Raw genomic sequence first — 258,703 nt, 5'->3', positions numbered from 1 at the left:
TTTCAGGTTCTCCCATTGCTGGTCTAATCACGCTTCTGAAGAGCCAGTGTACAATCCTCGGATTCAGGCCCCATTTCGAGCCTATGAACCGTCTACATAATGCCCTATATCTGTGAGCCTACTTGGTACGCTCCTAAATGTGACAATTCCAATTAAGTTTCCTATCCAAGATCACTCATAAGTATTTGAGCTTGTTCGATATCGAAATCGTTTATTGAGGAAACGTAGTACGTCAAATTGGCCCACATCCGTCTTCCTCGTGAACAGGCATATTTCAGTCTTCTCTGGGTTAACATTGAGACCCCTGGGTCTAGCCCAGTCAAATGCTATATGCAAGACCCTTTCGGCCCTTCTGCATAGTTGGTTCGGATCCTTGTCCCTAAGAAGTATTATAACATCCGTAATAGGTCATTTATGGTGATTACCCAAAGGAGTGGCGATAAAATGCCCCCCTGTGGCTTGCCCTGTGACACTTTCTCCCGCATATTTATGCTATGGGACCCGCAATTTATCTACCTGTTCCTTAGCATATGGTTTAACCAGTCCCTAAAGACCTGGTCCACCCGATACTGGTCTAAGGATTGTATCAATATGTCGGTCCGAACGTTATTAAGCGCCCCCTCGATATCAATGCAATCCGCAAATGTGTACATCTTGACATCGAAGGATTCTGCTATTTTATGCACGACTTAGTGCAGGGCAGTTCGACAGACCGTTCCTTGACATAGGCATGCTGTTTGTGTTTAAGCAGTTCGCTGGATGTCCTACTCTTTGTCGTGATATTCACAATGCGTTCCATGGTTTTGCTTATAAGTGTGTAAACCTTTGGTGTAGCATAACTTGCCTTGATGGGCTTGGGTATTAACACCACCCTTGCCTCCTGCCAGGCTTTCGGAGTATATGCAAGTCATAGGCACGCTGTGAAAATAGTGGCCAGACGAGGCGCCAGATAGTCAGCCTCCTTTTGTAGTAACTCCGAAAATATTCCATCAGGTCCGCGTGACTTATTTAAATGGTTTCCTATGATGGTTGTATGATTTTAAAATTTTAATTTTTTCAAAGTGGTTGGTGCGTGACCTTTTTTATACCCACCACCATAGGATGGGGGTATACTTATCTGGTCATTCCGTTTGTTACACCTCAAAATATTGATCTAGGACCCCATTAAATATATATATTATTGATCGTCTCGACATTCTGAGTCGAACTAGCCATGTCCGTCCGTCCGTTTGTCGAAATCACGATAGCGTCCGAACGCGTAGAGCTAGCCGCTTGAAATTTTGCACACATACTTTATATTGTTTTAAGTCATTGGGGATTGGAAATGAGCCCCTGAAAGCCGCTATTTTTGGCCGATGTGGCTGAAATTTTACATGTGGTGTTCTGTTATGACTCCTGACAACTGTGCCAAGTACGGCCTATAACCTGATATAACTCCCATATAATCCGAACTGCCAATTTGACTTTTCGGAAGCCGCATTTTTTATCCTATTTGGCTGAAGTTTTGCATGCGGTATTCTGTTATGATCTCCAACAACTGTGCTAAGAACGGTTTAAATCGGTCTGTAACCTGATATAGCTCCCATATAAACCGATCTCCCGAATTGACTTCTTGAGCTCCTGGAAGCGCAAATTTTCATCCGATTTGGCTGAAGTTTTCCATGCGGTATTCTGTTATGATCTCCAACAACTGTGCTAAGAACGGTTTAAATCGGTCTATAACCTGATATAGCTCCCATATAAACCGATCTTCCGATTTGACTTCTTGAGCACCAGGAAGCCGCAATTTTTGTGCGATTTAGCTGAAATTTTTCACAGTGTTCTGTTATGATTCTCAACAACTGTGCCAAGTATGGTCGAAATAGGTTTATAACCAGATATAGCTTAAATATTTAAGCAGAATCCATCCATCCTAAGATTCGGCCCGGCCGAACTAAGAACGATTTTACTTGTTTGTAACTCCTCGAAATTTTCCTCTTAGACTCCATAAAGTATATATATTCTTGATTATCATGACATTTTAAGTCGATCTAGCCATGTCCATCCGTCTGCCCATCCGTCCGTCTGTCTATCGAAAGCAGGCTAACTTTCAAAGGAGTTAAGCTTCTTCTTATTATTAGTGTAGGTCCGTTGGGATTGTAAATGGGCCATATCGGTCCATGTTTTGATATAGCTGCCATATAAACCGATCTTGACTTCTTGAGCCACTATAGGGCGCAATTCTTATCCAATATGGCATAACGTGTTTGTTATGACTTCCAATAACTGTAACAAAAATGTTTCAAATTGGTCCATAATCTGATATAGCTGTCATAGAAACCGATCTGGGAGTTATTATCCGATTTGGATGAAATTTTGTACAACGGTTCCCCCATGCCCTTCAATATACGTGACAAATATTGTCCGAATCGGTCTATGGTCTGAAACTGCACACCTATAAACGGATCTCCCTATTTTGCTACTTGAGCACCTAAAGGGCGCAATTCTTATATGAATTGGCTTAAATTTTACACAATGACTATGATCTCCAACATTCAATTCAATTATTGTTCGAATTGGACCATAACTTGATATAGCTCCAACAGCATAGCAATTCTTTTCTTTTATCCTTTGTTTGCCTAAAAAGAGATACCGGGAAAACAATTTGACAAATGCGATCCATGGTGGAGGGTATATAAGATTCGACCCGGCCGAACTTAGCACGCTATTACTTGTTTTAAAATATTCTTAATTCTCTACTCTCATTCAGTACATCCCCACTGGGTTGCCCCATCTATACCACCAATACATTGACTTGCCCCTATTTCGAAAAAACATGACATGTAATATGGCGGGGGTTGATTATTACCATGAATTGCGTTACCGTTGGATTATTCAAAGGTGGGACTTTCCATGATTACCAACCACTACCACCAGTTACTCTACAGCCATATGGACTAACAGTCACTGCACATATTCTCCACTCGTGAGAGTGTCAACCTGTGCCTGGGTTATTATTTATTATGACCATTAAAGCATTAGGAAAACTTTATCGTTTTTATAAAATCACTGTGTGGTGTTGTAAACCATTATATCCACAAGGTTTGGGGGTAGCAAGTGGTTGGGTTGGGTGGTGTAGGCACAGATTGTTCAACCAACCATAATCGCTGGAAATTCATGTAACCATTGGAGTAACAGCCAATCAGAATTTAGTAGAGCAAAATGTGATATAAGCCACAAAGGAAATTACCACTTGGGTGTATGGTTGTGAAGAAAAACTTGGGGAAGCAGCAGTATCGTACCTAAAAGTCCTCGGAAACATTAAGTCATGAAAATGAATGATTTTTAAAAAAGTTCAATCATTAGATGATATGTGGAAAAAAATTCGCATGTTGAAAATGTAAAACTGAAATGGCTCTATTCTTTTATGAATGATTACAATTCATGTCCTTATCAATTGCAAATCAAATTTCCTTTAAGGGAATAAGCATAAATACATATTGGAATGTATAAAAGGGTCTTTCAACAGCTGCGTTTCCCAACTTTTTTCTACTTATAATTGGAATATATATATTCTTCTTCCGAAATGTCAAGTTGAGGAATCTAAGACTTGTGCTTAAGAATTTGGAAAATAAAACAACTTGGTCGAAGCACTAGGTAATAAAGTTAAACATTAAATTTTACTGATAAAATTTTAATTAACTGAAACGGAATTATTATAATCCAATAAAAATTCAAAAATTCATATCTAAATAACAAAGTATTAGAAAATTTCAATTGAGATAAAAGGCTTTAGTAAAATCTCTTTCTTAGTATTGATGTATTATTGTTATGGTTAACGAGCATAGGGCCCAAGCTTTCGATGCCTATTTTTTAAGAAATTTTACATAATTGCAAGTGAATCCAACATAAATAATTATGTTAAAATTGTTTGTGTTTTTTTAAGCTCCTTTAATTACAAATTAGCTCGCCAAAACTTTGTAAACCGAAAAATTATGATGGTTTTGTCACAATGACTTTCATTACCTTATCATATGTGAAAGCAAATGACCCCAGGTATGATATCGATAAATTTCAAACATTTAAATGATTGCAAAAAATAACAGAGTACAAAATGTCAGCTTTTTAATCGCTAAATGAGAAATGACAAATTATACATTTTATTATCTCTAGAGTAAACAAAAGCCTATGACATTATAGTTGTCGTAATCGATCATTGCACGATTATAGATATCTATTTAAATGCCACTTAAATTGCTTATCGCAAACATATGAGAACATTTGGTTAAAGCTCGATGTTATAGTAAACATAAGCACGCGCCGCACCATGGGTTGTTTTCAGCTATTAACTGCTCATATCCAATGTAGATGATGTTGGATAGCATGTAGCGGTTCTGAGTGGCTTGGCAAAGTTCAAACCAATCTTGGTCTTTACTTCATCGTAATCGTGGACATTGACTAACCCGAGGTTATACCTGGGGTAGGCGACGGGCAGTAAAAAAAACCTTGTAGGAGAAAATAAAATTCTCTGAAAAAAAATTATGTTGGATAGCATGTAGCGGCTCTGAGTGGCTTGGCAAAGTTCAAACCAACCTTGGTCTTTACTTCATCGTAATCGTGGACATTGACTTACCCGTGGTTACACCTGGGGTAAGCGATGGGCAATAAACTAACCCTGTAAAAGAGATTAAAATTCTCTGAAAAATTCGAGAAAGAGAAAATTGTACTTTAAAATATTAACGATCCCCGGAAATGATTAAATGACAATGAATTTAGAATCTGTACCTGCAATGTTCGAACTTTATACGCACTTGTGTGTGTACTAGAAAAGTACAAGTTAGATATTACTGCCCAACTGGAAGTGCGATGAATTAGGAAAGGCATCACAAAATCATCGAAAAGTGATGTGATTACTGAAAAATAAAAAAAAATCTAGTTTAGATTTACTTTGATGGATTGTGGCTAGCCTAAAATTTGCATAAAAGACAAAACTCATTTACATCATTTCTATCATTTATTGTAACAAATTGTCACACGAAAATGTTCATGAGTTAGTTCGATTTTATACTCTCCACCATAGGATGGGGGTATACTAATTTCGTCATTCTGTTTGTAATTCCTCGAAATATTCGACTCAGACCCCATAAAGTATTCTTGATCGTCATGACATTTTATGTCGATCTAGCTATGTCCGTCCGTCTGTCTGTCGAAAGCACGCTAACTTTCGAAGGAGTAGCCGCTTGAAATTTTGCACCAATATTTCTTATAGGTGTAGGTCGGTTGGGATTGTAAATCGACCATATCGGTCCATGTTTTGATATAGCTGCCATATAAACCGATCTTGGATCTTGACTTCTTGAGCCACTACAGGGTGCAATTTTAACCGATTTGGCTGAAATTTTGTATGAGGTGTTTTGTTATGATTTTCAACAACTGTGCTAAGTATGGTTGAAATCGGTCCATAACCTGATATAGCTGCCTTATAAATCGGTCTTGGGTCTTAACTTCTTGAGCCTCTAGAGGGCGCAATTCTTATCCGATTTCAATGAAATTTTGCATGACGTATTTTATTATGACTTTCAACAACTGTGCCAAATAAGATTCAAGTCGTGTTTATTATGGTCTAAATCGGTCTGTAGCCTCATACAGCTCCCATATATATCGATCTCTCTTTTGTATTTCTAAAGCGCCCAAAGGGCGCAATTATTATTCGAATTGGCCGACATTTTACACAGGTCTCTCACATATCATTTAATTGTGGTCCGAACAGGACCATATCTTGATATCGCTCTAATAGCAGAGCAAATCTTTTATTTTATCCTTTTCTTGCTTAAGAAGAGATGCCGGGAAAAGAAAACGACATATGCGATCCATGGTGGAGGGTATGTAAGATTCAGCCCGGCCAAACTTAGCACGCTTTTACTTGTTTTATTTAGTGGGTGGGCCGGTCCCAGACTATATCCCAAATATGTTTACCATATTCGTAATCAACTCCCAAAGACATTTCAATTGATATTCATTTTATGACATTGGACATTTATGCCCGATTAAGGGGCTATTGGGGTTGGGGAGGGCCCGTAGACCACTTTTTCACCAAATTCACATGGAAGATGAGTACTCAACTTCCAAACACCTTTCATTTGTTATCCATACTGTCCCAATTGGTAAATAAGCCCTGCTGGGGGGTTGGGGGGGCGATTCAGATACCAACGAATAAATTTATACATCGGATTCCTAATTAACTTTAAAATACCTTTCATTTGATACCCTCGAACATTTTGGGCGAAATTTGTATGCCAAGTTCGTACTCTTCTCTTATATACCTTTCGTTTAATACCCATATTCTACTAATCGGTAAAGATGTCTATGCGGGGGTGATAAGGTCCCTCAGACATCAAGGAATACATTTGTATGTCAGATATGTACTCTTCTTTTAAATACCTTTCATTTGATACCCATATTGCCCAAAAGCGGTGAAAAAGTTCTGTTGGGGGGTTTTTGAGGGATGGAGGACGCCCCCGAGCACTTTGGGCGACATTTGTATTCCAAATTTGTACTCTACTCATGAATACCTTTCATTTGATAACCATGTTGTCCCAATCGCTAAGCATGACCGTCCGGGTGGGTTGTGGGATGGTGCGTTATTGGACCCCCTGGTTATTTGACCCCAAAATTTTATACCAATTTCGTGTTTTTGGGGTACCATAAGGTAGCATACAAAATTTCGCTTAAATCTGTGCGTTGAAAATTGGGTTATGGGGGAGGGTCCGAAAAAATTGTTTATTAAATTCGTTTTTAAATCTCAAATACCTTTAATTTGAGCCACATATTACCATGGTCGGTAAATTTTTACTATTTGGAGGGTGTTTTGGTGGAGGGCGGTGCCCCAAATACATGGTCCCGCTTTTGGATATCAGATTCGTATTATACTCCCAAATACCTTTATTTGAGCCCCATTTTGCGTCGGTCAGTAAATAATTGCAGTTTGTAAGTTGTTTTGGGTAAAGGAAAATTGGTTCCGAAAGTGGGTATCTATTTCGTGCTCTAATCCCCAATACCTTTCATTTGAACTCCACATTGACATGGTCGGTAAATATGTCCGATTTAGGGGTTTAAGTTGTTGCACAAACACATAGCCCTGTAAATACATCGGCATCTTGCTTTACTCTCAAATATAATTTATTTGAAGCCCATATTGCCACTTACCTCAAAATTGGATATTAAATACGTTTGCTAATCTCATATACCTTTCATTTAAACCCCTTATTGCAAAAGTCAGCAAATATGTCCGGTTTGGTGTATGGGCCCTAAAAACTATCAATATTGAGCTCCACTCTTTTTAAGACCCGAATTGTCATGGTGAGCAAATACGTCCTATTTGCGGGTAGGACGTCGGTTAGACAGCTGGTCGCGAATGTTAATATCACATTCGTAGTCTATTCCCAATTACCTTTCATTTGACAAACATGACCGTTTTGGGGGCTGTTTTGAGGGATGGAGCGGCCACATTGGCCCTGAAAATATATATATCAGATTCTTGTTCTACTCTAAAATACCTCTTATTTGAGCCCCATATTTTGGGTGGTTTTATGGGGTTGGGGTTGCCCATAAACACTTTTGCCCGAATATTGATATCAGATTAGTGCTTTACTCCCAAAGACTTTTCATTTGAGCCCCATATTGCTATGGTCGTAAATTTGTCCCCTTTGGGGGAGGGGTGGGCCCCCAGAAACTTGATCCTACATTTGGATATCAAATTCGTAATCCACTCGCAAATATTATTCATTTGAGTCCTATATTGCCATTGTCGGCAAATATGTCCGACAATTGGATATCGGATACGTTTTCTATTCTTAAATACCTTTCATTTAAGTCCCATAGGGTCGTGATTGGAATATATACATATTTGGTAGGTTAGGTACCCCATCCGAAATTTGGATACCAAATTTTTGTTTGTAGGTTACTATAAGAGAGCACACAACGTTTCGCTTAAATCGCACCACCTATCTCCGAGATCTGGCGTTTCGGAAAATTAGGGTAAGGGGAGGGTCCGACCCTATTTGTAAAAAAAACTTTGCTTTATAGCTTGGGATAATAAATAAAAAAAAATAAATAAATTGAATAAGAAAAGTTTGTTAAAGTCAGACATTGATAATATGTTCTCATATCTTATGGGAACGAACACCCACAATGTACATAAATTCATATGTACATATGTATGTTTTGCATGTTAAAAACTTTTTCCTCACATTTAACCCTTTCGACTTCATTAACCGCTTAGAATGACAAAGAAGAACAGTTTTTTCACAATCACTCATACCACATTTGAATTGTCTTTCTATGTTGCCATATAAAATAATAAATTTACGCATTCATTATGAAATTTTGGTATATGACAAATTATAACTTGCCATAGTTTAACATGTGAAGGGGTTAGGGTTATATGGTATCGTTTCACGTTCATATTGATGTACGTACAAAAATACTAATGCCACTTAAACTTGAACGAAAGGATTCACCATTTCCGGTTTGTTGTTATTGGTTTGTAACCTTACGAATAACTTCTCCTTATATTGGTAACAAACTGCAATTATGTTGACAATAGTTGTTGTTTCAGCCGTTTATCCTTTACGAGCAGGTGCTGGATTCTCATATTATTGATAAATGGTTGTTTTATGTATCAGCTATTTTGTAAAATATGTGTTTCCGAAGAGAAACTCTTAAAGAAGGTCCTTTATCACTGAGCTAAAACTTTAATTGGACTGCCTTGTTTCTCCTTGAACGCCTGGGTTCGAATCCTGGCGAGAACATCATAAAACAAATTTTTAGCGGTGGCTATCCCTTCCAAATGCTGGCGACATTTGTGAGGTTCTATGCTATGTAACAACTTCTCCTCAAAGAGGTGTCGGACTGCTGCACGCCGTTCGGACTCTTTGGGCTATAAAAAGAAGGCCCTTATCATTGAGCTTAAACTTGAAACGGACAGCATTGATTGATATGTGAGAAGTTTGCCCCTGTTCCTTAATGGAATGTTCACGGCAAATTTGCCACCGTATGTAAACAGTGCGTGCAAAACTTCAGGCGAATCAGATAATAATTGCGCTCTCCAGGACTTAAGAAGTCAGATCGGTTGATGGGTTTTTATGGGACCTATATCATATTATTAACCAACTCAGGCCATAATTGATACGCTAGTTAGAAGTTATAATTGAAGTCATTATGCAAATTTCGATTTTTATCAAAAAAAAAAAGTATTTGTGTACTAATGGTTGGTACCCTGGCGCAGAGGTCAACATATCTGTTTATGAAGCTGTACGCCTGGTTACGAATCCTGGTGAGAAAATCTAAAAAAAAAGTATCCTGCTAAAGTTGGCGACATTTGTGAGGTATTGTACCATTTGAAAAAATGGAATAGCAGCCTTGTAAAAACTTCTTCCCAAAAAGGTGTCGCACAGCGGCACATCATTCGTAATCGGCTATAAAAGGGAGCGCCACTGTTATAGAGTTTAGAACTTAAAACTCAACATAAGAACTAAGGCTGGTCATATCGAGAAGGTTATCGGACCGTTGTAGCGTGTATCAAGCGAAGATCCTTGCAATTAAAGAAACATGTTTTTGAATTCAATAACCGTCCTCGATTGTTGCAGATCTTTAAACGAGATGATGACTGAACAGTTCAAATTTCGCCTGTTCTGGGTGTCAAACGACAAAGATATCCCAGGGTATTGTAAAGCATACGAGCTTTCGAGACCCACACAGTTAGGACTCGCCTAAAAAAAGAAGGTCCCTTGTCATTGACTTCAGAACATAAAATAGACAGCACTCATTGATAAGTGAAAAGTTTGACCCCCGTTCCTTAATGAAATTATGGTGGGAAAATTTTGCTTTTTATAACCTATACCACTACTGTGGTACAGGGTTTTATATTTTAGAGCAAAGTGTAACACCCAGAAGGAAGAGAAATAGACTCATTGATAAGTATACGGATCCACTTTGAATCACTTTCTGATTTGATTTAGTTATGTCCTTCTGTCTGTCTATGTTGATTTATTTTCAAAGCATAGGTAGCAAATTTTATCCGATCGTCTTTAAATTTAGCACAGGAAGATGAAGATGATGCAGGATATACAAGTAAACCACAGTGAGAGTTTTCCATTTGCTGAAAGCGCAAAATATGTGAGTACTTTGCTTGCCACTTCAAATCTAAAATTTTGGTTGCCCTAACCAACTTTTGCCCTATGCACCTGCAAGACATTCATTGGCACCTGGCACGGGATAGTTGCAAACACCACACAGGCTGGAACATTAAGATCCTATATGTTTGGTGTTCATTGCTGCCACGAGAAGCTTAGTTGTGAGCTACCGGGCGCATCCACGGGTTGCGGATAGTGCAATGCTCCATACGGAGTAGCTGTAACTGCAGTCGCGAACAATCAGCGTTAGCGAGTGGAGAGTCTTAGTGAGAGGTCGGGTGGCACTGGCTCTTGCACAACTACTGAGTGCCAATGGTGCTCGACATAACAAGCCGAGTTATTGGCGCCTTTAAATAACCAATGGCCACCATGTTCCCGCGGCGATCGGTCCTTTAGACCGGAACTAGCTTACTCACCTACAAGAGCTTGACGAGGATCGCCACGTCCACATAAACAGGTGGTTGCAACAACAACAGCAGCAATCCATTGGCAAAAGTTGGGGGCGTAAACCGCGCGTCATGCAATGGTTTACGAGGATCGCCACCTCCACATGAAAATGTGGTTACAACAACAACAACAACAACCCATTGTAAAAAGTTGGGGGGCGTAAACCGCGTGTTATGCAATGAGTATAAACTGCAGTTGTCAGACCTATAATGCTATATGGTGTTGCGGTCTGGTGGACGGCACTTCAAAAGCCCACCTACTGTTTAATTCTCAACCGGATACAAAAGATGGCTGGTTTGTGCGTTACAGCTGCAGCTGAGGACAACACCAACTGATGCACTGAATTTAAAGCTACATCTAATGCCTCTGGACATTGTGACTAGACAAATTGCTGCGACCACTGCCGTGAGGCTAAGGGAGCTTGCTCTTTACTCATGCGGCGGCTACGGACAGTGTGCTAAGCTTGATACAATGCCCGATATTTCATCCAGTGTGGATTACACATTGCCTGAGCCGCGGTACCTCTATCCCTGACAGAACTGATTGAAACTCAATATTCTCGGTAATAGAAGTTGCATGAGCGGATGGCGGCAAACTAGACAGGCAGGTTAAGTTCGAAGATGGGCTAAATCGGACCATATTTTAATATAGCCATATAGACAGATCTGCCGATTTAAGGTCTTAGGCCCATAAAAGCTATATTTATTTTCTGATTTCGCCGCAATATGGCACAGTGAGTTGTGTTAGGCCATTCGACATTTTTCTTCAATTTGGTCCGATCTCTCGAATTAAGGTCCTGGGCGCATAAAAGGCGCATTTATTGTCTGATTTTGCCGAAATTTGGGACAGTGAGTTGTGTTAGGCCTTTCGACATCTTTATTCTACTTAGCCTAGATCGGTCCAGATTTGGATATAGCAGATATATAGACCGATCAGCATACAGACCGATCTCTCGATTTAAGGTCTTGTGTATTGACCGATTTTGCCGAAATTTGGGACAGTGAGTTATGTTAGGTCTCTCGACATCTCTTTTCAATTTCGTTCAGATCGGTCCAGATTTGAATAAGGCTGCAATATATACCGATCTGCCGATTTGAGTTCTTGATCTCATAAATGGCGCATTTATGTTCCAATTTCTCTGAATCCTGTTTTAATTTGGCCTAGATCGGTCTAGATTTGAATATAGCTGCCATATAGACCGATCTCTCAATTTGAGGTCTTGGTCCCATAAAAGGCCTTTTTACTTCTAAGTTTTAGAATTTTTATCGATGTATTTTTCAAGAGATTTTCTCAACATTTTACTGCAATATTTTGGTTATTTATTAATCGCTCCACACAAAATTTGGCATAACTATGACTCTTGAGATCACTGGTGAATTTTATAAAAACTGGTGTAGATTTAGAAAAAGCCTCCATATATAGGGCCTTTGCAAGCGCTTTTATTATCAGATATTCTCAAAATGTTGCACATCTATGACTATCGAGATATGTACGGACTTTCATCGGAATCGGTTCAGATTTCGATGTAGCTCCCACATATATGTCCGTCCGATTTTCACTAATACTGCAATCATTTCGTGATTTGTTAACCGATTCTCACGAAATTTGGCACAAAGGTTTTTTCCTTTCAACTCAGTAGTCAGTTCCATAGAAGTCGGTATAGATTTAGATATACCTTCCATATGTACGTATCTCTCAATTTTCACTTTTAGGCCCTTTGCAAGCTCTTTAATTCGATCATCTCAAAATTGCACTGTGTTATCTATGACTCCCACAACAGGTATGCATTTTGTTCAAAATTCTTCATTTAAAATATAAGCAAATTTGAATTTCGACGAGTTAGACTATATAAGCAATGTGATGAAGGGTATCAAGTGGTCGGCTTTGCCCAACTATAGCCTGTCCTTACTGGTTTTGGTAATGGTAATGTAAAGTAATGGTAAACAATTTAGATCTTTGGTCTGGGGAGACTCTTTGACTAGTCACAAAGTAGAAAATAGAAACAATAGATAATAGTTGTTATTTCTTTTCTCCTAAAATAAATACCATGCTGTACTTGTTGTTATTTACAATTAATTTCATATAATTAAAGGTGCCATTAACAACTTGTACTTGTTTCTATTGCACCCACCACAACATCTCACATTGCTATAAAGAAAACGCCTACTCTTATTTGGACTTTCTTCCAAAATTGGTAATACTTTCCGCAATTGTGGTGGTATTTTTTATTGTTCGAATAACAATTACAAGGCTTACAATGGACATTATCCTTAAAATTAGATCTCATCCCTCAATATTCTTATGTGGACATATACGAAGGCAATATAAATATGTAGTATGAAATGTGTAAGTATTTATTTGTCCTTTGTCCACAAACAAAGCCTACCACCCAGGGAATTATAATATAAACAATTCTACTAATATGAGGTATCGATAATACGATATACATCAAATATTTTGAATGTAACCTTTGATATTAGCATTGTGCTTTTGAAAATTGACATCTTTATTTTCATATGGAGTTTACACAACAATTTGTTAAGGTTATAATTGTGGCTAACTGGTGTGATAAGTTTATACCATTGCATTGAACAAACAAAGAAATTTTGTCAGCAATCCACAACAATTGTATATATTGTGTATCCGCCTGGCCATTTGTCCATTTCGTATGAAAATTGCTAATGGTATCTAGACCATCCAACGTCTGCGACCCCATAAATTATATATATTCTTGATCGTCTTGACATTCTGAATCGATCTAGCCGTGAACGTCTATTCGTATGTCGAAATCAAGATAGCGGTCGAACGAATAAAGCTATCCGCTTGAAATCTTGCACAGATACTTCCTATTGATGTTAGGTTAGGTTGGGTTAAAGTGACAGTCTGTCATCAGACTCACTTAGACATTTATGTCCATTGTGAACAGGAGAAGGAAGATACCTTCCACAGGAACAGGAGAAGGAAGATACCTTCCACAGGAACAGGAGAAGGAAGATATCTTCTAGTTCCTACCGTTTAACCATTTAGATCGCTTTAAAAAGGCAAACAACTTGCGAATGTTCACATCCTCTAAATCAGACAGTTTTTTAAAGAAATGAGAATCTAAAGTGGAACTCCTTCTGATTGCCAGTGCGGGACACACACACACAGAAGATGTTCTATTGTCAATTCTTCCTTGACGTTCTTCCAGCTTCTGCAGAAGTCGTAACTTTAACCTTTAGTATGAAAGCATTTTTTTTGTTCAGACAGTGACCTGTCATGACGGCTAGCGGCAGCAAAGCGTTGGACCTCTCCAAGTCTAGATTGGGCACATGTCGCTAAAAGCATACCAGTTTTCCCTGGAATGTGTAAGCTCGCAAGCTCGTCTGCTCTACAATTCCCTGAGATATCCCTGTCGACTGGCACCCAAAACAGGTGAACTTTGCACTTCGACAGTCCAGGGTGGTTCTTGAATTCAGAAATACGTTCCCCAGGGATTTAATGGCCACCTGTCTGTCTGAGAAGATATTTATGCCAGTTGTCGTTATGACATTATATCTTAGCCTTTCCTCCACCACTTTTTAATTGCAAGGATCTCTGCTTAATACACACTACTTAATTGCAAGGATCTCTGCTTAATACACACTACAGTGGGTGGGCAGGTAATCAATATGACCAGTCCTAGTTCGCCAGAGTAAATCCCATAGCCCACCTGGTCGTCTAGTTTGCAACCATTCTCATAAAAGTATAAACAACTTCTATTACCGAGGATATTGTAGTTCCAATCGGTTCTATCAGGAATAGAGGTGAATTATATCAGACAATGTGTAATCCACACAAAATGAAATATAGGGCATTGTATCAAGGATAACACAATGTCCGTAGCGCCGCATGACCAAAGAGAAAGCTCCCTTAACCTCACGACAGTGGTCGCAGCAATTTGTCTAGCCACAATGTCTAAAGGCATATGACATATCAATAAGTGCTGTCCGATTTAATTTTAAGCTCAATGATTAGGTGCCTCCTTTTGATAGCCGAGTACGCACGGCGTGCCGCAGTGCGACACCTCTTCGGGGAGAGGTTTTTACATGGCAAAGTACCTCACAAATGTAGCCAGCATTAGTAAGGGGATAACCATCGCTGAAAATTTTTCCTGATGTTCACGCCGGGGTTTGAGCCTTCAGCGTCATATGCGGACATGCTATCCTCTGCGGTATGGTGGCTTACAGTGGACTTGCCCTTACTATAAGCATAATGTTGCCGAGACAGACGATATCCAGGGATCTTTGCACTAAGATATGTTTATATCAACCTCTCAAGAGTCTTCAACATGAAGAACGACAGACTAGTTGGGTGAAAATCTGTCGCTTTCGTATTATATGGTTTTGTTGCTTTTGGAATAAAAATGACCTTTGTGTCCCTCCATCCCTGAGCCAAGGAACCAGTCTGTCGGCCACAGCTTGTAACTCAACCGGTGATACATCATCAGGGCCTGGCGACTTAAAGGAATCGAAACTTTTATCGACCAAAGGATTTTCGGCTCAGACACAAAGTCCCCAATAACCTCCGGCGAATGCATACCTCCTCTGGCGCCACTTTGTTCGCTGGAGAATTTCCCGGGAAATGTGTGTCAACGAATAGTTCCAGTGTTTCCTCATTAGACATTGTCCATGCTTTCTTTGACGTCCGAATATACCCCACCTCAATAGGTCTCGAGGATAGGATCTTCCTTATCCTAGAGGCCTCAGATGCATCCTCCACGGAGTTGCAGAATTCTACCCAGGATTGAGCCTTTCTCAGCTCGCCCTTGTATTTCCTTAGCTTAGCCTAGTAGACGTCACAATCTTGTGTTGCTCTTGTAGCTTTCACTCTGTTGAAGAGTTGTCTACAGTCCTTCGTTAGACCAGCCAGGTCTGGGGTCCACCATGGCGGTCGCTGTTTGTCCCTTGGCTTGGCACTAGAACTTGATGACACAAGCGAGTCATTCAGGGCCTTCGTGATCCGCTTGATCATTTTGTCTATATCCACCGCAGTTTCCACTTCCTTTTCTGGTCTAAAAGGGAAAGTTGTGCAGAATGTGTGCCGAAATCTATATCAATCCGCATTTATTCTGTTTACCCGAGGGACTACTTTTGCTGCATTTTCCCCAAAGCCTGAAACTAATAACCGATCATCAGAGAAGCTGTGGTCATCCAACACTTGCCGGTCGCATACCCTTCCGCTTAGATTCTCCGATACAAAGCTAACATCTAGTACCTTCTGCCTGTTCCTGGTAATAAAGGTTTTATTGATATAGGTCATTGGGGCTTGGAAATGGGTCAGATCGGTTCAGATTTGTATATAGGTCCCATATAAAATGTACCTTCGATTTGACTTCTTGAGCCGCATTTGCTATCCGATTTGACCAAATTTGCATGTAGTGTTTTTCATGACTTACAACAATTGTGATAAGTATGATCGCAATGGGTGTATATATATGGATATAGCTCCCATACAGGGATGCCAATTTCGAGCTTTTAGCACTAGATTTGGTGCTTTTGATTTCGAAATCGAACACTTGTAGTCGATTGTCGCCACGTGATGACTTGTACTAGTCAAATTTTTTTTGGATAAATTTTCCCACTAATATTTCATTAAGAAACAGAAGATACTATTGTTAATTTATAAACATTTGTGGTTGATCAGATAACACCTGTGTGTTGATTCACTTTTATGAACCAATGTGGTCAATTTGTCATCGTTGTGCTTGTTTTTTTCTATGGGTGCAGTTTCTTCAAATCTCACAAAGTGATTTAGCCAACATAATCGCTGCGAATTATCATCCATATCATCAGTGTTCTTATATTGCAACAGGCCTCGCCAATACAGAATTTTGCTCACGAACGCTCCAACTATTAACCTGCATTTTTTTCCTTGGGGCACAGGGACGCACGCCAATAAGGATCATCTATCACTTCAGACGCATCATTTTTGACAACGTAACTAGTCATAGTGCGACAGCGTCAGCGAGATTACCACAGATAGACCGACACACAAGAAAATAACAAAAATTCTTATTAATATAAATTACAGTGATAATTTATATTAATAAAATGTAATTCATTTTAATAAAATTCATTTTGTTTTTAATACTTCTTATTTACTCGGCTTACAAATTGCCTCAAACTTCTTCTATAAGAGTCTTTACATTTTCCCACATTCGATTTTCCATACAAAACATTTGTCATCGTTAATGAAAACTATCGCTAGCATCCGATATTCACCTTTTGGTATTGGAACCATTTGTATAAATTTATTTCGAATAGTTCCGTTTCTTATAATAATAGCTTGGGCCTGAAAACAAAAAACAACTCAATTCCATTACTAGAAGAAAATAAATAAAACTCTTACTCACATCGTAGGGACAAGTATGATTTACATTGGAGAATTTCTGGAACAGTGGATAAAATGTACCCCAGAATACATAGCGATTTTGTCCAATGCCTTTCAGAAATTCACAGACATCAATTACATCGTCGTAAAGAAATGATTGAAATTGGTTTTTGATTTTTCGAAATAGTTTAAAACGAGCCTTAAACGGTAGATGTAACTCAAACTTAAATTCAGCATTTCTTCTTTTAAGTTCTAAATCGTTAATTCACCTTAATTGTTTGAGCTGTTTTGCGTAGATGAAAAACTGTGCTTAAAAGGTTAGCGGCATTTTGACGTTTGATCACTTGACTGTTACCACACTTAACGAATTCTTTGTCATAATCAAGGCACTCCCATTTGTTGATATCAAAATTTAATTTATCTGCCCTTATATAGGAGAATATGCAAAAAAGTTGTAGAGCAAAACTACAAAAAAATAACCACTCAAATTTATACATCTCTCAAAAATTGTAACTTGTTTAGAAATGAAAGAATATTCCATGGGAATTTCATACTAAAGGTTATTATGCCAATAATTGGTCTAATTTTTTGCCTGAATTATTGAATATTTTTTTCAGTATAATTGGAGAACAAAAATAGTTAATAATTATTTTTAAAAAAAAAAAAAAATAATAATAATAAACAATATTATTTTAATCTGGACTTTTTTTATTTGACTAATTACAATCAACCAAATTGATTTTAATCTTGAAAAATATACAATTAAGGAACAGCGGTGAGACATCTCGTGCATATGAATTAGTGTTGTAGATAGAAGAACCTTTTCCATTTTTTCACAATAAGATATCATAGAAAATGTTGTGGGACCCAAAGAAAGTAAACCCAACATTTTGGATATTTTTGCTGGTCCAACACAAATGGAGGAAAAACAAGTGAGAGCGTGCTAAGTTCGGCCGGGCTGAATCTTATATACCCTCCACCATGGATCGCATTTGTCGAGTTCTATACGCGGTATCTCTTTTTAGGCAACAAAGAATGTTGAATAAGAAATGTTATGCTATTGGAGCTATATCAAATTATAGTCCGATTCGGACCATAAATGAATGTTGAATATTGTAGAAGACATTGTGAAATATTTCAGTTCATTCGGATAAGAATAGCAACTTGTAGGGGCTCAAGAATCAAAATCGGGAGATAGGTTTATATGGGAGCTGTATCAAGCTGTAGATCGATTCAGACCATATTCATGAGAGAAGCCGTTGTACAAAATTCTTGCCAAATTGGATGAGAATTGCGCCCTCTAGAGGCTCAAGAAGGCAAGACCCCAGATCGGTTTAAATGACAGCTATATCAGGTTAAGGACCGATTTAAACTATTCTTAGCACAGTTGTTGAAAGTCATAACAAAACACCTCATGCAAAATTTCAGTCAAATCGGATAAAAATTGCGTCCACTAGTGGCTCAAGAAGTCAAGACCCCAGATCGGTTTATATGGCAGCTATATCAGGTTATTCACCGATTTGAACCAGCACAGTTATTGGAAGTCATAATAAAACACCTCATGCAAAATTTCAGCCAAATCGGATAAGAATTGCGTCCTCTAGCGGCTCAAGAAGTCAAGATCCCAGATCGGTTTATATGGCAGCTATATCAAAACGTGGACCGATATAGCCCATATACAATCCCAACCGACCTACACTAATAACAAGTATTTGTCAAAAATTTCAAGCGGCTAGCTTTACTCCTTCGAAAGTTAGCGTGCTTTCGACAGACAGACGGACGGACGGAGTCGGACAGACAAACGGACGGGCGGACATGTCTAGTTCCACTTAAAATGTCATGACGATCAAGAATATACAGCGGTCAAAAAAAGTATTCATCATTAGCAAAATTGATAATAAATTCACTTATTTTGGGTAATTGAAGAAAATTTAAAGTAAACAAATAATGCAGTTTTATGCAATAGTTTATTTTTCGTAATATGTTTTAAAATAAATTCAAAAAATAAATTTAATTAGCGCAAAAAATGCAATTTTATATAATAACACCAAAAACAGAACAAAAAAAGTATTCATCATTGATGTGCTATCATCAAAGTCAAATTCAAATATTATTTGGGAATCCCCCTTTTCTGTTTTATTTAGTAAAGGAGGCTTTGCCCTTGACAGCAAATATTTAATTTCATTGAAAATATAGTTTTTGTCAAAATGGGTCGTAAGCAAAACGAGGTTTCTGATGAGGTAAAAGTTTTGATAATAAAACACCACAGGAATGGTTTAACTCAAAAAACTATCAGTGAAATATTAAATAGACCACGATCTACTATACAATCCATCATCAGAAAGTGGACAGAAACGAAAACTGTTGACAATACCCCAAGATCTGGTCGACCAAAAGCACTTTCAATTGGAGATGTGCGTTGGCTAGTGCGGCAAGTTCAGAAAACTCCGAAGACAAATGCGACCATTCTTCGTAAAAACACTATGGAATATTTAGGGAAGGAAGTTACTACACAAACAATTCGAAATACACTCAAAAGGCATAGTTACAGAGGAAGAACTGCACGTAAGAAGCCCTTTATAAATAAAATAAACCGAGTGAAAAGGCTAAACTTCGCAAAAATGTATGTAAAACAGCCCGAATCATTTTGGAAAACAGTCATTTTTGCAGACGAGAGCAAGTTTAATCTTTTTGGGTGCGATGGAAAGGTCATAATGTACAGAAAACCAAATACAGAGCTTGAAGAACGAAACACAGTTGCTACTGTAAAACATGGTGGAGGTGGTTTAATGGTTTGGGGGTGTATGGCGGCTTCAGGAGCGGGAAATCTTGAAATTATTAATGGAGTAATGGATCATAAGTATTACATTGACATTTTAAAGAGGAATTTAAAAGATAGTGCTGTAAAACTTGGGCTTGGTAATAACTTTCAATATTATCAAGATAATGACCCCAAACATTCTGCTTTAAATACCAAGATGTGGATGCTGTATAACTGCCCCAAAGTCATTAAAACTCCTCCTCAAAGTCCCGACTTGAACCCAATTGAACATCTTTGGGAACATCTCGAACGCAAATTGAGAACGCGCAATTTTTCGAGCAAGAGTCAAATGCAACAGGTGATAATGGAGGAATGGACTAATATAGACCAAAATATAACCGCTAAATTAGTCCAATCGATGTCAAACCGTTTAAAAGAAGTTATAAGACGCGGTGGTCGAATAACAAAGTATTAATTTTTTTAAATTATGTTATTTATTTTTTTGTTTTTTTGCAATGATGAATACTTTTTTTGTTTAATTTTTTGTGTTCAGCTGTAAAATGGCCCTTTTTGTTCCAATAAATACTATTTTTTTCTTTAAAAACAATGAAATTGTGTACATATATATCACACAAGCACTACTGCATCATTAGTTTACTATGTTTTTATTCCAATTGTCTTTTGTAGACTTATTAAAAAAAAAACATTGAATGATGAATACTTTTTTTGACCGCTGTATATACTTTGTGGATTTTTAGACGAATATTTCGAGGAGTTACAAACAGCTGCAATCAGAGAACAAGTTCTGATCAGCTCGTCTGTCGCTTCGTTCCCCACCACACCTTAATGGACTGGGACCCAACAAAGCCTGATAACCTTTCCCATGGTTCGAAGAAGCACCGCGTGAGGTCGAAACTGGTTAGAAGATTAACTAGTTTCGACCTCACGCGGCCCGACGCCAGAGCCTTTAGCGTCGTCCTGTTCCAGTTCTTTTTCCTAATTGGACCCATCTGTGTATACGGAGGATTTTGGGAAGGACGGGATGCACCAAAGCCAGGGATCCCTTGTCGGGAAAACGACTTCCAGGCCACCAAGAAGGAAAAACTGCCCTGATATATAATCAGTGGCGCCGCATAAAGCATGGCGCCGCACGGCAACGCAATCCCCGCGTAGAACAGAAGAATGGCGTAAATCAGAGAAGAGCCATGTACCTGACTCCCTCATTCTTATGGCGATCTTTGTTACCACACACCCAACATACAGGTGCAAAAGCATAATACCGAGAAATGCATTCAGCGCCTGTCTCTGGGTACTTCGCCTTGCGTCAGAGATTAACACTGCCGTTCTCGATGCTAAGGGCACACTTTTTCAGAACTTTGTGCCACACCAAAAAACCATGAGTGAGAATTGGCCACACCCGTAAATATTTAGTGCACCATCTCCATCCACAGGCCGCAACTCCTTCCTATAGAGTTGCGACAGGGGAAGAGCGAGTTTAGTCTCCTTTAAACCTTTTCCCCAACTTAGTTTCTAGTCAAGAATCACGCCCAAGTGCTTGGCCTCCGAAGGGAGCGGTAGCTCCATCCCATCTAGGACAGGTCCCTTAAAAACAATCACCTTCTTCCTACTGGTGAAAAAAACCAGTTCAGTCTTTCTGGGATTTATGCCAAGCCCGTTGGCCCTCGACCATCCAGACAGCTAGCTCAAAGCTTCCTGAACGAGGTCCGTAATAGAAGAGAAGAAGCCACCATCTACCATGATGACGACGTCGTGCGCGTAGAAATAGGTGTATAACCTGATATTACTTTACTTTTTATCCAAAATCTTGCATGTTGTGTTCTGTTACGACTTTCAACATTCAGCGAAATTTGAGGTCAATGGTAATATCCGTTTATATTTAAGGTTAGGTTAAGTTGAAACCGTGCTACTTAGGTCAGGTTAGGTTAGGTTTAGTTGGTAGTCTACTATCAGATACACTTATACGTTTTCGTACATTGTGATACCACCGGAACGGAAGGAGGAAGATGCCTTCTAGTTCCTACAGTTGAATCATCCAGATCGCTTTAAAAAGCCCAATGACTTGCAAATGTTCACATCCGCTAAATCAGACATGTTCTCAAAGAGATAAGAACTTAAAGTGGAACTCCTTCCGACTGCCAGTGCGAGACAAACACACAGAAGGTGTTCTATAGTCACTTCTTTTTCGATGTCCTCACAGCTTCTGTATAAGTCGTTGCTGGCAACTTTCAGTCTGTCAGCATGTTTACCGATTGGACAGTGACCTGTCATGACGAACACAACGACTGAGACGTCTATTCTAGCCAGTGACAGCAAAGCGGTATACCTAGATCAAGTTTGATTAGGCCACAAAATTTTGGAATGCTCACAGCCCCCTCTTTGTGACCATCTATCATTCGTTTTCCTTCGGGCCTGGTCCTGAAAACTTAGCTTACATTTCTCTAGAAGCATACCCACAGATTCCAGTTTTCCTGGAATGTGTAAGGCAGATCCTAAGAAGAATTTCGATTCAGTCAAGGTCACGCACCATCGACTCGACTCGACAACTCACATGAACACTTCTACTTATCATACCGATTGAATCTTGCTTTTGGTGGGCGCCCACCAACCACTGCTGATGGCTAGAAAGACTTGCCCAGGTGGATCATAAATACTCTGGTCCAACTGAGATCCGGATGGTGAGTGAGCTCGTACTGTTCAAGGTTAGACGATACTAGTACAAATGTCTGCTCTGAGTGCGGCACTACACCCCATGACACCAATCATCTATTAAGATGGCCGGCGAAACCAACAAATCTGACTGCAGAGGCTCTATAGACCGATCCATTTGAAGAAGACATATTTTTAGAGCTGAATCTAGGAACCATTGCCGGATCAAGATGATCTCAGAGAGAGAAATCTTTAACAATAACTTTCCACCAAGAAAGAAATCCTCAAGTTTTAAGATTTTTTTTGGGTGTGAAGGTACATTTATACCCTAAAAAGGTATTACAACAACCCAGCCTTTGAAAAAATTATAAATTCAAAAAGAAAATCTCTTTCAAATATTAAATAAATAAAGGAAAAAACCCGAGCGTACATACACTTTTACATTTTCTTAATTTTTTCAAAATTCCCTCATTCATTGAATACAATGCGCAATATTCGCGATATAGAACCCTCGACTTGCGGGCTTAGACAAAACGTTTATCACTTACATTTGCCTTTGTTTGTTTTGGATGCCATACGACTTTTTCAAGATCATCCACAATATGTAAGGGGTCTAAAGGAAGCTGATATTGTCAACATGTTGAAAAAGGAGTAAGTGTGGCATCTTCAAAAATGTCCCAAAGTCTCTTCAAACTTATTCGCTTGTATTTGTTTTTAAGATCCTTTGCTTGTGGTGACATTGCGGCACAAGTAAAAAATGTTCTCAAAGAACTTACCACCGCTGGTTTTGTACGCTATAATTCCCAGGGTTATCGCACATTGGGACCCTTTGCAAAACTTGGCCAGGCTCGCACGCAACGTCAATTCAATATGGCATGGGAACATTTAAAGGATTTGCAATCAATCAGTTGTACCAGCCTATATGCCTCTTCAAGTAGCCACAGCAATACATGTGGCTAAAAACGATTAGTGGTGAACAAAACATAATTTAAATAAAAAAAAAAAACATATATTTTCTAACAAGCTTTCTAAACGAATTCAAATAAAGGTTATGAACCTAACCACCTCAGAATAATTGAGTTGTTGGCTGAAAGAAATCAAGCATTAAAGGTCAACACATACTCAACAATGTGGTTGTGGTCAATGTTGGTTTATGTGAAAATAGGGAAATTTGTGGTTTACTGGGTAATGGTCTAGAATTTTGTATGATAAAATTTTATACCCTCCACCGTAGGAGGTCATTCCGTTTGCAACACATCGAAATATTCATTTACGACCCTATAAAGTATATATATTCTTGATCACCGTAAAGACGTTCTAGCCTTGTCCGTCCGTCTGTCTTTTGAAATCACGCTACAGTCTTAAAAAATAGAGATATTGAGCTCAAACTTTGCACAGATTCTTTTTTTTGTCCCTAGACAGGTAAAGTTCGAAGATGGGTTATATCGGACTATATCTTAATATCGCCCCCATATAGACCGATCCACCGATTTAAGGTCTTGGGCCCAAAAAAGGCGCATTTATTGCCCGATGTCGCCGAAATTTGGGACAGTAAGTTGTGTAAGGGCCTTCAACATCCTTCTTCAATTAAGCTCAGATCGGTCCAGATTTGGATATAGCTGCCATATAGACCGATCCCTCGCCTTAAAGTCTTGGCCCCATAAAAGGCGCATTTGTAATCCAATTTCGTTGAAATTTGGGACTGCGAGTTGTGTTAGGACCCTCGATATCTTAAATTTGGCCGAGATCGGTCCGAGCAGCCATGTAGACCGATCTCTCGATTTAAGGTCTTGGGCCCATAAAAGACGCATTTATTGTCCGATGTCGCCGAAATTTGGTACAGTGAGTCGTGTTAGGCCCCTCTATATCCTTCTTCAATTTGGCCCAGATCGTTCCAGATTTAAATATAGCTGCCATGTAGACCGATCGCTCTATTTAAATGTCGAGAAATGCCGATGTCGCCGAAATTTGGGACTGTGAGTTGTGTTAGGACCCTCGACATCCTTTTTCAATTTGGCCCAGATCGGCCCAGAATTGGATATAGCTTCCATGTAGACCGATCTTTCGATTTAAGGTCTTGAGCCCATAAAAGACGCATTTATTGTCCGATGTCGCCCAAATTTGGGACAGTGAGTTATGTTAGGCCTCTTTCTGCAATTTGGCTCAGATCGGTCCAGATTTGGTTATAGCTGCCATATAGACCGATCTCTCGATTTAAGGTCTTGGGCCCATAAAAGTCGCATTCATTTTCCGATGTCGCCGAAATTTGGGACAGTGAGTTATGTTAGGACCCTCGACATCTTTCTGCAATTTGGCTCAGATCGGTCCAGATTTGGTTATAGCTGCCATATAGACCGATCTCTCGATTTATGCTCTTAGGCCCATAAAAGTCGCATTTATTTTCCGTAGTCGCCGAAATTTGGGACAGTGAGTTATGTTAGGCCCCTCGACATCTTTTTGCATTGTGTTCAGATCGGTCCAGATTTGGATATAGCTGCCATATAGACCGATCTCTCGATTTAAGGTCTTGGGCCTATAAAAGTCGCATTTATTTTCCGATGTCGCCAAAATTTGGGTCAGTAAGTTGTGTTAGGCTCCTCGACATCTTTCTGCAATTTGGCTCAGATCGGTTTAGATTTGGATACAGCTGCTATATAGACCGATCGGTCGATCTAAGATCTTGGGTCCATAAAAGGCGCATTTATTGTCCGATGTCGTCGAAATTTGGGACAGTGAGTTATGTTAGGCCCCTCGACACCTTTTTGCAATTGGTTCAGATTGGTCCAGGTTTGGATATAGCTGCCATATAGACCGATCTCTCGATTTTAGGTCTTAGGGCCATAACAGGCGCATTTATGATGTCGTCGAAATTTGGGACATTGAGTTATGTTAGGTCCTTCGACACCTTTTTGCAATTGGTCCAGGTTTGGATATAGCTGCCATATAGACCGAACTCTCGATTTTAGGTCTTGGGCTCATAACAGACACATTTATTGTCCGATTTCGCCAAAATATGGGACATTAAGTTGTGTTAAGCTCCTTGATATCATTCTGCAAATTGGCTTAGATCGGTTCAGATTTGAATATAGCCGCCATGCTCCATAAAAGGCGCATTTATAATCCGATTTTGCTGAAATTTGACACAGGCTTTTCGCCATCCGCGTCGTATATGGTTCAGATCGTTCAATATTTGGATACAGCCACAAAAAAGTCCAATATTTTATTCTATTGGGTTGCCTAAAAAGTAATTGCGGATTTTTTAAAAAAAAGTAAATGCATTTTTAATAAAACTTAGAATGAACTTTAATCAAATATATAATTGCCATTTTGTTCGATAACCTTTTGCCATCTTCCTAGCAAATTTAGTATTCCACGCTCATAGAACTTCTGGCCTTTATCTGCAAAAAACTGAACCAAGAGCGATTTTATAGCCTCATCATTGCCGAAAGTTTTACCATTTAAGGAGTTCTGCAAAGATCGAAATAAATGGTAGTCTGATGGTGCAAGGTCAGGGCTATATGGTGGATGCATCAAAATTTCCCAGCCAAGCTCACTCAGTTTTTGGCGAGTGACCAAAGATGTGTGAGGTCTAGCGTTGTCCTGGTGGAATATGACACCTTTACGATTGACCAATTCTGGTCGCTTCTCCTTGATGGCTGTATTCAATTTGTCCAATTGTTGACAGTAAAGATCCGAATTAATCGTTTGGTTCCTTGGAAGCAGCTCAAAATATACCAGACCGTTCCAATCCCACCAAACAGACAGCATAACCTTCTTTTGGTGGATATCAGCCTTTGAAGTGGTTTGAGCTGGTTCACCATGCTTGGACCACGATCGTTTTCGACTAACGTTGTTGTAAACAATCCATTTTTCATCTCCAGATATGATTCGTTTTAAAAAATTTCGCGCACTTTTTTTCTAAAGCAAGCTAAAAGTAACAGCTGATAACTGACAGAAGAAAGAATGCAATTACAGAGTCACAAGCCGTTGAAAAAATTTGTCAACGCCGTCTATATTACTACTATATTACCGACAATTACTTTTTGGGCAACCCAATACAAAATTGAACAATGACTTGTACTTATTAGACCAGACAGAAGTAGTTCTCTTCAGCAGGAGATACAACATGTCTGCAGTGGAACCTGTCTCCTTGGGAGGAGAGAAAGTTCCATTTTCAGAAAGCGCAAAATACCTAGGTGTTTTGCTGGACAGGAAATTGAACTTCAAATCCAACATTTTGGAAAAGTCAAGAAAGGCAACTCTTGCCCTATACGCCTGCAAGAGAGCCATTGGCAAAAGTGGGGGGACGGCGCTTCAAAAATCCACCTACTGCTCAATACTCAAGCGGATCCAAAGGATGGCATGTTTGTGTATCACAGCCGCACTGAGGACGACACCATCTGATGCACCGGATTTAATGCTATATCTCATGCATCTGGACAAGGTGGCTAGACAAATTGCAGAGACCACTGCCGTGAAGTTAAGGGAGCTTTCTCATTGGTCATGTGGCGGCTTCAGACACTGTGGTATCCTCGATACAATATCCGATGTTCCAGGCAGTGTAGATTACAATCTACCTGAGCCGCTTTTTGATAAAAAGTACTGTACCACTATTCCTGATAGAACCGATTGGAACTGTGATATCCCTGGTAACGGAAGTTACATAGACTTCTATACGAATGGTTCCAAACTAGACGACCAGGTGGGCTTTGGGGTTTACTCTAAAGATCTAGAGCTGGTCATATCGAAAAGGTTACCCGACCACTGCAATGTGTATCAAGCGGAGATCTTTGCAATTAAGAAAATGGTGGAATGGCTAAGATATAATGTCATTACGACTCTTGGCATAAATATCTTCTCAGACAGCCACTTAGCCATTAAATCCCTGGAGTACGCATTTCTGAACACAAAAACCACCCTCGACTGTGGCGGATCTTTCAACTAGATGGCTGAACAGTTCAAAATTCACCTGTTCTGGATGCCGGGCCACAGAGATATCCCAGGGAATGATAAAGCGGACGAGCTTGCGAGACTAGGAACTTCCCTACACATTCCAGGGATACTGGAATCTGTGGGTAAGCTTCTAGCGACATGTAAACTAAGTTTTCAGGACCAGGCCCGAAGGATAATGAATGAACTAGAAGACATTTTTCTTCTTTTATTCCTGTGGTATCACAATGGACAAAAACGTCGAAGTGAGTCTGTAACAGACTGCCACATAAACTTATCCTACCATATTAGACCACTCAATGTCCGTGCCGAATTTAGTCCAAATCGGACCATATTTCGATATAGCTGCTATGGGGACATAAATTACGCATTCTTCACCGGATTATGGCGAAAGGTGGTATATATATCCGAGGTGGGGGGTATCCAAAGTTCGGCCCGGCCAAACTTAACGCCCATTTAATTGTTTAAGTTAGTTTGTTCAATTCTAGGCAATGGTTGCAGGGAGTGAATGACAAAATTATATAGTATGATATGTATAAAAGATAATGCTTTTGGTTAGGTCATAAGATCCTTTCCATTCAAATTTCGCTAGCTGACTGAGTCAAATGTTATTTCACAAGAGACTAAAGACTGACTAAAAACATATGGATTTGTCTTTTTAATTTTCCTTATTTATTTATTAATTTCAATATCAAATTTAAAAGCAATCATCAATGCTGGGCAATGTACCGTCACAGTATTTCCAGGTGGACCAGGCAGTCCATCCTTGTTGTTTCAATACCAATTGGGCGCACTTGACGGCGGGTTCAATGCTGTCAACCAAGAAATCGTCACACTTGATCTTGCACTCGTTGTAGGAGAAGGCACCAGAGGGAGGAGAGCACCAGTAGTAGTTGTTGATTTGGAAGATGCCATAGTCACGGGAGCCATTGGAGTTCAAGGAGCCAACAGCCTTGGTATTGTAGGAGGACTCATGTTGGGCAATGCAAGTCCAGCGAGCCAATTGATTCTTGGGCACACCCAATTTGTACATCTCCTTGGCCAAGGAACAACGAGTGTAAACCTCAGCGAAGGCAGGAGCGACCAAGAGGACGGCGGCCAAAACAGCGAAAGTAAGCTTGAACATTTTGCTTCAATTGTAGTCAAAGAAAACTATGCCTTTCTCCAGCAAAGCAAGCAATTTTATAGCAAAACTCAAGAGACTAAAACAAAACAAAAATTTTCCGTAAGTATATCAAAGATAATGTGTGATTGATGATCATTTTAAACAAAATACTTTTATTCTATATTTCAAATTACATTTCAAAGTAGGATCACATGCTGATAAGGCAAACATTATTATGGGTTTTTTAAAATATAAATTAACTTAACACTGTTTTCACTTATATGGATCATGATAAACAGTTTTTGGCATTAGTTAGATACCGGTCATTGTATAGCTCCCACAATAGTGGTGCAGTTTGCAGTTCCTGTTGTGCCATAAAATACATATGAATGTGTACTTTGTTTACGAATTTCATTCTGGGAGCTAAAACTCTCAATTGGATCCCTTACAAAGTACAACATCCAATACGAGTTATAATGAACCGATTGCTAAATATCTCGTATTTTCTCATTAGGATCAAACGGAAAAAATTGGAGGGAATGCGTTTCAAAAAACTAACCTTTGTTTTTTTTCCATCACTATATCCTCTGATATTGATCCTTGGTGCGTCTCTGGGTTCGGAGTGCGGAAAGCACTTCACTCGCCCATTTCGTAATCCATCGAGCCGCAGTTTGTCTATTAATCCGCCCATCTGTTTCACACTCCATACGGCCGTCCTTACATTCCTCAGTCTATTAATTCGCCTTGTGTTCGATACTTCGTTCGTTTTCGTTCCGCACTTCACTACTTTCTCTCTGCACTTCTTGCCGTCGTCTCTCCGGCAGTCAGTGCCCTTCTTCGTGGACCTTTACCGACTTTGATATGTCCGTCAATCAGTCAGCATTCTGTCCTGTATGTCTTTCAATTTGTTCGGAATTTTTCCTATTCCTATTCTGTTGCGGCTCCCATTATCTACTGCGTACTTTATCTTGGCAGTCATGTATAAACCTCAGTTCGTAGAAAAGGTCTTCGGTTTCATTGGCTTTTCGCCGAGTCTGCGATTAATTTGTCTGTGCCATTATTCGTCATTTACTCAAACCATCATCGTTCATCTTTTTCCCCTTTCTTTTGGCCTCAATCTATCCAATTCTTAGACTTTCTATTCGACACTCAGTTCTTCTTACCACACTCAGTTCATCACTCTGAACTTGCACTTCGTACGTCCATTTCTCAGCTATCCATCCTTAGTCAGTCTGTGCGTTTTCATTCGTTCTTCAATAAGTCAGTATTTGTTCCAATTCTTTTTCAGCCCACCACTCAGTCCCAATTCTTTTCTGCAATTTCTCCATATGCTCCGCACTTTGTCTGGCTGTCTCTTAGTTCTTTGATTCCACAATGCAATCTTCGTTCTAAGTGTGGGAAGAATTTATTTATTCGTCCGCTCGTCATCCGTCAGTCTGGAACTTGTTTCTTCTGTCTAACCTTAGGTTGGGTTAAATGCCACATGACTAGTAATCACACGTCCACCTTAGATCAATTTGGTTCGACCTAAAATAAGTTAGAAGAGAAAAAGTGAGAGTATGGTCTAGGCAGCCAAACCAAGCCTCTGCAGAAGTCAAGAATGACAAGAAGTCTGTGCCTGGAGGAAATCTTGGCACGGATAAAGTTATCACACTCAATATCTTGTGTCTTCTCCTCGCAACAAAAAAGTTGCTCGACCATCTACACTCCTTCTCGTCATCACTCCCTGCAGAAGTTTCTCTCTCTCCCTCTGTATTCAGCACGCCGTCAAAGACTGAAGTTGCAATTACCAGACAGGAAAGCAATCCGATATAATGCTTCCTCAGCCATAGGATATGCGAAGTCCTGTTCTTGGAACCCGCAGAACCAGCCCACGCCTCATTTGCTCGATCATCGTAGAAACCATCCACCTGACCAAAAGTTGCACAGGAGAGGGCTCACTGATTCCTCACTAGCTTGCCGGCTGCTTCATTCCCCGCCACCCTTTGATGATCTGAGACCCAGCAGAGAGTGATATCTTTCTCTATGGGTCGAAAGAGCTATTGTTTAATCTTCTATCCAGTCTCGACCATATATGGCGGGACCAGTGTCTTCAGGACAGCATAGACCTACACCTGAAAGATACTACACCCGTCCAGAAGCCTATATGACTCCCTGATTGCAAGAAACATCCTTTATCAGACTGTTTAGACATGCATCTGTTTCGCTCTTCATTCGTCCGGCCTTCAAATTTTGTGTCTGTACGTTTTGCCGGAGAACTGCAGTGGGCCTACTTGTGGTGCCCATCCTTAAATATGCTTTGTGGCAGGATTATTAGTGCAAACCAGGAAGATAGTGTGGTCAGAGGGCGGCTGACAGAAATGGGTTGAAAACCAATTCACTCGCAAATTCAAGATAACGGAGCTCAGATTCCCGTCCTTGGACGGGTTCACCCTGTAGCTTTCGAAGGAAGCGAAGTTTCTTGGCATAGTCCTCTATTCGAAGCTGAATACGAGAGGAATCGGAGGAAAGGCTCTGTGCGCTTTTTACTCTTGCAGCAGGATTTTCGCAAGGAAGGTGGGGGTACCCCCAAGATGGTTCATTAGATGCACACGTCCATTGAGAGACCAGTGCTGACCTATGTGGCACTGTTATGGTGGAGGACCTTGGATAAGAGGACTCGTACGAGGTAGTTCGGGAGGGTCCGGAGACTTGCCTGCGTCGGAGTCACAGGGACACTAAGATAAGTACAGCTGGCAGGTCTGGAAGCGATGCTGAATATGCGAAGCTTGATACACATTTAGGAGGACAGTTACGGCCATAGCTCAATTCCGGATACTATTGATACGGAAGGTAGACTGAGGAGAGACCTATCTGGAACTGGCACTGATTGGAACTAGGACATTCAGGGATAAATGGATATAATAAACCCTGATATAAATTCCCGGACATGATGGGATTCGAGGGAATGATGGGGCGGATGGATGCACCAGGAGGGGTGCGCCTGTGCCAGGCGAACCAGTAACCAGTCTTGCCGACGTTCCATTTCTCGAGCTACTGAACATAGTAGAAGAGTTGGCCAGAGCGGGATCGGTGGCGAGATGGGACTCAGCGGGGTGGTTGCCGGACCGCTTAGGCGCTCTTACCCGACAGAGGACCAAGGTCGGGAAGAGAACAATAAGAGGTCGCTGGGCTCATTGATAAGCGCATGGGAATCCTGGACAATGACTTTTGCAGGAGTTGTCTTAATTGAGCACTTGCCCGGTTCATTTCGGGGTCTGCAGGGATGCGAGCTCTCCTCTCTGGGGAGGCGGTTCTTCGGCGATCTGTGTGATCTTGCGAACGTACCTCCGTTAGGTCTCCTGAGCTTTGTTAACGCGACGGGAGGTTTACGAGGTTGCGATAAGATCGGGCGAAGGCACATACATGCTTGCGTGAGAGATAGGCGTGGTTCTCCATTACTCCTGTTTATTTGATTCGTGTATAACCTCTTGACATGGTTCGGAGCCTTACATCTTCTTGCTCTTCTCATTCTTTCTAGTGTATTACAATGGGCCCAACTTGCCTCCGAGTTATGTCACCTATGGTGGAAACCCGTTCAAATTAACTTAACCTTGTCCTTGACCGTATATAGTTCTGCACTTTATCCGTTTATTCCTTACTCTGTCCGATTATATCTCAGTTTGTCCTACCCTGTACCTGTCTTCTCTTTTCTACATCTGTTCATGCACATCGCCCTCTATCGCTCTGTCTCGTAGTTCGGTGGTATGATATAAGGCCACAATGCAAAAAAGCCCCAAACCGAAAACGTAAATAAAGACTTAAAAAATTTGCCTTCATTTGACAATGAAATAAAACCTCAATATTAAAAATGAAATAAGGCCTCAACGAAATGAGAAAACACCCCAAACTTAAATAAAATAGCGCCCCCAAATGAGATCCCCCTAAATGGTAGTAGTAAGTTTATTGTTTGCTCCCTGTATGACTCCTCAATCTAAGCAAAACGAAATAAAGCCCCAAAAATTAGGTTTAAGACTTTGTCTCATTTCCAATGCTGGGGTCTTATTTCATATGAAACGAAGCCATAATTTTTAAAATTAAATAAAGCCGCAAAAAATTTAATTAAGCCCCAAATATCGTTGTTTTTGTTTCATGTATAAAAGTTTGAGGACTCATTTCATTTTCCGTTTGGGGCTTTTTTTGCATTGGGGCCTTATTTCATACCGCCCGTAGTTCAACCATAATTTACTTTCATATCTCTTTTTTTCCATCCCAAGTCCATTCTTTTCTAAATTTTCCCTTCTTTTGCTTACTTGACGCTTAATTAAAGAATTGATCTACCGATAACCCATCATCTTAGATACCCTGCAGTCATGGTTGTCGCCCCGTATCTTCTTCCGCCTTTAGTCAATCCGTTCCCAAACAGTATGATTGTGCCACACCTACTTCGTTTCTTTCGCACTTCATTTGGCCTTGCCTAAATCCCTCTTTCATCCATTCCGTCTGTCTATTAACCATATTTTTCTCAGTTTTCAATTTGGCGTTGTTCTTATCGTCAGTAAGTTCGTCTGTCCTTGCAGATTATCTCTTCTTTCCAGCTATTTCCATTAACAACCCACACGTGGAGTTCGTGGACAAATTTATGACGATCTATCGATGGTCTCTAAGTTCATCGTTCATTTGACCTTGTCTGGCAAGCCATCCTAACTTCCATTTATCAGTTCACCGTTCCACCGTTCATTACTTGTGAGAAATTGCTACTAGTTTTGATTGACCAGAATACTTTAATCTGGAATCCCTTGAGTTTTGATCTCCATCAGAGCCAACCCAAAATGTTATAGGCGGTGGTTGTGTTTAAATCTAAAGTAGAGGGGAGTGCAATCACTATGGGAATGTTGCAGAAGTTTTATAAGATTGTTCACATCCCTTGGTAGGATTGGAGCCTTACCAAGGGATGTGAAGAACTCCAAATAATCCGTACATTATAGCTTATGTTTCAAAGCGGAGGTTTAAGTCCAGTATTGTTAGTATATTATGGTAGACTCCTTCAATAAACACATCTAGGACTTTCCGTTCCTCCTATTATCCTTTTTATTTTCTGAAAGTTTGGTCAAATTTAGAATTGAGTCAATTTGTTTTAGGTTTTTAAGCTGCCATGTATATTTTCGGTTTACAATTTTTGCACAATCCTTTTAGTTGACTTCTTGAGAACCTAAAAGGCATCGATTTAACGATATGATATGCCCCACATTCTCCCATATAAACGAAGGTTTCTAAAAGATTTTATATACCTTGGTTTATGTTAAATCTCAACTTTTTAAAAACGTAATTCAATCATAATAAAAATAAACCAAATATTAACAGGTGTTTTGTCACAGGCGATGTTATCGAAGTTTTCTTGTGTAAACCTTTGCTGAAAGGCTAATTTTAATGTCACCCCTTCAGCAGGATAACATAAAAGAAAAAGCAACGCACTCTCATATGTAGTTCATCAAGTATGAGGCATGGGTTCAAATGGTGGCGCATGTTGGCGTTTAACCCCTAATTATGGTCACATGCTCAGGTGTCGACCCATAGGGTTAAGTGTTAAAAAGGATGTTGGCCACATGGAATGTGTGAGTGTGTGTTGTATTTGTGCAAGTGACATCCTTTTAAGCCATAAAGTTCATTGGCAACATATGTTTTGTTTCCAAAAACAATTTGGCAATTTCCTTACCAAAGGACATCAAACAAAATGAATGGCTCATTTAACAGACCAGCGGGCTACATGGATGGATATCATCCCTCCTTTACAGTTTCGAGTTTGTGTGCTCATCATTATTAGCGATACATAATTCATGGCCTCATAATAAAAGACAACAGAAGACACATAATAATTATGTCCCAACTATCATTCAAGTATTATCGGTAATTATTCCCAAAAACAAAATAAGTCCACCAAAAATATTATCAAAGTACTAAATTTGTGTATGTAGGCTTTTATTCCGCTTTGAATTTTGATTTAGCCCTTTTTAAGTGTTGGGGTTGTCATTGCAAGGATATGCGTGCCTGCAGAGGGCTGTTATTTATCTTAATGGTTTTCTTTTTATTCCGCTTAGAGCTCATATATCATTTTCTGTACAAAGTAAACATTGAGGGTATGCACTGTCCACCTCTCTACTTTTATGATGTATGTGTTAATGTGTGGTAATTGGTAGTATTTGTTTTCTTTTTGGGATTTTGGTTTTAAGCCATTGTTTGATTATTACTAATATTTATAGAACTAATGATATGGGTAGCATTCAGTTTCATATTCCCTAAGATTGGTTCACGTTATTTAGATTCATGTAAGACAGTCTTCAGTTATTAAATACTGGTTTTATTATGAAGGATATTTTAAATCAAGTACTTACCAAGGATGTTGAAAATAACCACAAATTACTATGAGCAAAATATCAGCCAATTGGCAGTTATATCAGGTTATACACGGATTTGGACCATACTAAACGTGATTGTTGAAAGTCGCACCGGAACACTACGTGCAAAATTTCAGCCAAATCGGATAACAATTGCGGCGTCCAGGGGCTCAGGAAGTTAAATAGGAATATGGGTTTATATGGGAGCTATATCAGGTTATAAACCGATTCGGACCGTACATGGTATTATTGCTGCATGTTGTAACAGAACACTACAGAACAGTCAAATCGGATAACAATTGCGTCTTCCAGGGGTTCAAGAAGTCAAGTCGAAAGACCACTTTCTATGAGAGCTTTATTCAAATCTGAACCGATAGGCCCATTTGCATTTGATTAACTCCTTCTTACACTCCGAGACTCTTCGTGACCTTAATGCTGTGATTGGTATATGCCCGATGTCCAGTTTACTGTCCGTAAAGACGTTAACACTCGACGTGCTCGAGTTAATAGCATATCAACTCACGTATACGATACCAACCTATGAATACCAACTCACGCATATCAACTCAGACATACCAACTCACGCATATCATTTCACACATTCCGTGATCGCCCGGATCTTCGACTGCAGGGCCGTATTATGACCATGCCATCCGACAACAGATCTTCATTAGACTTCTTGAGCCTTAGAAGCCTCAATTCTCATTTGATTTGTCTGAAATTTGGTCAGTGCCAAGATTTATCCGAAACGGTCAATATGGTGATATAGACCCCCTTAGTACCGATATCCCGATATGACTTCTGGTGAATAAAATAATTGAAATACAAACTCAGTTAATTAGGTTAAGTTTTTAGCGGAATCCATGGTGGTGGCCGGACTTACTACGCTTTCACTTGTTTTAGCCATACATTGTCCGGTCATTCTGCATGAGTGTTTGTGGGATATTTTAAGGATATTTGAAGGACCTCAGACACTTGGTACCCTTCATTTAAGCCCCATATCCCGTTCGACCCACATGCCTACATTCTAAATCGGGCAGCTACCCAGACATTTGGTGTCCAAAATTAATATCATCTGCATTCTCCACTTCCAAAGACTTTTGTTTGAGCTACATATTGTCTCGAACGGCCCATATGTTTTTTGAAATACCTTTCAATTGAGACCCATATTGTCCCAATCGATTTACATATCCGTTTGGGTGGGTGGGTTTTTGGATCCCGACGCCCCCCCTGAGACTTTACACCATATTTTGATATATGTTTCGTATTATATTCCTAAATACCCTCGATTGAGTAACATATTGCCCCCATCGGTCCACTTTTAATTTCGGGTGCCTATTACTCCTTCCAGACCAACCTTCACAATTTTTAAAAATTTCAAGAAAATCGGTAAACCAATTGACTTTATGGGGGATCTCACGATCTGGATCCCCCCATAGGATTTTCGACATCCTACCGACCGTATTGCTGCTCCACAGTGTTGCATGCGCATTCGTCGTCCACGCCCTTAACTCGGACTGCGTCGACCCGAAAGGCTTCGGTTTAACCAAGTTTATTGACGGCAGTCCTCTGCCTTCTCCGCCAAATCATCTGTCCCTTCATTCCCCCTTACTCCGGCCCCTGGCCCGGCACCCAAACGATGCGGATTTTGCCATCCTCAGAGAAGGCGTTAATATACTTTATACACTGCTGCAGACTGTTCGTAACCTTATCGTCCTGGTTGTTATTGCCCTTATGGCGATTTTACTGTCCGCAAAGATGTTCACACTCGATGTCCTCGCATTAGCACCACACCACTTCATGCATTCCGTGATCGCCCGAATCTCCGCCTGCAGGACCGTTTTATGGTCAGGCAGTCTAAAACAGATCTCAGTCCCTGGGTTCTCAATGTAGACTCCCAGGCCCACTCTGTACTCTAGCGTTGATCTATCCGTGTAACATGATCTTCCAGATGGCAATACTAGGGTTCTGTCAATCCAAGACTGCGCCGCTGGCAGCAGTGCCTTGCACTCGTCCTCAAGGTTCATCTCAGTTATCCGATCGGATAACTCTGCCCTTCCTTCCAGGTTTCCTATCGTCGCTTCGATTATACGGCGATGGTATGAGCTGCTACCATCCTCATGCATCGAATTAAATCTCATGGCCGTCAATGGTTCGGATATCTGGAATAGTCTCCAGTGCCCTAGTGGGCGTGGTCCTCATCGCTCCGCATATGCCAAGACCACATTTTCTCTGAACCTGTTGTATGGTGCTTATGTTGAACTTTTTCTCCATAGCAGTCCACCAAACTACAGAGGCGTAAGTAAGAATTGGTCTAATCAGGCTCCTGTAGAGCCAGTGGACTATCCTCGGATTCAGGCCCCATTTCGAGCCTACGGCCCTTCTACATAGTGCCCAACATCTGTGAGCCTTCTCAGTACGCTCCAGAATGTGACACTTCCAATACAGTTTCCTGTCCAAGATCATACCTAAGTGTTTTACCTTGTCAGTTTAACCTTCAGCCAAATCGGAGAAAAAATACGGCTTCCAGGGGCTCAATAATTCTAATCGGGAGAACGGTTTACATGGGAGCTATATCCAAATTTGAACCCATATGGCCCATTTGCAATCCCCAACGACCTACATCAATATTAAGTATCTGTACAAAATTTCAAGCGGCTAGCTTTACGCGTTCGACAGTTATTGTGATTTAGACAAACGGACCTATGGACGGATATGGCTAGATCGAATTAGGATGTCGAGACGATCAAGAATATATATACTTTATGGGGTCAATATTTCGAGGTGTTACAAACGGAATGACTATATAAGTATACCCCCACTCTATGGTGGGTATAAGAATATGGACGCTAATGAAAAATATTGAAGAGAAGAGTGTGAATCTGAAATCTAAATATAGACAATGCATCTGGGGGCCGAAAATGTTGGGCGATAGAGACTATATGGAACTTAAATGAAAGGTTTTTGGGGGTAAGTTACGAATCTAAAAACCATAACCATAACCAACTGTCCGGGAGCCGCCCACCCTATTTAACCCCACCAAAAAATTTTCATAAAATTGGAAGCACTAACAATTCCGTGTGCATACTGCCTTGAGGTGCACTGGTTTTTTTGCGCTGATTTCAGCAGTACTTTTACTAACTATGTAAGGGAAGAATATAATAATTCGACCGCGATGCAAGAAATTGTAGTACTGAGACTAGCGCATTTTTGGTGCTTTACCGTAGGTGGGTGCTTCCTAATCCGCATATATAGTTGCACTTCTGTACGGAAGCATTGTTATTGTGTTTTGGCACGATCATCTAACGAATGCCAGGACATGTAACGTTTTTAAATGAACATTGAAGTGGTAAAGATCTTCATTTTGTGCTTCCACATGCCCTGAATTGCATATATAGTGGAAGCGCATTCAAGTAGCACATTGACTTATAATTCCAGCAGTGAATTTTAGTGCACCAGCAGCACTGTATGACTTTAACATTCCTTACAGAGCTGCTGTAAATTCAGCAAGTTTTTAGTTGGGACCCCAAACCTAGGACTTGTAGACCGATCAGGACACTTTGGGTGTCAAGTGAAAAGTACTTAAGAGCCAAGTTTTTTTTTTGCCAAAATCATTCCTGTATTTTACCACTTAAATCAAATACAATTTAGAAACAATCATCAATGCTGGGCAAGGTACCGTCGCAGTACTTCCAGGTGGACCAGGCAGTCCAGCCTTGTTGTTTCAAAACCAGTTGGGCGCACTTGACGGCGGGTTCAATGCTGTCAACCAAGAAATCGTCACACTTGATCTTGCATTCGTTGTAAGAGAAGGCACCAGAGGGAGGAGAGCACCAGTAGTAGTTGTTGATTTGGAAGATGCCATAGTCGCGGGAGCCATTAGAGTTCAGAGAGCCAACAGCCTTGGTGTTGTAGGAGGATTCATGTTGGGCAATGCAAGTCCAGCGAGCCAATTGATTCTTGGGCACACCCAATTTGTACATTTCCTTGGCCAAGGAGCAACGAGTGTAGACCTCAGCGAAGGCGGGTGCCACCAAAAGGACGGCTGCCAAAACAGCGAAAGTGAGCTTGAACATATTGCTTCTGTTGTATTCCAAAAACAAACTATAACAGTAAGCATCTTTTGAAACCCTTTTATAGCAAAAAACTTATTGTGTGTTAAGGGAAAAATTATCTACTGTAACTTATGATCAAAAAATGCTTTCATTTGATCCGTACAAGGTAAGACAATGCCAAATAAATTCATATCAGTAATGAAGAATTATATCTATGACCATTTTATTTTTTTTGGTTTGCCTTATCGCTATAAGTTTGATACGTATATATTTACATATGTAGAACAAATATTACGTTTAAAATGTTCATCAATCACACATTATCTCTCTTATGCTTAGGCAAAGCTTATGCCTTATTTTTTTTTTTATTTTTCTTGTGCCTTATTTTGCTATAAAAAGGCTTGTCCACCAAGGGAAGAGCATAGTTTTTCTTTAACTACAATTAAAGCAAAATGTTCAAGCTCACTTTCGCTGTTTTGGCTGCTGTCCTTTTGGTCGCACCCGCCTTTGCTGAGGTCTACACTCGTTGCTCCTTGGCCAAGGAAATGTACAAATTGGGTGTTCCCAAGAATCAATTGGCTCGCTGGACTTGCATTGCCCAACATGAATCCTCTTTTAACACCAAAGCTGTGGGCTCCCTGAACTCCAATGGCTCCCGCGACTATGGTATCTTCCAAATTAACAACTATTACTGGTGTTCTCCTCCCTCTGGTGCCTTCTCTTACAACGAATGCAAGATCAAGTGCGACGATTTCTTGGTTGACAGCATTGAACCCGCCGTCAAGTGCGCCCAATTGGTATTGAAACAACAAGGCTGGACTGCCTGGTCCACCTGGAAGTACTGCGACGGTACCTTGCCCAGCATCGATGACTGCTTCTAAATTGAGTTTGAGTTTAATGAAATAAAAGAAAATTAAGTAAAAGAATTTTTGTTGTAGTTTATTATCTGATGTTGATTTTTGATCAGCAATTTTAGGTATTTCATCATAACTTAATGGCTGTTTACCTTGTCGGATTTGTATAACAACCTGTTACTTTTGATGGGAATGGTTGTCAAAATTGCATTTCAATAAAAATTTGTTTTCATTTTTTTATTTGTACCGGAAATATTGTCAAAAATTTATTCGTAAAAAAAATTTGCCGGTTATTAATTCTTTAAGCTACCACAGCCACAAGGCTTGGGGGTTTTTTCAATTTGTCATTCCGTTTGCAACTCATAGAAATATCCGTTTCCGACCCTATAATGTGTATATATTCCAGGTCGCCGTAAGCCAATCTTTTCGTTTTTTATAAACTGGTTAGTTCGAAGAAGAACTATATCGGACTATATCTTAATATATATAGCCGATCAGCCCATTTAAGGTCTCAGGCCCATTTAAGCCACAGTTGTTATCCGATTTTGCTGACATATGCGGCAGTGAATTATGTAATCGACATTAGTGTTTAATATGGCCCAGATCGGTCTACACTTGGATATAGCTGCCATACATACTGATCACCAGGTTTAAGTTTTTGGGTCCATAAAAGGTGCATTTAATAACCCATTTCGGTGAAATTTGGCATATTGAGCTGTTTAAAGCTCTTTGGCATCCGTGTTCAATATCGGACTTGGTTTAATGAGGTTAATATATACTATTGGGTTGCCCAAAAAGTAATTGCGAATTTTTCATATAGTCGGCGTTGACAAATTTTTTCACAGCTTGTGACTCTGTAATTGCATTCTTTCTTCTGTCAGTTATCAGCTGTTACTTTTAGCTTGCTTTAGAAAAAAAGTGTAAAAAAGTATATTTGATTAAAGTTCATTCTAAGTTTTATTAAAAATGCATTTACTTTCTTTTAAAAAATCCGCAATTACTTTTTGGGCAACCCATTAATATCCGAGGTGGTGGATATCTAAAGTTCGATCCAGCCGAATTAAATGCTATTTCATTTTTTTATAGGAAATTTTCGTCCAGAAGAAAGAAGATGCTTCTAGTTTCTACCGTTGAATTATCCAGATTTCTTTTAAAAAGCCCAATAACTTGCGAATGTTCACAACCGCTAAATAAGACAGGTTCTCAAAGAAATGAGAACATAAAGTCGAACTCCTTCTGACTGCCATTGCGGGACACACACACAGAAGGTGTTCTATAGTCTTTTCCTCTTCGATGTCCTCACAGCTTCTGCAAACGTCGTTACTGGCAACCTTTCGTCTGTCAGCATGTTTTCCGATTAGATAGTGACCTGTCATGACGGACACAATGACTGAGACGTCTGTTCTAGCCAATGATAGCAAAGCGGCAGACCTCTTCAAGTCTAGATAAAGCCAGTGCGGTTGTCATGCATAAACAAGCCATCCTCTGGATCCGGTTTACAATTGATCAGTAGGTGGAGTTTTGATGCGTCGTCCACCAGACCACAAAACCATATAGCATTATAGGTCTGACAACTGCAGTATATTCCCAGTGCATGATGCGCGGTATAATCTCCCAACTTCTGCTAATGGCTCTCTCTCTCATAGTGCTACTAGGACTTAAATTCACTGGTGAAATTGTAAAGCAATGTCCTACTTGAATGCTCTTCCACTATGTATGCAATTCAGCGCATGTAGAAGCACGAAATGGAGAATAAGTAAGAAGGCCTGATATAGCTCCTATAAAAATCGATATCCCGATTTTACTTCTTGAGCCCCTAAGGGCGCAATTCTTATCCGATTTGGCTTAAATTGTTTGTCTATAAAGAACTTGCCGGTTAAAAAACTTGACAAATGCTTTCCATGTTGGAGGGTATATTAGATTCAGTCTGGCCCGCTCCACTGCGCTTTCATTTACACCATGTGAAAATCATGTTTTTTACTTTACTGTATCTCCCCAATACAATTGGTTTATCTACCTCCAAATACACTTTATTTGTACCCAATGTAGCCACGATTGGCAAATATTCAAATTTGGGGAGGGCTTTTGGAGGGTGGGGCGGCTCCCTATCACTTGGACCTCAGTCTCAGTTTTAATGCCATATTCGTAATCTACTCCCGAATACCTTTCATTTGAGCCCTGTATTGTCATGATCGACCAAATTGACCATTTAAGGGTGTTTTGGGGTAAGGGCGGCCGCCAAGTATTTGCCCCCAGTTTTGTACTTTACTCTCGAATACCTTTCTTTTGAGTCCTATTATGTTCCGATCAGGCCATTCTTAGTTTTGAGTGGTGCTTTTGGAGTAAGGGGCAGGGTCCCCCGTACCCCCTCCCGATATCATAAAATTATATAGCGTATTAGTATTTGTAATACCTTTCATACTCCCGAATAACTTTCATTTAAGTCCCATATTTTCGTGATCGGTCAATATACCTATTTTAGGGGTTTTGGGGTGGGAGCGGACCCCTAGGTACCTGGAAGAATATTTCTAATACCAGATTCGTACTCTAGCCCGAATACCTTTCATTTTTGTCCCATATTGTCCCAATCGGTCGACTTTAATTTTTGGGCAGTGCTTTGTGTAGTGGGTCGAGTCCGCCCACCTTTCGATATCAACAAATTATATAGCCTATTGCTCTTTCCAAACCGAAGTCTACGGAATCTGCTATCGAATACCTTTCATTTGAGTCCCATAATGACATGATCGCCCAAAATACTTTTTTGAGGGGGCTTTGGCGTAAGGGCGGCCCCTAGGTACTTGGACCCAATTTTTTACTCTACTCTTGAGTCCCATAATGTTCCGTTAGGTCCATTTTTATTTTTGAGTGGTAAGGGGCAGAGTCCCTTCCACTCCATCCGCCCCGTCCCACCTCTTCCGATATCAAAAAATTATGTAGCCTTTTGCTCCTCCCATACTATATTCGTAATTAACTCCCGAAAACCTTTAATTTGTATATCAATATGCCTTTTTGAGAGGGTTTTGGGGTCGGAGCGGACCCCTAGGGTTCTGGAACTAATTTTTAATACCAAATTCCTACTGTAATCCCGAATACCTTTCATTTGAGTCTCATATTGTCCCAATCGGTCGACTTTAAATTTTGGGTGGTGCTTTTGTGGTAGAGGGGAGGGTCCGTCTACCTTCAGATATCCCCAAATTATATAGCCTACGGCTCCTTCCAGACCGGAATCTACTCCCGGATACTTTTATTTGAGTCCCAAGAATCCATATTTGAGTCCCATGTCTGTTTCGGGGTTGGAGCGGCTCCCTGGGCACTTAGACTCTATTTTAGGTAACATATTTTTATTCTACTCTCCAATACCCTTTATTTGATACCCACATTGTCCACATTGTCGATCAACTTTTAATTTTGGATGGTGTTTTAGGGTAAGGGGGAGTTTCAACTACTTTTCGATATCAAGAAACTGTATAGCCTATTATTCCTTCCAGATCAACTTACACAATTTGTGAACATTTCAAGAATATCGTTCAGCCGTTTTGAAGTCTTACGGAACAAACCAATTTACAAACAAACAAACATATTGCTAGCTGGTCCCTTGTGCTTTGCTACACCCTTAAGTGTTTGCCCCCTTTTGACATGGTCCAAATTTTAAAATAATTTTATTCGTATTTAACTTTCAAATAACTTTCATTATAGTCCATTCCATATTGTCCCGTTTGGTAAACATATCAATTTGGGACATTCAAGATGGGTCGACCTCCCGGGAATTGACCCAAATTTTTTTTATAAATTTCATATTCTTCTTTCAATTATCTTTCGTTTGAGTCTCATACTGTCCCGTTCGGGGTGCATGCTAATTTGGGGCATAATTTTGGTGTGGCGACCCGCCTGGAAATAGACCCCATATTTTTTGAGAGTGGGGCGGTCCCCGGTGTTAAATTTTTATAACAAGTTTATTCTCTACTCTTAAATACAAAATCTATTATTTAAAAAAGAAATCGGCGAAAAATATCGTAAAAAGCGAATGTATTATTAGCCTTAATAGATGGATTTCCATCCTATTCGTTTGAATTTTACAACAGTAGTATTAGACTTGGTCACATCCATGTTGAATGTGGTTTTAGCCGAACCATATTCGGAAATTAAGTGCCTAAGACACGAACAATTTAATCCTTCATTGAGCCGCATTGGACAGAGAGTTTAACAAACTTAACAGAATTTCAATTTCACACTCATCTATATGCGAGTAAGTATATGAATTTTATATGCGTACACTTAAACAATCCATCGTAACCCTTCCTTATGTGATACTATCGTACGTCCTGCAGCACCTTACTACTATACTCCATTCAAAGGAAATGGTCCCATCACTTTGAACACACGCATGAGACTTCGAACAGGTGGTATTTATGGCTCTTGGTTTTTTGTTGGTTGTTCTAACTAATCATTGCAGAATAATCTATTACCGGTTATTTCCGCGACAAATTTCATGAACAGGATGCACCAAAATAGAGAAGCCTTATAAATATTGAATAAAAAAATAAATGCAATAATAAGGAGCATGGAAAAAGGGCACAATTTCCCCTTCCCCGCCGTCTGTCACTAGGAATTGCCTCATGTGCAGTTGTTTAGTGCGAATTTTCAACCTAAGTTTGGCTATGTAGGCCACCAAAACTCAAAAGTCAGTTCTTGTGAAATTCTTTCCCTTGGTCAAATCAGCTCGACTCTTTATCCCTTTGGGAAAAAATAATAACGTAAACAAGTAAAAAACGTGCTAAGTTCGGCCCGGCCGAATCCTATATACCTTCCACCATGGACCGCATTTGTAAAGTTATTTGGACGGATTTTCTTCATAGGCAGAAAATAAAAAAGGATAATGGGAGGTCATAACAAGAAATCCCCATTGGTTTTTTATATGCTAGAATAAGAATCGCGTCCTCTTGAGCCTCAAGAAGTATATTCGGGAGATCGGCTTATATGGAAGCTATATCAGGTTAAGGACCGATTGGAACCAAATTTGGTACAGCTGTTGGATGTCATAGGATGTCATAAAAGTCAACATGCAAAATTTCAGCCAAATTGGATAAGATTTGCGGCTTAAGAAGTATATTCGGAAGATCGGTTTATATGGGAGCTATATCAGGTTAAGGATCGCTTGGAGCCAAACTGGGTATATCTGTTGGATGTCATAGGAAAAGTCAACGTGCAAAATGTCAGCCAACTCGGATAAGAGTTGCGGTGTCTTGCGGCTTAGGAAGTATATTCAAGAGATCGGTTTATATGGGAGCTATATTAGGTTTTGGACCGACTGGAAGAAGAACATGTTGCATCAGTTGGAAGTCATAGGAAACATTATCTATAGAGCTATATCTAAACATGGACCGATTTGACCCATTTACAATCCCAACCGTCCTACATAAATAAGAATTAATTAAGCAAAAGCACTTCGACAGGAACAGTACTTCGACAGCAGTAGCTAGTGATGCATCTAAGGAAGAATCATCCACACAGCAAGTGTCCAGTGTTCTTAGAAAGAGTGGTTCCACAGCTTTCTCACCTGCCCCTGGATGCGTACTGAAGCTCATCATGACAAGTTCTAACGAATCTTGTGAGGATCTTGTAACACAACAGTGGTGGAAGTTCTGAATCCTGACTATGGTCCGATTTATACAGATAAATCTCCACCATTGTAAGGCCGCTTCGGCGGCACTAAAGGACCTCCTTAAGGTAGGGAAATTTGACGTGGTTCTTATCCATGAACCATGGGTGTGTGGAGGAATGGTTCGTGGATTAAGAATTCAGGGATTTAAACTACTCAAGGATACGGGGAATGAGAAACGCAGATCCTGTATTCTTGCAAAGAGTAGTCTAAATGTTTTTCTTCTTCCGTCGCTAAGCACTGAGGATTTAGTAGCAGCCAGCCTTGAAATAAACAAGTCTCATTACAGGCTGGTTTCCCTATATATGGCACACGATTCAGAGATGCCGCCTTCAAACCTTAAGTCGCTGGTTGAAGCCGTTACTGTAGGGAAGAAGAGACTCCATATGAAGCAAATGCACACCACCAGATATGGGGAAGTTCGGATGTCAACGAAAGGGGTGAGCTGCTTATCGAATATATTATAAGTTGCAATCAGGGGGTAAACCTACCTTTATTATCAGGAACAGGCAGGGGGTACTAGATATTACCTTTGTATCGAAAGATATAAGTGGAAGAATATGCGACTGGGAAGTGTTGTACAATATGATCACAACTTCTCTGATCATCGTTATATTAGTTTCAGTCTTGGAGAAAAATTGGAGGCCACCGTAGCGCAGAGGTTCGCATGTCTGCCTATGACGCTGAACGCCTGGGTTCGAATCCTGGCAAGAACATCAGAAAAAAAATTTCTGCTTGCAAAATTTTTGAAGTACTATGCCATGTAAAACTTCTTTCCAAAGAGGTGTCGCACTGCGGCACGCCATTCGGACTCGACTATAAAAAGGAGGCCCCTTATCATTGAGCTTAAACTTGAATCGGACTGCACTCATTGATTGAGAAGTTTGTCGACTATTTCTTAATGGAATGTTCGAGGGCAAATTTGCACTTTGCACTAGTCTATTTGACGCTGTTCCCTGCGGTAGTAGCCAATGTCAGCATTCCAAGAACCACAATAAGCCCTGGCTACTTAAACCCAAAAAGTCTCTTATTCTTTATTTCAATAGAAATTTGAATAACTCAACCCATCTGAAACTTATGAGCTTCTCTTCCAGTCTATTTTAAGTCTACTGTTAGTTTATTGGCAGAGTCTAGCAGTAAATTCACTTAAGGTTCACCCTGTTCTCTGGCATAGCAGCCAATTGTCAACAACCCAACAACTACGACACAAACATTCGATTACGTTGGAAAATGACAACAAGGACTAAGTTCATGACAGAAGACATACAGACAAAAAACCTCTGCCTTCTTGCTAATGAATTATAAGCTTTGTAAAACATTAGTGGCATAATTTTATATTTCATATCATTTTTATTGTTTTTAGTTTTTTTCTTGCCGTCAATTAATTTTTATTGCTTTAGTTGTTGAACATTTATTGGTGTTTGTCGTGTTGTGAGAAATTTTTGCCAAATTGAATTCTAGGATTTTGAAGGAGATTTACCATACCTTATCATAGGTTGCATTTAATGTTGTCAAATAAAAAAGAAATTGGCAACACCCTAATTAAATAATTAGGGTAAAAGTTGTTGGGTTTTTTATTTTTTAACTTCACTGCTGGCACCCAGTAGGTAAATCAAAGCTGAAAGTTTTAATGGTCCTTAAATAGTCTTAAATGAAAATCGAGGTTTCGCACCAATGGAAGAAATAAAAGAAATGATTTGGAGGGGTTCCAAACTAAAGAAACTCTGCATACGGCATTTTCTAAGAAGTTAGAGAAAAGAGTAAGACATTCCTATACACGAAAAAAAGTAATTCGTTCCACATAAAAGAAATTTTCGCCAACTAAACTTCTGTTCTGAAAAATGTGGATTTTGTTTACGATAAAAGTACGTGTCTTTTTGCGACAAATTAAAGAATTTATGGCAATCGTTGTTATGACATTGTATCTTAGCCATTCCACCACTTCCTTAATTGCAAGGATCTATACCCTTGATACACCCAGTAGTGGTTGGGTAACCTTTTCGATATGACCAGTTCTAGATCTTTAGATTACATCCCAAAACCCACCTGACAACCAGGTGGCGACCAGTTTAGAAACGTCCGTATGGAAGTCTATGTAACTTCTGTTACCTGGGATATCGTAGTTCCAATCGGTTCTATCAGAAATAGTGGTGCAGTAATTTTTATCAAAAAGCGGCTCAGGTAGGGTGTAATCCACACTGCCTGGAACATCGGACATTGTATCAGGGATATCACAGTCTCCGTAGCCACCGCAAGACCAAAGAGAAATCTCCCTTAGCCTCACGTGGTCGCAGCAATGTCTCGTCACAATCAGTTGGTATCATCCTCAGTGTGGCTGTGATGCACAAACAAGCAATCCTTCGGATACGGTTAAGTATTGAGCAGCAGGTGGATTTTTGAAGGACCGTCCACCAGATCACAACACCATATAGCATTATAGGTATGACAACTGCAGTATATACCCAATACATGACGCGCGGTCTTAACCCCCAACTTTTGCCAATGGCTCTCTTGCAGGTTTATAGGGAAAAAGTTGATTTTCTTGCCATTTCCAAAATGTTGGATTTGAAGTTCAGTTTCATTTCCAGCAAAACACCCAGGTATTTTGCGTTGTCAGTAAATGGAACATTCTCGCCGCCCAAGGAGACAGGTGCCACTGTAGGCATCTTGTATCTCCTGATTAAAAGGACTACTTCTGTCTTGCACGGATTTATACCTAGACCACTTTCGGTAGCCCACTTTGCTGTTGCACATAGAGCTTCCTGAAGTACATCTCTTCGAGTGCTGGTAAACTTTCCCCTAACCGCAATTGCCACGTCATCAGCATACGCGACCACTTTTACATCCTTTTTCTTCCAGAGACAGTAAGCTACATAATTTTTTGATGTCGGAGACGGGGCGAACTCTCCCCATTAGCCGAACAACACCGCCAAAAATCAAAAGTTGACCTATCGGGACAATATGGGACTTAAATGAAAAGTATTTGGGAGTAGAGTACTAATATGTTAATAAAAACTGGGTCAAAGTACCTATGGGCCTTCCCAATTCGCGCCCTTAAACTAGAGGACCGTGCCTTTAGGACCGCCCAAAATGAAAAGTTGACCGATCTGGGCAATATGGGACTCACAAGAAAGGTATTCGGGAGTAGAGTACGAATGCAATGATTAAAATTGGGTTCAAGTACCTAGTTGGCCGCCCCAAGCCCGAAGCCGCCCCAAAAATACCGCCAAAAATCAATAGTCGAGCGATCGAGACTATATGGGACTCAAATAAAAGGTATTCGGTAGTGTAGTATGAATATGGTATTAAAAATTGGGTTTAATTTCTTAGAGTGCCGTTCCAAACTTAAAGCCACCCCAAATAGGCATATTGAATGATGCCAATATGGGACTCAAATGAAAAGTATTCGGGAATAGATTACGAATATGACATACAAAATGAGCTCCACGTAATGGTTATAAAAAGTATTTGTGCAAAATTTCAAGGGGCTAGCTTTAATTCTTCGAAAGTTAGCGTGATTTTGACAGACAGACGGACAAACAGTCACACGGACGGACGGAGATGGCTAGAACGAATATTTCGAGGAGTTACAAACAGAATGACGAAATAAGTACCGGTATTCATGAAATTTTCACAGATGGTAGAGTTTAGCCTTGATCTTCGCGGTGTGGGCGGACCCTCTTCCTAAACACAATTTTCAAAAATGCCAGATCTTGAGAATAAGTGCATCGATTTAAGCGAAATTTTCTACGTAAACCAAAAACTTAAAATTGGTATAAAATTTTGGGATCAAATAACCTGGGGGGACGCCCCATCTAGAAACCCTTCCAAATGGTAATATTTATTGATTGGAACAATATAAGTATCAAATGAAAGGCATTCTATAGTAGAGTACAAACTTGATTAACACATTCGACATCAAGACTCAAGGGCCCGCTGCATCCACAAAAATACCGCTTAAAATTTACGAATCTGATATACAATTTTAGCCACAGGTGTCTAAGGGTGGCACATCAAGCGGGTGTAGACAACATTCATGCAGGCAGGCAGGCCTCCTCCAGCAAACCAGAGTAGTTCTGGCTCAATTACGTTACGAAAGATGCAGCCGGTTCAACACCTACAGAGCTAGAATTGATGCCAACATGCAGGATGTGTGTCCCGATTGTGAACTGGGACCACACGTCACCTGTTTAACTGCCCAGCCATACCTACTTAACTCAGACCCAGCTCCCTCTGGATACACCCCATAGTAATGATAAATCTTACAAAGCCCCAAGATTATAAATGAAAATATTTTAATACGTATATTTAAAAATCCATCCATTATTAAAAATAGAGAGATAACATCATTATCAATGTTTGCCCAGCTCTTGCTACTTCCATATAAAAGCCCTCACACTTTTGTTTTAGAGTTTATATTGGTCTTCGTTGAATTTGGTGCCGCGCAAAATGTCCAAACTGTATTTTGTTTTATCGGCTGCCTTACTTTTGTCCATATTAACTATTGTCATTTTGGCTTCGATCTCCCCGTTTAAGGAAGGTTCCGCAACTATTGCTGCTTGGCCAAGAAAATGTACAGATTGGGCATTTGGAGAAAATAAAAGATTTCAGCCTGGAATTGCTCTGCTCAATATAAGTCTTCATTCAGCAGCTAATATACCGGTTCCTTGAATGTAGGATGTATCAGGACTTGGAAAGTTTTTGTACTTGGAGCAGAACTGAAATTGGAGTTTGTAGTTTTACAGAACTAATCAAAGTGTGTGAGAGAGAGCCAAGATATATTCATTCATTGAATTGGGCCGGTATCTTTGAAGTTTTGCTTAAGAGCCCTACACAGAAGTTAAAAATGATTTGTAGTTAAAAGCTTTAATAAATAAAATTTTTGGGTAGAGTTGTAATGAAGGAAAAAAATTCACTGCTTATGAAGGAGGAGGTAAAAAATTTAAGGGGGAAAATTTTGGGACGTGGCAAATAATTTGGAAATAATATAAAATTAACTGAAAATAAGTTAAAAAGTTTTGGCAGGGTCGAACTTTGGATATCGACCACCAAGTATGTATTGCAAATGCAAATTTGCATATGAACATTCCATAAGGAACAGGGGCAAACTTCACACACATCAATGAGTGCAAAATTTCAGCCAAATCAGACAAAAATTGAGGCTTGTAAGTCTCAAGAAGTCACATCGGGAGATCGGTTTATATGGGAACTATATCAGGTTATAGACCGATTTAGATCGTACTTGTTACAGTTGTTGAAAGCCATAACAGAACACTACGTGCAAAATTTCAGCCAAGTCGGACAAAAGTTGCGACTTGTGAGGGCTCAAGAACTCAAATCGGGAGATCGGTTTATATGAGAGCTATATCCAAATCTGAACCGATTTGGCCCATTGACCAAAACGACCTACATCAATACTAAGTATCTATGCAAAATTTCAAGCGGCTAGCTTTACGCGTTCGACCGCTATCGTGATTTTGACAGGAGGACGGACGGACATGGCTAGATCGAATCAGAATGTGGAGACGATTAAGAATATATGTACTTTGTGGTGTCTTAGACCAATATTTCGAGCTGTTACAAACGGAATGACTAGATTAGTATACCCTCGTCCTATGATGGTGAGTATAAAAATACGTTTGTGGTGCTCAAAATATAAGCCCGAAACAAAACAACAGTCGACTATGTGAGTCTTTGGAGACGAGCCAAATCAACGAAAGTTGTTCGTGAAAGAATTACTTTGATGCAAATGGTCGCCTGTTTCTTTTCAAAAGGCGACTGTGCCGCTTAAGCAACATAGAAGGTCAATTCTGAGTGGTGTATCACTATTTGATTATCTGAAGTCTTGGGTGAAATTCGAAGTACGAACAAGAGAAAACGAAACATTGTTCACACTATATCTTGATATAGCCCCCATATAGACCTATCCGCCGATTTAGGGTCTTAGGCCCATAAAAGCCACATTTTGCTTAAATTTGGGACGGTAAGTTGTGTTCGGCCCTTCGACATTCTTCGTCAATTTGGCCCAGATCGGTCCATATTTGGATATAGCTGCCATATAGACCGATCCTCCGATTTAGTGTCTTAGGCCCATAAAAGCCACATTTATTATCCGATTTTGCTGAAATTTGAGACAGTGAGATGTGTTATACCCTTTGACATCCTTTGTCAATTTGGCCCAGATCGGTCCAGATTTGGACATAGCTGCCATATAGACCGATCCTCCGATTTAGGGTCATAGGCCCATAAAAGCCACATTTATTATTCGATTTTGCTGAAATTTGGGACAGTGAGTTGTGTTCGGCCCTTCGACATTCATCGTCAATTTGGCCCAGATCGGTCCAGATTTGGATATAGCTGCCATATAGACCGATCCTCCGATTTAGTGTCTTAGGCCCATAAAAGCCACATTTATTATCCGATTTTGCTGAAATTTGGGACAGTGAGATGTGTTAGACCCTTTGACATCCTTTGTCAATTTGGCCCAGATCGGTCCAGATTTGGACATAGCTGCCATATAGACCGATCCTCCGATTTAGGGTCATAGGCCCATAAAAGCCACATTTATTATTCGATTTTGCTGAAATTTGGGACAGTGAGTTGTGTTAGGCCCTTCGATATCCTTCGTCAATTTGGCTCAGATCGGTCTAGATTTGGATATAGCTGCCATATAGACCGATCCTCCGATTTAGGGTCTTAGGCCCAAAAAAGCCACATTTAGTATCCGATTTTGATGAAATTTGGGACAGTTAGATGTGTTAGACCCTTCGACATCCTTCGTCAATTTGGCCCAGATCGGTCCAGATTTGGACATAGCTGCCATATAGACCGATACTCCGATTTAGGGTCATAGGCCCATAAAAGCCACATTTAGTATTCGATTTTGCTGAAATTTGGGACAGTGAGTTGTGTTAGGCCCTTCGATATCCTTCGTCAATTTGGCTCAGATCGGTCTAGATTTGAATATAGCTGCCATATAGACCGATCCTCCGATTTAGGGTCTTAGGCCCAAAAAAGCCACATTTAGTATCCGATTTTGATGAAATTTGGGAAAGTGAGTTGTGTGAAGCCCTTCGACTTCCTTCGTAAATTTGGTCCAGATCGGTCGAGATTCGGAATGAAAGGTGGTTTACATATATACCCGAGGTGGTGGGTATCCAAAGTTCGGCCCGGCCAAACTTAACACCTTTTTACTTGTTTTTATTTCCGCACATAGAGAAAACTAGTAAAAACGTGCTAAGTTCTGAATCCTGGAAACCCACAACCATGGATTTTGCAAAAAAAATTACGAAAAATGAATTTACTTGAAGGACATAATTTTAGTCTACGTACCAAATTTCCGACTTACTTTACTTTAATTGGCTATGGCAGAACATTTGTTCCACTAATTGAACGTAGAATACGTTCCAAGCGCCTCGATCTTCTGCGCTCCTTCTAAAATCTCTGACACCAAATTTCAAACTGTCTCCCACCACTTGATCTTTCCACTGGTCTGTTGGCCGCCCCAGTTTGCGTGTATCACCTTGTTTGCCATCAAAAGACATCTTTGCTGGAGCTTCTTCATCCATTCTGACAACATTACCTAGCCAACGCATCCGCTGTATTTTGATGCGTCTAACTATGCTATCGTCGTCATACAGCTCGTGGTTTACACGATGCCTATATTCTCCATTAACGCAACCTAGACCATATATTTTACGAAGGATTATTCTCTCAAACACTCCAAGTACTTTCTTATCTACCTTCGCAAATATCCATGCTTCAGAGCCATACATCAGCAGGGGTAGTATCAGTGTCTTGTGTAGTGTAATTTTCGTCTCTCCAGAGGTGCCTTTGCTCCTTAGCTGCTAGCTCAATCCAAAGTAGCCTCTGTTAGTCAATATTATCTTTCGTTTTATTTCAAAACTGGTGTCATTTGTTTCGGTTACGGCGGTGCCGAGGTAGATAAAGTTGCGGTTCTCAACTTTATTCATTTTCTTTATCTGATCGGTTGTGCATGTCGTTTTGGGAGTTGAAACCATCCATTTCATCTTATCTCCATTTACTGCTAGACCCATTTTTACTGACTCTCTTTCGATTCTTTCAAAAGCTACAGTTATTACTTCTGGTGACCGACCTATGATGTCAATATCGTCAGCATAGGCGAGTAGCATATGTTTTTATGTGATTAGTATGCCATATCTATTCATATCTGCATCTCGTACAATCTTCTCCAGCAGAATATTGAAGAGATCACACGATAAGCTGTCTCCTTTTAATCTTTCACACAGTACTACTCGACTTATTCATCTTTAGTTGGCACATACCGTCTTGTCTCCTTTCATGTGTACGGGACACAGTATGCTGATGTTCCAATCATCGGGTATGCGTTCTTCTACCCAGATTGCGCAGACAAGCTGATGCATACGCCCTATCAACCTGTCGCCTTGGGTCTTAAATAGTTCATCGGGTAACCTTTCGGCTTCTGCTGCCTTGTTGTTCTTCAGTCGTGTCACTGCTTAGACCTCATTCTGACTAGGAGGTAAACATTCTATACCATCATCAGGGATTGGTTCAGTGGTATCCTCTTCGCAGCCAATGTCGGACACTAGCAGTTGGGTAAAATGTTATTTCCATATCCTCAGCACGCTATCTGTGTCAGTTACCAGATTTCCTTCTTTGTCTCTGCAGGAGGATGTGCCTGTGCTATAGGTTTGATCTTTAATTCTTTGGCAGAATTTCCAGACTTCATTCTGACTACTGTACATCTCAATTCGCTCACACTCACGTCTTTCCAATTCCTTTGTCTTTCTGTGGAACAGACAATTTTCCTTTTCTGCCCATCCTTCATCTGGGGCGTTGCTACTGATTGCACGGTTGCTCTGTATGCCGCATTCTTGGATTCATCTCGACACTCTTGGTCGTACCATGGGGTTCTTGGTGACAGGTTCAATGCTGTCAACCAAGAAATCTTCACACTTAATCTTGCATTCGTCAGAGAAGATGGCACCAGTGGAAGGAGAGCTCCAGTAGTAGTTGTTAATTTGTAAAATGCCATAGTCACGGGAACCATTGGAGTTCTAAGTTGGGTGTGGCAAAATGATAAATAAATGTTAGAATTCAAATGTGGTTTTTGGTTTAAATGGGGTTTGCAACAGGTCAGCTTGGAAGACTTATGTTCTCTGTAAGCGTCAAGCTCCAAGTTACTGATTTTTGATGTAAAAACACTGTGCGCCACAGCACATAAAACACACCAAACTGTCGTTTTTCGGGATGCATCGATGACTCTTCTACCGCATGTTGTTGTTGTAGCAGTGTGTTGTTCACTGAGGCGGTTGACTTTGCCGATGAAGGACTCCATCGGGTCAATCCGGTACGCACAACCGGCTGCCATGAGATTGTATTCATTTAAGGCGAAGCAAGCCTCATCGCATAGCACTAATTTTGAAAATTACTTTCAACGATTCAACGCAAAGGAGGGCACCGTGGCGCAGAGGTAAGCATGTCTGCCAAAGACGCCGAACGCATGGGTTCAAATCCCTGCGTGAACATCGGAAAAATTTTCATAGGTGGTTATCCCCGTACTAATTCTGGATACATTTGTGAGGTATGCTGGCATGTTAAAAATTCTCCACCAAGTGGTGTCGCCACGCGGCACCCCGTTCCATCTTGGTATTAAAAAGAAGGTCTCTGGTCATTGAGCTTGAAATGATAGTCTGACTGAACTTATTGATATAGGAGAAGTATACCCTGTTTCTTAATGGAATGTTCATGGGAAATTTAGTAATTTCAACGATTTGCAGTAACTGCTCGGTTGTGAGTTTCTACATGGTGAAATGGCAGAATATACTGAAAACTTTTCACTTCCACAGATGACGTTTGTACACAATTTAACCAGTGCCCGTCACCCCTACAAACTTCAATCACAAAAAATCATCTTCTATTGTATAAAAACTAAGACAAATGTTTTGCATTTTTTAATATTTTATTCACAAATCATTCAAAACCAATTTAGAAACAGCTATCAATGCTGGGCAAGGTACCATCACAATACTTCCAGGTGGACCAGGCAGTCCAACCTTGTTGTTTCAATACCAATTGGGCGCACTTGACGGCGGGTTCAATGCTGTCAACCAAGAAATCTTCGCACTTGATCTTGCATTCGTTGTAGGAGAAGGCGCCAGAGGGAGGAGAACACCAGTAGTAGTTGTTGATCTGGAAAATACCATAGTCGCGGGAGCCATTAGAGTTCAAGGAGCCAACAGCCTTGGTGTTGTACGAGGATTCGTGTTCAGCAATGCAAGTCCAACGAGCCAATTGATCCTTGGGAACACCCAAGCTGTACATGGCCTTGGCCAAGGAGCAACGGGTGTAAACCTCACCAAAAGCAGGTGCCACCAAGAGGATAGCAGCCAAAATAGCAAAAGTGATTTTGAACATTTTGTTGGGATACGACGAAAATCGTTTCTATGAAAATGTCGCCATAGCTCTGGGTTTTTATAGTAAATCATGTTGATGATAAGGCAGACAGGTTGTTTAGATAAGCGGTTTGTGTATGGGAAAAATGATAATATTATTGGTATTATCTTTAAAGCTTATATAATAATTAATTAGGAATTACTAAAAAAATCAGGGAATAGGCATATTATTTTTTTTATCAAAATGATATCTTAAAATGCTACCAAAAATTTATAAGCAAAACACAATTAATTGATATTTAGTGAACTTTGACTATTTAAACCCAATTTTATTATACAGTACAAACAAATGTGTTAATAACTCACACCACTATTGTGGTCTAGAGTACAATATATTGGTGAATTTCTTTTTGAAATCCAAAAGGAATAGATATGGAACCAACCTGCATGCATACCGATCGACACAAAATCCCTTCCTGATTCGATTTAGCTATGACCCGATGTGCTTCGCTACATATTAAAACGCTTTAAATGACTTTCATTCTAATCCCGTTGTTCCGTTTGGTATTCATGTCCATTTGGCATATAATTTTAGGGTAGGGCGACCCCCGGGAATTGACCTTAATTTTTATATAATTTTCGTGTTCTACTCTCAAACGCCTTTCGTTTGAGTCCCATCTTGTCCCTTTCAATGAACATGTCCATTTGGTGCATAATTTTTGGGTGGGGGACCCACCGGGAAATAGATCCCAAACTGTCCCGATCAGCATATATGTTCGTTTGGGGGAGATTTTTGGGGTGAGGTGGCACCTTTGTGACCAGACCCCAAATTTTTATAATTCGAATTCAACTTCCAATTACCTTTCATTTGATACCCATATTGCCCCAATCGGTAAAATTTAATTTTTGGACCGGTTTTTGCGGTGGGGCTCACCGGAATAGGGCGTCCCTACGGTTTCATTTGATACCCATATTGCCCCAATCGGTAAATTTTAATTTTTTGGGCCGGTTTTTGCGGTAGGGCTCATTGGAATAGGGCGTTCCCACGGTTACTTGACCCAAAAGTTTAATACGTATTTTGTGTTTTTGAGTGACCGTATGGTGGCATAGAAAATTTAACACAAATCCATGCACCCATCTCCGAGATCTGGCGTTTTTGAAAATTGTGTTTAGGAGGAAGGTCCGCCCCCTCACGTATACCACAAAATGAAGTACCCTATTTACACCGGGGGCTAAACTCTACCATTTGTAAAAATTTCATGAGAACCGGTTGAGCCATTTTTAGTCTATTCGGAATAAACAAACAAAGCGCAATACTTTAATATTTAAATAATAGAAGCTGAATCCCTCCCGCTCTGCTGCGCCTACATTATCACCACGCAAAAACATAAGTTTCTTAATTACTACTATATGTATCTCCCCAGTACAATTTGTTTAACTGCTACCAAAGACCTTTTATTGAACCCCATATAGCCACGATTGTCAAATATTCACATTTTGGGAGGTATTTTGAGGGGTAGGCAACCTCCTATCACTTTAACATCATTTTTGATGCCATATTCTTAACATACTCGCTTTATATATATATATTATCATGATTGCCTAATATGCCCACTTGGGACGGTTTAGGTTTGGTGCCAGCCCCTTGGTAACCGCACCCATTTTTTGATATTCGATAATCATAATCGAATACCTTTCATTGGAGTCCCATATTGTCCCGATCCGTCCAATTTTTAGTTTGAGCGGTACCTTTGGTGCCGTTATGGGCTTAGGCGACGCCCTAGGTATGTGAATCCAACTACTACTCCTACTCCTTTTTAGTTGAGTCCCATATTGTCGCGATCGGTCAACTTTTGATTGCTGGCGGTACTTTTGGCGCAGTTTTAGGCTTGGGACGGCTCCCTAGGTTTTTGTACCCTATTTTAAAAATCATATTCATACTCTACTCCCAAATTTTATTCACTTGAGTCCCATATTGTCCCGATCGGTCCACTTTTGATATTGGGCGGTCTTGGTTTTGTGCCCGCCTAGGTACTTGGACCTAATTTTTGATACCATATTCGTATTTAACTCTCAAATGCCTTCCATTTGAGTCCCATATTGTCCCAATCGGTAAATATGTCCTGCTGAGGGGTTTTGGGGACAGGGGAGGCCCATCATACCACAAGGAATAAATGTTAATGTCAAATTTGTACTCTGCTTTTAAATATCTTTCATTTGATACTCATATTGCTCAAAGCGATAAAAGTGTCCTGTTGAATGGTGTTTTTGGGGGTGGGGAACCCCCCGACACTTAGGTTGACATTTTTATGCCATGTTCGTACTCTACTCTTAAATATTTATCATTTGATACACATTTTGTCCCAATCGGTAAACGTGTCCCTTTGGTTGGGTTTTGGGATGGGGCGTCCCCCCAGGTTAGGTTAGGTTTAAGTGGCAGTCTGCCATCAAATTCATTTAAATGTTTTCGTCCATTGTAATACCACAGGAACAGAAGAAGGAAGTTGCCTTCTTTTTAAAAAGCCCAATAACTTGCGAACGCTCTCCAAAAAATGAGAACCTTAAGTGGAACTCCTTCTGACTACTAGTGCGGGACACACACACACACACAAGGTGTTCTATAGTCTCTTCTTCTTCGATGTCCTCACAGCTTCTGCAAAAGTCGTTGCTGACCACCTTCAGTCTGTCAGCATGTTTTTCGATAAGACAGTCACCTGTCATGACGGATACAATGACTAAGATGTCTGTTCTATCCAATTACAGCAAAGTGGTAGACCTCTTCAAGTCTTGATTAGATCACATAGTTTTGGAATGCTAACAGCCCCCTCTTTGTGACCATCTATTATTCGTTGTCCTTCGGGCTTGGTCCTGAAAACCTAGCTTACATGTCGCTAGAGGCATACCCACAGATTCTAGTATCCCTGAAATGTGTAGGGTAGTTCCTAGTCTTGCAAGTTCGTTCGCTTTACAATTCAATAGGATATCTCTGTGGCCCGGCACCTGTTCCTACCGTTGAGCCATCCAGATCGCTTCAAGGTTAGGTTTGGTTAAAGCGGCAGTCTGCCGTCAGACTCACTTAGATGTTTTCATCCATTGTGATACCACTGGAACAGATGAAGGAAGATGCCTTCTAGTTCCTACCGTTGAACCATCCAGATCGCTTTAAAAGCCCAATAGCTAGCGTATGTTCGCATCCGCTAAATTAGACAGGTTCTCAAAGAAATGAGAACTTAAAGTGGAACTCCTTCTGACTGCAAGTGCAGGACACACACACAGAAGGTGTTCTATAATCTGTTCTTCTTCGATGTCCTCACAGCTTCTGCAAAAGTCGTTGCTGACAATCTTCAGTCCGTGAGGTAAATTTTGAACTATTCAGCCATCTCGTTGAGAGATCAGTGACAGTCGAGGGCTGTTTTTGTGTTCAGAAATACATTCTCCAGGGATTTAATGGCTGCCTGGCTGTCTGAGAAGATATTAATACAATCATTGTTATGACATTACATCTAAGCTATTCCACCTTTTCCTTAATTGCAAGGATCTCCGATTGATACACCCTACAGTGGTTGGGTAACCTTTTCGATCTGACCAGTTCCAGACCTATAGAATACATCCAAAAGCCCACCTGTTGGTTTAGTTTGGAACCATCCGTGTAGAAGTCAATGTAACTTCTATTATCAGAGATATCGTAGTTCCAATAGGTTCTATCAGTTCGTCCACTTTATAATTCCCTGGGATATCAGTGTGGCCCGACACCTAGAACAGGTTAATTTTAAACCATCCAAATCGCTTTAAGGTAAGGTTAGGTTAAAGTGGCACTCTGCCGTCAGACTCACTTAGATGTTTTCGCCCATTGTGATACCACAGGAACAGATGAAGGAAGATGCCTTCTAGTTCCTACCGTTGAACCATCCAGATCGCTTTAAAAGCCCAATAACTAGCGTATGTTCGCATCCACTAAATCAGACAGGGTTTCAAAGAAATGAGAACCTAAAGTGGAACTCCTTCTGACTCCAAGTGCAGGACACACACACAGAAGGTGTTCTATAATCTGTTCTTTTTCGATGTCCTCACAGCTTCTGCAAAAGTCGTTGCTGACAATCTTCAATCTGTTCAGCCATCTCGTTAAGAGATCAGCGACAGTCGAGGGCTGTTTTTGTGTTCAGAAATACATTCTCCAGGGATTTAATGGCTTCCTGGCTGTCTGAGAAGATATTAATGCAATTATCGTTATGATATTACATTTAGACCATTCCACCACCTTAATTGCAAGGATCTCCGATTGATACACCCTACAGTGGTTGGGTAACCTTTTCGATTTGACCAGTTCCAGACCTTTAGAATACATCCGAAAGCCCACCTGGTTTAGTTTGGAACCATCCGGGTAGAAGTCTATGTAACTTCTATTACCAGAGAGGTTCTATTAGAAATAGTAGTACAGAACTCTTTACCAAATAGGCAGGTTGGTTACAATATTAACTTTTTTCCTTGCTGCTCTTTCGCTTTGTGGTAAACCGTTCGTACTCGACAATAAATATGGAGATCCCTTTGACGTAATCATGAATCGGACAGCACCTATTGATGTGAGAGAGGTATTCCTTCCAAATTTGCATTTGATTGGCGCCATAGGTGGATGTACAGAGCTCTTCACCACGGTTTCCTCCTTAGACATAACTTCCAGCATATCTAAATAAGAGAATGTTCAGTTGACATTCAAGTCTAATAAGTGTAACGACGAATGCATGTATATTTGTTGGAAATCTATTATCTAAGGTGCTTCCAAAGTCTCTTTACATTTTAACAAATTTACTTTATCATATTTAAAGTATTTTTAAGGATTAAAAACCTATTTGTTTTCAATGTATTAGAAATTGTGTGATAAATAGTGTTATTGCTTTCATTTAATATGCCAAATAACAATCCATAAGAGTTTTCAACTTGTTTGTTTAAAAATGGAGTTTAAAATACGATTTATTTAAAACTAAAAAACATGCTTATTCTTGCAATATTAATCTCTAATTAATTAATGCATATAAACTTAGAAATGTCCATTTTTATGCCTTATCATTAGCATTGATTTGCTATAAAAACCAAAAGCAGTGGCAAAATTTTCATAGAAACGTTTTTCTTCGTATCTTAACAAAATGTTCAAAATCACTTTTGCTATTTTGGCTGCTGTCCTCTTGGTGGCACCTGCTTTCGGTGAGGTTTACACCCGTTGCTCCTTGGCCAAGGCCATGTACAATTTGGGTGTTCCTAAGGATCAATTGGCTCGTTGGACTTGCATTGCTGAACATGAATCCTCGTACAACACCAAGGCTGTTGGCTCCTTGAACTCTAATGGCTCCCGCGACTATGGTATCTTCCAAATCAACAACTACTACTGGTGTTCTCCTCCCTCTGGTGCCTTCTCTTACGATGAGTGCAAGATAAAGTGCGAAGATTTCTTGGTTGACAGCATTGAACCCGCCGTCAAGTGCGCCCAATTGGTATTGAAACAACAAGGCTGGACTGCCTGGTCCACCTGGAAGTATTGCGATGGTACCTTGCCCAGCATTGATAGCTGCTTTTAAATTGGTTTCAAATGATTTTGGAATAAAAAATATTGTCCAATCTGTTTAAATTTTGTCTTCATCTTAACATAATTTCTTTGTTGGGAATCTAAATTTTAACGAAATTGTTTGAAAATGGACGGAGGTTAAGGAGGGTCAAGGCTTTAAATCAGAGAATAGGTATTGTGACAGATATATCAGAATATGGTTCGATCTGTGGCTTTTTTATGTATCATTTTATCAAACGCACCTGCTTTCTATAAACATAGACTTCTCCCCCTCTAAATAAATACTGGCCAAACACACACCAATAAGTTCTCTTCCAAGAATAAGTTCTTTGATCATTCAAGGTGCAAGTTAATATCATACCACCCAACCAATATCATTGCTCCCACCATATCTGGTCTGCACATCCTCTGAAATTCAAAGCATAAGATCAGTGCCTATATAGCCCATCTTCGAACTTAACTTGCCTATGGAGAAATGAAAAATCTTTGCAAGGTTTCGGTTCAATATCTCTATTTTTAAAGACTATAGCCTGATTTCAACTGAGGAGGCCACCGTAGCGCAGACGTAAGCATGTCCGCCTATGACGCTGAACGCCTGGGTTCGAATCCTGGCGAGACCATCAGAAAAAATTTTCGGCGGTGGTTTTCCCCTCCCAATGCTGGCAACATTTGTGAGGTACTATGCCATGTAAAACTTCTCTCCAAAGAGGTGTCGCACTGCGGCACGCCGTTCGGACTCGGCTACAAAGAGGAGACCCCTTGAGTTTAAACTTGAATCGGACTGCACTCATTAATTTGTGAAAAGTTCGCCCCTGTTTCTTAGTGGAATGTTCAAAATTTGCAGAAATTTGCATTTACAAATGGAATGACAAAATGAATATACCACCATTCGTCCGTGGTGGATACAAAAAATGCAAAATTTAGTTTTTTTCGGAAATTTTAGCACATAAAGCGGATAATATTGGTAATTTTTTTTAAGTACTCGTAGTACTCGAATTATGCAACCTTTCCAACTTGCAATTCGTTCATAAATAGTCCCACAATTTCAATATGACCGACGATACATTGACTAAAATTTGTAGCAGCTCTATCGAAATATAGTACGAACTGAAAAAAACTCGCCACAATTCACCGTTCAAAATGTCAGCAAAATCTGGTAATAAAAAAGTCTTTTATGGGTTGAAGACCGTGAATCGGGAGATCGTTATATATAGCAGCTATATCCAAATAAGATCCAACTCAATCCCATGGCAGCCGGTTGTGCCCACCAGATTGACCCGATAGAGTTCTTCATCGCCAAGGGCTGCCGCCTCAGTGTATAACACACTGCTACAACAACAACGTGATCCGATCTGAATCATATTCGGGAGTTTAACATAGCTCACTATACTTAATTTCAGCATAATGAGGGAATAAATTTATGGGTTAAAGACCTTCAATCAGGGGATCGGTGTATGTGGGGGCAATACCCATAAATGATTCGAACTAAACCATACTCGGCATGGACGTTGAAGGTACCCGAACACACCTCACTGTGTTAAATTTCAGCGAAATCCGCCTATAAATACAGCTTTTATGAGCCTAAGAGCCTATCTTGGAGATCGTTCTATATGGGGGCTATATATAAAAACATCATTGATAAGCTTAAGACCCTTAAATGGAAGATCGGTCTGTAAGGGGACTATATTGAGATACAGACCCATCTAAACCATATTCGGCATAGATTTTAAGCATCTTAGTTCAAATTATTGTTGCAAATTTCAATCAAATCGGATAATAAATACAGCTTTTATGAGCCTTAGACTGTAAATCGAGAGATCTGTCTAAATGGGGGCTATATCAAGATATAGTCCGATATAGCCTTTCTTGGAACTTAACCGGCTTATGGACAAAAAAAGTATCTGAGCAAAATTACAGCTCCATATCTTCGTTTTTAACAACAGTAACGTGATTTCAACAGACAGACGGACGGACGGACACAGCTAGATTTTTCTAAAAACCCCTCAACATTGACTGTGTTAATTTTCCGTTCAAAAGTTCTAGAACTATCACAAAGATTTTTTGAATTTGCAACACTATTCAATGGCAGCGGAAAACCCAACCTTAAGACCACTAATGAACACAGATTGAATGAGAATTATCGTCATTATTGGTAAAGAATGCAAGGAATAAAATAAACTGCAATGTTGAACTAACTTTTAGTGGTGTGCACATTAATTGATCCACCATGCAAACATTTTCGATCGCCAAAAAATCTTCTGTGAATCTTCTACATGAAGGTTATGTTCGCCGACGAACTCGTCTAAGAGTCGTTGATGATTCCCCCGTTGTGAGGATTTATATCCTCAAGACGAATCTTCTGGAAAGTGTTTCGTGAATCTTCTATACAAGTTAAAGAGTAACTCAGAGAAGTCTTCAAAGATTTATAATCACGCAAGAAACGTGTGGACGAGTAAAAATTGAGTGTTTTCGAAAGATTTATAAAATACTCTTCTTTAAGAGTTACGTATTACTCGCCTGGACGAATAACAAATAAATGTTTTGTAATATTTATAAACAAGTATTCTTTAAGAGTTGCACGTTATTCATTTAGATGGTATTAAATGCATAAAAATTTTAGATTGTTCACCAAAAACGTAATAACTACGAAAAACTTTAAAATATTTTCGTATTACTCATTATATTCAAAATATTAAGTAACTATCGTCATATAAACCAAGTAAGAATGGATTGCCCAATGATATCATAGAAGAGTGTTTCGCGACTCATACGGAAGAACAATTGCATAAAAATCTTCCGGAAGATTGTTTTATTTAACGCGGGGACGAACGCTCTTCCAAAATAATGAAAAATGTGTGTGGGGAAGTGAGAATTCTATTTGGTGTTGTAAAAGTAGCCCACTTATAACAAAACATCGAATAATTTAATTCATTAAAAGTGCTGCACGCGCCAGTTTTTAAAATAACAGCAATTGCGAAAAGTTAACTCAGGCGATTGATAAACAAATCTTCTGGATGCAGCTCATGACATTATAAATGCAATGAGTTGCTTAATAATCATCGCGAAGAGTTGCTAAATCTTCCGCAGACGCTATGGATTGTCTTATGATATCCTTGAAGAGTGTTTCTGGACTCATACGGACGATTATAACGCAATGAGTTGGCTAATAAATGTAACGAAGAGTTGCTACAACTTCCGCATACGCAATGGATATACTAGAAGAGTTGCGTAAAAATCATAGTAAATAGTTTCTACAACTTTCGCATACGCAATGAATTGTCCAATGATGTTCTAAAAGTGTGTTTTGCGACGTTTACGGAAGAAAAATTGCGCAACGAATGCAGGGCGAGGACGAGCGCTCTTTCAAACTTATGAAAAATTGTTGGAGGGAAAGAACTTGTTCGAGGAGTTGTTATGGGTATACTACTAAAGACGCGGCGCATGTGTGTTTTCGGAGTAGGGGAGTAGCCTTGAGTATATTCAAGGCAAATTCGTTCCATAGAGTGACATTTAAAAAAGTTACAGATTTATATTCTCACAAAAAATGCGTTTTTAAGATAAAGTCAAAATTTAAACAAAAGTAGACATTTTTTTGCATTTTCATTATTTTATTCCAAAATCCTTCAAAACCAAATTTAGAAACAGCTATCAATGCTGGGCAAGGTACCATCACAATACTTCCAGGTGGACCATGCAGTCCAGCCTTGTTGTTTCAATACCAATTGGGCGCACTTGACGGCGGGTTCAATGCTGTCAACCAAGAAATCTTCGCACTTGATCTTGCACTCATCGTAAGAGAAGGCACCAGAGGGAGGAGAACACCAGTAGTAGTTGTTGATTTGGAAGATACCATAGTCGCGGGAGCCATTAGAGTTCAAGGAGCCAACAGCCTTGGTGTTGTACGAGGATTCATGTTCAGCAATGCAAGTCCAACGAGCCAATTGATCCTTAGGGACACCCAAGCTGTACATGGCCTTGGCCAAGGAGCAACGGGTGTAGACCTCACCGAAAGCAGGGGCCACCAAGAGGACAGCAGCCAAAATAGCAAAAGTGATTTTGAACATTTTGTTGTGATACGAAGAAAAACGTTTCTATGAAAATTTTGCCATAGCTCTGGGTTTTTATAGTAAATTATGTTGATGATAAGGCATACAGGTTGTTTCGATAAACGTTTTTTTGTGTGGGAAAAATGATAACACTTTTTTTGTAATACCTTTAAAGCTTATACGAGTGTGTTAGTTAATTAGGAATAACTATCAAAAAAATCAGGCAATAGACATATTATTTATTTATTCTTATAAAAATGATGATATAAAAATCAATTTGTGTTTGTTTGTGAGTTCCTTATAGACTCAAAAACAGTTGAACAGATTTTCTTGAAATTTTCACAGATGGTGCATAAGACCCCGTGGTGAAAATAGGATACTACATTTTTTGATATCTGAAGGGGGCGAACCCTCCCCTTTACCCTAATTTTCAGAAACGCTATATCTCGGAGATGGTTGGTGCGATTTAAGCGAAATTTTGTATGCTCTCTCTTTAAACAAAAATTTTCTTCCAAATTTCGGGTGGGATACCTAGGGGAGCCGTCCCACCCCAAAACTTACCAAATTTATATATAGACCAATCACAACAATATGGGACTTAAATGAAAGGTATTTAGAGTAGAAAACGAATCTGATATCCAATTGTCGGGCCAAGTGTTTGGGGGACCACCCCAACCGCCAAATCTCCCCTAAATCGGACATATTTACTGACCATGGCAATATGGGTCTCAAATGCAAGCTATATGCAAGTAGAATATGAATTTGAAATCCAAATGTGGGTCCAAGTGTTTGGAGGGGCCACCTCTCCTCGAATAGAACAAATTTATAACCACAGAAATATGGGGCGCAAATGAAGAGTCTTTGGGAGTAAAGCACGAATCTGATATCAATTTTCGGGAAAAGTGTCTATGGAGCCACCCCCATAAAACCACCCAAATATAACGTATTTGCTGACCGTTGCAATATGAGGCTCAAATAAGAGGTATTTTAGAGTAGAACACAAATCTGGTATATATTTTCAGGGCCGCTCAGTGATTTGGCCCTGATAATATATACCAGATTCGTCCTATTTCTGAAAATAAGGATAAAGGGGAGGGTCCGCCCCACTTCAGATATCAAAAAATTTAGTATCCTATTTTCACCACGGTATCTTATTCACAATCTGTAAAAATGTCAAGAAAATTGGCTCAGCCGTTTGAACACACAAACAAACAAATAAACAAACAAATGATTAAACAATAAACACAAATTGATTTTTATATCATGATTTTTATAAAAATAAATAAATAATATGTCTATTGTCTAATTTTTTTGATAGTTATTCCTAATTAACAAACACACTCACATAAGCTTTAAAGGTATTACAAAAAAAGTGCTATCACAAAAAAACGTTTATCTAAACAACCTATATGCCTTATCATCAACATAATTTACTATAAAAACCCAGAGCTATGGCAAAATTTTCATAGAAACGTTTTTCTTCGTATCCCAACAAAATGTTCAAAATCACTTTTGCTATTTTGGCTGCTGTCCTCTTGGTGACCCCTGCTTTCGGTGAGGTCTACACCCGTTGCTCCTTGGCCAAGGCCATGTACAGTTTGGGTGTCCCTAAGGATCAATTGGCTCGTTGGACTTGCATTGCTGAACACGAATCCTCCTACAACACCAAGGCTGTTGGCTCCTTGAACTCTAATGGCTCCCGAGACTATGGTATCTTCCAAATCAACAACTACTACTGGTGCTCTCCTCCCTCTGGTGCTTTCTCTTATGATGAGTGCAAGATCAAGTGCGAAGATTTCTTGGTTGACAGTATTGAACCCGCCGTCAAGTGCGCCCAATTGGTATTGAAACAACAAGGCTGGACTGCCTGGTCCACCTGGAAGTATTGTGATGGTACCTTGCCCAGCATTGATAGCTGTTTCTAAATATGGTTTTGAATGATTTTGGAGTAAAATAAAAAAAAATGCAAAAAATTTCTAAACTGTTTAAATTTTGATTTTATCTTAAAAACGTAATTTTGTTCCGTAAATTTCAACAAAATTGTTTAAAACACTTGCGGGTTTCAGAAGGGTCAAGACCTTAAATCCTAAGATAGGGCTTTAAACACTTGCGGGTTTCAGAAGGGTCAAGACCTTAAATCCTAAGATAGGGCTTATGGCAATTATATCTAAATATGGTCCAATCTGTGTCTTTTGTAAGTATCATTTTATCGAACGAACTTACCTCGAACATACTCATGATCACTCTCCCTTTAACCACTAAAGGGACACACACACATGTCTTGTCTTAACTAATAGATCCATAGCTACTACACGAATAAGTTTTTTCCATGCAAACATTTTTAATTGCCAAACAATCTTCCGCGAATCTTCTAGAAGAAGGTTACAATCGCGGACGAGCTCGTCTAAGAGTCTTAGCAGATTTCCCTGTCGTGAGGAGTTAAGTCCTCAAGAGTGGAAGAGTGTTCCGCGAATCTTTCATATGAGATGCTAAAGAGTAACTCAGAAGAGTCTTGGAAGATCTAAGAATCGTGCAAAAATCGTGTGGGCGAGTAACAAATGAGTATTTTGAAAGATTAATAAAATACTCTTTCAGAAGAGTTGCGCATTATATTTCTGGACGAATAACAAATGAGTGTTTTAGAATATTTATTAAATATTGTTCTAAAAGAGTTGCGCGATATTCGCTTAGAAGATCTTAAAATATTCATCAGGATTAGTTGTTCATCAAAAATATAACAACTACGAAAAAACTTTAAAAAATTTTTTATTACTCGTCATATTAGTGCCAATCGTTATATAAGCCAAGTGAGAAATCTGTTTTCTGTTGTGTTGTGTTAATAAACAAATCTTCTGGACGATTATAATGCAATGGGTTGCGTAATAATCGTTGCGATACGCACCCCTATAACAACTACCAAATAGGTCGTATTTGCTCATCATGACAATTTGGGTCTTAAAGAGAGTGGAGCGCGATATTAATAGTTTTTAGGGTCCATACCCCAAACCGGACATATTTGCTGACTTTTGCAATAAGGGGTATAAATGAAAGGTATTTGAGATTAGCAAACGTATTTGATATCCAATTTGAGGCCAATGGCAATATGGGGTTTAAATAAATGATATTTGAGAGTAGTGAGAGTAGATGCTGAAATATTTTAAAAGCTAAGTGTTTGGGGGACCACCCCAACCCCCAAAACAGCACTAAATCGAACATATTTACCGACCATTTCAATGTGGGGCTCAAATGAAAGCTATTGGGGAGTAGAGCACGAAATTGATACCCACTTTCGGGACAAAATTTTCTGGGTGTCTACCCCTTCCCCCAAACACTTCACAAACAGCAATAATTTACTGACTATCGCAATATGGGGCTCAAATAAAGGTATTTGGGAGTATAATACGAATCTGATATCCAAATGTGGGACCATATATTTGAAGCACCACCCCGTCTTCAAAACACCAATTTTCTCGGTGTCTACCCCTTCCCAAAAACATTCCACAAACAGCAATTATTTATTGACCATAGCAATATATAAAGGTGTTTGGGAGTATAATATGAATCTGATATCCAAATGGGGGACCATGTATTTGAGGCACCGCCCCTTCCCCAAGAAACCCCCCAAATAGTACAAATTTACCGACCATGGCAATATGTGCCTCAAATGAAAGGTATTTGAGATTAGAAAATTAATTTGACAACCAATTTTTGGGCCAAGTGTTTGGACCAATTACAATATGGGGTCTTAAAGAGTAAAAGCGTGCTAATTTCGGCTGGGCCGAAACTTTGGAACCCTCCATGGTGGTGTGTTCCAAAAATTCGGCTAAACATTTATACAAACCAAAATTAGTTGAAGGGAATAATTTTATTCTACATACCAAACTTCTGTCAAACCAGCAAAAATTAAAGCTTCTAGGAACCGAACTAGGATAATCGAGAGACCGGCTTAGCTATATCTGGTTATACACCGATTTGGACCGTACTTGGCACAGTTGTAGGAAGTCATAACAGAACACTCATGCAAAACTGTAGCTAAATTGAACAAAAATTGCGGGTTGTAAGGGCTCAAGAAGTCAAATCGGAAGATCGGATAATATGGGAGCTATATCAGGTTATAGACCGATTTGGACCGTACTACAGTTGTTGGAAGTTATAACAAAACACTATGTACAGCTAAATTGGACAAAAATTGCGGCTTCCAGGGGCTCAGGAAGTAAAATCGTGAGATCGGTTTACATGGGAGCAATATTAAGTTCCTGACCGATTTGGATCGTACTTAGAATAGTTATTGAATGTCATAACAGAACACTATGTACAAAATTTCAGCCAAATCGGACAAAAAGTGCTGCTTCGAGGGGCTTTAGAAGTCAGATCGAGAGATGGGTTTATATATGAGCTGTATCCAAATCCGAACCAATGACCCACATCAATATAAAGTATCTGTGCAAAATTTCAAGCGGCTACCTTTAAGCGTTCGAAAGCTATCGTGATTTCGATAGACGGACGATCGAATTAGAATGTCGAAATGATCCAGAATATATATTCTTTATGGGATCGCAGATCATTATTACAATTTTAAATGTTCAGTTTTAAAAGTTTAAAGTTTTAATTTTTTAAGTTTTAATTGCTAATGCTTACCCAAATTTCAGGACGTTTCACGCTGTATGTTTGGCCTATTCGATACGGAGGTGATTGGAACTAATTTCTGTATACCACTGCAGCATATTAAATTTCTTCCTGTAATTATATTCTGAGACAAGAATGGAAAACAACAGAAGGAAGAGATGGATATCTGGACTCATCAAATTTACCTTGGTAATTTTATTTCATATTCTTGCATTTTTTTCTTGCTCCCGTCCACGAACTTTTTTGTATTTTCCGTGCATCACACTGAGCGTTTGTGCGTCATGGGAACTTGTGTATCGCTGACGCCTTTTTTTCGGCGGCACATGCGCGCCACGAGAATGGTTTGCATGGTTTTTACCTGTGTGTGTGTGTTGCTGACGCCTTTTTATCAACGGCACATGCGAAAGATGCTTAATTGCACAGCCCAGGTTAATAGAGGAAAATGTGAAAGGCGGATTTTCCTTTTTAAATAAGAATTTGTGTCAGTAGTAAACCTGTAAAGGTTTTTAAGGGCATATTTTAAAGGGTGATTTTTTTGAGGTTAGGATTTTCATGCATTAGTATTTGACAGATCACGTGGGATTTCAGACATGGTGTAAAAAAAGAGAAAGATGCTCAGTATGCTTTGACATTTCATCATGAATAGACTTACTAACGAGCAACGCTTGCAAATCATTGAATTTTATTACCAAAATCAGTGTTCGGTTCGAAATGTGTTCAAATTTTGACAAATTTTGTTCAGCGATGAGGCTCATTTCTGGTTGAATGGCTACGTAAATAAGCAAAATTGCCGCATTTGGAGTGAAGAGCAACCAGAAGCCATTCAAGAACTGCCCATGCATCCCGAAAAATGCACTGTTTGGTGTGGTTTGTACGCTGGTGGAATCATTGGACCGTATTTTTTCAAAGATGCTGTTGGACGCAACGTTACGGTGAATGAACACATTTCGAACCGAACACTGATTTTGGTAATAAAATTCAATGATTTGCAAGCGTTGCTCGTTAGTAAGTCTATTCATGATGAAATGTCAAAGCATACTGAGCATCTTTCTCTTTGACACCATGTCTGAAATCCCACGTGATCTGTCAAATACTAATGCATGAAAATCCTAACCTCAAAAAAATCACCCTTTATTTAGAGTTTCTAACATGGATCTATTTATCCTATACAAAGTGGAGTCACAAATCAAACGTTCTTGTATTATGACTGACAAACAACGTGTTATAAAAGGATCTTTATAATTGCACTCAATCTATGTTTGGTATTGCTGAGAAGAATGGATTTATTCTTCTCTGTTACAAAACCTCCCAACCTTAGTTTATTTTAAACAAAATTTTAAGTTAAAACTTGTAATTGAATTAAATTTTTTCAATTATATTCAAATTTGAGAAATTCCTAAACTAATTTGAACGAATATTTATTAATTTGAGGAATATAGGTTTCTAGGAAGCGTTGAACTCAACATAATAGCATGTTTATATTGGATAAATAACGTTGTTTGCTATAGGCTTATTTAACTTGTTGAGAAGAAACTTGGTTAAGTAAAATGACTTCCCAAACGCAAGTTAATGAACTATTTGCCACTAATTACAGATGAGTAAAACTTACTCAAAATTTGCATTTTTTCCAAATTTAACCAAATTAGATTAAAATTTGCAAACTTATTTGGAATAAGTGTTTTACTTTATTTTATGCGCACCATTTTTCTGAGTGTACCTAATATGGTCAAGATAGAAAAATATTTGGATATTTGGCTGTTATACATACCGATGCCCCTATAAAAATTGTGGGACTCATAAAAGGCGCATTTATTGCTCGATTTTTCTGTAATTTGGTACAGTGAGTTGTGTTAGAATTCTCTTTATGCGTGTCGAATATGGTTCAGATCACTCTACATGTAGCTGTCATATAGGCCGATCTAACGGTTCAAGGTCTTGAATCCATAACTTTTACTTTAATTGGCTATGACAGAATATTTGTTCTACTAGCCGAACGTAGAATAGCGCTCCAAGCGCCTCGATCTTCTGCGCTCATTCAAAAATCTCTAACACCAAGTTTCGAGGTGTCTCCCACCACTTGATCTTTCCATCGGGCTTTTGGTCTTCTCGGTTTGCGTGTACCACCGTATTTGCCTTCAAAAGACTTGTTTGTTGGAGCTTCTTCATCCATTCTGACAATATGACCTAGTCAACGCAGCCTTTGTATTTTGATGCGTGTAACTATGCTATCGTCATCATACAGCTTGTGGTTCATATATTCTCCATCAACGCAAACTGGTCCATATATTTTACGAAGAATCTTTCTCTCAAATACTCCAAACACTGCCTCATCTGCTTTCACAAGACCCTAGCTTCAGAACCATATAACAGCACGGGTATCAGTGTCTTGTATAGTGTAGTCTTCGTCTGTCGAGAGGTGGCCTTGTTTCTAAACTGCTTACTTAGTCCAAAGTAGCATCTTTTTGCCAGTATTATTCTTCGCTTAATCTCAAAACTGGTGTCATTCGTTTCGGTTACGTCGGTGCCGAGGTAGATAAAGTTACTGACTGTCTCAAAGTTGTGGTTCCCACCTTTCTCCATTTTCTTTATCTGCTCGGTTACGCAAGGCTTTTTGGAAGTTGAAACCATCCATTTCGTCTTATCTCCATTTACTTTCAGACCCATTTTCACTGAGTCTCTTTCGATTATGAAAAATTGTTGGAGGGAAAGAACTTGTTCGAGGAGTTGTTATGGGTATACTACTAAAGACGCGGCGCATGTGTGTGTCCGGAGTAGGGGAGTAGCCTTGAGTATATTCAAGGCAAATTCGTTCCATAGAGTGACACTTAAAAAAGTTACAGATTTATATTCTCACAAAAAAATGTGTTTTTAATATAAAGTCAAAATTTAAACAAAACTATATTTTTTTGGCATTTTCATTATTTTATTCCAAAATCCTTCAAAACCAAATTTAGAAACAGCTATCAATGCTGGGCAAGGTACCATCACAGTACTTCCAGGTGGACCAGGCAGTCCAGCCTTGTTGTTTCAATACCAATTGGGCGCACTTGACGGCGGGTTCAATGCTGTCAACCAAGAAATCTTCGCACTTGATTTTGCACTCATCGTAAGAGAAGGCACCAGAGGGAGGAGAACACCAGTAGTAGTTGTTGATTTGGAAGATACCATAGTCGCGGGAGCCATTAGAGTTCAAGGAGCCAACAGCCTTAGTGTTGTACGAGGATTCGTGTTCAGCAATGCAAGTCCAACGAGCCAATTGATCCTTAGGGACACCCAAGCTGTACATGGCCTTGGCCAAGGAGCAACGGGTGTAGACCTCACCGAAAGCAGGGGCCACCAAAAGGACAGCAGCCAAAATAGCAAAAGTGATCTTGAACATTTTGTTGTGATACGAAGAAAAACGTTTCTGTGAAAATTTTGCCATAGCTCTGGGTTTTTATAGTAAATTATGTTGATGATAAGGCATACGGTTTGTTTCGATAAACGTTTTTTTGTGTGGGAAAAATGATAACACTTTTTTGTAATACCTTTAAAGCTTATACGAGTGTGTTAGTTAATTAGGAATTACTATAAACAAATCAGGGAATAGACATATTATTTATTTATTCTTATAAAAATGATGATATAAAAATCAATTTGTGTTTGTTTGTTTGTAAGTTCCTTATAGACTCAAAAACGGTTGAACAGATTTTCTTGAAATTTTCACAGATGGTGCATAAGATCCCGTGGTGAAAATAGGATACTATATTTTTTGATATCTGAAGGGGGGCGGACCCTCCCCTTTACCCTAATTTTCAGAAAAAGGACGAATCTGATCTATATTTTCAGGGCCAAGTCACTGAGTGTCCCTGAAAATATATATCAGATTCGTGTTCTACTCTAAAATACCTCTTATTTGAGCCTCATATTGTAACGGTCAGCAAATACGTCATATTTGGGTGGTTTTATGGGAGTGGGGTGGCCCCATAGACACTTTTCCAGAATATTGATATCAGATTCATGCTTTACTCCCAAAGACTTTTTCATTTGAGCCCCATATTTCTTTGGTCATAAATTTGTCCTCTTTGGGGAGTGTTTTTGGAGAGAGAGATATAAGATTCGTATTCTACACTAAAATACCTTTTATTTGAGCCCCATCTTGCCATGATCACTAAATAAGTCCTGTGTTCCCAGAATCTTGGTCCCACATTCGGATATCAAATCCGTATTCTACTTGCAAATACCCTGCATTTGAGCGGCATATTGCCATGGTCGGTAAATATGTCCGATTAAGGGGAGATTTGGCGGTTAGAGTGCTCCCCCAAACACTTGGCCCTACAATTGGATATCAGATACGTTTTCTACTCTAAATACCTTTCATTTGAGTCCCATATTGTCGTGATTGGTCTATATATAAATTTGGTAGGTTTGGGGAGGTGTGGCTCCCCTCGGTACCCAACCCTAAATTTGAAAAGCAAAGTTTTGTTTTAAAGGAGAGCACACAAAATTTCGCTTAAATCGCACCATCCATCTCCGAGATCTAGCATTTCTGAAAATTACGGTAAGGGGAGGGTCCGCCTCCCTTCAGATATCAAAAAATGTAGTATCCTATTTTCACCACGGGATCTTATGCACCATCTGTGAAAATTTCAAGAAAATCTGTTCAACCGTTTTTGAGTCTATAAGGAACAAACAAACAAACAAATAAACAAACAAACAAATAAACAAACAAACACAAATCGATTTTTATATCATCATTTTTATAAGAATAAATAAATAATATGTCTATTGCCTGATTTTTTTTGATAGTTATTCCTAATTAACTAACACACTCGTATTAGCTTTAAAGGTATTGCAAAAAAAGTGTTATCATTTTTCCCACACAAAAAAACGTTTATCTAAACAACCTGTATGCCTTATCTTCAACATAATTTGCTATAAAAGCCCAGAGCTATGGCAAAATTTTCATAGAAACGTTTTTCTTCGTATCACAACAAAATGTTCAAAATCACTTTTGCTATTTTGGCTGCTGTCCTCTTGGTGGCACCTGCTTTTGGTGAGGTCTACACCCGTTGCTCCTTGGCTAAGGCCATGTATAGTTTGGGTGTCCCTAAGGATCAATTGGCTCGTTGGACTTGCATTGCTGAACACGAATCCTCCTACAACACCAAGGCTGTTGGCTCCTTGAACTCCAATGGCTCTCGCGACTATGGTATCTTCCAAATTAACAACTACTACTGGTGTTCTCCTCCCTCTGGTGCCTTCTCTTACGATGAGTGCAAGATCAAGTGCGAAGATTTCTTGGTTGACAGCATTGAACCCGCCGTCAAGTGCGCCCAATTGGTATTGAAACAACAAGGCTGGACTGCCTGGTCCACCTGGAAGTATTGTGATGGTACCTTGCCCAGCATTGATAGCTGTTTCTAAATATGGTTTTGAATGATTTTGGAGTAAAATAAAAAAAAATGCAAAAAATTTCTAAACTGTTTAAATTTTGATTTTATCTTAAAAACGTAATTTTGTTCCGTAAATTTCAACAAAATTGTTTAAAATACTTTTTGCTTAAAATAGACACGGGTTTCTGAAGGGTCGAGACCTTAAATCGTAAGATAGGGCTTATGGCAATTACATCTAAATATGGTCCAATCTATGTCTTTTGAAAGTGTCATTTTATCGAACGAACTTACCTAGAATATACTCAAGATCACTCTCCCTCTGTCCTCTAAATGGACACACACACTCCCGTCTTGTCTTAACTTATAGATCCATAGCAACTTCACGAATAAGCTTTTTCCCTGCAAATATTTTTAATCGCCAAAATATCTTCCGCAAATCTTCTGGAATAAGGTTACGATCGCGGACGAGCTCGTTTAGGAGTCGTAGCCGCTTTCGCCGTCTGGAGGAGTTAAGTCGTCAAGAGTGGAAGAGTGTTACTCGAATCTTCCATATGAGTTGCTAAAGAGTAACTCAGAAGAGTCTTGGAAGATCTAAGAATCGTGCAAAAATCGTGTGGACGAGTAACAAATGAGTATTTTGAAAGATTAATAAAATGCTCTTTCGGAAGAGTTGCGCCTTACATTCCTGAACGAATAACAAATGAGTCTTTTGGAATATTTATTAAATAAATACCCAAATGGAACGTATTTGCTAACCGTAAGGGGTATAAATGAAAGGTATTTGAGATTGGCAAACGTATTTGATATCCAATTTGAGGCCAATGGCAATATGGGGTTCAAATAAATGATATTTGAGAGTAGAGCTGGATGCTGATATATTTTCAGGGCTTAGTGTTTAGCCGATTACCCCACTCCCCAAAACATCCCTATTTGACATATTTACCGACCATGTCAATGAGGGGCTCAAATTAAAGCCCACTTTAGGTACTAATTTTCTGGGTGACTACCCCTTCCCCAAAATACTTCACAAACAGCAATAATCTACTGACCATCGCAATATGGGGCTCAAATAAAGGTATTTGGGAGTATAATACGAATCCGATATCCAAATGTAGGACCATGTATTTGGGACAACTTTCCCAAAACACCCCCCAAAGAGTCAAAATTTACCGACTATGCAATATGCGGCTCAAATGAAGGGTATTGGAGATTATAAAACGAATTTGATAACCAATTTTGGGGCCAAGTGTTTGGGGACGCCTCATCCCAATATGGGGCTTAAAAAAATTTTATTTGAGAGCAGAGCATGATGCTGATATTTTTTCAGGACTAAGTGTCTGAGGGACCACCTCACACCTCAGAATGTACCCCTAAATTGGAAATACATATTTACTGATCATGGCAAAATGGGGCTTAAATGAAATGTATTTGGAAGTAGTACACGAAATTCATACCCACTTTCGGACCACGTTTCTTGGGCTCCAAACCATCCCCTTTACCCAAAAATATATATTCAAAGGATAATTTTGTTCCATATAAAGTAAAAAAGGCGCAGCCAAGCGGTCCCGGTTCAGCTTTTTTGCTATTAAAAAAATACTTTCTACATCCAAGACTGCCCTATAGTTGAAATCACGCTACAGTTTTTAAAAACAGTCGAACAGAATAATTATTGTTTTTTTAATTGCTAATGCTTACCCAAATTTCAGGACCTTTAACGCTGTATGTTCGGCTTATTCAATTCGGAAGCAATTGGAACCAATTTCTGTATACCACTGCAGCATATTAAATTTCTTTATGTAATAATATTCTGAGACAAGAATGGAAAACAACAGAAGGAAGAGATGGATATCTGGACTCATCAAATTTACTTTGGTAATTTTATTTCATATTCTTGCATTTTTTTCTTTCTCCCGTCCACGAACTTTTTGCGTCATGGGAACTTGTGTATCGCCGACGCCTTTTTGTCGGCGGCACATGCGCGTCACGGGAATGGTTCGCATGGTTTTTAGCTGTTACCTGTGTGTGTTGCTGACGCCTTTTTGGTCGGCGGCACATGCGCAAGATGCTGAATTGCACAGCCCAATTTAATAGAGGAAAATGTAAAAGGCGGATTTTCCTTTTTAAATAAGAATTTGTGTCAGTAATAAACCTTTAAAGGTTTCTAAGGACATTTTATTAAGAGTTTCTAACATGGATCTATTTATCCTATACAAAGTGAAGTCACAAATCAAACGTTCTTGTATTATGACTGACAAACAACGTGTTATAAAAGGATTTTTATAATTGCACTCAATTTATATTTGGTATTGCTTAGAAGAATGGATTTATTTTTCTCTGTTACAAAATCTCCCAACCTTAGTTTATTTTAAACAAAATTTTAAGTTAAAACTTGTAATTGAATTAAATTTATGCAATTATTCTCAAATTTGAGAAATTCCTAAACTAATTTGAACGAATATTTATTCAAATTGAGGAATATAGGTTTCTAGGAAGCGTTGAACTCAACATAATAGCATGTTTATATTGGATAAACAAAAACGTTGTTTGCTATAGGGTTATTTAACTTGTTGAGAAGAAACTTGGTTAAGTAAAATGACTTCCCAAACCCAAGTTAATGAACTATTTGCCACTAATTACAGATGAGTAAAACTTACTTAAAATTTGCTTTTTTTTCTAATTTAACCAAATTAGATTAAAATTTGCTAACTTATTTGGAATTAGTGTTTTACTTTATTTTATGCGCACCATTTTTCTGAGTGTACCTAATATGGTCAAGATAGAAAAATATTTGGATTTAGCTGTTATACATACCGATGCCCCGATTTAAGTTGTTGGGCTCATAAAAGCCGCATTTATATTCTCCTTGTCTGAAACCTCGTTTGGTATTAAATGGTTCGGAGAGATTCTTTCCTATTCTTACTGAGGAACGCGTACCAGCAAGTGTCATGCTGCAGAGACTTATTAATTTTGCAGGGATACCAAACTCAGACATGGCTTGAAATACCTTTGAACATAAAGGAGTATCGAAGGCGGCTTTGTAGTCCACAAAGAGATGGTAGGTGTTGATTTTTCTTTCTCGGGTCTTTTCCAAGATTTGGCTCAGTGTGAATATCTGGTCCAGGGTAGATTTACCAGGTCTAAAGCCGCATTGATAGGGCCCAATTACCTCAATGACTTCAGGTTTTAATCTTTCATACAGTACGCTCCTGAGTATCTTGTATGCGATGGGGAGGAGACTTATTCCTCTGTAGTTGGCACATTCCGTCTTGTCTGCTTTCTTGTGTACGGGACATAGTATGCTGAGGTTCTAATCATCGGGTATGCGTTCTTCTAGCCCGATTGCGCAGATAAGCTGATGCATACGCCTTATCAGCGTGTCGCCTCCGGTCTTAAATAGTTCAGCGGGTAATCTGTCAACTCCTGCTGCCTTGTTGTTCTTTAGCCTGGTCACTGCTACTTGGACCTCATTCTTCTGACTAGGAGGTAAACATTGTATACCATCATCAGGGATTGGTTCTGCGGTATCCCCTTCCTCAGCATGTTGTCTGTGTCAGTTACCAGATTACCTTCTTTGTCTCTGCAGGGGTATGGGCCTGCACCAAAGCCATCAGTTTGATCTTCTTCTTTGGTAGAGTTTCCGGACTTCATTCTGTCTCCTGTACATCTCAATTCGCTCACATTCACATCTTTCCATTTCGTTTTTCTTTCTGCGGAATAGACGTTTCTTCTCTCTCCTTTTCTCCCGATACCTCTCCTTCATCTGGCGCGTTGCTACTGATTGCATGGTTGCTTTATATGCCGCATTCTGGGCTTCAGTAGCATCTCGACACTCTTGGTCATACCATGGGTTTCTTGGTGGGGGCTTCCGGTACCCAAGTATGGATTTCGCGGCATTTTCCATGGATTGGGCAATAGTTTGCCACTGCGCCATTATATCATCGCAACAAGGAGTGCTTTCATCAAGCGGTTGGGTCAGTCGAGTGGAGTATGCCGCTGCCATTTGTTGTGTTTGCAACTTTTCAATGTCCAACTTTCGTGCAGTGTCAGGTCGTACTTTCCTCGCCATGTTCAAACGGGTGCGAACCTTTGCTGCTACAAAGTAATGATCCGAATCTATATTCGCTCCACGGATCGATCGTACATCTAAAACAGCTGGATGAATGCCTTCCATCTATCACAACGTGATCAATTTGGTTTCTCGTGTTTTGATCGGGTGACAGCCATGTGGCTTTGTGAATATTTTTATGTTGAAATCTGGTGCTACCATGGTTTTTGCCGCGGCGAAATCTATCACCCTCAACCCATTACTGGACGTCATCTCGTGGAGGCAAAACTTTCCGACTGTTGGACCAAAAATGTCTTCCTTCCCTATCTTCGCATTAAAAACTCCCAGAACGATTTTAATAACCATGGGCGGGGCAGCGGTCATATTGTCTCTCTATGCGCTCGTAGAAAATATCCTTGGTCTGCTCGTCTTTGTTTTCCGTCGGGGCTTGGGCACAAATAAGGCTGATGTTGAAGAATTTGGCTTTTATGCGGATTGTGGCTAGCCTCTCATCCACCGGAGTTAAGCTGAAGACAAGGTGTTTCAGTCTCTGACTAACCACAAATCCACAGCCAAATTCATGCCTCGTGTTATGGCAGCTATAGTATAGTTCGTCACCGTTTGGTGTTGTAGTGTCGCCATTTTCAGTCCATTGCACTTCCTGTAAGGCGGTAATATCTGTCTTGTACTTCTCTAATACATCCGCCAGCGCGTATACTACACCTTCTGCGGACATTCCAGGTACAGATCCCCAAATCATGGTCCTTTTTTCGCCATTGGTTATTTGAAGGCCCCAATAGCTCGCCTTGTCAACTCGAGTATCATTGGCTCTCAGTATTTAATTAAGAGCCAAAATCACTGAGACTCTCCCCTCGAAAATCTTAAATCCATAAAAGGCCTATTAATTTCCCGATTCGGTAAAAATTGTAACAGCGCGTGTGTTAGACCCCTGGACCTCCGTGCGGAGTTTGGTCCAGTTCGGACTATATATCCATAATGCTGTCATGGATTCATAAATAATGTATTTTTCATCAGATTTTGGTGTTATATGGTTAATATGTGTATGTATATACAATCAAGGGGTGGGTAAAAATTTTTGTCCATGAACATTCCGCTAAGGAACAGAGGCAAACTTCTCACACATCAGTGAGTGAAGTCCGATTCAAGTTTAAGCTCAATGATAAGGGGCCTCCTGTTAATAGACGAGTCCGAACGGCATGCCGCAGTGCGACACCTCTTTGGAGAGAAGTTTTACATGGCTTATACCTCACAAATGTTGCCAGCATTTGGAGGGGAAACCTCTCCGCCTGCAAATGTGGTGGGTAATGCCTTTTTTACAGGTTTTCTCATGATTGCACCGGGATTTGTACCGAGGTATCGGCTTAGGGGGACATGTTAAACTCTGCGCCACGGTGGCCTTCTTAGATATAACTTCCTGTATATCTTAATAAGATTTGGTGCAGTTGTTATTCAAGCCTTCTAGCATTCAATAGCAACCCCATATCTGTATTCAAATTATTATCTGAGAAGATGCCTTCAAGGCCTTTCTAAATGTTTGCAAATTTACTTTATCATATTTAAAGTATTTGTAAGGATTAAAAACATATTTGTTTGCACGGCATTATAAATTGTACTTAAAATAGTCTTATGGGTTTACTTTTTAAAACCTAGTAATAATTAATTTAAAAAAGATTTTTGATAATAAGTTTCAAAAAACAGTTTAAGATACTATTTTCATTTAAAATAAAGTAATATGTTTATAATTAATTAATGTACAGTTTTCAACAAAAGTTTATGTTTTTCCAAACAAAAATTGTTTATCTAAACCACCAGTATGCCTTATCATTAGCATTGATTTGCTATAAAAACCAAGAGCTTTGGCAAAATTTTCATAGAAACGTTTTTGGTCTTATCACAACAAAATGTTCAAAATCACTTTTGCTATTTTGGCTGCTGTCCTTTTGGTGGCCCCTGCTTTGGGCGAGGTTTATACTCGCTGTTCCTTGGCCAAGGCCATGTACAGCTTGGGTGTTCCTAAGGATCAATTGGCTCGCTGGACTTGTATTGCTGAACATGAATCCTCGTACAACACCAAGGCTGTTGGCTCCTTGAACTCTAATGGCTCTCGCGACTATGGTATCTTCCAGATCAACAACTACTACTGGTGCTCTCCTCCCTCTGGTGCTTTCTCCTACAATGAGTGCAAGATCAAGTGCGAAGATTTCTTGGTTGACAGCATTGAACCTGCAGTCAAGTGCGCCCAATTGGTATTGAAACAACAAGGCTGGACTGCCTGGTCCACCTGGAAGTACTGTGATGGTACTTTGCCCAGCATTGATAGCTGCTTCTAAGTGGTTTTTGATAGATTTTGAATAAACATTTACAGTGCATGATTATTTGTTGATGGGCTTTGCAATATTAAGAGGAGGTGCAAGGGAAAATGAGGATTTCTAAAAAGAAGAAATATATCATTATGGTTTTTCGCATATGTTCATAAAAATTACGTTTTTTATTGTGCCTGTTGCGATGTTTAGTCCTTCTTCGGTTTTTTGGGTATTCATTCACCATCAAATTCCTCAAATTTCAAAAAAATACACTTTATTTTGATGTATCTTGAACATTTTTATTTTATTTAAAAGTATAATAGTAACAATATTTTTACAAGTTAAAGTTTATTAAAACAGTACGAATTTAGGGTTTTAATGTGAATATCAAAGATTCTTGAAATATGTTGGGTTGATTTGAAAGGTAATAGTCGTAGGTTTTGTTCATACTTGCTGGAACATCCCTGCATGCCGTTGCAAAGAGAAATGAAAACTTATCCAATACAAGAGATTATACAGTGTTCGGTACCTACGTCGGATGCGAGTTGCTATTACAATTGCATAGCATGCATAGAATGGTTTAAGCCTTGCGCAGGACACACAATGCCTTGAATTCTTTTGAGATTTTTACGGGAATCTCATTCTAAACCCCGTTTACACTACTCATTAAATCCCAATTTAAGGCTCTCGTCATCTGATTTTAAGGGAAGGGAAGGGAAAACAGATGATCGAGCCATTAAATTCGGATTTAAAGAGCAGTTTAAACGGGGTTCTATTCTATTTTGAAAAGTCACCAAAGGTAATCATACAATGTTAGAGGATATTTTTGTTCCAAAGAGAGAAAATATGAATAGTTAGAGATTAAAACACCATACTCAAAAATCCTGAACTTTAGTTAATCCCAAAAACTTAAGACCTCAGAGTAATACCTAATTCTAGATAAGTGTTGTCAGGCCAATATAATCGTGAATTGCGTCACTATTTAGGCTGGCATTATCGCTTGAGAACAAATATTTTTTTGAAATTTCGAATGGATGGAGACGAGGTGTAAACCAGTTGATTTGTGTTATGATGATGATGTCAAATTGTTATTTCGTCTTTACGAAATTTTGTGGTACGATTTTCAAACTGTTTTATGGCTATAAAACTCATACAATACAAATTTATATTGGGTTGCCCAAAAAGTAATTGCGGATTTTTTAAAAGAAAGTAAATGCATTTTTAATAAAACTTAGAATGAACTTTAATCAAATATACTTTTTTTACACTTTTTTTCTAAAGCAAGCTAAAAGTAACAGCTGATAACTGACAGAATGAAGAATGCAATTACAGAGTCACAAGCTGTGAAAAAATTTGTCAACGCCGACTATATGAAAAATCCGCAATTACCTTTTGGGCAACCCAATAGTTTCGGGATATATGCATTGACATAGTTTGCCTTTACATCCATCCCAGAATTCATTTCTCTCAGCAGGATATAGGAAACCTGGAAAATGTTTCATTAAAAGGTGATAGGAAAGTTTTTCAAAAAATACACACAAAATTCAGAAAAATACATGAAATCGTTCCATATAATTTAATGTTTGAAGATTATTTCATTAAAATGTTGATATCGACACCGTCTCAAAAGGCCCATCCGCTTAGTCCAATTTTGGCAAACTCTTTCCTACATTTCGGCCAGTATCTCACTAGTTAATGTTTCAATGTTGTCTTCCAATGCGTCAATTGAAGTAGGCTTGTCTGTATAGACATAAGCTTTAACAAAGCCCCACAAAAAATAGTCTAAAGGCTGTAAATCGCACGATCTAGGCGGTTCCGATCGTAAAATAAAATGTTCACCGAACTCGCCTCTCAATAAGTCCATTGCTACGCGTGCTGTGTGGCATGTGGCACCGTTTTGTTGAAACCACAGGTCATGCAAGTCAAGCTCATGCATTTTGGGCAAAAAAAAAGTTGGATATCATCTCGCGATAGTGATCACATCATCTTTGAAGAAGTTCGGTCCAATGATGCCATCAGCCCATAAACTGCACCAAACTGTGATTTTTTCTGGATGCATTGGTAGCTCTTGCAATGCTTCTGGCTGATCTTCATCATCGCTGATTCGCATCATCTTTGAAGAAGTACGGTCCAATGTTGCCATCAGCCCATAAACCCCACCAAACTGTGACTTTTTCTGGACGCATTGGTAGCTTTCGCAATGTTTCTGGCTAACCTTCATCATCGCTGATTTGTATCATCTTTTTGAAGAAGTACGGTCCAATGATGCCATCAGCCCATAAACCGCACCAAACTGTGACTTTTTCTGGATGCATTGGTAGCTTTTGCAATGTTTCTGGCTGACCTTTATCATCGCTGATGCCCATCATCTTTGAAGAAGTACGGTCCAATCTTGCCACCAGCCCATAAACCGCACCAAACTGGGACTTTTTCTGGATGCATTGGTAGCTTTCGCAATGTTTCTGGCTGGCCTTCATCATCGCTGATTCGCATCATCTTTGAAGAAGTACGGTCCAATGTTGCCATCGGCCCATAAACCCCACCAAACTGCGACTTTTTCTGGATGCATTGGTAGCTCTTGCAATGCTTCTGGTTGATCTTCACTCCAGCATCGACAATTCATATTTACGTACCCATTAAGCCAAAAATAAACTTCGTCGCAGACCACAATTTTTCGTTAAAAATAGATCTTCAACCTACTTTCCAAACGCCCATTCAACAAAAACTCGGCGTTGCTATAGGTCGTTCGACTTCAATTCTTGCACCAGCTGTATTTTGTAAGGCTTCATACCTAAATCCTTCCGCAAAATCTTCCACGTTGTTGAGTAACAGAGATCCAATGGCTGCGAACGGTGACGAATCGGTAATTGATGGTCATCATTAACACTGGTCGATTCCGCTGCAATATTTTCTTTAGTTCGCACTCTAATTAAGGGTGTTAATAGTCAAATAACCTCCGAAAATTACATGGCGGATAGAGACAACAGAGTGTCCAAATAACAGGTCAATGGAAGTGGTGTACGAATTTGATATAAGTCTTAGATATTAATTGTAAGAGGAGCAGCCCGACTCAATAGAAAGCCCCTAAAACAGACATGTATGTACTGACATAAAGTACCAATATTAGAGACCAAATGTCTCTATTCGGGTTTAAAGTAAAAATTCAGCTCCAAATTCGGAATAGTTTGGGGGCTGATCTTGCTGATCTAAGGGTATCTGCCAAAAGGCATCTTTCAGATCTAAGGCTGTTATGAACTCGGCCCTTGGCAACCTATATAACATACCTTCAATGTGGAGCAAAGGGTAGGCATCACCAACGGTGACAGAATTTAGTTTCCGACTATCAAGGCACAGTCTATTATTACCTGGCTTTCTTTGGAGCACCGCTACAGAGCAACGATCGTTATCAACGTGCAGGATGTATGTTCCGACGACTCGACACACTTCACCTGATTAAATGCCCAGTCAGACCCACTCGACTCAGACTCAGTTCCACCGTAGTCGCATAGTTTCTGGATCTGAATATTCAACAGAACCAAACAAAAGAAATATAGAAATTTTGGACAACAAGTTTCTGGGAAGCCACCCGACTTTGAAAAAAGAACCCCCAAAACTGACATGTAGGCCAACCGGGACGATATGGGTCTTAAATAAAAGGCCGTTGAAAGTAGAGTGCGAATATAAGGGACCAAGAGTTTGGAGTCCTCGAAGTATCACTTAAACGCTTATGCAGAGTGACCGGGACAACGAAGAACTTAAATGAAAGGACTTTGGGATTAATGTACGAATCTGATAGCCGAATTTGGGGACAAGTATCTGTGACCCGTCATAAAAATCGTTACAATATAGGACTCAAATTAGTGGTATTTGATATGAATCATGCATTAAAATTTGGAATAAAGTTGATTCAGGAAGGACCTGAGGGTTATGGTATGTATTTGAACAAAAGGTACGATAAACAAATAATGTGATGTAGATTTGTCTCCAAAAGATTTAATAAAACAAAAATGCAAATTAGGCCATGAACATTGCATTGAGGCACCATTCCTAGTTCTGGCAACATTTGTGAGGTACTATGCCATGTAAAAATGTCTTCCCATAGAGGTGTCGCACTGCGGCATGCCGTTCGGACTCAGCTACAAAAAGCAAGCCCCTTATCATTGAGCTAAAAGTTGAATCGAACAGCACTCATTGATATGTGAGAAGTTTGCCGCTGTTCCTTAATGGAATGTTCATGGGCAAATTTGCATTTGCATTGCCCAAAAATTTTTAAGTTCTTAGCAACATGCATGTGCTGCGTGATTCGATTAGGGAATTTCTCCATTTCGTATGATAAAGGGATGTTGACATGTTTCCGGGTTTTCTGGCTTAGAAACCAGTTAAGAAGAAATGTTTACTATTCCTAACCATACAACTCTAAATAACTCTCTATTTCTTCAACACATAAACCTCGACTTTGGAATCAACTTTCAAAACCATTAAATTCATTTCATTTTGATTGGATTTGCCACAACCAATATCCAGAACTTTACCAACATCGCTCTCTTCGATATCTTCGCCATTTTGTATTTCCTGATCCAAATAAAAATCGTAAACCCTTATGCGACCATTGCTAACAGCGAAAAGTCTCCAACCATCTGAGGACAATTCCAAAGATTGGATTAAATTTTTCCTTAGAACCGAACCCGATAAAATCACCTGCTGATCGTAGACTCTCAACTCAAAAGGTTTGCGATTGGTATCAATCAAGGCCACAAAAGCTGCTGTATTTGGCCGCATATCCATATCATGGGTGGAGGCACTGAAATCCATGCTATCATAGGACTTTTGCGAATTCAAAACGATATTTTGTATGGCACAAGATTTGCCTGTTATGGAATCAATATCTGCTGGTACCGCATCATTGTTATTGTGCCCGGGATGAGGAGTACCAGGTCCTGGGCATTTCTCCGATGACGATTGTGGACGTTTGAGTTGTTTATTTAGGGCACAATTTATAATCATCACGGCTCCATTTGATAAGCCTACAGCTAAAAAGTTTTCATTGCTTAAAACTTTCAATGCAGTGGGGAACAGCAAACGACTTTCATTCAAGACAATGCGTCTAAATCTCTCAGCCTTCAGAGTTTTCGAGCACATGAGTATGAAGTTGCGATTGGTGCAAATGTAAATTTTCTCGGAGCCACATTCAATGCTGGTGAATCGCAGACCCTGCTGTCCAAAATCTCCATTGTTCTCATGCAATTCCTTTAAAGCCTCATCACTGTAGATATTCTTTTGGAATAGAGCCTTGGTCTTATCGAAACGTGAGAGGGATTGCAGAGTTTTCGTTTCCAAAAAGTCTCTGAGATAAACAATCGAACTTTGTATGAGTTTGACACGAGCCCAAGGAGAGCTGTAGCCGAATTTCTGTGATAATTTATTGGATTTTTTGGATTTGTCCGTTTTGTGGCTGGGTAGTGGATTAAATGAGGCCTCTGTGGTTTCCACCAAAGTCCAAACGGTTAACACACCGGAATCATGCAAAGAGACAAACTAGGGAAGAGACGAAATAATTGGTTATTAGAAATGTAGTTCTAAGGTAAAAAACACTGAAGAAACTAAGAAAATAAGCAGGTCATATAAGGGCTATATCTAGGTATAATCCCATAAAGGCCATTTAAGAACTAAATCTACCTGCGATAAAAAACTTTCTGTGTAAAGTTTCAGCTGAATATCTTAGTTTGGAAAGACTGTAGCGTAGATCATCTTAGAATTTTAACACGATCAATAATAAATGTAAATGGATCTTATGCACTCCATGTCGCTCAACTAGTAAGTCCACACTGGCTCTGAAAATTTAACCACTTATGGGCTAATATTCTTATAGGTAACCAAAAAGGTCTTTTTGTCAGCAATCCCGATTCTGCTGGTAAGAGACTTGAGAATCTTGTTGCTTATTCTGACTTTGTCACGAATTGTCCCTGACCGAAGGCCGTGTTTGGCGAGACCCACTAAAAGGTTGGCATTTCCCTTTAGCAGATTGATTTTACTCACCTGAGACTTGCCATAGCTTCCAGCTGAATTCGTTACACCCCAACTATTGGAGGGAGTTCGAAAACTTTTTATATCCAAGCAGGAACCCAAATCCATTAGAATTTCCTGTTTTTCTCGCAAACCAACACAAGAGGGCACAATGGATTGGGTGGCAGCAAAATGCGTCAAATAGCCATCCAGTTTAGAACAAAACGAATAGGTTTCCCTCAAGTCCCATAAGGCCACTGAACCATCACGTAGGGCAGCCACCACAATATCTGAAGAATCGTGGGAAATCTCCACTCTCGAAACATAACTCCAGGTGGTAAGAAGTCGCGTCGGCTTGTCACTCACACTTATGCACCAAACCATGAGTAGCTGAGAAAAGTCCATCTGATAAACATTCGTTTCCGGTAGAGATTCGTGTACTGTTATAACAAGATTGTGTTTGGGATTTGAAAAGATTTTCACCACTTTGAGGGTATTCAGGAATGAGGTCTGTAATTCATAGCCGAATTCTGTTATGCGTTCTAAACTACCAAGTTCCGATGGATTGACTGAAGATTGAGCCTTATTCTCAGATGCACCCAGTAGTTGATCAATAACCATTGATGACTTTAGTAAAAACGTATTGAGACGTTCATAGTTAATGGGCTTTCTGTGGATTCGTACATGGTTTTGTAGATTTCTAGACGAGCGTTGACTTCCAAGGTCCTTTAAAGTCTGCAGACTAAGTTCTAAACTGCATTCGGGTGGTGAGTTTTTCATATCACCACTCTCCTCGAATTCACCACAACAGTTTTGCATTAAAGCACCTCTGCCATAGTTGCCAGCTTGTTTATTAAGCATCTGCACCATATTCCAATCATATTGGGCTGGGTGCTGGGTCCACATGGAGCGAGTCTCCCACATATCTGTTTGTTGTTCCACATGCATGAGATTATCCTGGGTCTGGGTGGAACATTGTGTGGTGTTGAGCTTGCCATAGGTTTGCATGAACACATCATAGGATATGGGCTTCATATCGAACAGGGTAAAGGCCAGAGTATCCAATTGGATTTTTGCCATTAGATCTTTGCCACGCTTGTTGATTATGGGTTTGGCCACAAAATCACGATAGCCAAAATAGTAAACCTGAAAATTTCCTTTATTACTTGAGTTATTCAGATTCAGAGTCGAAGGTCCATAGGCAGAAATTCCTGAATCTAGCTGATCGGAAGCATTAAGACTGAAGGTCTCAAAACTGTCCACTAAATGCTGGGTAGATTGGGCAGATGTTTCACCCAATTTGGGATTTTTGCGAGAGTTCATATCATAGTGGCCGGAATCTAATTTACGTTCCTTGTCTCTGTGCAAAACGGTAATGGGATCTTGAGTTATCTCCGATTCATCATCGGTGTCATCTAGATGTTTGCTTTGCTGGCTATGCTCAGAGTCTTCGGCAGGATCACTGGATGTATCATTGCCGCTTTCCTCTTCATCCTCTGAACTCTCCTCCTCTTCCTCGTTGGTTTGTTGGGATCTCTCCTCACTTTCGTCACTGCTGCCCTCGGTATGTTGTGAGGACTTTTGTGAAGAACTGGCCTCAAAATCCGATTCATAGGAATCAAAATCATCCGAATAATTGGTTTCGTCTTCGTTATTGGTTTCCTTTTCTGTTCTAACTCTAGACCTTGAGCGTTCTCGAATTTCACTTGAACCCTGCTTTGAAGGAGGTTTCAATCTTTCGTTGTCTGGCTTTGGTGGATTGTCGAATGTAACCTCAAAGGCCACCGGATCTTTAAAGGGAACTGCTGCTGCCAATGCAGGTTCATCTTCCGTTTGTCTTTCACTCTCTCTGCGAATTTGTTCTTCACTTCTCCTCTTGGCTGATTCTCTTTTGAGAACCACAATTTCCTCGGGTGCTAACACACGACTACCTTTTCTAGTTAATTTAGGGTCTGCTTTCTGCCTTGATGGCTCTTCTTCTAGCACCTCTTGGGCTGCTTGACTTTTTCGTTTTGGCGGAGGTGAAGCTACGGTTACATTTGAATGTGTATCTAGCACAGCATTGGCTTTTGTTGCCTTGGATGAGGTGTTCTTCTTAATGGCCTCCTTGATTTCGGCTGTATGTTTGGCACGTAAAGGTTGTCTGGGCGTTGGTGAACTCGCAGAGGATTCTTTTGAAGGTATTCTCTTAATGCGCGTTGCTTGTGTGGCATTTTGTTTTGGTTCACTTGACTTTTTTGCGACTTGGCCACCACGAACTGTTGACGAGACGCTGGAGACCTGCTTTTGAAGGCTGGAGGGAGATATACTCTTGGCTCCAGGGATTTTTGAATTTGCTATTCGTCCAGTTTCCTTTTGGCTCAAGACTTTTGTCGATACATTCTTGGTCTTTGTTAATGTAGTTGCAGTAGTTTTTGAGGGTCGGGTGCTATCCTTTTCCTCTGCTGGCCTTGTTGTAGGTTTCTTAACGGTTGAAGTTTTTGATGTCGTTGATTTGGTGTTTGTTTGTTTTGTTGTTGATTCAGTTCTGGTTAATTTAGATGTCTGAAATGAAAAACGTATTAGAAATATTTTAGAAGAAATTTATAAATTGAGTTAAGATTTGGTCGAGTCTATCACAACAAAGAAAAATACATGCGGTGGAAAACAACAGCTGGTGTGAAAGGTGTTAGACTTGTATTAGTATCGTATTTACATCGTAGATACGTTTTCGCGATATATTCAATATATGTACGACCTACTACCCCTAATATGGCCGATGAGTTATTCAAACCAAATGACGAAACGCGTCCCATAGCGGTTGGTGTGTATTGTGATCTCTGGCTTTCATTTTCCATTGCAAAAATCTACGATCATTGAGCTTGTCTCAAAAGAGGAACGGCAGGGCCGAAGCTTACATACCCTCCACCATGGTTCGCATTTGTCGAGTTTTATATATCAAGTTATAGTCAGCTTCGGACCATAAATAAACTGAATGTTGAATACCATAGCAGAAGTCATAGTGTAATATTTCAGTCCATTCGGAAAAGAATCGCAACTTGTAGGGGCTCAAGAAGCGACATCGGAAGATCGGTTTATATGGGAGCTGTATCAGGCTATAGATCGATTCAGACCATATTGGACACGTGTGTTGAAGGTCATAGGAGAAGCCATTGTACAAAATTTCAGCCAAATCGGATAGGAAATGCGTCCACTAGAGACTTAAGAAGTCAAGATCCCAGATCGGTTTATATGGCAGCTATATTTGTTTATGTACCTATTTAAACCATACTTAGCACAGTTCTTGAAAGACGTAACAAAACACCACACGTAAAATTTCAGCCAAATCGGATGAGAATTGCGCCCTCTAGAGACTTAAGAAGTCAAGATCTCAGATCGGTTTATATGGCAGCTATATCAGGTTATGTACCGATTTAAACCATACTTAGCACAGTAGGTGGAAGTCTAAACAAAACACCTCATGTAAAAGTCATCTAGTGGCTCAAGAAGTCAAGATCCAAGAACGGTTTATATGACAGTTATATCAAAACATTGTCCGATATGGCCCATTTACAATCCCAATCGACCTACACTTGCTGAGCAATAGCCTGAGGAACTATCAACCACATCACTAAAGTCAGGCGGATAGCATGAGACTGAAAATCCCCCTGCCACAATCGAGACAGAAGGGGATGGCATCGAAACGGGACCCGAAAAACCCTGTGTGGTGGTTCATCTAGCTGGACTGGGCTCAAGGTGTGCACCAGCGGAGAAGCACGGAACTCGGAACGTACTTCGACGGCAGAAGCTAGTGAAGCATCTAAGGAGGAATCGTCCACACCGCAAGTGTCTAGTGTCCTGAGGAAGAGTTGTTCCACAGCTTTGTAAGGCCGCTTCGGCGGCACTAAAGGTCCTCCTAATGGCAGGGGGATTTGAGGTGGTTCTTATCCAGGAACCATGGGTGTGTGGAGGAATGGTTCGCGGAATAAGAATTCCGGGATTTAAACTACTCAAGGGTACGGCGAATAAAAATACAGAGCCTATATTCTTTCAGAGATACCGCCTTCAAACATCAAGTTGCTGGTCTGAAGCCGCTTCTGATTTTCGACCTATTAGTCTGATTTCGTGCTATTTTCGTCCTTTGAAGGTGCTTTCACTAATGTAAAACCGACGTCAATCATGAAGGAGTTCGAGTTTCTAGGCATCAACTCTACCGTAAGAAAGTTTATTAATAACTTTCTTACTAAAAGATGCATTACGGCAGGCTGTGGATCTAAAAACATGGGTCAGCAGATGAACACCTCAAGGAGGTGTTCTATCTACTCTACTTTGGAATATAGCCATTAACTTTATATTATTGTAAAGCTATGGCATTACTCTTTCTTAGGGATGTCCGGTGTCCTATAGACGATTTGCGGTATGGACGATTGGTCACTCCATACTTTCTCAATTGCAGCTGTCTCTTTTGCTGCTAGCGCTCACTTTGAACCTAATCTAACCGAATGACACACTCGCGCACGGTTCGTCTCGTCTCCAAGTTTTCCTCTCCTCCGAGTCCGACGTAGACTGATCTTTCTGTTCTAAGAAAATGCCAGGTTAAGCGATGCAGATGATTAATACTCAGGCAAGTCTCCAGCAATAACTGCTAAGAATTTCGATACATCTATAATCTGACCCTGTTGAAACCTTCATTAGACTTTTTTGGTCTTCGAGGCTCCCGATTAAGGGTTCGGGAAGGATTCCCTGAAATCTCTGAATCTTCCTCTTTGAATAAATCCAAATCGATTGGTTATTTCTTAAAGTGTACTAGTAAGCACATAATGCTACTAGGTGTTTGGAACAATTAATGAAGTTGCCTAAAGATATGCTGCAAAAAATTTTTATCACATAAATAGTTGTTAGAAGCAACTACAGTTGAACCTCGATTATCCGGCTCGCTCGGAACCGAGCTGACCACAGAAAATCGCTAAACCCAGAAATGGACTTCAACGGGCCATCAGAACTCCGGAAATATCGAAAGAGTGAGGCAGTCAGTTGTGCGTTCTCCCCGGCGTTCGATTTTGCCAAAATTTAGAACAGTGAGTTGTTTTAGACCACCCGACATTCTTCTTTAATTTGGCCCAGATCGGTCTGGATTTGGATATAGCTGCCATATAGACTGATCTCTCGATGTAAGGTTTTGGGCCCATAAAAGTGGCATTTATTGTCCGATGTCGCCGAAATTTGGGACAGTGTGTTATGCTAGGCTCTTCTACATCTTTCTTCAATTTGGCCCAGATCGGTCCAGATTTGGATATAGCTGCCATACAGACCGATCTCTTTGGTCGGGATATATTTCGATGGGAACATAAATTATACATTTTTCACTAGATTATGACGAAAGGTGGTTTACATATATACCCGAGTTTGTGGGTATCCAAAGTTCGGCCCGGCTGCACTTAACGCCTGTTTACTTGTTTTCAAGATGGAATAAAAAAATTGGGATATTGTTTTCTCAAATAAAACCAGTAAGGAAAGGGTACTTTATAATAACCTACACTATAAATAAAAGGTGGGAGCTACATCTAATTCTAAATCAATTTTGATGAACCTCGGCGGATGTTTTCAGATGGGTTATTAAAATCCCCGTACCAAATTTCGAACAAAGCAAATATGTTCAAAATGTAATAACTACGGTCGACAAATGACAACAAATTACTAAAAATGTGACGAACATATATATGGGAGCTACATCTAAATCTAAATCGATTTTGACCAAACTTCTTAGATATGCAATACCAGTAATGTTAAGAATCGTAAGAAAATCCATCCTGCCAAATTTCGAGAGAATCGGTTAACAAATGAGCATTTTATTGCAATATTCCTCAAAGTCGGATAAACATAGCTATATCTAAATCTGATCTGATTTCGACTAAACTTCATATGCGTTTGCTGTGGTTCTAGAAAAGAAAATAGGCCGATATGCATATATGGCAGCTATATCTTAATCTGAACCGATTTCTAGGAAATTCTCCAGTAACATTAGGAGTCAGAAGAAAATTATTTCTGCCAAATTTCAAGAGAATCGGTTAACATATGAGCACTTTATTGCAATATTTCTCAAAAACGGACTAATATATACATGGGAGCTATATTTAAATCTAAATCGATTTCGACCAAACTTAAAGGATATTGTGAAAGTGGTCCAAAGCGAAAGCGTTTTACCAAATTTTGGCAAAATTGTTCAATAAATGCGCTAGCAGTAGCTCTTTAAGTGCAAATCGGGCTATATATATGTATGAGAGCTATATCTAAATCTGAACTGATTTCGACTGAACTTTATAGATATTGTGGAAGTCGTCGAGGATAGCGTTGTGCACAATTTTGGCAAGATTGGTCCATAAATGCGCTTGCATTGGCTCTAGGAGTGAAAATCGGCGATATGTATGTATGAGAGCTATATCTAAATCTGGACCCATTTCTATGAAATTCACCAGTAATACCGAGAGTCAAGAGAAAATCCTTCCTTTTAAATTTCAAGGGAATCGGTTAACAAGTGACCATTTTATTGCATTAATAATGCAAATCGAACGAACATATATGTGGGAGCCCTATCCAAATCTGAACTGATTTCTATATAATTCACCAGCAATGTCGAGAGTCATAAGAACATCCTTCCAGCTAAAATTCGAGAGAATCGGCTAACAAATGACCATTTCATTGCATTTTTACTGCAAATCGGACGAACATATATATGACAGCAATATCCAAATCTGAACCGATTTTTTCCAATTTCAATAGGTTTCGTCTCTAGGGTAAAAAACATGCCCATACCAAATTTGAGGACGATCGGAAGAAAATTTCGACCTGTAGTTTGTACACAAATTAACATGGACAGACAGATAGACGGACGTAGCTAAATCGAAACAGAAGTGATTCGGAGTCGATCGGTATACTTATCAATGGGTCTATCTCTCTTCCTTTTGGGTGTTACAAACAAACAGCAGTAGTGATGTAGGGTATAAAAAAACAAAACAATAACTGAAATACTTTTGTTTTTATTGTAAGTAAGTTTCTCTGGCGCACCCTGTACCTCGGCACATTGGCTTTTACAGAATGTAAGAGTAGTGTTGCACCCAGATTTGTAGTTATTCATTGATTGAGGTTGCGAGGTTTTCTTCTCTGGTTTTTGGGGACTTTTAGTACGCTTTAAATATCGATAACTATTTTAAATACATCAGTTTTGTTTTCTTCTTTCGAATTACTAACAATCGATAGCCACAAACACTCGATAACATTATGTTGTTGTTTATTTCCATAATCACTTTAACGAATGCTGAGTCAAGTGTGTGCTATCTGTAAGAGAGCAGCACCGAACATTTGTAAATAAATGCCTCAGCATTTGCTGCTTTCTCTCTCACTCTTCCCCCGCTTTCGTGATCAATGAATAGTAAGAGAGCAATTCTCCCAATAGTTCCCAATGCCACTGATTTTTATTCCCATTTCTTTTGTTGCTGTATGGCGGCAGGCAATACAGGTCAAGATAATACTCAATAAAATTCTCTACAACCCCCACTACAGCACATACATGCAATGGTTGTCGGGAATGAAAAATATAAATACAACTACAACAAAAACAAGTTGATGTGAAAGTAAAAAAGTACAACGTTGTACAATCTCTAATAAATTAAACTGATCAAACTCTAGTTTCTAACGAGGAGTGTTCATAAGCTAAAACACAGTGAAACGGGAAATAATTAATTTAAAAAAAGCAAGGAAAAATTAAAATTTTCACAGCGGCACTATTGAAGTACACAAATTGGACATGATGAAATTCGTGGATGTGTATTAAATGTTTGTGTGTGTGTGTGTAGCGTTGTGCATTCCCGATACATTTCTTAAGTCACTACACTTTGTCAGTGTTTAGTTGTTGGTAGTTTAAACGAGTGTTTGTATTCTTTCTGCTTACTTCTCTTTTAATAACCTTTGTGTTCACATTACTACTATTAGCAATCTTCGACATTTAAACAATTTTATCCACACAAAAGTCCACAACACTTTGTTTTAGAGTTGTAAAAAAATTGTACAATAAAAAATAAACTGCGTACTTTCGCGAAATAATGAATCGGTTTCGTGGTTAATCAATGGAATATCGTGTCCTGAACTGTGGCAAAATACATTATCCTAATAATATATTCATGGTGACATTTCCTTAATTCCTAAGCAACGGATCCTAATTACCTATACCTACATATGGCATATATGTAGTTCATGGCAACCGTAAAAAGTGAAATAAAAACAAAAACACAAGAAAATCAACAGCTGTTTTTCGAAAAACCAACAAAGCATACAAGGCAAGGCGAGAGGTGAGTTAGTTAGTTATAATACAATACAGCTGTTTAATATGGCATTTTCACCACTCGTATTTTTCGTGGTGGTGAATTGTAATGTGTGTTGGTATATGACAATATGGCACAGGGTTGATTTGTTAGAAACCGTTAAAAGCAAATTGAATAATTATGGGGAGAAAAACTATACACTGCAATAAATGATTTGTGATTTGGTTTCGTACGCCAACAAAAGGACGCTACCGAAAAATATTGCAATAAACAGATTGGAGGAGCCTAAGGTGACAAACAACACTCAAACAAATTTGTTATTCAAATAGCAAAAATGTTTGCTAAAACATCAGTTTTTGCCTGCTGAAAATGGGAAAGCAGACAATACAGCTGTTTCAGCAAACATAGGGCTGCTGTATTAGCAAACATTCCTTATTGCTATTTCAAATAAAAAAAATCAGATGTATTGAGTACACAAGTCTGCTGATTTTTTTTCAACAGATTTGTATGCTACCTTTTATACCCTCCACCATAGGATGGGGGTATACTAATTTCGTCATTTTGTTTGTAACTCCGCAAAATATTCCTCTAAGACCCCATAAAGTATATATATTCTTGATCCCCATGTCATTTTAAGTCGATCTAGCCATGTCCGTCCGTCTGTCTGTCTGTCGAAAGCACGCTAACTTTCGAAGGAGTAAAGCTAGCCCCTTGAAATTTTGCACGAATACTTGTTATTAGTGAAGGTCGGTTGGGATTGTAAATGTACCACATCGGTCCCTATAAACCAATCTTGGATCTTGACTTCTTTAGCCACTAGAGAGCGCAATTCTTATCCGATTTAGCTGACATTTTACATGACGTGTTTAGTTATGATTTTCAACAACTGTGTTGAGTGTGGTTCAAATCGGCCCATAACCTAATATAGCTGTCATATAAACCGATCTTGGATCTTGACTTCTTGAGTCACTAGAGGGCGCAATTCTTATCCGATTTGGCTGAAATTTTTTTTTTGGAAGAAGTGGTTTTTTATGACGTGCAACAACTGTGCCAAATATGGTTTTAATTGGTCCATAACCTGATATAGCTGACATAAAAACTTGACTTCTTCAGTCACTAGAGGGCGCAATTCTTATCCGATTTGGCTGAAATTTTGCATGAGGTGTTTTGTTACGATTTCCAACAACTGTGGTACAAATCGGTCCATAAGCTGATATAGCTGTTATATAAACCGATCTGGGGTTTTGACTTCTTCAGCCTCTATAGGGCGCAATTCTTATCCGATTTGGCTGAAATTTTGCATGAGGTGTTTTGTTATGACTTCCAAATCGGCCCATAGCATGATATAGCTGCCATAAAAACCGATCTTGAATCTTGACTTCTTGAGCCACTAGAGAGCGCAATTCTTATCCTATTTGGCTGAAATTTTGCAAGAAGTGTTTTGTTATGACGTCCAACTGTGCCAAATATGGTTTTAATTGGTCCTTAACCTGATATAGCTGACATATAAACCGATCTGGGATCTTGACATCTAGAGATCGCAATTATTATCCGATTTGGCTGAAATTTTGTACAACGACTTCTCTTATGACGTTCAATTATGGTCTGAATCGGTCTATAGCCTGATACAGCTCCCATATAAACCGAACTCCCTATTTTACTTCTTGAGCCCCTTAAGGACCCAATTTTTATACGAATTGGCTAAAATTTTACACAACGACTTATACTATGGTCTCCAACATTCAGTTCAATTATGGTCCGATTCGGACGATAACTTGATATTATAGCTCCAATATCATAGCAATTCTTTCCTTTTTCATATGTTTGCCTTGACAAATGCGATCCATGGTGTAAGATATATAAGATTCGACCCGGCCAAACTTAGCACGCTTTTACTTGTCATGGTTTTATGTTGGAAGAGAGGATTTTAATTTGGGGAATATTACTCCAAAGAAACTACGTGATCCATCCATTTGTATATAGAGAAATTCGCATAACTGACAATGTTACAGCAATTTCAACCTCACCTTGATTTTTTTTTTGCATTTTTCGTAATATTTGTTATGGGATTCTGAGCTTGTTTTTTGAAGAAAAAACGTAGGAGTTGCACTGAACCGTATTTTTTGCCATAATCTTCAATATTGTATACTCAACTCGAAAAATTTTTTCGCATCAAAAATTGAAAATTTTCACAAGGGGTTAGTCTTTGCTAAAAAAATGCAAAAAAAAATGAAATTTCAAGTAATTCTGTTTATTGGTTGAATCGTCTTCGAATTTCGAACTGCGGAATGCTAGAAAATTTTCGAAATTCGAAAAAATAAAGGAGTTACAGCGTTTTTAGGCTTGAAAACGACCTTGAATTTTTACGCCCAAAAAATATGGTTTTTTGCGATGTTTTTCATAGAAAACTTTACATTATTGCTTTATCTAGCACCACTATGGAAAGAGATTTTCCTCACGAATCCAACGGTTTCTGATAACTTTAGAAGTTTGCAAAACTGAGGAAGTTACAGCTATTGCAAACTCACTTTGATTTTTTTGAATTTTTTTGGATATGAATTATGCGATTTTGAAGCAATACTCTAAAGTTTTCAAGGAAATAGGAAAGAGTATTGCTTTGTCCAGCACCATTACGGAAAGAGATTTTCTTCACGAATCGAACTTAGAATTTTGAAATTTGCAAAACTAACGATGTAACAGCAATTTCAAACTTACCTTGATTTTTTAGCATTTTTTGAATTTAAATTTTGCGATTTTGAGCTTTGTTTTGAAGTACACACATAGGAGTTGCACTAATCCGAATTTTTTACATATATCTTCAATATTGTATACTCAACTCGAAAATTTAAAATTTTATAAGGGGCTAGCTCGCATTTTCATACCCACCACCGAAGGATGGGGATATACTTATTTCGTCATTCCGTTTGCAACACATCGATATATCCATTTCCGACCCTATAAAGTATTGATCAGCGTAAAAATCTAAGACAATCTAGCCATGTACGTCCGACTGTCTGTTGAAATCACGCTACAGTCTTTAAAAATAGAGAGATACTGAGCTGCAACTTTGCACAGTTCCTTTTTTCCATAAGCAAGTTAAATTCGTAGATGGGCTATATCGGACTATATCTTGATATAGCTCCCATATAAACCGATAAGAGGCGCATTTATTGTCCGATTTTGTCAAAATTTGGGACAGTGAGTTGTGTTAGGCCCTTCGACATCTGTCTTCAATTTGGCCCGATCTCTCAAATTTAAGGTTTTGAGCCCATAAAAAGCGCATTTATTGTCCGATGTCGCCGAAATTTGGGGCATTGAGTTAAGTTAAGCCCTTCGACATGCTTCTTCAATTTGGCCCAGATCGGTTCAGATTTGCATATAGCTGCCATATTGATCGATCTTTCGATTTAAGGTTTTGGGCCCATAAGAGACGCATTTATTGTCCGATTTTGCTGAAATTTGGGACAGTCAGTTGTGTTAGGCCAGTCGACATCGCTTTTGAATTTGGCCCCGATCGGTCCAGATTTGCACATAGCTGCCATATAGACCAATCTCTCGATTTAAGGTCTCGGGCCCATAAAAGTCCCATTTATTGTCCGATTTCGTTGAAATTTGGGACAATGAGTTGTGTTTGGCCCTTGAAAATTCTTCTTTAATTTGCCTCAGATCGGTCCAAATTTGTTTTGAGGGGATATAGTTGACCTTTTTATATTTATCGGCTATAGATCATGGGAAAAAAAACAAAGTGTTTTGCTGTTTTTTGTCTTATTTTATTTCCAATATTTCGGTCGACTTCGTCAAACCATTTTCGAGGCTAGATCTAAAACATTTTAGTTACATAATTCACAATATTATTTTTAAAATATATTAGATTTTAAAATATGGAGTTGCGTTTAATGTGATGCTGTTGTATTCACCGTCTGCTGCCAACTATCGTTGCATTTCTTTGCTTTCTAACGATGTGCGTTTAGATTTTTGCACAGCTCTCTATATCTCTTTTGTAGTTTATTCTCTTGTCCGGCGGGATGTCGATGATGTGCAGCATCTTGAGAGTGAATGTGCATCTGTAGTGATGGTCTTGAGCCAAAATCTCAATATCATTTAAGTTGGGACTGTGTCCAGTCGATGCACAGTGGGTAGCAAGGGTTGTTTTTTGTTCCGGTAGTTTGTCCACAGCTTTTTGGTCTGATTTATGGGATGATAATCCGGGCTTTAGCTTTGCCATTGTCATATGCATATGCTGGCCTTGTCACCGCTACATTTGATCCTATAAACAACGTTCGATTTATTCCCTTTTTGGACTTTGGATTTTGTCCTGCTGAAAAGTTCATTTACCGTTCTATTCGTTCTCAATGCTAGCTGGAACTTTTCGTTGTTTTATATATTTGACTTACATAGTCTTTCCGAAAACCCTTCTATGTATGTCATAGTTTCATATACTTTTCCCTCTCTACTCTCCGTATTCTTTCCAGTGGTTTGTTTGGCATTCTTGTTTATGTTGGGAAATCATTGGCCCCTAAAATGTTCCTGATCTCTCCTGATGAAATTTTTCGCGGTGTTTATTTTTATCTTTTTATGATATTTCGAATAAAAGTTATCGTCCTGACACTGTTGATTTCTGGTACCAATCGATTTTCATCGAGTTTCTATGTCTATGAACGACACAATCCAAATACGATAATTTTCCATCGGTTTCCTCTTCTTTTGTGAATTGTATCCAGGGGTTATATGCGTTCAGAGCTTCTAATATTTTGTCCACATCTGATTTTCTGACAATCGCAAAGATATCATCCGCATATTAAGTTATAATTCTCGGTTTGCTTACACTTTCATATTCATTGTCAAATAGATCCTCCATGATTATATCTGCAATGATGGGCGATGCTGGAGAACCCATCGGCATACCCTTAAGTTGTTCATAAATCGTTTCTTCATATTTAAAGTATCTGTTGCCCTTGATGCAAAAAGATACTAATTGCGAGTATATTTTTCCAGATCTTCCCATTTTCTTTCAATCATATGGATTGCCAGATTGACCGGAATGCTCGGGAATAATGACACTATGTCAAAGGAAATTAATATTTCATTGTCCGCCATTTCCAAATTCCTGAGTTGTGATTTAAAGTCTACCGCATCCTTCACATTGTATTCAGAGTCCATGGTCGTATGTTTTAAAATGTCTTCTATGTATTTAGATAAGTTGTAGGATGGTGAGTAAGTGGATGATATTGGCCTCAAAGGTGTACCTTGTTTGTGTATCTTTGGCAGTCCATAAAATCTAGGAGCCAATGCAGTTCTGCTAGTCAATCTATTTATACCTTACACCACTACTCTGGTACAGGGTATTATAACTTAGTGAATTAGTTTGTAACACCCAAAAGGAAGAGAGATAGACCCATTGATAAGTATACCGATCGACTCAGAATCACTTTCTGATTCGATTTAGCTATGTCCGTCTGTCTGTCCGTCCGTCTGTCCATGCTAATTTGTGTACAAACTACAGGTCGCAATTTTCATCCGATCGTCTTCAAATTTGGTATGGGCATGTTTTTCGGCCAAGAGACGAAGCCTATTGAAATTGGAAAAAATCGGTTCAGATTTGGATATAGCTTCCATATATATGATCGTCCGATTTGCAGTAATAATTCAATAAAATAGTCATTTCTTAACCGATTCTGTCGAAATATGGCAAGAAGGATTTTCTTATGACTCCCAATATAACTGGTGAATTTCATAGAAATCGGTTCAGATTTGGATATAGCTCCCATATATATGTTCGTCCGATTTGCACTAATACTGCAAAACTGTCATTTGTTAACCGATTCTCTCTAAATTTGGCAGGAAGGATTTTCTTATGTTTCTCGATATTAAAAGTGAATATTATACAAATCGGTTCAGATTTGGATATAGCTCCCATATATATGTTTGTCCGATTTGCAGTAATACAGCAATAAAATGGTCATTTGTTGACCGATTCTCTTGAAAATTGGTAGGAAGGATTTCGTTATGACCCTTAATTTTACTGGTGAATTTTATAGAAATCTGTTCAGATTTGGATATAGCTTCCATATATATGTTCGTCCGATTTGCAGTAATACAGCAATAAAATGGTTATTAGTTAACCGATTCTCTCGAAATTTTGCAGGAAGGATTTTCTTATGACTCACGATATTACTGGTGAATTTCATAGAAATCTGTTCAGATTTAGGTATAGCTCACATACATATATATCGCCCGATTTTCACTCCTAGACCCACCCACTGATTCTTGTAAATCAATAATATCTAAATTGAAGAGTTTTTCTACCAGTTTATTATTTTTGGTCTGGAGCCTCGAAGTTGGGTCTGTCTTCAATCGTCAATACGTACACATATCGTGTAAGATATCCTTAATTTTTGTTTCGTATTCACTCTTATGGTATATGGTTCAGATCGGTCTATATTTAGATATAGCTACCAAAAAGACCAATACTTTGTTCTTCAAAATTTAACAATGACTTGTACTTATTAGACCATTCAATGTCCGTGCCGAATTTGGTCCAAATCGGTTCATATTTCGATATAGCTGCTATGGGGGCATAAATTATGCATTATTCACCGAATTATGACGGAAGGTGGTTTACATATATACCCGAGATGGTGGGTATTCACCTCTTTACTTGTTTTTGTCAATTTTGGGGTGTGGAGAGCAAGTTCCTTGCAGTCGTTCGTTCTTCTCCATCTTTGTTAAGTATTAGCTTCAGCCGAGAGGGATCAGCACGCCCGGCTGCTCATCATGTCCATTACCTGATTGACAGTTCGGAGGAGTTGGCAACTTCGACGTGTTGACAACTCCGACAACCGGGCAGAGCTGTTCACAACAGCTTTAATGCGTTTTCCATTCTACTCTACACCATGCGTATACCTGTTCTCGTCCTATCACCAAAATAAAGCAGCTTTGGGCGGGTTTTATACTGAGACAATATTCATTATTGGAACTTTTTAGAGAAAAATCCATAGAAATTTTTATTTCGATTTTCAAAACGTTCATATTTTTTATTCAAAAAATCTTTATATTTATTTTTATTCTCATCTTAAACTTATAAGATAATATCACAATAATTTTAAACGTATAAAACTGTAATGACTATAAATGACAACAAATAAATAATGACAGTTCTTACAAAACAATCCAAAAGTATGTGCTACAAAAACTAAAAGCGAGTAGAACCAACAGATTCCCTCTGCCCATTGGTTTTTGTGTCGATGAGCCACTCTCCAAAGTGTTGACATATTTTTTTTCTATGTACTTTTCAAATACCTCTTCCATGATTCTGGTATTGTGATCTCTTCTTAAATCCTGTAGTCCGCGCAAACCATCGGTGTTGTCACGGAATATGACATTATTCTTCTTATCAAATATGCCATACATGGTAAAGGGTCTAGTTTCGGTCTTATAGTTTTTGCCAAATAGAGCATCAATATCCCTAAGGGAATTGTGGATTTCATGCAGCCTCGCTGGTGTGGTATCATGAGTCATAATGTGTCCTCTGGTGGTCCAATGTAGATAGCAGTATTCAAATTTCGAGCCTTTCTCATTGGAACCATAGGGACACAAGACTTTGAATGATTTGTGATGGGTTTGTTTAATCCAGGCTGCAGTCAGATTGCCAATGGTGTATTTTTTATACAAATCCGAGCTGAGGAAGGCCACTTCTCCTCGTTCGGCTAGGCAACGCAAGGCCCCTTCATCTCCTCGATAAACATCGGGACATTTGTGAGAGGAATGAGGTTCCCACAGACACGATTCATGATGGAAATATTTATGCAATGGCTTGGAATCATGAGTTTTGTTATGCATTGTCTCCAGCACTGATAAATAGGCGGGACCCTCAAAGGATGGCAAGCAGGCCTTGGCGCCTTTCAAATCTGCAAACGTTTCAAAATCCGAATCCTTGTGCACCACAGCTATGGTGGCATAACGCTGATGCATATCCTGTGAGAACTCGTAGAGTATGGGTTTCAAATTGAAATCCCTTTGAGCCTTAACACGATTTTCATGGTCGACCAAGACCACATCGGCTGTTCTATACTTTATGTCATCCATGCAGGTGTCCAAATTTTGAGATCTTGTGCATTGTATATTGGGCTGAACTCCATAGACCTGGGAGGCTTCCTGCAGCCAGGAACACTTGATATGTTGTATTATGGAGGTGGTGCAGAAAACAATCGAACGTGGAGGACTGCATTCAGGAAAACTGTAAGCACTTTGAAAGGCAGTAGCTTGATCCAAATAATCATCAATGGCTATGACATTGTCCAGGGGCACTATATCCACATGATAAGTCTCCAGCAGGCTTAGTAAGGCATTTTGCCAACTGTTGGGAGTGTCATGATTCAAGCCGGTTACAATATTTTGAACTTGCGCTGCATGGGTGCGACGTGCTGCAATGACAGGCCAAGGTTTGGCCACCCAGACACAAGGCTTGGTAGTATTTATGGGCTGCAAATGTCCCTCGGCACATAAAAAGCTGTATTCCGAAGGTTCAGCTTGTTTGGGAAGACCGGTGAGCTGTAATTAAAAGGAAAGAGGGAATTTTTAACAACCAAAAGCTTGGTTTTATCTGTTTTCAACATACCCCAAAATGACTGCGCACATCATCTAAGCGGGCCCAGCCCACATTACCACCACCACTGGTTAGACAGTACAAGGCCCCACGTCTGCCCCAATGTTTGTCTCCAATGTCACATCTATAGGAATCATAGCACATTTGACATAGCGAGGGATATTTATTTTTAAGCAAACGATCTTGTTTGGCATCTGGTACCCAAGGACCGGCCTTGCAACTGGGACCAAAGTAATTAGCTGATGACTTAATGCGATCTTCTGTTATGGATATTTCAGGGTCACAGGATTTGGAAACCAAAGTGGACTCAAAATACTAAAAATGAATAGAAAAAACATTAACTTCAGTCTATCTTTTTCGTATCTTTACTTACATTTGCCAACACTTCGGTCCAATGATTCTCCAAACCATAGCCTGGATGACAAAATTTCGATCCCCTCAAATCGTGTATGGTATGAATATCTGCTTCATTATCCACAACGGCCACCACTTCGTATTCAAATGGTGAATTGTGTGTTCTCAATTCGCTGGCCACCAAAATTTCTACACTGGCCCATCGCGCTGCCACCAAATCTTCTGAAGTCAAGACTCCAAAGTGTGCTGTGCCTTTGTGAATGCGCCGCACACAATCAAGACGATCCACACCCACCACACATTCCATGTTACTTGTGGCCTCTAGAATGGGACAAAATTTGGGAGTTTTGCGATAAACACCACGGGATTCCACAATGCAAACGCGCACTGAAAGAAATAAGGAAAAGGTATTTCAGTACAAATTATTGTTATGACACTGAATGTCAAGGTTATCAACTGGATTCCTTAAGAGGCACTATATCCTCCCTAGGAAGTCAAGTTGGCACGGGCTATCGTTTATCGATCGCCATATTTCGTATTATTGGAATAAAAAGGGAAAAATGGAGGATATTGCTTTCAAAAAAGACTCTGACTTTGGGAGACTCTGGATGGATCGACATAACCTAAGCCAATAATCGGATTGTTGTGCGCTCTGAATACTAAACAAGTATAAAGGCATTGAGCTCGGCAGGGCCGAACTTTGGGATACGTACCACCTCGGGTATATATAAACAACATTTCGTTGAAATCCGGTGAAAAAATCACGATTCTAAACCTATAGCAGTTATTTAGAAGTATGGTCCGATCTGGAGCAAACGGAGTTCGAAGGGCCGAGCTCACTGTGTGTTATTTCAGCGAAATCGGGCAATAAATGCGGCTAATATTGGCCTGAGACCGGGAGATCGGTTTATATGGGAGCTACATTAAGATAAAGACCGATTTGAACCAAATTTGACATAAGACCCTAAATCGGGAGGACTGTCTATATGAGAGCTATACTAAGATATAAACTAATATGAACCCTATTCAACACGGATATCGAGGATCCCAATACAAGTCATTGTGCCAAATTTCAGGGAAATCTGGCAATAAATGTGGCTTTAATGGGCCTAAGACCTTAAATAGGGAGATTGGTCTTTATGGGGGCTATATTAACATATAGACTGATATGAACCCAATTTAGCACGGACATCGATTATCTGAGCACAAATTATTGTGCCAATTTTCAGGGAAATCGGGCTATAAATGTGGCTTTAATGGGCCTAGGACCTTAAACCGGAAGATCGGTCTATGTGGGAGATATATTAATATATAGACTGATATGAACCATGTTCAGCACGGATATCGAGGATCCCAACACAAGGAATTGTGCCAATTTTTAGGGAAATCGGGCAATTAATGTGGCTTTAATAGGCCTAGGAAGATCGATCTACAGTGGCACAGAAAAGTCTATATACTCCACTCAAAAATGCGTTCTATAATACGACATTTTTATACAATACAAAAAGTTTTTCCGCTAAATATCGAATGCTGCTAAAACTGTTTTCCATGGCCACCATTTTTACAATCAGCTAAAATGTATTGGATTATATCATATCCTCATTACGTAACTGGAAGTTTCAGAAGCTGACATTTACGAAAAGGTATGTAGACTTATCTGTGTCACTGTATATGGAGGATATATTTTAGCCCAATCGGGAAATAAATGCAGCTCTTATAAGCATAAGACCCTAAATCGGGAGGTCGGCCTCCGACTATTGGGCCTATATTAAAATATAGACTGATATGAACCATATGCAGTACCGATATCTAGGATCCCAACACAAGTCATTATACCAAATTTCGGAGAAATCGGGCAATAAATGTGTCTTTAATAGGCTTAGGGCTTTAAATAGGGAGTTCAGTCTATATGGGGGCTATATTAAGGCCCAGACCGATTTGGATGGTATTTGGCACAAATCTCGGCGATCTTAGCACAAATTATTGTGCGAAGTTGTAGCCAAATCGGATTATAAATACAGCTTCTATGAGCCTACGATCCTAAAGCGGGAGTTGGGTCTATATGAGGGCTATATCAAGAAATAGTCCGATATAGTCCATTTTTGAACTTTCAACCTGCTTATGGACAAAAAAAAAAAAGAATCTGTGCAAAGTTTCAGCTCAATATCTTCGTTTTTAAAGACTGTAGCGTGATTTCAACAGACAGACGGACGGATGGACATGGCTAGATCGTCTTAGATTTTTACGAGGGCCAAGAATATATATAAGTAATAAGGTCGGAAATGAATATTTCGATGTTGCAACACATGGAATGCCAAAATTAATATACTCCCATCCTTTGATGGTGGGTATAAAAAGTAACCTAAAACAAGTAAACGCGTGCTAAGTTCAGCCGTGACGAATCTTATATACCCTCCACTAGCATCGGATTTGTCAAGTTCTTTGAATAACTTTTTCAAATAGATAAGCTATATGAAGTTATTGACCGCTATGGACCGTATTTGTCATGGCCTTAGAAGTCATAGAAAAACACCACCTCCAAATTTTTGGCAAATCGAGTAATAATTGCGCCCCTTCAGAGGCTCAGGAAGTCAAATTGAGAGATCGGCTTATATGCAGCTATATCAGGTTATCAACCGATTTAGACCATACTTGCAACAGTTATATCAAACCGTCATATGCACAATTTCAACCAAAATTAATCAGAATTGCACCCTCCAGAAGCCCAAGAGGACTATTCGGGAGATCGGTTTATATGGCGACTATATCAGTTTGTGGACTGATTTAGACCATACTTGAAAGTCCTACCAAAACGATGTATGCAAAATTTCAGCCAAAACGTATTAGAATTGCGCCCTCCAGAAGCCCAAGAAGTCTAATCGGTTTATATTGCAGTAACTTGCTAGTCCGGTGTGCTTCGCTGCACCCTAAAGTATTTGCGATCCCCAAATTTTGCCCATGAACATTTCACTAAGGAACAGGGGAAAACTTCTCACATATCAATGAGTGCAGTCCGATTAAACGGTGGGACTCGGTTGATGGCTGCCGGATTGCAAAGGCGCTATGGCCAATCACCGACCAGAGGAGGACGAGGGAGGTGTCGGCGTTCGATAAGAGGTCGATGAGTACCTCGACAGGGGTCATAACCGGACACTGTGCCATAGGCTTTATGGCGGCGCAAATAGCGATACCGAAAGACTTTTTAGCACTTGCTGTGTTCCTGTCCGGGTCTGAAGAGACGTAGGCTCTCCTTTCTGTGGAGCCGTTTCTTCTGTGATCTGGATGGACTTGCGAACGTACCTCTGGTATGTCTCCTAAAGTTTGTTGAGGTAGCAGGATGATTTCGACGGGCGATGCCACAAGCTCCGGCGTAGGTAGATCCTTGCTTGCGACATTTCTCCTGTCTTTTCTTTTATTCATGTGTAACCTCTAGTCCGAGGTTTCACATTTTCTTTCTCTTCCCTTTCTCTCTCTAGGGTACCACAATGGGCCAAACTGGCCTCCGAGTGAACTCACCTTTGGTGGGCAATCCATTCAACCAACCTAACCTTCGTAATCTACTCCCGAATATCTCTTATTTAAGTCCGTTATTATCATACTCTTCTAATATGCCCACTTGGGACGGTTTCAGTTTTGGGGTGGTCCCCTTGGTAGATAGTCATATTCGTACTCTACTCTCGAATACCTTTCATTGGAGTCCCATACTGTCTCGATCGGTCCACTTTTGATTTTGGGCAGTATCTTTCATTTGATACCCATATTACCCAATTGGTAAAAGTGTCCTGTTGGGTGATGTTTTTGGGGAAGTGGAACATCCCCGACACTTAGGGTGAAATTTTTATGCCAAATTCGTACTCTACTCTTAAATAGCTTTAGTTTTATACCCATATTGTCCTTATCAGTAAACATGTCCGTTCGGTTGGTTTTGGGATGGGGCGTCCCCCTAGGCTATTTGATCCCAAAATTATATACTAATTTCGTGTTTTGGGGTACCATAACGTGGCATTCAAAATTTAGCTTAAATCGGTGCACCCAACTCCGAGATCTGGCGTTTTTGAAAATGGAGTTAAAGGGAATGGAAGTGGTTACCTCGGTCGGGTAACGAGTAGTCTCCAGTGCCCTAGTAGGCTTGGTTGTCATCTCCCCGTCTATGCCAAGACAACATGTTTTTTGAAATTGTTGTATTGTCTTTATATTGCACTTTTTCTCCATCATCGTTCACCGAACTATTGAGGAGTAAGTTAGTATTGATCTAATCACGCTGCTATAAGACCAGTGGACTATCCTCCTCCTGTTTCAAGCATGTCTACATAGTGTAGTGGAAAGTAATGCTGGATGGAGAAACACTTGACATGCTGAAGGGGAGAGAATACGGCCACGTTTCCCTTTTTGATACCATGGCTGCGGTGAGTAAACTGAGGAGCGTGCCAGACTACCTGTCACCGAGATCAGTTCGAAGGATTTTTAGGATTCGGTTTCCCGGGAGGGAGGAGTGCGCGAATCGGTCTTCACCGATGGCTACAAGATGGATTCAGGGTAAGTGCGTGTCAAGTGATTGAAATCATTAAATTGACTCCGGCGCCGCATAGGCACTTGCCTCTTGTAATTTCCTCTTATAGTTTCACACATTTCTCACTATTTCTTTTCCTTGTCACACACACTTCTTATTCTCACAAGGGTATTACAATGAACCAGACTGGTCTCCGAGCGAACTGACCTTTTCATGGTGGATGGTCCTCCCCTTTAACCTAAACAATAAATTATAAAACATTGCACACATCAATCACAGAATAGGACTAGCAGGCTTCTTTATACACAACGGTTTTGAAAATTGTTCAAACTTCAAATGTTATCACCTGTCACGAGAGATATACTTCAGGAAGCTGTACGTGCAACAGCAAAGTGGGCTACCGAAAGTGGTCTAGGTATAAATCTGTACAAGAAAAAAGTATAATGCTATAGGGTGTTGTGGTCTGGTGGACGGCGCTTCAAAAGTCCATCTACTGCTCAATACTTAACCGCAACCAAAGGATGGCTTGTTTTTGCCTCATGGCCGCACTGAGAACTACACCATCTGCTGCACTGAATTTAATGCTACATCTGATGCCTCTGGACATTGTGAATAGACAAATTGCAGCAACCACTGCCGTGAGGTTAAGGCAGCCACATTGGTCATGTGGCTGCTACGCACACTGTGTTATCCTTGCTACAATGTCCGATGTTCCAGGCAGTGTGGATTACAACCTACCTGAGCCGCTGTTTGATAAAAAGTACTGTACCACTATTCCTGATAGAAACGATTGGAACTACGTTATCCCTGGTAACAGAAGTAACATAGACTTCTATACGGATGGTTCCAAACTAAACAACCAGGTAGGCTTTGGGTGTACTCTAGTGATCTAGAACCGGTCATATCGAAAAGGTTGCCTGACCACTGCAGTGTGTGTATCAAGCGGAGATCCTTGCAATTAAGGAAATGGAATGGCTATGATATAATGTCAATACGACGATATCTTCTCAGACAGCTAGGCAGCCATTAAATCCCTGGAGAACGTATTTCTGAACACAAAAACCGCCCTCGACTGTCGCAGATCTCTCAACGAGATGGCTGAACAATTCAAAATTCACCTGTTCTGGGTGCCGGGCCACAGAGATATCCCATTGAATTGTAAACCGGAGAAGCTTGCGAGACTAGGAACTTTTCTACACATTCCTGGCAAACTGGAATCTGTGGGTATGCCTCTAGCGACATTTAAGCTAAGTTTTCAAGACCAGGCTCGAAAGACAACGAACTAGAGATGGTCACAAAGAGGAGGCTGTGAGCATTCCAAAGGCCTAATCTAGACTCGAAGAGATCTACCGTTTTGCTGTTATTGGCTGGAACAGATGTCTCAGTCATTGTGTCCGTCATGACAGGAGGTTGCCAGCAACAACTTTTGCGGAAGCTGTGAGGACATCGAAGAAGAAAAGACTATATATTGGGTTGCCCAAAAAGTAATTGCGGATTTTTTAAAAGGAAGTAAATGCATGTTTAATAAAACTTAGAATAAACTTTAATCAAATATACTTTTTTTACACTTTTTTTCTAAAGCAAACTAAAAGTCACAGCTGATAACTGACAGAAGAAAGAATGCAATTACAGAGTCACAAGCTGTGAAAAAATTTGTCAACGCCGACTATATGAAAAATCCGCAATTACTTTTTGGGCAACCCAATAACACTTTCTGTTTGTGTGTCGCGCACTAGAAGTCAGTAGGAGTTCCACTTTAGGTTCTCATTTCTTTGAGAAGCTGTCTGATTTAGCGGATGTGAACATTCGCAAGTTATTGGACTTTTTTAAGTGATCTGAATGGTTCCACGGTAGGAACTAGAAGGCATCTTCCTTCTTCTGTTCCTGTGGTATCACTATGGACGACAACGTCTAAGTGAGTCGAAAGGCAGACTGCCAATTAACCTATCCTAACCTGTCACGAAGTTGGAACATAAAATATTGTTTTTACGGAATAGGGCAAAACAGAACAGCTGACATGTTCTCTTACATTAACGATACGTTTGAAGAAACCACTGTTCTCAGTTCATTCTTAGTGTATCTGAAAAATAAACATATCACGTGATAAAGTTTTACAAATTAGTAATTTAAATATGATCAGAACCATAAATATTCTTTTGCTACGTTTACCTCTTAAGAAATTATTGAAATTTAAAAATAGAAAGTCATTTGTCACGGAAGGGGGATTTTTTGAATATATACGATAAATTTGAACTACAACAGTCATTAACAGGTTTCCCATTCTACATAATGAGGCTTCAAAATCGGGAAAGACCCAAAGGCTTTAAGTTAACAAACTAATTTGTTGTGTCGAACTTTTTTTTCAAGTTTTTGAAAACATTTAATAAGCTTGATATCACATTTTAATATAATCTTCGATAATTCGCAACAGTAGATAGCCCTCTACTATTTAACTAAATGGTATAAAAAAAAACTCCAAACAACAACAATTGGCTTATGTTAATTCAACCAATGTTTCTGGTTGATGATTTGATTTAAAAATCTTAACATGAACAATCATTTAGATTAGACCTGATATGGTTTCAATCTTCAGAAATTAATCCTCTTTTCAAATTTATGAGTTAAACCGTTGTGTCTAATGATTATGTCTTTTATTAGCTTCTTGAAATTATATTAATTTTTTAAATTCACATTTTCGTATGGGTTGTATTGAAACTGCATGTTGCCACTCCAAAGCAAAGGCGTCAATACTTATTTTAATAATTTTCGATTTTATCGAAAATAAAATGAAGAACCAACAATCAAAATTAAAATGCAAATCTAGAAACAGGTTTTCGCGTTGACAAAAGTCATGTGAAAAATAATACGAATTTAATTTGATTTTTGTCAGTTGGATGAAGCACCATCTAAATTATTAATTGGTATGAAATGAGCATGGATGTTAAGAATGTTGCTATGACAATATAGACCATCTACGAACTAAACTAGCATGTAGACATAATCATTGAGCATACAGCAAGAATCGGACAGCACTCATTGATATGTGGGAAGTTTGCCCCTGTTCCTTCATTTGCATTTGCATCTTACCAAGTTTATGCTCGGTGGCCCCTTAAGGGTAAGCTACCCATAAAAATCTATCACAATACTTCTTATTGACAAAGATCGGTTGGGTTTGTATGTAATGGACCGAATGAAAATTTCCTCATGAGCATTCCATTAATGGAGTTGAGTTATTTTACTATTACCAACATCACCATTAATTATGGTCTAGATCAGCGGAATGCTATTCTTTATAATAAAGTTTAGGCTGGTCAAAATTTATGTTTCTACTTGTTACTTAGCTTGTTCTCCACCATAGAATGGGATGTATATACTTTATTGTTGTTGGTTGAATATTCATAAAGCTAACGTGGCGCAAAGTTTAGCATTTCCTCCTATGAAGCTGAATACCGGGGGAGAATAAGAGGAACATTTTCTATTGTACTTAAGTTTCACCATTTAAGTCACCCGGACCTGATGGAATATTTCCGGCGCTTCAAAATTCCACTTACTGTTCAACAATCAGCAGAATCCAAAGGATGGCTTGGTGGTGCATCACAGCCGCACTGAGGACGACACCATCTGATCCACTGAATTTAATGCTACACTTAATACTTTTGAATATTGTGGCAAGACCACTGCTGTGAGGTTAAGGGAGCTTTCTCTTTGGTCATGCGGCAACTACGGACACAGTGATATTCTTGATACAATGCCCTATTTTCAAGGCAGTGCCTAAGCCCATTAGTGAACAAATACTCTACCATAGATACTGGAATCTGTGGGAATGCCTCATGTAAGCTAAGTTTTCAGAACCAGGCCCGATTGTAGATGGTTACAAAGAGGGGGCTGTGAGCTTTCCAAAACTATGTGGCCTAATCTAGACTTGATGAGGTCTATCACTTTGCTTTCATTGGCTAGAACAGACGTCTCAGTCATTGTATCCATCATGACAGGTCACTGTCTAATCGGAAAACAAAAAAAAAAACTGAAGTTTGCCATCAACGACTTTTGCAGAAGCTGTGAGAACATCAAAGAAGAAGAGAGTATAGAACACACCTTCTGTGTGTGTGTCCCGCACCACTTTAGGTTCTCATTTCTTTGAGAACATGCCTGATTTAGCGGATGTGGGCTTTTTAAAGCGATCTGGATGGCATCTTCCTGGAAGGCATCTTCCTTCTTCTGTTCCTTTGGCAGACTGCCACTTAAACCTAACCTAACCCAAATTTTTTCTCCATTTCTTCTTCTTTCTAGGAAGAACAGAATGGACGTAAGGTTTCCGAGTGAAGCGCCTAGTAACCGAGGTTGCTAGTCGCGTACCCTCCAACCTAACCTATAGTCCAAATCAGTCTTTATCTTTGTATAGCTTCCTTATAAAACGATCTCCCGACTTAATACCTTGAACCTCTAGAATTTCACACAATGACTTCAGCAATGACCTCCAATATACACTAGATATGACCCAAATCGGCTCACTAGCTAATGTAGATCCTAAATAAACTAAATTCTCGACTAGACATCTTGAGCACTTTCAGATATTTCGATATTTTGCAAACGAAATAATGAATATTCCCCCAATCCTATGTAGTAAATATAACAAGTAAGAGCGTGCTAAGTTCGGCCGGGCCGAATCTTATATATCCTCCACCATGGTCGCATCTGTCGAGTTCTTTGCGCTGCATCTGTTTTTAGGCAAAAAAGGTATAATGAATAAGGGCGGAGGAGCAGCAATATCAAGTTATAGTATATGGGAGCTGTATCAAGCTTTAGATCGATTCTGACCATATTGCACACGTATGTTGAAGGCCATGGGAGGAGCCGTTGTACAAAATTTGTGGCAAATCGGATGAGAATTGCGCTCTCTAGAGGCTCAAGAAGTCAAGACCCAAGGTCGGTTTATATGGCAGCTATATCAGGTTATGAACCGATTAAGACCATACTTACCACAGTTATTGGATATCATAGCAAAACACGTCGTGCGAAATTTCATCCCAATCGGACCAGAATTGCGCACTCTAGAGGTTCAAGAAATCAAGACCCAAGATCGGTTTATATGGCAGCTATATCAAAACATGATCCGATATGGTCCATTTACAATACCAACCGACCTTCACTAATAAGAAGTATTTGTGCAAAATTTCAGGCGGCTAGCTTTACTCCTTCGGAAGTTAGCGTGCTTTCGACAGACAGACGGGCGGAAGGAGGGACGGACAGACGGACGGACGGACGGACGGACGGACATGGCTAGATCGACATAAAATGTCGCGACGATCAAGAATATATATACTTTATGGGGTCTCAGACGCATATTTCGAGTAGTTACAAACAGAATGACGAAAGTAGTATACCCCCCATCCTATGGTGGAGGGTATAAAAATTGTACATATTTCCAAAACACAAAAATTTTTGGTCTTAAAAAAACTTCTATTGGACGAATTGGGAGTCGGGCCCTGGTTTTACTTCCGTTCTAGTAACTTACAACCTAAAAAAGTCACTAAACTTAAAACATTCGATTAGCATACATAACGCGTGTCATCATTAGTATGCAAAATTTATTGAAAATTAGAAAATTGTAAAACCCAATTCTTTGGTTATTCCAATGCCCTAACACATTCATGACAATAAATTACATACCAGTAACTCTACCGTTTCCCACTAATAACAATAGTGACGTTGTTGGTCTTCATGAATCATCTCTGATAATCAGTTACGAAAGCAACTAAAAACTTAGATGCAAATAAAATTCTGGGACCAGCGACCGACGTCAAGCATTCAAAAATCCCCTACCTCAACCAAAGAAAAAAAAAAGGCTAGAGACAAAAAAAAACCTAGCCTACTAAAGTCGTGTTAACTTGTTTTCAAGGTTGAACCGAAATTAAAGCACAAAAAAACCAAAACGTCAGTAACGATATTCTCCACATGCCGAATTTCAATGGAGAATCGTCCACTATACTAACTTGTATCTGAGATATGAATCTTATTCACATCAATTATTGGATAGAATGGTGGGAGGGGAAGCAACTTCTGTTGCCAAAAAAAACGAGAATATTAAATTAATATAGTCAATGTCAGTTGTGGTGGACGGTGTTAAACCTTCACCGGTTTTTTACTGTTTTATTATTATGGTTTTTGCCTTCCTTCCTTCCCTTCTTTTTTTTAATATTTCAATTGTAGTCTAAATGAAACTTAAGATCTGTGTGTACTTGTCCCCTTCCTTGCCTGCCAATCTTCTCAGAAGGTCTTCCATTAATCAACAATGCATGACTTTTTATTTCCATTGCAACTAAACCGGTTAACTAGCTGAAATAATAACCACATATTGGTTTTGGTTATAACGAAAAACACCATGTCCAGGTGACAGTGAACCCAAGAACACAATGGATCATCTAACACTGCATGAAATGAGTTTTTGGATTTTTTCGTCTTTAATAATATTTGAAGCCCATATATACCCGATTTTTTTGCTGCAGTGCAACACAAAATTCATTGACCCACAAGTGATATATGATGCAAATCTATCATTAATGTGAATGTAAATAATTCTTTTTTAGTTTAATTAATTATACTATGAATTTTTTTGTACTTAAATTCTTAGACCAAGAAAAGTAAAGGCGATTAAAAATAACCTTTATTTAGATTCTTTATATCTTTCAATAACAAAAAAATTTCAGAATAGAAATTGTGTCTTTGGGATGTTCGAAAGCTATATTTAAATCTCATCTGATATCAAAGTCATAAGGAAATCCTATGTACTAAATTTCGTTACGATTTTTCTATATTATACCAATCCTAGTCCTTTGGGACAGGGTATCAAACTACCCTTTCTTTTGGGAAATGGTACTAAAACTACATTTTCCTTTGGGAAAGGGAACTAAAGTTACCGCTTCCTTTAGAAAAGGGTACTCAAGGTACCTCAAACTAAAACCATCATTTCTTTCGGGAAAGGGTGCAAAAATACCCTTTTCTTTGGAAAAGGGTACTAAAATAACACTTTCCTTTGGGAAATAGTACTAAAACTACCCTTTCCTTTGGGAAATAGTACTAAAACTACATTTTCCTTTGGGATAGGACACTAAAAACTACTCTTTTCTTTGGGAAAGGTTTCTAAAACTTCCCTTTCTTTCGGGGAAAGCTACCCTTTTCCTTTGGAAATGGTACTAAAGCTAACATTTCCCTTGGGAAATGGTACTAAAGCTATCCTTTCGTTAGGGAAATGGTACTAAAGCTACCCCTTCACTTGGGAAATGGTACTAAAGCTACCCTTCTTTTGGAAAATGGTACTACAACTACCCTTTCCTTAGGGAAATAGTTCTAAAACTACAATTTCCCTTGGGAAAGGGTACTAAAACTACCCTTCCTCTTAGGAAAGAGTATTAAAACTACCCTTTCCATTGCGAAATGGTACTAAAGCTATCCTTTCCTTTGGGAAATGGTACTACAGCTACCCTTTCCCTTTGGAAATGGTACTAAAGCTACCCTTTCCCATTGGAAATGGTACTGAAGCTACCCTTTCCCTTGGGAAATGGTACTAAAGCTATCCTTTCGTCAGGGAAATGGTACTAAAGCTACCCCTTCCCTGGGGAAAGGGTACTAAAGCTACTCTCCCTCTTGGGAAAAGATGCTAAAGCTACCCTTTCCCCTAAGAAAGAGTACTAAAACCACCCTCTCCCTTGGGAAATTGTACTAAAGTTACCCTTAGGAAAGGGTACTAAAACTATCCTTGGGAAAGGATACTTTTGCTATCCTATCCCTTGGGAAAGAGTACCGAAAATACCCTTTCCCTTGGGAAAAGGGCACAAAGTCTAACCAGTCCCTTGAGAAAGGGTACGAAACTACCCTTACCTTAGGAAATAGTACGAAAACTACCCGTGGGAAATGGTACTAAAGCTACCCTACTCATTCCCAAGTTAAAAACTACCCTTTCTTTTGGAAAAGGGTACTAAAACTACCCTTCCTTTTTGGAAAAGGTACCAAAACTACCCTTTGGAAAGGGTATTAAAACTACCTTTTCCCATGGGAAAGGGTACTACAGCTACCCTATCCCTTGGGAAAGGGTATCGAAACTACCCTCTCCCTTGGGAAAAAGTACCGAAGCTACTTTTTGCCTTAGGAAAGGGTACTAAGACTACCCTGCCCCTTGGGAAAGGGTACTAAGACTACCCTGTCCCTTGGGAAAGGGTACTAAAACTACCCTTACATTGGGAAAGGGTACTAAAACTACCCTTACATTGGGAAAGGGTACTAAAACTACCCTTTCCTTTAGGAGAGGATAGAAAACTATCCTTTCCTTTGGAAAAGGATACTAAAACCAACCTTTACTTTCGGAAAGGGTACTAAAACTACCATTTCCCTTGGGAAAAGGTACTAAAACTACCATTTCCCTTGGGAAAAGGTACTAAAACTACCCTTTCCTTTGGGAAAGGGTACTTAAGCTACCCTTTACCTTGGGTACTAAAACTACCATTTCCCTTAGGAAATGGTACTTAAACTTTGCGAAAGGGAAAGGATACCGAAACTACCCTTTCCCTTGGGAAAAGGTACCGAAACTACCCTTTACCTTAAAAAAGGGCACTATGTCTACCCTGTCCCTTGAGAAAGGGTACGAAACTACCCTTACCTTAGGAAATAGTACGAAAACTACCAGTGGGAAATGGTACTAAAGCTACCCTTCTAATTCCCAAGTTAAAAACTACCCTTTCTTTTGGAAAAGGGTACTAAAACTACCATTCCTCTTCGGAAAAGGTACCAAAACTACCCTTTGGAAAGGGTATTATAACTACCTTTTCCCTTGGGAAAGGGTACTAAAGCTACCCTATCCCTTGGGAAAGGGTACCGAAACTACCCTCTCTCTTGGGAAAAAGTACCGAAGCTACTTTTTCCCTTAGGAAAGGGTACTAAGACTACCCTATCCCTTGGGAAAGGGTACTAAAACTATCAGTCACATTGGGAATGGGTACTAAAACTACCCTTACATTGGGAAAGGGTACTAAAACTACCCTTTCCTTTAGGAGAGGATAGTAAAACTATCCTTTCCTTTGGAAAAGGGTACTAAGATCAACCTTTACTTTGGGAAAGGGTACTCAAACTATCCTTTACCTTGGGAAAAGGTACTAAAACTACCATTTCCCTTGGGAAAAGGTACTAAAACTACACTTTCCCAAAGGAAAGGGTACTTAAGCTACCCTTTACCTAGGGAAAGGGTACTAAAACTACTGTTTCCCTTGGGAAATGGTACTAAAACTTTGCGAAAGGGTACTAAAACTACTCTTTCCTACCGAAAAGGTAGGTACTCTTTCCTATGGAAAAGAGTACCAAAACTAACTTTTACTTTGGAAAAGGGTACTAAAACTAACCTTGACCTTAGGATAGGATACTAAAAGATAGTTTTTCACGGACAGCAAACTGGCCAATAGGAAAAGGATAGTTTTAGTACCCTTTACCTTGGGGAAACTACTCTTTACCTTGGGCAGGGTACTAAAACTATACTTTTCCTGTTGGCCTGTTTGCTGTCCGTAAAGATATTCACACTTGACGTTCTCGCGTTAACACCACACCACCTCACGCATTCCTTGATCGCCCCGATACCGGGATTATAAAACCTGATCCTATCCATTCTCCCATCACTCGCTGCCGCTGTAGTTGCTTCACATTTAATCGGTACGTCTATGGGTCGAATGTCTAGAATAGTCACCAGTGGCCTTATGTGCGTGGTCCTATGTCACGACATGGCAGTCTCCACCGATCTTTCCTTAACATAGGGCTGCTGTTTGCATTTGATCATTTCGCTGGTTGCCTTACTGTTCACAATACCCTTAATTGTTTTGAGTAGAAAAGACGTAAGGCTTATAGGTCTGTAGGCTTTTGGTGTCGCATAACTTGCCTTGCCGGGCTTAGGTATAAATATCAACACTGCCTCCTGTCAGGCTTTCGAAGTATATGCAAGTCCTAAATGGGGCGCCAGACAGCCTGCCCCCTTTTGCATTAACGTACAGTATAGTCAAAAATATTCCATTTCAGAACGGATAAAGATAATTCTTTGAAATTCGAAATGGTTAAAGCTGAAGTATTGTCAAGATCATTTGAGGGCCCTAAGTGGTCCGGGCGCATCCTGACAACCCAAAATTGTTTGGGCTGCCAAATCTTCATTTGTGGTCCAAATTTTCTTTTTATTATGCTGGATAGTGCTCAAGAATTCCTAAAAATAGTTCACCAAAAATAAATTTAGCCCAAAGGTTTTTACAAAAAACCCCAAATTACCCATTTCCAGTAAAGATGATTTCAAAATCAGCAATTTTTAGAAAAAAACTGTCGCTTTTTTAGGACGTACTCTATTATTGGGTTGCCCAAAAAGTAATTGCGGATTTTTTAAAAGAAAGTGAATGCATTTTTAATAAAACTTAGAATGAACTTTAATCAAATATACTTTTTTCCGCATTTTTTCTAAAGCAAGCTAAAAGTAACAACTGATAACTGACAGAAGAAAGAATGCAATTACAGAGTCACAAGCTGTGAAAAAATTTGTCAACGCCGACTATATGAAAAATCCGCAATTACTTTTTGGGCAACCCAATATAAAGTCTGAGGAACTCTTTTCTAAATGTTTCGAATCTCATCCAGGGTTTTTCTTGGGCTGATTTCCTTTCTCGAAGAGGACAACTATCTTCTAAAGACTCCACCATTGCAATCGTAATAATATCGACATTATCGTCAATGTCTTCCATGCTTCTATGCTTTTTGGGTGTAACAACCAAGTGCATTAAGTTGTAATACCCTGTACCACAGTAGTGGTGTAAGTAATTACAAATAAAACGTGTTCTTTGCCATATCTTTTACCCCGCATGCCTATTTGCTGCATCAAACCATCATTAAATTCGGTCATCTATGCCGAATTTCATATTTTGACCACGAAAAGCACGTTCACAGATTTCCCTATTGCTTGTACGTGAGAAAGGCATGCCTTAATATTACAATTTAATTTTAGGGGCTTCGCGTGCCATATAATGAATGGGACTATGATGGATCAAAAAAAAAAAATAATAATAACATGCTAAGTTCGGCCAGCCGCATCTTGAGAACCCACCACCATGGATTCTGCTAAAATGTTCTTCATACCAAATTTCTACCAAATCAGGCAAAAATTAAAATTATAAACCAATGCAAAATTTCAGCCTAATCAACAATTAATCAAATAATTAGTCAACAATTGCGGCTTCTAGGGGCTCTACACAGGTTATTGACCGATTCGGACTACACTTGGCGCTATTGTTAGGAGTCTAAATAGTACACTGCGTTCAAAATTTCAGTTGAATCGGGCAACAATTGCAGCTTCTTTGGTTTGAAAAAATCAAGCCGGGATTTCGGTTTATATAGGAGCTATATCAGGATATTGACCGATTGGGACCATACTTGCCATGGTTTTTGGAGGTCATAACAAAACATTTCGTGCAGCATTTCAACCAAATCGGATAACAATTGAGCTACATCCAAATCTAAATCAATATGGTCCATTTGCAATCCCCAACGACCTAAATCAATTAGAAGTATCTTTGCTATGCAGCTAGCTTTTCACTTTTCACCGCAATCGTGATTTTCACAGACGGACGGACAGACATGGTTAAATCAACTAAATCGACTCATTATTTAGTTCGATGAGTTACAAACGGAATGACGAAATAAGTAGACCCCCATCCTATGGTGGTAAGTATAAAAAATTTCAATTGTCTAAGAATGGGTGGGAATAATTTGTATACCCTCCATATTAGAATGGTCGTCCACAAATTTCGTCATTCCGTTTGTAACTCGTCGAAATATTGTTGTTGTAGCCACATTTTCATGCTGAGATGGCGCTCCTCGTCAAGCTTCTGTGTGAGCAAACTTGTTCCGGTCCAAAGGACCGATGGCCCCAGGAACAAGGTGGCCATTGGTTATTTAAAGATGCCAATAACTCACCATGTCATATCAAGCATCATAGGCACGCAGTATTTGTGCAAGAGCCGGCCCCTCACTGAGACTCTCCGCTCGATACCGCTGATTGTCTGCAAATGCCGTTGCAGCTACTCCGTATGGAGCATTCCACTATCCGCAACCTCTGGACGCGCCCGGTAGCTCCCAGCTAATCTTCTCGTGACAGCAATGAATAACACACAAACACTACGGTGCCGCCCGGCCTCTCCCCACTCGATACCGCTGATTGCCCGCGACTGCCGTTGCAGTTACTCCCTATGGAGCATTTCACTATGCGCGAGCTGTGGACGCGCCCGGTAGCACGCAGATAAGCTTCTCGTGACAGCAATAAACACCGCACAAATCGGACCTCAATGTTACAGCCTGTGGTGCTCACATCTATCCCGTGCCGAAATATTGATCTCAGACCCTACAAAGTCTATATATTCTTTATTGTCTTGACATTTCAAGTCGATTTAACAAAGTCCGTCTGTCTGTCCAAAGTCGAGTCAGAATGGGCGAAAGTTTTCAATTTAATCTTATACATAAAAATCAATTTGTGTTTGTTTGTAGATTTGTTTGTTTGTATGTTCCTTATAGACTCAGAAACGGCTGAACCGATTTTCTTGAAATTTTCACAGATGGTACATAATGATCCCGTGGTGAAAATAGGGTACTAGATTTTTTGATATCTGAAGGGGGGCGGACCCTCCCCCTTATCCCAATTTTAAGATACTCCAGATCTCGGAGATGGTTGGAGCGATTTAACTGAAATTTTGTGCGCTCTCATACAGTACCCTAAAAATAAAAATTTAATATTCAAATTTCGGATGGGGTACCTAGGGGGGCCGCCCCACCCCAAAACCTATCAAGCATATATTTAGACCAATCACGACAATGTGGAACTCAAATGAAAGGTATTTAGGATAAGAAAACGTATCTGATATCCAATTGTCGGACCAAGTGTTAGGGGGACCACCCCAACCCCCAAAACACCCCTAAATCGGACAGTTTACCGACCATGGCAATATGGGACTCAAATGAAAGGTATTTTCGAGTAGAATACGAATCTAATATCCAAATGTGGGACCAAGTTTCTGGGGGTCCACCCCTTCCCCAAAACACCCCCCAAACAGGACTTATTTACTGACCATTGGAATATGGAGCTTAACTAAAAGGTGTTTGAGTGCAGAATTCGAATCTGATATCCAAATATGGAATCAAGTGTTTGGGGGGGCTGCCTTTATCCAAAAACATCCCCCAAAGGGGACATATTTATGACCATAGCAATATGGGCTCATATGAAAGCTCTTTGGGAGTAAAGCACGAATCTGATATCAAAATTCGGGAAAAGTGTCTATGGAGCCACCCCACCCCCACGACACCACCCAAATAGTAAATATTTGCTGACTATTGCAATATGAGGCTAAAATAAGGGGGTTTTTAGAGTAGAAAACGAATCCGATATATTTTGAAGGCGAACTCACTGAGTGGCCGCCCGCCAAGCTGGTCATGTTTGTCGACTATGGAAATATGGGGCTCAAATTAAAGGTATTTGGTAGTAGGCCACGTATCTGATATCAACATTAGGGACCAACTGTCTTGGGGACGTCCCACCAGCATAGCAACACCCAAAACAATTTGGGTCTTAAACAAAAAACAATTTGGGTCTTAAAGCGAGTGGAACTATACATTTGTTGATTTTTGCAATATGGAGTCTAAATGAGATTAGAAAACGAATTTGATATTCAATTTTGAGGCCAATGGCAATATGGGGTTCAAATATTTGATATATAGATATATGAGAATAGAGCACGTTGCTGATATATTTTCCGGGCTTAGCATTTGGGAGACAACCCCAATCCCTAAAACACCCCTAAATCGGGCATATTTACCGACCATGTCAATGTGGAGCTTAAATGAAAGGCAGGGGGGGGGGGGTAGAGCAAGAATTGATACCCACTTTCGGGAATTGATACCCACTTTCGGGACCAATTTTCTGGGGGTCTACCCCTTTCCCAAAATACCGCAATTTTTTACTGACCATGCCGATATATGGCTCAAATGAAAGGAATTTGGGAGTAGAATACGAATTTGATATCCAAATGTACGACCATGTATTTAGGACATCACCCTTTCCCAAAACACCCCCCAAAAGTTCAAAATTTTTCTTCCATGCCAATATGTAGCTCAAATGAAAGGTATTTGAGATTAGAAAACGAATTTGATAACCTATTTTGGGGCCATGTGTTTGGGGGACGCCTCATCGCGTAAACTCCCCTAAACCAATGGCAATATGGGGTTTAAATAAAAGATATTTGATATTTTTTCAGGGCCAAGTGTCTGGGGGACCACCTCACCCTCGAAAACACCCCTAAATCAGAGAAAACATGAGATTATCGGGCTAAAATAAATTATTTTAAGAATGGAGTACACCTTACATCGAAACTTAAATTCGTAGACCAATAAATAAATCATATGGGATTCAGATAAAGGCACTTATATTGTTAAACTGTTAGTCAAGCGATATACTATTTTCGTAGCATGGTATTTCACTAAAAGCTCTTTAATTGTCGAAAATAAATATTCCAAGGAAACTTTTGTGCCATATAAATAAAAGAAGGCGCAGCGGAGCGGGCCCGGTTCAGCTTGTGGTTAATACAAAACATGCACCTTCTGTTGTTTACAACAAAAAAACGTATCAGCCCAGTAAAGCCATAACTAGGTATTCGACAAAAGTCTGATCAGCTGTAAGTTTCAATACAATAGCTTCATTTTTATACCCTCCACCATAGGAGAGGGGAATACTAATTTCGTCATTCTGTTTGTAACTACTCGAAATATTCGTCTGAGACCCCAAAACGTATATATATTCTTGATCGTCGCGACATTTTATGCCGATCTAGCCATGTCCGTCCGTCCGTCCGCCCGTTCGTCTGTCTGTCGAAAGCACGCTAACTTCCGAAGGAGTAAAGCTAACCGCTTGAAATTTTGCACAAACACTTTTTATTAGTGTAGGTCGGTTGGTATTGTAAATGGGCCATAGTGTTTTAGTATCACTTCTAACAATTGTGTTAAGTATGGTTCAAATCGGTCCATAACCTGGTATAGCTGCCATATAAACCGATCTTGGGTCTTGACTTCTTGAGCCTCTAAAGAGCGCATTTCGTACCCAATTGGAATGAAATTTTGCACGACGTGTTTTGTTATGATATCTAACAACTTCGCTAAGTATGATTCAATTCGGTGCATAACCTGATATAGCTGCCATATAAACCGATCTGGGATCTTGACTTCTTGAGCCTCTAAAGGTCGCAATTATTATCCGATTTGCCTGAAATTTTGTACGACGGATTCTCTCATGACCATCAACATACGTGTTTATTATGGTCGGAATCGGTCTATAGCCCGATACAGCTGCCATATAAATCGATCTCTCTGTTTTACTTCTTGAGCCCCCAAAGGGCGCAATTCTTACTCGAATTGGCTGACATTTTACACAGGTCTCCAACATATAATTTAATTGCGGTCCAAAGCGGACCCTATCTTGATATCGCTCTAATAGCAGAGCAAATCTTTTCTTATATCCTGTTTTGCCTAAGAAGAGATGCCGGGAAAAGAACTCGACAAATGCGATCCATGGTGGAGGGTATATAAGATTCGGCCCGGCCGAACTTAGCACGCTTTTACTTGTTATAGAATACAATAAATAGATGCTCAGATGACAGATATGGCTTCACAATTGCATGCCAATCAAGCATATGGCCTGATGATAATACAAGGCTGTAAAGTATTTTAATTTCTTAAAAATGAAATCAATACATGTGTAACATGCTCCCAATGCTGATAAAATTAATCAGAAAAATGCAAATGAATCACAAAATGAAACTTAACAAAACTCACATTTTCCATCATCTGGTATTTCCAAGGCATCCTTGGGGACCCACAATATTGATAGCATTAACAATAGCAAAATATTTTTAAACAACATATTTGCACTTTTATTTTATAAAAAAAATTAATAATAAAAAAACAATTTTTTTTTTCAAAGCTTAGCTTCACTTTTTTCCGTTTATTTCTTTTAAAAGACCTTTCTTTAATTATTTGTTTATTTTTTTGTTCTGTTTGCTTGAATCTTCTCCAATGCAATTAAAATACAATTTTCTCAAGGGAATAATTACAACTATTATCACCACTATAATTTGTAATCATGTAATGGTAGTATTAACAATATGAAATTATTTATATTCAATATTATTGTTTAATTTTGAATGATTTATTTTTTCGGGCGATAACGCGCAGCGTAAAACGCTTGTGTTGCTGTTGAAAGCCAAACTTCAACTGAATCTTAAATCTTGCCATTCTACAATCATTGTTTACATTCGATAATATGTCTGCTTCACATATCGATGCGAGCCGCCAGTTAAAGAGAGCAGAGAATAACGCAAATTAACTCAGACTTAATATTTTTATTCAGAACAAGTCTGATTAAAAGTGTGAAATACTTTTCTGCTTCTATTCGTAGTATTGAGTGTGAGCTTAAAGCCAAAATTGATAAGGTTACCATATCTGAGTTTCACTTATCTAAAATGCTAAAAAGTCAAAACCACAAAATACAGCTAAAGACCCCAAAAATTGGTATATAAGAGTCTTTTAGAATCAATTTTACGTTAAACGAATTCTTTAATTAAAAATTTTTTGTTTTGAGGCATATCTTTGTGTTATACCTATATTGACTTACCGGTCATTTTTACCCCTTGTATAAAAATGTAAAACTATACGCCAAATTATATCAAAATACAACTAAAACCCGATTTGTCGTAGAATATATGAAACCTCTGCCGCTGGCAGCAGTGTCTCGCACTCGATTTCAAGGTTTATCTCAGGTACCCACCCGATCGGAAACCTCTTCCCTTCCTTCCAGGTTTCCTATCGTCGCCACTATCATACCGCGATGGTATTAACTGCTCCCATCTATATTTGGACATAAATTTTAATATTATATTCGTAATCTACTCCAAATACCTTTCATTTGATCCCTATATAACCATGATTGGCTAATTTTCCCATTTAGGGGGTTTAAGGGTGGACGGAATAGGAGGCCCATTATTAGGACTTTTAATGTCTTATTTGTAATCTACTGCCGAATGCCTTTCATTTGTGTTCTGCCTAGGTACTTGGACTCAATTTTTAATATCATTTTCGAACTCTACTCCCAAATACCTTTCATTTGTGTTCTATATTGTCTCGAGCGGTCCACTTTCGATTTTGTGTCGCATTTTGATGGTGAGGGTGAGGGTCCGCCTTCATCCGATATGAAACAAGTAAAAGCGAGCTAAGTTACGCCGGGCCAAATCTTGGCAACCCACCACCATGGGTTCTGCTAAAATATGGGAGATATATCTGGTTATAGACCGATTTAGACCGTACTTGGCACAGTTGTTGAGAGTCATAACATAAAATTTCAGTCAAACCAGATAAAAATTGCGGCTTGTAAGGGCTCAAGAAGTCAAATCGGCAGATCGGTTTATATGGGAGCTATATCATGTTCTTGACCGATTTGGACCATACTTGGCACTTTTGTTGGAAGTCATAACAGAACACCGCATGAAAATTTCAGCCAAATCGGATAAAAATTGAGGCTTTCGGGGGCTTAAGATGTCAAATCGGGAGATTGGTTTATACGGGAGCTATAACAGGTTATAGACCGATTTGGACCGTACTAGGCACAGTTGTTGTAAGTCATAACAGAACACTTCACGCAAAATTTCAGCCAAATCGGATAAAAATTGAGACTTCCAGGGGCTCAAGAAGTCAAATCGGGAGATCGGTTTGTATGGGAGCTATATCCAAATCTGAGCGGATATGGCTATTTACAAACCCCAAGGACCTACATCAATATAAGGTATCTGTGCAAAATTTCAAGCGGTTAACTTTACTGATTTCGATGGACGGACGGACGGGCATGGCCAGTTCGACTCAGAATGTCGAGACGATCAAGAACATATATATACTTTATGGGGTCCTAGATCAATATTTCGAAGTTTTACAAACGGAATGACTAGATAAGTATACCCCCATCCTATGGTGGTGGGTTTAAAAATTATATAGCTAATTTTTCCTTGTGAACCAACTTACGCAGTCTGTGAAAATTTGAAGAAAATCTGTTCAGCCGTTTTTAAGTCTATACGGAACAAACTAATTTATATACCCACAAACAAACACAAATAAATTTTTATACCCACCACCATAGGATAGGGGTATATCCATTTAATCATTCCGTTTGTAACACATCAAAATATCCATTTCCGACTCTACAAAGTATGTATATTTCGGAAAAATTGAGATATTGAGTTGAAATTTTGAACAGACTCGTATTTCATCTATACGCAGGTTAAGTTCTTGACTAGGCCACATCGGACTATATTTGGATGTTGATGCTTTATAGAGCGATCTGGCGATTTAGGGTCTTAAACCTATAGCAGGCGCATTTGTTGCCAGATTTCGCGGAAATTTGGCATAGTGGATTATATCAGGCCCGCCGATATCCGAACCAAAAATGGTCCAAGCGGATCTAAAGACCATAAAAGGCGAATTTATTCTCCGATTTCGGTGAATTTGAAACAGTGATTTGCACTAGGGACCTCGACATCTGACAGAATATGGTGAATAATTGCATATAGGACCAGAATTACATATAGCTGCCATATAGACCGATATGCTGGTTTAGGGTCTTAAGGCCGTAACAGTCGCACTTACAATCCGATTTCACTGAAATTTGAAACAGTGAGTTGTTTTAAGCCTCCCGCCATCTGACCCAGATATTGTATGGATCGGACTATATTTAGATGTAACTGCCATATAGACCGATCTGCCGAATTAGAGACTTAAGCCCATAAAAGCCACGATATCCGACCCAAATATGGTTCAGATCAGAATCTATTTAGATATAGCTGCCATATAGACAGATCAGCCGATTTAGGTTCTTAATTAGATTTTGCTGAAATTTGAAACATTGAGTTTTTGTACGACATTCCGACATTCGACTCAAACGTGGTTCATATCGAATTCTATTTAGATATAGCTTCAATATAGACCGATCTGCCGATTTAAGGTCTTAATCTTAAGCCCATAAAAGCAGGAATTCGCTGCAATTTGGAATAGCGAGTTAATTAAAGCCTCCCGACATCCGACTCAAATATGGTTCGGATCGGAATATATTTAGATAGAGCTGCCATATAGATCGATCTGCCAATTGAGAGTCTTAATCCATTTAAAGCCGCAATTAATACCCGATTTCGTTGAAATTTGTAATGGTGAGTTGTTCTAAGCCTCCCGACATTCGACCGAAATATGGTTCAGATCGGACTATATTTCAATATAGCTGCCATATAGACGGATCTGCCGATTAAGAGTCTTAAGTCCATAAAAGCCGCATTTATTACCTAATTTCGCTGGAATTCGACACATTGGCTGGTATGAAGCCTTCCGTCATCCGACCAGAACATGGTCATGTCATTAGACCGACCTTCCAATTAAGGGTCTTAATACCATAAAAAGCTTAGTTGTAGCCCTATTTCGCTAAACCTATGACTTGTATAAGAGTTCTCGGGACCTCAATCAAATATGATCCAGACTAGCCCCGATTTGCATATCACAATGGCTATGGAAGTGGTAGTTAATTTATCCATTGTTGTGGGTATCAAAAGTTCAGTTGTTACTTGCTTTATATAAAAAATCTAAAAATTTTTCTGTAAATATTGGGTTGCCCAAAAAGTAATTGCGGATTTTTCATATAGTCGGCGTTGACAAATTTTTTCACAGCTTGTGACTCTGTAATTGCATTCTTTCTTCTGTCAGTTATCAGCTGTTACTTTTAGCTTGCTTTAGAAAAAAGTGTAAAAAAAGTATATTTGATTAAAGTACATTCTAAGTTTTATTAAAAATGCATTTACTTTCTTTAAAAAATCCGCAATTACTTTTTGGGCAACCCAATATATACATCTATATTTTTTACCGAAATATATTGTTTTGATAAAGGAGCATAATGCAAAAAAATTGTTTCCATCTTAAAATTTTTCCAATTATAAAATTTTCAAACTTGGCAACACTGCCTTTGAAAACTTTATATTTCACTAAAACTCTTCAACTTGATTCAAGAGCAAGTAAATGTTATTGTTTTGACTTTGAATCTAACAGAAGTTGAGTTAAATCTAAACTAAGTTTTGCTCACAACACTTAGACAGTCTTATGCGGTATTCAGTGGGGAACTTTATTGCAACTGCGGCCGGTTTTTGCTTTTTTTGTATTCTTATGCGTCAAAAAAACAAAAAAATAATATTTTAGCTCTTGAAAAATTGAATGCTGTAAAGTAAATAACTAACGAAACAACCAAAAACACAATTAATTCTAAATACAAATTATGATTGGAGTATAAGATGAATACAGGCATAAATACTCGTTTAGCGTTTTAAAGTGTAAAGCTCATTAATTTGTGAATTTATAATTAATGTCTTATTTACTTGGTATTATCTTTGATGTGCATACACCCAGAAAAACGAATGTGGTGTATACTTATTGCCTACGATGTGTGTACGCAGAGATAGAAATGAAGAATTCAAGTTGAAGCAAGTTAAAAACAAGTCAAGTTACACAAATTATCTCTATTTTATTCTGTATTATTTTGGCAAATTCTAATGAGATAAAGAATGAGACTAAGGGCTTAAAAAGTCCTCTTAAGGGAATAGGAAATTTTTTGGAGTATGGATTTTGAAGTTACAATTTTATGAAAAACAAGTAAAAAGGTGTAAAGTTCGGCCGGGCCGAACTTTGGATACCCGTGGTGGGTAATACGTGTAATACGTAAACCGCCTTTCGTCAAAATCCGGTGAAAAATGCATACCTTATGCCCCATAGCAGCTTTATCGAAATATGTTCTGATTTGAATCAAATACCTATAAGTACAAGTCATTGTTAAATTGTGTATAACAAAATTTTGATCTTTTTAGTAGTTATATCTAAAAATAAACCGATCTGAACCATATATCACACGGATGTTGAAAAGCCTAACATAGTCACTGTGTCAAATTTAAGTAAAATCGGATTATAAATGCGCTTTTTATGGGACGAAGACTTTAAATCGAGATATCGGTCTATATGGTAGTTATGTCCAAATCTGGACCGATTTGGGCTAAGTTGCAGAAAAATGCAAGAGCCTAACACAACTCACTGTCCCAAATTTTGGCAAAATCGGACAATAAATACGCCTTTTATGACCCCAAAACCTTAAATCGAGAGATCGGTCTATATGGCAGCTATATTCAAATCTGCACCGATCTGAACCAAATTGAAAAAGGATGTCGAGTGGCCTAACAAAACTCACTGTCCCAAATTTCATCGAAATCGGATAATAAATGTGGCTTTTATGGGCCTAAGACCCTAAATCGGCGGATCGGTCTATATGGCAGCTATATCCAAACTGGACCGATCTGAGCCAAATTAAAGAAGGATATCGAAGGGCCTAACACAACTCACTGTCCCGAATTTCAGCAAAATCGGATAATAAATGTTGCTTTTATGGGCAAATGACCCTTAATCGGCGCATCGGCCTATATCGCAGCTATATCCAAATCTGGACCGATCTGGGCCAATTTGAAGAAGGATGTCGCAAGTCCTAGCACAACTCACTGTCCCAAATTTCAGCCAAATTGGATAATAAATGTGGTTTGTATGGGCCCAAGACCCTAAATCGGCGTATCGGTCAATATTGGGGCTATATCAAGATGTAGTCCGATATAGCCCATCTTCGAACTTAACCTGCTTCTGAACAAAAAAGAATCTGTGCAAAGTTTCAGCTCAATATCTCTGTTTTTAAAGACTGTAACGTGATTTCAACAGACAGGCGGACGGACATGGCTAGATCGTCTTAGATTTTTACGCTGATCAAGAATATATATACTTTATAGGGTCGGAAATGGATATTTCGAGGTGTTGCAAACGGAATGACAAAATGAATATACCCTTCGGTGGTGGGTATAAAAATTGAGGCTTCGAATGGGTAAAATCCGTTCCAGGGTTTTTGGTTTTGCAGTATCTACTAATATTTTTCTTCTGGTGGGTATTTTTTATTATACCCACCACCATAGGATGGGGATATACTAATCTAGTCATTCCGTTTGTAGCACCTCTAAATATTGATCTGAGACTCCATAAAGTATATATTCTGGATCGTCTCGACATTCTAATTCGATCTAGCCATATCCGTCCGTCTGTCGAAATTACGATAGCGGTCGAACGCGTAAAGCTAGCCGCTTCAAATTTTGCACAGATACTTCTAACTCATGTAGGTTGCAAAATTCGTCCGATTTGCCTAAAATTTTGCACATTGTGTCCGACCCATTGACATCAGATTAAGTGTGAGGCAGCCACTACGGCTATGAGACTTAAGGCGATAGGAGAATGGATTGAGGAGCAGCTCGTACCATCGCGGTATAATCGAGGCGACGATAGGAAACCTGGAAGGAAGTGGAGAGGTTTCCGATCGGATACCTGAGATGAACCTTGAAGTCGAGTGCGACGCACTGCTGCCATCGGCACAGTCTTGAATTCACGGAACCTTAGTATTGCCATCTGAAAGATCATGTTACACGGATGGATCAAAGCTAGAGGACAGAGTGGGCCTGGAGGTTTACATTGAGAACCCAGGGACTGAGATCTGTTTTAGACTGCCTGACCATAATACGGTCCAGGCGGAGATCCGGGCAGTCACGGAATGGGTGAAGTGGTGTGTTGCTAACGCGAGGACGTCGACTGTGAATATCTTTACCGACAGTAAAATTACCATAAGGGCAATAACAACCAGGACGGTAAGGTCACGAACAGTCTTGCGGTGTAAGAAAGAGATTAACGCCTCATCGTTTGGGTGCCGGGCCATAACGGAGTAAGGGAAAATGAAAGGGCAGACGATTTGGCGGTGAAGGCCAGAGGACTGCCGTCAATAAACTTGGTTAACCCGAAGCCTATCGGGTCGACGCAGTCCGAGCTAAGGGAGTGGGCGTCGAATGCGCATGCAACATTGTGGAACAGCGAAATGGTCGGTAGGACGGCGAAAATTCTATGGGGGTATACAGATCGTGAGAAGACGAGGCGATTACAGAAAGTAAGCAAGATGGAGGTCAGTATAGCTATTGGTATCATGACGGGACACATAGGACTACGAGCTCACTTATGTAAAATCGGTGCGGCAAGTGATAGCATGTGTAGGGCATGCGGTGAAGATGATGAGACGTTGGAGCATTTCCTTTGTCCTTGTCCGGCTTTCGCGTCCAACAGACACTGGTTCTTAGGTGGAGACACAATATCAGACATGAACCAACTTAGGGGAGTGGCATTGAAAACAATTAAGGATTTTGTAAGTAGCACGGAATTCCTAATTTAAAATTTTATTTTTAGAGGTTACTTTACAGTTTTTAGAGCGCACAACAAGCCGACTTCTTGAGCCCTTACAAGCCGCATTGTTTGTCCGATTTGGCTGAAATTTGCTCATAGCGTTGTGTTATGACTTTCAATTACCGATTACCTGATTTGACTTCGTGAGCCCTTACAAGCCGGAAATTTGAAATTTTGCACATTGTGTTGTGTTATGACTTTCAACATTTGTGTCAAGTACGGTCCAAATCGGTCTACAACCTGGAATAGCTCCCATATAAAGCGGTCTCTTGATTAGCCTTGTTCGGTTCTTAGAAGCTATAGTTTTTGCTGGTTTGGCAGAAGTTTGGTGTATACAAAAAATTATGCCCTTCAACTATATCTATTTTGTATAAATTTATAGCAGAATCCATGACGGTGGGTTCCCAAGATTCAGCCCGGCCGAACTTAGCACGCTTTTACTTGTTATACTCTCCACCATAGGATGGAGGGTATACTAATTTCGTCATTCTGTTTGTAACTACTCGAAATATTCGTCTGAGACCCCATAAAGTATATATATTCTTGATCGTCGCGACATTTTATGTCGATCTAGCCATGTCCGTCCGTCCGTCTGTCCGTCCGTCCGTCCGTCCGAAGGAATAAAGCTAGCAGCTTGAAATTTTGCACAAATACTTCTTATTAGTGTAGATCGGTTGGTTTTGTAAATGGGCCATATCGGTCCATGTTTTGATATAGCTGCCATATAAACCGATCTTGGGTCTTGACTTCTTGAGCCTCTAGAGTACGCATTTCTTATCCGATTGGAATGAAATTTTGCACGACGTGTTTTGTTATGATATCCAACAACTGTGTCAAATAAGGTTCAAATCGGTTCATAACCTGATATAGCTGCCATATAAACCGATCTGGGATCTTGACTTCTTGAGTCTCTGGAGGTCGCAAATATTATCCGATTTGCCTGAAATTTTGTACGACGGATCCTCTCATGACCATCAACATACGTGTTTATTATGGTCTGAATCGGTCTATTGCCTGATACAGATCCCATATAAATCGGTCTCTCTATTTTACTTGTTGCGCCCCCAAAGGGCACAATTCTTATTCGAATTAGCTGACATTTTACACAGGTCTCCAACATATAATTCAATTGTGATCCGAATCGGACAATATCTTGATATCGCTCTAATAGCAGAGCAAATCTTTTCTTTTATCCTTTTTTGCCTAAGAAGAGATGCCGGGAAAAGAACTCGACAAATGCGATCCATAGTGGAGGGTATATAAGATTCGGCCCGGCCAAACTCAGCACGCTTTTACTTGTTTTTATTTATTTTATTTCAGCAAATAACGCCGTTTAAATCGTTACATGTGTATACAAATAAAATATGCATATATTTACATAATTATCAATTTGTTTTAGTACAGTAAAAAAATGTTTACAAGCTACTGCAATGGAATTGGTATTTTTTGACAATTGAGGTCAGTTTGATAGAGAGTGCAGTGACCAGATTACATCTTATGTGGTCAAGATTATTTTTGTAATAATCACGTATTATAACATTACATGCATTTTGTCTTAATGCTCTGGTTGAAAGACCCAAAAAGAACGTTACTTACGGGGGCTTGTACTAGTTATAGTTGAATTTATATGTGATACAATACCTCTTATCACATAACATAACAGCCAACGCTTAATCCATATTCTCTGCAAACACACACTGTGTTATGTGTCTGCAGCAGCTGCTTGCACAGCCTCTACGTTCCGAGTAGTTACCTTTGAGTACACACACATTCAGTGATTTAGATGGACAACTTATGTCAATATCCCTTTTGCAGATACACTTTAGGGCTAAAGTTGCCTTTAATACTCTTCACCATAGGACGGTGGTATATTATTTTCGTCATTGCGTTTGTAAATCATCGAAATATTGATATGAGACCCTACAAGACCCTCCATAGATAGTTAGAGTGCTTTCGACAGACGGACGGACATGGCTTAATCCACTTAGAGTATCAAGACAATCAAGAATACATATATTTTTGATTAAGCCATGTCCGTCCGTCTGAAGAAAGCACTCTAACTATCTATGGATAACAACTGCAGTATATAGCTATTGCATAACAGACGGGTAAAGCACGTCATTTTTTTCAATAGCCCTCTTGGAATTGGAAGAATTGCCTTTTTACCCTTTCTTCAATATTGAATTTGAAGTTAAATGTCTATCTAGCAAAACGCCCAGACATTTGCACTTTCATTAAATGGAACACTTTCTCCACGCAAGCAGACAGATGCCACCGTATGTACCTTTATCTCCTATATTTGGTTGCAGCCAAGACAATTATGTCTCCACTGGAAAATAGTTGTTGTGACTACGAGATGGCGGCAAGCAAAGATTTATAATTTTGCCCGATTTTTAATCGTTATACCCTTCACCACTACTCTAGTACAGGGTATAATAACTGAGTGCATTTATTTGTAACACCCAAAAGGAAGAGATATAGACCCATTGATAAGTATACCGATCGTCTCAGAATCGCTTTCTGGTTCGCATCCAGAAACTTTCGAATTGTTCACATCCGCTAAATCAGACAGGTTCTCAAAGAAATGAGAACCTAAAGTGAAACTCCTTCTGACTGCTAGTGCGGGACACATACACGGAAGGTGTTCTATAGTCTCTTCCTCTTCGATGTCCTTACAGCTTCGGCAAAAATCGTTGCTAGCAACCTTCAGTCTGTCAGCATGTTTTCCGATTAGACAGTGACCTGTCATGACGGACACAACGACTGAGATTTCTGTTCTGGCCAATGACAGCAAAGCTGTAGACCTCTTTAAGTCTAGATTGGGCCACATAGTTTTGGAATGCTCTCAGGCCCTCTTTGTGACTATCTATCATTGGTTGTCCTTCGGGCCTGGTACTGAAAACTTAACTTACATGTCGCTAGAGGCATACCCAGGGATTTCAGTGTGACTGGAATGTGTAGAGTAGTTCCTAGTCTCGCAAGCTCGTCCGCTTTACGATTCTCTGGCCTATCTCTTTGGGCCGGCACCCAGAACAGATGAATTTTGAACTATTCAGCCATCTCGTTGAGAGATCTGCTACAGTCGAGGGCGGTTTTTGTATTCAGAAATACGTTCTCCAGGGATTTAATGGCTGCCCGGCTATCTGAGAAGATATTTATGCCAATCGTGGTAATGTATAATGTCATTACCACGATTGGCATCTTAGCCATTCCACCACTTCCTTAATTGCAGGGATCTCCGCTTGATACATACTGCAGTGGTCGGGTAACTTTTTCGATATGACCAGTACTAGATCTTTGGACTACACCCCAAAGCCCACCTGGTCGTTTAGTTTGAAATCATCCGTATAGAAGTCTATGTAACTTCTGTTACCAGGGATATCGCAGCTCCAATCGGATCTATCAGGAATAGTGGTGCAGTACTTTTTGTCAAAAAGCGGCTCAGGTAGGGTGTAATTCACAATGTCTGGAATATCGGATATTGTATCAAAGAAAAAAAAACACGTCATGCAAAATGTCAACCAAATCTAATACTAATTGCGCCCTCTAGCGCCTCAAGAAATCAAGATCCGAGCTCGGTTTATATGGGAGCTATATCAGGCAATGAACCGATTCAATCCATACTTGGCGCAGTCGTTGGAAATCAACATAAAGCAACTGGTGTAAAATTTCAGCCAAATCGGATAAGATTTGCCACCTCTAAAGGTTCAAGAAGTCAAGATCCAGAATCAGTTTATATGACAGCTATATCAAAACATAGACCAATATAGCCTGTTAACAACCAACCAACCTACACTAAGCATTCCAATCCCAAGGCAGCCGGTTGTATGTACCGGATTGACCCGATGAAGTCCTTCATCGGCAAGGACTGCCGCCTCAGTGTACAACACACTGCTACAACAACAACTAAGCATTCGCGCAAAATTTAAAGCGCCTAGCTATTATGACGCTCTGTTACGCCTATTCCTTCGAAAGTTATCGTGTTTTCGATGGACGGACGGACAATGCTAAATCGACTTAGAATGTTAAGATGATCATTTTTTATTAGCTATAGGAAAGTTGTTAAAAAAAACACATAAAATTCAGAAAAATGCATGAAATCTTTTTTGAGCCGATAGGACGGTCCATATAATTTAATGTTTGAAGATTATTTCATGCAAATGTTGACCGTGACTGCCCACCAAACGGTCCATACGCTTAGTTCAATTTTGGCATACTCTTTCTAATATTTCGGATGGTATCTCACGATGCTTCAGTATCTTAAATGCTTCAATGTGGTCTTCCAATGCCTCAATTGAAGCGGGCTTGTCTGTATAGACATGACCTTTAACATAGACTCACAAAAAATAACCTTAAGGCGTTAAATAGCACGATCTAGGCGGCCAATTGGTGGGTCACGAACGTGAAATAAAATGTTCACCGAACTTGCCTCTCAATAAGCCCATTGTTACGCGTGCTGTGTGGCATGTGGCACAGCCTTGCTGAAACCGTATGCCATATAAGTCAAGCTCTTGCATTTTGGACAAAAAAAAGTTGAATATCATAACACGGTAGCGCTCACCATTCACAGTTACGTTACGATTCGCATCATTTTTGAAGAAGTACGGTCCAATGATGCCACCAGCCCATAAACCTCACCAAACTGTGACTTTTTCTGGATGCATTGGCAGCTTTTACAATGCTTCTGGCTGATCTTCACTTCAAAATCGACAAATCTTCTTATTTACGTACCCATTGAGCCAAAAATGAGCTTCGTCGTTGAACACAACTTTTCGATAAAAAAAAGTGGATCTTCGACTAACTTTCCAACAGCCCATTTACCAAAAATTCTGCGTTGCTGTAGGTCCTTCGGCTTCAGTTCTTGCACCAGCTGTATTTTGAAAGGCTTCACACCTAAATACTTCCACGTTGTTGAGCAACAGAGGCCCAATTGCTGCAAACGGCAACGAATCCATAATTGATGGTCATTATTAACACTGGCCGATATAGCTGCGATTTTTTCTTCATTTCGGACGAAATAACATTTTGGACATTTACCAAAAATTCTGCGTTGCTGTAGGTCGTTTGGCTTCAGTTCTTGCACCAGCTGTATTTTGAAAGGCTTCACACCTAAATCCTTCCGCAAAATTTTCCACGTTGTTGAGCAACAGAGGCCCAATTGCTGCGAACGGCGACGAATCCATAATTGATGGTCATCCCTAACACTGGCCGATACAGATGCGATATTTTCTTCATTTCGCACTCTACCTAAGCGTGTTAATGGTTTAATGTCCAACAATGTAAAGTTGGTGCGTAATTTAGTCACAATAGTCCGAATAGCGGCTTCAGTGGGTCGATTAAACTGACCATAAAATAGAAGAAGCGGACGATGAACTTTCTTAACAGAGCACGCATTTTGATATTAAAATTCAATAATTTGCAAGCGTTGTTCGTTTTTAAGACGATTCGTGGTTAATCGTCTTAAAAGTTCATGTGTTTTTAAACCAGTGTTGCCAAAAAGATAATAGCTAAAAAATCACCCTTTACATATATGGTAATTTAGGACTGGCAGATTGTAAGGCCCCATATTAATTAGAAAATTACTCAACAATGAAAGTACTTTTTCTCAGAATTGGCAAATTATTTAAAATTCTTTGTTTGTATATAAATTTGTTATCTGTCTAGAAAGTTAAAAAAATTAAAAAAAAACTGCAGTGATTCTCTTAAGGCTATTCAGATTTTATACAATCTCATATCACTTATTGTCAATATTGTCACCTAATCAAAGATATTTTTAATAAAAAGATAAGGTTTATTAAACTTTCGTATCGGCTTGTTATTAGTTTGTCAAACTTTTTTCGTCATTGTGTATAGAGCAAATAAGAATGTTTAAAGAATATTAACAAAGAAATAATCTTAACCAACTGAAAACCTTATATTTATTCATTATAAATGCAATGTTTCTCTCTTAGCCAAAGATGCAAATTGAAAGTGTCAACATATATGATACATTTGGAGTTACTAGCAAAACCTGTGGCTTTTCCCAAAAATGATCATTTTTTAGCTCTAACAATAACATGTACTTGCTTGAAATAAAAGGGTAATCCCCAATTCATGAGAAAATCGTTCATGGTATTCTCTCTTTCTGCGGAACTTGCATACATATCCGGTTTTGTTTAATAGGTCAGACGGACAGCAAAGTCACAAGCGTCAGACAATACCTGGGGAGAATTTAAATAATTGTATGTGTGAACGTTGCAAAGTGAAGCCAATAAATAATAACAAGTAAGAGTGTGCTATGTTCGGCCGGGCCGAATCTTATATACCCTCCACCTATTATGCTATTGGAGCTATATAAAGTTATAGTCCGATTCGGACTATAAACGAATGCAGATCATTTAAGAATTCATTGTGTATTATTTCAGTTCATTCGGATAAGAATTGCGCCTTATAGGGGCTCAAGAAGCATAATCGGAAGATAGGTTTATATGGGGGCTGTATCAAGCTATTGATCGATTCAGACCATATTAGACATGTATGTTGAAAGTCATGAGAGAAGCCGTTGTGCAAAATTTCTGCCAAATCGGATGAGAATTGCGCCCTCTAGAGCCATGAGAGAAGCCGTTGTACAAAATTTCTGCCAAATCGGATGAGAATTGTGCCCTCTAGTGGCTCAAGAAGTCAAGATCCCAGATCGATTTATATGGCAGCTATATCAGGTTATATACCGATTAGCGCCATACTTAGCACAGTTATTGGAAGTCATAACTAAACACCTTATGCAAAATTTCAGCCAAATCGGATGAGAATTGCGCCCTCTAGAGGCTCAAGAAGTCAAGATCCAAGATCGGTTTATATGACAGCTATACCAGATTATGAACCGATTTGAATCATACTTGGTACAGTTGTTGAAAGTGATACCAAAACACCATGTGCACAATTTCAGTTCAATCGGACGAGAATTGCGCCCTCTAGAGGCTCAAGAAGTCAAGACCCAGGATCGGTTTATATGGCAGCTATATCAAAAGATGGAGCGATTCGAATAATACTTAGTACAGTTGTTGAAAGTGATACCAAAACACTACGTGCAAAATTTCAGTTAAATCAGACGAGAATTGCGCCCTCTAGAGGCTCAAGAAGTCAAGACCCAGGATAGGTTTATATGACAGCTATACCAGATTATGAACCCATTTGAATCATACTTAGTGCAGTTGTTGAAAGTGATATCAAAACACTACGTGCAAATTTTCAGTCAAATCGGACGAGAATTGCGTCCTCTAGAGGCTCAAGAAGTCAAGACCCAGGATCGGTTTATATGGCAGCTATATCAAAAGATGGAGCGATTCGAATAATACTTAGTACAGTTGTTGGTAGTGATACCAAAACACTACGTGCAAAATTTCAGTTAAATCAGACGAGAATTGCGCCCTCTAGAGGCTCAAGAAGTCAAGACCCAGGATCGGTTTATATGGCAGCTATATCAAAAGATGGAGCGAATTGAACCATACTTGGCGTGGTTATTGGAAGTGATATTAAAACACCATGTGCAAAATTTCATTCAAATCGGATGAGAATTGCGCCCTCTAGAGGCTCAAGAAGTCAAGACCCAAAATCGGTTTATGTGGCAGCTATATCAAAACATGGACCGATTTAAACCATACTTAGCGAAGTTGTTGGAAGTGATACCAAAACACCATGTGCACAATTTCAGTCAAATCGGACGAGAATTGCGCCCTCTAGAGGCTCAAGAAGTCAAGACCCAAGATCGGTTTATATGGCAGCTATATCAAAACATTTCCCGATTTGGCCCATTTACAATACCAACCGGCCTACACTAATAAAAAGTATTTGGGCAAAATTTTAAGCGATTAGCTTTACTCCTTCGAGAGTTAACGTGCTTTCGACGGACATACGGACGGCAGGACAATGGACGGATAGACAGACGGACGGACATGGCTAGATCGACTTAAAATGACATGACGATCCAGAATATATATACACTTTATGGGGTCTGAGAAGCATATTTCGAGGTATTACAAACAGAATAACGAAATAAGTATATCCCCATCCAATGATGGAGGGTATAAAAATTAGTTCATACTCAAAATTGTACTTCACACTCTACACACATGTTATTGCAAATTTTGCAGATGAACATTCAACTAAGGAACAGGGCAAACTTCTCACATATCAATGAGTGCAGTTCGAGTCAAGTTTAAGCTCAATAATAAGGGGCCTTCTTTTTATAGCCGAGTCCGAACGGCGTGCCTCAGTGCGACACCTCTTTGGAGAGAAGTTTTAGATGGCATAGTACCTCACAAATATTGCCAGCATTAGGAAGGGAAACCCCCGGTGAAAAAAAATTTTTTTTCTGATGGTCTCGCCAGGATTCGAACCTAAGCGTTCAGCGTCTTAGGCGGACATGCTAACCTCTGCGCTACAGTGGCCTCCAACACAAACTTGTTATGGGCATGTGAAATATCTTAATGCATTTGGCGTTTCAACGGAAACCACTCCAGATATCACGAATAAACCATCCAAATGCTTTAATAACAACACACTCTTAGATTAACAAACAAAACGACAAAGAGAATATCCCCATCATTGGATGGGGATATTCTCCGCGTCATTTCGGATGGATGGTATAAAAATGCGTATAAATATAAGAGAAACTAAGTTACCATTAAAATTAATTCTTTTTAAAAGGCTCAATTGCCCAATGCACTGCTTATTAATTTTAGTGAATGTGTTTAAGAAAAATATTACAGAAACGTTTATATATGCATATATGCAAACTTATATACAAACGTATTTGTAATATTTCTCTAAATTGAAGATAACATATGAGATAACGTTACCAGAACGCCATATAGTTGTTCATATGTTTGTAGGTCAGCAAACTTTAAAATATGTTCTTGCTTAGAACTGACAGATAGACAAAAATACTAACACGAAAGATACCAGAGATTAAAAATTAATTGGACTACATCTACATGGTGATAAGACTATATTACTCAAACTATTATCGTTTGAATTAAAAACACATTAAGTTTGACTCTGCCGAACTTTGCACATCCACCAACATGGGTTCTGCTAGAAATGCAAACTAACTAAATCAGTTTATAAATGAATTATGTTAAAGAAGACAAATAGAGTAATGATTTGGGTTTCTAGCCAGATCGATACCGATATGGCATATTTACAATCCCCTACGATCTACAATAATGTGAAGTTTCTGTTCTGTTTTTCAAGACGATCTCTTGATATATACATTACGGGGTCGCAGATTGATAATACAAAGTGCTACAACGGGAAAGGCGAGATCCGTATTCTCATGACGTGGTATTAAAATCATCAGTTTCCTTTACTTTAATTAGTTATGACAGAACATTTGTCTCATTATCCTAAATTGAAATGATTTTCAACCGTCTCTATTTTCTGCTCTCCTTCTCAAATCAATAACTAAATTAATGAAAAACAAGTAAAAAGGCGTTTTGGATACCCACCACCTCGGGTATTTCGTCAAAAATCACCTTTCGTCAAAATTCGGTGAAAAATGCATACCTTATGCCCCATAGCAGCTATATCGATATATATTCCGATTTGGACCAAGTACTTATAAGTACAAGTCATTGTTCAATTGTGAACCGTATACGACACGGATGACGAAAAGCGTAACATAAGTCACTGTGTCAAATTTCAGTAAAATCGGATTATAAATGCCAATTTTATGGGGTCAAGACTTTTAATCGAGATATCGGTCCATATGGCAGCTATATCCAAATCTGGGCCAATTTTGGCCAAGTTTCAGAAATATGTCGAGGGGCTTAACACAACTCACTGTCCCAAATTTCAGCAAAATCGGACAATAAATGTGGCTTTTATGGGCCTAAGACCCTAAATCGAGAGATCGGTCTATATGGCAGCTATATCCAAATCTGGACCGTTCTGGGTCAAATTGAAGAAGAATGTCGAGGGGCTTAGCTTAACTCACTGTCCCAAATTTTGGCGACATCGGAAAATAAATGCCCCTTTTATGGGCCCAAAACCTTAAATCGAGAGATCGGTCTATATGGCAGCTATATGCAAATCTTGATCGATCTATACCAAATTGCAGAAATATGTCGAGGGGCTTAACATAACTCACTGTCCGAAATTTCGGCGACATCGGACAATAAATGCGCCTTTTATGGGCCCAAAATCTTAAATTGAGAAATCGTTCTATATGGCAGCTATATCTAAATCTGGATTGTTCTGGGCCAAATTGAAGAAGGATGTCGAAGGGCCTAACACAACTCACTGTCCCAAATTTTGGCAAAATCGAACTATAAATGTGCCTTTTATAGGCGCAAGACCTTAAATTGAGAGATCGATCTATATGGCAGCTATATCCAAATCTGGACCGATCTGATCCAAATTGAAGAAGGATGTCGAAAGGCCTAACAAAACTCACTGTCCCAAATTTCAGCAAAATTTGGCTTTTATGGGCCTAAGACCCTAAATCGGTGGATCGGTGTATATGGTGGCTATATCAATATATAGTCCGATAAAGCCCATGTTCGGACTTAACCTGCTAATGGACAAAAAAAAGGATCTGTGCAAATTTCAGCTCAATATCTCTATTTTTGAAGACTGTAGCGTGATTTCAACAAACAGATGGACAGACGGACGGACATGACTAGATCGTCTTAGATTTTTACGCTGATCAAGAATATATATACTTTATAGGGTCGGAAATGGATATTGCGATGTGTTGCAAACGGAATGACAAAATGAATATACCCCCATCCTTCAATGGTGGGTATAACAAGCAAAAGAGTGCTAAGTTCGGCCGGCCGAATCTTTGAAACCCACCACCATGCATTCTGCTAAAAATTTATACAAACAAAATTTAGAAGGCTAATTTTATTCTATATACCAAACTTCTGTCAAATCTGCAAAAACTAAAGCTTCTAGGAACCGAACATGGATAATCGAGAGACCAGTTTATATGGGAGCTATATCAAATTATAGGCGAATTGGACCGTACTTTGCCAAGTTGGAAGTCGTCACAGAACACCGCATGCAAAATTTCAGCCAAATTGGACAAAAATTGCTGCTAGTAAGGGCTCAAGAATCGAACATGCTGACAGACTAAAAATTGCGGCTAGTAAGGGCTCAAGAACATGCTGACAGACTAAAGGTTGCCAGCAACGACTTTGCCAGAAGCTGTGAGGACATCGAAGAAGAAGAGACTATAGAACACCTTCTGTGTGTGCGTCCCGCACTAGCAGTCAGAAGGAGTTCCACTTTAGGTTCTCATTTCTTTGAGAACCTGTCTGATTTAGGGGATGTGAACATTCGCAAGTTATTAAGCTTTTTAAATCGATCTGGATGGTTCAAAGGTAGGAACTAGAAGGCATCTACCTTCTTCTGTTCCTATGGTATCACGATGAATGAAAACGTCTAAGTGATTTTGATGGCAGACTGCCACTTCAACCTAGCCTGACTTAACCTTAGGGCTCAAGAAGTAAAACCGGGAGATCCGTTTATATGGGAGCTACTTCAGGTAATGGACCGATTTGGACCGTACATGACACAGTTATTGGAAGTCATAAGGGAACACTATTTGCAAAATTTCAGCCAAATCGGACGAAATTTGTGTCTTCCAGGGGCTCAAGAAGTCAAATCGGGAGATCGGTTTATATGGGAGCTACTTCAGGTTATAGACCGATTTGAATTGTACATGACACAGTTATTTGAAGTCATAAGAGAACACTATTTGCCAAATTTCAGCCAAATCGGACGAAATTTGTGTCTTCCAGTTGCTCAAGAAGTCAAATCAGGAGATCGATTTATACCGTAGCTATATCTAAATTGTAACCGATATGGCCCATTTGCAGTCCTCCAACGACCTACATCAATATTAAATATCAGTGCAAAATTTCAAGCGGCTAGCTTTACGCTTTCGACTGCTAACGTGATTTGGTCAGACGGTCGGACGGACGGATATGGCTAGATCGAATCAGAATGTCTAGACGATCCAGAATATATATTTTTGTGGGGTCCCAGATCAATATTTCGAGGTGTTACAAACGGAATGACTAGATTAGTATACCCCCATCCTATAGTGATGGGTATAATAAACAATTTGTGAACTTAGTAAATGAAATAATGCAGTAAGCTGATATTAGCGGCCACATTGTTGAAAAATTTTGTCCATCACTAAAATTTTAGGGTGATACTTTTCCGGGTCTCTTTCTGTTGATATACTTGTACGTAATTACGCTAAAGTTTTCAAAAAAAATATGATTCGGACTCACGGAGACACCAGAATCTTGGAATAATGAGGTTGATCGAAGGTTTTTCATAATGGAATTTATAGTCAAGAAAGCCTTGAGGAGCTTAAAACCGTTTAAGTCACCCGGACCTGATGAAATATTTCCGGCGTTAATACAAAAGGAAGCCGACTATCTGGCGCCTCATCTGGCCACTATTTTCACAGCGTGCCTAGGACTTGCATATACTCCAAAAGCCTGGCAGGAGACAAGGGTATTTATACCCAAGCCCGGAAAGGCATGTTATGCGACACCGAAGGCCTACAGGCCTATAAGCCTTACGTCCTTTCTACTCAAAACCATGGAACGCATTGTGGACACCATGATAAAGAGCAGGTCGGTGGAGACTGCCCTTCAGGAGGTTGTACATGAAACAGAAGAATCCCTCGATGCCAAAACATACACATTTTCGTTGACATCAAGGAGGCGTTTAAAAATGTGCGGACCGACTCATATCCTTAGACCAGTACCGGGTCCTCAGAGCCTGTATAAACCATATTCTAATGAACAGGTGCATAAATTGTGGCTCCTATGACATTAATATAAGGGAGAAAGTGGCACAAGGCACGCCACAGGGGGCATTTTATATATTACGGTTGCTGACTGAGGAGGGATTTGATGCTATGCAGACAATGTTATAATACTTCTTAGGAGTAAGGATCCGAACCTGCTATGCAGAAGGACCGAAAAGGGTCTTGCATATGGCATATGACTGGGCTAGACCCAGGGTCTCAATATTAAACCAGAGAAAAGAGAAATATAGATGATGAAATAGGGAGACGATGGTGCGCCAATTTGACGCACCACGTTTCCTCAATAAGACGATTTTAATATCTGACAAGATCAAATAGTTAGGAGTGATCCTGAATAGGAAACTAAATTGGAAGTTTCACATTCAGGAGCTTACTGAGAAGGCTCACAGATGTTGAGCACTATGTAGACAGGCCGTAGGTTCGAAGTGGGACCTGAATCCGATGGTAGTCCACAGGCTCTACGGAAGCATGATGAGACCAATATACTGTCGCCTCAGTAGTTTGGTGGACTGCAACATAAGGACCATACAACAATTTCAGAGAACATGTTGTCTTGGCATAGGCGGAGCCATGAGGACCAAGCCCACTAGGGCACTGGAAACTATTCTAGATATCCAACCCACATACAGAGTAAATGTTAGGCAACCACTGCGGCTATGAAACTTAAGTTGATGGGAGAATGGATTGAGGATGGTAACAGCTCATACCATCGCGGTATAATCGAGGCGATGATAGGAAACCTGGAAGGAAGGGAAGAGGTTCCCGATTGGATACCTGAGACTATAGTTAAGGCCGACAGCGAGGCACTGCTACTAGCGGCACAGTCTTAGACTGACAGAACCCTAGTATTGCCGTCTGGAAGATCATGTTACATTGATGGATCAAAGCTAGGGAACAGAGTGGGCCTGGGGGTCTACATTGAGAACCCAGGGATTGCGATCTGTTTTCTACTGCCTGACCATAATATCGTTTTGCAGGCAGAGCACTGGGCGATCACGAAATGCATATTGTGGTGTGGTACTAACGCGAGGACATCGAGTGTGAACATCTTTATGGACAGTAAAATGGCCATAAGGGCAATAACAACCAGGAGGGTAAGGTCACGAACAGTCTAGCAGTGTAAGAAGGAGATTAACGCCTTCTCTGAGGATGGCACGATCCGCATCGTTTGGGTGCCAGGCCATAAAGGAGTAAGGGGGAATGAAAAGGCAGACGATTTGCAGCGAAGGCCAAAGAACTGCCGTTAATAAACTTGGTTTACCTGAAGCCTTTCGGGTCGACGCGGTCCGAGTTAAGGGCGTGGGCGACGAACGCGTAACACTTTGAAACAGTCCGTCGTCCAACCTATGGGGTGATCAGGATCGTGAGAGGACGAAGCTATTACTGATAAGAAGTAACAAGGAGGTCAGTATAGCTTTTGGTGCCATAACGGTACACATAGGTCTACGAGCTCACTTATGCAAAATCGGTGCGGCAAGTGATAGCATGTGGAGAAGATGAGGAGACGTGGGAGCATTTCCTATGTCATTGCACGCCTTTCGCGACTAACAGACAACGGTACCTAGATGGGACACAATACCAGACATGAACCAACTTAGGGGAATGGTTTGGAAAACAATTAAGGATTTTTTAAGCAGCATGGAACTTAAAATTTTCTTTTTCGACGTAACTTTTTTTTGTTTGTTTTTTAGAGCGCACAACAAATGTGGGGGGCAGCTCAAAGATCGAGGAGCTGGAAAATCTATTCTGAACTCAAATGGTCTGCGACAACCAACTAAGTAAGTGACCCGCGACATAACAAATTTTCGCTTAAAGTTACTCGTGGAGCACCGAGCCAAATTGCTCTAGCCATAGAAAATTAAGTTGGTTATAGTGTTATTAACATTTCATGTTATTTGCAATTTTTATTTTACTAGCCTCCATTAGCTAAATCATGAAAATAAAACACCACCACGTTTCGCTCTTATCATTTCAGTCAGTAAAATAAATATTTTCACACCTACATAAGGAGGGGAGAATTCAACGATCTCTTTCAGAACTTCTTCCATCATCGATGAATCGATCTCATCCGGATCATGCTGAAACACAATGATCATTTCATATGATTTCCATTGCCCCGTCTAAATGCCATAAAATCGACAGAGCATTCAAAAACAAAACCAAACAACAAAACCGAAAACGAAAACTAACGCCCATAAACTGAACTCTTATCTACTTTATTCCCCTAAAGATTACAATACTCAAATATCCCACATGCTGGATGTGTGCCCTCGCTCAGGTAAAGAGCGTTAGCGAGGTGTTAGGAAAGAAAATACTCTGTGTTGCAGGCAGACCAACAACCAACGACACCGATACGTCTACGACGATAATGATAACAATGACTGAGGAAAACCAAATCGAAAGAGTCCACAGCTAAAATGTTTTAGTACTCAACCAGAGATTGACGTTTGGAAAGCACACGGACAATTTTCTTAAAACAATGAAATGAAAACGAATCAAGAAAATGAGAGTTGTAAACCATTGAAGGAAGAAACCTTAGAAGTGATCATTTAAAATATTAAAAAATCAAACTGTGATATTAAAAAATCATAATTAAGTAGCTTTCAACGCATATTTGGAACATTTCGGCTGTGATAATGGCTGTCATCAATAAGCGTTTATTGCCCATTAAGGCTCATTACTTCTTTTTTATGGCTGGTAAGTAAACAGATAAAAATATTTCAATCACAAAACTAATTAATCGGAATTGCTACATGGTATTGACATTCGATTTGTCAATACTAATACAATAAATAAGGCAATAAAAGGACGGACAATTTTCGATAGGTACTAACTCAGTGGTCGGAAAATTCGTGGACCCATATTGAAGTTTTTTGAAGGAGAGAGTCTAACTACTGGGAACATTGAGAATGCCAAATTATCAGTTGGATATGTGACTTAAATCTTAAATTAACCTAATATCAGGCGGTACCCTTACATACAGGGTACACGGGAACGAGGACTTATACGAGTATTGAACATTTTTGCAAGGAAAGTTTCTACTTAATGACAACCGACCAAATTAGCTGGAAAATGTGACTAAACCTTGAATATGCTTAAAATCGAGGGAAATTCCTTTATCGAGGGTATATCGGAACGCACGAAAATGTTACCGATTGCACTTGACAACCCTTAGGGTTTCCTATGCCAAAATATATATAGCAGCCTTCGTATTAAGAAGGCAAGCCAAGTTATGCGACACCATAAGTCTACGGACCTATAAGCCTTTCGTCCTTTCAACTCAAAACCATGCAACGTATTGTGGACACCATGATAAAGAGGACATCCAGCGAACTGCTCAAATACAAACAGCATGCCTATGTCAAGGGAAGGTCGGTGGAGACTGCCCTGCACGAGATTGTGCATCCGACCCATAGACATACGGTTTAAGTGTGAGGCAGCCATTACGGCTATGAGACTTAAGGCGATGGGAGAATGGATTGATGATGGGAACAGCTCATACCATTGCGGTATAATCGAGGCGACCATAGGAAACCTGGAAAAGGTTTTCGATCGGACGGATACCTGAGGCGACACTTGAGTTCGAGTGCGAGGCACTGCTGGCAGCGGCACAGTCTTGCATTGTTACACAGACGGATCAAAGCTAGAGTACAGAGTGGGCCTGGGGGTCTACATTGAGAACCTAGGGACTGAGATTTGTTTTAGACTGTCCAGTTCTGCAGGCGGAGATTCAGGCGATCACGAAAGGTGTGTAAGTTAGGTTGAGTGGGTTGCCCACCAAAGGAGAGTTCATTCAGAACCCAGTTTGGCCCATCGTGGTACATTAGAAAGAAAGGGAAGAGAAAGACGTTTTGAGACCTCGGACCAGAGATTATAAAGGGTGATTTTTTTGAGGTTAGGATTTTCATGCATTAGTATTTGACAGATCACGTGGGATTTCAGACATGGTGTCAAAGAGAAAGATGCTCAGTATGCTTTGACATTTCATCATGAATAGACTTACTAACGAGCAACGCTTGCAAATCATTGAATTTTATTACCAAAATCAGTGTTCGGTTCGAAATGTGTTCATTCACCGTAACGTTGCGTCCAACAGCATCTTTGAAAAAATACGGTCCAATGATTCCACCAGCGTACAAACCACACCAAACAGTGCATTTTTCGGGATGCATGGGCAGTTCTTGAACGGCTTCTGGTTGCTCTTCACTCCAAATGCGGCAATTTTGCTTATTTACGTAGCCATTCAACCAGAAATGAGCCTCATCGCTGAACAAAATTTGTCAAAATTTGAACACATTTCGAACCGAACACTGATTTTGGTAATAAAATTCAATGATTTGCAAGCGTTGCTCGTTAGTAAGTCTATTCATGATGAAATGTCAAAGCATACTGAGCATCTTTCTCTTTGACACTATGTCTGAAATCCCACGTGATCTGTCAAATACTAATGCATGAAAATCCTAACCTCAAAAAAATCACCCTTTACAAAGAATAAAAGAAGACTGGAGGAAAGAAGAATCCGAGCTGGGAATGAAGAAAAGCAAGCACAAATGTAGCTGCGCCGGAGCTTATGGCACCTTCCGTCGGAACCATCCTGTTCCTTCAACAAATCTCAGGAGACCTACCAGAGATACGTTCGTAAGGTCAACCAGATCGTAGAAGAAACGGCTCCCCAGATAGGAAATCCTACTTCCCTACATAAATAAATAAATAAACACAGCAAGTGCTCAATAGTCTGATCCTCATCGAGGCAACTCCTACGGAAGTCATTGAGCGGTATTCCCATGCGCGCCTCCATGCGGCCTATGGCACAGTGCCCGGTTATGACCCCTGTTAAGGGACCCATCGACCTCTTATCGAACGCCAGTAACACACTCTTCCTCCTCCGGTCGATGACAGGCCAGAGCGCGTTTGCAGTCCGGCAATCATCTACCGAGTTTCATCTTACCACTGACACCGCCCCGGCCATCCCCTCTACTGTGTTCAGTAGCTCAACAAATGGCACCTAGGCAAGAGCGGTGGTTAGTCCGCCCGGCGCAGACGATCCCCTCTTGGAACACTCATCCGCCCACTCATTTCCTGGAATCCCATCATGTCCAGGAACCCATGTCAGCGCCGCATCGTGAACCTGGAGCCTATCCAGAGACTCCAAACAATCCGCCACGCATCTCAACCTCACCATCCTCGACCGCAAGGCCATGAGCGCCGCCATGCTGTCCACATAAATCCTGAGTTTTGAGGGCGGTAAATCCCCTACCAAAAATTCTCTTGCGGATACTGTAATGGCACAGACCTCTGCCTGAAAGACCGTACACTTGTCCGGCAGCCTCAGAGACTTACTGATATTAAATCAACCCAATCCAGTCCGTGATTCCATCTTAGAGCAATCTGTATAGATCTAGATCTCATCCTCCTTAAGTACAGCATACGCTCTCCATTCACCCCTCCCAGGAAAACAAATCGCGACTGTCCTCACCGCAGTCGGTACTGGTGCCAGATAGTTGGAGATCCTCTTCAGTTTACCCGACTACCTGGCACCAGTTTTGACTGGGGTGAGATCATTCGCGATTAATTTTCCTGGGAGGGATGAATGGGGGAAAACCACCGCTGAAATTTTTTCTTATATTCTCGCCAGGATTCCAACCCAAGCGTTCAGCGCAACGGTGGCCTCCATGCTATGCTATGGTGGTGGGTATAAAAACCGGAAGCTCGATTTTGACTTTTGACTCATCATTTCTAGAGCAAATCTTCTCACAATTCGACTCAGATTTCGATAAAAATTTGGAAATACTTTTAGTAAATATATTTAATAATTTGAAAATTTCACCGCTTTTCCCCCATTTTTTTATTATCTCTCAGCAATGGGTCCCATATTACCCCAACTAGCAGTTATTGGCAAAGGGTTTGGCATATCGGCCGAAGTCATGGGCTACATAATGTGCATATTGCCTGTGATGTATGTCATAGCCAAGCCCATGTTTGGCTTTGTGGCAGATTATTTTTCGGTAAGGCAAAGCCTAAAACAATCGAAATAAAAGAAAAATAATTATTTAAATAAACATTTTTCTTTTCAATTTTAGCACTTCCGTAAATCCATATTCATCGCTTTAATTGTGGGCATGACATTATCCTATGCCGCTTTTTATTTTATACCGCCCTCTCCTGGCTCTTTCATCACCTCCGACGAGGTGTGGAATGTAAGTCTGACAACGCAGAATATATCCACATGCAATCCAGAGGTAAATATTAAATATATTCATACAATTTTTAATTTCCATTTCATAAAATTAATAACACTTGTATGGTGGATTGTTTATTGATCGAGAGGGTAATCTTATCGGAATCATTAAAGAGAGAAAACGTAAAATACTAAAACAAGTTTTATATTAGATAATATTTGATGAGGGTATCCATGGCAACAAATGGGTTGAGTTATTGGAGCAGAGAAAAATTTATTAGACAGTTGTTAGGATTTTTTTTTAAAGAAATTTTCTCTAAAGACAAAATTTCTATGAAATTTTCTCTAAAGACAAAATTTCTATGAAATTTTCTCCAAAGACAAAACTTCTATGAAATTTTCTCTAAAGACAAAATTTCTATAAAATTTTTTCTAAGATCGTTACTCTAAAGACCAAATTTGTATGAAATTTTCTCCTAAGGATAAAATTTCTATAAAATTGTTAAGCACAAAATTGTTGTCGATTTTATCTTAAGACAAAATTTCAATGAAATTTTTTCTATAGAAATATATATATGTCCGTCCCCCTATCTGTGGTAATCCTGCTACAGTCTTTAACAAGAAAAACCGTGCTATGTTCGGCCTGGCCGAATCTTGAGTACCCACCACCATTGATTCCGCTAAAAATTTACCCTTATTAACTGAGTTTATGCTTGACTTATTTTGGTCTCAAGAAGTCATATCGGAATATCGGTACTTAAGGGGGACCTTTATCACCATATTGATCGTGTCGGATAAAACTTGACACTGATGTTGTTGGTCAGAAGATAGCTTTTGGACCACATTGTAGGTAAATCAGGTGCAGATTTAGACTTATATGGACTCAAGAAGTCAAACCCGGGGATCGGTTTATATGGGGGCTATATCTGTTTATAGACTGATTCGGATCATACTTGGCCTGGATGTAGGAAGTTATAACACAAGTCTTTGTTCCAAATTTCAGCCAAATCGGAACAAAATTTGGGCTTCTAAGGGCTTAAGAAGTCAAATCCGGGGTTCGGTTTGTATGGCGGCTATATCTGTTTATAGACCGATTCTGATCATACTAGGAATGGATGTAGGAAGTTGGAACTCAAGTCTTTGTTCCAAATTTAAGCTAAATCGGATGGAAATAGAGACTTCTAAGGGCTGAAGAAGTCAAATCCGGGGATCGGTTTATATGGGGGCTATATCTGTTTATAGACCGATTTGCATCATACTAGGCATTGATATAGGAAGTTGGAACTCAAGTTTGTGTTCCAAATTTAAGCCAAATTGGATGGAAATTGAGACTTCTAAGGGCGAAAGAAGTCAAATCTGGGCATCGATTTATATGGGGGCTATATCTGTTTATAGACCGATTTGTATCATACTTCGCATGAATATTGGAAGTCGTGACTCAAGTCTTTGTTCAGCCAAATCAGATGAAAATTAAGGCTTCTAAGGGCTCCAGAAGTCAAAACGGGGGATCGGTTTATATGGGGGCTATATCTGTTTATAGACCGATTCGGATCATATTTGGCGTGGGTGTTGAAAGTTGGAACTCAAGTGTTTGTTCCAAATTTAAGCCAAATCGGAATAATATGTGGGCTTCTAGGGGCTCAAGAAGTCAAATTCGGTGTTCGGTTTGTATGGGGGCTATATCTGTTTATAGGCCGATTCGGATGACAATTGGCGTGGTTGTTGGAAGTCATAACATGAGTCTTTGTTCCGAATTTCAGCCAAATCGGAATAAAATTGAGGCTTCTTAGAGCTCAAGAAGTCAAATCCGGGGATGGGTTTATATGGGGGCTATATCCAAATCTAAACCGATTCGGATCATAATTGACACGAATGTTGGCAGTCGTAACCCAGGTCTTTGTTCCAAATTTCAGCCAAATCGGAATAAAATGTAGGCTTATAAGGGCTCAAGAAGTCAAAGACGGGGATCGGTTTATATGGGGGCTATTTCTGTTTATAGACAGGTTCTTATAATACTTGGCATGGATATTGGAAGTCGTAAATCAAGTTTTTGTTCCAAATTTCAGCCAAATCGGATGAAAATTAAGGCTTCTTAGGGCTCCAGAAGTCAAATCGGGGGATCGGTTTATATGAGGGCTATATCCAAATCTGAACCGATATAGCCCATTTGCAATCCCAAATAACCTACATCAATAAGAAGTATCTGTGCAAAATTTCAAGCGGCTAGCTTTACCCGTTCGACAGCCAAGGTGATTTTGGCAGACGGACGGACGAAAATGGCTAGATCGACTCAGAATGTCGAGACGAATCAGAATATATATATTGTACTTAATGGGGTCGCAGATCAATATTTCGAGGTATTACAAAAGGAATGACTAGATTAGTAAACCCCCATGCTGTGATGGTGGGTATAAAAATTAAAATTTTGAGCTAAAACTTGGTACAGATAATTTTTTTCACCATAGACAGGTTGAGTTTGAAAATGTGTTTTATCGGACAATGTTTTCATAAAGCCCCAATATAGACAGATCTCTCGATTTATGGTCTAAGAGCCATAGCGTTATAGGTAATAAACCTGTTTTTTCTGAAATTTGGCACAGTGAGTTACCTTGGGACCGTCGACATCCTTAAAGAATATTGTTCGGATCGGACAATATCTTAAAATAGCCTCGATCTCCCGAATTTAGGTTTAAGGCCCATAAAAGCCGCGTTTTTAGCCAGATTTCGCAAAAATTTGGCAGAGTTGATGGTTGAGATCGGTCCATATTTGAATAAAGCTGCCATTATACCGATCATCCGATTTGAGGTCTATGGCCCATAGAAGCCGCATTTACTGTCCGATTTCGCTGAAATTTGGCACTGCGAGATTTTCCCGGTACGGGATAACTTTGAGCATCACACAGACTGGAACCTTTAGCTCCGATCTGTTTAGTGTTCTTCGTTATCTGGAGGAACTTAACTGGGAGCTGACGGGTGCTTCCACAGTTTGCGGATTGAGGAATGCTCCACACGGAGTAGGAGTATTCGCGGACAATTAGCGGTATCGAGTGAAGAGTCTCAGTGAGAGCCCGGGTGGCACCGGCTCTTTCATTAATACTGAGTGCCTACGATGCTCGGTATGGCAAGCCGAGATATTGGCGCCTTTAAATACCTAATCATGTTTCCGCGATCGGTCGTATAGACCGGAACGAGCTTGCTTGCCTAAAAGAGCTTGACGAGGATCGCCACCTCTACATGCAAATGTGGCTACAAAAACAACGACTGTGAGATTTTGGACCCCTCTTAATTTATGCGGAGTATGGTTCAGGTCGGACAATATTTGTAACGTCATATATACCGATCTTTCGATTTAAGGTCTTTGACCCATAAATTGACTCAAATTGTATTAAACCCCTACACATCCTTCCGGAATATTGTGCTAATCGGAACATATTTAGATATAGCTGCCATATATACCCATCTTCCATGAATTTTGAAACAGGTAGTTGCGTAAGGTCCCCGACATTCGCGCTGGGTTTGTCCTAGATCGGACCATATTTAGATATAGCTGCAACGGGTTAATAAAGGGTAATTTATACATGATTTTATCGAAATGTGGTTAATATGTCGAATTCAATGCGTTTTCTAATTTTATTTCTTTGTTTGGGCAAATATCATTTTTATACCCTCCACCATAGGATGTGGTTATACTAATTTCGTCATTCTGTTTGTAACACCTCAAAATATGCTGCCATATAAACTGATCTTGGGTCTCGATTTCTTGACCCTCTGGAGGGCGCAATTCTCGTCCGATTTGACTAAAAATTTTCACATGGTGTTTTGGTATCACTTTCAACAACTGTGATAAGTATTGTCAAAATTGGTGTAAAACCTGATATTGCTACAATATAAACCGATCATGGGTCTTGACTTCTTCAGCTTTTAGAAGGCGCAATTCTTATCCGATTTGGCTGAAATTTTGCACGAGGTATTCTATAGTGACTTTCAACAACTGTGCTAAGTATGGTTTAAATCGGTTCTTAATCTGGTATAGCTGCCATATAAACCAATCTTGGGTCTTGACTTCTTGAGCCGCTAGAGGGCGCAACTCTCATCCAATTTGGCTGAAATTTTGCATGAGGTGTTTTGTTATGTTTTCCAAGAACTGTGCTTAGTATGGCGCAAATCGGTACATAACCTGATATAGCTACCATATAAACCGATCATGGGTCTGGACTTCTTGAGCCTCTAGAGGGTGCAACTCTCATCTGATTTGGCTGAAATTTTGCATGAGGTGTTTTGGTATCACTTCCAACAACTATGCTTAGTATGTTTCAAATCGGTTCATAACCTGGTATAGCTACCATATAAACCGATTTGGGGTCTTGATTTCTTGAGCCTCTAGAGAAACTCTATAGAAACTTTGTACAACGACTTCTCCCATGAGCTTCAACATACCTGTTCAATATGGTCTGAATCGATCTATAGCTTCATATAGCTCCCATATAAACCGATCTCCCGATTTTGCTTTTTGAGACCCTTCAAGAACAATTCTTATCTGAATGGACTGAAATATTACACAATGACTGCTACAATGTTCAGCATTCAATTCATTAATGGCCCGAATTGGACTATTCTTTGTTTGCCTAAAAAGAGATTCCCCGCAAAGAACTCGACAAACGCTATCCATGGTGATACCCTTCACCATGGATAGCATTTGTAGAGTTCCAGATATAAAAATCGGCCCGGCCGAACTTAGCATGCTCTTACTTGTTCCTTTTTACTTTCATTTTTTACACTTTTAATTTAATCCCTCTGTTCTCTTTCCTTTTGTTAGCTTCTAAATGAAAACAATTTGTGCTACAATACCCACAAAGCTGAATGTTCGGATAACTCCACACCAATGACATTTGAAGCCTATTTTGTTGATGTTTTCAATCCCGCCCTAGCTCCTCTTAATTTGAGCAGTAACTTTGTAAAAAATTCCCGAGATTTACACATATGCTTGGAGCTAAATCATAAAATGCCCCAAAATGTCGCAACATCTCTCTTCAATGGCACTTGCAACTTTCGAGCAGATCTACAGACCAGTTGCCTGTATAGCTCTGCTACTTTTTGGCTATTCGTGCTTTTCCTGTTTGCCGGAACAATTGGTTTCAATGTAACCAACTCCATATCTGATGCCATTTGCTTTGATATGCTTGGCGATATGGCAGAAAATAAATATGGCAACCAACGTGTTTGGGGTACCATTGGATTCGGTTTAACCTCCCTAATTGCGGGTATAGTGGTGGACCTTTGGACAGTGGAGACTATCAAGAGTTTTACCCCAGCCTTGGTGATAATGTTGATCTTCAGTGTATTCGATTTGTTTAGTGTATCCAAGTTGAAGCTGCCAAAATTATCCTCATCGGAATCGATAACCCGAGATGTCTGGGAATGCATAAGTCAACCATCGGTGGCCACTTTTCTGGTATTTGCCACCATAGCTGGCATCATTGATTCCTTTATTATATTCTATATGTTCTGGCATGTGGAGGATGTGGCCAAGGAGACTGGTTTCACGGATCAAATCAAGCTGATTGAAGGATGTGTGGTGGCCGCAGAGTGTTTGGCCGGGGAAGTGCCCTTCTTCTTTTACAGTGGAAAAATTATCAAAAAGTTGGGATATGTGCACTGTATGAGTATGTGCTTCTTTTTCTATGCCATACGCCTGGCTCTGATATCGTGGATACCAAACCCTTGGTATTTGGTTGGAGTAGAGCTATTCTTTCAGGTAGGTGTAGAATGCAAAAATTTTCTTCAATAACTTCATTGTAATTTTTTTTTTCATTTTTAGGGTTGCACTTATGCCCTTTGTTATACCGTCATAGTGGCCTATGCCTCGGAAGTGGCCCCTCCTGGCACCTCTGCAACCATACAAGGCCTAATTGCCGGCATGGATGATGGTTTGGGTTTCAGCATAGGCTCACTTATCGGAGGCCTAGCCATGAACCGTTTCGGTGGCAGAAACAGCTTTAAGTACTTCTCCATTTTGGCCATTTGTACCTGTGTAGCTCACATTGTATTGCGGCCAGCTTCGAGGAAACGACAATATTTGCCCAAAACTGGTTATAAACCCCCCACGGAGCAAGAAATGGTCCCCATGAAAGAGGAACCGCTTAGTGCATATTGAAATTTCTTGTGTGTCTCTGGAAGACAAACTCCGTGGTGAAAAGTAAAAGCAAAAATGTGTTACTAATGACAATTTCTATATTTGTAAGATTTTATAGTTGTTTAGAGTAGAATCAGAAATTATTTTAAGAAATATTTTCTTAACTCTTTTGTACTCTTTTATATGTATGTATGTGTGCTTTAATGTAGGTCGACCAAATAAAATGTTACGGCCGTATTCACAAAACTTAATGAAACCCTAAAAAAAGGTTTTTTGACAGTTCTTTAAGGGAAATCTGTCAAATATTCCCAATTCAAAGCTACATTAAGTTTTGTGAATACCGATGTAAATGTTTGTTTTTAGTTTATAAACAATTTAAATGGGATAAGCAAATTATTTTTTTTTTTTGTGAAACATTTTTTATTTTCAAAATCCATATTTAGGGTGTGTGCCAATTGATAACATTTCACTATGGTGCAATTCCATTGCAACCGTTTGTACGCAAGATACATTCATTTACAGGTAGTGGCAGTTGCCCAACAACAAAATATTGAGTGCACTATTTGTTAAAGTCAGTGATTAGTGCAACTCTCATTTCGTATATGTTACTATTCGGGTCATTTTTCGTTGTGTGTGAGTTATGGTTCTTAACTATAATACACACACGCACACAAACAACCAAAACTCAATGACAGATAGTGCACTCAGCTGATTACGGTACACTACTTGGTAATTATGTCATGGTTGTACGCAAGATATATTCATTTACAGGTAGTGACAGTTGCCCATCAACAAAATATTGAGAACACTATCTGTCAAAATCAGTGATTAATGCAACTCTGATGTTGAGTATGTTACTAGTTCGCGCCATTTTTCGTTGTTTGTATGTGTTATGGTTCTTAGCTAGAATGCACACACACACAACCAAAACTCGATGACAGATAGTGCACTTCGCAAGAAAAAATTGTACTCAGCTGCTTTCGGTACACTACCTGGTAATTGTGTCATGGTTGTACGTACCTGATTGACCAGACGGCAAGATTCACTAATAGAAGGTTAGAGCATTTGCGAAAACATAAAGTGTACCATGAATATCATTAAGGATGTCAAATCTGCCAAAATGTCATTAAGTAGGGGAAAACATAAATAAAGCATGAATGTAAAAAGAGTATGAGTTGACATACTCAATGCCAAGTATTGCCAAAAAATAAAAAAAATTCTATGTCGGCTAGTCGCTTGGCTTAAACTTATGCAGTGAATCCCGACCAGACGCCAACTCAGTGTACAACACACTGCTACAGCAATATTCATTATGGTAAGATGTAAAAATGCTCTGCTTTATATTTTTTCTACTGGTGAGAAAAAAATTACATTTCGCTGTGCCAAATGGCAACTTTCTCACCATAAACATTTTTGACAATTCTACCAGAGTATAACCAAAAAAAGGAAAAATACATTAAGTTTGGCCGGGCCGAACTTTGGATACACCCCACCTCCGGTTAGCCTCTGCTAAAAAAAAAGCAAAAAAAAAATAAAATGTGAAATTCCAAGTAATTCTGTTTATTGTACGAGTCGTCTTCGAATTTCGAACTGCGGAATGCTAGAATTTTTTCGAAATTCGAATAAATGAAGGAGTTACAGCGTTTTTGAGCTTGAAAAAAACCTTGAATTTTCACGCCACAAAAGATTTGGTTTTTGCAATGTTTTTCATAGAAAACTTTACACTATTCGTTCATGTAGCACCACTACGGAGAGAGATTTTCCTCACGAATCCCACGGTGTCAAAAAAATTGTGAAGTTTACAAAACTAAGGAAGTTACACCAATTGCAAACTCACGTTGGTTTTTTTTTTGAATTGCATGGATAATAATTATGCGATTTTGAATCAATAATCCAAAGTTTTCAAGGAAATAGGAAAGAGTATTGCTTCGTCCAGCACCATTACTGAAAGGGATTTTCTTCGCGAATCCTACGGTGTCTTCAGAATTTTGAAATTCGCAAAACTAAAGACGTTACAGCAATTTTAGACTCACCTTGATTTTTGTAGCATTTTTCGTATATTTATTATGGGATTTTGAGCTTGTGTTTTGAAGAAAAAACGTAGGAGTTGCACTGAACCGTACCGAAATCTAAATTTGCAACAAGATTGCAGAAATCTCGTGTTTTGCAACGAGGTTTCCCATACATTTTCAGTGTGATAGCACGTTCACATTGAAATTTTTAATATCTGGATTTAAAGGCCGAAACAGAGGTGCAACTTGCAACGCAGCGCTCAAAAATAATGGTCAACATGCTCATTCTGTTTTGAACTTGACCGTTTACACTGCGTTTTTGGGGATTAAGTGACATATACAAGCGTACATGAATGTATACATGAATGTGCGTATCACGCATATCCATATACAATTTTTGAAAGCAGTTACATAATTTGGTACTTTTATCGATTATTCAGCGATGAAATCGGGTTTATTTGGGATTTAAAAATAAATTCTGCCAAAAATGGGGTTTATTTTTGTATGGTAAACCTGCAACGATTTAGCATTTAAATTTCGAAGAGGCCATAAATCCGGATTTAGTGACCAATGTAAACGTAATTTAAATCTGTTTTTGAGTCAATAACATATTTTTCGTTATTGTACGACAAGTTTAAGAAATTCCACTCTTTAAAGTACTGAACTGTGGCCTCACCTTTTGCAAGTTGTTTGGCAGCACTGTTCCAATGAAGAAATTGGCAGCATTTGTTTTTATCGTCTTCCTTTTCATTTTAGTCATTCGTAAATATTCTTGCAAAATATTCACACCATTTTTTTGGATCGGGTTTTTTACATTTTTTTTAGAGATTTCAAGAAATTTTGGCTGCCCAAATTGGTTTTAATAATCCCAAATACCTAGGAATCACAAGGGTAAGATGAAACATTGCGTTTGTAAAGATTCCTTATATTTAATTTTGTTATGTGGGCCTTTTGCAATTTCTTTTCACTATATTCGTGTATGAGTGTGTGTGTGTATTTTATCAAATGTATGTTTTCATGCTCTTCTTTTGTTTCAGATGGCCTCCGCATCGAGTAGCAGTGCCCGTCATCTTTTTGACGACTGGTGAGTGTCCTTGCTAAATGTGTAATCAATATGTAGGGAACAGCTCTTACGACAGGGGGCGCTTAAATACTCAAAGTGAAAGACAGAAAGAAGTTTTTTTTTATACCGGGTGACGAGTTCCTAGCTAACTACTGATTTTTTCTCTGAAACACAATGAAAAAAGTTATTTCGATGCATCTGTTTTTGCGCTACTTTTCATTTCGCTGCAGAAAATACCCAAGGATTAGAGTGAGAGTGAGTGGCGTATAATCACTTTCCAATTGCCATTTCGTAAACAGTATAGCGTGACGGCAACTTTACATGCTATTGGGGTTGGTACTCTGTTCTGCTTTTGGAATAATCGCTGAAATTTTTAATTGTTTTTAGATTTTTAGAACAACTTTTTCGCCAACGTTTTTTCATATGGGGTATGACAGCATTAAAAAAAGTAAAAGCTGAACATAATACCCTGCTTTACTTAACATTGAAGACGATATCTAAAGCAGTTCAAACCGTGTCGTATGGTTTTTATATAACAAAGACATAATCTAGAGCGAGAGTGCCAGTGCCAGTTGTTCAAAAGAAAAAATTTCCATACCATGACAGATGGTTCTATACAACCGGTTTTATGCAGGGCTCTACAGTGTACAGCATACTGCTACAACAACAAAACCAGTAAGGAAAGCTAAAAGTCGGGCGGTGCAGACTTTATAATATCCTACACCTACTCTACAGATACAAATTGGGAGCTATATCTAATTTTGAACCAATTTTGATGGACCTCGGCGGATGTTTTCAGATAGGTTACTAAACAATCCGTATCAAATTTCAAGCAAATATGTTCATACGGTTGACAAATGACAACATTATTGCAAATTATCCCAAATCTGAAGAACATATATATGGGAGCTACATCTAAATCTAAACCGATTTTGACCAAACTTCTTAGATATTGAGGTAGACATCGAGGAAAGAGTTGTGCACAATTTCGGCAATTTTGACCAAATATGAAATGCATTTATAGCAGCTATATCTGAATCTGAACCGATTTCGACTTCTTAGATATTGTGGTAGTCGTCGAGGAAAGCGTTATACAAAATTTATGGAAGATTGGTCCAAAAATGAGCTTGGAGTGGATCTAGGAGTGAAAATCGGGTGATATATATATATACGAGCTAGTAATGTTTGCCTCTGTTCCTTAATGGAATGCTCATGGGCAAAATTTGCATTTGCAATGTCGAGAGTCATAAGAAAATCCTTCTTGCAATATTTCGAGAGAACGGGTTGACAAATTACCATTTTAATGCACAATTACTGCAAATCGGACCAACATATATATGGGAGCTATATCTAAAACTGAGCCGATTTTTTTCCAATTTCAATAGGCTTCGTCTCTAGGCGGAAAAACATGCCTGTGCCAAATTTGAAGACGATCGGATGAAAACTGCGACCTGTAGTTTGTACACAATTTAACATGGACAGACAAACAGACGGACATAGCTAAATCGAATCGACGAAAGTGATTCTGAGTCGATCGGTATACTTATCAATGGGTTTATCTCTCCTCCGTCTAGGTGTTACAAACAAATGCACTAAGTTATAATACCCTGTACCACAGTAGTGGTGTAGGGTATAAAAATAAGCACCACATAGGATGAAGCATTGAGCTACGATCTGTGTGGTGTTTATCGTTGTTGTTGTAGCAGTGTGTTGTACACTGAGGCGACAGTCCTTACCCTTACTTCGTCAGATCAATCCGGTACCTACATCCGACTGCCATGGGATAGCTGTTGTTATTCTTGCAGCCACATTTGCATGTGGAGGTGGCGATCCCTCTCATTGCACCTGAAGAAATTGACCTCGCCCGGCAAACCAGGGTAGTTGTGGCTCAATTACGTTCCGGCAGATGCAGCCGCCTTAATTCCTACAGAGCAAGGATTGATGCCGACGAGCAAGATGTATGTCCCGATTGTGATCAGGGACCAGCCAGACCCACCCCATCTTAGTAGCAGAGTTTCTGGATCTTGACAGTCGACAGAATCAACAGACGAAAGATAGAACACAACAAACTGCTACAACAACAATAACAAAAAAGTCAGCACAGCTTTTTATACCCTCCACCGTAGGATGGGGGTATACTAATTTCGTCTTTCTTTTTGTAACACCTCGAAATATGCGTCTGAGACCCCATCATATTCTTGATCGTCATCTTGCCATGTCCGTCCGTCCGTCTCTCTATCGAAAGCACGCTAACTTTCGAAGGAGTAAGGCTAGTCGATTGAAATTTTGCACAAATACTTCTCATTAGTGCGGGTCGGTTGGTATTGTAAATGGGCCAAATCGGTCCATGTTTTGATATAGCTGCCATATAAACCGATCTTGGGTCTTGATTTCTTGAGCCTCTAAAGGGCGCAATCCTCATCCGATTTGGCTGAAATTTTACATGACATATTTTATTATGACTTTCAACAACTGTGTCAAATAAGGTTCAAATCGGTTCATAACCTGATATAGCTGCCATATAAACCGATCTGGTATCTTGATTTCTTGAGTCTCTAGAGGGCGCAATTCAGAAATTTTGTACAACGGCTTTTCTTATGAACTTCAACATACGTGTCTAATATGGCCTCAATCGATCAATAGCTGGATACAGCTTCCATATAAACCTATCTCCCGATTTTGCTTCTTGAGCCTCTACAAGGCGGAATTCTTATCCGAATGAACTGAAATATTACACAATGACTTCTACAATGTTCAGCATTCATTTATGGTCCGAATCGGACTATAACTTGATATAGCTCCAATAGCATAAAACTTCTTATTAAATATTCTTTGTTTGCTTAAAAAGAGATACCGCGCATAGAACTCGACAAATGCGATCCATGGTGGAGGGTATATAAGATTGGCCCCGGCCGAACTTAGAACGCTCTTACTTGTTTCATTCTCTCTTTCTTGTACAAAATTTAAACAATTTACTCTGTAGGGGACATCTTAGCAGACTGTGTCGCATAAACCGTCATCAGATAAAAAACTTTGTTTTGTAGATTATGAAGAAGACATCTAACTTTACCAAATAACAAAACAAAGAAGAATGTGATGGAACGTGACCAATCATTTGACTATCAACGTCTAACGACTAACTTGAAGAAATTTTGAAATATTGTCATTAACGAATAGATGAGGGAATTTGTCATCTATAAATTCATTGATGACATGTTCGTTCAAAATGTCGCTTAAAATGTCATGCATGATTTTCATGATAAATACATGAAAATATCATCAACGATTTGTATGGGCTGTAGACTATTTGTCTTTAACGATTTATTTATCTTCAACGATTTAACAAGCTCATGAACCCTTCTTTTAAGACATCTTCACAATGCGGCCTTCTAGGTACACATCATGTTTTTTCATTCCATTTTTTTCCTTTGTAGTAAAAAACGTCTTTGTGCCCGTGTGGCTGTAAATGTCAACAATATGGGATCTGTGGCACGGCAAGTTGTGCGGAGCTCCAAATCAAATGAGGTTGGTTTTCCATGAACACTTCAATAAAGACTTGAAACTAAATTTAACTTTGCTCACTTTCAGATCCTAGGACAATCCATAAGGAATTTTACCCAAGTGGATATAGTCTCCGACTATAGTGCACAAAATCTCAATAAAATGTCTTTGATTCTGCAACATGTTAGCTATCATTATGATGCCATGAATGACAGCGTCAATCATTTGGATTACCTAAAGGAGCAGGTGCAAGATATGGAAAGGTGACTGGAGGCCAAAAAGTGAAGTGTGCTTTAAAACAAACACACACACACACCCACACCCACACTCAATATCCCCAGCGACATTAGTTATTGTTAAGGAAAAGTTAATTTTTCATTTATTTAAATGTTTCTATTGTACTATTCAACCATTGATGATACATTTGAACTCTAGTATAGACACCGGGATAGTTGGCTTCAGCACAACCCTTGCCAAAGGATACAACGCCCACCAGTCTGAGGGAATTATCATTAGCACTGCGTGTTATAAGCGGTCCACCGGAATCTCCTTGGCAACTATCACGTCCTCCCTTCTCCACACCGGCACAAAACATATTCTCATCTATTTCCGTCATAAATTTATAGGATTTATAGCATTTTTCCTTAGAGATTTTGTGGACGAAAGTATATCTCAGAATGGGCGATGTCTGGTCTATGTAGCTTTGTTGGTTGCCCCAACCAGTTACCCATAGATCTTGATCCTTCTCGATTGTAACATTTTCCTCCAATAGCCTAATGGGTTGTATGTAGGCATTGAATTCCAAAGGCTTTAATAGTTTGACCAAAGCAATATCGTTTTTGGTATGATTGTAATTGTTGTGCAATACAATGGCTTTGACTTGTGCCACAATACCTCCTATGAAATGAAAGCTGGAGCCAGCTCTTACGGTATAATATTCAGTATTAGTTACTTGACCTATACAATGGGCTGCCGTCAGGACGAGATCTTCGGCAATAATAGATCCTCCACAGATGTGTCTATTCACCACTTGCAAGGATACTTGATGGGGAAAATAGGTAATGGAGGTTTCCCAACCTCCCACAATGCGTTCATCTGAAGGATTTGTTTGGCCGGCGATGACACAAGTGGAAAACCCTAATAATGCCAACGGCAACAATACCTTGGCAAAGGAACTCGTTGTGTATGACGAAGGCATGTTGATGATAAAGACTGAACTTCTATCTCGCAGCACGCCCCTTTTATACAAAACATTTCAAACGGTTCTCATGCAGATCTTATCATCATATCACCTTAGCAGTTAGTTTAGTTTAACCAATCTTGGCAAGATCATGGTCAAAATCAAAATATAGTCTCTTAAGTGATAACAACGATTAAAAAATGTGTTAGAATTCTCAGCTATAAAAAATGCTTATAAAATTCCATCACGGTGTTGCATGGTTAAAGTTCATTGGACCTTATGGTTACAATGATTTGACAATGAAGCGATGAACCATGTGTAAATGTAAACGGTTGGATTAGTTTCAATCTAAATGCTTTCATTTTATATCTTAGTTTTAGTTTAGGTTTGCTTTTGTTTATTAACTATTGTTTAAGGTCAGATTTCTTGTATTTAGTTTAGGTTAATTTAATCAAAATAAATAATAAAGGAATTATTCTTTATTTTGTAATTCGAAGCAATCTCATGGCAGCCGGTTGTGCCTACCGGATTGATCCGATATAGTCCTTAATCGGCCACCATGGCGCAGAGGTTAGTATATCCGCCTATGACGCCGAACACTTGGGTTCGAATTCCGGCGTGAAAAGGAGACCCCTTATCATTGAGCTAAAACTTTAATCGGACTGCACTCATTGATATGAGACAAGTATCGGCCGTTCGGTCATGCATTGCTAGCTGGTTGAATATCCCAACTCATCTCAAAACCCACCGGTTGCAGTTCTCCGGACAACAGATGAATTTGATTACAGACAATACGCCTTCACATACGTTTCTAGCGTGGTCAATGCTATCACCAGTATGGTAGTGTTGCTCTCTAACCTCCCGCTGTTGTAGTAGCAGTGTGTTGTGTTCTAGCTTTCGCCTGCTTGATTCTATTGAGTATCCAGGTGTGCGACTAAGATGGGGTGCGTCCAATGGGATCTGGGTCTGAGACGAGTCGGTCTGACTGGGCAGTTTAACTGGGGACTTCTGGTCCCCTGGTCACAATCGGGAGGCGGCTGCATCTGCCTGATCGTAAATGAGCCAGAATAACTCTGGTTTGCCGGCGAAGGTCGATTTCTTAAGGTGCAATGGGAAGCGATCGTTCTTCAAGCACCACATTCACCCGGTAGCTATTCACCGCATATGCTACAGTGTCTGCTTGATATGCCGTGTGATCTAGAGGTTCTCTCTCTCTCTCCTAGCGCTGGATTACACGCTCTAAATTAATTAGAACTACCTTCAGGCTTCTGGGCGGTGGATACCTATCCACAAGATGATGATATGGATGGTATCTGCAATCCCATGGCAGCCGGTTATACGCACCGGATTGACCCGATGGAACCCTCATCGGCAAGGGCTGCCGCCTCAGTGTAAATGTTCGTTTTTCCGTCATGGCAGAGGCCCATCCCGGAGTGCCTTCTCCGCAGGCTTCGGGTCCGTGCCGGGATTGAAAAGAACCCCGGAGCCTGGATCTGTTCGGTTTGCCAGAACCGCCTTCATCATCGGTCGTTGTCGGTGAGATGTAACCGGTGCATGGAGAGGGTACATTTCCGATCTTGCTCTGGCCTAACTTCATTACGGGAGGAAAGTCATAGTGGCTATGTCGCAAGGTGCTGTGCAAACATAGCCAGCAGTGGTCGTCGTCATCGTCGCCTTCTGCGTCCTCGTTGTTGTTGTTGTAGTAGCAGTGTGTGGTACACTGAGGCGGCAGCCCTTGCCGATGAAGGAATTCATCGGGTCAATCCGGTACATACAACCGGCTGCCATGGGATTGGGAGAGCTGCGTCCTCGTCGTCGGACTATGTGACCCCCCCGAAATCTCCTGTAAGGCAATTTACGCAACGGCAGCATCCCAGCCCAAATATTGCCAGGCCAGTGCCGGGAAGTGTATTGTTCTTGCAGTTAAACCGCAACGGACTTCGTGGTAAGATCGATGAGATTGTGGACTTTATGAGTCGGAAGAGCATATTGGTCGCAGCGATCCAGGAGACAAAGCTGACCAACACCTGCAGCTTGCACAGTTGTCACAGTTACAATATGCTACGTAAGGACCGCTCAAGGAATGGAGGTGGTGGATTGGCCTTCGTAATACACCATTCCGGGCATTATAGACCTATCTCGCCCGCGCATTGCGCTAGTGACCCCTACATGGAATGCATGGGGATAGCAGTTAAGTCCGATACTGTCGAGATAGTTCTATACAAAGTGTATATAACGCCGGTTGGTAGCTGTGTCCCGGTTTAATGGCCAAGCTTACAACCCCAACATAAGTGAGTTACTATCTGGCCATAATCGTCCGGTTCTAGGAGACTTTAATGCGCATCACATTTCATGGCATTCTCCCCTAGGTAACGACCAGCGTGGCATAGCTTTGGCAGAGTAGATTGAAAGCTCCACTTTTTGCATGGTGAATGAGGATGCCCCCACTGGGTTTACGAGAAGGTGCAGCAGCTCGCCAGACATTTCTATTGCATCCCCTGATCTCCTTAGTTACGTATCCTGGCAAGCCGTCATCTCTTTGGGGTCAGACCACCTCCCCATAATTCTCACCATCGACCGACCACCCGACTTCATAACCTCTGAGCGCCGGACGTTTATCAATCAGAAGAAGGCCGATTGGTCTGGCTTCAGGGAGTATACCAATCGCCGCTTCAGTTAACTGCCACCCCCCTCGGATGTGCTGGTGGCCGAGACATCATTAACGCAACAGCCGCTCACCTTATACCAGCCGGTCGAATACCACAAGTGCGGCCCCATTTCCCGGCGCAGACACTGGTACTCGCAGACGAGCGTGATGGGATTCGTTGTATGGACCCCACTAACATCAGAATCAGCGAGCTGAATCTGGAAATAAACTGGTAGTCCACGAACATAAGAAGAATTTGGGGCTTGAACACTTGGAACAATGTAACATATGCACCGGTTTAGGTAAGCGGTGGTCTACTGTTAAGTCACTCTCGAACCCCGGTAGACGGGATGACAGGACCTCAGTCATAATTGGCAACGTAACTGTGACTGCTCCGAAGAGATTCGCCAGGTTGTTCAACCGTCAATTTGTTGTGCATCCCGAGAGTTATAGGGCTAGGAGGAGAGCCATTCGTCGCAACCGTGGTCTCCCAGTAGTTGGACAACCGTCACAACTTAACGTGGGCGAAGTTACGACTGTCATCCGAGGCGTTGGGCCCCGACGGAATCTCTACACTGATGTTGAAGAATCTGGATATATTCAATTGTCCACCTCCTTCATGATTCCGTGCGGCTGGTATCTTAAAAATTCTCGCGACAATTGTCGTGAGTGTTTTTAGAAACCAGGCGCACAGAATCATGAAGGAGGTGCACAATCTAAAAATTCGAAAAGCTTTGCCATAGAAACCTTAAATTTGAAAAGCGTTGCTATGGAAACCTAAAATTTGAAAAGATTTGTTATAGAAACCAAAAAACTAAAAATTTGAAAAACGTTGCCATAGAAACCTTTAGCGGAAATATTTAATTTGATTGTCCACCTCCCTCAGGATTCTGTGCTCCTGGTATCTTAAAAATTCTCGCGACAACAAAAAATCGAAAAGCGTTGCCATAGAAACCTTAAATTTGAAAAGTGTTGTCATTGAAATCTAAAATTTAAAAAGCGTTGTCACAGAAACCTCTGGCGGAAATATTTATTTCAATTGTCCACCTCCTTCATGATTCTGTGCGGCAGGTATCTTAAAAATTCTCGCGACAACAATTGCCCCTGTAATTGTTGTGAGAGTTTTTAGAAACCAGGCGCACAGAATCATGAAGGAGGTGCACAATCTAAAAATTCGAAAAGCGTTGCCATAAAAACCTTAAATTTGAAAAGCGTTGCTATGGAAACCTAAAATTTGAAAAGATTTGTTATAGACACGAAAACTCTAAAAATTTGAAAAACGTTGCCATAGCGTTGCTTTAGCGGAAATATTTAATTTGATTGTCCACCTCCTTCAGGATTCTGTGCTCCTGGTATCTTAAAAATTCTCGCGACAACAATTGCCCTGTAATTGTCGTGAGAGTTTTTAGAAACCAGGCGCACAGAATCATGAAGGAGGTGCACAATCTAAAAATTCGAAAAGCGTTGCCATAAAAACCTTAAATTTGAAAAGCGTTGCTATGGAAACCTAAAATTTGAAAAGATTTGTTATAGACACGAAAAAACTAAAAATTTTAAAAACGTTGCCATAGAAACCTTTAGCGGAAATATTTAATTTGATTGTCCACCTCCTTCAGGATTCTGTGCTCCTGGTATCTTAAAAATTCTCGCGACAACAATTGCGCCTGGAATTATCGCGAGAATGTTTAGATACTAGGAGCACAGAATCATGAAGAAGGTGCACAATCAAACAAAAATCGAAAAGTGTTGCCATAGAAACCTTAAATTTGAAAAGTGTTGTCATTGAAATCTAAAATTTAAAAAGCGTTGTCACAGAAACCTCTGGCGGAAATATTTATTTCAATTGTCCACCTCCTTCATGATTCTGTGCGGCTGGTATCTTAAAAACTCTCGCGACAACAATTGCCCCTGTAATTGTCGTGAGAGTTTTTAGAAACCAGGCGCACAGAATCATGAAGGAGGTGCACACACTAAAAATTCGAAAAGCGTTGCCATAGAAACCTTAAATTTGAAAAGCGTTGCTATGGAAACCTAAAATTTGAAAAGATTTTTTATAGAAACCAAAAAACTAAAAATTTGAAAAACGTTGCCATAGAAACCTTTAGCGGAAATATTTAATTTGATTGTCCACCTCCTTCAGGATTCTGTGCTCCTGGTATCTTCAAAATTCTCGCGACAACAATTGCGCCTGGAATTATCGCGAGAATGTTTAGATATTAGGAGCACAGAATCATGAAGAAGATGCACAATCAAACAAAAATCGAAAAGCGTTGCCATAGAAACCTTAAATTTGAAAAGTGTTGTCATTGAAATCTAAAATTTAAAAAGCGTTGTCACAGAAACCTGTGGCGGAAATATTTATTTCATTGTCCACCTCCTTCATGATTCTGTGCGGCAGGTATCTTAAAAATTCTCGCGACAACAATTGCCCCTGTAATTGTCGTGAGAGTTGTTAGAAACCAGGCGCACAGAATCATGAAGGAGGTGCACAATCTAAAAATTCGAAAAGCGTTGCCATAGAAACCTTAAATTTGAAAAGCGTTGCTATGGAAACCTAAAATTTGAAAAGATTTGTTATAGACACGAAAAAACTAAAAATTTGAAAAACGTTGCCATAGAAACCTTTAGCGGAAATATTTATTTCAATTGTCCACCTCCTTCATGATTCTGTGCGGCAGGTATCTTAAAAATTCTCGCGACAACAATTGCCCCTGTAATTGTCGTGAGAGTTTTTAGAAACCAGGCGCACAGAATCATGAAGGAGGTGCACAATCTAAAAATTCGAAAAGCGTTGCCATAAAAACCTTAAATTTGAAAAGCGTTGCTATGGAAACCTAAAATTTGAAAAGATTTGTTATAGACACGAAAAAACTAAAAATTTGAAAAACGTTGCCATAGAAACCTTTAGCGGAAATATTTAATTTGATTGTCCACCTCCTTCAGGATTCTGTGCTCCTGGTGTCTTAAAAATTCTCGAGACAACAATTGCGCCTGGAATTGTCGCGAGAATGTTTAGATACTAGGAGCACAGAATCATGAAGGAGGTGCACAATCTAAAAATTCGAAAAGCGTTGCCATAGAAACCTTAAATTTGAAAAGCGTTGCTATGTGTTGCGTGGCCGCACCCAGGACATTTCCACCTGCCACATGCAAGAAAAAAATTTTGCGTGGAAGGGCCTTAAGGGTGGGCCTTTACGCCTTCGTGGCGGCCTCAAAACCACGCTTTATTCCCAGCCCCTATTTTTTTTTTGGTCGCTGGAGGGGTCTGGGGGAACTACTTGGACACCCGAGCAGCTGGACCACAAAGTATAGCGTTGGAGGTCCGCCGTGTCCAAATTTATTGTCGCTGTATGGATGTGGTGAGGCTGATATATATATGTCCATGGAGCCAAGTGGTCTTGCCGTTCGGGGCAATTCTGAGGGTAAAATATCCATACCCGTGGGATGTTTTATCCTCACAATCGCAATGGAACGACTGGGACACTTGGATCCACTTTGACATGCTTTTATTTAGTGCCTTTGTTAGGGCATGTTTGCTTGATTTTTTTTTATGCGCTTATGGCGAGAGGTATTGGTTCTTGTCTGCCGTATTATGATTACCTCCCCGCCATGCGCTTATTGTGATGTATGTATGTTCTACGCATGCCATTGAGTGAACATTACCACCGTCAAACGTGTGAAATGAAAAATCTTGTCCAAGGAAGTTTCGAATTCACAAATATGGCCAGCAGGTAGTGTCCACTCAATTCCATGCGTAGAAAGTGTGCCTGGAAAGGAGAAAGGGAGATATTAGTAGGAATAGATTAATAGAATAGAAGCAATGGTTTATACTCCCTGACGGCTGCGTTTTAATGAGAGAGTCCACGTTGACATTTGGCAATTTGACAGCGGCACGGCATTATCGGCCAATGTTGCCACTCATTACTACTCGTAGTAAATTGTTGGTAGTTAGTAGGATCCGTAGAGTACGGTTGATAATGACGTGTAGTAGGTTGATTCATTCATAAATTCGGCGGTTATAAGAGAGAATTATTTGAAATCGAGGCGAATTATTAGAAAAGGCCAAATATAATAATAATATTGAGAATATTTAGTAGAAATGTCGGACAGCGTCCAATATGTCGGCTCGGGAAAAATCGCCATTGTATCAACTCCGGCCTATAAAAGGGCACAGAAGGGGGAAAAACGCCATTAGTTTGTGAAAAAGTGGTGCTGAGCAGGCACGTATCATAGAGTGTCGAAGTAAGTGTTACAAGAAAAAAAGTGAAGGTGTTAATAGGACATAGAATAAAGGTTAACATCCTTTTTTTTTTGTGATTAAGGTTATAAGACCGGAAAATAGCGTTGTATGTCAGAAGAATATCCATCTTTGTGTTTTATTGGCAAAATCGCCTAAATAGAAAAGGTAAATTTTGTCTAAAAGTGGGTGATTTTGGGATAAATCAGTGAAATGAAATTTTGTTTTCAGAGGTGCTGGATTGGATTGTGCTACATACCCCTGTGCGTCCATAATAAGGGAAAAGGATCCATATTACTGTGACCGTTAGTGAAATTCACAAGGTAGGATCATTCCTCTTAGTGCATATATAGTACGGTCAACAATTTATTAAGGAAAGTGGAATAAAGGAGTCCGTCTTTCCTGGTGTCCGCCATTACCGACACAATTCAGTGGAGGAACTCCATCTGTCAGCCACTGGCGTCACCACTTTTGGATTTTTAAATAAAGTGGTTGAATCACCAATACAGCGTTGTCCGTGAGAGCAAAAGCTCAGCACCACAACAAAATTGAAATTCCCAAAAGTCTAAGCCTTTTGTTGTTTTAACCATCTGTATTTTGTGGCCATCCACATATATTTATGTTTGGCTCCAGTTATGTGTTTCTCTTGATGAACGCATAGATATCATTTTTTTATTGTGTGTGTGTTTGGATTCTGGCTTTTTATGCCCACCAATATATTCGCACACCAACACAAGCGTCGACGTCCAACTATAAGACGATATTTTTAATTTTTTGGCCGCATCATACCATCAAGATTGTCTCGCATGCTACATACATTGACGAGACTGCTGCGGCATAATTTTGGCACTTAACAAAACGAACAAGCCACACAACAAAAAGAGCCACAACGATCATTATGACCAATATCATTAGAATTTAAGTTATATATTTATATTCATGTTATTTTTAGGTTCAAATTTAAGTTTCTTTGATTTATTTATTTAATTTATTGATTTACATATTTTTACCCTTTTTTTTTAATTTTGATTTTTGTTTTAACATACCTTTTTTTTACACTGAAAGAATTTTGTGATAGGGCCCCCAAAGATTTTTTTTTGGTTTTAAATATACATAATCATTAGTTTCCCTTTTGTGTGAAACAGATTAATACTTACCCTTAGAACTTACCTAAGCGAGCTCCTTTAGGCCAGGTTAGGGGGAATTTTGATTAAAAGGCTTTAGTTTGACTAATTAGTCAGAAATAATTTATTAAGAATTTGAGGGTTCTAAAATCGTTACGTTTCAGGTCGACAAGACCATTCGTTTTACTTATTATCATTTTTATTAAACTTTGATTCCTTGACAAAACAAACTAAGTAAAGATACCAAATAGATTTTAGGAAAATAACGTATACTGGTGTTAGTGTTAGTTTTATATTAATAAATATGTTTATATCTTGAATGTTTAAAACTGAAAGTATGATGCGTTAAAGTTAATTGTTGAGGGGAATGTAAAGTGGTAAGTTAGGTGATGTGGGCGGGTTCGTGGGGTCACATGAATATGATGGAATGTTGACCAAGGTAGGGCGGGCGGCCGGAGGTCATAGGACGATCTCCCAAAACAAATGGAATGTGAAAGTTCAGGTGTAAGTAGCGTTTTTTTTTTGTGTTTGAATGTATATCGTTTTTTTTTATTGTCTACGGGCCTAGGGCGAGGATATAGGGTTGGGACCTCCCCAGAGATGTCGACGAAGCTAGCCGGTGCCCGGAAAATATCCCCAAGCTGCAATAGGCACACGTAACAAAATGGCGCCCAAACAAATGTATGGCGGTTTAAAAGATCGCTATCGGAATGTAGGAGTGTAGATCACCTAAACACTGTGCAATAGAACACTAAATGAGTGCAATAGCCCAACGTTTATATTCAAAACTAAAAGTAGGCGAGTTTCAGGGTTTCGTAGCCATTCTTATGAATATATATAGAACCGTTGTACGAGATTCTGTAACTCTATTACTTTAGGGTTAGAATAGAGACTACCAATACAAAAGATGAGGCGCGAAGTGACATACGGACTGTTATAGGAAGCCGTATTTGCACACGTTAATCGGAACTAGAAATGATTAGAATAGTTTCAGCCTGAAGTTTGAAGTGACCCTGTTTTGGACCAAAGGAATAACCGCTTTAGATTTTATCTAGAGGTCAGCTGTATTCCAAGGAGAAGAATCAGGCGTGGATAGGGCCATAAAGATGGCGTATCAAAGCACTACCCAAACCGTAATTTTTATGTTTTCCGTTTTTGTATAGCTAATGTCTTCTTTCACATTCCATTGAGTAGAGCCGAAAAAATACCCCACACATCACATCCCGCTTTACAATCCTCTCATGTATATCGAATTGTTAAGAGTTTTGCGTTAAATATTGTGTTGTGCGTTCTTGAATGCCAGATTTTTTTTTATTTTGCGTGTGAAGTTGTCATTGTTGGCCAGTGTCTCAGGAAGGATATTGGTGTTTTCCATTGTTGTCTAGCGGCAAGTTATGGGCATTGAGACCCGAACACAGGCTGAAAATAGAAAGAGGAATAGGCCTGAGACATTTGATTTAAATAGGTCATTACAAGTACAGGAAAAGAGATCGAAACAGAGAACCGAGATGAGTGTAGCGCCTGGTAATGTTGACAGAGCTGGCCAAATTACGGACATGTCTCAGACGATAAATGCGCCACCGTCAGGAACCAATTCAGAGGCCGGATCTCAGGTACAAGCTGCGATGGCACAACAGCCGACAACGTCCCAGAGTCGAAGTCAGATACAGGGTGAGGCAGGAGGTTATCAACGGGCTGTTGAGAATCGATTTCAGTCGGTTCAGTCAGAGATGAGTGACATAAGGAAAGCTATTGGCGATTTGTCCAAAGCGGTCACTCAGTTGTCCCAGATAGCTTTGAATCAGGGTAGAGGCGAGAATACACCTGTGAGCACCCCGGCTATGGCACCAGGACGTCCACTTAATTCCGAGAGAGCAGGGGATAAACCCACGGAACAAAATACCGTACCTGAGGCACCTGAAATTCAGAGAAGGGAAAATAATGTCATTCGAATCAATAAATTAGGATTGATGTTTGATGGAACCACTAATGGCTTAGCAGTTGAGGAATTTGTCTATAGGCTAGAGTACTTTCAATGGCAGTACAGAATTCCATGGGCCGAAGTTATTCGAGATTTTCCCCTTTTGATGACTGGTCGTGCTGAGTCATGGTATTGGCTGTTTCAAAAGACACACAGGTTTCATAATTGGGACGATTTGAAGCATAGCTTACTTAGCCAATACCAATCCTCTCGTTCTAATTTTGAGATTTTGACCGATTTAGCCCAACGTAAACAAGACATGAATGAATCAATCGATACTTTTTTCCATGTCATGGGGCAAATCAGGGCCAAATTAGTGCAGCCCATATCTGAGTTCGACATGATAAAGATCATGAAGAAGAATGTGAGGGAAAGTATTGGCAGGATCGTTTACCCAATACAGGTCTCATCTGTCGAACAGCTCAGAATGGAATGCAATGAGGCGGAGAAGAATTTCCCCAGACGCGATAACAGGAATGTACAACCTTCTATGCGTCCCACTAGACATGTCAATGATATTTACATGGATATAACTGAGACGGGGTCTGAGGATGATTATGACGAGCCCAGGGTGCAGGAGGTGGCTGCCGTCCATTATGAAAGGAATTCCAGGGCACCTATGACATGTTGGAACTGTCGCCAACAAGGACACTCTTTTCGAGATTGTGAAGAGGCGGTTAGGACCTTGTTCTGTTATAAGTGTGGTAACCCTGGTACGACAACACCAAGGTGTAATGTTTGCCAGCAGGGAAACAGGAACAAGGGCGTGGAAAATTCAGGGGGACCACGTCCGTTAGAGAACCCCTTCAGAAAGTGATTGGGGAGAAATCTAACCCTTCATATAAAATAGATATTACTAAGAGAGTGTTAACGTCGAATAAGAAGATTGTCCGTCCTGATACTAGACATTATGTACCTATAGAGATAAGGCAAGAAAATTATGATAGAGTAAGAGAAAGAATATTTGGAGAAAGCGATAATAAAGATGAGACAATCAAAATTATACCCAAGGTACGGCAAAAGTTTAAGAAAAAGAGAAAGGAGATGAAAATTTTGCTGGAAGCCATTTGTAGAGCGAGTGACCAATCAGATCCTAGAGTATATGCCGAAGTCAAATTGCAAGATATTAATGTAAGAGGATTGCTAGATACTGGAGCCTCAGTGAGTATTCTAGGAAAAGGTTGTAGGGAATTGATGGACAAATTGGAAATGTCGTTTAGACCAATATTTTCCCAAGCGAAAACCGCTGGAGGCCAGGTCCATACAATTTTAGGCAAGGTTCAGCTAGGAATACAGTACAAAGATCAGATTAAAGGGATGGATTTTTATTTATGCCCTGATCTAGAGCAACAATTGTACCTTGGAATAGATTTTTGGAGATTGTTTGGATTGGCTCCTGATATCATTGATGTTAATGAATGCAATATTGAGAAGATAGTTAAAGATATGGTAGATGAAGATGAGAAATATAAATTGAACCCGCATGAATTGACTCCAATACAGCTAGAGAAATTGCAGAAAGCGATTCAAAGCTTTGATACTTTTGAAGATAAAGGTTTAGGCAAAACTCATTTAGAAAGACATACGATCACCTTAGTTGATGGCGCGGTTCCCGTAAAGGACCGTCACTATCCGATCTCACCAGCAGTACAGGCCATAGTATACGAGGAGATTGATAACATGCTCAGGCTAGGGGTGATAGAAGAGAGTGAAAGTCCTTGGAGCAACAGAACTACGGTCGTTAGGAAGCCAGGGAAGAACCGATTCTGCCTAGATGCCCGAAAATTGAACAAATTGACGGTGAAGGACGCGTACCCGCTCCAAAATATAGACGGCATCTTGAGCAGAATCGATGAAACTTACTACATAAGCAGTGTGGACTTGAAATTTGCCTTTTGGCAGATCGAACTCGATGCCGAAAGCAAGGCTTACACCGCATTTACAGTGCCAGGGCGTCCCCTGTATCAATTTAGGGTGATGCCATTCGGTCTCTGTAATGCGGCACAACGCTTATGCAGGTTGATGGACCGTGTAGTACCTCAGCACCTGAAGGAGAATGTGTTCATCTACTTGGATGATTTGTTGGTGATTTCCAGCGACTTTGATGAACACATCCGATTGTTAGAGGAAGTTGCGAAATGCCTGAGGGATGCCAACCTTACGATCGGCTTGAAAAAGTCGCAGTTTTGCTTTCGCGAATTGAAGTACTTGGGGTTCATCATCGGCGACGGTAAATTAAAGACTGATCCGGATAAAATTAAGGCCATTCGAGAGATAAAGGTACCCCGAAACCCACGGGAAGTTAGAAGCTTCCTGGGAACCGCTGGGTGGTACAGGCGCTTTATTAAAGACTTTGCCTCAATTTCGGCCCCACTCACGGATACATTGAAGAAGGCGAAGAAGTTTGGGATGACAAATGAGGCTATACAATCATTTGAGGGTCTTAAGCGAGCCTTAACCTCGGCGCCTGTACTACGCCACGCTGATTTCTCGAAGCGGTTCTTCATACAGTGTGATGCCAGTGAGTATGGGATAGGAGCGGTGCTGTTCCAGTTGAATGACCGGGGAGAGGAACACCCCATTGCCTTTTATTCACAGAAGATGAATACCTGTCAGCGCAATTATAGTGTGACAGAGAAAGAATGTTTGGCTGCGGTTATGGCGATTAAGAAGTTCCGGCCATACGTGGAGATGATGCCTTTTACTGTCATCACAGACCACGCCTCTCTCAAATGGTTAATGTCATTGAAAGATTTAACAGGAAGATTGGCTCGTTGGTCTTTACAATTGCAAGCATTTGATTTTGATATTGAGCACCGCAAAGGATCTGACAATGTTGTCGCCGACATGTTGTCTAGAGCCCCCACCTCCATGGACATTGAGGAGATCACAAGAGACGATTTATTGGATTTCGAGACGAATGAGTTTGAGAGTGAAGAATACTTGGACTTGATCCGGAACATAACAGCTAACCAGGATAGGTTACCCGACCTCAAGGTTGATAAAGGCATGGTATTCAAAAGGACCCTATTTGATCAGGAACTGGAGGAGGAATTCATATGGAAACTTTGGTTGCCAACTAGCCTCACTCATGAAATCATCGAAAAAGCACATAAATCTCTCACTTGCGCTCATGGTGGAGTGGCCAAGACCCTGGAACGGGTTAAACGATTTTTCTATTGGCCTCGGATGACGTTACAAGTTCGACAATATGTGAAGAATTGCCAAAGCTGCCAAGAGGCCAAATCATCTAATCGGAATATGATGCCCGGGATAGGTCAGGAGGTAGTAACTGAAAGACCTTTCCAGAAATTATACATTGACTTTTTGGGAAAATACCCCCGCTCCAAGAGAGGTAATGCCTACATCTTTATTGTTGTGGATCACTTCTCCAAATTTACCCTTCTTAAGGCCATGAAGGGGGCCACAGCCACAAACGTGATAAAATTTCTGATTGAAGAAGTTTTTCACAAATTTGGGGTGCCTGAAGTGATCCACAGCGATAATGGCGTACAATTCATTTCGAAAGCCTTTCAGGAGATGACGAGTGCTTATAAGATCACCCATTTGAGAACTGCGGTATATTCGCCACAATCCAACGCTTCAGAGAGGGTTAATCAATCGGTAATTACGGCGATCAGGACCTATCTGGCTGAAGATCACAGAGACTGGGACGCCTACCTCTCTGAAATTGAATGCGCGTTGAGGACATCAGTGCATTCGGCCACCGGTGTAACGCCTTTCTTCGCACTATTTGGATACCACATGTTTTCAAATGGGGCGGATTACAAGCTGGCCCGTAAATTGATGTCGATGTCTGATCATGAGGTGGAGGATTTGACAAGACCAGACAGGTTGGAGGTGATCAGATCCCGGATCGGCGATAACTTGCACAAGGCATACCAACGGAGCGCCGAAAGATATGACAGAAGGGCTCGTTGCGTTAAGTTTATACCCGGCCAGGAGGTATATAGGCGGAATATCGTGCAATCAGACTTTTCAAAGAATATAAATGCAAAATTTTGCAAGAAATTTTTGAAATGTCGGATTGTAAGACCTGTTGGCGAGAATATGTATGAGTTGGAGACGATTCAGGGCAGGCCAATAGGCATTTATCACGTAAAAGATATTAAAATGTAGTGCAATATAGAATTAGAATATGATTTTTCTCTCAGTGCAATATTAGGATAAGTTATACGTTTGTGCTTGTCCTAGTATAAGAGACATCTAAATCTATAGTGCAACATATGTATATATCTGTGATATCTGTGTTGTGTCGTGATTATTTTTTTTTATTCACCCTTTTATGTTATTGTAATTATACACCGCCGTTCGTAATTTTACAATTTTTTTGTGATTATACAGTTGTTTTTTGTGATTATACACCCCTTTTTTTTTTGTGATTATACAGCCACTTTATGTCTATTATACACCTCTTTTGTGATTATACAGCCACTTTCTTTTAATTATACACCTTTTTTTTAATTATACAACCATTTTCATTTGCATTATGCATCTTTCATGTGATTATACCTTCTTGACCAGTCCACATTGATTGCTATCTTGACTTGACCTCGAGCTTAATTATTCATAAAAAGTTAACTTCTAACTATTAGACCTTCATGGATTTGTCTTCTTTTTTCCCGCGGTGTATTTTTTTTATGTACTTGCCGTGTGAGTAAATGCATTTTGATCTTACATACCTGGATACGTCGACGATCGTGGTTTTGGACGTCTGGAAGAAAGGCCACACCTGGAAAGAGGAAACAGACACAAAGTATCGGTTTCTATTAAAGATGCACAGTGTACTTCCCTAATGGTGGACTGCGGTATTGCCCGGCTGGATCTCAGGGTGTGGGAGTTCCCCACGTTGGGTCCTTTTTGCCACAAACCCGCGTTTGAGCTTGCCACACGCACACCATTCCTGACTTCTTGCCATCGTCAGGCCTGGAGTTTTGTTGCGTGGCCGCACCCAGGACATTTCCACCTGCCACATGCAAGAAAAAAATTTTGCGTGGAAGGGCCTTAAGGGTGGGCCTTTACGCCTTCGTGGCGGCCTCAAAACCACGCTTTATTCCCAGCCCCTATTTTTTTTTTTGGTCGCTGGAGGGGTCTGGGGGAACTACTTGGACACCCGAGCAGCTGGACCACAAAGTATAGCGTTGGAGGTCCGCCGTGTCCAAATTTATTGTCGCTGTATGGATGTGGTGAGGCTGATATATATATGTCCATGGAGCCAAGTGGTCTTGCCGTTCGGGGCAATTCTGAGGGTAAAATATCCATACCCGTGGGATGTTTTATCCTCACAATCGCAATGGAACGACTGGGACACTTGGATCCACTTTGACATGCTTTTATTTAGTGCCTTTGTTAGGGCATGTTTGCTTGATTTTTTTTTATGCGCTTATGGCGAGAGGTATTGGTTCTTGTCTGCCGTATTATGATTACCTCCCCGCCATGCGCTTATTGTGATGTATGTATGTTCTACGCATGCCATTGAGTGAACATTACCACCGTCAAACGTGTGAAATGAAAAATCTTGTCCAAGGAAGTTTCGAATTCACAAATATGGCCAGCAGGTAGTGTCCACTCAATTCCATGCGTAGAAAGTGTGCCTGGAAAGGAGAAAGGGAGATATTAGTAGGAATAGATTAATAGAATAGAAGCAATGGTTTATACTCCCTGACGGCTGCGTTTTAATGAGAGAGTCCACGTTGACATTTGGCAATTTGACAGCGGCACGGCATTATCGGCCAATGTTGCCACTCATTACTACTCGTAGTAAATTGTTGGTAGTTAGTAGGATCCGTAGAGTACGGTTGATAATGACGTGTAGTAGGTTGATTCATTCATAAATTCGGCGGTTATAAGAGAGAATTATTTGAAATCGAGGCGAATTATTAGAAAAGGCCAAATATAATAATAATATTGAGAATATTTAGTAGAAATGTCGGACAGCGTCCAATATGTCGGCTCGGGAAAAATCGCCATTGTATCAACTCCGGCCTATAAAAGGGCACAGAAGGGGGAAAAACGCCATTAGTTTGTGAAAAAGTGGTGCTGAGCAGGCACGTATCATAGAGTGTCGAAGTAAGTGTTACAAGAAAAAAAGTGAAGGTGTTAATAGGACATAGAATAAAGGTTAACATCCTTTTTTTTTTGTGATTAAGGTTATAAGACCGGAAAATAGCGTTGTATGTCAGAAGAATATCCATCTTTGTGTTTTATTGGCAAAATCGCCTAAATAGAAAAGGTAAATTTTGTCTAAAAGTGGGTGATTTTGGGATAAATCAGTGAAATGAAATTTTGTTTTCAGAGGTGCTGGATTGGATTGTGCTACATACCCCTGTGCGTCCATAATAAGGGAAAAGGATCCATATTACTGTGACCGTTAGTGAAATTCACAAGGTAGGATCATTCCTCTTAGTGCATATATAGTACGGTCAACAATTTATTAAGGAAAGTGGAATAAAGGAGTCCGTCTTTCCTGGTGTCCGCCATTACCGACACAATTCAGTGGAGGAACTCCATCTGTCAGCCACTGGCGTCACCACTTTTGGATTTTTAAATAAAGTGGTTGAATCACCAATACAGCGTTGTCCGTGAGAGCAAAAGCTCAGCACCACAACAAAATTGAAATTCCCAAAAGTCTAAGCCTTTTGTTGTTTTAACCATCTGTATTTTGTGGCCATCCACATATATTTATGTTTGGCTCCAGTTATGTGTTTCTCTTGATGAACGCATAGATATCATTTTTTTATTGTGTGTGTGTTTGGATTCTGGCTTTTTATGCCCACCAATATATTCGCACACCAACACAAGCGTCGACGTCCAACTATAAGACGATATTTTTAATTTTTTGGCCGCATCATACCATCAAGATTGTCTCGCATGCTACATACATTGACGAGACTGCTGCGGCATAATTTTGGCACTTAACAAAACGAACAAGCCACACAACAAAAAGAGCCACAACGATCATTATGACCAATATCATTAGAATTTAAGTTATATATTTATATTCATGTTATTTTTAGGTTCAAATTTAAGTTTCTTTGATTTATTTATTTAATTTATTGATTTACATATTTTTACCCTTTTTTTTTAATTTTGATTTTTGTTTTAACATACCTTTTTTTTACACTGAAAGAATTTTGTGATAGGGCCCCCAAAGATTTTTTTTTGGTTTTAAATATACATAATCATTAGTTTCCCTTTTGTGTGAAACAGATTAATACTTACCCTTAGAACTTACCTAAGCGAGCTCCTTTAGGCCAGGTTAGGGGGAATTTTGATTAAAAGGCTTTAGTTTGACTAATTAGTCAGAAATAATTTATTAAGAATTTGAGGGTTCTAAAATCGTTACGTTTCAGGTCGACAAGACCATTCGTTTTACTTATTATCATTTTTATTAAACTTTGATTCCTTGACAAAACAAACTAAGTAAAGATACCAAATAGATTTTAGGAAAATAACGTATACTGGTGTTAGTGTTAGTTTTATATTAATAAATATGTTTATATCTTGAATGTTTAAAACTGAAAGTATGATGCGTTAAAGTTAATTGTTGAGGGGAATGTAAAGTGGTAAGTTAGGTGATGTGGGCGGGTTCGTGGGGTCACATGAATATGATGGAATGTTGACCAAGGTAGGGCGGGCGGCCGGAGGTCATAGGACGATCTCCCAAAACAAATGGAATGTGAAAGTTCAGGTGTAAGTAGCGTTTTTTTTTTGTGTTTGAATGTATATCGTTTTTTTTTATTGTCTACGGGCCTAGGGCGAGGATATAGGGTTGGGACCTCCCCAGAGATGTCGACGAAGCTAGCCGGTGCCCGGAAAATATCCCCAAGCTGCAATAGGCACACGTAACATATGGAAACCTAAAATTTGAAAAGATTTGTTATAGACACGAAAAAACTAAAAATTTGAAAAACGTTGCCATAGAAACCTTTAGCGGAAATATTTATTTCAATTGTCCACCTCCTTCATGATTCTGTGCGGCAGGTATCTTAAAAATTCTCGCGACAACAATTGCCCCTGTAATTGTCGTGAGAGTTTTTAGAAACCAGGCGCACAGAATCATGAAGGAGGTGCACAATCTAAAAATTCGAAAAGCGTTGCCATAAAAACCTTAAATTTGAAAAGCGTTGCTATGGAAACCTAAAATTTGAAAAGATTTGTTATAGACACGAAAAAACTAAAAATTTGAAAAACGTTGCCATAGAAACCTTTAGCGGAAATATTTAATTTGATTGTCCACCTCCTTCAGGATTCTGTGCTCCTGGTGTCTTAAAAATTCTCGAGACAACAATTGCGCCTGGAATTGTCGCGAGAATGTTTAGATACTAGGAGCACAGAATCATGAAGGAGGTGCACAATCTAAAAATTCGAAAAGCGTTGCCATAGAAACCTTAAATTTGAAAAGCGTTGCTATGGAAACCTAAAATTTGAAAAGATTTGTTATAGACACGAAAAAACTAAAAATTTTAAAAACGTTGCCATAGAAACCTTTAGCGGAAATATTTAATTTGATTGTCGACCTCCTTCAGGATTCTGTGCTCCTGGTATCTTAAAAATTCTCGCGACAACAATTGCCCCTGTAATTGTCGTGAGAGTTTTTAGAAACCAGGCGCACAGAATCATGAAGGAGGTGCACAATCTAAAAATTCGAAAAGCGTTGCCATAGAAACCTTAAATTTGAAAAGCGTTGCTATGGAAACCTAAAATTTGAAAAGATTTGTTATAGACACGAAAAAACTAAAAATTTGAAAAACGTTGCCATAGAAACCTTTAGCGGAAATATTTAATTTGATTTTCCACCTCCTTCAGGATTCTGTGCTCCTGGTATCTTAAAAATTCTCGCGACAACAATTGCGCCTGGAATTATCGCGAGAATGTTTAGATACTAGGAGCACAGAATCATGAAGAAGGTGCACAATCAAACAAAAATCGAAAAGCGTTGCCATAGAAACCTTAAATTTGAAAATTGTTGTCATTTAAATCTAAAATTTAAAAAGCGTTGTCACAGTAACCTGTGGCGGAAATATTTATTTCAATTGTCCACCTCCTTCATGATTCTGTGCAGCTGGTATCTTAAAAATTCTCGCGACAACAATTGCCCCTGTAATTGTCGTGAGAGTTGTTAGAAACCAGGCGCACAGAATCATGAAGGAGGTGCACAAACTAAAAATTCGAAAAGCGTTGCCATAGAAACTTTAAATTTGAAAAGCGTTGCTATGGAAACCTAAAATTTGAAAAGATTTTTTATAGAAACCAAAAAACTAAAAATTTGAAAAACGTTGCCATAGAAACCTTTAGCGGAAATATTTAATTTGATTGTCCACCTCCTTCAGGATTCTGTGCTCCTGGTATCTTAAAAATTCTCGCGACAACAATTGCGCCTGGAATTATCGCGAGAATGTTTAGATACTAGGAGCACAGAATCATGAAGAAGATGCACAATCAAACAAAAATCGAAAAGCGTTGCCATAGAAACCTTAAATTTGAAAAGTGTTGTCATTGAAATCTAAAATTTAAAAAGCGTTGTCACAGAAACCTGTGGCGGAAATATTTATTTCATTGTCCACCTCCTTCATGATTCTGTGCGGCAGGTATCTTAAAAATTCTCGCGACAACAATTGCCCCTGTAATTGTCGTGAGAGTTTTTAGAAACCAGGCGCACAGAATCATGAAGGAGGTGCACAATCTAAAAATTCGAAAAGCGTTGCCATAAAAACCTTAAATTTGAAAAGCGTTGCTATGGAAACCTAAAATTTTAAAAGATTTGTTATAGACACGAAAAAACTAAAAATTTTAAAAACGTTGCCATAGAAACCTTTAACGGAAATATTTAATTTGATTGTCCACCTCCTTCAGGATTCTGTGCTCCTGGTATCTTAAAAATTCTCGAGACAACAATTGCGCCTGGAATTGTCGCGAGAATGTTTAGATACTAGGAGCACAGAATCATGAAGGAGGTGCACAATCTAAAAATTCGAAAAGCGTTGCCATAGAAACCTTAAATTTGAAAAGCGTTGCTATGGAAACCTAAAATTTGAAAAGATTTGTTATAGACACGAAAAAACTAAAAATTTTAAAAACGTTGCCATAGAAACCTTTAGCGGAAATATTTAATTTGATTGTCGACCTCCTTCAGGATTCTGTGCTCCTGGTATCTTAAAAATTCTCGCGACAACAATTGCGCCTGGAATTATCGCGAGAATGTTTAGATACTAGGAGCACAGAATCATGAAGAAGGTGCACAATCAAACAAAAATCGAAAAGCGTTGCCATAGAAAACTAAAATTTGAAAAACGTTGCCATTGAAACCTCTGGCGGAAATATTAAATTTGATTGTCCAACTCCTTCAGGATTCTGTGCTCCTGGTATCTTAAAAATTCTCGCGACAACCATTGCCCCTGTAATTGTCGTGAGAGTTTTTAGAAACCAGGCGCACAGAATCATGAAGGAGGTGCACAATCTAAAAATTCGAAAAGCGTTGCATAGAAACCTTAAATTTGAAAAGCGTTGCTATGGAAACCTAAAATTTGAAAAGATTTGTTATAGACACGAAAAAACTAAAAATTTGAAAAACGTTGCCATAGAAACCTTTAGCGGAAATATTTAATTTGATTGTCCACCTCCTTCAGGATTCTGTGCTCCTGGTATCTTAAAAATTCTCGCGACAACAATTGCGCCTGGAGATTCTGTGCGGCAGGTATCTTAAAAATTCTCGCGACAACAATTGCCCCTGGAATTGTCGTGAGAGTTTTTAGAAACCAGGCGCACAGAATCATGAAGGAGGTGCACAATCTAAAAATTCGCAATGTGTTGCCATAGAAACCTTAAATTTCAAAAGCGTTGCTATGGAAACCCAAAATTTGAAAAGATTTGTTATACAAACCAAAAATTTGAAAAGTGTTGCCATAGAAAACTAAAATTTGAAAAACGTTGCCATAGAAACCTCTGGCGGAAATATTAAATTTGATTGTCCACCTCCTTCAGGATTCTGTGCTCCTGGTATCTTAAAAATTCTCGCGACAACAATTGCGAGAATGTTTAGATACTAGGAGCACAGAATCATGAAGAAGATGCACAATCAAACAAAAATCGAAAAGCATTGCCATAGAAACCTTAAATTTTAAAAGTGTTGTCATAGAAACCTAAAATTTAAAAAGCGTTGTCACAGAAACCTGTGACGGAAATATTTAATTTTATTGTCCATCTCCTTCATGATTCTGTGCGCCTAGTATTATGACAAATTCGGGGCAACAATTGGAATCCCGGCAACAACTGGAATTGTTGCGAGAATTTTTAGATACCAGGCGCACAGAATCATGAAGGAGGTGCACAATCTAAAAATTTGAAAGCGTGTCCATAAAAGCCTGGCGTTGCTTTGGAAACCTGTGCCGGAAATATTTTATTTAATTGTCCACCTCCTTCATGATTCTGTGCGCCTGGTATCGACAACAATTGCGCCTGAAATTGTGGTCAACGGCTGGCCAGAAAAATCCGAAACTATACACAGACTCCCACGTCGCCACCGCCTCCGTACTGGCCATCTCCTCTACTATTTTCAGTAGTTCAACAAAAGGCACGTGTGGAAGACCGACCACAGTTCTGCCTGCCACAGAGGATCCCTTCTCCCTGCCGCAGAGGATCCCTTCCGACGTGTCCGGAAACCCAGTGCAGTATAACGTCATGAGCCAGGAGCCCGTACAAGGCCCCACAAACACTCCTCCACGCACTTTGACCTCACCGTCCTCGAATTGAAGACCTTGAGAGCCGCCATACTGCCCTCATATATCCTGAGTTTCGAAAGTCCGTCCTCCAGATCTCTTTTGCGGCCAACGTTATGGTATATACCTTCGTTCGAAAAACCATGCACTCATCCGGCAGTCTGACATACCGATGTCGAGTGTCTTTGAGTAAATTCGCAATCCTATCCCTGACTTCATCGGAGCAACCTCTCTGGAATCGGTTACGGCGACAGGTATTCTGAGAACCTTCTCAGCCTACCCCCGGCATCTATGGCATCCAGAATGAAGGAGTGGTCGTTTCAGCCTTCCCTTGGCATGCCAAGTTCCTTTAGCCTAAACACTACCTTAGCGGCACAGCCCTGAATATAGACCACAAAAGGTTGTATATTCAGCATCGCCTCCAGATCCTGGCAAACCGTCATCTCTTTGGGGTCAGACCACCTCCCCATAATTCTCACCATCGACCGACCACCCGACTTCATAACCTCCGAGCGCCGGACGTTTATCAATCAGAAGAAGGCCGATTGGGCTAGCTTCAAAGAGTAAACCAATCGCCGCTTCAGTGAACTGTCACCCCCCTCGGATGTGCTAGTGTCCGAGAGGAAATTCCGAGGCATCATTAATGCAACAGCCGCTCACCTTATACCAGCCGTTCGAATACCATAAGTACGGCCCAATTTCCCGGCGCAGACACTAGTACTCGCAGACGAGCGTGATGGAATTCGTGGTATGAACCCCACTAAACCCAGAATCAGCGAGCTGAATCTGGACATAAATAGAGTAGCCAACGAACACAACCAGAATTTGTGGCTTGAACACTTGGAGCAATATAACTAAGGTACCATTTTTGGTAAGCGGTGGTCTACTGTTAAGTCATTCTAGCAACCCCTCTAAACGGGATGACAAGACCTCAGTCATTATTGACGACGTAACTGTGACTGCTCCGAAGAGATTCGCCAGTTTGTTCAACCGTCAATTTGTTGTGCATCCCGAGAGTTACAGGGCTAGGAGGAGAGCCATTAGTCATAACCGTGTTCTAACAGCCGTTGGACAACCGTCACAATTTAACGTGGGCGAAGTTACGACTGCCATCCGAGGCGTTGGGCCCCGACGGAATCTCTACACTGATGCTGAAGAATCTGGATGAACCTATAAGTTGAGTATCTATCATACAACAATAGAAACCTGTGGCGGAAATATTTATTTCAATTGTCCACCTCCTTCATGATTCTATGCAGCTGGTATCTTAAAAATTCTCGCGACAACAATTGCCCCTGGAATTGTTGTGAGAGTTTTTAGAAACCAGGCGCACAGAATCATGAAGGAGGTGCACAATCTACAAATTCGAAAAGCGTTGCCATAGAAACCTTAAATTTGAAAAGCGTTGCTATGGAAACCTAAAATTTGAAAAGATTTGTTATATAAACCAAAAATTTGAAAAGTGTTGCCATAGAAAACTAAAATTTGAAAAACGTTGCCATAGAAACCTCTGGCGGAAATATTAAATTTGATTGTCCAACTCCTTCAGGATTCTGTGCTCCTGGTATCTTAAAAATTCTCGCGACAACAATTGTCGTGAGAGAGTGAGAGTTTTTAGAAACCAGGCGCACAGAATCATGAAGGAGGTGCACAATCTAAAAATTCGAAAAGCGTTGCATAGAAACCTTAAATTTGAAAAGCGTTGCTATGGAAACCTAAAATTTCAAAAGATTTGTTATAGACACGAAAAAACTAAAAATTTGAAAAACGTTGCCATAGAAACCTTTAGCGGAAATATTTAATTTGATTGTCCACCTCCTTCAGGATTCTGTGCTCCTGGTATCTTAAAAATTCTCGCGACAACAATTGCCCCTGTAATTGTCGTGAGAGTTTTTAGAAACCAGGCGCACAGAATCATGAAGGAGGTGCACAATCTAAAAATTCGAAAAGCGTTGCCATAGAAACCATAAATTTGAAAAGCGTTGCTATGGAAACCTAAAATTTGAAAAGATTTGTTATAGACACGAAAAAACTAAAAATTTGAAAAACGTTGCCATAGAAACCTTTAGCGGAAATATTTAATTTGATTGTCCACCTCCTTCAGGATTCTGTGCTCCTGGTATCTTAAAAATTCTCGCGACAACAATTGCGCCTGGAATTATCGCGAGAATGTTTAGATACTAGGAGCACAGAATCATGAAGAAGGTGCACAATCAAACAAAAATCGAAAAGCGTTGCCATAGAAACCTGAAATTTAACAAGTAAAAAGGCGTTAAGTTCGGCCGGGCCGAACTTTGGATACCCACTACCTCGGGTATATATGTAAACCACCTTTCATCAAAATTCGGTGAAAATTTCATACCTTATACTCATATACCTCATACCGATCTGAACTATATACGACACGGATGTCGAAAAGCCGAACATAAGTCGCTGTGTCAAATTTCAGTGAAATCGGATTATAAATGCGCCTTTTATGGGGCAAAGACTTTAAATCGAGATATTGGTCTACATGGCAGCTATATCCAAATCTGAAACGATTTGGGCCAAGTTGCATAAACATGTCGAAGAGCCTAACACAAAGCACTCTCCCAAATTTCGGCGAAATCGGACAATAAATGCCTCTTTTATGGGCCCTAAACCTTAAATCGAGAGATCGGTCTATATGGCAGCTATTGGCAAATCTAGACTGATCTGGGCAAAATTTAAGAAGGACGGCGAAAAACCTAACCAAACTCACTGTGCCAAATTTCAGCGACATCGGACAATAAATGCGTCAAAACCTAAAACCTAGATATCGGTCTATATGGCAGCTATATCCAAATCTGGACCGATCTGTGCGATATTGCAGAAATATGTCAAGGGGCTTAACTTAACTCACTGTCCCAAATTTCGGCGACATCGGACAATAAATGAGCATTTTATGGGCCCAAAACCATAAATCAAGAAATCGGTCTATATGGCAGCTATATCTAAATCTGAAGCGATCTGGACCAAATTGAAGAAATATGTCAAAGGGCCTAACACAACTCACTGTCCCAAATTTCAGCAAAATCGGATAATGAATGTGGCTTTTATGGACCTTACACCATAAATCGGAGGATCGATCTATATGGCAGCTATATCCAAATCTGGACCGATCTGAGCCAAATTAACGAAGGATGTCGACGGGCCTTACACAATTCACTGTCCCGAATTTCATCAAAATTGGATAATAAATGTGGCTTTTGTGGGCCTAAGACCCTTAACCGGAGGATCGGTCTATATGGCAGCTATATCCAAATCTGAACCGATCTGAGCCAATTTAACGAAGGAAGTCGAAGGGCCTAAGACAACTCACTGTCCCAAGTTTCAGCGAAATCGGATAATAAATGTGGCTTTTATGGGCCTTAGACCCTAAATCGGAGGATCGGTCTATATGGCAGCTATATCCAAATCTGGACCGATCTGACCAAATTGACGAAGGATGTCGAAGGGCCTAACACAACTCACTGCCCCAAATTTCAACAAAATGGGATAATAAATGTGGCTTTTATGGACCTAAGACCCTAAATCGGCGGATCGGTCTATATGGGGGCTATATCAAGATATAGTCCGATATAGCCCATCTTCGAACTTAACCTGCTTATGGACAAAAAAAAGAATCTGTGCAAAATTTAAGCTCAATATCTCTATTTTTAAAGACTGTAGCGTGATTTCAACAGACAGACGGACGGACTTAGATTTTTACGCTGATCAAGAATATATATACTTTATAGGGTCGGAAATGGATATTTCGATGTGTTGCAAACGGAATGACAAAATGAATATACCCCCATCCTTCGGTGGTGGGTATAAAAAGCGTTGCCATAGAAACCTGTGACGGCAATATTTACTTTTATTGTCCATATCCTTCATGATTCTGTGCGCCTAGTATTATAACAAATTGTCGTGGCAACAACTGGAATTGTTGCGAGAATTTTTAGATACCAGGCGCACAGAATATGTAGGAGGTGCACAATCTAATAATTCAAAAAGGGTTGCCATAGAAACCTTAAATTTCAAAAGCGTTGCTATGGAAATCTAAAATTTGAAAAGATTTGTTATATAAACCAAAAATTTGAAAAGCGTTGCCATAGAAAACTAAAATTTGAAAAACGTTGCCATAGAAACATTTGGCGGAAATATTTAATTTGATTGTCCACCCCCTTTCAGGATTCTGTGCTTCTGGTATCTTAAAAATTCTCGCGACAACAATTGCGAGAATATTTAGATACTAGGAGCATAGAATCATGAAGAAGGTGCACAATCAAACATAAATCGAAAAGCGTTGCCATAGAAACCTTAACTTTGAGGAGTGTTGTCATAGAAACCCAAAATTTAAAAGGCGTTGTCACAGAAACCTGTGACGGAAATATTTAATTTTATTGTCCATCTCCTTCATGATTCTGTGCGCCTAGTATTATGACAAATTGTCGCGGCAACAATTGGAATCCCGGCAACAACTGGAATTGTTGCGAGAATTTTTAGATACCAGGCGCACAGAATCATGAAGGAGGTGCACAATCTAAAAAATTGAAAGCGTGTCCATAAAAGCCTGGCGTTGCCTTAGAAACCTGTGCCGGAAATATTTTATTTAATTGTCCACCTCCTTCATGACTCTGTGCGCCTGGTATCTTAAAAAATTCTCGACAACAATTGCGCCTGGAATTGTCGCGAGAATTTTTAGAGGAAAAACAGTAGGGTTTCAACTTCCTACCACTAAATTCCACAATATAGTTCGCGACCCACCGCCAGGACTGGCTGAAGGGACGTAGTGGCGATGCCCTCAAATTGTTTGGCATGGTTGACCATGTCGAATGCATTTTATAGGTCCAGTGTCAGGAGGCCTGTGCTGTTTGAAGCAACGGCAAATGTGTGCGGTGATGGCATGCAAAGCAGTTGTTGTGCTATGCTGTCTTCCAAATCCATCTGATGCCCGGTGCATGGAAATTTTCCAAAGAGGCTCGGGAGGAATAGTTACTCAAGCGACTTGGCTACTGGTGAGAGAAGGGATATCGGTCTGTACAACTTCCCCGAACTCAGGTCCTTTCCAGGCTTCAATGGCGGAATCACTCTACCCATCTTCCAGACATCGCTTACTATAAGAGTGTTCAAAGACAGATTGGGGACAGTTGTTAGGTACTCGACTCCAGGTAGATGCAGATTCTTCAGCATCAGTGTAGAGTTTCGTATCCTGTGACCCCCTACCAAGGCCATGCAATTCCTTCGTCCTCCTTTGGGCAACGGCTGGCCAGAGATTTCTAAAAATCCGAACCTATACACAGACCCCCACGTCGCCACCGCCTCCGTACTGGCCATCTCCTCTACTATGTCCAGTAGTTCAACAAAAGGCACGTGTGGAAGACCGACCACAGTTCTGCCTGCCGCAAAGGATCCCTTCTGGCATACTCGTCCGCTCTTTTATTCCCCAGAACACCGACGTGTCCGAAACCCCAGTCAAGGCCCCATAAACACTCCTCCACGCACTTTGACCTCATCGTCCTCCAATTGAAGACCTTGAGGGCCGCCATACTACCCTCATATGTTCTGAGTTTCGAAAGTCTATCCTACGGATCTCTTTTGTGGCCAACGTAATGGTACATACCTCCATTCAAAAGACCGTGCACCGGCAGTCTGACATACCGATGTCGAGTGTCTCTGAGTAAATTCCCAATCCCATCCCTGACTTCATCAGAGCAACCTCTATTCTGCAACAGGTATTCTGAGAACAGGTATTCTGAGAACCTTCTTAGCCTACCCCCGGAGGAGGAGTGGCCGTTTCCGCCTTCCCTTGGCATGCCAAGTTCCTTCAGCCTAAGCACTATCTTCGGGTTGACTCCCCACATCCTACCGGACATCCTTCTGCAGGAGTAAAAGGCTTACATCGCCTTTCGACACCTTTACTACATAGTTTTGAATCGAGAACTAGGCTTAAGTATTTCGCCTCCTTTGACAACAGAAGCTTCATTTCTGGCTAAATTGATACATAAACAAGCAAAACTGTCGCATCTGGGGTGAGGAACAACTACATTCCATACAATAGTTACCGATGCCCAAGAACATAGTTTTTCGATAAAACTTCGAATTTCCATCGAGCTGCTGTCACAGAGTAAGAATTTTGATAATGAATTTCTAAGGTTTTGCAGTCGATTTTTGGTTGTGAGTTTCTCCGTTATGAAATGGCAGAGTATATTAAACACTTTTTACCTTAATAGATGACGGGTGAACAAAATTATCAACCAATGTTGCCACCCCGAAAATGGATATCGAGTGGTCTATAGAACTCACTGTTCTAAATTTCATTTTCTTTGTCCATGAACATTCATTAAGGTGCAGGACAAACTGCATGCATATTAAGTTGTGCTGTCAGATTCCAGTTAAAGCCCAATGATAAGGTGACTCAATTTTATACCCACCACCATAGGATAGGGGTATCATTAAGTCATTCCGTTTGTAACACATCGAAATATTAATTTTCGACCCTACAAAGTATTTCGGATCGTTGCAAACTTCTGAGACGATTTAACGATGTCTGTGTGTCTGTCCGTCGGTTGCAATCAGTCTACAGTCTTTAAAAATTGAGATATTGAGTTGAAATGGTGCATAGATTCGTAGTTCTTCTAAATGCAGGTTGAGTTCTTTGGATATAGCTGCCATATAGACCGATCTGCCAATTTAAGGTCTTGAGCCCGTAAAAGCCGCATTTCTTTTCCGATTTCGCTGAAATTTAAAACTGAAAGTTGTATTATGGGCCCCGATATTCAAGCCGAATATGGCCCATATCGGACCATATTTGTATAAAGTTGTCATGTAGACCGATATGCAGGTTTAGGGTCTTGAGCCCTTAACAGACGCATTTATTACCCGATTTCGATTAAATTAGAAACGGTGAGTTGTTTAAAGCCTCCTGACTTAAATATGGTTCAGATCGGTCTATATTCAGATATAGCTACCATATAGAGCGATCTGCCAATTACTGGTCTTGAGCCCATAAAAGTTGCATTTATAACCCAATTTTGCTGAAACTTGAAAAAGTGAGTTGTTTTAAGCTCTCCGTCATCACACCTCGGACAATATTTAGATATAACTGCCATATAGACCGATCCGCCGATTGAGGGCCTTAAGCCCAAAAAAGCTGCAATTATTATCCGATTTCGCTAAAATTTGAAATTGTACTTTGTTTTAGGCCTTCCGACATCCGACTCAAATATGGTTCAGATCGGACTATATTTAGATATAGCTACCATATAGACCGATCCGCTGATTGAGGACCTTAAGCCCAAAAAAGCTGCAATTATTATCCGATTTCGCTAAAATTTGAAATTGTACTTTGTTTTAGGCCTTCCGACATCCGACTCAAATATGGTTCAGATCGGACTATATTTAGATATAGCTACCATATAGACCGATCTGCTGATTTGGGGTCTTAAGCCCATAAAACCCGCAATTATTATCAGATTTCGCTGAAATTTGAAAGAGTGAGTTGTTTTAAGCCTCCCGACATCCGGTTCCAATATGGTACAGATCGAGCTATATTTAGATATAGCTGCCATATAGACCCATCTGCCGATTTGGGGTCTTAAGCCCATAAAACCCGCAATTATTATCAGATTTCGCTGAAATTTGAAAGAGTGAGTTGTTTTAAGCCTCCCGACATCCGGTTTCAATATGGTTCAGATGGAGCTATATTTAGATATAGCTGCCATATAGACCGATCTGCCGATTTGGTGTCTTAAGCCCATAAAACCCGCAATTATTATCCGATTTTGCTGAAATTTAAAAGAGTGAGTTGTTTTAAGCCTCCCGACTCCGGTTCCAATATGGTACAGATCGGACTATATTTAGATATAGCTGCCATATAGACCGATCTGCCGATTTGGAGTCTTAAGCCCATAAAACCCGCAATTATTATCCGATTTCGTTGAAATTTGAAAGAGTGAGTTGTTTTAAGCCTCCCGACTTTCGGTTCCAATATGGTTTAGATCGAGCTATATTTAGATATAGCTGCCGATTTGGGGTCTTAAGCCCATAAAACCCGCAATTATTATCAGATTTCGCTGAAATTTGAAAGAGTGAGTTGTTTTAAGCCTCCCGACATCCGGTTTCAATATGGTTCAGATGGAGCTATATTTAGATATAGCTGCCATATAGACCGATCTGCCGATTTGGTGTCTTAAGCCCATAAAACCCGCAATTATTATCCGATTTTGCTGAAATTTAAAAGAGTGAGTTGTTTTAAGCCTCCCGACTCCGGTTCCAATATGGTACAGATCGGACTATATTTAGATATAGCTGCCATATAGACCGATCTGCCGATTTGGAGTCTTAAGCCCATAAAACCCGCAATTATTATCCGATTTCGTTGAAATTTGAAAGAGTGAGTTGTTTTAAGCCTCCCGACTTTCGGTTCCAATATGGTTTAGATCGAGCTATATTTAGATATAGCTGCCGATTTGGGGTCTTAAGCCCATAAAACCCGCAATTATTATCACATTTCGCTGAAATTTGAAAGAGTGAGTTGTTTTAAGCCTCCCGACATCCGGTTTCAATATGGTTCAGATGGAGCTATATTTAGATATAGCTGCCATATAGACCGATCTGCCGATTTGGTGTCTTAAGCCCATAAAACCCGCAATTATTATCCGATTTTGCTGAAATTTAAAAGAGTGAGTTGTTTTAAGCCTCCCGACTCCGGTTCCAATATGGTACAGATCGGACTATATTTAGATATAGCTGCCATATAAACCGATCTGCCGATTTGGGGTCTTAAGCCCATAAAACCCGAAATTATTATCCGATTTCGCTGAAATTTGAAGGAGTGAGTTGTTTTAAGCCTCCCGACATTCGGTTCCAATATGGTTCAGATCGAGCTATATTTAGATATAGCTGCCATATAGACCTATCTGCCGATTTGGGGTCTTAAGCCCATAAAACCCGCAATTATTATCAGATTTCGCTGAAATTTGAAAGAGTGAGTTGTTTAAAGCCTCCCGACATCCGGTTCCAATATGGTACAGATCGGACTGTATTTAGATATACTGCCATATAGACCGATCTGCCGATTGAGGGCCTTAAGCCCATAAAAGCCGCTATTATTATCCGATTTTGCTAAAATTTGAAATTGTAATTTGTTTTAGGCCTCCTGACATCCGACTGAAATATGGTACAGAACGGACTATATTTAGATATAGCTGCCATATAGACCGATCCGCCGATTTGGTGTCTTAAGTCCATAAAACCCTCAATTATTATCCGATTCCGCTGAAATTTGAAATAGCCTCCCGATATCTAACTCAAATATGGTTCAGATCGTATTTGTTGCCCGATTTCGCTGATACTGTGACTTGTGTAAGATTTCTTGGGACCTGAATCTAGTATGATCCAGAACAGCCCCCATATGAATATTACTATGAATACGGTTGCGGAGTTGTTATAAAAGAGGATGGTTAATTTATCCATGGTGGTGGGTAACCAAAGTTCGGCACTGTCGTTTTTAACACGTGTTTACTTGTTATAGCTGAGTCCACAAGTGCTGCCGCAAGTGCGACACCTCTTTGGGGTGTACGCGGAATGCGTTGACCCGAAAGGTTTCGGGTTAACCAAGATTATTGACGGCAGTCCTCTGGCATTCACCGCCAAATCGTCTGCCCTTTCATTTCCCTTTACTCCGTTATGGCCCGGCACCCAAACGATGCGGATTTTGCCATCCTCAGGCGTTAATCTCCTTCTTAGGGAGGAGATAAACACCGCTGAAAATTTTTCATGATGTTCTCACCAGGAATCAAACCAAAGCGTTCTAATTCATAGGTAAAAATTAAAACATTTTTCAAAAAAAAAAATTACCGAAATTTTATATAAAAAAAATAATACACAAATTTACTTCAGAGAAAATCTGATTTAAAATTTGTTTTTAAAAATATTTCAAAGAAGTTGGTTCCTTAGAGAAAATTTGATTAAAATTTGGTTTAAGAGAAAATTGCAATAAATTCTCTGATAAGGATGGGTTTCTGACCGCTTTCCTTAAGCTTAATCTTAAGGCATTTATCAAAAACAATATTTTTAAACAATGTTCAACATTTTTTTTTTACATATTTACTTGTCTTAAAGTAATTCAATAAAATTCCACCAAATGTTGTTCACACTTTTCGAATGAACAAGAAAAAAAATAAGAAAACACAATCCGGAAGGAAAATCTGCAATAGCCTTCACCCCACTGCATTCAATATTAGCTCTGCATTACTGCAGATGAATAAACTAAAATCGTCTTGGATCATTCGTTTGCTACAGCCATGTGTGCGCTTCAGCGGTGGCATCTGCAATAGCTTTTATCCGACAAATATTTTGTAATCGATCTTACGTGTGTCTGCATTGAGTTTCTGTTAAGTTGGATGGGATTTCGCACAATCCTTGTTTTGGTGCTTCCATGCCTTTGCTCCATTATTATGTATTATATCAAATATATTGAATGTTAAACTAAACAAAACAGAGAGATGTGGAAGTGGGTACTTACTTATGGGTGATTTCAGAGGAAAATTTCTCAAAATACCTTTTTTATAGCCACCACCATAGGATACATGTGTACAGCGTGCCTGAACTCGCATATACTTTGAAGGTCTGACAGAGAGCAAGTGTGGTGCTCATACCCAAGCCTGGTAAGACGAGTTATGCTGCGTCATATGCCCGACTGGCCCGGACCTAGGGGCCTGACCGTTCACCCATTCAAGGCGCCACGTTTCCTCAACAGAACGATTTCGATGTCTGAAAAGTCCTAGACGTTGGGAGTGAACTGAGGTCTGAACGTTAATGCAGAAAAGACGCCACGATATCTCAACAGAACGATTTCGATATCCAACAAGGTCAACTATCGGGGAGTGATCTTGAATAGTAAACTGAACTGGAAGTATTACATCCAGGAGCGTAATTAAAAGGCGCACAGATGATGGGGACTATATGGCCATAGCTTTGAAATGGGATCTGAATTCGACTATAGTTTGCTGGACAATGTTGGGGTGCAACATAAGGTTAATACATCAGGTTCAGAGAACATGTTGTCTTGGGATTGACGGAGCGATGAGAATCACGCCACCAGGTCACTAGAGCTGGCAAACTATCGATAATCGCAACATTCGATATTTTCGATAGTTTTAATAATAAATATTGATAGTATCGATACTATCGTTAATTCCCCATCACCTGTATTTCAAACGCAAATGAGAAGTACAAATCAGGAGATCGATTTATGTAGAAGCAATATCAATGCACAGACCAAATAAAACTAAGGTTAATAAAGTCGATCATGATTTAGTGCCGTTTTCTCGCCGTGAGTGTACCACGACTCCGAAACAAACGTAGCCATCACCTCGCCTTTGCCCTTCAGACACAAGAGCCGCTGAGCCAGCGAATAAAACTACGTGCTTGCTGTCCTCGACTATCACTTTGCGATTTAATGCCGTATTCACGCGGTGAGTGTACCACGACTCCGAAACGAACGTAGCCAGTACCTCGCCTTTATCCTTCAGACATAAGAGCCGCTGAGCCCGTGAATACTGCCACGTGCTTTCTGTCGACGACCATCACCCCGTGATTCAGTGTCGTATTCAAGCCGTGAGCGAACTATGCCTTCGGAACAAATGTAGCCAACAGCACGGTTTTGTTCTTCAGACACAATAATTTTCTCTTACTGACCCCGCGCCGATGAGCTGCACCCCCGGCACCAGAGGTAAATTCGTCGTTACAAGCTGACAACCCAACGGCTCCTACTGCCTTGTTGTTTTACAGTCAGGTTACTGCAATTTCGACCTCCGACTAAGCGGTATACATTCTATATCACCATCAGACATTGGTTCTGCTGTTTTCTCGCCGCCGCCACGGTTACTAGCAGCTGTGAGAAATATGTAATAAACACACTATCTGTATTTTTTTTATCAGATTTCCTTCTCTGTCTTTGCCGGAGGATGTGTGTGTACCTAAGCCATCGGTATGAAGTTTGATTCTTTGGAAAAATCTCCCTAACTCATTCTGACCTTTTTATATCTCAATTTGTTCAGACTCACGTCTTTATACTTTTCTCTTCATTCTGCGGAATGGCAATTTCTCCCGATAGCACTCTCCATTTCTCCCGATACCACTCCTTAACCGGGCGCGTTGCTACTTATTGCAGGGTTACTCTGTACGCCACATTCTGGGCTTCAGTAGCATTTCGACACCCTTGTTTGTACCAAGGGTTGGCATTTTATTCAATGCTATCCGATTATATTCTAAATTTTTCCATATTCTATTCAATTCTATCCAATCACATCCCTTCATGAAGTCTCCTACTTAAAGACATGCAGTTTTATCAAATCACATTCCAGCATTGCTTATCATATTAAATTGTATCCAATTTTTGTTTTTCAAAATAGCATCCAATTCATTCCTTCCAAAAGACAGGGATAGAGCTCGACATACCTAAAATACACTACCAACCTAACTACCTTAGGGTTATCAAATACCTACCCTTAGAACCCATTTAATCTTATCAAAATCAAATCAACAACCATGCCACCAACTTCTTGCGATATTAGCTTCATACCTTGACTACACATTGCACCCCAATCAAAAGTTACATGGATTTTCTCTCTGAAATTACCCGCATGTGTTGTAAGTAATAAAACGCTATTTTGCCCCGATGAAGGATGTTTAAGGAAATATTTGCAAGTAAATGTGTCTAAATGCGAGACGTTGTGCGTTGCTGGTGGCATTGAACGACTGGCTGGCTGACTAACTGAGCCAACGTAAAAGGGGGGTCTCAACAAAGGACAGATTGTAATGGGAAAGGAGTGAATTTAAGTGAAAGGAATGCAATAAATCACATTAGTTATTTGTCACGTACACATACAAACAAGGCAACATACACTCACACACACACTCGTCAGTCACACACAATGTAGGTTTAGCTATATTTTTTTTAACTCCTTTGACTGTTTTTCGTCTTACGAAAAATATGAGAAAAATGCCTTAAGAATTTAGACAGAATATAGCAATAGCAACAGCGAGGGCAATAACAGCAGCAACAGCAATGTCAACGACAACAAACACTGTGTGCGAAAACACATTTTGTCATTGTCGAACTGTAGAGAGTAGTGCTGCACCCCTTAAGGATTTTTCCACTTGATTTCCCTCTACTTTCAGCATTCACCAAACGAAAGACATATTAAAAATGGTTACTATATAAACACTAGTGTATGCTGTGTATGTTTGTATGCAAGAAGTGATTGCTTATATGAACGGGTACAATGTTTTCATGATTATTTTTTAATAATTTCCCAGACATAAAATCAATATCAGGGACTTACTGCCATGCTCTGATGAAAGTGCCATCATTCTATTTATGTAAGCGAAGCACTGTGGTCATTAAAAAAAAAAACAAGTAAAAAGGTATTAAGTTCAGCCAGCCTGAACTTTGGATATCCACCTTCTTGGACAAACATCGGTTAATAAATGCTACTTTTATGGGTCCTAGAGCTTAAATCGGGAAATCGGAACATATGGCAGCTATATATAAAGAAATATAAACTCATCCAAACCATACCAGACATGGATGCCGAAAGCCTTATCATAGCTAGCTGTACTAAATTTCAAAAAATCGGATAATTTATGGACTAAACATCTGCACATTTTATGCTCATAAGGCCTTAATTGGGTAGATCGGTATATATGACGGTATATATACTCAATACGAATGTCGAGAGGCCTAACACAACTTTGTAACTTGGTATTTATATGGCTGCTAAATCAGTTTATGAACCAATTTAAGGCGACATGTAAGCTAAGTTTTCAGGCCCAGGCCCGAAGGACAACGAATGATAGATGGTCACAAAGATTGGGCTGTGAGCATTCCAAAGCTATGTGGCCTAATCTAGACTTGAAAAGGTCTACTGCTTTGCTGTCATTGGCTAGAACTGACATCTCAGTCATTGTGTCCGTCATGCCAGGTCACTGTCTAATCGGAAAACATGCTGACAGACTGCAGGTTGCCAGCAACGACTTTTGCAGAAGCTGTGAGGACATCGAAGAAGAAGAGACTAGAGAACACCTTCTGTGTGTGTGTCCCGCATTAGCAGTCAGAAGGAGTTTCACTTTAGGTTCTCATTTCTTTGAGAACCTGACTGATTCGCAAGTTGTTAGGCTCTTTAAAGCGATCTGTATGGTTCAACGGTAGAAAATAGAAGGAATTTTCCTGTGGTATCACAATGGACGATAACGTCTAAGTGAGTCTGATGGCAGACTGCCACTTAAACCTAGCCTAACCTAGGATTTCATTTTTTTGAGAACTTGTCTGATTTAGCGGATGTGAACATTCGCAAGATGTTAACCATTTTCGAGATGAGCTCAATGATCGGAGATTTTCTTTGCAAATGGAAAAGGAAAGCCAGAGATCGCAACATATGTATATCAACCATTATGGGACGCGTTTCGTCCTTTGGTTAGAATAACTCATCGGCCATATTTAGGTGTGAAGGCTTCAAAGGCCGTACGTTGGTATGTTGTACTTATCTTAATTTATTGCGAAAACGCCTCTACGATATGAATACCACTTTAACCACGCTCGACAACCCCGTCTTTTAGCAGTACTTTTCTCAATGCATGTGTTTTTGTGTAATGACAGATTTTTGGTCTACACAATTACACTACTCCCATGGCATACACATGATTCTGTGCATCTGTTGGAAGTTATACTAATGGCTTCGAATGCTTGGCAACAGCTACGGCTCTCGCTGTTGCTCCGTGGGCCCAGGTTCGAATCCCGTCCGGGCTCTGCCAAATTTTTTTAATTTTCAAGTTTTTCTTTTTGCCTTTTAGGGCGAATATCATTCAACTTTACAATTTCTTTCGAGGCGAGCTCAATGATTGGAGATTTTTATTGCAAATGGGAAAGGAAAGCCAGAGATCGCAACACACACCAACACATCTTGCTTTCGCTGTTCCTGTGGTATCACAATGGACAAAAACGTCTAAGTTGGTCCGAGGGCAGACTGCTACTTACCTTACCTAACCTATGGTCAATTTACAATCCCAACCATCTTTTACTAATAGGAAGTATTTGTGCTATTTATCAAGCGCCTAGCTTTATTCCTTCGTAAATTATCGTCCTTTGTTAGGAAAGATACTTATTCATTTGTAGTTGGAAAATACGGTCTTGTCTTCCTTCTTGTATATGCTGAGGTTCCATTCATCGAATATGCGTCCTTTTAGCCAAATTGCAAGGACGATCTGATACATATAGCTAATCAGCAAGTCGCCTGCGGCTTTTAATAGTCATAGGCTCCTACTTCCTTGTTATTTGTTTACTTAAGATAGTTTTATACAGAACTCATCCTGACTAGGTGGTATAAATTTAACATCTTCATTGAGAATAGATTTGGGATTTCCAAGTCTTCACCCCTTTAAAGTACCAGCAATTGGTAATAATGGTTCTTCCATATCATATAAGCACACTATCCATATCTGTTACTAGATTTTCTACTTTGTCTCCCCATAAGAGGATGGGCCTTTACCAAGACTACTACATTTTCACCAAATTCCACAAAACTTCCAACGTTCATTTAATATTTCAAATCTTTTTGAACTACTGTCCCTAGAGATTCACCCGAAACTCTTATACATTTTTCTCAATCCTTCAATAGGTCGCAATTTCATAATGTTGCACAGTTGCTACTGTTGTTGCTATTGCTTTTACCGATGCTGCTGCTGCTGTGTTTACAAAATTTTCGCTGCAAATGTTGTTCGCTGTCGCCTGTCGCAATTGCACATCTGTTGTTCACATATTTCTTTTTTTGGTGTTTTTGTTTTGTCGAACTAGATATTCTGGAGCATTCTGGTTGTTGTTGTGTTGTTGATGTGCAACTGTTGTTGTCACAAATATTGATGATGCATTATCGTTGTCATATGAAGGATTTAGCAAAAGTATACCGAGGGACAATTCCAATAACAACATCTCCGTCGATGACAGTAAAATGCTTCATATACTACACAGTTGAAGTGAACGAACATTTGCACATTTGCAGTAATCTGTTCGCAGTAATAGATCTGCACTGAGCACTAACAGTAACAGTAATTGAAAAGTAACAACCGAAGATAGCTGTGGGAGAAATATGCAATTATGACCGCGTAAACCCTAAGTAAGGGTAAAAGCAGCATGGAGGAATTATTGGAAATGCAAGATTAATAACGTAAACAAAGTTTGATATGGAAAAATATTTTATAGAAAATTTTGATAAAACGTGCAAAGAAATAAAACGAGGACATTTTTTATAGGAATTGAAAGTAACGCTAAATTTCACAATAATAAGTGAATTATTGTTTGATTTCTTATAGTAGCCTAAAAAACAAGAATCTGGAAAATATTGCATTTGGAGTATCAGTCCACCCCAAATTTTACATATAAGTATACCAATCATGATTGTTGTTTGACAGGCGACAGATCTGCAGTAGCTTCTGATGAAGGCACCTGAATCGGATCTTTAGTGCAAGACCGATTAAATTTCATCTTCGCATGTCTGCCAATTGCCCAGGTCATCGACCTTCTATAGCAAAGAAGAAAGGGTAAAAGTATAAAATCACCTTGAAAATCGTGAGACTATTAGAAATTAGAAGAGACAATCCCTTAAGTAGCCTCGGAAAAAATAACTGCCTGTTGTCGATATCGGTCAAAAAATTAGGATTTTATGCTTTCTGGAGATCGGTGTATATGGCATTAAATGTATTTAAAAACATGTTCCAATTTCGTTTATGCTCGAATGAATGTAGGGCGCTAAACGCCCTATATAGATAATAGTGACTCAAGATCATATACTAGGAGATCGGCCTATGCGGCACCTATATCCAAAAATGGCTCTATGCGGACCTCGTTGATCCAAATTTAAGCAAAAATGGATGATAAATGCGATTTTTATAAGTTGTGGTGATTTCATGTGACGCACTGTTCCATGATTCATCTAAATGCGGTAATAAAAAGGACCTAAAAAAACGGTCTATGTGGCGGCTTTATCTTAATGTGGTCCAACCAGAGTTAGTTTCGCTACGGAAGTTGACAGTTTTAATAAAACTCTTTGTGGCAAATTTAGGCGATAACAAGATATTGATGCGACTTTTATGGGCTTAAGACACTACGAGTAAAGACCCATGGGCCGGTATAGCCAAAATTTGTGGCAGATAGTACAACTCACTGTCCCCAAATTTTTCGTGAAATCGCCAGTTCCAGTTCCATTGGAATGTGAAAAGTAAATCCTAGCACCCAAACTAGTCTGCACTATATTTTCCTGGGATATCTCCCACCCAGTTATATCAGGAATATGGTAGTTCCAATCGGTTCTAATAGGGATATTGTAGTTTCAATCGGTTCTATCTACTTTTTATCTAAAAACGGCTCAGGCAATGTGTAATCCATACTACCTGGACATCGGTCATTGTATCAAGGATAACATGGTGTCCTTAGCCGCAGCACCATATAAGAAAAAGCTCTCTTAGCCTCGCAACAGTGGTCGTAGCAATTTGTCTACCCACATGTCCAGAGGCATAAGGTGTAGTATCAAATTCAGTGTATCAGGTTGTGTCGTCCTCAGTGCAGCTTTGATCCACAAATAAGCCGCCTTTTGAGGCCGGCGGAGTATTGATTAATAGATGGAGTTTTGGAGCGTCATTCACCAGAACACAACACCATATAGCATTATAAATTTGACAACTGCAGTATATACCCAGCGAAAGACTCGCGGTTTAAGCCCCCAACTTTTGCCAATGGTTCTCTTTCAGATACCTGCTTGCTCGTTCAAAATGTTTGATGTCCGATTTTCTGTTCAGAAAAACATGTAAGAAGGCATTAAGTTCGACCGGACCAAACTTTGGATACCCACCACCTCGGAAATATACATAAACCACCTTTCGTCTAAACCGATGAAAAATACATAATATGCATATGGTCCGATCTGGACCAAATTCGTTACGGACTTTGAGTGGTCTAAAAAGTAGAAGTCATTGTTCAATTTTGTAGAACACAATATTGGTATTTTTGCTAGCTATATCCAAATATAGACCGATCTGAAGCATATACAACACGGATGTCGAAAAGCCTAACATAAATCACTGTGTCAAATTTCAGCGAAATCGGATTAAAAATGCGACTTTTATGGGCTCAACCCTTATATCGAGAGATCGGTCTATATGGCAGCTATATTCACATCTGAACGGATCTGAGCCAAATTACACAAAGATGTCGAAGAGCCTAACACAACTCACTATCCCAAATTTTGGCGAAATCGAACAATAAATGCGTCTTTTATGGGTCCAAAACCATAAATCGAGAGATCGGTCTATATCCGAATCTGGATCGATCTGTGTCAAATTGAAGAGGGATGTCGAAGTGTATAACACAACTCATTGTCCCGAATTTCAGCGTAATTGAACAATAAATGCGCCTTTTACGGGCTCAAAACCTTAAATTGAGAAATCGGTCTATATAGCAGCTATATCTAAATTTGAACCGATCTGGGTCAAATTGAAGGATGTCGGAGAGCCTAACATAACTCACTGTCCCAAATTTCGGGACATCGGACAATAAATGCGCCTTTTATGGGCCCAAGACTTTAAATCGAGAGATCGGCATATATCGCAGCCATATCCAAATCTGGACCGAATTGTCCTCATTGTCCCGAATTTCAGCGAAATGAAACAATAAATGCTCGTTTTATGGGCCCAAAACTTTAAATTGAGAGATCGGTCTATATGGCAGCTATATCCAAATTTGAACCGATCTGGGTCAAATTGAAGAGGGATGTCGAAGGGCCTAACACAACTCACTGTCCCAAATTTCGGCGACATCGGATAACAAATGCGACTTTTATGGGTTCAAGACCTTAAATCGAGAGATTGGTCTATATGGCAGCTATATCCAAATATCAACCGGCTCGGCCAAATTGAAGAAGAAAGTCGAAGGGTCTAACACACTCTTTTATGGGCCCAAAACCTTAAATTGAGAGATCGGCCTATATGGCAGCTATATCCAAATTTGAACCGATCTGGGTCAAATTAAAGGATGTCGAAGAGCCTAACATAACTCACTGTCCCAAATTTCGGCGACATCAGATAAAAAAATTCGCATTTTATGGGTCCAAGACCTTAAATCGAGAGATCGGTCTATATGGCAGATATATTAAAATTGAAGAAGGATGTCGAAGAGCATAACACAACTAACTGTCCCAAATATCAGCAATATAGGGTTGGAAATGGATATTTCGATGTGTTGCAAATGGAATGACAAAATGAATATAACCCCATCCTTAGGTGGTGGGTATAAAAATATGTATGGGAGCTACATGTAAATCTGAACCGATTTGATGGAATTTATAGAACACCTCATGTCAAATTTTGTACAGATCGGCTCAAAATTGTGGCTTCTACAGGTAAAAAGGGCATTTCGGATGAAAGATATACATTAGGGTGGTTTTAAAATTTATTTTTGGCGGCACTCTCCTAAAATGTATCATTTTGTTTGCTTTTAAGATTCCCAAAATTTGAACACAATAGGAAGATGATCACAAGTGCTGTTGGGGCTTTAAAGATTTGAAAATCTCAATTTTTTGGTTATTTGGCGACTTTGGTGACTCATATCTCTGGAACGGTTAAAGCTATTTGCCCGTGTCATACATGAAATTAAAGGTCATTCTCTTGCTTCGGCATGGTCGAACTTCCTTTTTATACCCACCACCGAAGAATGGGGGTATATTCATTTTGTCATTCCGTTTGCAACACATCGAAATATCCATTTCCTACCCTATAAAGTATATATATTCTTGATCAGCGTAAAAATCTAAGACGATCTAGACATGTCCGTCCGTCTGTCTGTTGAAATCACGCTACAGTCTTTAAAAATTGAGATATTGAGCTGAAATTTTGCACAGATTCTTTTTTTGTCCATAAGCAGGTTAAGTTCGAAGATGGGCTTTATCGGACTATATCTTGATATAGCCCCCATACAGACCGATCCACCGATTTAAGGTCTTAGGCCCATAAAAGCCACATTTATTATCCGATTTTGCTGAAATTTGGGACAGTGAGTTGCGTTTGGCCCTTCGACATCCTTCGTCAATTTGGCCCAGATCGGTCCAGATTTGGATATAGCTGCCATATTGACCGATCCTCCGATTTATGGTCTTAGGCCCATAAAAGCCACATTTATTATCCGATTTTGCTGAAATTTGGGACAGTGAGTTGCGTTGAGCCCTTCGACATCCTTCGTCTATTTGGTCCAGATCGGTTCAAATTTGGATATTGCTGCCATATAGATCGATCCTCCGATTTATGGTCTTAGACCCATAAAAGCCTCATTTATCATCCGATTTTGCTGAAATTTGGGACAGTGAGTTGCGTTTGGCCCTTCGACATCCTTCGTCAATTTGGCTCAGATTGGTCCAAATTTGGATATAGCTGCCATATAGACCGATCCTCAGATTTAGGGTCTTAGGCCCATAACAGCCACATTTTATATCCGATTTTGCTGAAATTTGGGACAGTGAGTTGCGTTGAGCCCTTCGACATCCTTCGTCAATTTGGCCCAGATCGGTCCAAATTTGGATATGGTCTTAGGCCCATAAAAGCCACATTTATTATCCGATTTTGCTGAAATTTGGGACAGTGATTTGCCTTAGGCCCTTCGACATCTTTTTTCTATTTGGCCCTGATCGGTTCAGATTTGGATATAGCTGCCATATAGACTGATCTCTCGATTTAAGGTTTTGGGCCCATAAAAAGCGCCGAAATTTGGGACAATGACTTGTGTTGGGCCCTTCGATATTTGTCTTCAATTTGGCTCAGATCGGTCCAGATTTGGATATAGCTGCTATATAGACCGATCTCTCGGTTGAACAATGACTTGTACTTATAAGCATTTGGTCTAAATCGGATGATATCTTTAGAGCTGCTATGGGGCATTAGGTATGCATTTTTCACTGGAGTTTGACGAAATGTGGTTCACATATATACCCGAGGTGGTGGGTATCCAAAGTTCGGCCCGGCCGAACTTAACGCCTTCTTACTTGTTTAAGATGTTCCAGTCCGTCGTTCCATGTAGTTCTCGCCTAATTACAATCCTTTCTTAGATTAACCTGTTCGGCAACTACCATGGAGGTTCTTATTGGTTTGGTCCTAGAACATGCAAACCAAGCGACGTAATTTCCGCAATGATAACGAAGAACCATTATATATGGAGAGTCGCGTATTCGGCCAAGGTTTTTTACCTGACTCTGGACACTCTTATATGTATCGATGCCTGTATAATGGGCAGAGTGATCCCGGTACTGATCTCTCTCACCAATAGCTACAATGCTACAGAGTACGGCGACTGCTTTGTAAGCAAATATTAGCTAAGGTCTCAACCACGTCAAGCCATAGCAAAGGACGGTCTCCATCGCTCTTGACCTATTGAAGGCTTTTGATAGGGTCAGCAACGGCATGCTTTTATAGGAGATTGTGTGGTCGCCAGTCGTATGCGAAATCTGGGGTGAGATGGCTATGACCTGTGCCGGAGATATCATCCCAAGTAGGGGTGATATCTCCGGCACTATTCAACCTCTTGCTTTCCTCTATTTCACACCCTCTAGACGTCATGTTTTCATACTCCTACCTTGCTGTCATCTGTGATAGCTAAAACGTCTACCTTGTCTAAGATGTTGTCCTATAAATTTTCAGCTTAATGTTCAAAAGATGTGAAATTTAAAAACATTTCCTTTATTTATAAATATTTGACTATATCGGAAGTAGCATTTTTGGTTTAATTTTTTTCACATTTCGGATATTAACAATAAAAAAGTTAACAAAAAAAAAAAAGATCTCATGAAATATTTATACAAAAAAGAATGGCTTCAATGGCAAGCATTGACTTAATAACGCTCTGGATGGTATTGGCCGTCTTCTTCATCGCCATGACCTTGAGCGGCCAATTGCAAACGTTCGGCCTCTTGTTGGGCGCCAATGGCAGCATGTTCGGCGGCAATGCGTTCAAAAGCGCTCAAATGTTTGTTGGTGGCGCGAACCACGGCTTCACTTTGATTGGGGCCAGTGAGGGGAACCTGAAATGGGCAAAATCGCATGCAATAACTATAGGCAGAGGGTGGCGGCGGGATAGTACATTAAAGCTCGGGGCTAAAGCTTTTATGCGGAGAAAAAAACTGTATGCCGTTATTTATGCATTAACAGCATAAGTGTTGTTGCATCTGAGTTTTTGTTGTTGTTTTTTTTTTTTACTTTAAATGTTAACTACCCGGAATCAAGCAATGCATGGCTTAATTGAACTTAACTGGGCCATTGGGTATTCTGTTGCAGTTTTTTTTTTCAACGGGAAAAACCCACCATTAATTTAAAAAAAATAGTTTGAAATTTTTGTTAATTGAATAGGTGTGGAGATGTATTGGAATTCCATTAAATTTCATGCAAAGATTAAATTCAATGGTGAGATGACTTTAAAATTTTACTCTAACACTCTTCGTCATGCTCGAGCACTGCCAAGCCCTTTTGACATTTTATATTCACTTGATGTTTACCTACCTCGGGGTGATGCACTCCAGCGGCATGCTCTTGGGCAATGCGATTGTACAATTGCATATGCTTTTGTTTTGCTGCCTTTACAGCTTCACTGTCCTCCAACTGATGGCTCAACTGAGGATGGAAGCCATTCTCATCGGCCACATATTGCACAGTGCGCACTTGATTCTTGGGATCCACGTAGGAGAAGGCACCACGAACGACGCCCGTACCATCGGAGACCTCGGTATGTTGACGGTCGACATGTCCGGGAGCGCGACCTGCCTGATAACTGAAGACATATGGATTGGGAGGGCCGGATGGCTCTGGGGTAGTATGATGTTGATTATGAACGACATGCGACACATCGGCCAAGGCTGCAGCAAAGCACACGCTTAGGAAGATCTAGACCAAAGTAAGTGATTACAATGATGATGAGGGAAAGGGTGCTGAATTGTCGAAATTCAATATTTGAATTCAGGGCTACAATCCATTGATGGATTCAACTTACATAGAGTTTCATGTTGCTCTTTTTTAGTTTGTTGTGATTTTTGTCTATAGGAAAAAAATCGCGACGTTAGTGTTGGCCTCAATGCGTTTTAGTTGATGGTCTCTGAAAAACTAATTGAATTTTTGATTGCTTGGCAAGCTATGTACGAGTATTTGTTAAAAAAAAAACTACAAACAAGCATTGCCATCAAACAAGCTTAAATATCAGCTCAGTGTATTTCCAAATACTTGTTTTACAACAATTCGACTGTCAGCTTGTTTTTGTTGTTTATTTCTTTTCAAAGCTTATTAACAATCTTAGACGATTTGGCTTAGGATGTTGCCATAGTTTGAAGGAGATTTGCTACGAAAGAGATTGGCCTAATCGCCAGAAATTTATTTCATTACATTCATTAAACGCTTTAGACGACGATTAATTATTGTTCACAGTAAATGTTCATATCCGCAAACTCAGGCAAATAGAGGGGCTGTGCCAGGCTACTGGCACTAATCACCTGTCACGAATTTTGAGGACCCATCTAACTTCCTGTTCTTATGACTGTCATGTGCCCAACCCATCGACCTTCTTTGGCAAAAATATAGGCCCCTTGAAGAGTTTGATGAATATAAGGTGCCTTTCTCTTAAGTTTATTGAAAGGCTTGGTACGACGAAACCAAAGATTTTCGGCAATAAGGCTTGGGGAATGGTTGCCGACTTCGCTATCACAGACGCCCTATGACAAAATTCGGAAACGGCACAGCAGTCATCCCAAAGACCAATGCCACCGGGGAGGAATACCATGCCGAAGAGAACTAAGATGAACAAGTAAAAGCGTGCTAAGTTCGGCCGGGCCGAATCTAAATACCCTCCACCATGGATCGCATTTGTCGAGTTCTTTTCCCAGCATTTTTTCTTAGGCAAAAAAGGATAAAAGAAAAGATTTGCTCTGCTATTAGAGCGAAATCAAGATATGGTCCGGTTCGGACCACAATTAAATTATATATCGAAGACCTGTGTAAAATGTCAGCCAATTCGAATAAGAATTGCGCCCTTTGAGGGCTCAAGAAGTAAAATAGAGAGATCGGTTTATATAGGAGCTGTATCAGGCTTTAGACCGATTCAGACCATAATAAACACGTATGTTGATGGTCATGAGAGGATGCGTCGCACAAAATTTCAGGCAAATCGGATAATAATTGCGACCTCCAGAGGCTCAAGAAGTCAAGATCCCAGATCGGTTTGTATGGCAGCTATATCATGTTATGAACCGATTTGAACCTTATTTGACACAGTTGTTGAAAGTCATAATAAAATATGTCATGTAAAATTTCAGCCAAATCGGAAAAGAATTGCGCCCTTTAGAAGCTCAAGAAGTCAAGTCCCCAGATCAGTTTATATGACAGTTATATCAGGTTATGGACCGATTTGAACCATACTAAGCACAGTTGTTAGATATTATAACATAATACTTCGTGCAAAATTTCATTCAAATCGGATACAAATTGCGCCCTCTAATTGCTCAAGAAGGCAAGACCCAAGATCGGTTTGTACGGCATCTATATCAGTTTATGTACCGATTTGAACCATACTTGGCACAGTTCTTGAATATCATGACAAAATACGTTGTGCAAAATTTCATTTCAATGGTAATAAAAATTGTGCCCTCTAGAGGCTCAAGAAGTCAAGGTCCAAGATCGGTTTATATGGCAGCTATATCAAAACATGGACCGATATGGCCCATTTACAATCCCAACCGATTTACACTAATAAGAAGTATTTGTGCAAAATTTCAAGCGGCTAGCTTTACTCCTTCGGAAGTTAGCGTGCTTTGGACAGACAGACGGACATGGCTAGATCGACATAAAATGTCACGAAGATCAAGAATATATATACTTTATGGGGTCTTAGACAAATATTTGGAGTAGTTACAAACAGAACGACGAAATTAGTATACCCCCATTCTATGGTGGAGGGTATAAAAATAGTAATGTTGGACCAAAAACCTTTGCTTATGTCGCTAACGACAAGCTATGGTGACGACGGTTATTAATAAGGGAAAAAAAGGGCTGCATGCGTAGAAACATATGGTGTAGATTAGTCGATGGATTTCTTACCGAGAGACAGCCCTCGAACATCCACAAGGCAATACCCGATTTTCGTCAATTCAAAACTCTGGCGCAGACAGCACTATACCTCAAGTGTCATCCCACGTATTCAATCCAACATCTAACATCCTCTTCCATTCCTTCCAGGTATCCTAGCCTCGCCTCGACTATACTGCAATGGCCGCCTCATACTTAATCTGTCTGTCAATAGATCGGATATATAGAAAAGTCTCCATTGCCCTAGTAAGCGCAATCCTCATCGTCACACCTATGGTAAAACAATGTATTATGTGAACCTGTGTGTTGTCTTCACGTTGCATTTTCTCTCAATCGCCAACCACTAAACTATTGAGGTTCATACGCCAACCACCAAACTACTGAGATTCACACGCCGACCACCAAACTACTAAGTATTGATCCAATCACGTTCCTGTAAAGCCAGCGGTCTATCCTCGGATTCAGGTCCCATTTCGAGCGTATGGCCCGTCTAAATAGCGTCCAACATCTGCGAGCCTGAATGTGACTCTTTCAGTTCCAGTTCAGTTTCATCAAAGGCCTGCACAAAACCATGCATTGGTGACTGTTCTTGCTGAACTCATGAACGTTGAACGCACATGTTTTTGTATTTACTGAAGACAGAATAAAACGCACAAGCTTCTGTTGAGTAAATAATCTTGAAAAACAACTCCCATTCAGAGCTTGGTAGTATTTTTATCTCAATTCATAGCCGCTACACTCAGATATGAGAAAAAACTCGCTGCACTCTGAGTCAATGAAAGAGTCTCGCTGTAATTTTCAAAAAATGAACTGATCACACATATCATTGTTGTGTCTGTCTCATATAAAAAACCTACGCGTGTGTGTGTTTTCCATGTTTTTGTCAAATCAATCACGTTGCCTTTGTACGAATTTCCTATTACAAAAGCAGACGACAAGAAAAATACTTTGTCTGAAGCAAAATAACATGCTGCACTCTGAGTCATATGAAAGAGTCTCGCTGTCATTTTCAAAAGATGACCTGGTTAAACAAACCATTGTTGTGTCTGTCTCATAAAAAAACACATACGTGTGCCCATGCTTATGTCAAACTAACCACTTTGAATTCGTACAAATTTCATACAACGAAAGCAGACGACAAGAAGCAAAATGTACCTGAATACATGCATTGTACAACGTGTACTCACTGACAACTGAATCAATCTCTTTTTGCATTCACTCATCTCGTTGTCTTCGTGTCTTGTTATGTATTCAAATCATCATTCTCCATTGTCTCATACATTGTTGTATTTTTTACCAAGAGTTTAGTTCTTGAAATACTTTATGGTTGTTAGTGTGTCTTGAAGGCAGAAAAGAATGGTCTTGTGCAGGCCTTTGTTTCCTATCCAAGATCACTCCCCAGTATTTGACCTGGTCAGATTTCGAATTCGTTTTGTTGAGGAAACGTGGTGCGTCAAATTGGCCCACCTTCGTCTTCCTCGTGAACAGGAGATTGGAGTCTTCTCTGGGTTAACATTGAGACTTCAGGCGTAGATGACATTCTAAATTTTAAAGCGGATAGTTGGAATACAGAGCTGATTCCCTCAGAATGAAAATAATCAAGTAAAGTCAAAATTCCAAAGAAGGAAGACTTCTCTAAATGTAACAACTGGCGCAGAATAGCCCTTCTATCTGCTGGAAGCAAGGACTTCAACAAAATCATCCTAAATCACATTTTCGGTCCCCTCAACCAACTTCTAAGAAAACAAAAGGCTGGATTTAGAGTCAATCAATCGTGTGTCGATAACATGAATACAATATCTTTATATAACAAAGCCTTTACTGACTACGAAAACACATTGGAAACACAATAACAAGGAAAAAGGCATTAAGTTCGGCCCGACCGACACACAATTGATTTGCTCTAAATCCAGCCAGCGGGCATGGTTAATGTGGTAATTGTATCATAGAGGAGTTTTCGCAATTGATATGATTCAAATACAACATACCAACGCACGGCCCTTGAAGCCACCACACCTAATATGTTTAAAAAGTCTTCTAACCAAAGACACGAAACCCGTCCCATAGTGGTTGGTGTGTGTTGCTATCTCTAGGAAAAGGAAAGCCTTTTTCATTTGCAAAGAAAATCTCCGATCATTGAGCTCGTCTCGTATGAGAAACAAACATTTGTAAAATTTAATGATCTTCGCTCTAACAGGCAAAAAAACTTGAAAATGAAAAAAATCGGCAAAACTCAGGCGGGATTCTAACCTGGGCACACGAAGCAACAGCGAAAGCCGTTGCCGTTGTTTAGTGTTCGAAGCCATCAATACAACTTCCAACAGATGCACAAAATCATGTGCACCACGGAAGTAGTGTAATTGTCGCAGAAAAAAGTCTGTCATTACACAAAAACACAAGCATTGGGAAAAAGTGCAGCTAATAGACCGGGTTGTCGAGCGTGGTTAATGTGGTAATTATACCACAGACGCGTTTTCGCAACTAATACGATTCAAATGCAACATACCAACGCACGGCCATCACGCCTAATATGGTTGAAAAGTCTTCTAGCCAAGGACAAAACGTGTCCCATAGTGGTTGGTGTGTGTTGCTATCCCTGGATTTCATTTTCTAATTGCAAAGAACATCTCCGATCATAGAGCTCGCCTCGAAAGAGAAACAAACAAAAAATCATTTTCTTTAAGTGAATTTTAACGACTTTAACATAAAATCGCATCTTTTGTCGAAAGTTGTAGGCTTATCGCTATATATTTACTTTTTATACCCACCACCATAGGATGGGGGTATACTAATCTAGTTGTTCCGTTTGTTATACCTCGAAATATTTGTCTAAGATCTCATAAAGTACATATATTCTTGATCCTCTCGACGTTCTCAGTTGATGTAGCAATGTCCATTCGTCCGTCTGTCGAAATCACAATAGAGGTTGAACGCGTAAAGCTAGCAGCTTGAAATTTTGATTTATATTGATATAGGTCGTTGGGAATTGCAAATGGTCGATATCGGCTTAGATTTGGGTATAGCTCCCATATAAACCGATCTCCCGTTTTGACTTCTTGAGCCCATGGAAGCCACAATTTTACTCCGATTTGGCGCAAATTCAATGGTAATTTCATGGTGTTCTGTTATGACTCCCAATAACTGTGCTAAATACGATTCAAATCGGTCAAGAACATGATATAGCTCCCATATAAACCGATCTCCCGATTTGACTTCTTGCGCCCTTACAAGCCGCGATTTTTATCCGAGTTGGCTGAAAATTTGCATATAGTGTTCTGTTATGACTCTCAACAACTGAGCCAAGTACGATCCGATTCGTTGTAAAACTAGATATAGCTTCCATATTTGGCAGAATCCATGGTGGTGGGTTCCCAAGATTCGGCCGGGACTTAGCACGCTTTTACTTCTTAATTTCTTAAAAACTGTTTTTTTTTTTAATTAAAAAAGAGTTAAAAAGCGTTAAGTTGGGCCTGGTCGAACTTTGGATACCCACGACCTTGGGTATATATGTCAAAAAAAATGCATACATTATGCCCCATAGCAGCTATATCGAAATATATTCCGATTTGGGCCAAATACTTATAAGTACAAGTCATTGTTCACTTGTGCATAACAAAATAGTAGTCTTTTAAGTAGCTATATCTAAAAATAAACCGATCTAAACCATAAACGACACGGATGTCGAAAAGCCTAACATAAGTCACGGTGTCAAATTTCAGTAAAATCGGATTATAAATGCGCCTTTTATGGGGCCAAGGCCTTAAATCGAGAGATCGGTCTATATGGCAGCTATATTCAAATCTGGACCGATCTAGACCAAATTGAAGAAGGATGTCGATGGGCCTAACACGACCCACTGCCCCAAATTTCGGCGACATCGGACAAAAAATGCGCCTTTTATGGGACGAAAACCTTACATCGAGAGATCGGTCTATATGACAGCTATATTGAAATCTGGATCGATCTGCGCCATATTGCAGAAGTATGTCGAGGGGCTTGACTTAACTCACTGTCCCAAATTTCGGCGACATCGGACAAAAAATGTGCCTTTTATGTCCCTAAAACCTTAAATCGAGAGATCGGTTTATATGGCAGCTATATTGAAATCTGGATCGATCTGTGCCGTATTGCAGAAGTATGTCGAGGGGCTTGACTTAACTCACTGTCCCAAGTTTCGGCGACATCGGACAACAAATGTGCCTTTTATGGCCCCAAAACCTTAACTCGAGAGATCGGTCTATATGGCAGCTATATCCAATTCTGGACCTATATCCAAATTTCAACCGATCTGGTTTAAATTGAAGAAGGATGTCAAAGGTCATAACACAACTCACTATCCCAAATTTCAGCAAAATTGGATAATAAATGTGGCTTTAATGGGTCTAAGACCCTAAATCAGCGGATCGGTCTATATGGAGGCTATAACAAGATATAGTCCGATATAGCCCATCTTCGAACTTAATCTGCTTATGGACAAAAAAGAGAATCTGTGCGAAGTTTCAGCTCAATATCTCTATTTTTAAAGACTGTAGCGTGATTTCAACAGCCAGACAGACGGACGGACACGGCTAGATCGTCTTAGATTTTTACGCCGATCAAGAATATATATAATTTATTGGGTCGGAAATGGATATTTCGATGTGTTGCAAGCGGAATGACAAAATGAATATACCCCCATCCATCGGTCATGGGTATAATAACTGCAGATCTTATGTGGATACCTTAAGCTCCTAATTTAGAGTAAGGAATAAAAAAATTATAATCTCTAAATAGAACAATTCCTAAAGGCATTGCAAACCATTCCGAATTTTTAAACATCTGGCAATATTTTGGGATTTTAAACGTCACCATTTGCATAAAAGCTAACCTTGTTGCCGCCACTAAGCATTAAGATTTCAAATTGAAGCTTTCATTGAATAAAGCTTTGCTTACTTAGATCCGTCATGAGGGAGAGAGCGTTAATAAAATCGTATTGTAAAACGGGTTTTCCGATTGTTAATAACATTCAAAACTAATTTATTAATTTTTAAAAAACAAAATTCTGGAAATAGAATCACGACTCCAGCATGCGTTTAGGATGAGCCAACAATCAATTAGGCAATGACAAACGATAATGGGGAAATGGAATTATTTTGAGAATTATGCAGTCTCCTTCGTTAGATTATTAACAATGAACATAAAAATGTAAAAAAGTAACAAACAGAAAACACATGAAACGTCATTCATGACGGTGAACGAATGGGGAATCACCATTTGGGTTGTGGTCTTGGCTACTTGGGCGAAGCTTATCTCTAGCCGTGATCTTTGCGTTGTGAAGCGAAGGCAGTCAGTCAGCCGATGAACAGATGTCTAAAGAAGAAGAATTTACACATGAATGTCATAGGCATAGGCCAACGTCATTGCAGGCGTTGGCGTCAGCAAACACCCAAATAGGCAGCCAACAGCTACAAGTCACCCTGCCATACAGTATTTAATGGTAATTAGCAGAGTGGGATTCTCAAAAAACAAATTCAATTCAAATATACGTTTTATATAAAAAGGTTATCATCATCCGTCCCTCTATCCAAGAGCAGTGGCAGGCAGCATAGTGAAGCTCTCTTGTTCTATTTATATTTCAGCAGAATATATATGGCTCAGCATGTGGCTTTGTAGCTTTGGGACTTGAGCTGGGCATGTAGTGCGATTATTGTGGCATTGGTGAATGAGAGCATGACAATTGGGATCCAACAAACATTGTCAAGTACCTGCTCCCAGTCTCAATTGGAAATCCCAAGCCATAGATTAGAAAAATCTTTGCAAAACATTTCATAGTTGAGTTTAGACGTTTGAAATCGAATCACAAATTACCCTAGCCAACGGAAAGGCCTAACCCAAGGGGCAACAAAGGGCTCTCAGTGCAACAACACCATCACCATGTTTGTGACAATGAAAATTGTGCAGTGGTTATTAATTTGTTTATCCATACTAACAACAACTTGTTATGCCGGTATGTGAAGAAGTCAACAAGCCACCCAGTGAGGCTCAGAATCAGCCTCACTTGCAGCTACGAAGTGTGAAAGCCATAAAACACACATCACAAATAGCTTCATAAATTTTGTGTAAAAGCAAGAAAATTAAAGTGCAAAAAAAAAAAAACGTTCGGCCTTGTCGAATTTTAGTTACCCAACACCAAGAAAATTATAAGGCGTGTGTAATATTAAAAAGTGCAATGAAGGGATGGGTCTATATATCAGCTATGTCCTAATAAGATCAATGCTGGACCCTATTTGGAGCGGATGTGAAAGGTTTATTCGAATTTCCTTTTTAAAATTTTAACGAAATTGCTTAGAAAAAGCATATTCAAATTTGCCCATGAAAATTCCATTTAGGAACAGGAGGAAACTTCTCGCATATCAGTGAGTGCTGTCCGATTGTAAGCTCAATGACAAAGGTTCTCGTTTTTATAGTCGAGTCCGAACGGCGTGTTTTTACATGGCAAAGTTCCTTACAGATGTCGCCAGGGGAATAACCACCTTTGAAATTGTTTTCTGATGTTCTTGCTAGGATTTGAATCCAGGCGTCTAGCGTCATTGGCGGACATTCTAACCTCTGCGTTGCTTAAAAAATATTCATTTAAAAAAAAAATAAACAAGTAAAAGCGTGCTAAATTCGGCTGGGCCTTATATTATATACCCTCCACCATGGATCGAGTTCTTTTCCCGGCATCTCTTCTTAGACAAAAAAAGGATATAAGAAAAGACTTGCTCTGCTATTAGAGCTATATCAAGATATGGTCCGGTTTGGACCACAATTAAATTATATGTTGGAGACCCGTGTAAAATGTCAGCCAATTCGAATAAGAATTGCGCCCTTTGGGGGCTCAAGAAGTAAAATAGAAAGATCGATTTATATGGGAGCTGTATTGGGCTATAGACCGATTCAGACCATAATAAACTCGTATGTTGATGGTCATGAGCGAATCCGTCGTACAAAATTTCAGGCAAATCGGATAATAATTGCGACCTCTACAGGCTCAAGAAGTCAAGATCCAAGGTTATGAACTGATTTGAACCTTATTTGACACAACTGTTGAAAGTAAGAATTAAATACGTCTTGCAAAATTTCAGCCAAATCGGATAAGAATTGCGCACTCTAGAGGCTCAAGAAGTCAAGACCCAAGATCGGTTTATATGGCAGCTATATCAGGTTATGAACCGATTTAAATCATACTCGGCACATTTATTGGATATCATAAGGAAACATGTCGTGCAAAATTTCATCCAAATCGGATAAGAATTGCGCACTCTAGAGGCTCAAGAAGTCAAGATCCAAATCGGCTTATATGACAGCTATATCAGGTTATAGACCGATTTGAACCATACTCGGCACAGTTATTGGATATCATAAGAAAACACATTGTGCAAAATTTCATCCAAATCGGATAAGAATTGCGCACTCTAGAGGCTAAAGAAGTCAAAACCCAAGATCGGTTTATATGGCAGCTATATCAGGTTATGAACCGATTTGAACCATACTTGGCACAGTTGTTGGATATCATAAGAAAAATGTCGTGCAAAATTTCATCCCAATCGGATAAGAATTGCTCACTCCAGAGGCTCAAGAAGTCAAGATCCAAGATCGGCTTATATGACAGCTATATCAGGTTATTCACCGATTCGAACCATACTTGACACAGTTATTGGATATCATAAGAAAACACGTTTCATCCCAATCGGATAAGAATTGCGCACTCTAGAGGCTCAAGAAGTCAAGACCCAAGATCGGTTTATATGACAGCTATATCAAAACGTGGACCGATATGGCCCATTTACAATACCAATCGACCTACACTAATAAGAAGTATTTGTGTAAAATTTCAAGCGGTTAGCTTTACTCCTTCGGAAGCTAGCGTGCTTTCGACAGAAAGACGGACGGACGGACAGACCGACGGACATGGCTAGATCGACATAAAATGTCGCGACGATCAAGAATATATATACTTTATGGGGTCTCAGACGAATATTTCGAGTAGTTACAAACAGAATGACGAATTTAGTATACCCCCATCCTATGGTGGGGGGTATAAAAAGGTAAATTGGAAAATCGGTTTAAATGGCAGCAAAAACCAGCAAGGAAGGGCAAAAGTCGGGCGGTGCCGCTGTATAATACCCTACACCTACCCTATAAGTACAATGTGGGAGTTATATCCAATTATGAACCAGATATAGTGGTAGTCGTCGAGGAAAACGTTGTGCAAATTTTTTGGCAAGATTGGTCAAAAAATGCGCTTGCAGTGGCTCTTGCAGTGAAAATCGGGCGATATACATATATGACAGCTACATCTAAATCTGGGCCGATTTTTGTGAAATTCACCAGTAACGTTGTGAGTCATACGAAATCCTACCTGGCAAATTTCAGGAGAATTGGTTAACAACTTAACACTTTATTGCAATTTTTCTCAAAATCGGATGAACATATATATGGGAGCTATATCTAAATCTGAACCGATTTAAAGCAAACTTCTCATATATTGTGGTAGTTGTCGAGGAAAGCGTTTTAAGAAGTTTTGGCAAGACTGGTCAACAAATCCGCTTGCAGTGGCTCTAGAAGTGAAAACTGAGCGATATACATATATGGTAGCTATATTTAAATCTGAAGCGATTTCCAAAAAATTCACCAGCTATGTCGAGGATCAAGAGAAAATCCTTCCTTTCAAGATTTCGAGAGAATCGGTTAACAAATGACCATTTTGTTGCATTATTATTTCAAATCGGACGAACATATATATGGGAGCTATATCCAAATCTCAACCAATTTTTTCCTATTTCAATAGGCTTCGTTTCTTGGCCAAAAAACATGCCTGTACCAAATTTTAAGACGATCGGATGAAAACTGTGACTTGTACTTTGTACACAAATTAACATGGACGGACAGACGGACATAGCTAAATCAAATCAGAAAGTGATTCTGAGTCGATCGGTATACTTATCAATTGGAAGTGTCACATTCAGGAGCGTACTGAGAAGGCTCACAGATGTTGGACACTATGTTAGACGGGCCGTAGGCTCGAAATGGGGCGTGAATCCGAGGATAGTCCACTGGCTCTACAGGAGCGTGATTTGAGCAATACTTACTTACGCCTCTGTATTTTCGTGGTTTGCTATGGAGAAAAAGTGCAACATAAGGACCACACAACAGGTTCAGAGAACATGTGGTCTTGGCATAGACGGAGAGATGAGGACCACCCCCATTGGGGCACTGGCGACTATTCTCGATATCCGACCCATTGACATACAGATTAAGTGTGAGGCGCCACTGCGGCTATGAGACTTAAGGCGATGGGAGCAGCTCATACCATCGCGGTATTATCGAGGCGACGATAGGAAACCTGGAAGGAATGGAAAGAATCCCGATCGAATACCTGAGATGAACCTTAAAGTCGAGTGCAAGGCACTGCTGCCATCGGCACAGTCTTGGATTGACGGAACCCTAGTATTGCCATCTGGAAGATCATGTTACTCGGATGGATCATAGCTAGAGAACAGAGTGAGCCTGGGGGTTTACATTGAGAACCCAGGGACTGAGACCTGTTTTAGACTGCCTGACCATAATACGGTCCTGCAGGCGGAGATCCGGGCAATCACGGAATGCGTGAAGTGGTGTGCTGCAACGCGAGAACTTCAAATGTGAACATCTTTACCGACAGTAAAATTGCCATAAGGGCAATAACAACCAGGACGGTAAGGTCTCCAACAGTCTCGCAGGAGAAGGAGATTAACGCCTTCTCTGAGGATGGCAAAATCCGCATCGTGTCGGGCCATAACGGAGTAAGGGGAAATGAATGGGCAGACGATTTGACGGTGAAGGCCAGAGGACTTCCGTCAATAAACTTGGTTAACCCGAAGCCTTTGGGGTCGACGCAGTCCGAGTTAAGGAAGTGGGCAACGAATGCGCATGCAACATTGTGGAACAGCGAAACGGTCGGTAGGACGGCGAAAATCCTATGGGGGGATTCATATCGTGAGAAGACGAGGCTATTACTGAAAGGAAGCAAGAAGGAGGTCAGTATAGCTATTGGTATCATAACGGGAAACAAAGGGCTACGAGCTCACTTATGTAAAATCGGTGCGGCAAGTGATAGCAAGTGTAGGGCATGCGGGAAAGATGATGAGACGTTGGAGCATTTCCTTTGTGATTTTCCGGCTTTCGCGTCCAACAGATACCGGCACTTAGGTGGAGACACAATACCAGACATGTACCAAATTAGGGAAGTGGTATTGAAAACAATTAAGGATTTTGTTAGTAGCACGGAATTCCTAACTTAAAATTTTTGTTTTTAGAGGTTACTTTATAGTTCTTAGAGCGCAGAACAATCTGATTACTGGCATAGGTGTATGTCCATAGTGGCATGCGGCGGATTAATATCTGCACTCTCTTTTCAACCTAACCTAACCTATCAATGGGTCTCCCTCTCTTCCTTCTGGGGTAACACTTTCTTATAATACTTTGTACTTTAGTAGTGGTGTAGGGTATAATCATATGCTCTGAATCACATTCATATGTAGTGAGGTACGCCTATTATTGACTTTAGATGATAAAGCGGGTCATCGGTCTTTGTGTAGGCTATATCAAGACAAAATCTGAATTTATTCTGCCAAAAGTCAAAAAGATATCTGTAATAAATTTCAAATAAATGTTCCTAGAAAGAATGTAGCGTGAGTGAAAAATATGGACGGACAGACAGATAGAAACAGACAGACAGATGAACTAACAGACGGATAGACAGACAGATGAACTAACAGACGGACAGACAGACGGACGGACATGGCCAGATCGCATTAGGTTTTTATGACGTCCAATAACATTTATACTTTATAGAGTCACAGACAAATACTTCGATATTTTGCAAACGACATGACGTTAGTTAGTATGCACTCTCCTCCATGGTAGTGGATATAACAAAAAAACATGCAACGAAATCAATAATTTTTTATTTTGTTTATTGCCATGATGCTCAGTTATTTATTGTTGTTTTTCACCCGGGGTATTGATTGGTTGCTTTTGTTCTTCTTTTTGATTTTCCATCTTTTGCAGATTGTGAGGTCTTTGGTTTGCTGCTGAAAAAAGGTGAAGCCAAAACCGTGCCTGGTAAATGCAGTCAGGTCGTGTGCCAGGGCAATCGCTACGATGAGTATGAAATAGAGGGGTAAGTCTGAAAATGAGAAATTACAAAAACAAAAACCCAATATAACCAACAACAATAAACTGCATTGTGCTTCTTTTAAGCTGCCCCAATGCTTATGCCCCCCGGAATTGTGATTTTGTGCCTGTGGATCTTACCAAGCCATATCCGAAATGTTGTCCCCACTGGAAGTGCCCGGAGACAAACTAAAGTTGGCTTTGTTTATATCTCTATTTCTCTTTTTGTTTTGTGTTTATGTGTTTTTAAATATATGAAGCTCATATAAATATGGTAATTCAGAAAATCGAGATGGTATTTTTAAAACGAAAATGGCGCGTTTGAAAAAAGTGCAATGCTCTTTAATAAAGACAAAGTCTGTTGATGTATTTGGGATAAGGCAAAGTGGGATAAGGCAAATTGTTTCCAAACATATATTTTATGATGGAAATTGTAAAGTTCTAAAATGCGATGCAAAACAAAGAATGAATATTAAGTTTGGCTGAATCATACCTGCCCTCTACCGTTGAGAGCTTAAATAAGTTAAAGCGGGCTAGGTCCGGTCGGGCCGAATCTTATATACACTCCACCATGGATCGCCTTTGTCAAGTTCTTTGCCTGGTATCTCTATAGGCAAACAAGGGATAATGGATACGAATATATCAGACTATAGACCGATTCAAACCATGCTTGGTTTGTATATTGGAGACCATAGAGGAAGTCTTTGAGACAAATTTCAGCCGGATCGTTTATATGGGAGCTATATCAGGTTGTGACCATACTTGACACAGTTGTTGGAAGCCATAGCAAAACACCTCATACAAAATTTCAGTCAATTCGGATAAGAATTGCGTCCTCTGGACGCCCAAGAAGTCAGGATCCAAGATCGGTTTATATATGGGAGCTATATCAGGTTATGAACCGATATGAACCATACTCCATATGGTTATTAGAAGCTGTGCCAAAACACTTTGTGCAAAATTTCAACCAAATCGGATAACAATTGCACATTCTAGAGCCTCAAGAAGTCAAGATCCGAGATCGGTTAATGTGGCAGCTACATCAGGTTATGAACCGATTTGAACCATACTTTTCACAGTTGTAGGAAGCTGTAGCCAAATCGGATAAGGACCAACCAACCTACACTTATAGGAAGTATTTTTAAAAAATGTAAAGTACCTAGCATTATTTCTTCGAAAGTTAGATTGCTTTCGACAGGCGGACGGATATGGCTAAATCGACTTAGAATGTCGAGACGATCAAGAACATCAATATTCTTTGTCTGAGACTAATATTTCGATGTGTTACAAACGGAATAACGATATGAGTATACGCCCATCCTATGGTGGAGGGAATAAAAATGAACAGGAGGTCCAAACAAAAAATCTCATGGACTTTTTATATCCACCATAGGATGGGGGTATACTAATCCAGTCATTCTAATTGTAACATGTTGGATGTTGGACGTTGGTGATTGCAAATGGGCCATATCGGTTCAAATTTTGATATATCTCCCATATAAACCGATGTCCCGATTTGACTTCTTGAGGTCCTGTAAGCTGCAATTTTTGTCCGATTTGGCTGAAAATGAGCACATGGTGTTCTCTTCTCTCTCTTCCAACAACTGTGCCAAGTACGGTCCAAATCGGTCTTTAACCTGATATAGCTCCCATATAAACCGATCCCCCGGTTTTAATTTCTTGAGCCCCTGGAACCCTCAATTTTCATCCGATTTGGCTGAAATTGGTGTTCTGATATAGCTCCATATAAACCGATCGCCCGATTTGACTTCTTGAACCCCTGGAAGCCTCAATTTTCATCCGATTTGGCCGAATTATGACTTCCAACAACTGTACCAAGTGCGGTTTAAATCGGTCTATAACCTGATATAGCTCCATATAAACCGATCGCCCAATTTTACTTCTTGAGCCCCTGGAAGCCTCAATTTTCATCTGATTTTGGCATCAAACAATTTTGGCATCAAACAATACGGTTCAAATCGGTCAAGAACCTGATATAGCTCCCATAGAAACCGATCTTCCGATTTAACTTCTTGAGCCCCTGGAAGCCTCAATTTTTATCCGATTTGGATTTGAAATTTTGCATGTAGTATTCTGTTATGGCTCTCAACAATTGTGCCAAGTACGGTCCAAATCGGTTAAAAACATGATATAGATCCCATATAAACCGATCTCCCGATTTTACTTCAAGAGTCTTTACAAGCCGCGATTTTTATCCGATTAGGCTAAAATTTTGCCTATAGTGTTCTGTTATGACTTTCAACAACAGTGCCAAGTACGGTTCAAATCGGTCTATAACCTGTTATAGCTCCCACATTTTAGCAGATTCAAGTCTCCCGACTTGAGGTCTTGGGCCCATAAAAGGCGCATTTATAGTCCGACTTCGCTGAAATTTGGAATAGTGAGTTGTATAAGGTCCCCTGATATCCTTGTTTAATTTGATCTATATCGGTTCGGATTTAGATATAGCTGTCATATAGACCGATCTCTCGATTTAAGGTCTTGGGTCCATAAAAGGAGCATTTATTATCCAATTTTGCCGAAATTTGGGACAGCGCGTTGTGCTAGGCCCCTCGACATCCCTGTTTAATTTGACCTATATCGGTTAAGACTTAGATATAGGTGGCATATAGACCGTTCTTTCTATTTAAAGTCTTGGTTCCATTAAAAGCGCATTTATTGTCCAATTTTGCCCAAATTTCGGACAGTGGGCTATGTTAGGTCCCTCGATATCCATGTTTAATAAGGCACGGATCGGTCCAGATTTGGATATAGCTGCCATATAGACCGATCTCTCGATTTAAGGTATTGGGCCCATAAAAGACGCATTTATAGTCCGACTTTGCTGAAATTTGGAATAGTGAGTTGTATTAGGTCCCCTGACATCCATGTTTAATTTGATCTATATCGGTTCAGATTTAGATATAGCTGTCATATAGACCGATCTCTCGATTTAAGGTCTTGGGTCCATAAAAGGAGCATTTATTGCCCGATTTCGCCGAAATTTGGAACAGTGAGTTGTGTTAGGTCCCTCGACATCCTTATTCAATACGGCCCGGATCGGTCCAGATTTGGATATAGCTGCCATAAATGGCGATTTCCCGATTTAAGGTTTTAGGCACAAAAAAAGTGAATTTATCAACCGATTTCGATGAAATTTAGCACAATGAGTTCTGTTGGGCCATTTGACATTCGTACTGAGTAGGCCAAGATCGGGCTATGTTTGTGTATAGCAGCCATATATACCGATCTCCAATTTAAGTTCTTGGGACAATTAAATCATTTTTATTACTCGACTTCGCTGAAATTTGACACAGAGGTCTGTAATAGGCTCTTCAACATTCGTGTTAAATATAATTCAGATCGGTTTATATTTGGATAAAACTGGCATTTACATACACCGATCTCTCGATTTTAGTTCTTAGGCCCATAAAAAGTGCATTGCTTAAACTATGAATTTGGTATAATGAGTTGTGTTTGACCCTTGCATAGGCTTCCTGAATATGTTGGAGATAGGGCTTTATTTAGATAAAGCTGCTATGGGTTCATAAATATATCCGAGGTGGTGGATATCCAAAGTTCTGGGCTGAACTTTGGATATCCAGCGAACTTGTTTTTTTTATAAATTACTCCTTGGAAAAAAAATACATATTAAAATTTTAGGCGAACCCAGGTAATTATATTAAAGAAAGCTGTGATTGTAGGCTAGAAATGCTGTTTTTCAACTGATAAGAGTTGTTTTAAATTTTTGGTGTCTGATACTCCTCTTTGCGCTCTTACACATTTTCCTCAGCCTTTATGATCATTAATAAGACGACATTTTTCGTTTAATTGTCAACTCAAACTGAAATAAAACGTATTTTATTCAGTTAAGTAATGCCATTTTTCAATTTACAACAAAAGACCGACGACGTTTTGCAAAGACTTTGTCAGCTGCTGTCCATTCTCTGTCCCTCTTTGCATTTGCTACCCATTTAACGTGATGAAATTATTGTCTCTTTTGTCTTCCATTTGAATACTTTTTATTAATTTGCATTAAATTTAATTAAATTATCACAACAGCATGCAAAACTGCTTGGAATGAGCTTAGTTGAAAATGCCTCAGAGTGAAGCGAAGGGACTCAAGCGATTTCCACAAAAAATAACGAATGTATCATGGAACTACCATCGAGGGTATGTAATGAATGCTAGGGGTGTTTCTGTTTGAATTTGAATCAACTATTAAATACAGTTAAAAGGGAAAACATTAGAGTAGTGCTTGTTAGCTTTAAGGCATTTCCGTTTCCCCTTCATAATGTTAAGTTGAGTGAGCTAGTTTTAAAACAATAATTTTGAAGAACACCAAGAGATGCACTTCTTGTCCTTTCCAAAATGCTTAATTTGAAGGTCAATTTCTTGTCCAGCAAAACTGCCAGGTATTTTGTGCATTCAGTAAATGGAATATTTTCTCTTCCCAAGGAAACAAAGGCCACTGCAGGTAAACTATATCTCCTGCTGTAAAGAACTACTTCTGTCTTGCACTGATTTACGCCTCTACCATTTTCGGTAGTCCACTTAGGTGTCCTGAAGTATATCTCTTAGAGTGCTGGGAAACTTTACCCTGACTGCAAAGGCCACGTCATTAACCAACGCTACCACTTTTACGCCCTTTTCTTCCAGAGAAAATAAGAAATTTTTGATGGCTATATTCCAAACCTACTTGAGGTTCCTCTGCTGACCCATCTTTTAAAATTTCTCTGACTTTTGAATATATTCCACCTTAATAGGTTTCGAGAATAGGACCTTCCTTAGTCTAGAGGCCCCACCTAGGATTTGTTCTGAGCCTTTCTCAGCTCGCCCTTTTGTATTTCTTCGCTCAGCCTTATAGGCGTCCCAATCTTGTGGTTCCCTTCTGGCTTTCAACCTGTTGAGGAGATTTCAGCAACTCTTCCTTAGACCAATCAGTTCTGGGGTCCACAATGGCGGTCGCTGCTTGCCCCTTGGCTTGGCACTAGGGCATGCTGACACAACCAAGTCATTCGGGGCCTTCGTGATCCGTTTGACCACTATGCCTATATTCCACTATATTCTACTTCCTTTTCTAGTCTAGAAGGGATATACGTGTAGAATTTGTACCGAAATTTATCCCAATCCGCCTTTCTTCTAAATATTTAGCCGAGGGACCACTACTTCAATATTTTCTCCAAGGCTGAAACTAATATAACGATGATCAAAGAAGCTGTGGTCATCTAACACTTCCCAGTCGCATATTCTTCCACTTATATTTTCCGATACAAAAGTAATATCTAGTACCTCCTGACTGTTCCTGCTAATAAAGGTCGTTTTATCCCCTTTATTACGAATAGCCTGATTACTGTTTCGTTGACACCCAAACTTTCCTTCCTACAATAAGGCTTTTCTTCCCTACAGAAGCAGCTTCAACCAGCGACTTAAGGTTTGAAGGCGGCATCTCTGAATCGTGTGCCATATAGGGAAGCCAACCAGTAAAGAGCTTTTTTTTTTAAAGGCTGGCCACTACAGAATCTTCAGTGCTTAGACCCGGAAGAAGAAAAATATTTAGACTACTCTTTGCAAGTATTCAAGCTCTGTATCTTCCATTCTCCGTACCCTTGAGCAGTTAAAATCCAGGAATTCTTAGTCCACGAATCATTCCTTCACAAAGCCATGGTTCTTGGATAAGAACCACGTGAAATCCTCCCGCCATCAGAAGGATGATTTTCCTTACGCATCCAAAGACAGCTGAAAAAGCAGTGGAACCACTCTTCTTCAGGACACTAGACACTTGCGGTGTGGACGATTCTTCCATAGATGCTTAACTACCTACTGCTGTCAAATACCTTTTGACTTCCATACTACCACGGTGGCGTACACCTTGTCACGTCCTTTTCGACGCGTTCTCCTCCTGTCTCGATTGTGGCAGGGTATTTTCAGTTTCCTCCGATCCGCCAGACTTTCGAGATATGGTAGATCGTTCCTCAGGCAAGAATTCGGTAACAACTAGAGATGGGCGATGGGTAAATACCCAAAATATATTTACTCGGTAAAGTGGGTAAATATCCGGTAATTTAACCATATATACCCAAAAGCTGGATATTTCTAATTTTGCAGATATCTTGGGTGTAAACAATTTTTGACGATTTGTATATAAACCTGACCTTCTGATCTCATAAACTGGGAATTTAGTTATATATGGTTACTACATACATAGACCGATATCTAGACTCAAAGTCTTGAGGCAATAAATTGGTAATTCTCATCCAATTTCGATGAAATTGGACACAGTGAGTTCTGATAGAATCTTAACCATTTCTGTGACGTGTGGTAGACCCCCTTCCTTTACTTTAATTGGGTGTGACAGAACATTTGTTCCACTAGCCGAACGTAGAATAGCATTCCAATCGCCTCGATCTTCTGCGCTCAATTTATAATCTTTGACACCAAGTTTCGAGTTGTCTCCCACCATTGGGCTTTTGGTCGTGCCGGTTTGCGTATAAAGACTTCTTTGCCTTCAAAAGACTTCTTTGCTGGAGGTTCTTCATCCATTCTGACAACACGACCTAGCCAACGCAGCCGTAGTATTTTGATACTTGTAACTATGCTATTGTCATCATACAGCTCATACAGTTCGTGGTTCATACGATGCCTATATTCTCCATTAACGCAAATTGGTCCATATATTTTAGGAAGAATCTTTCTCTCAAATACTCCAAGCACTACCTCATCTGCTTTCATAAGTACCCATGCCTCAGAACCATATTATAACACGGGTAGTATCAGTTTCTTGTATATTGTAATCTTCGTCTGTTGAGAGGTGACCTTGTTTCTAAACTGCTTACTTAGTCCAAAGTAGCATCTGTTTGCCAGTATTATTTTTCGCTTTATCTCAAAACTGGTGTCATTCGTTTCGGTAACGGCGGTACTTATGCCTCTGTAGTTGGCACATTGCAAGGTTGCTCTATATGCCGCATTCTTGGCTTCAGTAGCATCTCGACACTCGTGGTCGTACTATGGGTTTCTTTGAGGAGGCTTCCGGTACCCAAGTACGGATCTCGCGACATTTTCTATGGTTTGCCATTGCGCCATTACATCACCGGGCAAGGAGTGCTTTCATCAAGCAGTTGGGTCCGTCGAGTGGAGCATGCCGTAGTCATCTATTGTGTTTGCAGCAAATTCATGTCTCGTGTTATGGCAGCTATAGTATAGTTCATCACCGTTTGGTGTTGTAGTGACGTGATTCCCAGTCCATCGCACTTCCTGTAAGGCGGTAATATCAGCCATGTATTTTTTCTAATATATCCGCCAGCGGGTATATTGCACCTTCTGTGTAGAGAGTGCGGACATTCCAGGTGCAGATCCGCAAATCATGGTCCTTTTTTCGTTTGCGTGGGCCGTCAACGTTAGGGGAGTCCGTTTTTGCTATTCCTTTGTTTCTCATAGTGACTGTCTTTGTTTTTCGGGGGAGGTTTACTGGCCCAGCACCCCGACCGCATGGGTTTTGTGGGATTGCACATGTATCCCCCGTTTTTGATAGAGAAACAAAACACGAAACGTGCGTGAGCTGTTTAAGCCAGTGTTGCCAAAAAGATAATATCTAAAAAATTTACCCTTTAGCTCCCATATAAATCGACCTCCCGATTTGACTTCTTAAGCATTTAAAGTGGGCATTCCTTATCCGATTTGGAAATTTAAAATTTTGTACAACGGCTTCTCCCATGACCTTTGGCATTTGTATCAAATATGGTTTGAATCGGTCTATAGCCTGGCATAGCTGTCATATACACTGATCTCCCAATTTTACTTCTTGAGCACCTAAAGCACGCTAACTTCCGAAGGAGTAAAGCTAGCCGCTTGAAATTTTGCACAAATAATTTTTATTAGTGTAGGTCGTTTGGTATTGTAAATGGGCAATATCGGTCCATGTTGCGATATAGCTGCCATATAAACCGATCTTGGGTCTTGACTTCTTGAGCCTCTAGAGGGCGCAATTCTCATCCGATTTGACTGAAATTTTGCACGTAGTGTTTTAGTATCACTTCTAACAACTGTGCCAAGTACGGTTTAAATCGGTCTATAACCTGATATAGCTGTTATATAAACCGATCTTGGGTCTTGACTTCTTGAGCCTCTAGAGTGCGCAATTCTTGTCCGATTGGAATGAAATTTTGCACGACGTGTTTTGTTATGATATCCAACTACTGTGTCAAGTATGGTTCAAATCGGTCCATAACCTGATATAGCTGCCATATAAACCGATCTTGGGTCTTGACTTCTTGAGCCTCTAGAGGTCGCAATTTTTATCCGATTTTCCTGAAATTTTGTACAACGGATCCTCTCATGACCATCAACATACGTGTTTATTATGGTCTGAATCGGTCTATAGCCCGATACAGCTCCCATATAAATCGATCTCTCTATTTTACTTCTTGAGCCCCCAAAGGGCGCAATTCCTATTCGAATTGGCTGACATTTTACGCAGGTCTCCAACATATAATTTAATTGTGGTCTAAACCGGATCATATCTTGATATCGCACTAATAGCAGAGAAAATCTTTTCTTATATCATTTTTTGCCTAAGAAGAGATGTCGGTAAAAGAACTCGACAAATGCGCTCCATGGTGAAGGGTATATAAGATTCGGCCCGGCCGAACTTAGCACGCTTTTACTTGTTTATCTTAAAAGAGATACCGGGCAAAGAACTCAACTTATACGATCCATGGTGGAGGGTATTTATATTGGCATCAATGAAACCAACTTCCAATTTTAGCGTCTACACCAGAGAGAGCCAATTTGTAAGGGCCAAAAACACTATGAAAAATTTTCAAGAAATCTAGGGTCTTAAACTTAAAATCGTGCTTCCTGTTTATTAACGCCAAACTGCTGTCCTATATTGTCGCTAAAGTCCACACGTTCGATTTTGACATCCAGTTTGCCAATCGAAAAAAATTAATCAACCCTAGTCTTAATATAGCCCATAATGTAGGATGTGCAAGTTTTAATGATCGTTCCAATACCTCTTTTCCTACTTCTCCTTTAGATGTTTTCCCAAAAAAAGGTTCCTTTCTTTTAATTTAATTTCATAATATTAACATATCCCTGACTAGAGCTTTCATACTTTTTTTAAACCTTTTCGTCCCACCCACTCATGATGATCGTCATCATCACAGTAGTCTAAGTTTGTTGTCTGGCAAACGTGACTGATTTTTTTTTTTTTTGCCTGACTCGAACTTTCTTTGTCCATGACCTTAAAAAATATGGTTGCGCTTATTTATCATTGATATCCCGTGGTTCTTAAAACGATGCTAGTGATGGGGATGGGTTGAATGACGACAATGGGGACAACAACGATGACAATGATTTCATTGAGGTAATGTTGATATTTGAGTTTTGTGAAGCACATAACACAGTAAAGGGGTTGCTAACGAAATCTTGCAACACAACTACCCATTCTCACTATTTCTCAACACTCACCACTCACCAACCACATCCCTCATCACTTCATTCAATGCATCGCCATGGAGTTCATTTGACTCACAAATCATGCTGTCACATTGTTAATAGCCATCGTAAGGATTTCTTGGCAATCGGGGTTTTGTCTAACAAAGCCAAAAAGTGACATTTATAATTAATGCGTTGTCATCTTTTTTCCATGTCTTGCACGCGGCATTATATGGCAGCTTCGCGCGCGTTGCCTGGAGACCTTAATCATAGTTTGGACGAACAAAAAGGGTGATGTCGTCTTATGAAACATCAGACATTATGGCCACACTGTTGCTTTCTGGCTTGTCAAGCGATAGATACTCTGACTGGCCTCTGAAGCTGTCGGAAGGGGAAATCAATTATGGCTGTTGTGTGGGTGTGCTTCTGATTCCTGGATTTCTATCTTGGTGTTGAACTTTTGTTATTCAAATATCATCATCACTATTTTAATTTAATGCTTATGACATTTGTTTGTGGGGGAAAGTTGTTCTTTTAGGGGTTGCAGACAAAACCGGTTGCAAAGGAAAGAAAGCGTACTCCTTATAGAATTAAAAGCGAAAAATTAATGAAAGCTTGAATTGCATTTACATGCATAGGAACGTCCCATTAGGGAATAAGAAAAATGTTCTTTTATAAACAACCCTTATGTCGTCGCCTGGGTGGGATGCCATAACGCTCAAAGCGCATTGACATGTTGGTGACATGCATTAGCATCTCAAGCTACTATGAGGTTTTTTCCTTCAGAAACTGCTGTTAAAACTAACTACAGCTTTGAAAGTGCCACATGTGAATTATTTCTTTTGTGGAGGAAAGCTGGCCAGAAGAGTGATTTATCCATTTTCAGTTGTGCTTCTACCCTGTATTTCCAGTAGGAGCAATACTCCATACTCGGTTTTTATTCTTCTTCACAATATCATCAGCAACCGTTTTTACTTACATCCATCATCGCTAATATGCATGCTTACTCATTAAATGGTACCATAACGATGGTGATGATGATGATGAAGCTTTTCCTCATCCCATTCATTTGCCCAATTGCTGTTAGAATCCCTTTCATATTGTTGGTATCATTTAACATTTATTGGTACATAAACCGGGAGTAGGAGATAGAAATTGGGATGGTCGACATGCTGAACAAGTTGAACTTGACAAAAGGGCCTGTTAACAATGATGGTAATATTTCCAAAATAATTAATAGTTGAAACTTTTCTATACCCCGAAAATTTCATTGGGGGTTTGGGTAGCTATGGTAGAGGTGGTATTTTCCTAAAAGCGGTAGGCTATGTCATAAGAATGGATTGCACAGTATGGTGTTATAATTTTATTACTACAACAATAACTGTTGCTTTATTGAGGGAGGGGGATGATGCTGGATTTGTGGTTTTCAAGTTTTTGTACAGCTTTCATTATTTCTAAGAAAAATTGCAGCCGGAAACATTTTTATGAGTGTGTCAAGAACAAAAAAGGACTTTAAATTAAAGGACTTCATTGTCTTGGTAAACAGAAAATTTCATCGAAATTTTTCCCAAGACAAAATTTAAGTTTGGCCCTAAAATATTTATAATCCTTTTTTAATGCAACCTAACTATACGATAGTTATATCCACATAGGGGTGGATCTGAGCCAAGTTTTATTCAGGTACCGATAGCCTTATATAACTCAAATTTTTAAATATCAGCGAAATCGGCCAATAAATCCCCTTCCTAAGTGATTTACAGTCGGAATGGGAAAATCGGTCTAAATAGCAACTACGTCCGATCTCGGCCGTAATTGCCGATACAACGCACTGTTCCAAATTTAAGCGAAATCGGGTAATAATTGATCGACTGTTATGGGTTTAAGAACTTATATGGCAGCTATATGTAAATATGTTCTGGTGTGGACCATACTCGGTTGGGATATTGTGAGACCGATTGCAAATACTGTTGCGAAATCGGCTAATAAATGCAGCTTTATAGGTTTAAGACTCAAAATTGGTAGACTGGTATATATGAAAGCTATATACAATTATGGTCCCACCTAACCAATATTTGGCAAAGATTTTCAAAGGCTTGGTACAACTAAATGTTTGAAATGTTAGTGAAATCGTGTAATAAATGCGCCTTTTATGAGCTCAAGGCCCTTATTTGGCACATCGGATTATATAGCAGTATATCTGACTCCGACCCGATCGCAATCGCATGGTAGCCGGTTGTACGCTGTTCGTCCTTTTTTTCTTCATGGAAGAGATACATCCGGGAGGGCCTTCTCCGCACGCTTCTGGTTCGTGCCAGGATTGAAAAGAACACCGTACACTGGTTCTGTTCGCTTTGCCAGAACCGCCTCTATCATCGGTCGGTTTCGGTGAGATGTAACCGGGGCATTGATTGGGTGCATTTCCGATCTTGCTCTGGCCTTACGTCACTACGGGAGTGTAGTCGCTCTGAATATGTTGTAGGTGCTGTGCGAACATAGACAACAGTGGGTCACAAGCATCATGCGACCTCGTCTTCGGACTATGTGACCCCCCGACTTCACCCGTGCGCCAATATACGCAACAACAGCATCCCAGCCAAAATATTGCCAGGCCAGTACCGGAAAGTGTATCATTTTTGTAACTGAATTGCAAACATATTGGTTGCACCGATCCAGGGACAATACCTGCAGCTTGCACAGTTGTCACGGATACAATGTGCTACGTAAAAATCGCTTAAGGAATGGAGGTGGGGGATTGGACTACGTGATACACCATTCCGTGTAGTATAGACCCATCTCGCCTGCGCCTGGCGCTAATGACTCCTACATGGAGTGCATGGAAATAGCAGTCAGGCCCGGTACTGCCGAGATAGAGCTATACAACGTGTACATACCGCCTGTTGGTGGCTGTGTCCCAATTAATGGCCAGGCTTACAAGCCCGACATAAGTAGGCTGCTATCTGGCCATAATTGTCTTTAATGCGCATCACTTTTCATGGCATTTTCCCCTAGTTAACCACCAGCGGAGAATAGCTTTGGCAGAGCAGATTGAAGGCTTTGCATAGTGAATGAGGATGCTCTCACTAGGATTATGAGGAGGTATTTTCCCATAGTTAACGACCATGACATTTTCCCCCAGGTAACGACCAGCGGAGCATAGCTATGGCAGAGCAGATTGAAGGCTCCACGTTTTGCACGAGGATTACGAGGAGGTGTAACAGCTCGCCAATCATTTCCATTGCATCCCCTAATCTCCTTAGTGACGTGGCCTGGCAAGCCATCATTTTCTTGAGATCATACCACCTCCCCATAATTTTCACCATCGACCGATTACCCGACTTCATAACCTCTGAGCGCCGGACGTTTATCAATCGGAAGTAGATCGATTGACCTGGCATCAGAGAATGTGCTAGATGCCAAGAGGAAATTCCGAGACATCAATAACACAGCAGGCGCCGATTTATGCCAGCCGGTCGAATACCCCAAGTGTGGCTTAAGTTCCCGGCGCAGGGAATAATACGTGCAGACGAGCGTGATGGAATTCGTTGCACTGATCCCACTAACCCCAGAATCAGCGTGATAAATCTTGAAATTAACAGGGTAGGCAACGCACATAAGCGGAATTTGTTGCTGGAACACTTGGTGCAATGTTACTTAGGCACTGGTTTAGGCAAACTGTGGTCTACTGTTAAGACAATCTCGAACCCCGGTAGACGGGATGACAGGACCACTACGGGCCAGAAATGCGTGAAATGAGTGAACTCACCTTTCATAATGGGCTACCCATTGAAGCTAAACCTTAACACGGGGAACAAATTCATGCAATGATTTTCATATAAACAAGTAAAAGCGTGCTAAGTTCGGCCGGCCCGAATCTTATATACCCTCCACCATAGATCGCATTTGTCGAGTTCTTTTCCTGGCATCTCTTCTTAGGCAAAAAGGATATAAGAAAAGATTTGCTCTGCTATTCGAGCGATATCAAGATATGGTCGGATTTGGACCACAATTAAATTACATGTGGGAGACCTGTGTAAAATGTCAGCCAATTCGAATAAGAATTGCGCCCTTTGGGGGCTCAAGAAGTAAAATAGAGAGATCGATTTATATGGGAGCTGTATCGGGCTATAGACCGATTCAGACCATAATAAACACGTATGTTGATGGTCATGAGAGAATCCGTCGTACAAATCAGGCAAATCGGATAATAATTGCGACATCTACAGGCTCAAGAATTCAAGATCCCAGATCGGTTTATATGACAGCTATATCAAGTTACGAACCGATTTGAACCATACTTGGCACAGTTGTTGGATATTATAACAAAACACGTCGTGCCAAAATTCATTCAAATCGGATAAGAAGTGCGCCCTCTAGAGGCTCAAGAAGTCAAGACCCAAGATCGGTTTATATATCAGCTTTATCTGGTTATGAACCGATTTGAACCATACTAGACACAGTTGTTGGATGTCATAACAAATTACGTCGTGCCAAAATTCATTCAAATCGGATAAGAATTGCGCCCTCTAGAGGCTCAAAAAGTCAAGACCCAAGATCGGTTTATATGGCAGCTATATCAGGTTATGGACCGATTTGAACCATACTTAGCACAGTTGTTGGATATCATAACAAAACACGTCGTGCAAAATTTCATTCCAATCGGATAAGAATTGCGCACTCTAGAGGCTTAAGAAGTCAAGACCCAAGATCGGTTTATATGGCAGCTATATCAAAACATGGACCAATATGGCCCATTTACAATACCAACCGACCTACACTAATAAGAAGTATTTGTGTAAAATTTCAAGCGGCTAGCTTTACTCCTTCGGAAGTTAGCGTGCTTTCGACAGACAGACGGACGGACGGACAGACAGACAGACGGACGGACGGACGGACAGACGGACGGACATGGCTAGATCGACATAAAATGTCACGACGATCAAGAATATATATACTTTATGGGGCCTCAGACGAATATTTCGAGTAGTTACAAACAGAATGACGAAATTAGTATACCCCCCATCTTATGGTGGAGGGTATAAAAATTCTACAGAAATAGACTTTCAAAAGCATTTTTTTCCCACCACCATACGAAGAGGGGTTTACTTATCTAGTCATTCCGTTTTTGTGAAACCTCAAAACATTGCCTTGAGACCCTACATAGTATATATGCTCTTGATCGTCTTGAAATTCTGAGTCGATCTGTCTGCAGAAGTCTGGCGAAATCATGATAAGGTTCGAACGAATAAAGATATCCGCTTGCACTTTTGCACAGATACTTTTTATCGATGTAGGTTCTTGGAGATTGGAAATGGGTCGTATCGATTCAGATTTAGATATATCCCCCTTATAAACCGATATCCAGTTTTGACTTCTTGAGCACCTAGAAATCTCAATTTTCCATCGATTTGCCTGAAATTTGCCAGAAAGACTTGAGTTCTGCCTTCTAATATCAGCGCCAAGTATGATCCGAATCGCTCCGTAAACTAATATAGCCCCCATAACAACCGATCCGCAGATTTGATTTCTTGATTTCTTAAGAAGACTCAGTTTTCATCCGATTTGGCTAAAATTTTATTTAAAGACTTCTATTCTAAATTCCAATATCATTGCCGGGTGTGATTTGAATCGGTCAATGAACTGGTATAGCCCCCATATAAACGGATTCCTGGATTTTATTTTTTGTGCCCCTAGTAGCCTCAATTTTCATCTAATGTGGCTGAAATTTGCCACAAAGACTTCTGTTCAGATTTTCAGCATCCATTTCAAGTATGATCCAATCGGTCTATGTACTTATATAACTTCCATATAAACCGATTCCTGGATTGGACTCCTTGATCTCGTAAAGGCCTCAATTTTCGCCTGAACTGGTATAGCCTCCATATAAACCGATCCCCGGATTTGATTTCTTTAGTTCGTAGAGTCCTCAATCTTCGCCTGATTTAGCTGAAATTTGACACAAAGACTTCTGTTATGACGCCCAGCGCCCGTACCAAGTATGAACCGATCGGTTTATATACTGATATAAACCCCTTAAATACCGATTCCTCCATATGACTACTTGAGACTAAAGCTGCTGCAACTAATTCCCGATTTGAATGTTGAAAAATAATTCATATACGAACTGAGTCAATAAAGGTCAAATTTTTAGTGGGTACCCACAATTCGGCCCGGCCCAAGTAAGCACATTTTTACTTGTTGTTAGTTGTGTCCTTAAATTTTATAAGGACAACCTACATTTAACAATTATCTCATGAAATAATAAAATAAAAATGTTCCTTTTAAACACGCACTGTCTTCTAGAAGCAATAAAAAACAGCACAACAAGGCTACAATATCCTTGCTGTCCTGCCACCTATCTACCTTTATATTCATTACATTTTACTCTATTATCAATAAAACGGCAAGCTGGATTGAAAAATCAATAAATTACCGTTTGATTTAAGGCTTCTGGTCAGTGATATTAAATAAAGGACATTTGGGCGATAAAAAGCAACTATCCCAAAATGCCAGCCAAAAACCCTTTCGAATGGCAACAACCGTAGCCATTAAGGGTCATTGTAAACCACTGAAGACATTTTTTTCGCTATGGGTATGGTTGCTGTTGTTGTTGTTATTGTCGTTGCTGTCTGTACACCTTTCGGCTTTATCAAAAATTTTAATCAATCTTATTTTTATTGCAGTAGTCTTTCTACTTGGGATTGGAGTGTGGGATGACTGCTCTTAAACGGCTTAGGCATATCTAAATCCTATAAATTTATCACCCAAAACAACGACGTCACCACCACAACACCCTATACTCGCGTTTTAGATGGTTTATGATTCATCTTGGCAAGGACACTATTTGGGGATCAGGGTTGCCATTAAACAAAATTGGCAAATTGAAAAATTTTGAAAATTATTTTATGCAACCATCCATTAAAACTTCAGAAGAACATAGACAATAATAGTTGTTAAAGCTGTAGCTGAGTTGAGGTTGTAAAAGGGCCACTACTGGAGCGTTCAGTTATAAAATTTGTCTGCAAATTTGCAGATTGAGCTGTATTATGACTCTAAACACCCATGCCAAGCATGGTTCGTATCTTTCTGCAACTTGGCATTGCTTCCTTAGCAATCATTCCTCTTTTTGACTTCTTGAGCACCTGAAAACAGAATTCTCATGTCATTTAACTAAAATTTTCTTTGCTGAGTTCGGTTATGGCTCTCAATAGCTATGCCATGACTCTAGTCAAATGGCAACTCTGCCCAAGATCAGCTTTTTATGAAACATGCACACCAACACATAGGCACTCTACATTCACACACAGAGATAAAAACACCGACACATATGTTTAGTCCTTCTAGTTAAATAATCTCCAAGGATAAACAAATACGTTATTCATTGGTTAAACCTGAACCCAAAAGGACGAAATGGATGAGAAACAAAAAAAAAGGGAAAACCGAAAACCTGAGAATCTCTGGTTGAAAATAAATTCCCATTCATGCCTCAAAGGCAAAAGGCAAAAAATTGAAACTCATGGCTGGCTAAACGAATAAACGAAGCGACAAACAAACGAATAACATGGGCTGCCAAGGCCTAGATGAGAATAAATATTTAAATAGCGCACCTTAGCCTATGTTGCAATTTGGGGGTTATATGTACTCTCTATCATTCATCCTTTCAGAGGCGGCTGCCATTGTCCTGGCATATTTACTTAATAATTTAGCAATAGGTAGACATCGTTTTATCTTGCCCAACTTTTTTTTTTAGAAAATTCCTACATTTACCTTTCAGTCAGTCCTTTTTCGATTCCTTCTACCACATGCCACCCCCCCTCTTTGGTTCTTATTTCCACAAGTCTAGGAGTCTGTTGTTGGTGTCAAATGCCAAAACTAAATCTACCGAGGCTAACATTCTCACACATGTCTGCCATTGCGGCAGATTATTACCAGCAACGGTAAGGAAAGGGAGCGCGGTGGGGGTACCAGGGAAAAGAAAAGGATGTACAAGTTGGGATTGGCAATGTGTCTTTGTCCCCATGCTTGTTTGCTCTTGGCTAGGCCTTCGACCAACTCAAATAGATGCTGTGAAGGAAATCCTCTAAACATATTCTAATCCCTTAGCATTTTAGAATCCACACCGCCCTTAGTCCGTCCGTCCGTCACCTTCCTCCCCTGGGGGAGTTCGTTTTCTTTTTCCTGATGCTTTGGCAACCGGGGAATTTATGTGAAAATATTTACCCCCGAAAATGGCATAATGAAAGTCAAAATGTTACATTGGACAAAATGTGGTGAAATGCTAGTTACCTTGAGCCCCCCGCACCCTAAAAAAAAGTTAATCTGCTCAGGAATGGGAAACCATGGCAACATGTAGCATTAAAGATAGATAATTTCTTTGTAATTGTAACAAGATTTGGATGAGCAAAATGACAAATATTGAAACTGGGACACGTGAAGAAATTTTTATTTTAAGAATACCTAGAAAAGTTAATTTTGATTGTTAAGGATGCAAGAGAATTTGTCTGATTTTAGGTTGGTTTGAAAAGTGGGTGCCGATATTAAATCATCCCCTGGCATTATGGACATACACCTAAGCCAGTAAGCTGTTTGTTGTGCGCTTTAAATACAAAAAATTACCTAAAAAAATTCAAGTCATGTGTTTTGGGCTACTAACAAAATCTCGTAACTTTTCTCCATTCCAAGCCCCTTAGTTGAGCTGTCTATTAGTTGCGAAAGCCTGGCAAGTACATAGTAAATACTCAATGTCTTATCATCGTCATCGTTATCATGTAAAGCTCAACTGGGGAGTTCAGGGCACGGCCACAGTTTGCGGATAGTGGACAATAAGCGGTATAGGGGGTAGAGTCTGAGTGAGATTCCGAAAGGCTTCGATTCTAGCTTAAATACTGAGAGCCTATAATACATGATATGACAAGGCCAGTGTTTGCCGTTTTTAAATAACCAATGGCTTTCATATTCCTGAGGCGGTCGGGGCTATGGACCAGTATGAGCTTGCTCACTTAGTGAGGCTTGACGTGCATCCCTGACTTCATTTGCAAATGTGTGGCTGCAACAGCAACATCATCATCATCTTCCCCACACGACTTACACATGCTAGCACTTGCCGCACCTGTTATTCATAAGTGCGCTCGTTGTACTACGTATCCCTTTATGATTTCGAAGGCTATACTGATTTTCATCTTACTTCGTTTCAGTAACGACCTCTAGACCACCTACAGTATGGACAGGCGCAGCACTTCATTTAGTCAAGAAGGAAGATATCCCTACTCGACCAATGGCTTACGCTTGAATACCAAGGCTTCCCTCAGATCCTGAATCCATACTTGGAAGGCTAAGGGACTATAATCTCAAACTGTAAACCACTGACTGCAAGATTGCTAGGTGGAATTAGGCTGATGGCTATGGGAGACATTCAGTATTCGTGTTTAACTTCGGCTGTATCGCTGACTTCAGAAAGTCTGAGAGAGTTTTATTCTAAGGATTCAACAAGTTGATGCTGAAGGTCTATAGAATAGGTAGAGTTAAAGAACCAAGAACCCATGAAACAGCAATTATTATTGAAAACTTGTCTAAGGAACTACCAACCGTATCTCTGAAGTCTAGAGAATTGCAGGAGCCTGAAAATCCCCCTAAGATGTACAGGAGTCATAATGAAGTGCGGAAATTCTACCAAAGAATTAAACATCAAACCGATGGCTTTGGTGCAGGCACATCCTCCTGCAGAGACAAAGGAGGAAATCTAGTAACTGACACAGATAACATGCTGAGGATATGGAAAGAACATTTTACCCAACTCCTAGTGTCTGACGTTGGCGGCGGAGTGTATACCACAGAACCAATCAATGATGATGGTATAGAATGTTTACCTCATTGTCAGTATGAGGTCCAAGTAGCAGTGACCCGATTGAAGAACAACAAGGCAGCAGGAGCCGACGGGTTACCTGCTGAACTATTTAAGACAGGAGGCGACACGCTGATAAGCCGTTTGCATCAGCTTACCTACGCAATCTGGCTAGAAGAACGCATACCCAATGATTAAAACCTCAGCATACTATTTCCAGTACACAAGAAAGGAGACAAAGCGGAATGTGCCAACTACAGAGGAATACAAGATAAAGACAATGAGATGATTGGGCCATATCAATGCGGCTATAGACCGGGTAAATCCACCCTGGACCAAATATTCATACTGCGCCAAATCCTGGAAAGGAACCAAAATTACAAATCAACACCTACCATCTCTACCATGTCTGAGTTTGGTATCCCTGCAAAATTAATAAGACTCTGCAGGATGACAATAGGAAAGAATCTCTCCGAACCATTCAATACCAAACGAGGTTTCTGACAAGGACACAGCCTGGCGTGTGATCTCTTTAATATCCTGCTGGAGAATATTATACGAGATGCAGATGTGAATAGATATGGCACACTTATCACAAGAGAACATATGCTACTAGCCTATGCCGACGACATCGACATTATAGGTCGTTCATCGAAGTAGTAACTGCAGTCTTTGAAAAAATCGAAAGAGAGTCAGTTAAAATGGGTCTGGCAAACTTGGTGTTAGAGATTTTAAAATGAGCGCAAAAGATCGAGGCGCTTGGAACGCTATTCTACGTTCGGCTTGTGGAATAGATGTTCTGTCATAGTCAATTAAAGTAAGTGAGTTAGTAAGAAAATCCCCCTGCCACGGTCGAAACGGGACCCGACAAATCCTGTGTGGGTGGGTCATCCGGTATGATTATGCTCGAGGTGTGCGCCAGCGGGAAAGTACGAAATTCAAAAGGTACTTTGACAGCAACAGCTAGTGAAGCATCTAAGGGGGAATCGTCCACACTGCAAGTGTTTATTGTCTAAGGAAGAGTGGTTCTACTGCTTTCATAACTGCTCCTGGGTGCGTAACAAAGGCCTGCACAAAATTATTTATTGGTGAACTCGTGAAAGCTGAACCATCTGTTTTTATACCCATCATTATAGGATGGGGGTATACTTATCTAGTCACCGTTTGTAAAACCTCGAAATATTGGTCCCTAATAGTATATATATTCATGATCGACGCGATGTTCTGAGTCGATCTTGTCATGTCTGTCCGTCTGTCGAAATCACGATAGCGGTCGAACACGTAAAGCTAGCCGCTGGAAATTTTGCACATAAACTTAATATTGTTGTAGGTCATTGAGGATTGCACATGGACCATGTCGGTTTAGTTTTAGATATAGCTCCGATATTGATCTCCCGATTTGATTTCTTGAGCCCCTGGAAGCCGCAATTTTTGTCCGATTTGGCTGAAATTGAGCACATTTTGTTCTGTTATGACTTACAACCTTCTTCGGTTCCTAGAGTTTTAATTTTTGCTGGTTTGACAGAAGTTTGGTATATGGAATAAAATTATGCACTTCAACTAAATTTTTTTCGTACTAACCGAACCGGGCCCGCTCCGTAGTGCCTCTTTTAACGCTCTTATACCTTTTACTTGAGTCCTATGTTTTAATGGTTGATATATGGGTCGTGTTTTGGTACAGTTTTAGGATGCCGTCCATTGTAGCCTCGGCAATCTACACCAAGGCATCTCCCTCTTTTTCGTGAACAATGTCAACTCTGTCTTACAGGCATTCTCCTTCAGACCACATCCATATGCCCAAGATGCCGTAACTCTGAGAGCCAGATTGGGCAAGAATAACCATATCTTCAGCATAGGCGCACATACTGATCCTCATCGTCTCAAGTCTCCAAAGAATCCTATCGATGATAAGAATTCATAGCAACTGCTGGTGATCTTCCTATGCAGAAGCATACTCATTCTCCAGCCTGTAATGCCGCTCTCCAAACCAGCTTCCCTTAAAGTTGTCTCTATGGCAAATAGATGTGCATTATACAATGCCCCTTCACGTGAATTTTAAAACCGACAGAGACATATTTGGCATTTGATCCACGTGAATCCAGATATCCACAGTGCTCTTTTCTCTGGGAAGCTGCACTGGAATGAAACTCAGTCGTAGCCCCTCCAAAATTGTGTCACCATTATTTATTCCAGCACTTTTGAGTACTTGGAGAACCTTTGGCAAATGCCTGGCAGTCTACCTCATCGCTTCGAACTCACGGGTCCTCTACATGTCCTTAATTCTTTTGTTCTTTTAGAGCACACATCTTCTCTAGCTTTACATTTGTCGCCATTCCCTTAAATTATTATTAAGGTAATGCTGATATAGTCTCCCTCAAATTGTTCGCTTAAAGCTCCAAGTTAGCATCTTAGCACCTAGCCTTATAGATGTCCCAGCAGTTGGTGATTTATTAGTTTCCAGGCTGGTGACAGGATCTTCAAGCTCTCATTACCCGCACTATAAACAAAAGAAGCCCAGAAATTTGTAGTTTATTTACCCTTGTTTCCTAAAGATCAAAGTGAAATGTTCATACCAACAAAAAGTCTTTCAAAATGGTGGAATTTTAAGATATTGATTTTTATGTACAGCAACTCTGAAGGATCAGAAGAGTCATGCTAAACAACTGGGTCCGAGTTCTGGTGAGAATATAAGAAAATTTTTCAGCGGTGGTTATCACCTCCTAATGCTGGCGACATTTGTACAATACTATGCAAAATCTTCTCCCAGCGAAAGTGAATCACTGCGGCACACTGATCGAACTCGGCTATAAAAAGGAGATGTCTTATCTTTGAACTTAAACTTGAATCAGACAGCACTCATTGATGTGTTAGGCGTTTGCTCCCTATTCCTTAATGAAATATTCATTGGCAAATTTCCAACCGCACCGAGGAAAAGGTTCGGGCCTTTCACCACTGTTTCATAAGCCTCATCATTTGTTTCCTCACAAGATCACTTCTCATATCATTCCATAATCAGTTTCATTTAGCTTCCGCAGGCGTATACCTAAAGCCCTATTCAACTGAATGACTTACTCGCACAGGGCTTGTGGGGCCTCGTCTCAGAGTCTTTTCTTCCCTTTATATTCTAATCCGAGAAAGAGTGATTTTCTGCTTTCAGCTCTCCGCTAGACATAAGCGATATGAGTCAAGACTTCAGCTACACATGCTACGAAGTCTCCTGAGTCTCCCTTAACATTTCCCTATTTGTTAATTCTCCAGAGTTGTTGAAATGTCGATTTAGTTTGTTGGACTTTCGACATTGGCTAGTTTTTAACAGTTTTCTTTTCTACAATAAAAGCGCTTATCCTCAAAATTTAACTCTAAAACTGTAATTTCTAACTCTCCAAGTGCCTTAGGTTTACCATGTAATTTGACACATATCCAACAATGCATTGTCTTTTCAACTGAAAGAACTAACAGCAAAAAAAAAAAAAAACAATAAAGGCAATATGGAAAAACGAGGAAAAAATGATGGGACTAAATGGAATAGAATGGGGAGGAAATAAAATCTCAAGTATCTCCGCACATATTTGGTGTGAAGGTATGCCTGGGTGGCAGCATGTATGTATGAGTGTAAATGTGTGTTTGTATTTGGAAAAAGTGTTCATTTATCCTGTCTTGACGAAGGCACACCTTGCAGGCATTATTATGGTAGCCACACATGGTGTAACCAACGGAAAGGAAAATCACACAAGAAAGGCCTCAAAAAAGCAGTGTGAGAGAGCGAGGGAGAAAACTTGTGTATGAAAAAGGTTTAAATGTCCCCGGCCATGGCCCCAAACAGAGAAAAGAACCACAGAGTTTCTCAAACACCAAACCATGAAGAGGAAACGGAAAAGCTACCCAAAAATACACAGATACCAACACACTCACCAAACTACGAGAACCTCACACACCCGCCGGCAACAAAAACAAACCAAGAACAAATGCGGTTTGGTAGCTGCGTTTGAATTGAAAACGAGAAAATTGTTCGCTCTTATGCCACATTCAACAACTCACCCAACCAACCATGGTGTATGAATGAATTGAAAGAAAGAGTTTTCCGCTTTCGCCCATTTTGCTTTGGTTGGCTTTCACCAGGTCCCCGAACAAATTCCGTTTTGATGTATGTAAATTGAAACAGTGTTCTTTTTTTTCTTGTTTTTGTCTTCTTTAACTTTTGGTGAAGGAACTTGATTGTTGGTCGCGCCGACTGCTGTTGGTTTGGCTCTTTTTATGTTTTGTGGAAAACGACTGCCGATATTTTTCCATAAAGCCATGGCAACATGTAAACCAATAGCTGACCTCAACAGGTGTCAGTGTAGAAGATATCGGTTACCAGCACGCTTGTTTAGAAGTGATTTTGCCCCCTTTTGGTTTTGAATTCTAAAGTTTTGTTGTGGAAAAGGATTTAAACACTTTAAAAGGGTGAAAGGATGGTGATGAAGGAAAATATGAAAGGTAGGGTTGGTGATGGGGAAGGGGGGTTAATCTCAGTGTTATTGAAAACTTTTTTAAATGAAAGTGATTTTTAATGGTTCCTGTATAGTGGACTATCATAAAAATTATGTTTATGAAACTGAAAGTTAAATATAATATTAATAGCATTTTTGTTTAACGGTTTTAAAATTTAGAAATACGTCTTCCACAGAAGCTCCCTTATCATAGAGCTTAAACTTGAATCAGACAGCACTCATTGACATGTGAGAAGTTTGCCCCTGTTCCTTAATGAAATATTCATGGGCAAATTTGCTTTTGCATACATCTTCAACAACCACCTACGTCTTCAATTGCAAGGAACTCCTCGCGATACACACCCCAGTGATAAGATTAGATTTAAGTGGCAGTGTGCAATTAGACTCACTTAGGCATTGTGATGTCACAGAAACAAGAGATGAAAGATGCCTTCGGTTTCCTACCATTGAACCAGCTAGATCGATTTTAAATAGCTTAGACTAAGTTTGGTTGAAAAGAGGGTGCGGATATTAATCCGCCCATGCCACTATGGGCATACACCTTAGCAAGTAATCGGCTTGTTGTGCGTTCTAAAAAGACTTTTGAGACTTCTTGGAAAGTGGAAGACTTAGCCAGTAATCGGCTCGTTGTGCGCTCTAAAAAGACTTCTAAAATTTCTCGCAAATCTTGAAGTTTCACACCCATCTGGACCAGGAGACTTATAGGGTCCAAAGGTGTTTAAAACGTAATAAGTTCGGCCGGGCCGAATCTTAGAAACCCACCACCACGGATTCTGCTAAAAATGTCTACCAAATCAGGCTAAAACCGATTTAGACCATACTTGGGCCGATTGTGGGAAGTCGTAACAAAACACTACGTGCTAAATTTCAGCTCAGTCGGACAATAATTGCGGTTTCTAGGGGATCAAGAAATCAAATCAAACATCAGTTTGTATTGGAGCTATATCAGTTTATAGACCGATTTGGTCCATACTTGACACAGTATGGACAACAATTGCGGCTTCTGGGAGTCAAATCGTGAGATAGGTTTATATGGGAGCTATATTCAAATCTAAAACGACATGACCCATTTGCAATTCCCAACTACCTACATCAAAAGAAGTATTGGGTTGCCCAAAAAGTAATTGCGGATTTTTCATATAGTCGGCGTTGACAAATTTTTTCACAGCTTGTGACTCTGTAATTGCATTCTTTCTTCTGTCAGTTATCAGCTGTTACTTTTCGCTTGCTTTAGAAAAAAAGTGTAAAAAAGTATATTTGATTAAAGTTCATTCAAAGTTTTATTAAAAATGCATTTACTTTCTTTTAAAAAATCCGCAATTACTTTTTGGGCAACCCAATACCTGTGCAAAATTTCAAGCCAGTTCAGTTCGACTCTATCGTGATTTCCACAGACGGACGGACATGGCTAGGTCGACTGAGAATGTCAGGGCAATTAAGAATATTCGTGTTTACACTTTATGGGATCGCAGATCAATATTTCGAGGTGTTACGATTCCGTTCGACTAGATTAGGATTCCTCCATCTTACGGTGGTGGGTATACTAAGTAACAAGTAAAATCGTGCTAAGTTCGGCCGGAAAATTGACACAAAATAAAATTATCTGAAAGACATAAATTTACTCTACGTATAAATTTTCTGCCAAACTAGGCAAAAATTAAAGCTCCTAGGATAATCGAGAGATTGGTTTATATGAGAGCTTTATCAGGTTATAGACCGATTTTAAACGTATCTCGTACAGTTGTTGGAAGTTTTAGCCAAATCGGACAAAACTTGTCTGGTTTGGCACAAAAATGAAAGGTCCTAGGAACCGAAAAAGGATAATCGAGGGATCGAGTTACATGGGAGCTATATCAGGTTATAAACCGATTTCAACCGCAATTGGTACGGTTATTGAATGTCGTAACAGAACACTACATCCAAAATTTTAGCCCAATCGGATAACAAGAGGTACTTCTATAGGCTAAATGTGTCAAATCGGGAGATCGGTTTATATGGGAGCATAGGCGCTACGGTGTCCTACTATAATAAGAAGTATATGTGGAAAATCGGAGTATATATGGAAAGCAGCTAGCTTCACGCGTATGACCGCTATTGTGATTTCGACAAACGGACGGACGGACATGGGTAGATCGACTTAGAATGTTGAGTCGGTTAAGAATATATATACTTGTTGGTGTCGTAGACCATCATTTCGAGGTATTAACCAGTAAGGACGGGCAAAAGTCGGAAGGTGCCGACTGTATAATACCTTTCACCTATCCTATAAGTATAAAGTTGGAGCCATATCTTCTTCTGAACCAATTTAATGGAACCCGGCGGAAGTTTTTAGGTGGGTTATTAAACAATCCATATCAAATTTAGAGCAAATATGTTCAAACTACAACAACCACACTTGACATATGACAACATTATTGCACATTACCCAAAATCTGAAGAACATTTATATGGGAGCTATATCCAAATCTGAACCGATTTCGACCAAACTCTATAGATATTGTGGTAGTCGCCGAGGAAAGTGTTGTGGAAAATTCTGTCAAAATTGGTCAATAAATGGGCATGCAGTGGCTCCAGAAGTGAAAATCGGACGATATATATATAAGGCAGCTATATCTAAATCTGAACCGATTTCTTTGAAATTCACTGGTTATGTTGAGAGTCATAAAAAATATTTTTGCCAAATTTCGAGAGAATCGGTTAACAAATGAGCACTTTATTGCAATATTTCTCAAAATCGGACGAACATATATATGGGAGCTTTGTACAAATCTGAACCGATTTTGTCATTCCGTTTGCAACACATCGAAATATCCATTTCCGAACCTGCAAATGCAAATTTTTGCCCATGAACATTCCACTAAGGAACAGGGGCTAACTTCTCACACATCAATGAGTGCGGTCCGATTCAAGTTTAAGCTCAATGATAAGGGGCCTCCTTTTTATAGCCGAGTCCGAACGGAGTGCCGCAGTGCGACACCTCTTTTGGAGAGAAGTTTTACAGGGCATAGTACCTCACAAATGTTGCCAGCATTAGGAGGGGAAAACCACCGCTGAAAATTTTTTTTCTGATGGTCCCGCCAGGATTCGAACCCAAGCGTTCAGCGTCATGCGGACATGAGGACATGCTCACCTCTGCGAACCTATAAAGTATATATATTTTTGATCGTCGCAAAAATGTAAGACGCTATAGTGTTTAAAGATCGAGATATTGAGTTAAAACTTTGCACAGATAGGCCCATTAAAGCCACATTTATTATCCGATTTTGCTGATATTTTGTACAGTGAGTTGAGTTAGGCCAGTTATTTTGGACCCGATCGGTACAGATTTGGATATAGCTGCCATATAGACCGATATTTCGATTTAAGGTCTTGGGCCTATAAAAGTCTCATTTATTGTCCGATGTCGCCAGAATTTTGGACAGTGAGTTGTGTTAGGTCCTTCGACATCTTTCTGCAATTTGTCCCCGATCGGTTCAGATTTGAATATAGCTCCCATATAGACCGATTTTTCGATTTAAGGTCATGGGCGAATAAAAGGCGCATTCATTTCCGGTGTCGCCGAAATTTGGGTTAGTGAGTTATATTAGGCCCTTCGAAATCTTTCTTCAATTTGGCCTAGATCATTGTGGATTTGGATTCTTGGGCCTATAAAAGTCTCATTTATTGTCCGATGTCGCCAGCATTTTGGACAGTGAGTTGTGTTAGGCCCTGCGAAATCCTTCTTCACTTTGGATTAGATCGGTCTAGATTTGGATATAGTTGCCATATAAATCGATCTCTCGATTTAAGGTTTTGGGCCTATAAAAGGCGCATTTCTTGTCCGATTTCGCTACAATTTGGGACACTGAGTCGATATCCCTCTTCAATTTGGCCCAGATCGGTTCAGATTTGGATATGGCTGCCTTATAGCGCAATCTTTCGAGTTAAAGTCTTGGCCTCATAAAAACCACATTTATAATCCGATTTCGATGAAATTTGACATAGTGACTTATGTTAGCCTTTTCGACATGCGTGTGGTATATGGTTCGGATCGGTCTATATTTGGATATAGCTACCAAAAGAACCTATATTTTGTTCTACGAAATTGAACAATGACTTGTACTTATCAGACCACTCAATGTCCGTGACGAATTTGGTCCAAATTGGACCATATTTCGATACAGCTGCTACGGGGGTATAAATTATACATTTTTCACCGTAATATGACGAAAGATGGTTTACATGTATACCCAAGGTGATGGGTATCCAAAGTTCGGCCCGGCCGTACATAACGCCTTTTTAATTGTTTCCAATTTCAATAGACTTCGTCTCTACGACAAAAAAATGTATGTGCCAAATTTTAAGACGGTCGGATGAAAATTGCGACCTGTACATTGAACATAAATTAACATGGACAGACATATAGACAGGCGGATAGACAGGCAGATAGACAGACGGACATAGCTAAATCGAATCAGAAGAGATAAATATGCCACGAATGGCTCAAAACGGTCCGTAACCCGATGTGGCTGCTTCATAAACCGATCTTTAGATTTGACATCTTGAGAAACTCTTATCCAAGCATATGAAAATGCATGGGGATTTTTTATTATGAACTGTTTTTTTTTACCCTCCACCATTAAATGGGGATATACTAGCTTCGTTATTCCATTTGTAACTCGTCGAAATACTGATCTGAAACCCAACAACGTATATATGTTCTTAACTGTCTTGAAATTCTAAGTCGACTTAGCCATCTTCGTCGGCCTGTTCGTCCATCTGTCAAAAGCACACACAACTTTCGAATGAGTGAAGCTAGGTGCTCAAATTTTGCACAAATACTTCTTACTAGTTTAGGCTGGTTGGGCCAAATCGGTTCATGTTGTGATACAGCTCCCATATAAACCGATATCCCGATTTGACTTCTTGAGCTTTTATAGGTTACAATTTTAATTCGTGTCGGTGGAAATTTTGCAAGTGATGTTTTGTTTAGACCTACAACAACTGTGCCAAGTATGGTTCAAATCGGTCTATAACCCGATTTGGCTGCCATATAAATCAGTCTTTAGATTATACTTCTTGAGTCTCTAGAACACGAAATTCTTATCTGATTTGACTGAAATTTTGCGCGTGATGTTTTTTCTATAACTTTAAAGAGAGTTCCAATATATTTGACTTCTGGCTTCCAATATCAGCGCCGAGTATGATCCGAATCTGATATAGGCAACATACAAACTGATCTCCGGATATGATTATTGAGCCCCTTAAAGCCTCCGTTCTCATCCAATATGGCTGAAACTTGGCACAAGGACTTCTGTTCTGACTTGCAACATCATTGCCGAGTATGATCCGAATCACTCATATATAACCCCTAAACCGGTTCCCGGATTTGACTTCTTGAGCCCCTAAAATACTAAATTTTCACCTGATTTGGGGTAAAAATTTGACACAAAAACTTCTGGTATGATTTTTAGCGACCGTGGTAAGTATGATTCGAATCGGTCTATAAACCGATATAGGCCACTTAAATATGACTTCTTGGAACCGTAGCAGCCGCAACCAATTAACGAACTGAAAAAAAAGCAAGTAAAATCATGTTAAGTTCGGCCGTGCCGAACTTTGAATCTGATTTGACCGAATCAGGATTAAGACCATGAATAGGAAGATCTGAACCATCCGTACCTGCCGAGTAAGGTATATGTCGGATGATATTTTGATTTAATTGCCGGTATATACGGCAATTAAATGGGCTTAAGATCTTTAATCTCCTTATTAAAGTTCTTAAGTCCACTAAACGTGTATTAATTGCCGAAATCGCTGACCGACTTACAATCGATGTCGTCGGCATAGGCGAGTTGAATGTCTTCTTTTCTGAGTAGTGTGCCAAATCTACATCTCATATAATCTTCTCCAGCAGAATATTAATTGATATTAAATGTTTCGGAGAGATTCTTTCTTATTCTTACTGAGGAACGTGTATCAGCAAGTGTCATCCTGCAGAGTCTTATTATTTTGCAGGAATACCAAATTCAGATATGGCTTGAAATACATTTGAACGTATACGTCTTTTTAGTCAACAAAGAGATGGTAGGTGTTGATTTGTCCTTCTCGGGCCCTTGATCATTGATCTAGGGTGAATTATCTGGTCTAGGGTGAATTTACCAGGTCTAAAGCCGCATTGATAGGGTCCAATTATCTCATCGATTTTGGTTTTAATCTTCCACACAGTACAATCGAGAGTATCTTGTATGCGATTGGAGGGGGAAGAGAATATTCCTCTGTAGTTGGCACATTCCGTCTTGTCTCCTTTCTTGTGTACGGGACATAGTATGCTGAGTTTCCAATCATCAGGTATGCGTTCTTCTAGCTGATGTATACGCCTTATCAGTGTGTCACCTGCAGTATTAAATAGTTTAGCGGGTAACCCGTTGGCTCCTGCTGCCTTGTTGTTCTTCAGTCGGGTCACTGCTACTTGGACCTTATAAACATTATTTACCATAATCAGGTATTGGTTCTGTGGTATTTTCTTCGTCGCCAACGTCGGACACTTGTAGTTGGATCAAAATGTTCTTTCCATATCTTCAGCACGATATCTGTGTCAGTTACCAGATTTCCTTCCTTGTCTCTGCAGGAGGATGTGCCATCACCAAAGCTATGGGTTTGATTTTTTGGTAGAATTTCTGCACTTCATTCTGACTTCTGTACATCTCAATGCTCTCACACTGACGTCACTCCATTTCCTATTTCTTTCTGCGGAATAGGCGTTTCCCAATATATTTGCATATGGCTGCTATTTATACCAATCACTCGATTTCAGATCTTCTGCCAATAAAACGCTTCTGAGACTAATCGGTTATGTGAACCAGGGTATTCGGAATCCGCTTAAATATCATATTAACTGTAGGGGACAGTTTCCACATCCTTTTTAGAATAAATATGTGCCGAAACTTCTCCCAAGTGGAATATGTAGAATATGTGCCGAAACTTCTCCCAAGTGGAGGCAGCAACGCACTATCCGAGGAGCTGTTGTAATCCAAGAACTGCCAGTCAAATATTCTTCTGCTGATATTCCGCTGATATGCCGGTTCCTGGTATTAAAATTGGTAAATTTTCATCCGCAGTACCTTCAGATTCGCCGAAGCGGCTCTACAATAGTAAACATTAATCTGCAACAGACCAAGGTCAGTTTTCCGACCTTTTACCACTATTGCATTAGCCTCACCATTCGTGTCCGATTCCTTCTTCGAAGCAACTGCTGCTGTGGACCACCATTGGATTTATTTCCTGTGTATTTGGCGATCACCTTGATTCTAATACAACAAATTGACCAAGTCACACAGAGCTTGTCGTGTCCTGTTTTGAAGTCCTTCCTTTCTCTTTATGATAGAGTCAGGGGTCTTTGGTGTTTCCAATAATACACCATACTTAAGCAATATGGATTATAGTTCCTAAGATAAGAGCTATGTAACAACTGCTGATTTGTCTTCCGAGTCCCCAATATCGGCAATGTTGCATGTCTTCTGTTCCCAATAACCTCACTTAATCTACCAATCTCCTTGAAAGATTGGCATTGCAATTCGGTATGGATTCAAGTATGGATTTGAAGGGATTGTTAGGATACGGAATACACAATTATTTGAGAAAATTTTGATCTTCTATGCTGCATCTTTTTACAAATTTAAAACTTCCATTCATACTTTTAGCCAATAACATCCCTAACGTGTCTCTATTTATATCAAACCCAAGGGTATTTGGTATACATGTACAACTGTAAATACTTATGCGTGTATATAAATATCAAAGAGTAACGTTTCTTGGGATAGAATTTCCTCCATAAATTATTATAAATGAGTTCCTTGGGGAACCCTTACAAAAATATGGGAAAATCATCAAAAATGGAATAGTTGTTGTTGTAGCCAAGAATATTGATAATTTACTAAATGTAATTCATGTCTCACACACACACACACAAGCGCACACTCAAGCTCATATGAATAAACACATAGACATCATAATTTTAAGAATATTATGATAAAGAAATGCAAAACTTTTCATCGCTCCACACTTTTCACACAAAACATGCACACTCACATCAACTCTCGTTTTCAATTCATTTGTATGCTGAAAGGACTAAAAGGAACACTGTATCCCAAGATGGGATACAGGGCTGTCGGCAGTTGATGCCATAATTCCTCTCACTTAAAATTATCAATAATTGAATATTGATGATTTATTTGACATTCATAGCAAAAGTCTTCCATTTGTCATTCGAGTCTGGGATACTCACAAAGGATACCATGATGACTGACTTTATTCCCAGGTTGATAGAAGGTAAACTTTTTATGTTTTCATTTGTTTCCAATGAAATATAAACGTACAAAAGTTGGAATAAAGCTCATAGTTAATGGTTGCTGATAGAATAGTCCTGCTCGTTGTATCTTATAGACGAAATTTTATTGGAAGAGTTTTAATGGCTTTAGGAGTACTCTAAGGGACCAGAAATGTGCGTGTATTTCATTTTAAATCAATAAGGTAAAATATTAATGAACTAAAGAGAAATTGAAATTTGGCTTGAAACTATGAGGGTAAGGCCAACCAGCTTTACGAAGCGAATAAAGAGGATATCCAAATGAGATGCGAGTATCTTGTAAGAGAATAAACAATGAGCACAAAAGTCATATGAGCAGCAATGAAAAAAGGGCTGCGCTCGCTAGGTTACGCTGAAGAAGCCACTCTCTAGCCAATCACTTTGAAGATTCGTGGAAAGCGCTTTAACCGTAAGCATAGGTTGTACTTCAGAGAGTACTAGAACTGCTGGAGACAAGAACAAGACCGCAAATAAAAAAAACGGAGTGTTTAACACTAAGCTCAAAAAAAGCACAACCGTATAGTTAAGGGCTTTCATACATCTTCCCATCATCAATCCCAGAATAGATAGTAAGAAGAGTGTACTAGCCGTAAAAATAAGACATTTAACTTTCTTTTGACCTGCACCTGTAGAGCTGATCCCGATCGACACCACCTCCCCATGAACGACGTTGTTACTACAGTTTCTCCCTTCTGTATTGAAATAAAAATCCATACTGAAGCTGCTTATGGTACAGAATCAACATTTTTGGGCCCGCCGAACACGTTTCAAAGGATAAATAATAGGTCTCAATAAAGTAAGACACTAAAGAAATCGCAAATGTCGACTGTGTCGTGCTGTTGATCAGAGGTAAGTTCGTGGTGACGATCAGCATGGAAAGTTGAGGTACGAAGCATGGGTTGAGGGCGAAGCCAAGAAAGCCCGACCTGACATTTTCCATTCGTATATATAAGACACGGAATTTCAGACTCCCGTCTCTGGAAGGGATCACTCTGCAATTGTCAAAGGAAGCGAAAAACCTTAACTGTGGCCTTGAAGGAGAACTGCAGGAGAAAAATCCTTATAAAGTGGGCAGTTAATCTGTAGCTGGTTTACTGGATATACACGACCATGGCAGGTCACCGTAGCGTAGAAGTTAGAAGTCTTCTTACTTATGAAAGCTACATGTGGCCTCGAGCTAGAGGTTTTATCAATACAGGAATAATATATCCTGTCATGTTAAAAACTTCTCTACCAAGTGCAATGCGGCATGCCATAAAGAAGGAGACCCCTTAAAATTGTAATCGCACTGCACTCTTGATATGAAAGATGTATCCCCTGTTCCTTAATGAAATGTTCATGGGAAATTTAATATTTATTATAGATTCAAGGGGTACTCTCAGGAAGGGGTTTCTCTGAGGAAGGGGTCCAGCCAGGTACATAGCAAGTTCAGAGATTTATTCGAGATTGGTTCGAACCCAGGCGTACAGCCACAAAGGCAGACATGCTAACCTCCGTGCAATGATGGCCTCAGAAAGGGATTTACCACATTCAAAGCTCAAGAGTTATGTGGGCAGTATGGCAGCGCTCAAAGCCTTGAATTCGAGAACTATATGGTGCCTGGAGGAAAGTTTGGCGTTCCTAAATAAAATCCTTCCCCATGACATAGCGCTGACTTGGATTCCCGGAAAAGATCATATTCAAGAAATGAGAAGGCGAAAGATATATCAGGGAAAGGTCGTTTACCGCAAGGGAACAATCACTGGTTTTGTGTACCTGAAACTTCTCGAGCTACTGAATATAGTAAAGGGGTAGGTCATTGCAAAGTAGGTGGGGAGTTGAGAATATGGATGCCGAACTGACAGGACACTCAGGCTGCCCTGCGCAAACCCAACCAAGAAGCTCGCACAATCAGCTTTACATTCCTAGCCAGCTAGTCGTCCAGGAATGAATGTCTCGGGACCCAGCCGAGCCTCAATCGCAAGTGTCATTTTAGAAGGCGCTCACTCAAGCAAGAAGATCGCACAATCAGCAACATTCTTGGCTAGCTCCATAGGCGAGAATCGGCCGAATAAGAGCCGTAAACATCCAGTACACCGTAACCGGCCTAAGCCCCTACATCCTACCCATAAAGTTGCGATAGGAGTTGAATACATTTAGTCCCCTTTTGACCCTTTCTACGACATTCCTTCTCCAGCTAAGGTTAAGTTGAAAACTCCTCCCTAATCCTATTAACAAAGTTAGCAGTGTTACCAATATTAAGTGTTATTAGGTCGTTAGCATTCAAGAATTCTGCCAGGGGTTGGCCCCGCTACCCCACGAAATGTAGTGAGAGATCGCATCGCATTTTATCATTACCTCATTTCCTGTCTGTTTTGCTTTCCTCACGAATCGTTGCAGCTCCGACGTAGGTGGAGGTGTCGGAGAGTCGAAAGATAAAGTGAATGCTCCACCATCTCCCTGTCTCAGCACTGTTGCATCCGAAGTTGACAAGTCTGGGGAAAATATATAATTTAAATTTCTATGACAAATAACTCAGGTCCTCGGCAGAGTACCAGTGCTACCATAGAATAATTGGTAGTTGATATGTTTCAGTCCAGAAACTTTGCTTCGGGTGGTCCATGACTCCTGAATTAAGGCAATATGAAACTTACCCTTGCTGATTTTTTCCATCAGAACGTGTGG

At 39.8% G+C, this 258,703-nt stretch overlaps 17 protein-coding genes and 2 long non-coding RNA genes across 23 annotated transcripts; 8 read left to right on the top strand and 11 right to left on the bottom strand.

Moving 5' to 3' along the window:
* The first annotated feature begins 22,770 nt into the window (after window positions 1-22,770).
* Window positions 22,771-23,560, top strand: LOC106091217 (uncharacterized). The gene is made up of 2 exons (XM_013257688.2): window positions 22,771-23,049; window positions 23,118-23,560. Exons 1-2 carry the CDS (start codon window positions 22,883-22,885, stop codon window positions 23,356-23,358), a joined length of 408 nt encoding a protein of 135 aa, XP_013113142.2. The 5' UTR covers window positions 22,771-22,882; the 3' UTR covers window positions 23,359-23,560.
* Window positions 23,561-28,032: 4,472 nt separating this feature from the next.
* LOC106091211 (lysozyme 2) lies at window positions 28,033-28,553 on the bottom strand. The gene has a single exon (XM_013257682.2). The coding sequence runs from the start codon at window positions 28,472-28,474 to the stop codon at window positions 28,046-28,048; it is 429 nt and encodes a 142-aa protein (XP_013113136.1). The 5' UTR covers window positions 28,475-28,553; the 3' UTR covers window positions 28,033-28,045.
* A 9,921-nt stretch (window positions 28,554-38,474) lies between these two features.
* LOC106091216 (lysozyme 2) lies at window positions 38,475-38,903 on the bottom strand. The gene has a single exon (XM_013257687.2). It carries the CDS (start codon window positions 38,901-38,903, stop codon window positions 38,475-38,477), a length of 429 nt encoding a protein of 142 aa, XP_013113141.1.
* A 405-nt stretch (window positions 38,904-39,308) lies between these two features.
* On the top strand, window positions 39,309-39,766 carry LOC106091213 (lysozyme 2-like). Its single transcript, XM_013257684.2, has one exon. It carries the CDS (start codon window positions 39,335-39,337, stop codon window positions 39,761-39,763), a length of 429 nt encoding a protein of 142 aa, XP_013113138.1. The 5' UTR covers window positions 39,309-39,334; the 3' UTR covers window positions 39,764-39,766.
* A 15,603-nt stretch (window positions 39,767-55,369) lies between these two features.
* Window positions 55,370-55,844, bottom strand: LOC106091207 (lysozyme 2-like). Its single transcript, XM_013257674.2, has one exon. The coding sequence runs from the start codon at window positions 55,812-55,814 to the stop codon at window positions 55,386-55,388; it is 429 nt and encodes a 142-aa protein (XP_013113128.1). The 5' UTR covers window positions 55,815-55,844; the 3' UTR covers window positions 55,370-55,385.
* Window positions 55,845-60,897: 5,053 nt separating this feature from the next.
* LOC131998155 (lysozyme 2-like) lies at window positions 60,898-61,362 on the top strand. The gene has a single exon (XM_059370492.1). The coding sequence runs from the start codon at window positions 60,934-60,936 to the stop codon at window positions 61,360-61,362; it is 429 nt and encodes a 142-aa protein (XP_059226475.1). The 5' UTR covers window positions 60,898-60,933.
* Window positions 61,363-64,951: 3,589 nt separating this feature from the next.
* On the bottom strand, window positions 64,952-66,997 carry LOC106091206 (lysozyme 2-like). Of its 3 annotated transcripts, none has more exons than XM_059370491.1 (2): window positions 66,915-66,997; window positions 64,952-65,444 (listed from the first exon to the last, which is right to left on the bottom strand). In XM_059370491.1, exon 2 carries the CDS (start codon window positions 65,411-65,413, stop codon window positions 64,985-64,987), a length of 429 nt encoding a protein of 142 aa, XP_059226474.1. In that variant the 5' UTR covers window positions 65,414-65,444; window positions 66,915-66,997; the 3' UTR covers window positions 64,952-64,984. The 3 variants fall into 3 exon arrangements, with proteins under 3 accessions (XP_059226474.1, XP_013113124.1, XP_059226473.1); XM_013257670.2 differs by having other exon boundaries at window positions 64,952-65,441; window positions 66,900-66,976; XM_059370490.1 differs by lacking the exon at window positions 66,915-66,997 and adding an exon at window positions 65,563-65,597 and having other exon boundaries at window positions 64,952-65,462.
* Window positions 65,322-67,320, top strand: LOC106091208 (lysozyme 2-like). Its single transcript, XM_013257675.2, has 2 exons — window positions 65,322-65,394; window positions 66,865-67,320. Exon 2 carries the CDS (start codon window positions 66,892-66,894, stop codon window positions 67,318-67,320), a length of 429 nt encoding a protein of 142 aa, XP_013113129.1. The 5' UTR covers window positions 65,322-65,394; window positions 66,865-66,891.
* Window positions 67,321-72,948: 5,628 nt separating this feature from the next.
* LOC131998156 (lysozyme 2-like) lies at window positions 72,949-73,400 on the bottom strand. Its single transcript, XM_059370493.1, has one exon. It carries the CDS (start codon window positions 73,398-73,400, stop codon window positions 72,972-72,974), a length of 429 nt encoding a protein of 142 aa, XP_059226476.1. The 3' UTR covers window positions 72,949-72,971.
* LOC106091210 (lysozyme 2-like) lies at window positions 73,327-81,792 on the top strand. Its single transcript, XM_059370494.1, has 2 exons — window positions 73,327-73,381; window positions 81,337-81,792. Exon 2 carries the CDS (start codon window positions 81,364-81,366, stop codon window positions 81,790-81,792), a length of 429 nt encoding a protein of 142 aa, XP_059226477.1. The 5' UTR covers window positions 73,327-73,381; window positions 81,337-81,363.
* LOC131998157 (lysozyme 2-like) lies at window positions 74,954-75,486 on the top strand. Its single transcript, XM_059370495.1, has one exon. The coding sequence runs from the start codon at window positions 74,999-75,001 to the stop codon at window positions 75,425-75,427; it is 429 nt and encodes a 142-aa protein (XP_059226478.1). The 5' UTR covers window positions 74,954-74,998; the 3' UTR covers window positions 75,428-75,486.
* LOC106091204 (major facilitator superfamily domain-containing protein 6-like) lies at window positions 77,176-158,289 on the top strand. Of its 3 annotated transcripts, XM_013257662.2 has the most exons (7): window positions 95,983-96,092; window positions 147,482-147,568; window positions 147,766-148,487; window positions 151,650-151,795; window positions 151,871-152,029; window positions 156,785-157,723; window positions 157,787-158,289. In XM_013257662.2, the coding sequence occupies exons 3-7, from the start codon at window positions 148,427-148,429 to the stop codon at window positions 158,120-158,122; spliced, it is 1,641 nt and encodes a 546-aa protein (XP_013113116.2). In that variant the 5' UTR covers window positions 95,983-96,092; window positions 147,482-147,568; window positions 147,766-148,426; the 3' UTR covers window positions 158,123-158,289. The 3 variants fall into 3 exon arrangements, with proteins under 3 accessions (XP_059226472.1, XP_013113116.2, XP_013113115.2); XM_059370489.1 differs by lacking the exons at window positions 95,983-96,092; window positions 147,482-147,568 and adding an exon at window positions 77,176-77,268; XM_013257661.2 differs by lacking the exon at window positions 147,482-147,568.
* Window positions 85,663-95,784, bottom strand: LOC106091202 (uncharacterized). Its single transcript, XM_013257657.2, has 3 exons — window positions 95,696-95,784; window positions 87,802-90,312; window positions 85,663-87,300 (listed from the first exon to the last, which is right to left on the bottom strand). The coding sequence occupies exons 1-3, from the start codon at window positions 95,747-95,749 to the stop codon at window positions 86,194-86,196; spliced, it is 3,672 nt and encodes a 1,223-aa protein (XP_013113111.2). The 5' UTR covers window positions 95,750-95,784; the 3' UTR covers window positions 85,663-86,193.
* Window positions 103,090-125,561, bottom strand: LOC106091203 (transferrin). Its single transcript, XM_059370488.1, has 4 exons — window positions 125,417-125,561; window positions 105,044-105,411; window positions 104,683-104,985; window positions 103,090-104,615 (listed from the first exon to the last, which is right to left on the bottom strand). The coding sequence occupies exons 1-4, from the start codon at window positions 125,502-125,504 to the stop codon at window positions 103,224-103,226; spliced, it is 2,151 nt and encodes a 716-aa protein (XP_059226471.1). The 5' UTR covers window positions 125,505-125,561; the 3' UTR covers window positions 103,090-103,223.
* A 2,603-nt stretch (window positions 158,290-160,892) lies between the features above and the next one.
* On the top strand, window positions 160,893-166,339 carry LOC106091201 (uncharacterized). The gene is made up of 4 exons (XM_013257656.2): window positions 160,893-161,004; window positions 161,151-161,197; window positions 164,611-164,701; window positions 164,765-166,339. The coding sequence occupies exons 2-4, from the start codon at window positions 161,151-161,153 to the stop codon at window positions 164,942-164,944; spliced, it is 318 nt and encodes a 105-aa protein (XP_013113110.1). The 5' UTR covers window positions 160,893-161,004; the 3' UTR covers window positions 164,945-166,339.
* On the bottom strand, window positions 165,057-165,875 carry LOC106091200 (trypsin 3A1). The gene has a single exon (XM_013257655.2). The coding sequence runs from the start codon at window positions 165,873-165,875 to the stop codon at window positions 165,057-165,059; it is 819 nt and encodes a 272-aa protein (XP_013113109.1).
* Window positions 166,340-172,099: 5,760 nt separating the features above from the next.
* On the bottom strand, window positions 172,100-172,414 carry LOC131997829 (uncharacterized). Its single transcript, XR_009398453.1, has 2 exons — window positions 172,336-172,414; window positions 172,100-172,271 (listed from the first exon to the last, which is right to left on the bottom strand). It is a non-coding gene; the product is annotated as an uncharacterized LOC131997829 (long non-coding RNA).
* Window positions 172,415-181,289: 8,875 nt separating this feature from the next.
* Window positions 181,290-181,604, bottom strand: LOC131998113 (uncharacterized). Its single transcript, XR_009398572.1, has 2 exons — window positions 181,526-181,604; window positions 181,290-181,461 (listed from the first exon to the last, which is right to left on the bottom strand). It is a non-coding gene; the product is annotated as an uncharacterized LOC131998113 (long non-coding RNA).
* A 27,739-nt stretch (window positions 181,605-209,343) lies between these two features.
* Window positions 209,344-210,831, bottom strand: LOC106090072 (uncharacterized). The gene is made up of 3 exons (XM_013256143.2): window positions 210,668-210,831; window positions 210,181-210,561; window positions 209,344-209,705 (listed from the first exon to the last, which is right to left on the bottom strand). The coding sequence occupies exons 1-3, from the start codon at window positions 210,677-210,679 to the stop codon at window positions 209,517-209,519; spliced, it is 582 nt and encodes a 193-aa protein (XP_013111597.1). The 5' UTR covers window positions 210,680-210,831; the 3' UTR covers window positions 209,344-209,516.
* Between the last annotated feature and the right edge of the window lie 47,872 nt (window positions 210,832-258,703).

This window comes from Stomoxys calcitrans, chromosome 5 (genome assembly GCF_963082655.1).
Source record: "Stomoxys calcitrans chromosome 5, idStoCalc2.1, whole genome shotgun sequence".
NCBI classification, from domain to species: domain Eukaryota; kingdom Metazoa; phylum Arthropoda; class Insecta; order Diptera; family Muscidae; genus Stomoxys; species Stomoxys calcitrans.
Note: the sequence above shows the minus strand (reverse complement) of the source record. Positions and strands in the feature narration are given on the sequence as shown.

Bases quoted from the DNA above. Each gene is read 5' to 3' on its own strand.
- LOC106091217 (XM_013257688.2), top strand. From the start codon at position 22,883: ATGCGCAATATTCGCGATATAGAACCCTCGACTTGCGGGCTTAGACAA. The intron at 23,050-23,117 runs GTAAGTGTGGCA...TTTGTTTTTAAG, and splicing joins GTCAACATGTTGAAAAAGGA to ATCCTTTGCTTGTGGTGACA.
- LOC106091206 (XM_059370491.1), bottom strand. From the start codon at position 65,413: ATGTTCAAAATCACTTTTGCTATTTTGGCTGCTGTCCTCTTGGTGGCC.
- LOC106091204 (XM_059370489.1), top strand. From the start codon at position 148,427: ATGGCTGTCATCAATAAGCGTTTATTGCCCATTAAGGCTCATTACTTC. The intron at 151,796-151,870 runs GTAAGGCAAAGC...TTTCAATTTTAG, and splicing joins TTGTGGCAGATTATTTTTCG to CACTTCCGTAAATCCATATT. The intron at 157,724-157,786 runs GTAGGTGTAGAA...TTTCATTTTTAG, and splicing joins GAGTAGAGCTATTCTTTCAG to GGTTGCACTTATGCCCTTTG.
- LOC131998155 (XM_059370492.1), top strand. From the start codon at position 60,934: ATGTTCAAAATCACTTTTGCTATTTTGGCTGCTGTCCTCTTGGTGGCA.
- LOC106091202 (XM_013257657.2), bottom strand. From the start codon at position 95,749: ATGTCGAAGATTGCTAATAGTAGTAATGTGAACACAAAGGTTATTAAA. The intron at 90,313-95,695 runs GTAAGCAGAAAG...TTTTCATTTCAG, and splicing joins CAAAGGTTATTAAAAGAGAA to ACATCTAAATTAACCAGAAC. The intron at 87,301-87,801 runs GTGAGTAAAATC...TCTCTTCCCTAG, and splicing joins GAAGCTATGGCAAGTCTCAG to TTTGTCTCTTTGCATGATTC.
- LOC106091201 (XM_013257656.2), top strand. From the start codon at position 161,151: ATGGCCTCCGCATCGAGTAGCAGTGCCCGTCATCTTTTTGACGACTG. The intron at 161,198-164,610 runs GTGAGTGTCCTT...TTTCCTTTGTAG, and splicing joins CGTCATCTTTTTGACGACTG to TAAAAAACGTCTTTGTGCCC. The intron at 164,702-164,764 runs GTTGGTTTTCCA...GCTCACTTTCAG, and splicing joins GGAGCTCCAAATCAAATGAG to ATCCTAGGACAATCCATAAG.
- LOC131998156 (XM_059370493.1), bottom strand. From the start codon at position 73,400: ATGTTCAAGATCACTTTTGCTATTTTGGCTGCTGTCCTTTTGGTGGCC.
- LOC106091208 (XM_013257675.2), top strand. From the start codon at position 66,892: ATGTTCAAAATCACTTTTGCTATTTTGGCTGCTGTCCTCTTGGTGACC.
- LOC106091207 (XM_013257674.2), bottom strand. From the start codon at position 55,814: ATGTTCAAAATCACTTTTGCTATTTTGGCTGCTATCCTCTTGGTGGCA.
- LOC106090072 (XM_013256143.2), bottom strand. The intron at 209,706-210,180 runs GTAGGTAAACAT...TGCCCATTTCAG, and splicing joins CTGGAGTGCATCACCCCGAG to GTTCCCCTCACTGGCCCCAA.
- LOC106091200 (XM_013257655.2), bottom strand. From the start codon at position 165,875: ATGCCTTCGTCATACACAACGAGTTCCTTTGCCAAGGTATTGTTGCCG.
- LOC106091203 (XM_059370488.1), bottom strand. From the start codon at position 125,504: ATGTTGTTTAAAAATATTTTGCTATTGTTAATGCTATCAATATTGTGG. The intron at 105,412-125,416 runs GTGAGTTTTGTT...TATTTCTTTCAG, and splicing joins AATACCAGATGATGGAAAAT to TGCGCGTTTGCATTGTGGAA. The intron at 104,986-105,043 runs GTAAGTAAAGAT...ATTCATTTTTAG, and splicing joins GGACCGAAGTGTTGGCAAAT to TATTTTGAGTCCACTTTGGT.
- LOC106091210 (XM_059370494.1), top strand. From the start codon at position 81,364: ATGTTCAAAATCACTTTTGCTATTTTGGCTGCTGTCCTTTTGGTGGCC.
- LOC106091216 (XM_013257687.2), bottom strand. From the start codon at position 38,903: ATGTTCAAGCTCACTTTCGCTGTTTTGGCAGCCGTCCTTTTGGTGGCA.
- LOC131998157 (XM_059370495.1), top strand. From the start codon at position 74,999: ATGTTCAAAATCACTTTTGCTATTTTGGCTGCTGTCCTCTTGGTGGCA.
- LOC106091213 (XM_013257684.2), top strand. From the start codon at position 39,335: ATGTTCAAGCTCACTTTCGCTGTTTTGGCTGCTGTCCTTTTGGTCGCA.
- LOC106091211 (XM_013257682.2), bottom strand. From the start codon at position 28,474: ATGTTCAAGCTTACTTTCGCTGTTTTGGCCGCCGTCCTCTTGGTCGCT.